At 39.5% G+C, this 288358-nt stretch overlaps 6 protein-coding genes across 9 annotated transcripts; 2 read left to right on the top strand and 4 right to left on the bottom strand.

The window, feature by feature from the left end:
* The first annotated feature begins 180 nt into the window (after nt 1-180).
* ADNP2 (ADNP homeobox 2) lies at nt 181-15109 on the top strand. Of its 3 annotated transcripts, XM_053467097.1 has the most exons (4): nt 181-626; nt 5757-5877; nt 9856-9945; nt 11704-15109. In XM_053467097.1, exons 2-4 carry the CDS (start codon nt 5770-5772, stop codon nt 14719-14721), a joined length of 3216 nt encoding a protein of 1071 aa, XP_053323072.1. In that variant the 5' UTR covers nt 181-626; nt 5757-5769; the 3' UTR covers nt 14722-15109. The 3 variants fall into 3 exon arrangements, with proteins under 3 accessions (XP_053323072.1, XP_053323073.1, XP_053323074.1); XM_053467098.1 differs by lacking the exon at nt 9856-9945; XM_053467099.1 differs by lacking the exons at nt 181-626; nt 5757-5877; nt 9856-9945 and adding an exon at nt 9964-10441.
* Nucleotides 15110-18456: 3347 nt separating this feature from the next.
* Nucleotides 18457-21213, bottom strand: BLOC1S4 (biogenesis of lysosomal organelles complex 1 subunit 4). The gene is made up of 5 exons (XM_053467112.1): nt 20956-21213; nt 20448-20519; nt 20157-20258; nt 19389-19529; nt 18457-18950 (listed from the first exon to the last, which is right to left on the bottom strand). The coding sequence occupies exons 1-5, from the start codon at nt 21211-21213 to the stop codon at nt 18849-18851; spliced, it is 675 nt and encodes a 224-aa protein (XP_053323087.1). The 3' UTR covers nt 18457-18848.
* A 6364-nt stretch (nt 21214-27577) lies between these two features.
* Nucleotides 27578-65587, bottom strand: PARD6G (par-6 family cell polarity regulator gamma). 2 transcript variants are annotated; one of them, XM_053467103.1, is made up of 3 exons: nt 65181-65587; nt 56177-56399; nt 27578-29715 (listed from the first exon to the last, which is right to left on the bottom strand). In XM_053467103.1, exons 1-3 carry the CDS (start codon nt 65250-65252, stop codon nt 28856-28858), a joined length of 1155 nt encoding a protein of 384 aa, XP_053323078.1. In that variant the 5' UTR covers nt 65253-65587; the 3' UTR covers nt 27578-28855. The 2 variants fall into 2 exon arrangements, with proteins under 2 accessions (XP_053323078.1, XP_053323076.1); XM_053467101.1 differs by having other exon boundaries at nt 27578-29718; nt 65181-65584.
* Nucleotides 65588-98140: 32553 nt separating this feature from the next.
* SCGN (secretagogin, EF-hand calcium binding protein) lies at nt 98141-122980 on the bottom strand. Its single transcript, XM_053467108.1, has 11 exons — nt 122852-122980; nt 122075-122142; nt 113936-114028; nt 111424-111513; nt 110332-110388; nt 107849-107926; nt 106912-106967; nt 106063-106108; nt 101305-101364; nt 100684-100752; nt 98141-98729 (listed from the first exon to the last, which is right to left on the bottom strand). The coding sequence occupies exons 1-11, from the start codon at nt 122919-122921 to the stop codon at nt 98601-98603; spliced, it is 816 nt and encodes a 271-aa protein (XP_053323083.1). The 5' UTR covers nt 122922-122980; the 3' UTR covers nt 98141-98600.
* A 12350-nt stretch (nt 122981-135330) lies between these two features.
* On the bottom strand, nt 135331-242824 carry CARMIL1 (capping protein regulator and myosin 1 linker 1). Its single transcript, XM_053467096.1, has 37 exons — nt 242395-242824; nt 237539-237636; nt 201014-201064; nt 197611-197670; nt 191901-192022; nt 189619-189716; nt 189331-189401; nt 188403-188476; nt 172716-172791; nt 172228-172316; nt 171523-171617; nt 170335-170421; nt 169341-169444; nt 168105-168182; nt 167659-167735; nt 167220-167324; nt 165385-165454; nt 163576-163657; nt 162292-162391; nt 162142-162196; nt 159536-159708; nt 159229-159297; nt 158754-158847; nt 158188-158286; nt 157088-157216; nt 156876-157004; nt 154690-154865; nt 151988-152075; nt 150539-150688; nt 144953-145019; nt 144557-144753; nt 143940-144049; nt 142093-142534; nt 139902-139980; nt 139082-139297; nt 137402-137542; nt 135331-136286 (listed from the first exon to the last, which is right to left on the bottom strand). Exons 1-37 carry the CDS (start codon nt 242432-242434, stop codon nt 136123-136125), a joined length of 4155 nt encoding a protein of 1384 aa, XP_053323071.1. The 5' UTR covers nt 242435-242824; the 3' UTR covers nt 135331-136122.
* Nucleotides 242825-263545: 20721 nt separating this feature from the next.
* On the top strand, nt 263546-287435 carry LOC128497182 (cytidine monophosphate-N-acetylneuraminic acid hydroxylase-like). The gene is made up of 15 exons (XM_053467116.1): nt 263546-263697; nt 267178-267397; nt 269000-269091; nt 269812-269921; nt 270160-270350; nt 274312-274459; nt 274769-274850; nt 275666-275803; nt 277078-277213; nt 277891-278028; nt 282045-282219; nt 284282-284398; nt 285280-285395; nt 286942-287062; nt 287253-287435. The coding sequence occupies exons 2-14, from the start codon at nt 267195-267197 to the stop codon at nt 287051-287053; spliced, it is 1758 nt and encodes a 585-aa protein (XP_053323091.1). The 5' UTR covers nt 263546-263697; nt 267178-267194; the 3' UTR covers nt 287054-287062; nt 287253-287435.
* Nucleotides 287436-288358: the final 923 nt, after the last annotated feature.

Below are 288358 nucleotides of genomic sequence, written 5' to 3'. Positions count from 1 at the left end.
CGGGGCTGGCATTGACAACGCCCATTATAATCTGCAGACAAGGGGCATGGATGAATTGAAACCACGTGACTGTCCTCCGACTCAATGATGTAACTCGCCACGCCCCCTGTGACATCATCAAATGTACTGAAACCTCGCGAGAGGCTTGATACTGGTTTACACCCTTCAGTCTGGGGACAATAGAGGGGTGCATGCAGCACCTGTATTGGGGAGCAATTTGTAGTTGGTGGGTACCCCAGAAAGTGACTTTGAATGATACCCCAAAGCATTATACAAGGGAACCCGCTATTCTAAAGCAGGTCAGTACTCACCCGGATTGGCCCCATAGTACATGCAAATTATAGGGTCTTTGACGTCACTTCCTACCTATATACGGAACCGCCATTTTCTGGCGGCGAGTGAGTAAGGGGAAGGCGTACCGGTGGCGGGACCGTATTGGAGCGGAGCGGGCAAGTGTGTTTAACATATATACACACACCCACCCACACGGTGTAGGGGTAATCCGCACACTGAGTGGGGGAGGGGAATCATCGTTTCCTAACCCGACAGGAAGGGGAAGCGGCTGCAGCAGGAGGCGGATCGGAGCCCGTGAGATAAGAGGAGCAGCTCCTTCTCCAGCGCTGCCGGTAAGTACAGCGTCTCCGAGGCGCATGCAATCCCAGAGGTGTGCCACATGCTGCGCGGGCGCTGGGTGCACCTCAGACTGTACCATCCGGTGCAGACAGGGGCCGGCCGCACGCGCATTCGCTGGGACTTTTGTACGCGCTTGCAAGTTACCGTGTGTCATACAGAGGAGCAGGCTGTGTGCCAGGGAGCGCGCACTGCTCGCTGCGTGTGTATGAATGGGTTAATACCGGGTTATTGCGTGTGCCTGTCTGTGAGCGGCACCGCTCCGTGTGCTCAGCGCTGGCGGACACTGTGTCTGGAGCGCTGCGCCCGTATTCGGAACGGAATCTGGGCTCGCTTTCCGTGGCCGGGCGGTAACTCCTCCCCCTCATCTGTGATGGTGGCGCCATGTATTCAAATAGAAATGCTTCTGCAGTGGCTGTGGTACCAATTGTATATAGACACACATATATATATATATATATTTAGAATTCGCAGGCTTGTGGTTGCAGAGCCCCTTGGGGGCTGTGCTAATAACTCTCCTTATTGCCTCCTGAACTGGTACAGTATGTGTACCGACTGATTGTCTATATACTAATGAGCCATTGAAAAAAGCATAATTGAGTTCCAACCCTAAATCCGGGGTCGTATACATACAGATCACCCAGTATGATGGATTTTATTATTTTTCAAACCAAAGACCATTGGAAACCTCTGTTCGACATATATATATATATATATATATATATACACATATATATATATATATATATATATATATATACACACATATAATCATAATACTCCAGTTGTTGGGAGAAATGGATACGAGACCTGCTATGATATACCGGCGGATTGCCTGCTCAGCTTTGATTCCTTTAACAAACCTCAAAAATAACAGCAGATTCTATCTAAAAATCAAAGCAAGGCCATAAAGTGGCATCAAAGCATCCAAGCGTTAAGAGATCGCCTGGCGCAGCGCTGCAGAACTCTGGGCGTCAGGAGCCACAAATAGACTTTTTATATATATATTATATATATATATATATATATATATATATATAATCTGCCTGAAAACCAGTTTCATGGGCTCAGATGTTTGTGGCCCTCATGACCCGGGGTTGTGCCTCACTGGACTAGTTGGATGTACAGCATGTTTGTTTTGCTCCATGCTTTTGTTGGAGTTTCACGTGGTCTCGCCTCAGGGTGTCATTTGGAAGAAAGAAAGTGCTGTAGATAGGGTGACCACATCAGCCGCGTACTTCACCTGTGCTGGTCGTCAATATGAAAAACTTGTGTCCTGGAAAACATGGTCGATGTGGTCACCCTAGCTGTAGATATGGTTGGGTTGAAACATTTAAGTATTATGCGTGTGATCGTTTTTCGCACGCGTAGGTTAGGATGGTCAGTGCAATTCTGTTCATGTGATCCCACAAAACCAAGTAAAAGATCATTTCTATACAGTGAGACTGAAAATCCTGGAAAAGCCCCAGCTTGGTTTCCAGTGGCTCGTCTTATGTATGTCTGGAACCCAGTTCCATTGTATCCTGTGACAACAGCTGGCACATTGTGACAATAAAATGGCATTTTAACAGAATCTGAATCTTTACATTTCGGTTGTATCATTTAAGTGCACATAAACATGTCTTGAATGCCCCTAATCTTTAGAATAAATACAAGAATGCCCCTAATCTTTAGAAACGTATTAAAATAGATTGAGCGGTGCAAGAACCCCTGGCCCTGTCCGTAGAGTATTGGCCGCGGGCTCAGAATGCTGTTGGAGAGCGTTACTCCTTTTCCAGGTTGCCAAGTCTTTATGTTGTACTGGAGTATGGAGTTAAAATGTCTGCCTAGTCCCTCCTACTTGATGACATCATCTGACTGTTTAACATGTCAGAGAAACAGCCCAGCTTCTAGAAGGACCTGTATTCAAAGTTATATTTATTTGAATTATCTATATTGGGATTAATGGAACAGTTTATCAAGTAACTGCTTTAAGACTGGCATCAGTTGCTGCCCCCCCCCCAAGAACCTATTCTGGATAATGAAAAGTTATACTTTCGGTATGTTTGTGTTGATGTGTAAATGTTCCAAGATAATTAAACCTGTGTAGATGTTGAGAACCAGTGCCATCAGTTTTTTAATAGATCACCAGGTAAAGTTAATGCCGTCATTTCGAATGCTTGTTCTTTTGGGGGTTGACAATTGCAGTCTGGTTTATGACGTTCGTTTTTAAGGTTCTGCACAGTACTTATAGTTGTTATTATAGTGCCATCAGAAACAAAAAAATTGGGTAGCAGAAGGGAGTTGTCCCCAAGGAAGTTGGTCTTAAGCAGGTTTTCTTAATTATTACCGTATTTGCTGGATTATAAAACAAGGTTTTTTCCAGAGCAAATGCTGACTATAAAACTAAGATCCAGATCCCCTGCAGCGCTGCAGGCGACCTGGATCCTCCTCTCTGGCAGCCGGTGGACATCTGCACGATGCACGCAGACAACCTCCGCTGCTGCCGGCACTTCCTCTGGGGCTTCTATGACGGAGAGCCGCTTCACATGACCTTCCGGTGCTCATTCATAGAAGTGCCGGCAGCAGCAGCGGAGGTTGTCGGCATGCATCACACAGACGTCCACTGGCTGACCCACTACACGCCAAGGAATCTGAAGCACGGGGCACAAGTCTAGGGAAGCACTGGTAAATCGGGGGAGGGTAAGAGTGACATACGGGGGGTACAGGGCTTTCTGGAGGCAGAGTGGCATATAGGGGTGTATAAGGCATATCTAGGGTAGAGTGGCATATAGGGGGTAAAAAGGCATATCTGGGGGGCCGAGTGGCATATAGGGGTATAAGGCATATCTGGGGGGCAGGTGTGCATAACTGGGGGCAGGTTGGCAAATAAAAGGAAATAAAAACAAAAAAAAAATGTTCTCCATCAGAGTTTTTATTAAATATGAAAAAATAGTTTACATAAATTAATATTTACTTTTTAATAAAACTTAATAAAAAAGTTAAGGGTAGTCTTAAATTCATGGTGCAGACATCTTATAATCAAGCAAATACGGTATTATCTTTTATTTACATAGCGCAGGGCTTGACAAATTTGTTGTGAATCTAGGCGCCAGGTAAAAAAGTTAGGAGGCAGGATTTTTTTAAACTAACAGTTGGTCAGGAGTGATCTGATCATCATAGCCCACTTACTAAAATCACAGCGTTTGACCTGGAAGCACCCTGGACTTTCAGGTCAGTGCTGTTTTTTTTTTTTAACTCTTTCGATGCTGATGTTCCATTGGAGCACAGCATTGACTGATATTTAGTCCCCACAAGCTTGTGGGGACAAATGTTAACCCCTGCAATGCCACAAATGTGTCATACACAATTGTGGCATTGAAGGGGTTAACGCTGCACTGTCGCTCTCATGGAGCGATCAGTCAGCAGGGGGGTGTTGGGGCTGGTCTCCACACTCATGTGGAGACCAAAGAACCCTCTCCCCTGTCCCTGAAGCTGCCTCTGGCAGCTGGGACTCAATTGCTGGTCTATAGACCAGCCATTGCAGGGGGGAGTCTCTTTGATGACTGCTGTAGGCTTCCATTCCTACAGGAATCATCAAAGGGCTTGTGGGGGCTCGTTTTTGCTGTTGCTGGTCTGCCTCGGCTTCCAGGCAGACCACCAGCAGCAGAGTCCTGTACAAAACGGGAATTAACCCCTAAATGCCGCGACATTGAAGGGGTTAACGCTGCACTGTCGCTCTCATGGAGTGATCAGGCAGCAGGGGGGTGTTGGGTCAGCTCCCCACACTTGTGTGGGGACCCAATCAACACACAACCCCCTTCCCTGAAGCTGCCCGTGGCAGCTGAAAACACGATTGCTGGTTTTCCAGCAACAGTGTTTTCAGCCTACAGGCTCACTCCGTGCGAGTGATCTCAGGCTCGGGGGCGGGCTCTGTGTGGCTGTGCTGTCTGCCCAGACTCCTGGGCAGACAGCAGCAGCGCCCCCGTGTGGTGACTCAGCCTCTTACATCCACATTTTTTTCTGGATGTGAGAGGCTGACAAAACCTAGGCGCCAGGACAAAATGCTCTGGCGCCTGGGATTTGTCGAGCCCTGACATAGCGCCAGCAATTTACGCAGCTCTTAATACAACACATATATTCAAGGGGTATGACAAGACGAGAATTGACAGACTAAGACAAACCGATACATTAGGTGGAGAGAGCCCTGCTCGCAAGCTTACAATCTTGAGGGAATGGCTGACAAACATAAGGCACAGAGAAAGGGTGAGAGGTAGTGTGGAGGTTGTATCAGTGACAGGGAAGTTCCAGCAGCTAAGGTGGTGCGGCTTCTCTGAAGAAGTGAGTTTTGAGATATTTCTTGAATGTTGGGAGGGAGGGTGAATGCTGGAGGTTCGGTGGAAGTAGATTCCAGAGATATGGGGTAGCCAGAGTGAAATCTTGTAGACAGGAAAGGGAAGAGGTGATAAGTGAGGAGGAGAGCCTTAGCCCATGGGAAGAACGTAAGGAGAGTATTTGCTTATGAGGGCAGAAATGTATGGAGGGCCTTATATGTTAGCCAGCGGTCGATTTCACAGTGGGGAAGCAGAAGAGGAGCGGCTGCAGGGAAGATAAGCCTAGCAGCAGCATTTAGGACAGACTGCAGAGGAGAGTCGAGACCTAAGGACTAAAACAATGGGGCAAATCTTGTAAGCATGCATGAGAAGTAGAAATGGGGCAGAGGACAGCTGCTGATATACTTCTGCACACCCGCTGTAGAGTGGTACATAATGGTAATAAAGTATGGCCATTCACATATCTGCAACATGAGCTGCAGCACATCGCCTGAAGTACATTTTTACGTACTGTACCCATCTTCAATAACTTTTTCACTACCCATAAACATTTAAACCACTGTATATATAAATATATATAGATATAGATATATATATATATGTGTGTGTGTGTGTGTGTACATAATATTTTTGCAGCCGCATGCGTATTTGTATTAATGCAATATGATTCTATGGTATGAGGGTGCTATTGAATAATTGTGATGCATCACGTCATTTTTTTTTTCTCCCGGTTAATACTATGCTATTTTTTGATGTTTATGTCCATTATGTCGCATGATTGTCTAATTTATTTTCCCCCGTGTTTTACTGTAGCACATCTGTCAAAATGTTTCAACCACCAGTTAATAACCTTGAGAAAATTAGGAGAGCGCGGAAGAGGGTGAAGCAAATGTTACTGCAGATTGGCTTAGAGAGTTGCAAAGATATATTAGAGGTAAGAGTCCTTTGTAAATGTCTGATTACTCCTGCAAATTATATGTACCATTAATGTGTGTTTTGGGAATTATTTGGTGTATCTGGGAAGTTTCCTCAGCTTGCTGATACATGTAAAACAAAGCATGTCTGCCCTATCATTGCTAATTTCTACATATATAATCTCACACGCTAACACCATCTCCCCCCTTTTCATGGACCCTTCTACTCCTACTACGTAGTAGATTGATCTGTAGCAGTTGGATTTTTCACTTCTCCCATTCTCCTTTGTTTGTTGCACTTTAGGTTTTATTTATTAAGATGAAAGGGCATCATTTGTATTAGCTAAATTTGAAATTAATCAAATGGTTACAGGTCTGATAAACAGTTTAGAATTGGGTTCAGTACCTTTATTTTCTGCCGGAACACTTTCTGGATGCTCTATCACACGACTGACTGCAGTTATCCCACTGATTAGTAGTTTTGCTGCATCCTTTTAATGGCTAGCTGTCAATCTATGGTTATTTTTTTTATTTTTTTGGCTGTGGATCTGCAACTCGTGTTATCCTGATCTGTGGATAATTTAGTCTGCGTTAGTGCCTAGAGTGTTAAACGGAGGAGCTGCAATAAATGTTGGAAGTTACATTAATATACATCCATCGTGCCAGCACATGTTACTCTGGATTATTTGTTTAGCTGTGAGTCTGTGACATATCCCCTCACGGATTTCACTTTTTACTAACGACGGCCAACCTCAGGGAGTTTCTTCTGCAAAAATTAAACCTGCATAAAACATAGAGCTTCGTAATGTCTTTATTGATATTTTGTTTACCGTTCCCTCAAGACTGCAAGCTTGCGAGCAGGGCTCTCTCCACCTAATGTATGAATACATTTATTGTAAGAAGTGCTGTGTACATTGTTGGCGCTACATGAATAAAAAATAATAAGAGTCTAAAAATTTAACTTTCTGCTAAATCGGTATTGTTAATGTGACTTTTGTCAGAGAGGCCTTTGAAGCGATGGAAGAGGCAGATAAGTCTGGCAGCAGCATTCATGGTGGATTGTAGAGGGGTGAGAAGGTTAAGAGGGAGACCAGCTAAGACAGAGTTACAATAATCAAGACGGGAGATAATCGGGGCATGGACAAGAGCCTTATTTATATCCTGTATTATGAAGGGATGGATGCGGGCAATGCTTTTAAGATGGAGCCCGCAGTTTTTAGAGATGGGGAGGGGAAGTGTTATTGGAGACAGAGACGCTGAAGGTACGATCAGAGAGGTAGGAAGTGAGCCATGAAAGAGCAGTGTAACTAAGACCAATACCATGGAGAGTTTGAAGGAGAAGAGGGTGGTCAACGGTGTCAAAAGCAGCAGAAAGGTCCAGTAGGATTAGCATGGAGTAGTGGCCCTTGGATTTAGCAGTGAGCAGGTAATTAGTAACTTTAGTAAGGGCGGTCTCAGTGGAGTGTCGAGGGCGAAAACCAGATTGAAGAGGGTCAAGTAGGGATTTTGAATCAAGAAACTTAGTTAATTGGGAATAAACAATTCTTTCAAGAAGCTTGGAGGTGAGGGGAAGTAGAGATATGGGATGGGAATTGGAGATATCAGTCGGGTCATAGGAGGGCTTTTTCAAGATTGGAGTAATGGTAGCATGCTTGAAGGAGGATGGTACAGATCCACTAGTGGGGGATAGAGCTAGAGTAGGGACAAGAGTAGATGAAAGAGACTGGGTGAGATGGGAAGGGATCGGGCCAAGGGGGCATGTAGCTGGACAAGAGGAAAGAAAAAGAGCATGTACCTCCTCTTCAGTGACAGCAGAGAATTGATTTAATGTAGTGAAGAGGTCAGTGGATATGAGGGTGCAAAATTAGAGGGAGGGTGAGGGCAGGGTGGTGGCTGTACATATATGTGACAATGAATGTTTATAAATCATGTAATTCGTTGAAGGCATTACACATTGTGGATTGTCTCAATCTTCATCCAATTTACCTGAAGCAATACTCTGCGTCCCTTCTTGCGTCTCTTGCTTAGTAGACTGTTTGTAAAGACTGTGTAGGAAGTAAACATCTACTATGGAACAGCAGGAGAAATATATGGTCTGCCTTGTGTTATAGGGTGCGGTAGAAAGTCTGTAGATTGTTTTGTGGCAAAACAGTAATTATGTACCCCTTTCCCTGTTGGTTGGACAGCATCTTGCTGGCTCTGTAACGGCGTGCTACATGTTCAGGTAATGGGTTCATTTGGTTGGCATCATAACATATTTCCATGTAAGCACAACAGCAGCTTTGTGAGCATTGATTATCATGCTCTAAATAAGACAGCCTGTATCTGCAGTCGCATGTAAAAAAATAAACAAAAATTAGTCTCAGGTATCCTACCAATCCGTAAATCATTTACTGATAATATTGGCTAGATTGTTATGCAGTAGCCTCTGTTTATTAAAACCGGTATATCCTTATGCTTCTGGAAATGAATCTGTTCTGGTGTAAATGTGGATTGTAGAAGGCACAGTATAAATATGCGATAGCCCACTGAGGCTGACGGTACAACTTGATCTCTCCCCAGGATCATGTTTGGATTTGGCTTAGCCAACCCAGGAAAGCACCTTTCAGCTCTTGATATATAAGAATCACTAGATATTTATCTGTTTATCTATCCCACCTCCAAACTGGATTTCCACCTTAAATCACAAAATGTTACATAGAAGTTCTTTACATTTCACTCGCTACAATTAGTAGGAAGGAAGGTGATTCTTGGCTATAGGTACATATTAGTGAATGCCAAATTGCCTACTCTACTGTACACTAAGGAAACTGATTTAGAGATTGAAATAAGCAACATACTCAAGTTGTGTGTGTATAGTGTGGAGAAAATCAATTCAATTTCCCTTTTTTTCAATTTGCAGGATTAGTTCAGGTATCCTTGACTTCTACTTTTTTGTGTGAAAAGGAGTGCCTTGAACATAGAAACATAGAATTTGGCGGTAAATTATTTTTATATAGGGCCATATCATATGAACAGGACATAACAAGTAGTGTATAATATAACTTGATTTGCAGACACAGGAGGTTAGGAGGGCCCTGCTCAGACAGTTTACAATCAATCATAGGAACCATTCATGTAATCGAATCTGCTAGAGGCATGAAGTCTCTGTGCCAGTGTTCTTTTAATGTCTGAAGGTTCCTGCTTGTTTTCTGCTTGGACTTACGCTGAGCCTTTCTTTGCTATTGTATACGAATAGGCAAGATGTTTTCATCCTTGTATAAAAAAGAAAAACCTTAGATAAACCCTCAGGGTAAACCTGGTTCATCTGCTGTTAGACAGTTTCGAGTAACCTCTCGCACTGCAAACAGCCTATGCATTTACGTAGCTAATTTGGGAATTATGAGGAGAAAACATAGCTAGTGACAGTTGACGTGCCTGGCACATCATGGGGTTAAATGAGCTTCTGGGAAGGCTTTCCACAAGTTTTCAGAATGTTTCTATGGACATTTTTGTCCATTCATCCAGTCGAGCATTTGTGTGGTCTGGCTCGTAATGTCCGGTCCAGCTCATCCCAAAGGTGTTCGATGGGGTTGAGGTCAGGGCTCTTAGCGGGTCAGTCACGTTCTTCCACAATAAACTTATCCAAACATGTCTTTACGGACCTTGCTTTGTGCACTGTGGCACAGGCTTCCCCAAACTGTTCACACAAAGTTGGAAGCATAGCCTTGTCCAAAATGTTTTGATATACTTCCGTCCATATGTGTGTGTATAATAGATATAAATATATTTATAAAATTTTACTTTTACTTGGAGAGAAACCCTTGGTTTTATGTGTGGTGGAGTATTGTAGCTTTAATTACCACATGCAGGTAATCCTTGACTGGAATACTGATTCTGAGGACAGATTAAATTAGTGCTGCATGGAATTATGTTCTGGCCGGACAGTGAAGAGTATTATATTTAGACATATATAAATCTTAAGCATCAAAATCTATATTCTTTTGTTTGTTTTCTAGGAAATCAACACTTTTAATCCAGGAGACAAACATTTTTCCAGTACATCATGGGAGGATGTCTCGCTTTGGGAAGCTAATGGACGCAGAAATGTATGTCTTCCACTAGTGACTGGCAGCAGAGTAGATAAGGACACTTGCCGCACAACTCCATTCTCTTTTCAGTAGCTTCAAATGCTGTATCAAGGTTTTTGTGAAAGATTTTTATTGGAACCTGTCAAATTTGCAGGTCATTTAAACTTTCCACGAATAGCAAACCATATTTACACAATTATTCAATTTTTTATGACCTAATAGTGGCTCATGCAGCAGAAGCTAAAGAAACCTCTTGTTCCACCTCCTCGATGTAACTATTATAAATGAAAAATCCTAAATTGGTCAAATTGTGGTGGAAGCTTAAATTTGTTTTCTTCTTTTTTGACAAGAAAAGGATTGTAGAAAACAAAGTTTCTTTTATTCTTCAATCTTGTAAAAAAAAAGTAAAATAGCTAAAGACCCTCCCTTGATGTCACTGCATTAAGTTTTTTTAAATTGTTGACCAAGAATCTTAATAATCTGGTGACATTTACGTGAGAGATGACCGTGCCTGGTAAATATTCCATTCCTTATACCATTATGTACTTTAGTGAATGTTGCCTTGTGTAATAAGGTGGCGCTTGAAGATTCATGTCTCAACTCAGTCAATATAATCGCGTATCTCGTAAGGAGGCAACTTTGTCCTAGAATTTTTACTGTCCAGCATTTGGTATATTAAATTGTGTTAACTGTTTGTGTCAGCGCTCAGCTATGCGTTTCACAGGACTGTCAAGGATACCTTCTGAATTAACAAGAAGCTATGTTCTTATGGATAGACAGGACTGCTGAGGGATACAGAAATTAACACAACAGCTAAGGCTGAAAACCTCAAATTGTGCTTTATTACCGTTCTTATTGATCAGCGTAATGTTTGTGTGTTGTGCTGCTCAGCTCTGGTATACTGTTGGCTGACAACTGTTGAAACCACAAACCCAAAACAGTCTAGAGTCAGCGGCTGCCTCTAGAATAGAGGTACAACTTGAACTTGTTTGGGTCTATTCGCCAATCGTGAAGGGCCACCCAGGCAGGTTTTTCCTAGTTAGATTGACTGAGCTGGCCCTGCATAATGTCTGCTTTAATAGGTGTCTGAAGAATTCTCACTGATTTCACTATATAGGGCCAGCAAAGTTCTTCTTGCAGCTGAAGCTCACTGGGATTGGACCTTCATAACATGCAGTGAATATAGAAACATGGAAAGTGACGACATATAAGAACCAGAAGGCCCATCCAGTCTCTGCCTTTAGTAAATAGATCCTGTTAACAGGATTCCAAAATTTCTGTCTGTAAAAGGATTCCACCCAGCCTTTAATATTTGTACTGTTGCTGGGAAACTTTAGTTCTACTTGTTTTGGTTAGAGCATTGAGAGGAAACATTATCTTTTAATGGTTTCTATAGGTGCTGGAAAGCTTGGATATTGTTATGTGCTGGTTGTTTTTGTTTAATTTCTTTCTGATAAAATAGTAAAGCCTTTGTGAATTAGTCGGCATTAACTGAATGTACCTGAAAAAACATACACAAATGTGTGTGTGTGTGTGTATGCTATTGAGTACAAACATTTTGATGCATGCTTTTTTTCCGTGTGTGTGTATTGTGCATTCATTGAAGTGTTATAAAAAGGATGCGTCGAAGTCATTGAGATTTAATTTTGCTGTGTAGCATAATTCCTTAAAACATGACTTTTCAGAATGAGGGTTAGGAATCTTTCTCTTTTATGTTGTGTTTGTTTCTATTTGGTCATTTAAACTGTTCTTTGTTTTTATTTTTGTGCCCCATAGGAATACAGATCAAAGTCATTTTGCTGCAGTATGTGCAAATTTTCAACCAATTTGCTTTCTTCATTCAAAAGCCACCTGAAGCGCTATCATGAAGAAGAGAAGGACCTTGAGCTCATGTCTACATGTTCTCACTGTCCATTTACTTCCCAGTCAAAAACAGTTGGAAAGCACGCGCGGATATTCCACAGTAGTGTGCGGAAGGGCCCAATCCCTGCTGTGAAGGAGAATTCAAATCTGCCGAGGAACTGCATGAAACTTTCGTGCTCCAAGTGTTCTTTCACTGACACCCTGTACTACAGCATGAAAAAGCATGTTCTTTTGAAACATTACGAGAAATTGGCTGAATCTTATTTTGGAGAAAAGTCTGAAAAAGAAATTGGTGATGCTTCAGAAGTTAAAACCCAGCCTGTAAATAAGTTCTTTTGCAAGAAGTGCAGTTTCACAGCTGTTTCTCATGATGCGCTGATATACCATATTATAACATCTGAAAAACACAGAGATCTCGAACAGAAATTAAGGGCTGACATTTCAGAAATCAGTAGAGCTCAGCTGAAAAACATACGACCCTCCATGTCTGGAGTTGCTACACCACAACAAATAGCGGTGTCTGCAAACTCGCCGGCTGCAGTTCCAGCTTCGTCTCAAGGTCCAAAGATGGTATCACTTCCACAAAATGGCCCAAGTCAACCTTTGGGGACGTCAACTGCTGCTATACAGAATGTTGTACCAAAAATTGCTACTGTTGCAGATTCTTCAGTGGGTTTGGTACAGAAAACTGCTACATCTGTTGCCTCTACAGCTACAGTTGAGTTTGTCACTACAGCTCTCAAACAGAACCAGACCATTACCCTCCCGCAGAACCAGACCATTACCCTCCCGCAGAACCAGACCATTACCCTGCCGCAGAACCAGACCATTACCCTGCCGCAGAACCAGACCATTACCCTGCCGCAGAACCAGACCATTACCCTGCCGCAGAACCAGACCATTACCCTGCCGCAGAACCAGACCATTACCCTGCCGCAGAACCAGACCATTACCCTGCCGCAGAACCAGACCATTACCCTGCCACAGAACCAGACCATTACCCTCCCACAGTCTATTTTTCTGTCTCCCAGGTTCCCTCTGAACCAGTCTGTTACTGCAACTGTCCTTCCCTCCGGCTGTAATGTTGGACAGATTCTTACAGGTGCTCAGACCTCTGTAAAACCCACTGTTCTTCCTCTAAATCAACCACTGAGTAGAAGTTTGCTTCCTGTAAATCAGTCAGCAGTTCTTGCTTGTACTCAGTCTGTGCGACCCAATGTGATGAATGCGAACCAGACAGTGAGACCCGCTGTTCTTAATGTCAATCAAGCTGTAAAACCTGGCAACCCTACAACAAATCAAGCTGGGGCTTCCCAAAACACCTTCCTCTCTGCTCCCATATTTAGACAACTCATTCCAACCGGTAAACAAGTGAATGGGATACCAACCTACACCCTCTCTCCTATCACTGTCTCTTTGCCTGTTGCTCCATGCACAGTTCCTGCTGTTAACCCACCCAAAGTGACAGTGCAGCTGAAAAAGCCTGATAATGTAGTTAAGGTTTCACAAACACCAGCAAATGCAAAAGCTGTTCCTGTTGTAAGTCTAAACACCACTCCCCAAAAGGCTGCCTCTTTAAAAACTGCTCCAAGTCCATCAGGTAAGGAGGCCAAGCAATGGAAGACCTGTCCTGTATGCAATGAGCTTTTCCCTTCAAATGTCTATGAAGTGCACATGCAGATAGCACACATAAAAGAGGATCCAACCTCAAAATCTGCAGATACACCTATGGGGAAAGCAAAAGAACCGGTTGTTATTGCAGCACACACATCCTCTTTGAAAGTGAATGAGAATATCGTCAGATGTGCACCTTGCAAGACCTTGATAACTGCAGAAGATGTTTTACAGCATCTATTGATGCATGGTCTTGTTTGCCTGTATTGCAAGGCTGTTTTCCATGAACTAATAAACTTTGTTTATCATATGAAAATAATGCACCAGGATAAAAAGACAATACATGCAGATTTTTTGAAGAAAGGCTTGACGATTCCAACCGATGATGACTGTAATGCGCTTTTTCCTCGTTTTGACTTCAAATTAAAAGTGTCAAGAGATGAGCTTGGAGACCGGGAAATAAACCTTGCAGTAGTTACTGGAGTCAATCCAAAATTTGTATCTGCATTATACATTAAAATAAAACACAATCCTAATGATGACGGTGCTGCCGGCAATAAGCAAACCTCGAAATGCCCTTTCTGCAAATGTTCTCTGTCCAAGACGGAGTTGTATGAGACACATCTGAAAGAGAAGCACCACATCATGCCTACAGTCCATACCATTTTAAAGACTCCTGCTTTTAAATGCATCTATTGTTGCGGTGTTTACACAGGTAGCATGACTTTGTCTGCCATTGCTGTTCATCTGCTCCGTTGTCGAAATGCCCCCAAAGATAGCAGCTTTGGGGTTGAGGTTCCACCTGAAGATAATGCAGCACAGGCCTTAAAGGGTGGGGGCATGCATGACTATGCAAAACAAAATACTAGTTCAGAAGATCAGATAGCAACAGATGAGGCCAACCAGCAGACAAGTGCTGGTGAGGACTTTCCACCTGTACCTCACAAGCGAAGAAGGGTAGATGTAAAGCAAGACCAGTTGGATATTGATATTGAGAAAGACTCTCTTGAAATCCTCGCCATAGTTCCTGACAAATCTGAAACATCCCATGAATCTAAAAAGGAATTTTTAACAAAGTACTTCAACAAAAGGCCATATCCCAGCAAGAAGGAACTGTTGTTGCTTGCTACTTTGTTGGACATGTGGAAAGGCGATGTGGCTTCATACATAGGAACCAAACGTTACTTGTGTATGAAATCTCTAAGAAACAACAGACAGAGGGTGCTGCTTGGGTTCCAGATGTTGAAACTTCAAAAGCTGAAGCACGATCTGACGTTCAACGAAAACGAGGAAATTGCATTAATTCCGGAGCACTGACTTTGAATTGTTGTTTTAGTACATAAAACCAGGACTTCTCAGAATGGCATGCGGCTGGTTAGCATTCCCATGGACTTTAAATGATTACAGCACCTGCTAACCAAGATAATTGTGTCCAATTCCTCTTTACAGCTGTTGTTCCTCTATACGCAGGTCTGTGTACAATCTGGTTTACTACCCACTGGCAGACAACTGTAGTTTAATACTCCACACTGCACTGTTTTTTGTTTTGTTTTTTTATAATTAGTATACCGCGAAAAAAAAATTGTCTTTGAAAGTTATGGTTTGACATTTGTAACCCTACAAAGTGTGCGGCATAGATAATTTGTGTTTAATACACTGTTCAGACATTGTGTAATGTATAACATGTCAAGCGTTGTCTACATGAGTTTGTTGAAATTTTTTTTAACAGATCAGAAGGAAAGTTATATTTTATTGCTTTTTAAAAATTGTTACGGTACCTGCAAGTATTTTTTTTTTATTATTATAAAGCAGTTGCGTAATACATACAGTATGTGCCCAGCCAAAACCTAAGAGGGCTTCTCAAGAAATGGGCACACCGTAGGGCTGCATTGAGAAATGATTGTTCCTATGCAAACTGTTCAGTGGAGTTTTATTGATGAACTGCACTTTTATTGATCAAATGTGTGCTGCAAAATTCTGGAAAAGCACCCAGAACCATAACCAAATTTGGAAACTACTACTACTGCTGATCAGGGTACCAAGTAATAAGCCCCCCAGTGCTGTAAAAGCAGGCTTTCACATAGCTGAGTGGACATTTCTGCCTATGTGTGCATTATCTATGATCTCATATTCACACGCGGTTCCAAAAAGGATTAGAATTTAGTTCTTGGTCCAGAGTTTGAGAACTTTGGGTACATCCAACAAACAGTATAACCTTGCTTGTGTTAACTTCTACAATATAAGTTCTTTTGTGCGGTCTATTCTCTGTGTAAGGAACACCTTGGGTAGCAGTGGCCTATAATTGAATCTTTTGTGACAGATTCAGCTGTGTAGATCCTTACACTTACTGATTATACTGGTAAATGTTTCCTGCTGGTAAGACCTACCCGTGCCTTGCAGTGTTATTGCTATTGGCAAATATGTACAGCAGCCAGCTTAAAGAGACACTTTATTGCATATGGTCCCTTTAAATTTACATGGCGTCCCCCTTTCAAATGCATGGGAGGATTCTGCAGAATCCCCTTGTGGATTTGGCCCCTTGCACCCCCCCCTCCCCAGCTATTTTCCGAGAAGGAGAATAATCTGCCATGGATGAGGTATGGGACTATAGGTTCTCCCTTAAGGTAAATGCTTTTTATTTATTTATTTTAAACTTTTTAAAGAATGCAGATTAAAGTACTCATACTTCTTTGAGGCTGTCTGGGACATGAAGCTGTCGCTTTAAGGACAATGATTTGCCAACAGCAGTAACATACAGCAATACAAGTATTTCATTCTAGGCTACTGTGGGGTATTTTTCTACATCATTTTAGGTGTCTAAGGAAACCTTAATTTTGTCCCATTATGGAGATTTAACAATTCCAAATTCCACATTTAGTTCATATATATTTTTATGTGATACAGGACACTTTTATATAAATATATAGATATATCTAATTTATTAGTAGCTCTGGAAAATCTGGAATGTTTAGTTGTAGAATATTTGTGTATGGTGCCTGTTAGGCTCCTTCATTTCTTCTTTTCATGTGTTCTGTCTAGTACAAGGAGAAAAAATGTTATCTTTTGGCTATTTGGGCTTGCGTTTGTTTAAAATAAATAGTTAAACCGTTATTCCAAGGACCAATTTTTCTTTAACGCTAGTGTGTTTTTAAATATGTTTTTACTAATACTGAGTGAAAAAGTGTGGTTTATATTTAAAAAAAAATAAAAAATTCTGGACCAGCTGTGCACCACCAAGTATTTCTTCATAAAGCTGGCACCTATGCGCAGGAAAACATAGGATTCCCTTAAATAGCGTGCACCAGCTGTAAATTAATTTCTTCAGAGCCACAGCACCACCATGTTCTCGGCCCAATCACAACAGTCATTGCATGGTTACTGTAATAGCCAATTTTTGATTCTTAAGCGCCCACATCTTGCGCAGTTCTGTACAATTTAAATGGGGTGGTTGACACATAAATCTATACGTACAAACACAGCAGGCATTGAGGGCATCTGCCAATGAGCGTGCCGTGTAGCCTTATGGAACTTTCATGTAAAGTTACTGGCAATAATGGTGGGCTTAAACTTTGCTTCTATATTACTGTCAAAATCAATGTGCTTGGTTGTTGAAAATATAAAAAGTTGGTGGTTTCAACCCTAAGCCCCTTCATCAAGAGATGCCACAGGCCATGCCTTCAAAGTGGTGTCATGATGCATCTCATACTTAAACCCTATTGACCATAACTGGCTTTTAATTGGTGCTGCCTTGGCTACTGGTTTATAACCTCATCTTCTGCGCTATTAACCAGTGGTGACACTAGATCCCATAATTCAATTGTTAGAGAGCCTACTTCGCCTGTGTAAGCCAACAGTCATAGCTGTAGGTTTTACCTCTTACTGCTTGGTGAATAAGCCTCAGTGTTAGGGTTTTTTTTTATGTATATATAAACACATCCATACACTATATTCAATTAGTCACCTCATAGCAAAGTGCTGAATGAATAAATATGATGTGAAATGGTAGCCTTACAGTACAGGTTTACTATATTTTGCTGGTAAAAATACTGCCTAAAGATATTGACTGTTGTCATTGTCTTAAATCAAATGTGCATGTGCACTTGCAGAACCATCCAGGGTCAAATAAAGTAGAGCTCACACATTAAACATTCCCCCAAATAATGGGAAGTGTTGCTGCACGTGTTAATGTGGAAGTATGCATGCAACAGGGATTATTCGTGGCCTCATTAAATTATGTATTATACAAAGCCATTCTAAGCCCACTGCTCCCACAAACCTCAGCTTTAGTTAAGGCACTTACTGTGTGTTCCTACTGTAATCACGGGGACATATGAAAATGTCCCCGTGATTACAGTAGGAACACACAGTAAGTGCCTTAACTAAAGCCCCCCATTGTCTCTGTGCACTATTTAAGGATTAAATGAAAGGACTTTCTATAGAACCCAGACTGTAGTAGATGTGATGAAATGAAAATTTCCTCATTCCCACACACTGGTGAAAGAGTTTCAACTTAAATGCATGCTCCCAGCATTTCACATTGGGTTAAGTCTAAATACAAAGCAAGCTCAGCAGAGACACATAATAAAGAAAAAGCAGTCAGTCAGCGACACGTGTATGAATGCCCTACATCAGGTGACCCTACCACAATACAGGTTTGCTTTGCAGGCCATGGCAGCTTCTCTGACGCAGCAGCAGTTTTTTTTTTAATTATATATAAAATATATAAACATATAAGCAAACAGCTTCACTCTTCCTTTCCAGCCAACATAAAAAGCTGCTTGGTTTCTCTCCCATCAGCAGGCTCCGAAGGACTTCTGCATGTGCACACAATACAATGTTTGAAGATATGAAACAGAATAGACAAAATACCTTGATAAATTCTTAAATTCCCCGCCAACTGAGAAGAGAGACCTACAAGTCCCCAGCTGAATCGACGCAGAACAGGATTTTGGTGAATGGCATCTTTATGACCCTCTGAGAGCGGAATACTATAATTTTATTTGGCTTTTTTTTTTTAAATAAAATTACAAACCAGCAGGCTGGTAGACAGAATTGTAGGATCAGAGAATTGTTTAATACTTTTGTTAATATGTCCTCTGGTATTTTTATGAAGTACAGCACCACAGTATTCCATGGAAGCTCAATATCCCAAAGCCCTTATCAAAATTGGATGTTTAGAATATAGTAAGGTATGCTGTACTTACGTAAAATTTGTCAATTCTCATCTGTGAAACTGTCAGACATAGAAAGTAATACTGGTATAAAAAAAAAATTACTTATATGGCAGGCTTCTTGCAATAAAGCCTAACCGGAAGACCAGCTGCGATTTGTCCGTAAGAAAATAGGAATATCATCGTACGTAAGTGCAATGTTAGCGTCCATAATCCACACGGCCTCCTTTCTGCGGGATACAGGTCTGTTTTAAGAATCTTCTACTGGTCGGGTCAGCTGCTAGTGGGGAAATGATCCTCAGTCTTAAATATTACCGGTGGCTCATATCTCGCTTGCTGTGTTCTTGGAAGCTGTGCTCTTGGAGAGGATTGTTTCTTTGGGGATAAATGGGGTTTAAAATGCATCATGAAACAAAAATACAATTTTTTTTTTACACAAACTTTGCAGTAAAAACTACTGAATTCATCCCATAACCAAGGGTTTCTCATACCCCAAAGACCAGAGTTTTGGGTCCCCCATGTGTTTAACCCAGATTCTCTTCACTGGGTGGACTCATGAAAAGTTATTTAGAAATATACACACATTTTCCACCTCAGGACTAGTAATTGTAGAGAATTAGAAGCTTTTTACATTTCAGTTTTGCTCGGCCTTCCTTTCAGCAACATCCCCTCCTATGCTGATACCCTGCATAATGCACCATGACTAAATCCCTTTGTGGTGTATAGACCTCAGCGCTCTCTTTATCTAGAAAATCATGCCTTAAACTATACTTGGAATTATTCCAACTGGATTGTCACGCGGCAAATACTTACAGTTGGAGAAAAAAAGGGAGCTGCACTTAAATTCTGGAACATTTTCTTGAAGGGGTTAGGAAATGTTCCCAAGTGTGTTTCGGCTTGCGTAACCTTCTCTTCCATCAGAGCAACGTTGCTTCCCACTTTCTTCACGAAGGCCTGTTTACAAATGAAACAACAGCTTGGAATCACCAACGTGAAACGCTCCTGAATTCAAAACTTATCGGGGCAAACCTAACACTTTTTCCTTCTTGCAAAATCTTAAATAACCTGGTCCATTTTAGCAGCAAAACCCAGACCTTCCTGCTGGCACAAATATACTGTATATCGATGTCACTGGCCACCACCAGTGCCAGTTACATTTTTGGTTGTTAGGGCACAGGTTTTAGGCACATAAGCACCACTTCTGCTACCTCAGCTCTTGAGAACATCAGAGGTGTATGGCGGGTGTCACTGCAGGGAAATAATCAATACATTTCAGTAAATGCCCCACAGACGCCAATAACATTCTCAAAGTACAAAGTACCCAGTCAACTGGAGCTCCATAATCATGTCTTGTGTTACAGCTGTGGGGTAACTCAAAATAAAGTACAAAAACCAGGCTTCTGCAAATACAATAAATATAAACTACTAAGCGAAGTACACAAGACAAACAAGATACCGATAATCTTTCATCCCGGTTTGTGGACTTTATTTGGAAGCATCGGCTGTCGAGTGCCACCGCCTTGTCTGGTTTCTGCGAATACACGTGGTCAACACTACTCACATAACTACAGTCCTAAATACCTCAAGCAGATCGATTTTCTGATACAGCTTTCTCATTTCCGCAGCTTTAGTGTAAATTTGAGGCACGTTTTCATTAACGACTTGAGATGTGTCGTTCCGAATCTGTGGAAAAGAGAAACAAAAACTAAAACTGCGTTACGACTCAAGCTTAAGGTCACATTATCAAGGAAATCTTATTTTAACCCGCCCTAGGAATGGTAAAGAATAGCATTTTTTTTTTGATAATCACATGGAAACTGGTTGTTCACAAAACTGAGTTAAAAGAAAATAATGTCCCTGTAATCAACATACCATATCCAGCATCCCAACAAACTCATCAACTCTGATCAGCAGATCTTCCAAGCACTTCTCTAAAGTCTCAATCTGAAGACAAAAATAACAACAGGTAAGGATTGTGAAACACAACCTGCCTGCAGCTGGGCTGCCAATGTTGAAAACTGCGCTCTTTATATAGCATTACTCACAGTAACTCACAGTCAATACGCCTCACACAAGTGATATGGTGCTTTCAGTGCTATTTTTATTAAGGCTGTTAGTATGCTTCATCCCACATCAACTCGAGTCACGTTCTGATATAGAACTGTTACCGCCTGACCCACCATTAGCGGACCGATTCTCTGAGCTGACGGCACAAAGACATGCTCCTAGAGTTATTCGAACTCTAAACGGTCCAACACAGCCTGTCAGCTGGCCACATCATGTGACGCACGTCAGGGAGGACACGCTCTGCTTACACTGTGAACATGCTCACCCCACGCATGTATACGGTGACACGGGACGCGCCTTCGGACCGTCTCACCTCCGTTTTCTGGTCTGCCTGGAGCACGTAGCTGGAATAGTTAGAGGCTGTCGCCTGCAGGAGGTGCTCCGGTAAAGATGGAGAAATACCCAGACTCTCCCGCTGCTCTTCCTCATCCGGTAAGAGCCCCACCGAGGCGCCGCTGCAGACGCTGTGGCTTTGCGACACATTGCCACTGTCTCCAGGGCTCCCCCTTGAAGTCACCCCTCTCTCTTCCTCTAACGGCTCCCACTGCCCCGCGCTTGCCTCTCGCTCCATTGTAGGGCAAGCGAACAGCTGACTGCCAGCCTTGCTACGTAACGAACCCTGAGTAACGGTAGCCGCGAGGGACCAATTCTCCTTAATAAAACAAAAAGAAACGCTCACGTGCAAAAGGCGGCAACCGTAGTTTGACTTTCTGGGCGGCTAAAACAGTTATCGGATCTTACGTTTAACCTGTGCAAAAAGAAAATAGAAATATTATTATATTATGTCTGCGCTCCCGGATGGTTTAGTTTCATGTCATTTCTATAACATAACAACTGAGATCACACATTCCCCTCGTTTTAACCCCTTCTTTACTGAGGATGTTTAGTGCCCAAAAACCTAAGGCTTTTTCTGCATTTTTCCTTAACGACAGAGAGTGGCAGCAGAACTTTCTTTTGATACAAATTTTAAATGTATAGTCTAACATTTATTAGTACAGTTGACCAACAAATACCACAAAGTATATTAATGTAAGAGTCCTGAATTAGTTTAAAAATGTTTTGCGGAAGTTACGGGGCACAAAATGGGACATGGCCGTTCATTTTTCCAAACTTAAAATTTTCAAATTCTATTTTCTGATGCCTATGTGCTGTTTGGGACTGTTTAGCAGTCCGACAGCTCAAAATACACCCTCAAAAGTATATACCGTATTTGCTCGATTATAAGACGAACCCCCAAAATCAAAATATTAATTTAGGAAAAAAACAAAAAGCCTGACTATAAGACTACCCTATAGGAAAAAAGTTTTACTAGTAAATATTAATTCATGTAAACTAATTTTCATATTTAATAAAAGCTATGATTGAGAAAAATATATTTTTTATTTCCTTTTATTTGCCAACCTGGCCCCCCCAGTTATGCACATCTGCCCCCAGGCTTGCCACTCTGCCCCCAGAAATGCCTTATACCCCCCTATTTGCCACTCTGCCCCATGATGTGCCTTTTAACCCTCTATATGCCACTTTGCCTCCAGAAATGTATTATACCCTCCTATATGCCACTGTGCCCCATGATATGCCTTTTAACCCCCTATATGCCCCTCTGCCCCATGATATGCCTTATACCCCTATATGCCACTCTGGCATATAGGGGGTTAAAAGGCATATCATGGGGCAGAGGGGCATATAGGGGGTTAAAAGGCATATCAGAAATGTCTTATACCCTCCTATATGCCACTGTGCCCCATGATATGTCTTTTAACCCCCTATATGCTCCTCTGCCCCATGATATGCCACTCTGGCATATAGGGGGTTAAAAGGCATATCATGGGGCTGAGTGCATATAGGTGGTTAAAATGCATTTCTGGAGAGATATATATATATATATATATATATATATGTATATATATATATATACTGCTAACAGCAATCACACTCCTATCAAGCCAAGGCAGCCAGTACATGCTGGAACCTGGGGATGTTAGAAGTGTGATTAGAGCCTCCCTATGCCATGCTACCACCCCCACCCCCTTACACATCCAAGCTATCACACACACACACACTCATGCACAAACATTTAAATACTCATTCATTCCAGTAATCACACATATACACACACGCTCAAACCCTCTCTCCCCCCCCACCCCCTACCCCCTACCTGAACTGCAGATCTCCCACTCGCAGACTTCTGCAGGGGCCCGGCTGTGCGAACAACTTCTCTGGCCCCGCCCCCAGAGGAAGGAGGGGGGAGGTAGAGTTATGTGAGGACTGTGCTAGCTTCCTGTTCTCCTGCTGCTAATAGCAGAGACGCTGCTCACGATCAAAGCCCGGTAAGCAGCACGGCCGAAGCAGAATGAGGTCTGATTATAAGACGAGGGGTATTTTTCAGAGCATTTGCGAGCAAATACGGTAGTTTTGGAGTGAAGACAAGCCAGGGTATTTCACTAGGAGCATTTGGACACTTACCATGCAACCAGTTGGCCACCAATTCCTGGCAAAGGGAGTCGTAATATTAATTTTCATTGCATCTCAGCTGCAGCTCTAGATTACAGAAATACCCCATATGCATAGATTGTGTATATTTTTTTGAAATGTACATAGCACCCTATGTACTACATTTCACTGCACAACAGCACACAGAAAATGAAGGGTTAAATGATAATACGCTATGCAAACACAGCTTAGATAACAAAAGATACCTTTTCCTAAACATGCCAGCTGTTTGCTTTTCTTGTGCACCCTCTTTTATTGAGGCACACCTCCCACCACCCTTATCAGCTTGGCTGAAGGTGATGGGCAGGGGCTTACCTAGAGCATGTGGCACCCCCACCCACACTTTAAAATGTAAAGACATCCACAAAAAATTAATGTTGGCAAGAATATTTATTTCACAAATTTGTACACTGTACAACTTGAAAATGAAATAGCATAACTCCTATCACTATATACTCAGCCAGACATTGATGGCGGTACATCCTAACTCCCATCACTATACAATGAACCAGACATTGACGTATAACCCCCATCAATATATACTAAGGCCTTAAAACAGCCTGTCTGTGCCACCTCTGCTGTTGGGAGCAAAGCGTTCTATTAGCACTCTAGTGATGTCATGACATAACATCACCCATCATGACATAACAAGAGTTTACTCTTTTTCAAATGAGATTCATGAGGTCTGGAAAGCCCCCCACATGGGATTTCTAGTTATGGCAAAACAATGGATCAAAATACTAAAAAATATATATAAAAAAACACCTCGAGATTGTAAGCTTGCGAGCAGGGCTCTCTCCACCTAATGTATCGGTTTGTCTTAGTCTGTCAACTCTCGTCTTGTCATACCCCTTGAATATATGTGTTGAATTAAGCGCTTTGTATCCAAATTAAGGACTGATATAGTAAGGACTTATAATGAAACAATTGGGGTATTTTTTCAAAATGTTTCACTTTTCACTATTTTAAATGTTTTTTCGACCTAAATAAGAGATTATATAGATGAATATGGTTTAAAAAGAAAGCCCTAATTGTGAAAAAAACACCGAAATATAATTCGTATGCGTACACTAAAAGAGGAGGGAAATTGAACAAGGACATAGCAGAAATGTTGAAAATGCTGTTGTCTAAAAGTGTAGAAATGCCTTTGGGTTAATGAAAAGAATAACCATACACAAGCTATGGAATACAATATTTACAATTATGATTTTGGATATAAAAAGATTACTGTGATATTAGCATATCTGGGAATTTATCAGATTGTAACAGCCACCCTCTACAGAGCAGTGGGGTATGATGTTGTATCCCAACACTCTGTGCCCTAAAGGCGCTCAGTGCTTTTTAACTACGAAGACTGCGCCGATTGGGCTAATTCCCCTGTAACCGGGGAATCAGCCACCCAATTTTGCTGCAAGGGAACTACACGCCACACTCCCTAGCCATTTCCCCTTCAAATTTCCCCAACGTCAGTAGGCAGTACTGGCCAGGTCCTGCAAGGGTAGGCTCCGGGTAGCCAGAGCCTTCAAGTTTCCAGGTACGACTACCACCCAAGGCCTAGGCCAGGATACATCACTGTGGGCGGTGTTTGTATGTGACCCCTTGTTCACTTCCTGCTCCCTTCAAGTATATTTGTAATTGGACTGTACACTTGTATAGCTCTTTCACCTGCATGCCCTAATATGCCCTTTCGACAAATGATGACCCTAACCAACTGCTTAATATACTTATATGGCAGCACTACCCCTGTGTGAAAGAATGTGTGTGTAAGTGCATTAGACAGAGCTTGATACAGCATATCAGGTTGAACACGATTGCCCAAAAACCTCTGTAAGAACCTGACGTTGTGGTGAAAACCTTGCTTCCACTTCTTCCAGTGCCTTCACAGGCAAACTTGTGGACACACTTTTCATGAAGTGAGCATGTAGGATCAGTCTAAGTAAGAATTTCTTTGGACATCCTTATGGAGGCTGAGCACATTGGTCATGTTTTCTATATAGGACACATCTATTTTTCATATATTACTTACCTGCACAGGTAAAATGCTAACCTGCACTGTGTGAGATATGCAACTAGTCAATGGTTCCCGACCATGAGATTATATGTCCCAAATACTACAGGGCAGCGTACATTTCTGCAATATGTGAAAATTATGTGGATCCATGAAAACATGGCCGATGTGGTCACCTGGTCATGGTCGTTGATGTACAGTTTCTGTATGTTACAAACAGATCGGGTACATTTTGTATCCTTGCTAGCACGAATATGACGTAATAAACTCGCCAATTTTAATTTACTGAAGACAGTGTCCAAGTATCCAATATTCACACGGTTCCTCGGTTATTCCCATGGCTTTATGAGATTAGAGCGATATTTGAAAATGTGCAGCTCTCAAAGCAGGACAGAAAAATAGGTTAGTATTTTACATCTACAATATCAAAATATCTTCCACAGCCATAACTGGAGTTCTCCCTCTTCTGGGAGAGAAGCCAGTATGTACCAACTATGAGTTGAATGGACTAGGCAGTGGCTGCGTGACAGACATCAGAGGGTTGTAGTCAATGGAGTATATTCGGAGCAAGGTCTTGTTACCAGTGGGGTAACTCAGGGATCTGTACTTGGATCTGTAGGGGTAATTAATTCTGATTATTTAAAGGTAGGTAGAGAATGTAGTAGAACAGCAGGTAATGCTAGCAGAATGCTTGGTTGTATATGGAGAGGTATCTCCAGAAGGATATAGATATGTTGGAGAAAATTCAGAAAAGGGTTCAAGGATTACAGCATAAAACTTACCAGGACAGGTTAAAGGATCTTAACACATATAGCCTGGAAGAAAGACTTGAGAGAAACATCGAAATACTTAAAGGGAGTCAACAAGATAAAGGAAGAGAGTTTATTTAACCCCTTAAGAACAATGGGCGGTCCCTAAACCCATTGAAAACAATGCATTTTGAGCCTGTACATGTACAGGCTTTGACATTAAGGGGGTTAAAAGGAGAAATGCTAGCACCACAAGAGGACATAGCCATAAGCTAGAGGGGCAAAGGTTTAAAAGTAACATCAGGAAATATGACTTTAACGAGAGGGTTTTGGATGTATGGAATTGCCTTCCAGCAGAAGTGGTAGATGTTAATACAGTGAAGGTGTTTAAGCAAGCATGGGATAGGCATAAGGTTAAGATAGATATACGGCCAGGGACTAAGGAAAGTATTCAGAGGTTAGGCAGACTGGATGGGTGGAATGGTTGTTATCTGCCTTCACTTTCTAGGTTTCTATGTGTAATAAAACTAAGAGTATTTTTCCCAATTAAGATGCCCAATAAATTATGCCTGTACATCATATGTATCATACATAAAAATGCACCAATTAAAATAGTAAAATTCTTTGATGTACCGTATAAATGAAATACCATCTGGTGTTGCAAAATACTGAAATGGCTTTAAGCGAATTCAAAGCAAAATCCGGGCAGTCTTCACGCCAGACTCAGGCAACTGCACCAAAGAAGGGGCTATTACGCCACAGTATGTCCTCAATGTGTGAAAGTAGTTCTGGCATCCACCAGGGGTCCAACAGAAGCCTCTGCAACGCCCAAGAAGTCAATGCCTACATTAACAAGTGCAGAGGAGGCAAGAAAGATCCAATCTGTCTGGGATACCAATTGGTATAGGCTCAACCCGAGAACCAGTTGTATATGGTTTTTAATGGTAGGTTTTTTTTTTTTTTAATAAGTTTTCTTCCAACACAAACAAAAAGACACAGGTAAGAGACCAAAACTACATTTTACTACTTTTGCTTTTTTTGTTAAATAATTATTTCCCTCTTACTTGTTCAGCATAGCCACATAAGTTTTGTGTTTGTGTGTTTTTTTCTTCTGGAGGATCATGGCTTTCCTTTGAAACCATGTCCATCCATATTTAATCTACTGGGTGGAGGACGTTAAGGGACATTTATTTTTTACTTCATTCTGTTCTGGTGAATAGATTCCTCAATTTTGTGTGTGTTTAAGGTACTCTTGCTTTACAAAAAAGATTGTAAGCATCCATTTTGAGCAATTGTACAGGGCTTATTGATTTCACTTCTAAGAAATTAGTATCTGATGATGTACCCAAATTGGATACGATGGAGTTTATTCACCAAAACGATAGTTTCACTTCATGAAGGTCCAACCCCGGTAAGCTTCTGCTGCAGGAAGAGCTTGGTTAGCTGCTCCAGCCAGTTCTTGTAGGAGAAACTTGCTAGTTATTATGCTTCCTATAGAACACATGAAGAGAGAAAGCGGAAAGCACATCTCTAAGGTAAATGCTCCCTTTTGCAAATGAAGTCCTCTCTATTTTTGAACTACAGATGGCAACCGGGTATAAAAAGGTATAAAGCTTTAAATTATTATATATTATATTTTTTAGCTTGTACAAATAAGAAAACAACCCAAAAAACACGGAAACAGAATGTTACTTTGAGCTACAAAAACAATGGAATGTGTTTGCTTCTTTATTGAAATCACTGAATATATTCTTTGATTTTTCCCAACACAAAGAAAGAAAAAAAAGGGAGGGGGCACAAAGCTATTTAAACAAACAAGACATACAAGACACAAAAGATGAACACTTTGCTTCTGCATGATCGATACAAAAGTGTATACATTACAAGTCAGTGTTTCTGTCATGATTTACCTACAGTTCATTCCCAAGTTCTTGCAATGCAATCCTTTACATGGGTACAACTCAAAGAAGATGGCTGTATCTGGGCAGCGTTAAGATTTTTCCTATAACCATCAGTTAAAAGTCTGTCCAGCAGGACATTAATTATATTTTTTTCTAATAGTAAAAATACATTTTAAGGTGAATAATACTGAGTGAAGGAAATCAGTAAACCGACAATGGTTGAGATCTGTGCCATTCATTCATACGGCAGGCATTTGATGTCTTTAAGTGTCCGAACCCTAATTCCACAGTGTAACGTTATCTGAATAACCAAAGTCTCTCATCTTTAATATGAAGCTTAAATCGATCTCTCTGTGTTGGCCATACAATGAAAATGAACACAATTCTGGTAGAGAATGTAACACATACCACAATATTCAGACGAACAAGCGAAACAATACAAAACATGAAGCAGCCCAACCTGAGGCACCAAAGAAGTTTCTCCGCTACCACAAGAAAAAATTGTTTTTACAGAGTGTACCACTGTTGACCAGCAAGTGGCGCTGTTAAATCACGAAATTCTGATGATTACCTTGGCTCTGTTGCAAAAAGAAAAAAAATGGTTGGGCCAATAAACTGCTTTTAAAAACATGGTTGTAGAAAAAGTTAATTTTTTTTAATATCATTTTTAAATTAGAAAATATAAATCAGCAGCTATAGTCAAACATTTCTTCCATATCTTAAGTAAGCTGCACTGCTAGTACCACAGAACCAATCAATATGCACACAATGCAGCTCTTCTTATTCCTACGTTAAAACGATGGTTTAGTTCATTACGAAGCAGGGTAAAAGTTCAATACGAAGAGATGCTTTGGTAAACTAAGTGCAGTCCGGAATGCAGAGTGATTTTGTTTTCCACTAAAACCAGTGCTGTCCTGCACAGACACGGGTCCAAAAGGCAAGTAACACAGCCTATACGAAGAGTATAAATATACTTCAGTTTGTTTAACGAGTACCATTGTAACCATCATTTGTCTGCCTCAGGTAAGTGATCAGTTCCTAAAAACTAAAAAGCAGTGCAGTTCCCTAAAGAGTAATAACTGTGCCATCTTCCTCAATTCCTCCCTTGGGAATCACTAAGCTGTTCCTGGGGTCGGATTTTAAACTGCTTAGTATTTTGTGAATGCTTCCGTTACTTTCTCGGCCTGAATGGTTAAGAACCAAGTCTCTTTCCAATTTGTGACTCAGGCTGCTCCCGTTGATTCGGGACAGACTGCCCGAGGGTAGACTGTGAGATTTCGGAATGTTACGCGGTTCAATGTTACCCTCGATAACGATATCTGCATCATCGTCGCTCTCCATTTCATCTGGGTTGAAGTTCTGTAGAAGGTGAGCCGATGGAAGACTGTGGTGGCTGGCAGTGCTGTCTGTGGATTGCCCAGAGCTACCAGACATTCGGCTGCTCCGGATAATATTGTTCCTTTGGTTTGCAGGTTTGACTGTGATTATTAGGTTGTGGCTGTTTGCTATCATCATATCTGTAACCTGATCGAGAGTTTTTCCTGCCACTTCTATACCGTTTACTTCTAGAACTTCATCATTCACAGCTAGTAATCCTGTGCTTTCAGCCAAACCTCCAGGTACCATCCTAGAAATGAATATGCCTGGAACTTTCTCCAAACCATGAGGGGTGACCCTGACACTGGTTCCATCACGAATGTAGAAACCAAGGGGCTTGTCACAGCCATGCCGGTACAGTCTGACCCGTCTGTGCGTTTCTGGAAGTATATCCACATCAATGATTGAGGACACTGGCCGGAAGTCATGGGGCATACTGATATTAATATGAGGTTTCTTGTGACGCAAACTGTCATTGCGGAGAGCCACCAAGGCAATCTTCTTCTTTCTGTTCAGCGTTGATGTCCCAAAAGTGTTATAATCTACCTCTTCTGAAAATAAAGAGGAAAAAGGTATTAGTAATTTAAGTACAAAGAAACTATTTCTAAAGGATTAAAAACATACCATATGAAAATAGGTCTTTAGTTTTAAGTTTGATATACATTATTCTACTTCTTAGACAGATGAACCAATTAATTTATCGTTTGAAATTACACGGCGTATAATATTTAATAATAATTAAGCTTGCCAACTATTATGCTTGCTAGAGCGGATGCTCTATTGCACAGCGACGTAGAAGTTTCTTATTTCGGAGTAACAGTAATCCTGTTTCACAATTAAGTTTTTTTTAATAGGACTATGCCAACAGGTTTAAGAGAAATACAGTACTGTTAAAGGTTCATTTCATTTTCTTGGCAGTGATAAAATATTCTATTGTACAGTTTACATATTTTTTTAAAGCAACAGATACCTTTTAAAATCATATATACATATATATATATACACATACATGCATACATATATATATATATACATATATATACACACACACACATATATATATACATACATACATACATACATATACACACACACAAACACACACCCCATGGGGAGACGTATGTTACCTTCCTGCCCCATTATCTTATCTTTTGCCCTATTGTTACGTTGCTGAGTTTTGTTGATTGGGTCAGGCAGCATTTATAAGTAAAATTGAGAGAACTTCAGTACAGGAAACTGATTAGATAAGTGTTGGATTCTGTCACTAATCTCAGTTTCCTCAAATTAAGCCTTGAAATGAACTCCAAAACAATTATAGGCAGTACTTTGTCAAACAGTAGTAGTAGTTTTAATAAATGGATTTATTAATGCTAAAAGCTGCAGCCGGGTGCCAGGTAGCCATGTGACAAGAAATCACTTCCTGGCTCCTGGGGTTTTGCTGGACAAGGGGGTAGCACTGGCCAGGACCACCATCAGGGAATCCGGGGTCTCCTTGCTTGGCTGCAGGGGGTGGACTGAGTCGGATGCCCCAAGGTGCCCAGCGAGGTCACGTAACGAGCATTGTGTGATCCTGCTGTGGTAGAGAGGCAGTAGCACATACAATGTAAATAGTGTGTGTTTACTGTACAGTAGTGCCAGAGTTAGTGAGTGTGTGCATATATATATATATATATATATATATATATATATATATATATATATATATATATATACACACACATACACACATGAACACAAACACTGCCTCTGGCACTATATAAATTATAATAGTGTGTGTGCGTATATATGTGTATAGTGAGAGTCAGTGTGTGTGCAGGTGTAAAGGGGTGTGGTGTTTCGGGATATATTACTGTGTGGCCTGAGTGTGCATATGTATGTCAGCATTTAGTGTTAGTGTGTGTGTGTGTGTGTGTGTATTAGTGTATGGTGTTAGTACAAGTGTGTGTCATCTTATGGTGTTAGTTATGCCTAGGAGATGAAGACCAGAAGACCGGTTGAAGGACCGCGCCATTTCATATTCCTTTAAATATATGAAAATAAAACCATCATTGGGGAAAATAAGCTCCCAAATTTGCCAACCCCTGCATTTAAATGCATATGACAGCCAATGAGTTCATTTATATTTCAAAATGCAAAACCCACCATATGCATTTGCCCCTTAGTCCGCCCAATTTTCTGCTGTGCCACGTGATATACTTACGGCCAGTCAGACCCCCTGCACATGTGTTGAAAGCACTCCCATTTATCTCAATTGAGGTGCTTTTCTGTGGCCTGAAATGTCAGACCATGGAGTAGGCAGGATTCTGCAGCTCTGGAGCTGCAGCCTCTAAAAAAGGTAAGCCTCATGCAGTGGCGGAACTACCGGGGTCGCGACTGCGACCGGGCCCTGGAGTTCTGCCAGTCAGGGGGCCCAAGGGGTGCAGAGCGGTTGCTGAAAACGACCGCTCGGCAACTCTTGGGGCCCCCTGACTGACAGAAATCCAGGATGCCTCCGCTCCCTGCCACTGCTGCCGCCGCCTCCGCCACCTGCCTCAGCGCTGCCCAGAGTGCAGTTTTGGGAGCGTGAGGCCTTTGTCTCGGGTGCCGGCGCTTCACGCTGAACGCCGGCATATGACGTCATATGCCGGCGCTCAGCAGTGAAGCGCCGGCACCCGAGACGAACGCCTCATGCTCCCAACACAGGAGTTGACGGTAAGTGACCTACAAAGGGGGGGTAGGGAGGGAGTGTGTAGATCATGAGAAGGGGGGTGGGTAGATTGTGAGAAGGGGGGTGGGTAGATCGTGAGAAGGGGGGTGGGTATTTCGTGAGAAGGGGGAGGGTAGGGAGGGAGAGGGTAGATCGTGAGAAAGGGATAGATGGGTTGGGGGTGGGGGGGGCCCTTAACAGATTCTCGCACCGGGGCCCTGAGGTTTCTAGTTACGCCCCTGGCCTCATGAAGAGATGTGGGAATGCCTATTTATGTAGGCTTTGTTCCATACGCCTTAAAACCAAGACCCTCCTCCCCGAGTTAAAAAATTGTATTGAATGTCTAAACCAAAAATTTTGTTAGACAAATACACCGATTGAAAAAGAAAAAGCCCAAGCTATGGCAAAATCACAAACACACAAAGACAGTGCGGGTCATGGAAGTGAAGCAACTGCTGGGGATCGCTCAAAGAATGCGTATCAGCCCAACTGTCAGGTTTGGTTATGTCCAAAGCACAAAGTGAACATTATGAGGATTAACGAATAAACAGCATGCCGTGATACAATGGCAACACATACAACATCCAGCAAGAAATGGAAACAATGGGAAGCTAAAGAAAACTATGCTATTTATCTCCTGAATGTTGCCTCTTCCAGGGGAGGAACAAGGAGCAAATCACAAAGGAAACATACATTGGGATTTTCATCTGCTCACTCATCTCGGTGATATAACACCCATTCCAGTCTGGAACTGTGACGTGCTTTGTATGACTCCTACAAAAACCAACGTATCCGTATAAAGTTGTTATGTATGTTTTAACATTGGTCTGGGCAAGACGCCATGCAGCAAATGGCTGGCACCCAAGAATGTGAGACACGTCTGCCTTATTTATTACTAAATGAGCAAGACAACTTTAAAACTAAAGCCATTACTGTTAATACATTTAGCATTAATGTAATTGCAGGGGGATTCCTGCACTCTGACCTGGTCCACGCCATGGCCCCAGTGTTCTGACTGAGGTTGGGCAACGTGCGGCAATCATCCACCCTCACTGACACTACGCGTTTGGATATAGTATCACTTGTTGTCATTTCCCGCTGGTAGTGTCAGTGAGGGAGGATGGTTGCCACATGTTGCCGAACCTGATCAGATCGCCACTCAGTGAGGGAGCTACAGGCCAAGAGAAACATACAGGAGGTAAGTGGAGGATACGACAAGCACTGTATGTAGTATATACGTGTATATCTTAAGAATTCCACCAATCACTTCCCGCTGCCTTCTTTCTCTCAGATAGTATGGACAGCGTCTAACATACTGTCGGATCCTTACTGTCCGACGAGTGGAATTGGCAGTATAAATGGTAATGGTGCCAACCAATGGACAAAAAAGACGCCCAACGCTGAAAGCAAAATCTAATATAGGGCCGAGCAGAGCACGTTGGCGCCCGGCTTCACCGCTAGTCGAATTGTGGACCTATTTGAAACCAGCTCTGCCAGAGAGGATTCACTAATCCACATCATATCAATGATTTCAGGTTCAGCTTTAATAAATATAAAATCTGCGTGACAGACCCCTTTATATTTAACACTGCTCCTCATTAAATATAGATTTAATGAACCCTCCACTAGAAATTGTTACTTTTATTTTCAGTTTCATAGGTAGAGATTAACATTTTACCAAGATTGATATCAAGAGTTGTATACGGTAAGTTCAGTCAATGTTTACGGAAAGACAAATGTAAAGGCTGGGGCTACATGACTAACCGAGGCAGGTGCCAACAGATGCTAATCACCCTTTCTGGTAGGAGAAGGAAGGGCTGCCAGAAACTGGACACCTGTGTATCTGACATGCTGAAGGTCAGGCTTTGACAAGGCCAGCTCAGCACCCTGTAGAAGTTGTACTCTTGTATTGTGACGCCGCCCTGACCTCGTCACAGACGGCTCTGCAACACGAAGAAGCCATAGGTCTCTAGTTTTAAATGGCTAAACAGACAACTGCTAACTGCATGTCCCTTGTAATGTATCCTCCAGTGCTGGTTCTAAACAATTTTACCTGCTCAGCCCAAACAATATTTTAACTAAATAAAAGGACTGTAACATATCTTACCTGTAGTGCGATGATAACGCTACAAAGCCCAAAATTACTTACGATAGTCCTGAATACATTTTCCAGTAGACTTACTAACTCTGTACAATTAATTGTGGCTATTGCATTATGGCAACAACCAATGAAATGTTGTCCTGTTGGTTGCTATGGCAACAAGACAACTTTTTAAACTTTTCCTCAGAGTTACTTTTTAAGATAACGTTAACGCAATTAGATGAGGACCTAAACCAGACAGGCAAAATCGCTTTGCTTAAGTCTCAGGGTAATAAATAAAAGTATGCTTACCGAAGGCACGAAACCATAGCCAGGGAAACATTTTTTTATTCTTTACCCAGCGAACAGGATTTACTACACATACCAGACTTCTTCATCTCAAAGAGCAAGCATCAACAACAAAATGAGAGGTACCAAGCTATTTCCTGGCACAGTTCAACAGTGCAACGTTAATACAGGCAAAGCATAAAACAACATTCCCACCAACGACAGGAAATTTCAAATACTTTTGGCACCTTGCGCATGATCCCAACACAGATTTATTATTCCCCAGACCAACCATTTAGAAATAACGTTTGCTTTCCTTATGGTCGTTTTGGAAAAATGCCATAGTGATGAAGGCAGGTCTAAAAAAAAAAAAAACAAAAAAAAAAAAAACACAATACAGCTAAAAAATTAATTCTTTAACCCTTTAAGGACAATGGGCGGTCCCTAAACCCATTGAAAACAATGCAATTTGAGGGGTTAAAAACACTGACTCTCTTACTGATGTTTCTGTTTCTATATTTATTACTGCCCCTCCTTTTAGGAAAAACATATTATGGCTTTGCTTGGCGATGGTGCTGGCTTTACTAAATCTGAGTCATTTAATGGTCCAACAACTCGAAGGAATGCTGCCGCGTGAAGAATGGCTTGCCATCTGGGACTGTTAAAAGCGAAGTCATCAAAATGGACGACACAACATAAAACTACCTACAGGTTGTGTTAATAAACCATGTGATATTTATAGTTATTCCTCCTGTCTTTTCTGCTGATGATATGGTGTATCCCAGAGGTCAAATCTGGAGCATTTCCAGGTACAAGGCAACAAAATCATCACAAGTGTCCATCTTGCCATATATAAGAAGGATCTCCATATGAGCGCAGGTGAGTCACCTTCTGACCGATTCACCTTCTGACTGATTCACCTGTGCTCTTCAGAGGAGATCCTAAAAGCTATTATAAAAGCACTCAATGTGCCCGAACAACCCTATCCAATCCGCATGTACCTTTTACAAATCAATACATTATATTTAGCACCATTATACTCAACACAGCTGTCCCATAAGAAACATTTTTCAGGATTTTTCTTTTGAATATCCAAGTTTAGCACAAAACGAGAACTAGATACTTAGTTTGCCTCCAGCTCTCAACAACTGGATGTGTAATTCCTGTTCTAAGGTATTCTCAGGAGCATGTTTCATTATATCAGAACCATCTGTTTTAGTGTTCTACGATAAGCACAGATGTGAATGTTACAAACTTACATATATGGCTCATTATATATTATACATATATGGCTCATTATATATATATCAATAAACACACACATACATACATGCACACACACGCTCATACATATACACTGAAAAAAACCACATGTACTTGAGACTTAATGACTAATTACAAATAATCCCATACCAACCCAGCTAGCGATAGTAACCGGCTAGAGACCCTAAATTAAAGACCTATGAAAAACTACAGAAGAAAGCACTGCTCACTGCTTACACAGCTGTTTTTTTTAAGGAGTGCCTGCCAGATGAAAAATACCAACTCTAAGCCAGATAAGTTTATATAAACACATTGCATTCCTCAGATTGCCAGTTTCTGAGAAGGGACAATTGGTTTTAAGGCTTTGGTCTGGAGTCCAGTAATTGACATCTGTGGAAAAACACATCAAAGACAGATTTGCCCCCACTAAGAGGAAAATGACTCCAGGCAGCTTGGGAGCCAGGCCAATACAGATGTGTCATCCCTTTAAACTACTAATGACTGGCTAGTAACGTACACCAAGCACCACCACCACCGAGCGCATCTATCTTTATCTGCACACAAATACCTTCAGTCTCAGCTCATTTATCAACATGTCTCATGTCGGTTAAGATGCCCACGTGGGAAAATGGACTCCCTGGTAACAGCATAACATTGATCACCATACATACCAACACTATGGCCAAACTGTTCCAAACTCCAGTTTGTTTATTTCATAGAATTATTACCAACATTTTTATCTGAAAAATACAGAGTGTATGGCTATGCAATCCCACCCTAGGTTAGGGTCATGCTATGGCCATTCTCATGATATACATTTGCTATGTTACTAGCAACTCATTCATACACTGCTACAGATATGCTGGTACTTTAAAGACAATGACATTTGGCCGTGGCTAGATCTTCTGCGCTAGCTTTCACAAAACTAAAATGATGAAGTTGACATACAAAGCCTCTTGCCCACGCAAACCATTTTATCTTTCCTACAATTGCAACGGATAATACCATTTTAAACCAGCTCTGCTAAATAATTTACATGTTGGCGGTTTTAAAGACTGTTGAAAGCAAACCTAGTGTGTGCTATCCCACTCGGCATTTAACCCCTTAAGTCACAAAGAATCCAGGAAGAAGATACTCACCCCACCCATGTTAAAAGCTTCCCGGTTTCTTTCTTCCAATAGGAAAGTCTCCATAAACAGCTAATTTTTTTTTTTTTTTTTTTACTTTGTTGGGTGATTTTAAAAAAGACGCAGCCAGTGCAAAAATCCTGCGGGGAAACCAAGTCTGCGAGCCAGATCAGTAGGGTTTCCCACACTCGATCAGAAACAGGCACCTGACCAATCTAGAGGAAGGCTGGAGGCTTTATTCCAGCTGGCTTCACACACAAACACAACTTCATACAGCCCTCCAGCACAGCAGCCTGCAGCGACATATCAACAGAATATGGCCAACTCGTGTGGGAAAAATATTCCAGCATAATGAGAATTAAAAGAGACAGTACGCGTACTAAGAATTACGGGGGGAAAAAAACCCAAAAAACTATAGACTGAACTATAATTACTTGTTAGATTTCTACCAGATTCAACTATACCGTGCAGATCTTCATGAACATCAGAAAGCCTAGAAGGAACCTGCGTGGCATTTAAAACCAAGATGAGCTTCCAAAAACAAAAACCAGGACCATTATTGAAGGCAACTCCACCTTGGAGAAGAGGCATCCACCTTTCACTAAGGAAGACCCTTAACCCAAAAATTGTACAGCCAAAAACGTTAGAATGTTTTCTATGTCAAAAATGGGTATTTTGTTATTCTTTAAATCAGGCCTGTTTTCATGGATAAATCCTCTGACGCATGCCATTATTTAGATATTTTTTTAAATATACACAGTTTGTCTTTTTTATAGAGAAAAGTGTCCATTCCATTGAGATAGCGAGTGAGCTCTCAAAACTAATAAAAGCCAAGGTCGCAGCCTTCCACACGTGGCCTTAAAATGTATATTTAATTGGTATAACAACTGGGCTAAATCAGTGTTTATACAGGCAGAGTAACCCCAAATCTAAATTTAATTGGAATATGTCTACTGCAGAATTAAACCAACACAAGCGATACACCTTTAACTCTTGCATCATGTGACATATTGCATGTTCCGTTAATTACAGTCACACAATTGTTTTTGGGCTGAAAAGGTTTAAAACCTATTTTTCCTACAATTACTCAAGAGGAATATGGAACATGAAGTTCTGACTGCACACAGGAATGGTAAAAAGTGTCTGAATGGTCACACGTGGAGGACACCCACGCAGGTCGATGCAGTGTAATGTGTGTTCTCGCATACACCAAGAAACTCCCTCCGGGGCTAAACACTGCCTTTGAAGCAAATAAACAATTTGAGTTCCAACCTGTGACTATGGAAAAGCAATTTAACCTCTGCACCTTAAGTAGTAAGGCTGTAACTTCTTCAGGAACTCTGCGTGCAACTTTCCGTGTATCAGAAAAATGTCCAGATGCAGAAAATCAAAGACAAATGGTAACTTTACACAATATTATTTAGGAGTGATAAACAAGCTCATTTCCACTTCAGACCACGGGAAGAAAGCATTCCATTATTACTTCTTGCACTAGGCCTGTCTTACTGTGCAGCTCAACAAACCCGGGTCACTGTGGAGATTAGGATTTGCTTTCTGGTAGCGGACATTTCACCTGTTGGATGCCGAGTCGCTCCTAATAGAGGTGGCTTTATAAGGTGCCGGATTTTTTGTCTTTTTTCAAGGAGCGGCTAGGTAGACATGTGCTCCAGGGGGGCTGTATTCACATACAACAGGTTGCACTCATAAGACTTACCCAAGCACCCATATTGCACCCCAATGACTTGCCCAAACACCCATATTACACAGATAAGGACCCAGGTTGCATGCACTTCATCGCCAGCAGAATTGCAAGGGAGCAGTGAGACAGAGGTCTGAACACACCTCACACTCCCTTACTTTTGGGCCAGTTAGAGGTGATCTCCCCAACTGGCCCCGATTCTCCTGCTACGGGCAGTCCAGCCCCATTCATCCAATCCGGGAGAGGGTGTGCCTGGTTCACAGAGAAGGGGACGAAGAAAGAAGACAGAAGAAACCGAAGAAGGCAAGAGAAGAAGTGGAACCGGGGACACGAAAGGGGTTGCTGAAGAAGGTAGGGAAACATTAAGAACAAGGGAATTACCCTGAGACTTGGGACCTCTGTGTGCTAGTTTTGCAACCCCCTGATGAGTGGCAACCAAAGCGGACCAGCCACTCTATTTAACGATACTTACAGCCTTCGGACAGTTCAGGCCAATGAGGAGAGTAGTTTGTTATTGCTTAGGGGCGTGTACCTTTTTTGAAGGTACATTGGAGTCCATAAAAGGCTTACTCCTGCCATATTTTCATGTAAAATACATATTTGAGTCAACTTTGTAAGAACATTTTACTGTATGTAAACAGATGCAGGTATTCTTCAGTTATTGGTCTCATTTAACTCTTCCCGGCTGTACTGAAACTAAAGAGCATGTCTCAGTATGCCCCTTGGTTTTCCAGTGGCATGCATGCGATCCGAAAACTGATGCTTTGCTAGCAAACATGCGACTGGCTGCTGCATCCGTGAATTCTATGGCAGTGCCACTGAGCATGTGCAAGAAGCACACGTCTGCCGCCTGGTTTCTGTTAAATGAGACCGATTAAAGAATATATATAATAAGAATGCACTTATATACATGTGGTAAAATACAGTCCATACAAAATGGAATCCAATATATATTAAAAAATAAAAAATATTATTTTGAAGACTAGATTGATCCTATAAGCTGGTCATCTGAAATGATTCTTAGTTCTAATGAAACTATATTCACTGTAGATAGAGTCAGATGGTAACTGTGGATAGAGGGGGCAACATTCACAAGCTTGAGTTTAAAATGTATATTTTACTAAACATATAGAGATTTCAGCATGTTTGTCCTTTGCGTGCCAGGCCCATAATAAAGACTCTGCTGGGTTTGTGTGATGTAAAGGTTTATAAGCTACATGTCTGTACAGGAAGATGCTCAGCTCACAGAAATCAGGAGCTTGCAGCCCACACACCTCATGTAAGCGTCCAGCCCTTCCCTTCAGACATAAACACACACAGGATGCAGCTCAAGCAGGAGATTCGGGATCGTTCTCATCTACACGCGTGTTAGATATCCTTCTAGAAGGATCTGCGTAATGACTGTAGTGGTTAGAGGAATGGTTTACACAAGAAACAGACAAATGCAAAATGGGTCACCTATAGGGGGGGGTCTCTATTTTGGATTATGTTGCCACCTGATTAGGATACATAAAGTCCACTGGTAGTTCGCTATTGGTTCTTTGTGGAACACAACATACTTATGTCTTTACACTGTGAAACACTTAAAAGGCACAGCATTTAAGAAAAATAAAACACGATCTTTTCTCCTAGAAGAAAAGGAGGGAAAAAAAAAACTAAAAACAATGTACAGCTTTGAGGATCATAACAGAACATGCTTTAATTGAAGACGTTTGTATACTATGGAGTTAATATGTAGATGTTTATATAAATATATCTGTTAAAAAAATGTGCATGTCAGGAAGCTAATCCAAGCAGAGGCTACAGAAGATTTGGACAACACGTAGGTTACTATGTTGCTGCACAGAGCCAAAAGCTTCAGAGTAAGAAACAAAAGCAAATGACTCCATATCCAACTCTCAGGAAGCACTTTGCACCATGGAAAGGTCTAGGTCAGAGTATGAGAACTCTGAAAGTGCATCTGGTGCAACGTTTGGACTTTTTAATCAACAACTCATTGAGAAGATCAAAGTATGAACATTAGCCCTACTGCTAATGGTGGTCTTGTTTACATGAGACAATAGGTCTCCAGGAATAAAATGTACAGCCTGATATAAACGGTTATCAAATACAAGCTTCAGAACACTAAAAGGTATCCACTAAACACCACGTTTCACATCTGATATAAGCCAGATGCTCTATCCTCTTGTAAACATGTGGTAATGCTTATTGGAGCCCAACATCTGCCAAAATCTTTTGGCAGAGGACACACTGGGACTTCCGCCTCATAATAAAAATAAAAAAAACCCAATGCTTTATAGATCCAGACAATTCTTCCCGTTAAACCTTTCTGGTATCTCCCATTCTTCACACTGAAGCAGAACGTACAGTAAATACAATGAAGGATTTTACATTATTTTTTAAAAAAATATTTGATAATCACTTGTAATAGGATAGAAAAAGCAATTCTCGTGAAAAAGTCGACAGAGTAACCAACAGAAAGTTGGTAGAACCAAACTAGCAACATGGCATTGGCATTTTATTAAATGTTAGACCACATTCATCAGGACAAGATCAAGACTGAATACTGGCCCTGACACTTTAAGCCAGGGCTCTACAAACTCTTTGTGCCAGGTTGGGGAGTTAAGAGGGTAAAGCCACGTTCTGCTTTACAACAGGAACAATATTTTTGCTTTAAGTATTCATGATTTTAATTTTTTAGCACTTCATTTATTTAGCGAAACATACAATATGATGGCAGATGCAAACCATTATATATATATATATATATATATATATACATACATACATACACACACACACACACACGCACACAGTACAGCACAGCACAGCTGAGGATATGCAATCATAACACAGGCTCAATATTGGCAGGTGTTCTATTTGGCCAATACTGCACAAAGCCCCAACCCATCCATGGAGTGTAGTTACTAATTGGTTATAAAATATGCATCAATGCGGGTACACATGAAAAGTCCCTGTGACCACACATTTGTGACGTGCAGCGGCAGAAGCAGCTGAACCCGTGGCATTCAAAGTGTGAGTTTGTTCGAGATGAGCAAAGAGTCTAGGAAATTCTTGTGTTGCGTTACAGATTCCATGCGGTTTCGTGATTATTCATCCATTATATCCAGGTGCTCATACAGGGTGATACAGAACTTATCACAGGGAGCAAAGTGAGTTCATTGCACATCAACACTGAGGTCACTGCACACCTTGATGCATCAAGTAGATTGATTTACATACAAGTCGCAGCACAGCCTTTCCTGACTTACATGCTGTGTTGTGCCTCTGCTCTGTGTGACGATTCCTGACAATATCCATAACCTTTCCTTGAGTTACAAATTTTCCAAACATTCCATATTGATCTCAGTAATCACATCCATGCCGACCGCTCCACCAGAGCTCTCACAGCTGTGTACAGGAGCTGTCACGATTCTGAGGAAAACAACATCAAACAACTGGTCCAGCTAGAGCAAATACCTTCAGACCCATAACTCATAACGTAATGTTGTTATATGTGTTACATCTGGACAACTCTGCTTAGAACTCCAAAGAAATAAGAAAACAAGTGATGGTTTATAAATTCACGTTTATCAACGCATCTATTTCAAGATCAGGAAAAATAGAAAATGCCCAGGTTATATACAGGCATATAGGTGTATTACCCTTTACCAATGAAAGGCAGTGAGAAGGACCATCTGTGGTAGTAAAACGTCACCTTTATCGCCGATTTGAAAATAAATCCTCCGCAACACAGAACAAAACCTCAATAGAACCACTGACGCGTTTCGCCCACATATGGACAGTGACTACTACTCTATTGAAGATTTTTTATTTATTTATTTTTATTGTTTTGTCCTGTGTCACGGGGGAATTTATTTTCAATTTAGCAATAAAGGTGAAGCTTTACTACCACAGATGGTGTATTGCTGAACACTCACGACCCAGGATCCTCTGCTATCCTCTAACAGTCTGGCACTGTTTGAGGAGGTCAGCACCAATTTGGCCCATAATGGTGGGAGAAGAGGGGCTGGTGTGCTGTGGAGGCAGCAGAAATGGCAGTCTGTGCACATATAGAGCACAAAGAAGAAAGGACAGCCATAGAAAGCATACAAACACTAGATACTCTACTGACTACACCGACATACCAACAACCAAAAAAGCCAACAACACATTTTGTACTCCACATGATCATTCGAATGTCATATGATTCTCTGTACAACATGAATACAAGTAAGGTATTTAGGAGGAGAGAACTTCATGATCCACATGTTTTGGGAATTGACATTCAAAGACTTTGAAGCATCCTTAATATCTAAATGTATGTACGTCTCCGTCAACCATTAGAGTGCCTGAGGCACTGCGATGGTTAGCTTGTGCACCTTGCATTTAAAAGTTAAATTATGTTTCATCATACAGTATGTGATTATGAGTTAGCCCAGTACTTCAATAATATTATCTTCCCATCCCCTGATCTTAGATTTTAATTCACCACAAACTTTATGTAAATTGAGAACATGGAAGATGAACCCTGAGATATGGTCAACTTCAAACAATATCAAATATCTAGGATCTTTGTGTAGTAAAATTACAGAAATATTCGGTTACATTGGAAATTCAATCCAACAACCCAGTATAATAATGTGCATAACAGTTTACATTACCTTTTATAAATTCCTTCTTTACAAAACTGTCTATATGTGAACCAGATCATCTTTCTCCAACTTAAAGGTGCTGCAATAGCAAGTATGTTAAGTAAAGAAGCCTTAGCTAGTTATTGTATTTTTTTCAAATTAAATTCAAAGGAGGCGAAACGGTACCTAAGAATGTTTCTGAATATCCAAAGACATGTGCCCGCACATCTGTGTATTAGGGGGGTGAGGGCATAAAACAGTTGAATCTATAAAGGAGAGTTTCAAGGACCCTGAATGGCAAAGGCCACAAATAATCTGAAATAACGACGTTTTTGATCTTTGGCCAGTTCCTTCTACCAGAGGTCTACTGTTTTTTGTATTTATGAGGTCGTTCAAGGAGAAGTCTCATGGGAAGAAAAATTATTTGAGTGTTAAATACAATGCTGACCACGTTTTATTTCTTTCGTTTATCTGCAGGCCTGGAGGCTGCCATTGTCAGCTATGTGATATGTTGGGTGACTTTCCTTGCTCAAACACCACACTATTATTATTATTATCTTTTATTTAACTAGCGCCAACAATTTACGCAGCATATATTCAAGGGGTCTGACAAGATGAGAATTGCAGACGAGAATTGCAGACGAGAATTGCAGTAGACTACATAGTAATGGATAATATACAGCTGCCTGAAAACATGGGGGGGATTTACTGTGTGTGTGTATATTTATTTTTTTTTATAATTTTTTTTTTTTTTTAAATGAAGCACAATATTTTTAATGTGGTGGCAGATATAGATTACTAGCAACATTTGTGATTCTTACTATTACCTGTAATTTGGTTACTATCTCTCCCTAGGCTAACGTATTGGCACTACTGATAAAATGTGACTGAAGGAATGATATATATTGCATTATAAACCCCTCTGGCAGTGAAGGAACACAGAAGCGTAGGCTCATAAAGTGGCCGGTAAGCCCCCTGCATTCCTTGGGCAGGTGAGGGAGAAGCCGTTTTCATAATAGGATAGGCCTGCAGGACTGGGCAGTCTGATGGACTCTAGCACAGATGTTCAAAGCCCTTTCTAATCTTCATGGAGAGGAAGGGAATGTTGGGCTGCACATTCTTTGTGTTTTCGACAGGCTAGCATCTTGTAGGCTTTCGGGACACATGCTCTCCTAAAAAGGTCCGACTCTAGGTGGGGTTTGGAGAACTGTGCGCACTTCTTCAGAAGCCAGGAGAACAACAAGGAGCTGATATCATAGATAAGTCAGTCTGTATTCAGAGCTCACTCACCGGCTTTAGTGAGACAATTCATTTATTAGATGAGGAACTGACAACATTCAGCCTGTGTGGGCAAGCCAAGCCACGCAGCCAGTAAGATAGATGTCCAAAACACTCAATGCACATACACGCACCACATACATGCACTATACAGTTGTGCCTGAAAACCAAAATTATTCTAGACACCACTGTGACTACAAGTGGCATCACAATACACACCTGTGTAGTCAGAATCAGTGTGGTTACTCATCCTCCAAAAAACAAATGCAATGGAAAAAGTCTGCTTCTCCGATCATTAAAAACTTTTCAACCACGCTACACCTGTGTATTTTTTTTTAATAATATACACAAACCTCTTCTATCAGCATGCCAATCCATTTTACAACTATCTAAACTTGTTTGTTATTTCTTTTATTATCAGTATCATTTCTTCACAGATATATACTTTAGTTGGAGGCTACCGTATACGAACAGAAGCCGGTTTCTGGGAAATGTGAGTAACACCTGAATAATTACTTCATTGTCCTCAATTCGCCCCTTTCTTCTTCTCACCCTTACGCACTTCTAAGGCTGCCAAAGTGGAGAGAAATATGTAATTAATAAGTAAGAAATAAATAATACTAAAAAGGTCTGCAATTGTGGAGTTCACTGGGGTCACAGATTTTCTAATAGACCTATTTCTTATTTTAACTCCTAGGTAACATTATACATGTTTATTATGCAAGCCATTAAAATCTCAGATTTGGGAAGGTAACAGGCCCATTTAATGTATAGTATTTCCACTGGCCAGTGCTCGCCTACAGACAGTTGCCATAGAGGGTTGTGGTCCTCTTGGTCAGTGAAAATACGAAGTTTCATCTATTCTGCTGCCAGTAGGATGTAGAGATAAAACATTAAATTCACAATGGAGATTTAACAGAAAGAAAGGGCACGGAAATGGGGAAAAATAGAACACAAACACAGAGAAAGAGATCACAAATTGAGTGCCGGAGCTGTCAGCTGCTCATCACACTTGAGGGATGTCCTCTGCATGAAATGATACAAGTTGGGACTTCTAGTATGAGTGTGTCATCAGGTGACACGTATCCTGGTGTTACACAAACAGGTTATTAAATGTTTGAGTGATGAATTAATCTTCCCGTGACAACATAACCCATTATTGGCAGAAAGACTTGCTCATCCACAAAAAAACAACATATAAAAATGTATTATTATTCATTAAGAGGGTGCTTCCATGACTTCATGAAGTAGCAGCGTTAGGAAGATAGGCTCCAAGGAGCTTGTTTTAGGATTACAGTACATTAAAAAGACTAGTGTAGGCTACAGACCCAAACCCAAAAGGTACTCGACTACCATGCCAATGACGCCTCTCAAAAAAAGAAGCAAAGACTTCTACTAAACACAACCAAAGCAAAGACTTCTACTAAACACAACCAAATGTCCCTTTAAGATTGTCTAATGGTTTTAAATATACTAAAATTCAGTGGAAATGTATAGTAAACCAGGTAAATCCTTGCAAATAATGCACACAATCTGTATTTGCACTCAATGAAACACGAGACCTGACCGTACATTAGAGTTGCTGATAATTTTTAAAAGTTGGCAAATCAACAAAGCTGCAAATGGGGATCGATTCAACAGCGAAAGAGCACCGGAGAAAGACATCAACAGAACAATATGCCTTTTAAATAAATCATTACAAGTTTTTTTTGGTTTTTAAATAAGAGACAGACGATTAGAACATCAAGATCCTTACGCACTGGACCCAAGGGTAACCTAAAAGAAGAAATCCTTTCTAGTGTTTTAGCTTTATTCCCTGAAACCATTCGGCCAGGAATCTGTCAAATACACAGCAAGATAAGCACGACTCAAATTATACAAGAATGGTTACCAGAAAAGAAAAAAAACGAAGTCAAGAAACATAACCACTAGAAAGCTCTTTTAATAAAAGTCTTTGGCGGCAGAGATAACGCTGCACTTAGTAAGTGGGGGGGGGCACTTTGATTTCCCAACTCTGTTTATAAAGCATCTTATACATTTAAGGCGATACTGCTATAATGGTTTTATCTTATTGTTTGGTTATGACCTTTGGGAACATATGCCAGCCATACAAACACTGATCTACAGCTGACCAGCTTTGCCCATGGCTCCTGGATCACCAGCTCTGGAAAAGTAAATTGTTACTTTATAAAAACCTCCAAAAAACTCCAAAAAAAATGTTTGTGTGAAACCCAGATTGCAAAAAGTGCTTTAGAACTTTGATGCTGAATGACACAGTCGGCATCATTCATGAAACATTACGTTGTCAGTGATTCACACGTGAAGGATGCTATTAAACAGAGCCAGATACTGCGGGGGCGCGATGATCACATTCCTGAACTATCAGGGGAAAGCACTGGAAGTGTCTGTTCTTTCAGATAAGGATGCTAATCTATGTCAATAAGGTTTATGTCTCTGGTAGACTAAAGCTATCTGACAGAGTCAAGACAGGAAAAAAGAAACAGGCTTCTCCAATGGACCAAAACACACACACACACACACACACACACACACTAACTCTGGCTGGGCAAGCACTAGCCCAGGGACGTGGTAGATGAGCACAAGCTGGGCATACCAGAAGCAGATTGCAGATAGAGTCATCTGCCTCCATTACCCCAGTTCCCCAATACCCACTTTCACAGATGGAAAGGATAATTTTAGAGCTGAAACAACGAATCGATAAAATCGATAATAATCGATAACGGAAATCGTTGTCGACGATTTCCGTTATCGATTAATCGAGTGATCGATTCGTCGTTGGAGCACTAGGCTCCTTTTACTTACCTCCGCCTGCGTTCCCCGGTTCTGCTCCACGCTCTGCAGTCTCCGCCTTCTTCATGCTACGTGACGACGGAGGTGACGCGCGTCTACTATCAAGTTTGAAGTGGAACAAGTTCGTAGCGGAGGTAAGTACTCTTTATGTCTATTGTCTGTGCGAAACGGGGGGGGGGGGGAGGAGAGAGAGAGAGAGAGAGAGAGAGAGAGAGAGAGAGAGAGAGAGAGAGAGAGAGAGAGAGAGAGAGAGAGAGAGAGAGAGAGAGAGAGAGAGAGAGAGAGAGAGAGAGAGAGAGAGAGAGAGAGAGAGAGAGAGAGAGAGAGAGAGAGAGAGAGAGAGAGAGAGAGAGAGAGAGAGAGAGAGAGAGAGAGAGAGAGAGAGAGAGAGAGAGAGAGAGAGAGAGAGAGAGAGAGAGAGAGAGAGAGAGACTGGGTGCAGAGCAGAGTGGGGGTGGGGGGCATTGCAGGGTGTGAGACTGGGTGCAGAGCAGAGTGGGGGTGGGGGGGCAGGTCAGGGTGTGAGACTGGGTGCAGGGCAGAGTGGGGGTGGGGATGCAGGGCAGAGTGGGGGTGGGGGCACAGTGCAAAGGGGTGGGGGCACAATGCAAGTTGTTTTTAACATCTAGTTCTTAAAATTATTTTAAATAAACGAAAAATTTGCATATTGTTTTTTTTATCCGATTAATCGATTAATCGAAAAAATAATCGGCCAACTAATCGATTATTAAAATAATCGTTAGTTGCAGCCCTAGATAATTTATACATGTGTATGTTACAAAGGGTGGTACACACAGTTATTAGGATGGTCCATGATAAACATGCAATACAATACTTTCTCAGTTGAAATATACAAGCTGACTTTTACCATCAGTCACAGAGAAGATGGAGCAATAGAGGACCCATTTTTACATTGACGGAGATGCCGTCCCCAAGACTTTTAATGTAGATCTACTGGATACCACAAACATTAGTGACAGCCAGTTGGTGTGACTGCTAAAATCTAGTTAATCGTTTATTTGAATATTTGAAGTTAGATTTAGTCAGGTCCACCAACATATCTTCTATTTACATTCCTCATGGGGGGGGTTGTTGAAGGCATGGCTAGAGGCAGAGCTTTGCCAAGACTTTTGTGATAGATGTTTATTTAACTAATCATTATTACACTTTTTCTAAATACCATGAACAATTTAATGTATAACCACGTTTCCATGGTTCCTATACAAAGCATGATTTTTAGGCCTCTCGCGCCCAAACAATATTCTGAGCACATAGAAAAGTGTCACCTCAGGGGAGGAAAGAATAAGAGAGACGCTTGGGAGGAGTGCATTTAGCAAAATGTGGAATTGCATGTTTTATACAAAAAGTGGGCATAAAACTTGACAAGAGCCTATATAAACATACTTAAAAACGTATCAAACCCAAATTAACAAAAGCACTGTTTCTCAGTAACACTTTGATAGGGATATATCACTTTCAGCCCATCATGGAAACAGCATTACATAATGATCACAGCAATCCACAATGATGTGCATGCCTGTTTTCCAAATGACAAACACTTGTTTTTTTTCTTCTAATCTCTCTCCTTCCTTTCCTTTCTCTTCAAAACTCTACCCAGCAGGCCCCCACCCATCACACAACACTATCCAGCAACCCTTCACCTCATCCCCCAAGCACTATGCAGCAGCCCCAATAGTGGTCAGCGTGCAAGGTCTTGGTCACTTTGGGAGGGATCCAATCACTGGTTTGCTCTTTAAGCCCCACCATGCTGACAAAGCCCCATGCATCTATACACATACATATTTATAAACTCTGATAACGAACTATAAATTACCCCTCTGGTGCAGCGGAATAGAAAAGTTGTAAGAAGGAGGAGTTAATTGCAGATTTAATACTGCAGTTGAAACTATGTATTATCATCTCATCCCAAACTAGGGTGGGTAGAGAGGCCATACAGTGATATACAGCGTTTGCTTTGGTGGACGGTGTACACAGGATTCCACATGCAAGAATTTCACACATACATATAATACATTACAAACCCATAACATGTCCAAATAAATGCATCTGAACGCAAATTGTTGCACAAGTCTATGTGACTTAAGCGTAATCCAAGTCGGTGTCCATTTGGTTAGCAGGACAGGCAAAGCACCGATACGCTGAGAGCAAAGAACGCGTCCCTGTGCAAGGAAGGGTTTTTGTGGTCTCCGTGACCTTCTGAACATCAGACCCCAGAGGCAAAGGAACACAATCTGCAAAAGTCATCAGTTGTTAGGCACAGTAGACCCTTCTCTGTATGTCCTAAAAACTGCTACACTGCACATGGTATACCACAGAGCTTGGCAAATCCCAGGAGCCAGGTGGCCTTGGCTCGTAACTTTACTTGTCATTTCATTTGAGGACTAACCTCCTAGAAGATTTGGCTGTTTGGCTCATAACTTCTATACGAACTTCAAAAGTTGCCATTGAAACAACATTTAAAACATTACATTGTCAATTCTGTACATCTTTAAAGAGGAAAAGTCTACCATAGAAGCCTCAGAACTGGCCATAAACAAAGAATATTAGAGATATAGATATAGGCTTTGCTCTAAATAAAATCAAATTTTTTTCTAAAAAAGCAAATGAAATTCTAAACAAACATTTAACCAAAAGGCACAAGAAGCTTAGGGACCTCAAAACAGTAGGACTGTGAGCCCTGTTGTGAGTTACAACAGAAGTGCTTCAGTTAATGGAAACATAAAGCGCGTCCCAGCATGGCATATGCAGATCCGGAGGCTACTTTGTTTGTGAAACCAGTAATAATAATTAAAATTATTTTTTTTTTTAAAGTTCTCTTTTTAGGCAGTTTTTCAGACTAGCGTGCATACAATAGGACCTGCGCAGTATCTAATTCATACATACCCAATAAAGGTCTTAGTATCTGACACGCTCAGAGGGCAACATTTAGAAGGAGAAAGCAAGGTTAAGAATGAGGAGCCAATTTGAAAAAAGACTAATAAATTGTAACCCCTCTAGAGAAAAACGTTAAACACAGCCACTCAACCTTAGTCTTACACCGACAGGACATGTTTATAAAGTCACGGACCTACACATATTGCCTGGAGGAATGTGCTGTAACATTAACTCCCAGCAAATTAACTAAAGCCTTTAACTGAAGGTGGTCAATGGTGATTGACTTGTCCTAAATTAAGCTTCAAGTATACATATATCCCATAGTGTTTCTAGCCAAATACCTCACCACCAGCCATTTTTAAAAGTGGGTTAAGAATAAGATGACAACAGCTGGAGAAGATCTTCCTATTCTTTATACGAGGTTCCAAACGTATGCTTTTCCTGGAACGATGAATGAACCCGGAATTCCATGAAAACATTTAGTCACCTAATGGGAAGTATTATAGATCACAAAACTAGGTCCAAGTACTTTCTCGGGCTTTGGTTGCCTTCAGATCATGACAATGAGAGGAAGCAAAGTCCTCAAGGGATTGCCTTTTAGAGAATATAAAAAAAAATATGACCCTTGTTCTGATGTCTTTGAAAACCAAGTCCTACCTCAGCTAGCCTATTTCTTAGCTTTTGAAAACTTTAGACCCCATCCTCTCAGCAGATTTTTAACACGGTAGTGGAAATCCACCTAACATGTGAGGTGGCCTTGATGTAGACATCTGACAGGTTAAATTCATTTGTTTAAAACCTCACTCTAAACTCTTGATCCTCCCCATTCCTTCTGCTTCCCGGTTTGATAACGTAAGTCCCTGTTGTATATCATCCTTTCCCGGGTTGTAAAAGGATAGTAAAGTCTCTATACCAACTACAAGGGGGAAAAAAGATGCAGGAGGGGATTCTTTAGTAAATAAAGGGCCAGAGAACCTGTAAGAAAGAAAAGTATATCTGATATAAGCCTAATAAGCATTTGGCAGAACCAATTGTTTTTTTATGCTTATATTTCTGTGCCTACACATTGCGCTAGTACGTCTAATTTTGTCTGAATAGTAAAATGAGTTTTGTTGAATATCTTCCAATGGAGCCGTTTAAAAAGGAAAGGCTGTTTAAGCAGAGGGTAAAAGTGCTTACTGTAGCAAATATTATAAGAGGAAAAACAATTTGCTCTCCAAGATCAACTTGTTTTTTTTATTTGTGCTTCTACAGAGGAAGTTTCTGGTATTCTAAGCTATGTATCTTTTTGACCATCGCTATTTAGGGTTCTCAGAACATATTCTCTCCCTAGACTACCACCTGTTAAAGTGATTACAGGGGTCTTTATTAACCATATTCGGATATATTTTTTCACCATAATGGACTGACTGGGAACAACATTTGCTTAAATATATGCTTATGACATGAGGAGCGTGTCCAGGTGGCACGTTGCCATCAAACGTCATCCAGGGTGCCCGAATGCAAGTCTTCCTGGTCTTTCCTGTGTAACAGCTCACACATGTGCCTTGGTTGCCTTTCCCATTTGTGGGGTGGTAGTGTAAAGGAACTCAGTTGAGTTTTAAACCTTAGGCCATCAAGTTGGGCTGCCTTTGCTCTTGCCCTGTTGGCCCAAAGATGCAATTTATCTTTTTCTTTCTACTACATAGTTCTGTTTACCTTTAGTCTAAGCCCGTTTCTTTGCCATGTTTTGTGAGTGGCATTCAAAAATGTATCCACGGTATTTCAGCAGATAGGTTTCCTTAAACTTGAATTGACAAACACATCTCTAAGAATTCTGTGCTTACATCAGACTCTGATCCAGTCTTTAGCGATCCCAAGAAGAGAATGTACCACGTCTGCCCTAGGACAAGGCAGTATAAGACTAAGCTCCAATCAACATGTAATCAACTGCTTCCGACAGCAAGACCATTCCAGAAGCATCGAACTTGGTGGTACAATTTACAAGTATCAATAAATGTCTTGTTTTTTGGTAACACTTCAAAAAGGTTCAAATAAGTTACCAAGGGAGAAACAACGGCAAGAATAAACCAGTCTAGCTGGCTACCCCCAATGGTATCCAAATGGTGGGTTTCTGGTGTTTTAGATCTATAAACATTAGAAATGTTTATTTAGGGTACTGAACTATTGAATGTAAAATCCGGATAAAGCCACAGATCTACTCTAAGTGGTTCGAGGAATTTGAAAGGTCACTTCTGCGTTCTTCCCATAAAGCTGTTGGGACTTGGAACAGCTGGTGCATTAATTAGCGTAAATATACACACCAGTGACCTGCTATCAGTAGGAGACCTCACATAGGATTATTTATGTGCAAAGCCTTAACCCTTGGGTCAAGACCTTCTAGATCTATGGTAATGGCCCCAACAGCACAACAAAACGTATGTGCATGTAAAGTATCAGGAAAAAGGCACTTGTCACAAAGTGTATAATTATTCCAGGTTAAAGGGCTTTCATGTGAACATGCTATAATCCATTGTAATGATTCAAAACACAGAGGAATTCTACCTGCTGGCTATAATTAGTAACACCCTATAGTTAGACATCATCTCAAATGTCAAAGGGGTCTGCGACAGATGCATAGATACACACACACACAGTTTGCCCTTTTCTCTACTGTAAAAGCATACATGTAAAATGTAAAGGCGTTTTAGTTTACTAAGGTGGTGATGGATAAGTGGAACAGCCTCTCAGTAGAAGTGGTAGAGGCTAATACAGCAAAGAAACGTGCACATACATGGGACAGGCATACACCTATTCTGAATCTAAGGCAAGACCAAGGACTGATTAAGGCTTGAGTCCTTACAGCAGAAAAAGGTGTGCAGATTAAATGGACCAAATCTTTTACCAGTCAACAAATTCCTAGCAGGGGCCACACAAGTATCATGACCTTTGGCTTCTCTCTAAATGGACAGAACGTCAAGGCTCTTGATTTATCACATAATAAGAATTCCATCGTCAGGTCATGTAAAGGGACGGGCTACACCAATTCCCAGGATTTACAGATGCCAGCGATGTCAAAACTTGTTTTTCTCCAAAACGTTAGTCTAATACTTTCCAGGAAAAAACAAAAAATATGTTTCCATGGCATAGAAAGCAAAGCCAACCACAGAACACCTATTTAAAGAGATAGATAGACATCTTCTCATTCACACTATAACCCAGTGCGCAAGAAGAATTGTGCTGTTTTTTTCTTTTTTAAACAGTTCAAACCTGCTGTAAGGTTTTCAGAAAACTGCATGTTTCTAGCTTTCTTAGCACACTTTTCTTAGCACTCCTTATCATACTGCCTTGTGGTAAACAATCGAATACCTCAGTCTAAATCACCCTTCCTGACACTAATGGAGGAAAATATTTCATTGTATAAACTGGACTTCATTATTGCTACCATAAAGAATCAGCTTGATGAGGTGGTTGAGCAGAGGATGTCATCCAAAATATATAACGTGACTGGCAACAATGGCTGCCTCCGGGTCTGCGGGTTAGCAAATGTATATTAAATCAGGATTTTGTTAATCCCAGCCTACGTTACTATATACAGCACTGTAGTTTTCACTTTATGTTCAGATCTGAAATGCCGGTCATTCATGAATGCAGCTAAATTAGGTCCTAAAACATCTTCTTGGTGTTTACGTCATGGGTCTTCAACACCTTCCGTTGAAATTAAAAACGAGATGCAAATTCTGGAACGGTTTATGGCTTAAGAAAAAAAAAAAATAATGAAAAAAATAGTGGTCCTGGTGTGGTACATTTTAAAATTCAAAACTGGTCTTGGGGGCAGCGCAGCCTCGTTACTAATCTCCAGATTATCGTGCAGAACATCTAGATGTTTTTATGTACACTAGTGATCTCCAGAAACGTCCTGATGCTCTCATGGTAAAGTATGCCAATGAGAAACGTGTCTATTGCCAGAATCCCATCATCGCAGGTAGTGAAATCTTATCCAGAACCTGTTCTGGGTTGGACTGAACATTCCTGAAAACGGAAACAGATTTTGCCTTGGGGGAAAAAAATCCTCAGCTTTTACAGCTTTATTTTCCCTGTTAGGAAGAGAAAGGTAAATCTGTTCTGTGACCTGTGACCGTTGAGTAACAGATGCCAAAGGAAAGTTAAAGAATGCGAAAACCGCTACTCTTTGCTTATTTTCACTTTCGCCCAAGGCAACCCCTATTAAATCTCCATACTTCATTGTCTATTGAATACAGGATACAAAAAGCCTTACTCACAAGTAACAGGAAACCGATATCATACAAGTGCAACCCGGATTCTGCCCAGGTCTGGGTAGGGCAGGGATTCACAATTCTACGGGCAACATTACTAATATTTCAATATTCCAAAACAAAGGGAGGGTTGATGTTGGCGATGGCACGGTGAAGTGTTTATACACAAATTAACATGGCCTTAGGGAATCCCTAATTGGCTTTATGAAACAAAAATACGTATAGGTGATCTAACGAAGAAGAAGGAAACTGGACCATGCATGGACACATTGATTTGAATGCAGCCCAAAGGGGTAATCTGGCCGGGGATACGAAGAACGACGTGTCCGCAGTAAGTCTTCAGAACTCAAGTGTATATATGATTAAAGCAGGCTGTGTGGTTTTGAAGAGAATAGTGCGGCATACTGAAGTAATGGTACTACCGGCTTCACTTTTCCTTGTGGAACCCTCTTGTTCGGCGGAATCGAGCGCTCAGACAAGGCATCACGGGTTCCTGCCTGCATGCTGTGGAGCCACGCTGATCCGCACCTTCCCGTCCAGCTGCTGGTAATGTGTATTCTGTTCTAGAAGTCACACAGCGGGGGGAGAGGAACAGCGCGTCCGTGCATGCACAACATTCTAAGCCAGACTTAAACGCGGTTGGAAACCGGTAACTGTATTCATCTCAAAACCATCAGCAAGTAAGACTAAGCGGAGCGAACAAATGCAGATCCCTATGGATTTACCCTCATTTCAAAAGGGATCTATTTTATTTTGCTCAAAACTAAACATAATCGTCGTAACATGTGCATAGCAGGAAAAGGAAACCAATATTTTCAACACAAAAAGGCACCAGATACTGTATTCTCTCAGGTATAACATGGGGCTTAATTTACATTTAAATATTTAGGATCACTATTCAGTAGAGAAGTCTTGTAATTTTGTACCTGTATATAATAAGCCACCATCTCAAAGTGTCCTAAAAATGAGTTTCATACATGAATAATTACCTATTAACAACTAAACAGTGTCTACTTTGAAATAAACACAGATAAAATGGCCTACAAACAAGGTCATATGACTAATGTCGAATGTTAAAACAAAAGGAGCGGTCCCTAAATGAAATTAAGTTTCCGTGTTATCTGCAGCCACGTGGCAACCATTACTGTCTCATTTCTTTTCGCAGGGGTTCAACGAGTTTCTCCATGTTACTTAGAAAAACAGCAAATAAAGGCTTTTAAAAAAGCAGTAATGCCCCGGGAAAAGTCAGGTTTACACGGCTTACAAAACAAAATTATTGCATTATTTCTCACACTGTAATAAATAAGTATTCACCCATCAACCAGGCATTTAATGGGTTAATGTATAAACAGAGCAGTGCGGGATGTCCATGCAATGCTAGTTAGCCCTCAAAATTATAGATTCCGACAGGAAACCTCTTCATGGTGGTTTGCAATCTGAGCCGAACTAGCCAATAGCCTTTCAGGACTAATCTTGGGGGTATATGGTTTATTTAAACAAAACAAAAAAAAATCCACAAAAACAAAACAAAAAAAAAAAAAGACAATTGCTATGTCTCTTTATTCCACTTCGAACACTGGAGACGAATGGTTTGTCCTGATTGACCGTCTTTTACTCTCATAAAAGACAGAATTAGAGATAAAAAAAGAAGAAGCCCCATAGAGAAAAAAGGAGGTGACATAGTAAGGCAAGTGTAAAAAAAAAAAAAAAAAAAAAAAAAACTAGGCTAGAGGAATGTGGGTCGGGTGGAGCTGGCTACCTAGTGCCTTAGGCTTTAAAAATCTGGACTTGTTTATACTTGTCCGTAAATCAAAGAAAATAAAATGATGCTATACTTAAAGCAGCATCTGCAAATGTATCAACCAGTAACGTTATAGTTACTATTCAAGCGAGGTCCTGATACCGCAGTTTCCTCGCTCACGCCAGATTCTTACCATTTCTCAGACCACGTGTACTTGCAGAATATATGCATATGGCAAACCGATATCTTACCTTGCCTCTGTATAAATACTCTAAGCAGCGGGTTTGCACTAGATACGGCTTTGCAGAAGTTGTCATCGTTGTTAATTGGAAGGAGATCTCCGTGAACGTCCGCATAACCAAGCATCACATCAACGCTGGAGATGTTATGGACGTGAAGGAGAAGGTTGTAGAACTCCTCAAACGTTCCGGGTTTGTGGCGGTTTAGCGAGAACCTTCTGAACTCGGCTCCATACTGCAAACACAACAACAGTGAACTGTTAGAAATGATCCTCGCACGTTTTCACGAGGAAAAAGGAGTAGTGCCCGGGCATACATGTATCGTATAAGATGAGTTGAAGGGTCTCTCTACCAAAATATGACAGTCAGAGGGTTTAGCAGAGAACTTTCACAAACGAGACCGCAAGCACACTAGAAGCATTTCCACCAAGTCTATACCGAGGCGTAAGGTCACAAATAACAACGAAATACACAAAGTATTAACATCAAACAGTCTATGGTCATTTCACCGTTAGGTGGGGCTAAACTTAACATGTTGATATTATTATTATAGAAGGAAGTGACCACATTTTTTGAATCATTTTCCAAACAGATCAGCAGAATTCAAACATTTTAATGTGTATCAAGCTTTCCAAGCAAACAAATGTATTCAAATAGAGCCGCAGGTAATGCTAGCAGAATGCTTGGTTGTATAGCGAGAGGCATTAGCAGTAGAAAGAGGGAAGTGCTCATGCCGTTGTACAGATCACTGGTGAGACCTCACTTGGAGTATTGTGTACAGTACTGGAGACCGTATCTCCACAAGGATATAGATATGTTGGAGAAAGTTCAGAGAAGGGTTAATGGATTAGATAGTCTTGGATACTGACAAACTGTGCACTATCCGTAATGAGTTAAAGCGCTGGACAATGTTATAAATACAGGTAGCCGGATTTCAGAACCTGGACATTAGAGACAGTAAGAGTCAAGGAAGCGAACAGAAATCAATGAAAGGAATAATGTCTTTAACTAAACTTCCTGAAGAGGTATCCAAATCAAAACACCCAACGCAGGCATCACATAATGTTCTTTACTGTGCAAATCTAGGTTTGGGGACTGAATTTTGGAGTAGATGTCATATTTTTGTAAATTGCACCAGGTAATCTACTTTTAGACGACTGCTCTTTAAAGTTTTTAATACTGAGTAAAAACCAAAACACAACAAAAAAAGATGGGGGGAGGGGGACCTTTCTATTCTCTGTCCTGAAGTTCTCTCCCTTCTTCTGGACAAGACTTAACGAAAGCTGCTTGAACCAAACAGTAACCTAGTAACAGGGGGGGAGGTATATAACAACAACTTAACGGGGAGGTATATAACATTTCTAATACATATATAAATGGCTTAGTTAGATATTTCTTTACCCAAAATAAACCTGCGTGCTGATGAAATGTATGAACTTGGAGAGGTGATAGATGTGAATTTCATCCTAATACCATAATGGCCAAACAAGTAGTAGTAAACGATCACTTACACTCACTTCTGGGAGCGTAAAAAGTGTTTATATGATCGAGCACACTCCTCTCCGCCAAAAAGAGGAGATCTTAATAAATCTCAGTAGACCTTTCATTTTTAGCCTTTCCTCTGAAGGCTTAATCACATAAAACCATAAATCTTTGAGAAGCTGCATTTGCGTCACATGAACATTTAGTGTTAAATAAAAAAAAAAATAAAGAATGAGGCAACATGTTTTTCAAAGGAATATTTCTGGGAAGGGTTTGGGCATTAAGGTTTCTAAAACTTGTCTTAGTTACGAAAGAGTTCCATTCGTTAGATTACGTGGAAAGGCACCTTTAAGGTTACCTCGCTAACGAGCCTATAGAGCCCCATAGCCTATACAAGCAGGGACAGGTCATATATGTGATACAATCTAAAGCAAGCATTTGTTTTCAGACCGGAACACATCTCCTTAACCAATAACCCATTAAGCACTTATCACGGTTTTAACGCCACTTACAGCACCTATAAGTTATGAGAACCAAAACCTGATTACAAGGACTTCTACCCCTAATAATGTTAAGCTATGTCATGGATTGTTCTCACCACGACGAAATATTAGATAATGGGCATCGCCATATTAAGTAAATGAGAAGAAACAGGGTGAGAACCAAAAGTAATTTTTTTAAGCACATATCCTAAATTTTTTGCTTTTGTTTCCTTTTTCGCATGTACAGTTCCCAAAGAAGCAATTATAAAGCAAGGAGAATACTTATCTGCTGACAAATTGTATACTTTTAAAATCCCATGTGTGTGTGTAACAGGAAACCACACAACTGGGGAAATCCAGAAAAAGATGCCCAAAAAAATAATAATAATTTAGAATTTTAGACTATAGAACAGAACATACATGTTAGTCCAATAGTGCCTGCAAACAAAAAGCAATCCATCTGTGTTATGAATATAGGCAACTGTGCCATAATGGCTGGTACCACAAGCCCCTGGGACCCTATAGGAGCAGGGGTGTCTAACCTGCGGCCCTCCAGCTGCGACAGGACTGCATCTCCCATACTCCTCAGCCAGCCCCTTAGCTGAAAGAGCATTATGGGAGACATAGTCCTGCAGCAGCTGGAGGGCCGCAGGTGGGACACCCCTGCTATAGAGTTGGGAATTGTGGACAAGCCGAATAAAAATCAGAAAACCTTGTTTGCAAAGGAGCCAAAAGGAATTGTTAAAGTACCAACAACACTATATTGCTCAATAATGAGAATCCATTACATTCAATTATATATCGTATAACCAGTAGATTCTGTATCGCTGTTACAATAGGGTACAGTGAAAAAAGTTATCAAAGACAATCTAAAATGACAGTAACATAATCACATGTTAAACATCCTGAGCACCAGTTAAACCTCCAAGGAAATCAAAGAGATTCTTAACAACAATATAGTATTCATTTTACTGCCAACAATTATTATGTGCTTAATTACCTTTAGACAGATCTGTAGTTTTTAAAGGGACTGCTTTACAGAGGTGAGTCAGGGTAAGGCAGCCATTGTAACTGTATTTAAATGGGCATTTCAACCTACAAAAAGTAATCCATGTATAGCGAGTTATTTTTATAGCATAAAGTGGCTTGCCTGCCGCTACCGACTCCCATTAAAAGAGCTGGTCGCATGTTATAGCTGTTACTCATAGGCCAATTGAATGGACTGAAAGCAGAGTGAGTGAATGAATGCTGCACACCCGGACCGTCATGGAAATGGCTTTTTAAAAATAGTACAGAATGCATTCAATAAAATGATCAACAAGAAAAACAAAAACCTTGCTCAACATTTGTCTTGCCTCATTGATGACATTTTATAAATTGATATTATGATGATATATTAAGAAGCTACGGCAGATCTGTCCCAGCGTCCTTCTCACACCTAGACAAGCGAAGCTACACCTTTTCTAATGGACAGGTCGAAGAAAAAGGATCACAGACGAAGAAGGTGAATTAGGTGCAGGAAAGGGGGATTTTGGTTAAGGAATGTAGCTGATATTATGGGTACGCAAGACAGGATTATGTAAATGGAAGAGAAGGATGAATATATGAGGGGGTAATTATGTCTGTACAAGGGAATTTCCAGGTATAATGGTAGGATTATGACAGGTTAACCGAAAGGGGTTTTTAGTTTCCAGCCATATTCTCCCTTACATACTGAAATGAAACCCCTTTCTGTTCGAGAGCTAGACTATCACTAGTTAAGGAGATCATAATGTGTAGTGGTGGATCATCAACTATGGATACTACTGGTGACATAAAAGCAGTCAGATTATTGCAAAAGGAATCCACATTTTTATGGAGGTTACCAGAGAGACTTTGCCCCATTTTCCCCTATACGGTAGGCAGGTTGAATATTTGATGTTTACATCAACACGTCTGGACTCACATATAGACTACTGATTTGTCGCCAAATTGGTTCAGTGCACTTGTGCGAGAATGGGTGGCATGCGAACACCATTCAAGAAAATAAGGTACACCCACGATTATTGCTGGGATGGGGAAACTTACGTAGAAAATAGGATCCAGATTTAAACTTCTAGGAGTCATGGCTACTTGGTTGATTGGATTTATCAAAAGTGCCTTAGTAGAAGACAAGGACAACTTAATTGATTACTGCCCTTCTAGGGCAAACTTTTGTTTTGGCACTAGAAGGGAGATGCAGCCAAATTAATATATAACTGCTGAGCTACGTTAACACAATTCCAGAAATGATACATGCTTTATTATCCAACTACAAATCTCTGCTCAAAAAGGGGCTTTTTTGGATTCTGTACTAATGGGTTCTAACTAAGTCAAAGAATATATTGTACATAAAAAAAGCAATAACATTGAAGCGTGAATATCTGCACATTTCTGTCCTGGGCTTCATTTACCAGAAAGCACACAGAGCTCAACAAAACGTTCACACAACCCAATCAGAACACACAGACTGTAACAGAGACAGACGCACATACTTGGTTAATTTACAAAGCAGTCATGTACGTCGGCCTGGCAGCAGATTACAAAACAGATGACACTGGCTGTTAAGCTTAATAATGTGTAAACAGCATAAAAAGGCCTGTAGACCCCGACGTTCTACTGAGACAAACTACAAAGTAACATGACAAATCTCCTTCAATTATTCATCTCCCTACAGCTTTATATATATATATAGCATCTGTGTCTGTTAGGAGAAGCTTCCCGTGTTCTATTTTAGAGAAGTAACCTCTCTTTTACATCTAAAAGAGGTCACTTAATGTCCAGGACACGTTCTGTAGGTCATCTTGTTGACTTATGGAAACTGTAGGCATGTATTCCACACAGGGCTGGATCCCCACAGGAAGACGGAACAGCTGCCGGAATATCGGAATTCTTGGAAGCACTAGAAAGGGACACACCAGAAGCACAACACATGCGGGTGTCAAAGTGCACACTCTGTAGGTTTGGAATATGCAAATATAAATGGTGTATGTTACACCAATTACGGTTTAAAGGATTTTTTGGCGGCATAGTTATTGAGTGAATAGTGCACATACTGATGTGTGCTTAATAGGTAGGTGTTAAGTGAAGCAGTGAGCTGGAAAGCTCACCTAAACTGCATGGGTGTCCTTAGCTCCTGGTTCCCTCTGTGCACATGGTCTGCAGTAAAAGCTACTCTTGACTTTCTCAGGTCGCCATGGTGACTAGAAACCATTTCCTGGCACCCAGGTTTTTGCAGGGCTGCCATCATGAATCTGGCACCCCACGCTTTCCTGCGGGGGAGCCGGGTAGCGATTCCATGAGGCTCCCACTTGGGATCCACTTGCCTCATCACGCACCCATAGGAAAGCATAGGGTGGTGGATTCGTGATGGCAGAGGATAGGCAGTGGCTTGGTTGGCATCTACAAGGTGAGAGGGAGCGTGTGTGTGCTATAGTGTCAGAATCAGTGTGTAAGTGTGTAAAAGTACAGTGCTGGAGTCCATGTGTGTATGTGTATACTGTGTGTATACAGTAGTGCTGGAGTCAGTATGTCCAGTGTATTTTTGTGCCTGATTCAGTGGGTATGTGTCTATAATGTTTGTGCGTGTAGTTTTATACATGTGATACACTGTTAGCCATTATCTGCTTGTGTATAAGAGTGTGGTGCTAGCATGTGTTACTATAGTGTGTTTGTGAGCATAAGATGTTCAATCCCCGGACTTCCTTAACTAGACATAACAGGGTGGTACTAGCAAGCGCTAACATCAAACAGTCCACACATGAAGTTACATTTTGCATCTTTTCCAGCAATCCTTTCAGCAAGGATGTAATTTATTAAAAAAGGATGGTGAGAGTTTTCAAAGGCTGCAGTAGAATTATTATAAGCCAATAGGTTGTAGTCTTGTGATCTAGAATGTATCCAGAACAATTGCTCTATTTTTTTTTTTTCCTCGCTCGGTGATGGCCATCGTTCCATGAAGCCAAATCTTTTACTTTCTTGGTAGCACCTGAACATCTCTAGGCGATAAACATCCATGCATCTAGTGTGTACATGCAGACACAGGCAGAAGAGGCGCATGATTGCGTGCTCCCAACGTGTTCTCGCTCAGCAGCAGGCTTCAAACATGAACCTTGCTGAGATTCTCATCTATGGTACTGACGTAGAAAGGCTCTAACATCCAACATTGTGGCTAGTGCGTCCCACTGCGTCCCAGGAAACGGCATTAACAGCATATCAGCATATGATAGCCACGTCCCTTTAGATTGTGATTTTCTCACATTTGCAGATGCATTCCTCCACATCCCACCGCTATATTTGCCTCTTACCATCACCTCCAGTGCCCAGGCTTATAGGAGATGCCTTCGGCCGAACACCTCCAGCTCATGTGTGGAATTACTCACTGCCAGGCTTCAAGCCAAGTGTTGACTCGGAGTACTGTTCCAACAAGAACCCCTGTGCATGCGCAGAAAGTGCTCCCATTGATTTCATTGGCTGTTTGGTGGTGTGAAAAGAGGCCCATGGAGACGAACGTTGTGCTGCAGCTCTGGAGCTGCAGATTCTCCTAATAAGAATAACTATTTCTTTTTTAAACAGGTACATAATTAATTTACTTACAAAAGTACTTCAACATGAATTATTTGTGAGCTCCTTTGATGTAATAGTTTTAGATGCTTTTTTATAGTACTATGTTATCGCAAGAAATAGGACCAAATCAGTGGCCAACTAGCCATTTCCCAATGGGCAATCTGATCATGAACCAAACTAGATTTCCTGAAGTTCATGCTATTTAATCAAGTTAAAGGGACAACACAGCCATCGTATGCACTTTAATGGCTTTAAAGAAATAATTCTCTCATGTTTGGTTGTCACTTTGTATCGCGTGTAAGACAATGTGAGCCATCTAGGGTTACAATCAGAACAGTTTAATAGTTGTTGCTCCACCTGCGCAAGCTCTAATAAAAGCGATGTAACATTATAAATGCCATTCTCCAAACTCATCAATTACATAAGAAATACTTCATTCCATCCATAGACTGGCCAATCAGAAGCGCGGCCGACAGATAACTCATCACCTGTGGCGGGGCCATAACATTCATGGCATTCTAACCGTATTCAACCAATCCGATGCTAGCTAAGCATTATGGGAGTTGCAGTCCTTGCTCATTGTGAATGGCCCTGGCTCTTTTCCCCTCACCATGTCACATGACACCTTACTGGACAGGGCATTGGGCCATAGCATTTTAGTTGTCATGGGCAACATCCCAAACATTCAAGTGCTAATGGAGGAGCAATATTACATTGATCTTACTACATAGCATTTGCACCTTATTTCTTAGAGTAGTGCTTACATATTCACTTCTCACAGCGGAGGGGGTGGCCACTAAACCAGTTTGTTTAAACTTTTCGAGCAAGTGACTTACTATAAAGGGCTCATTTACAGGAAGGGATTGGTTGGCCCTCCATAATGAATAGTTAAATCATGTGAACTATGCATTATTATTATTTATTGTTTTATATAGCGCCATCAAATTCAGCCCACCCTGTAGGGAAGGCACATCATAACACATAGAAACATAGTTTCAACTCGCCTGTAAACTGAAATCATCAGGGAGGCTGGTATTATTTAATGGGGTCACATCCCATTGTACAGCGCTACGGAATATGACGGCACTATATAAAACAATAAATAATCATCATCATTTTTAATGTTATGTTTAGATGTTGATCTGCGTGTGATGTCACATCCGCCCCATCACACGCGCTTACTACCCTGCCGGATCTCCGCAACCGCACCGAGCTTCTAGAGCAAGTTGAAACAGGACAGCAGATGAAAGCCCTGCAGATGATTCCACGCAGAGCATCGCACTGACTCACCGAGGTGTGGAAGGCAGCTACAAACATTGAGAACAGCGGGGTCTAGGATCGGCCATCAACAGACCCGAAAGCCGCATCATCTCTAAATAACAAGCGCCACGGTCTCTAACGCTTACGGAAGAATAAACTATACAAAAAGTTTTATGGTAGATAAGAACTATCCGGCCCATCTAGTCTGAGTATTCCCTCCTGCTTCATCAGTCCTTGGCCTCGTCTTAGATGTAGGATAGCCACATGCCGGCCGCTCTCATGGACGTTTAGATTACCTAACTGTGTTAACCTTTACCACTTCTGCTGGGAGGCTGTTCCACTTATCCAACAGAGTAATACTTTTTTTTTTCTCTCCAGGCCTCTGACGGATGAATGGAACAAACCCAGGTTTATTGATGTGTCTGTGTAGAGTCTTTCCAGCTGCCAGCCGGCAGTATACAGGACATACAGAACACAACATGTGCATGATGTTAAAGGGAGGCATTCACAAACCATGCAAGCCTTCTCCATTCTCCATAAACAATCCCAACCGCAGTTGTCACGATACGGGACGGCATATCGCAGAGTGTAATAAATCACATATATCACATTCTCCAAATTGGGTTCATTCAGGCATGGTAATGGCGGCATTAACAACACGGAGATCAGGCTGCGATTCGTAGTGGGGTTTATCCAAGCAATCATAGAATCTGACGTTAGATAAGAATCGTTCGGCCCATTTAGTCTGCCCATATTACTTGATGTATAGGCTTAGTCCTTCATCGGTTAAACGCTACCACTTCTGCTGGGAGGCTGCTCCACTTAGCAACCGCTCCATAAAGTAAAAACAATAAAGATATAATAAGTTTTCATTCGAAATTTATTTTTTCCATTATTCCTTCTGTCACATCTAGGTTATACTTGCTCTAGATTAAGAGAGATTATATAGAAAGGATCTATAGGATAGGTGCATGCTGAGCCGAATGCCCCAAACATTGTATAGACAGTATGCTGGACAGATTAACCCGTGCGCTGCCGGATACTGCCCTTCAGCAATGAATGGGTCGTGCACTTCAATCGTGTGTGAATTCTTCGCATTCCCCAAGTGAGCGCCGCACAAGTAACAAAAGAGATGCGACCAAGTTCCGCAGCACCGAGCGCCCTCATTCATTCACAGCACGATCGCGCACATACACCGAGATCCTTACCTTGCTCTTCACTTCCACCGCGCTGCTATCCACATAGCGCAGAGTCTGCGACTTACTGAAACTTCGATTCATCTTCGCGGTTCTGCCCCCCCTTCCCCAACGCCACCCTGCTAAGTCCTCCCCGGCTGCCGCGCTGGGTCCGGGGTCACTGATATCTCCAGCTGCCCGGGTGATGGGGGTTGATAGATGCCAATAGAGCGCGCTTTGTTATGTTCCAATAGGCAGATCAGTGTCCAGGACTGCAGAGTGACTCCCGATCCGCTCACAGCGCCGCCGCTGCTCCTGTTTGGAATGATCACTCCCGAACTCAACGCGGTGACGTCACAATGCAACGCAGCGCCCAGACACACACGGGCTCCGGCCCCCTTATTCCATGTGCGCGCTCGCTGCAGACTCACGAACACCCCGCGCCGGTGCAGCTACTGCCGGCTATTCGTTCCTACTTTATCGCTTTCCCGGAAAAGCGGTGCTGTTACCATAGTAACGTCTGAGTGCCGGCGTGGGTCCTACCATCTCCTCAGCCTATGATTGCTTTCACAGATCACGTGATGGTGAATCTGAATCCATGGGAACAGGATAAGGAGAACAAGCCCTCCCCCCAGCAAGTGGGTATAGATTTAGGACATAATGGGCCGGGACAATCTTTCTAAACCCCCCCCCCCCCCCCCCGTAGATGGTGCACAGTGTTTAGCTCAGACATAACATCACATCCCAACTAGGACTATACTGAGAAACCATCAGGGACTAGCTCAGACCCCGATCACTTGGGTTTATTCACTAAATGGAGAGTTTGCAGGAGAGTTGTGTCTAAGCTCATTGGCTTCACTTTACATTACGAAGAGACAACTGAGCTCCCACTGCAGAATGAGCTTGGTTGACCCTGTATATGGAGTAAAATCGGCTACATTTCTTTAGTTTCCTCATTTCTCATTTAAGTATGCATTTTACAGGGCTAGCTTGGCCCTTTACACTGGAGGAACTTGCTGGTATCGACCATACGTAATGAAAGCCAAGTGAGCGTTTAAACGACAACTCTCCCAGCTCTCCTTCCAACTCTCCCTTGGAGTTCTCGCACTAAGCGTAACAACCATACTAACATAAATTTCCCCATGTGCAGAAAATGATGACAATGAGAAACTCAATATACTGGCACAAAAACAGTTCTGACACAACCTCATAACTGTCAAATGATATACCCCTGACGTACAAAGGGTTAAACCGGCAACATAACTGTATGGCACCCACTAGTTGATTAACCACAATCCCCAACAGCACTCCCAACCAACCATGGGACTGTGGCTAGTGGGAGATTGTTGGGGGTGGGGGCGTAGCTGGCCTTGAATTGGGGATCACGACTCCGAACCATTTTGGACTTAAAGCTGTTTCTGACCCATTGGCCATTAAAATGATAATATGTTTTCTTTACAAATTCAGTGTAATGTTCCTTCATTATAATTATACAAAAGTACCGTTATATTGGTGTAGATTTATATAAACCGGTTACTCTAGGTTTATGGGTTTTTTTCTTCTCTCTTAGTTCCTTATCAGCTATTTCTTAACACACAAATGAATTCTCGTGTGTCTACCCCATATCTCAAACTTAGTTTCACATAGTCACTGGTTCTCTCCCTCCCTTTCGTTTTAAGGAATCCTTTGCCTGTTCCGAGAAGCCTGTGATTAACATTGACACACACACCATCCCCCTTTGATGCCAACAGTCTGCCTGAGCTGATTACTCCCTTTTTCGCCTGTCACTAGCTATCCTCCCACCTTCTCCGCTCCAGAGAGTTTGTTCATTAAAGTTGAAATTTGCAGGAAAATCGCAGGGTCAGCTCCCATGCTTCACTATGCGTTATGATGGGCCAAGCCCACCGAGCTTTCCTCGGAAAAAGAACTGCCTGGATGGCCCTGTATAAAGCAGAGTAAATTTTATACAAAACCGGCTCCCTTCTTGTTTGAGGAGAATTGTATACAAATAATTATGATGATGATGCTTAACCAATCATGAGCACAATTCCCTGCAGTTTCTATTGTCACAATGTTGATGTCCACAAGATTCTTCATGGTACAGCCAGGTCACTCTCTTACGTAACCTAAATGATTAAATGTAGCATTCACTAGTACCAAATGCAGACACTGCAAAGAAAGCTGTCCGTAATGTGTTTCTGAGTAACTTTAACACAGATGTTTCAGATTAATTGCCTTTTTGGCTAAGATCAAGTGAGTAACTGTGGGAGAGGGAAAGGTTGGTCCTCTGGCCTTATGGCTGGGAAGGCCATGGAGCCAATGTATTCTTGACCCTCCAGTTGGGTCCACCATGGCACTTTCACTTTTCACTGTATGGTTAGAGGACCAAGTATCATTTTGGACCCTTTGTGCACTTTTTATTTTCCCCCACTGCCATAGACTATGGCTAGTGTGTAAAGGGCTACATTTTTATAACGCCAGCTATAGACTGGGGCCATGTGTTTCACATGTTTACAGGCATGTTTTGTGTACATGTGTTTGAGTTTGTATATGGAGCACTGAAGCTAGGTTCCCAAGGACTAGGCTTTTTATGGTGAGCTGTGTCTTTTGGGCTTCTCCTTTGGTTGGGTCCTAGAAGATCTGGACCCTTTTTAGGCTCCAGTCTGGGAAGGGAAGAAGAGGCTATATATCCCAATGTGGGGTATACAGCTCTAGAATAGAAAGACCCAGGATTCGGTTTCCACTGTGGACCCACAACACTTGGAGCATGTTTCAAAGACCTTCACAAAACTAGGGCATGCGTGAGATACCGCAAAAAAAAACCTCATTGGTATATATTTTCTGACCACACCGAAACAAAATATGCACAGGCTTACATACATATGTTAATGAAGAAGGAAAGCTTTTCAGCTTCACAGACAAAAGAAGTCTGGGAGCATGGTAGAACTCTGTCTAGTATGTGTTTACACTGCTACAATTTTAGCAAGATGCTTCCCAAAATACCTTTGTTATGAACAAAAAGAGAATGTTGGATTAAATACTGGATTTTTGAAAAATGATACTTGTCCTTTGTGCTTAGTTTTTATGTTTTCTTGTTCTCCAGGCAGTTCAAGGGTTTGGAAACCTCAAACTGGCCGAGGGCTGGTTTGTGCGGAACCACCTGTGTGGTTCCTTGTGATGTACGAGGTCAGCAGATAATCCTGGCCTGATGATAAAATACATTGATAAGTGACCGCTTTAACAAAGACAAAAAATCTTTTTTAAATCTACCGGTATATTTCGATTTTTATTGTTCTGCTTCCCTGTAGGTTTAGCACAGGTGGGTGAGTCAGCCGGGAAATGATACTCATAGAAGACATGTAAATGTTCAGAAACGCGCTCTCATTACCATAGAAATCAAAAAGAACCCTTCTACTCATTGGACCATTCATTTGGTTTCAGTTATGAGGTCACTTGAAAACACAACCAGAATCCCTTTTTTGCCTACCCCAATGTAACGCTACAGAGCTGTTTTTTATTTTACCCATGCCTTCTCTTGTTTCAACAATATTTTCAAATTAGATACATGTAAATATGAGCCTTTAAATTATATTTATGAAATCTACCGTGTCCCTGACTCCTTATCTGAAGCTCCACTTCTTGCTCTTCCGTCTTCTTTCTTTGTCCGCTTCTCCGTCGTATCAGCTCCGTTATCAAGGTACTTCCACAAAAGGGTGGAGCCACTGCACAAGCCCTCTCCCCTGATTGGAGGAACATGGGAAAGCCTGTCCCCCGCGGTGCACACAATGACTCTTCCCTTTTGCAGAAGTACTCCAAGAAACCAGAATATTGCAGACAGATTAGCGGAGAAATAGAGGTGCAGAATGCCCTTTCTCTGCACCTCCATCTGCAATATTCTGGCCTCTTGGAGTACTTTTGCAATAGGGTGAAGCTATGATGCACACCATGACGACAGCCACTCCCCCATTCCTCCAATCGGGAGAGAGTGTGTTTGCGGAAGTGCTGCTCTTTTGCGGCTAACAGAGCAGATACCAGGGAGAAGCAGACAAAGAAAGAAGACAAAAGAAAAAATGACAGAAGAAGAAGAAGAGACAAGAGAAGTGGAGCTGCGGAAAAGGGACACAGAGAAGGTAGGGAGGCATTAAGAGAGAGCATGAGAGAGAGTACATGTAAGTGCAATGAAATGCAAAAGAAAATTCTGAGCTCTTTATTTTCACTTGTTTCATTGGGGTCCCTCCTCATTTTTGGACATTTGTACAAATTAATGAACAAACTTTTTTTTTATTAAAATTTGTATTAATACAAATTTACAATTTTAGCTTGAATGATGGAAAGAGGAAGTTAAGGTATCCCTTGCCACTGGTCGCCTGATGATGTAAGTACAGCCGACTGCTGGATATATGTAGCATGCAGCTGGGCATAGATGGGCACAAATGGCGGCAAATGTTCTTACAAAATGCATCTATATTTGTGACAATTCCCTAGCGTCACATAGGACACTTCTGGCACGAGATCAGGTTAATCCCACCCTAGCCTACTGACTATGGTGAAAATGGTGGGAGTTCCCCTTTAAAGGTAAGCAGTGTAATTAAATTAGGGCCCGGCAATGTCAATTTAATTGTTACCTCAATCTCCAGGCTGCATGAATGAGTGATTTCACCTCCAGGCCTTCCTATTGCTATCAGTTGAGTTGTACCTGGTGGTTTTGCTTAATAGAAGTCTTTGTATACTTGTTTGCAAATGCTTTAACTACATTAGGCCTCTCTTGGTCTTTATCATGCTTCATTTATCTTTTGGAATTCTGTCTCATTAAATTTATGCTCAATGACTATTTACTGTGTCCATTATAAGTGTTACACAATGCATTTGTTTTAAATAGGGACTACCTATAAATTCATTTGAAGTTAGGAGGTATTTTGCTTGAACAGTTGATGCCTGACAATTAGTAGTTATAAAGATACCTGATCATTTAGGTACTGGTGAGCTCCAACCTGCTTAATCCCATCAGTAGATAAAACCACCATCTCTCACCTTCCGCTAACAGCTGCCAGGCATATGTTAAAATAATCAGGAAAGGTAGGCTCGTTTTGATGTTGGTCATGAGGGCTAATGACCTAACACCATTGTTGGACAGTGGCAATTAAGCCGTTGGACAGTGGCCATTAAGGCATTCATCCAACATGGATTTCAGGTGTGGCACAAGGTGTTTAAAACAAAGCCCATAAGTAGTTTGTCCCGTTTGAAAAGAAGGCTAGGGATCCAGCCAAGAGCTAGGAGAGTAAAGAAGCCATCAATCACTCAAAGCACTGTGGGGTGCCCGAATTACTTAAAGCCCAAGGGACTGGAATGCCTCTAATTTTATTAAATTATTTTAATAGAGTGCATTTCAAATCCACGCACAGAGAATTTAGGCAGGAAGTGCACCAGATCCTACAAGTAGCTCAACATGAACTCTAGCTATCTAAGTTGTCCCCTTTGGCATTATTGTGGGGTGTATATAGATTCCTTTGTCTTAATTTGTTTCAGAACAAAGCGTAAAAAATGAGTGACTGTGTATGTCACTGACCCTGACCCCAGGAACAACATTCCATGCACCCTCTGGATGGTCTATGGTGTGACAGCAATGCAATTGTGTCTTTGTGACCCCCCATATGGGCTCCCTTCAGGGCACCATCGCATGTTGCTTAATCACCCTTTTTAACTTTCAACACTTAAATCCTTCAAAAACACAGACAAATTACATTGTTGGTAACACAGAAATGTACACACAGCACAATGTCTATGTCTTTCACCATGGTCTTTAAATATATTGAGCAGCTGTTCAGGTTTTTGTGACGATCTAATCTTTGAAACAAGGTTTAAATTATTCAGAAGAGGGACATAATGTATTTACTGGTGGCCAATATGAATAATTGCTGATGGAAAAATGTATTATTTGCCTGACAATCGTCAATGCCGCCCAAAACAATTTTCTTTTTTATTGTGCATACGTATATAGTAATAGATGGGACCAGGGCCGGCCGAAGACTTAACGCCGCCTGGGGCGAAGTTTAAAACGCCGCCCCCCCCCGTCGACGCCGGGGGGGCGGCATTTTAAACTTCGCCGACACCATAATCTACGATCCCCCCCGGTACTTACCTTTAAACAGTCCTGCGGCGAGTCTCCCTGCTCTGCCACGGTGCCGGCTTGTAATGCTGAGCGCCGGAAATTGACGTCACTTCCGGCGCTCTGCATTACAAGCCGGCACCGGGACCGAACAGGGAGACTCGCCGCAGAGGAGAGAGAGAGAGGGGCGCCGAGCGGGTAAGCGAAAACCACTCGGTGCCCCTCTCTCTCTCCTCCGCTTCAAAAAAAAACCAAAAAAAAAGCGCTTGGGGCGGCAAGGTGCCGCCCCTTCTAAAGTGCCGCCTGGGGCAATTGCCCCAGTCTGCCCCATTGTAGGGCCGGCCCTGGATGGGACTAATAATAATGACACTTATTGTCGTAGTAAAATAGTAGTCTTTTAATTATATGTTTGCTTTGTGTGTGATGGGGGTCTTTTTATTTTGCACAATAGGTAAGGTTAGAGCGAGTTTAAAACACAGTTTGGCTTTTGACTAGAGGGTCAGTGATTTAGATGTAATGTAAGGATGTTTTATAAGGGTGGTAGATAAATGGAACAGCATCCTATGAGAAGGGGTTGTGAGGTAATACAGTGAGGAAACTTAAACATGTATGGGATAGTCATCAACCTACCCTGAATCTATGTCAAGACCAAGGACTGATTAAGGTCTGGTTCGATTCCAGATAACAGAGGTATCAATGTTCTAGGAATGTTCTAAAAGCTGCTAAATGTGGCACAATTCTTGGACTATTTTGAAAATATTGGCAGAAATATTCTGACTTCTATAAGCAGGTTCAACAGATCAATTGTTTTGGATCTTTAGAAATATAATTCAGTTGTCATTATTTTTATTATAGATATGTCTTACAAAATTCTGAAGAACTACAGTACCAATATTTATTTCAGAATTGTAAACCGGATCACCACTGATAATTTGGGACCTACTTATAAAGAGAAATTCCGAAGGTTGTGGGCATTCGACTAGAACATTGGTTTGGTTTCCATGACCAGGGCTGGGAAAATCCATTTGTCTGTGATGAGTTGAAATAAACAGTGGATGAGCAGAACATCTCCCACATCTTCTGAGCCAATTTTCAATAGCAGCCCTGCTGAGCCTGAGTTATATATTGTATATATTTTTTTACTGTGGCAACTTCTGTATATTACATTTGGACACCTGAAGGAAATGATACTGTAACTAAATGGTTACATTTTAGCAATGTTGCATTAAGTGCTGTCATTGAGGTGAATTATAACACACCTATTACGGTATGTTTCATACATAATGAAATCTCTTATTAACAGAACATTTGTATCACTATATTGAGATTGGTAATGGTTTAACCCCCTTTGAGTTGGACGTAGGAAGCATATTTGTCTTTTTGCTAAAGATGTTGTAGTGTGGCTGAGCATGATGTTTAGCATCAGCAGCCTCTCTGCTTCAGACCTGTTTATGAATACAGTAGTAAGGCTGAAGAGAAGAAATGTCTGGTTGATACCTTTATTATTATTATTATTATTATTTGTTTTATATAGCGCCATCAAATTCTGTAGCGCTGTACAATGGGTGGACAGGACACAACAAGTATTATGTAACATAACAATTTGACTTACAGAGTGCAGAGGGCCCTGCTCAAAGGAGCTTACAGTCTAAAGGGATTTAGGGTGTATTACACAATAGGTGCCATTGTTAGGGATAGACCAGCCTCACTAGTAAAAGTATTGTGGGAGAGGGACTGGGAAAGGTGAGCTAAAGGAATATGTGATGGCATTAATGTGCTATGTTATTGGCTAACTGAGTAGATTAAGCACAAGCTTTGTCTCCTATGTTTCTGCGACTAACACGGTACCAACTCTCACCTTTTGAGGGCAAAGGGAAGGACAATGATAAGAAATATAAAAAATAATAAAAAAAATAATGCGCATAATAAATAGTGATGGTAACTTTTCCCTCTTGACTAGTAAGCATGAGGGATATTTTTCCAGACCTGTTCATGGCGACTGCTAGAAATAAAGCAATTTTCTCTACTTCACCCTCTCTATATATATATTAAACTGTAAACATTACAGGTTTTCTCATGTATTTTTAATGATCTTATTGTAAAAACAGTATGCTATTTTAAGAGGAAAGTTTTATTAACTTGCTTGTGTTTGTCGTAGTCATTGGTTTAAGGCAGCCAGAGTAAAAGCAGGTCTTCATTTTCCACCAGACTCTGAGATGCCTTCTATATACAGTATATGCTTCGTAACCACTTCAATATATAAATGTAATATCATCCCCATACATATTTTGCTACAATGTTGCTAAATTATCCTGGGCAAAGCTCCAAGACTCTGGAGGTGCTGTGGTTTGGCAGCAATCAGAAAACAATCCTTCCTTTCCAACTCTATAGATTAGCCATTTACTCATCTTTCTTCTAAATAATTTAATATAACTAAGTTATCCTGGTTCCAGATAGAAAACACACTGATTGTAAGCACTTTTGTCTGGGCGGTTGATTATTTTTGTATTTATGCTGTTAAGGATTATCTTTTTTTCTATTGTTATATTAATTTATAAATCGGTTAAAAGCTCTGTTGTTCTGCACCGTTCTATACAATATGTAATAATAATAATAATATTTATTAAGTGCTAACATATTCTGAAGGATTGTATAAGTTATATATAGGGCGGTAAACCAATGCATAATAAAAATACGTTTACGCATACAGATACAATAGCAGTTGAGGACAAGGAGAATGTATGTGTATGGAAAGTGTACCCCCAAGGATGCATATGCTGACGTCCTATTAGTTTCCATCAAAAACTATTTCTGATAATTATCATAAGAATAATAAATCAACGCAGTATTAAAAAACATTCCCAGGGTATGAAACTTCTGTTCTCCTATCACTAAAATGAGCACAAGACTAGTTGGTTAGTAATGCTTGCCCGTTATTGGAGACTCTAAGTAATCTAACTCTACTGTGTATGTGTAAGGAATGCCAAAAAAACAGACTGTGTCTGTAGGAATACATATTGCGTCTAAAAGGCAACAAGAAGTTGGCAAGAAGTAAATGCATAATTTCCATCTGCCGTGGACCACAAAACAAAGCATACAGAAACATAGAATTTGACAGCAAATAAGAACCATTCGCCCCTAGTCTGCCCATTTTTCCCAGTCTTAACCAGTCTTTGGTTATGTCTTAGATCCAGGATAGATTTAGCGTGTTTAAATTCCCTTACTTTTTTAGCCTTTTTAATATATCTCTTTATTTCTGTTCTTTCCTTCAGTCGATACATATGACGTTCACTTAGTCTTTCCTGATAATTTTATCCTGCAAACCATTCACCATTTTGGTAGCCCTCTTCCGCACTCTCTCCAATATAAACTATATTCTCTTGAGAAAATGAAGCAAAAAAAAATAAAAATAAACCGAATTTGGCCAATTAACCACAGGAGTAAAGTGTTGGATCTGGCAAATATATATTATTTTCTTCAATTCATAACTCAATAACTATATGGCATGCAAAAGATCTGCAAGGAGAGGATTTGCTTTGGCAGGAAAAAATACTAATAGTACTGATAAGATAGCCCTTGTGAATGTTTGCTCATGGGGAAAAAAATCAGAGTTTCTGTATAACAGGACCCAAACAAACCCTCAAGCGCAGGTCTTTGTTCTATGGGCCTTTCTTTGGAGATTGTGAAAACATGCATGTATGGGGAATTTCAGGACTGACCTTGAATAACTTGAAAAGGTAACAATGCTGTCAAAAGGGTATTCGGTGCATTTGAAGAGTATGACATAAACTAACTGTGGATGTGTCAAGTGGTGAATAACTGAGATTTAAGAAAGAAAACAAACTTATGAACATTTTTTAGTGTTTCCCTTGTTTTTTTGAAACATAATAAATTGGTGTCATTGCTTCCGCACAGGTGTCTCATTCATAACTTGCACCATTGCAGTAGAGCTTAATGAGTTGGCGTTAAGCTGCAAATCCTGAGGACAGCCCTGATGGTGGTCACTGCCATAGGCATTCCCCCTCACCTGACTAAATCCTCCTCCACCATCAGTTGTCTTTTTCAGAGTGGTAGGCTATGATGTCATATTGCTAGGCATTAGGTCACAACTAAATGATTTTGCAGAGGTCTGCAGTGATCGCCATAGTATAAGTTGTCATCTTTGATTAAAATAAATCCTGGCACTGCAAGAAGCATCATACAGGGTAGTACACACCATGCAAAGTCTGTACAGACCCTTCTGAGGTTTCTGGTGTCATCTCCTGCTGACCACACATACAATGTTTCTATGTTTCATAAAGAAGGTCTACAGGGTGATCAAACACAGTGAGATCCAAGCAAAAAGCTGATGAAAGAGAATAACAGAAAACATCATAAAAATAAAATTAAGAATAAATATTTATACAGATCTCAATGATGTCACCATGACATCAGCAGGAGTACCCTCTCATACCCCTCCCACCAGAAATGCAAAACTAAAAATCCCTTGCCTCTCCAAAGCATACAAACTATGTAGGTGAGTTTTCATTGTTCTTGGTGGGATATTTTTCAGCAGTGGGAAAAAAAGGAAGTTAAGAGGGCTGCTCCCATGGTATACTTTTAAAAAAATATACATTTGTATAGATTTATATAAAATACAGAATCTGCAAATGTGACGTAGCCTCTTTAAACCTGTTGTATCCCTAATGTTGTTTCACGCTTTCATGATTTTGAAATCCATCATCATGGCATAGAAAATCAAACAAGCAGTTTGTTTATTTTGTTTGTGGGGCAGGGAGAAAGTTAGACGATTTGTTATTCTTTTTTTGGGGGGGGGCTGGGTTAGTAAAGGGTTTGTATTGGGGGAAAAATACAAATAAAGAATCCCTTTAGGATATTCTGATATGTTTTGACATCAGTATATGGCTGGAATTAATGTATCCAATGTTGTTTTTTCGCTGATCTCTGCCAAATCATGATGACCTTATATATTGATTTGGGGGTTATTTTAAGTGGGATGAATTTACATTAGCTGTACACAAACATTACCCCCAACACTATGCTCTGAAACATATTTACTGCACTAAGACTAATACTTCTCATTTAAATAACACATGTTGCTTGAAACTCAGGAAATCCGCAAGAGGTCTAAAAAAAATAATATTTCATTCTTCATCCCATTCATGAACTTCAGCATGTTCCAGGGCTCAGAACAAACTACTAAGGAAGAACAAAGCAGTTATTGTTTCCTTGTTGCAAATATTACAAATAACTCTGCAAAAAAAAGTGTTTAACACCAAAGGCAGCTGAAAAGTTCAACAAATGTGGTTCAACGTAGTGAAATAATGATTATTCTAGCACATGCCAACAAGGCTGCCCTTAATTACATTCCATTGTGACAGATCTCTCTGAAAAGAAAATAATGTCATGGCCAGAGATAGCAATGATGAAAAACATGACTGTGTTTTACTTATCACTTACTTCATCTGCTTCATGGCATCTGAAGCACAGGGTTTAGACAATAACCTGTGTGTCAGTATGTGACTGTCTAAAAGGAAAAACAAAAGACTACACAATGCGCACAAACAAGAAAAATTCCAACTGTGGGGGGCTTTCAGAGTATGTGGGATAGGGGATGTAAGAACCAGAGTTATTTGGCATTCATGAACAGGAATATAGAAACAAAGGCCTTTTGAGATGTATTCTAATAAAAGCTACTACTTTGCAGCCTATGTATTTCTATAGTGCAAATCTGTGAACCATTTTCACAGCAAAGCCAGATCCCACTCTAACGCTGGCAATCCTTAGCAATATTACGCCTTAAATACCACTTTTTATAGGGGAAGTCATGTGCATTTAAAAAAAATGTAGGGCTTAGTCAAGCAAAAAATGCTTATCATATTATACCAATAGCTCTTTCATTTGTTTAGCTCACCTATTGACAGATTCTTAATGTCATGGGTTCACCATGAAGGGACACCTTGGCCACCATATGCACTTCAATGCATGATAGTTGTGTAGTCCCTTAAATTTATGTGGTGCCCCTTTATAAATTCCTGCAGGGGTTCTAGAAAATCCCCCAATATACATTTGCCCCCACTCTTAAGCCTGTCCAGCATGGCATGTTCTACCGAACACACGTGTGAGCGTCGAGAGTGTAGAGGCATGGAGCCAAGGTGTTCCATAAGAAGTGCTTGATTGGGAGTTACGGCCTAAAATGCTGATGGAACTTCACATAATTTCATGTGCTGTTGGACATTTCCTCTATTGTAAGATATAAAGCATTGCAGGATATGCTGTTACATAGATGTTGCTGTGCTGCTTGAATATGCAACAGGGAACGTGTTGTTTTGTTAGTGATGAGTAATATTTACTGGGCAACCTACCCTAAATAATGCAAGGTATGCAGAAACGGAGGCCCAAATGCAGGCCTGGCTCCTCTCACACGGTGAAATTCTACCCTAGCACATTACTGTGACAGGCACGTTACTCTACCAAGGGGAGTCCAACTAGTTCAGCCATATTCACTGTGGCTAATGTATCAAATTATGGAATAATAAAACAACATTTAATAGATATTTTTTTAGATTATAAAAATAATAATTTACTGTGTGGATGTGCTGTCGTAACATTATGTGGGTTGAGCTATGAAGCAGGACAGAAATATCTATTCCATGTCATGTAAGCAGGAATCTGTGCAGCTGTGATGAAATCAGGGGTCACTCTGGATAGAAGTCTTAGTCCTTTCTCCTTAAGTATAAGTCTTGTTTCTTTATGACAACACGTCAGGGTCAAGCTTGTGTTTTTGATCAGAGTATCCTCATCCCCAAACAGCAGATCCTCTTACTGTTGATATAGTCTTGACTAGTAAACAGGTCAACAGTAACCACAATGGAAGCAAATGGAATGAGTTGTTGTGCTACTGTCTGAAATCGTGCAGCAATGGCTAACATTAGGGACAGGCATAAAGTAAAAATACATGGACATGTATGTAATGTGAGCCCTTCAGGACTTTGACAATGAATACAAATGGGAGATGCAACCACCAGAGATCAAAATAACAGTTATTACAAATTATTTAGTATGGACGCCCAAGCTCCTGGATGTACAAGTGCAGAGTTCAAAGTAAGATGGCCTAGAGTGGATTGGAACCACAGATGTGGATGATTCATATGAAGCCTTAGTGGTCTCTAGCGAGTCAACCTTCTGAGTGCCACATGTAGTTTCATAATGGAGTGAACTAGACAAATCTTTTTGAACATGTGTAAAAAGTTTAGATTTCTTTCAAAGCCAAAAAGGTAGTTTTTGGTAAAAATAACATTTTGGTTAATATATATTTGTAACATTAATAATACAACATGCTTCCAGACTGCTTGTTTTCCTCTTATGGATCAAATATACGGTATATTTAATATTACTTCACATACTGTTATGATTAGGTATATTCATAATTTATTCTACAATAGCTTGGTAGCTACAAGACTCAACTATAATGCAGTAAAGCATTATTTGGCCTGGGGCACCAAAGGTGTGTTTTTCATGTGGGTGGGGTGGATGTCTTCAATCTGGCTATTGTGATGTCATGCTACAACATTCTAAAACAGAACCTGTGGCGCAGTAAAGCCTGATTCACGCTTGTTTTTCTGTAAAGCTAAAGGCTGACTTTAAACTTACTAATGCTGTCTTTTTTTATGAGATTTACTGTAGTCACGCTTTTCAAGTTTTATACTTTTAAGTCTTTGACTCATGAGGTCTTCTATGGCTTGATCTGGAATAATATTTGGTGCCATTATACCCATAATGGTGATTCAATTTCATTATACTAATTTATATTATACAATGAATAATTAATGCTGTAAAACTGTTTTTATGACCTTACAAATCAACCTTATTTAACCAGTGCTGTGCTGTTGGACTCCTTTTGGCATTGCATTGGCTAACTCCAGACAGCTGTAGTATTTATGTCGTTTTAAGTGCAAGTTTTCAAACTGTGAACTATTTAATGGTACTTTAAACGTTCAACATGCCTCACGTGAGAGATGACGGGGCACATTTACCAATAAACTCATAAAAAACCTCATAATTAACCATAAAATATTAGGTTAATTATATGAATTTATCCACTACAGGCAAGTGACATAAATGTTAGCAAAAGGTATAGGTTGCTATTGTGCCAGCTATTCCAGTTACCCCGAGGCATATCCATGCAGGTATATGAAACCTGGCCATCTACAAGGATAACATCTTGCCTTAGGCCACCTACGATGACAAGCCAGCTATTTTATTTTAACTAGGAGAATGTTTGTTGCAGAGCGAAGTTAAATCTGCATTGAGAAAACATGGTTCGTAACATGTTTCAGTTGTCTCTACCTAAATAAAATCCACAATTAGCAGTTAGTTTTCCAGTATTCAGCCATTTGAATTATTTTAATTGTCCTTTGACATGCATTTTAACCACAACTCTTTGTATTACAACGAAAATATCTGCAGCCTGTTCCCATCTCAGTTACCTTACATTAAAACACAGGGGTCATCTTTGTACACAGGAGGACCAGGGTGAAATGTCCCATAGAAGACTCCAATTTGATGCTCTTCACAATAAATATGGAAGTCATCTGTATTCGTTTTTTTCTCCCAACATTTATAGGTGGTTTACTACACTGTTCCTGCGCACCTTTTAAGTAGGATTTTAGAGTCTTGTGCAGTCAATCAGCAGTGCCATTTTTAAATAAAGTAAACAATCCCGCTGGTGACATTTTAATGGAGTCTTTCATCAATGTATGATTGTGAGTCAAGTCAAGGAAGAAAGATAATGATTCCACCTACTCCTCAAATAGACCTATTTTTTTTTTGGTTCATGGATCCTCCCAAAGGTGCAGCAGTCCACAGAAATAGCTCATGGCAATGAAATGTTAATTGGTTTAATCTTGGCGACTATTCTCAGTTTTAAATCCAAAATATTTGAAGCTGTTTGAATTCTGTCTTTAAATGGTTTAAAACTATGTCACTGTGGTTTTTTTTATTTACAACCCCTATGAGTTCTGTTAACATTTTTATAAAGATTAGGTTTTCCTAATGTTAGCATTAGTATATTTAATTATGTTACAAAAAAGGAATTTTGTATAATGCCCAGGTCTAGCACATTTCAAGCAGGAGACAACACGTACTTAAAGGGACAGGTCAGCCATCATATGCACTGTTCTACATACATGTAATACATAACTGAGTGTTCCCTTTACATTTTGGTCTCCCTCTTGCAGATGTATCTCCTGTATGTACTTGCCCCCTCCTGCCCATAAGAGATGTGCTCGACTGAACACATTTCCTGACATGGGATGTACTTACTACCAGTGGAATACAGTTCTGCCTTGGCCAGTGTTCAGGTGGGGAGTAATGGCTAACAAGAACCTCCTTTTTCGCATTTGCGTAAAGATCTCCCATTAATTTCAATGGGAGCATTTTCCTGCCACTGATTGACTGCGTCAAGTACTTTTATATGCATTTATTGTTCAGGGGGCTGCCTGGGACACTGGAGTGTGCCTTTAATGCCTCGCTCTAGTGAAGCTTTTTTTGCGGTTTCCAAAAAAATATTGCTGCACTGAGCTGGTCAGATAATGTACTGGAAAAAAATAATTTTAAGTAATCCAGGAAGTTTGTAAAGGTGTTGTTCTAGCAATGGGGGTGCATTTTTGTTGTACTGGATATGGCCTGGATATGGATGAAGTTCCAGCCTCCATTGAGAAGTAAAGTATTGATATATGATCGGGATCGCCAATAACTATAGAAAATATTAAACAGCAACAGTTACACTGTTTTTGAAACATTTGATATTAACACAGATTTCCAGTGAGACAGGGAGAAAATCTCAGTAACAAAAAATGGTTCAACATGTGCCACCAAGTGGCCTGTAGTGGTAACTGTAATTCAATCCATCTTTGTTACTTTGTTGAGTACACCTGCCACTTTCCCAAACGCGGAGCAAAAGTTAGTCAAACCAAGACACCCCCCGATAACCAAGGCATCCAGTGGAGGTCGCGTAACTTGCATTATATGTCCTCATGGTAGTAGGGCACCGAGAGCACGGGCTGTAGTGTATACAGGACACAGCGCAAGGTAAGATGGAGGATGGTATCTACACTAGACACCAGAGGGTCAGAGGCTTAGATGTATTTTAAAGAAGTTCTATTCTACTGAGGAAGTGGTAGATACATTGAACAGTATCCCAGCAGAAGTGGAGGAGGTTAAAACAGTGTAGGACTTTAAACATGCATGGGATAGACATAAAGCTACCCTGACTATGGGGCAGGAACAATGACTTACTGAGATTTGAGTTCAGGAAAAATGGGCAGACTAGATGGGCCAAATGTTTCTTATCTGTCAACAAATTCTATGTACAGAGGTAAATGTGGGATATAAGACTTACCTCTTTATTCTGGACATGACCATTCTCCCGAGAGCCACTGGCATGGTTTCCAGGGCTTTCATTTTTTTGGCTCTTTTTTTTATCTCTTTCTCTTTATTTATCTCCTTTCTCATTATTATCTCTCCTTTTTCTCCCCATCTCTTTCTCCTTCTCTGTCTTCTTACTGTGGCGTACCATCACAAAAAAAGCTCTCTATGTTGCCAATCAGTGTTTAAGTAAGGCTGCAATTTAGCGTTCTGCCAGCAGAGGTCAGGCTTTAGCTGCTTTACTAACTATTTCTGTGTGCTGTCTAATCAGAATATGACTCTCCATGTGAATAGTTTGTTATATGCCAACGTATTTTACAGCATTGTACAATGTGCAGCCATATAAAATCATTCAGACATACTGAAAAATCACTTTGTATGTTTGCCCATTTCAAAAGTTCAATGTCCACTGATAACAGCTTTCTGATATTCTAATGAATATAAAATACTAAGTAATACATATGTTAAGCTGTTTTTTTTAATTGAAAATTAAGGTCCAGATATAGTACAATAGTTTACATGTACATTATACTATAGTTCACCTTAGGCAAACTATTCTTAAAAGTCATAGAACAGGACTCCAAATACCCTTTGTGTTAGTGTGCCTAAATCTGTAAAGCCTCCTGTAAAGTGCTATTTCATCTGCTCTGCAGAATTTCACACTTAACAAAATGCAGTGTGAGAAACTCCATCCCTAGCACCGCTGAATGCACAAATCCTTTACCAAAATATTTTTATCTACAGACGTTTATTAATACTAGGGATTTCAATGAATTGTCCAACCAGAGCAAAATGAGTTAGAAAATCTGGAAACAAACCTTAGAAAAACTAAGTGTAAAATTGTAGAAGAGATCAGAAGATTTGGAGAAATTTAGAAATTCCGAATATAGAAATATAGGAAATTTGCAGGGCCCTGCGTCTTCAAATGAAGGAGGTCTGAGAGGGTGTGCTAATTGAGTGTTTTTAAACTGAGATGTATCGCATCTCATTTATTTTAGTTAATAAATAGAAGTATATAAGTGAGATACCCATTATTTTCATGGGAAGATTTGATTTACCTAACAGCGAGCATTATTTGGGCTGTTCATTCTTTCTCCGATATAAATGTAAATGATATAAGATCTTCAAACAACTACACAGACAAGCTGTTCAGTTTATGCGATTCAGTTTTGTTTTTTACTTTTAAAGTATTTTTATGATTGCATTATACACATCTTTTCATTCGTTCAACATTTACACAATGAATTGATCCTTCTTGTGTTCCCTTTGCAAGTTATCTCGGGATTCTCTTTCTGAATAATGAGTTTTGTACTCAAATGGATACTTGAAACAATAACCACAATAAATAAAGTAATAGAAATTACAAAAATGAATATGTATTTAAGGATAATCCGAATAAAAAGGTTGCAATGTCTCTCAAAACGACTCCTTTGCTATTTCTTTATCAACGTGTTAATTCAATGAAATAAATAATTAGGCAAATTAAGGAGGTTACTTTACTTTAAAGAATTGTAGATTACACATTAAGAACTTCACTTTTCCAGAAACCAAAGGAGGGGGCTGTAGGTTATATAAGTCAATCAGGGTGAGTATATAAACAATCAAAATTCCAAAAATCTCAAGAAAAAGGGGAAAAACAAGTGGGTTCCTACAAACAGATGGCTTGTAAAATCCATATGCTTTTATAATTGCGGAATCCATCCAGTACTGTGTACAGCTAACTTTTTAATAGCTAAAAAAGGAACAGATTATCCGAAACAGTTTGCACTGAATGTACGACACACACCCCTCTCAGTGGGGATCCTTGGCTTATTAGGGTATTTCATTACCCTCCCCTGATGTGCAGCATAACAGAATGTTGGTTTGGTGACATGTTTGCCCTGCCCAAATCGTGTCCTAGTTTGACACGCTAATTTAAGGGTTCTTTGAGTTTTCAGTAACGCTGTCATATTCCGTTGCCCAGCCATTTAACTGATCCCGCTAGCATGGCCAACCAATTTAAAGGCCAATGCCAAAATAACTCCATAGATTTGCCTTAAATGGCACATATATACGTCTCTGAAAGAGACGTCTAGAAAGAAACAGTAAGGAGATACAGATCATCGTAAAGACATACAGATTATAGAATTATGCGTTCTCAAGGAACATTAAATTGCAGTAATTAAAGATCACAATGTATCTCTATTGTGTAAAGCACGTACAATTAGGCATTAGTCTTCTATTCCGTTGTGTACTCTGCATGTTACCGAATTGCAGGCCTCTGAATTATTTATATGTTGATGGGTACAGTGACCTTTCATTGCATTCAGAGCAACACGAGTGACTTTCACCAGAGTTAAAGGCTGCAGAAAAGTTGGAAACTCATACATGATTGCCGGGCTATTATACCCACGCTGTGTCCTATTCACCATGTTCACTTCACACGTACATTAAATAAAGCTGCTACGAAGTATGGCATCACGGCTAGCAATGACCCATGAACGTACGTGCCATTTATTGATTACAGTTTGTTTTTAAAGCCATTTTATAGAGCATATTGCAAAATGTCTTTAGCATAATTATATATTTCAGGGCCTAGGAAAAAAGAGCTGGTGTTACAGAATCATTATTCACACTTTTCATTGCTTTTAGTCCATTTTGTATTAGTGGCGCACAAGCACAATTACATGGACTACCACATATATGTGAAACTGAGATTGAAATAGGGTGGTCAACAAAATGTGAATATATATATAATTAGAGAGCTAGACATGAAGCTGTGCTACATTTCCAACAAGGGAAAGAAAAATGTTACATAATGTACTTTTGTGTTTTCCAAAATCCTTTCAAAACGATTCTTTTTGTCTGAGTAGGGGTTGGAAACATTAGCCCAGGGTAATAATATAGATGAAACACATTTGGCTGTTTAAAACACATTCCCCGAAAGGCACTGCAGAGAATGCCAATTAATCAGGACAATTTTTTACCAACCTACATTTTACCAAGGGGGATATATATGTTAGGAATGTGATAAATTAATAGATTAATATCTAATAGATTAATATATGTAGATTGCACACACAGACCATGTAGGGGACAGTACAGAACATAATAATATTTAGACAAACATAGTAATCATGCTAAAGAAACCAAATAAACCTTTTCGCACCTTTGCTGTACAAGCAATTGTGGGCTACAATACCCATCACCCCCATCATCATTCTGGATCATGGTGATGGGAATTTTATTCTCAAAAGAACAGTAAAGTGACTAATTAAGTACAGTGGCTATACTTGGGGGGGGGGTTAACCCTCTAATTGCTGAAAAATGATAGTGATGGTAAAGCCACAATCCAGGGTAATGAATCACAATAAAGCTTAACTTTTAATTAATATCAGCATTAAAAACCATAAATAACCATCTCGTAAGAGGTTTCATTTACCCACATCTTTAATCTCTCCTTGTCCTCTGGTGTATTCCCATCCTCAAACATGCCATCATCTCCCCCATCCTAAAAAAACCTTCACTTGATCCCACATCCCCATCAAACTACCGTCCAGTTTCACTTCTTCCGCTAGCTTCCAAACTGCTGGAACGATTAACCTACAATCAACTGACAAACTTTATCTCGCCAAACTCTCTACTTGACCCTCTACAATCTGGTTTCCGTCCACAGCATTCAACAGAGACCGCACTGACTAAGATTACTAATGACCTCCTCACAGCTAAAACGAAAGCTATTCTCCATCTACACTTCTTCCCTCAGAAAACGTATTTCTTCCTTTGGTTTCCAGTACCACCTATATGCTGATGACACCCTGCTCTATATTTCTGCTCCTGACCTTTCCCCTCTCTTCTAACTCGCCTCACTGACTGTCTATCAGGAATTGCATCATGGATGGCGTCCCATTACCTAAAGCTCAACACCTCTAAAACCGAACTCATGGGAATCCTGCCATCTGCTATGTCTAGAGATAGACATCTCTATTACTGTTGATAACTCCACTATCCATCCAACAGACCAGGTTCGCTGCCTTGGTGTCACCCTCAACTCTGCTCTCTCCTTCATCCTTCACATCCAGTCCCTCACCAAATCCTGCTGCCTCCACCTGAAAAACATCTCCCAAATCCGCCCTTTCCTTACACAAAATACCACCAAGTTACTAATCCACTCCCTTGTGATATCCTGTCTGGATTATTGCAACTGCCTACTAACCGGTCCTCATCCGCTGCTCCACTATGCCAATCACTTCACTGGCTCCCCATACCCTTCAGAATCAAATTTAAACTTCTAACCCTGACCTATAGAGCCCTCTACAACTCGGCACCCCCTTACATCTCTACCCTCCTCTCCAAATACACCCCTACCCACCCTCTTCGCTCCTTTCATGACCTGTGGCTTTCTTCTACTGTTGTTACCTCTTCCCACTCCCGTATTCAGGATTTCACCCGCGCCGCTCCCCTCCTGTGGAATTCCCTTCCCCGTTCCGTCAGACTTTCTGCCTCGTACGCGACTTTCAAAACCTCTCTGAAAACCCACTTGTTCAGGGAAGCCTACATTCCTTTACAGTGCTCCCAACCATCATCCTAATCAAGCCATCTGAACAAACAGCTTCAACACATCATCTGAACCAGATCAACTCATCCCCATCCAAGCTGTCCTCTCCTATTGTCTCACTCCCCTCAACCACCGACTAGATTATAAGCTCGCAAGAGCAGGGCCCTCTTCTCATTTGCACCAGTTTGTTATTGTATGTGTTATGTGTTTATAAAATGTTCCAATGAATGTAACAGCGCTGCGGAACCGGCCGGCGCTTTATAAATGTAATGTAATGTAGGAGAAAATATATGACTTGCAAAAATGCAGTAGAGTATCCACCTAGATTGACAATTAAATGTATATGAAATAAATACACTTCTCTCTTATATGCAATATAAGTGAATGATAGAATAAAGAACAAGAACTGATCCCCCAGAGAAAGGAAGGATATTCAGACACAGGGGCAAGGCAGGGTACAGGCTAAATACTGACAGACAGACAAATGCACATTATACATGACTAAAGGAGGCTGAGATGCAGAGGTAGAGTAGGGAAGGGCGCAGGCACTGAGTTTCCCCAATATTCAAACCAATAACATAATTGATCCTTCAGAGTAAGGAAGGAGACTGAGTTGAAGAAGCAGCAGAAGACGCAGTCGAGCACATGCAGCCCCCTTGGATCAGGATTGAATTTTCCCAATATTAAAATTAAATAAAATGATTGATTGCCTCAGAATAACCCCTGTCAGCTTGCCCCTGAAGCAAAGCTGTGATGTTGTGTGTGCAAAGGTCTTGGTTCACTTCCTTATGACACAACTTGCACCTTGCAGTGTGCACATACCACACACTGATCCCACCAAGGCACCAGAACATGACCATGAGTGCTTGGTAGTGATTTAAATTGCGCCTCACATTGGTAGGTGAAGTGGAGAATATTTCACCACTGCTACAGCCAGGGTGTTTGCTAGTACTGCTGCCGAATGCGGCCGGTTGTATTTCTAACTCCAGACAAGAAGGCTTCAGGTTACTTAGGATTGGTATACCAGGGTCATCAGACTTTTTCATACACGACTGCTGCCGCCTCTGCCCAACCCATGAAAACTGGAATCATTCTGCCAAATCGACTGTGGTCACTGGTAAAAATGAAAAAAGTCCACTGCCCTGCCCAATTTGCTACCAATATCAATGATGTATTATTTCGTGTCCACAAAGTAGATGTTTTGCTGATAGCGTAAAGGTGCAGCTGTCCTAAACCCCTCAGGAACAGTATTTCAAGAACACACTGCACCAAGTGCGCATATTGCACATACTGCCCTACCTAATTTGACAATATATATGTATATATTTAATTATAGATTTATTATAATTTTGTGTTGTCTATGAGACTTGTGCATTCCTTTTCATATGAAGGGCCATCGCTGACAAAACTACTGAAGACAAACTGCAAAAGTTCAGAGAATTCATCATCATCAGTCCATTTGCCGATATGTGTACCCGCCGCAATTACAAGCCGTTACAAGCTCCATTAAAAGTTGTTTAGTCGCTCGATTAGGTAAAGTGGGAGGGACTGTGTGTAAAAGGGTACATATCAATGACAGATAGGCAGAGGCGTATCTAGTGAAAATAGCGCCTATGGCAAGCACTGAAATTGCGCACCTGTCCAAACTTCCACACATTAATTCACACTCTTTACTACCCCCTCTCCCTCCCTTATCACTTTCTAACCCCTTTCGCTCCCCTTTCCCTACTACCCTCTTCCTCCCCCCCTTTATAGTTCTCTCACCTTGAGGTCCAGCGACGGGAGTCTTCTGTCTTCCTGCACTGCTGCGGTGCCCGCTGCTTCACTGCTGATCGCTGCAATATGACGTCATATTTCGGCGCTCAGCAGTGAAGCAGCGGGCACCAGCGAGCGGCTTTTAACCACTGTCTTTTTTTTTTTGATGCGGGGGAGAACGTGGGGGGCCGAGCCGTTGCTAGGCGTCCCTCTCTCTCCTCCGCATCAAAAAAACCCCAAAAAGACTCTGGTGCCCGCTGCTTCACTGCTGAGCGCCGAAATATAACGTCATATTACGGAGCTCAGCATGAAATGCCGGCACCGGGACGGAGGTAGAGGGCTCGTGGAGGAGAATGAGGGGCGCCGAGCCGTTGCTAGGCGCCCCTCTCTCTCCTCTGCATAAAAAAAAAGACGACGTTTAAAAGCCGCTCACTGGCGCTCCCTTTCAAATGGTGCCTATGGCACGAGCCATAGCTGCCATACCCTAGATACGCCTCTGCTGAGAAATGGAGGGTAATCTCATTGATGGTAATGGCTGTGATTGGTAGGTCCAGCAACCTGTTGGGAGTTTTTTACTTTTTGTTTACTCTAGTCAATCACGGTTAAAAGGGGGAAGGGACAAACATAGACATATAAGTGTGCTGACACTAATTAAATTGCCAAATTACATTAAAAATAAAGTTTGTATGAATCCAAGTGCACAAGTCTACAAAAGAGCTAAATACCCTTGATACCTGCAAATAGATGCTACAAGGTATAGAGATAATATGATGATGATAATGCACACACATTGTGAATTGTGAACACACAATAAAATGTATGTGTGTACGCAGTGCATTCTTTAGTTTTAAGACATAATTATGTAATATAATCCGATAAAATAATTTATAAAGCTTTATAATTACATTTAGAGTAGATAAATAAACAGCCACAGCCAATATAACACATATAATTACAATCCTCATTTGATACATTATATATTTTCTCCTACTTATGAGATGGTTAGTTATGTTTTTATTTTCTACTTTTAATGAAAAGTTACATAGTAATTCATGAATTGTATTTTCAGCTGTAAGTTTAAAGTTTATCACTCCATTTTTGTGTAAAACTAAAAGAAAAATAATTTAAAAAAATGCCGAAATGCATGTGTCCTTGTGTCTTTATGTTCTTATTATTTATATTTGTATTGGATAGCAGGGTTTTTGTGTGGAGGGGCCATCTGTGATGTCACAACCCCTGGTCCCTGCATGATAGTATGTTTTTTTACCAGCATGCTAACATTTTTAGATTTTTCTTCTAGCATTGGTTACTATTGTAGCAACCTGCCGTTTTAGGCTGCTTTCTCCATGGGTCTTTTGAAGCCTTTGGATCTTCTTTTTGCTTTTTTCATGCTTAGAGTAGCAACTGATCGATCTATAACTAAAACCATCAAGTTGTAAACTGCCAAAATTAGTAAGGTTAAATATAAATAAAAAATGGAAAGGCCCAGACTGGCCATCTGACACACCAGGCAAATGCCTGGTGGGCTGCTGGCTGACATCATCCAATACTTACCCTAACTGCCACTCCTGCGCCAAATCTGGCCAAATCCAGGCACTGGCCACATGCCGCAGAATCCATTCTGGCATGAGCAGAAATAAGTAACATGCAGCATATCCAGCTTTCGGCCACACTGACATCATCAGGCACCCACCACCTTAAAGTGCCAGGGCTACCTGGTGATCTCCAGTCTGGCCCTAGTAATGGATGTAGATAGACTTGATTAAAACATGATTAAAATGTGATAACTGCTAAGTATATGTTTAAATACAGAAAAAAACACTGTAATGTTTTGCTACTTTGTTTTTGTTTCTCTTATCTATAGTTCTGTTGAAAAATCGGCTAAACTGGCCAGGTATTAGTCTGTGTAAAGCGGATGAAGATCTTTGGCCGTTAGTTTAATGTAACTTTAGCTTGAAAGCGTTACAGATGAAACTATAAAGAAAATGCGAAGGAAATAAAGAAACAACTGACATCCTATTTTCTGAGACATAAGGTAATACAGAAAATTGAATGTCTGCCATGTCAATGCAAGCAAGAAGCAAAAATAAGACAGAGCCTTAGCAGGCATGTCGCCCTGTGGTTAAATGATCAATATCTCACTTGTTACAGGATATCTGACAGCCGCGTAGGCCAACCTTTGGTCTTTTTAGATCAATAAAGCTATAATTGCATTAAAGTATTTTCATACACTTCAGTGCATTTATTTGTACACTGTAATACCATTTGTGGCAGTCCTCCCCACGGGTGGAATATTGTGCATTTAGATTTTTATAAAGCTGGTTTGTGTGTGTGTGTGTGTGTGTGTGTGTGTGGGGGGATTTGCAAAATGAGCAGTAATTTGAAACTGTGGAGTCTATACACACATATGTCTAAGTTTTAAGCATATAGAAAAGGTTTTTTATCTCCTGTGCTCCCCAGTTTTCTTATGTTGGAAAATGGGAGGTTTGCACAGAGTTAGTACGTTCTGTCGATGGACTATAAACTTTAAAACCATTAATAAAAAAGGATATCTGATCTTTTATGTTTGTAGCTACTGTATGATTTCTACTGTATGTATGACGTTATTTTCAGAACCTTTCATTCGACCAGTCATTTGCGGAATGGATTAGGTATAGTCTGGAAAAGACAGAGCCTCTTCATTTACTCATTTTGACTTCTTATTCAACAGAGGCTGCCATATTGGCTCAGGGCAGTACATGCATTGGTACTACCAATAAGGGTGGGGCAAATTAAAACATTTTACCGTGGACAACAACGTTGTGACCTTGTTTTACTTTTTTTTTTTTTTTAAACTTTATTCACAGATTTTTTTTCGATACAACATAAAAAAAAGGACAAAAAAGACAATAGAACATCACAGAGACAGCATAGTTATACTAAAATTAACAATATCTACACTGCCGATGCCTAGATGATAAAATAGGACATAAATTGGCTTAATAAAAGGTCTTGGCTAAAGACCCTATGTTTGCATTGGCTTGCAACCTTATCCCTTAGCACGTAAAACACAATATTCCATATAAGTAAGCTTCTTGATCTCTAGCTGCCCGATCGAACACTTTAGTTATATATAATTCCATCTGCATTCCGGATATTTCAAATTGTCCTTAATCACCCCCACCAATTGAAATATCCAATTATAAATGTTGCCATTTGATTTCATACGTAAAGGTCTAATAATATCCTCTAGTAAGTAGTCACTCACAGGTACCACCATGATCCCTTTGATATTGTAATGGAATATTTATCTATTTAATAGAAAGAGTGAGTGTCAAAGACTAAGATGTCCTTGAGTGGGGATGTGCACAGGGCAAGTTCCCTAATGTGTTTGAGCTGTCAATTGACTTATTTAAGACGAACCTTCTAGATAAGCCCAGCCGTTCTCTACGTTAGCAAAAAAAGTGACATGCAACTGAGCATTTCCAGCCATCGGCCACACTGACGTCATCAGATGGCTGCTACTCTAAAGTGCCAGGGTCACCTGGTCATTGCCAGCCTGGCCCTGGTAGAGCACTTAAAATATTCAAAAAATTGCAAGGGAATATGGGACTAGCCAATAGATACCAAACTCAACTCAATCATGTGACCCATAAAAATCTTAATTCTGGGGTTCTATGTTCTTTTGTGCAGGGTTCATATGCCATAAATTTGAGATTTAGACCATACTTTTATCTGTAATGGCAGAAAATTATATAAAAACAGCCTCTCCAGTTTTTGATCCAGCTAGGCTTCGATTTGTAAAGCAATTATAATGGCAGTCTGGTTGGACTATTCACTTACGCGTTCCATAGAGATACCCTGTAAATCTCAAGATTTTGCATCTTGTGATGGCTTGGCACAGTATGATTAGTGGAAACTTGCCTCGTAATGGCAAATCTGATGACGCCGTCCACTCTTAGCATGAACACTCAAGATTCTGCACTGAGTTAGCCCCAAAGTTGACATGAGCTATGGTTGCAGGTCCTTAGAACAGGCCCTAAGCAGTCAGCAGTTAAGAAGAAGCAAACAAGGAAAACAAAACTAGGCATATCTTGTTACATTACCCATTACTGAAATTTTGAAACCTTAAAGACAGAATTAATAAGTATGTGCTGTGTGAAAACAGACACTTTAGGTGCACCCTGCGGTTAGTTTGTTCATGACTTTCTCTCTTGGAGGACTGCATCTGCTGCAGGTCATTTTAAGATCTCCAGTATGGATAACAAACCTCCCAAACTCATTGTGTGTATGTAGTGGATTTGATTGTACGCTGTCTAAGTCATCATGCTTGCTGACGGGCCTCATTGTCTGCACAAGTGCAAGCACTTTAATTATCTGCTTAAATTGGGGAACCACAATGCCAAAATCCTTGATGTAACATAGAAAACACAGATCTTGGCTAATCACAATGTAAAGCAATATTATTAACTGTATTAAGTTCCTTGAGTGAATTACTATAATTTGATTTGCCACTGTAAGCGAAGTATCTTTGACACGAAATTCCATTATGGTGACCCCCAGATGTAATCTTGATTGAATATGATTAAATACACGTGTGCTTTTAGTATATAATTATATGCTTACCAGTTCACATGGAAATGCATGCACTCAGTGTTAGGTAATTTCATAATTAATAAGCATAGCAATTTTCATTAAGATATATGTTATATTGCATTTCTGTATATAATTATCTTCTTTTCTTTTCCTAACAATCTCCTATTTTAATTTCCAAACTGGTTGCCCCAATATTCTTCTGTAGGAACTAGCGGGGACAAAGTGTAGTTTAAATATAGTGGGGTGCTTCCCCTGGCCTCAAGTCACGAGGGTCTCATCAGCCCCATCCCATGGCACGCTCTCTTTTCATTAGAGACACAAGGCAACCACACATTATGAAGAAAGGCAAGGAGGCAAGAACCCAGGTCCACAAACTGTTCATCTTGCCTTAGGTTATACATCTAAGAACATACGCAGTGAAGGAATTTACGAATATCCTCATATGACTATCCTGATCATACAAATAATGTAAAATAATCATAACATAAATAAGGGTCATAAACACCCACGGAAAGCTAATGTGGCTGATTGAGTTCTATATATTACCGTTGTTAATCCAACTCAGGCTGGCTCTCAAGGACTCTTGTTTTGGTTGCACGTCTTATTTTTTGTAAAAAATAAATGAGTGAACAAGACAACAAGGTTATTGCATCTAACATGGTTACTGTGGTTTTATGATCTTAATTTAGATGAAATCCATCATTGGTTCCTCTTAATATATGTTCAATACATTTTACATCCACCCATCTGCTGGGTATTCAACATAAAATACCACTGACATATTCCAGCGTTCATTTAGTTTTATGCTTTTGTAGAAAATACACAGCGTTAGAGTTTGAAATCTGTATTTCTATTAAAACAGGAACCGGTTTTTATCCAAGAGATATTTTGTGTATTTTCTTTTTCCACTTGTCTAGCACTTGAAAGTCAGACTTTTCCCTGGAGTGTCTGTCTTTTTTCATTCCTTTTAAGTTGACTTAGATATCTGGTTTCCCGGAAAACCTACACTGCCTGGGGACTAAAGCTATGCCAACATTTAATAAATAACGTAGCAGCATGCTAGAGAGATCCAAGCCATGTATTTGTCATTTGCTTTATAAGCTGGTTATTAAATCTGTTTATAAAAGAAAAATTGATAGTGTTTATCTTTTTTTTTTTAGTCTAATTCTCATGTCTTGCTCCAACTACTCAGTTCTAAGTATTTATCTGCTGTTCAGGACATAGAAATGATTTACACGGTAGACACTAAAAGGGACACGTAGGACTCTACACTGGTAACTTCAACTGTCTCCAAACTCATTGTGAGACAATTTATAGACAGGCATTCAGATAAGCTATTGTACGTTTTATTTTAAGGTTTATAACTTGTGTTAAAAAATGGAGTAAAAGCTGTGCAGTGCAGAACACACATGTGGGCTTGAGGGCACCTGGGGGCTTATGACATCATGACAGAATATTATGTGAGTTGTGTAATGACTGCATGGGGCTCACTTCTGCATCTTTAATGCATGCTCAGAATCCAGCTTGAGCATTATGTGTCCAGAGCTACTAGACGTCCTGATAATCAGAACAATAGCTTGGACATATTCCCCATTGTTAGGATGGTCCTGGTTAATTCAGGACTGAAAGCAACTGTGGCAGTGTAAAGTCTTTCTACATTTTAGGGTTTTTGACTGTTTTAAATCCATACATGTCCAATGGAGTACCATTCAATTCCAAAATACCAAGCAAATCTACATTTCACAAGAGAACTATCAAACCCAGGCATAGATTTCAGCCTTGTTTGAAACTATGGACATATAGATATATTGCAGGATATCAGAGACTTGAAAGTAAGGACATAGATTTTGAAGTTATAAGAAACCAAGGAATCGGGGTTAGTATGGTGGTAAACGGTGCTCCAGAGGAAAGCATGGGTATTCTGGTAGCTGAGTTAGCATAGGCACTGGATACCCTGTATATAAAAAGAATAAAACGGTTTGAGATTTTTACATTAGGAAAATGGGCCAACTGGTTGGTATCTGCCATCAAATTCTGTGATTCTGTTCTCTGTGTCCTTCATACAACTAGCAAGGGGTCCATATCAGATCTCTCCTTCTCTCTTAGGGGGAGATTCTTGATTGGCACCACTATGTGTGGAGCCTTGAGATCCAGCCACTAAACACACGAAGAAAAGCTCATCCAGACATTGAGAGTTTTTTCTCTATCTATCTACATATCTTAGGACGCTGTAAAGTATATCACCTCACTGATGTTCCATTTTGGCATTTTACAGAGTCATCCCTTGTCTTAAAGACCCTAGTTTATTTTTGCAGGCAAATGAAATATTTGCTTTGGTAATATAACGCTGATAAATATATGACTGGAGGATGGTAATTCTGCTGTTGTAGTAATGTTTGTATGTGTCCTGCGTGTTTAATTGCTTTATCCTTTATGTGCACAAAGGAGCCGAGTTCCTTGCTGTGAAATATAATACTGGATGAAAATATAGAAAAAGCAGGTGCACTTGAAGACTTTAGAAATTATAGGGCTTGACTATTAGTTGGCACAATCTATATAAAATGTCTTTTTATAGCTGCCCTTTTGTAAAAGATGTAATTACATTGCAAGGCTCCATTCAGCATGTTGGATAGGGTGTATATGAATAACTTACTTCATTAATTAATGAATAGAGCACAATCTTCAACACTAACTTTAACGCTGACACATGGTTGGAGATGACCGGATAATATTGGCTAAGATAATGGTGGCAACAAACATTAAACTGATCAAAGAATGTAGAACCCATTCGTTAATTTGGTGATCTTTTTCATGTTTCAGCTTGATGGCGGGTTTTCATTAGAAAATATATCAATAATAGAATTTATTGGTATAAAATAAATGTCTAGCCTGCTCATTCTTGTCGCAAAGACTGAAACCTTAATCACCCCTTAGCCATGCACCTATCCCAAGTATGTTTAAATCCCCTTACATATTAACCACTACCACTTCTGCTGGGATGATCAGCTTGTCAACTACCCTCTTTGTAAAGTAAAACATCCTTACTTTATATCTAAATCTCTGACCCTCTGGTTTAAGATTATGACATCATGTTCTATCATTTCTCCTTCCTGTACTTTGCTAACTCCATTTATGTATTTAAATGTTTCTATCATATCCCCTCTCTCTCTTCCCCAAGCTATACATATTGAGAACATTTAGTCTTTCCCAATAATATTTATCCTGCAAACTATTCACAAGAACAAAGGTATTACAGATGGTTACTTAATACTTCGCTACCTGCAGTGGTATACCATAAGCAATAAAGAATCAGATGGGTTTTAGGAATCTCTTGTGTACAAGTCTCACGATTTTGCCGCAAACATGATATTTTATTTATTTATTATTATTAGATTTTATTTATAAAGCACCGACAGATTCCGCAGCGCTGTACAAGATGTACAATACACTGTTTCTTGCAGCATGCTTACACCTGTTTGGTAGGCCTCGTATTATACATTTGTATTATTTGAGCCTGTGACTAGCTTAGCGCACCAACATTTTTTCTTTTCCCTGTTTGCACATATTTGAGGTTGTTGGCTCCTCATCAGTCTGGTTGCAGCTTGCTGTCCAGGGGTTAATTGGGAGGAGGTTTAATTGCACCTCCCCCAACACATTAATAAGGTTTTGGTAGCAGTATAAACTGCTTTGTGTGCCCACTATGTAGGAGGTGAGAGTAGGTTCTCACCCTATTGAGAGTGTGCCTTGACGTGGCGGGTGAGCTTAATTATGCTTTGGCCAATTCATATAACCAAAACCTCTCATTTATATTATGTTTATATATTTGTTGCCAACTTTATTAGGGTAAGAAGCGCAGACAGTTTTTGTTTTTTGTATACAAGATGAAAATGTTACAGCTAATGCCAAGTACAATACAGCAATTGACATACAGATACAAGAGGAATGAAGGGCCCTGTTCCCACAGGAACTTACAATCTAGGTGGATAAGGGGTGAGACACAGGAGGTGAGGACTGCATGGTAGTTAATGATGTTAATGTAGGGCGAGATAAGGGTTGTAAGTGGGTGAGAGAGAAGTTTGGATGTTTTTTTTTTCCATTTAATAATAGATATGTAGGTTACCCGAACAGAGAAGGCAGAAGAAGCCGGTGCTTAATGGCATTTCATGAAATGTCCACCATAAAGGCTGACAATGCTATGCCATGGTTAGTAGTAACTACCACCCTGCTGAGTGACTTTTGGATTGTGTCCTGTGTCATCTGGCATTTAACAGCTTTGATTTTTTATTTATTAAAAATAAAAGTTATTTTTTATATTAATGGATGGTCCAGCTCACCGCCTTTTTTTTTTTTTACATCCGATAAAGTGATTTTCATGCCTTGTTGGGATTCTTTCTTTCTTTTTATGAAGTGAAGTTGAATAAATGCGAAGACAGGGATTACTCCTATTCCATAAATAAGCTTCACTTTATTAGAATGCTTGGTGAGGATGCCTGTATCTCAATGCACTGCAGCAATAAAACTGGTGAAAATGAGTAATGCCCTGCCATATCCCTCTGACACCGACCATACATTTGAACACTTTAAGGTGTATATGAAAAACATAAGTATAAATTATTTAGATCAGAATATGTATAATCTTCTTAGTATTTTTACAGAATCTGCTACTTACACTGTAAATGGCAGATCATAATTAACATATATATGAGTAATGTTGTATATTTGTATATTTTGGGGGTGCAAATAAGCATGCCAGCTGGTACCATAGTAATAATTTGAGGGAGTGTGTTGATTAAGGAACACTGGTCGATATCATGTGGCAGCAGTAGCAAAGGTGTAGTGCCTACCAGCTGTGGCTCGTGGTTTGGAAAGTCATCTAAGTACATTGAAGAGGTTGGAGACGTCTTTGTTGGTTTGCCGTCCTAATAACCTGACACGCTGGGCTTTAGTATGTGACAGCTCATCTAGATGTTGACCCTACTTTGGTTTTCCTGAAGATGATGATTGTAACGGTGAAAACACACTATGGATGTACCACGTAGATTATCCTGGTAGACGTACCACCTGGTTTTGTGTCCCTTTCCCAGGATTGCAAGTCTGCATCCTTGACTCATTTATACAGCATAACAAAATGACTACCCAGGCCAGCCCGCCACTGTCTGCTAATGATCATGTCATAGCTTTAATCTACATTCTATTGTAACCAAAAATGTTTCTTGTAGAAAAAATGGCTACCTCTACTGAAGTACCTCTACTTAGTATGTAAACTTCTTGCACATGCTCAGTAGCTTTACCGCTGAAGCAGCAGTCTCTTGTGTGTATATAAAACATCAGTGTTCAGACTACCCTATTTAAATGCAGTAATGTTTGTGGATGCCTGGATCTATCCAACAGGCGGCCATGCACACATGATCTATCAGCCCCTGGCCTTAAAGAGACGGAGGCCAATTCCCCACCCGCCCCTTCTTGATTGTTAGGGTAGCTTTATTTAAACATGTCTCCACTGGTACAATACATGAAGCCAGCTTTAGCATAATTGAGTCTGTATTCAATTACTCAGATAAACTAAGACGAAGAACATATGCCAGATTCTGATTTATTTTGCAAAAACATAAAACTTTATTGTTTCACAACAGTGCAAATATGACAGCAACATACACATGCACCTTCATTACTGGAGTAAACAGTTTGCAACATGTTTAACACTCTACATTTATATCAATTATCATTTTAGGACACTATTTATTTCATCATCAGATTTCAATTGGGATAATTGTACGGCTCTGCTAAAAGTGCCCATTTATTTTTATAAAGAAAAGCAAAATCTCATAAGAAATACCTATGTTATGAAAGATAGTTTGATTTAACAAAGAGCTGTCATGCATTTCCATTTCATCTGTGCTGTCCATGCTTTTTATTAGTATACTTTACTATAATGTCCCTATCCTCCTCAATCATCAATGTGACAAGATAGTTGGCAGAACGCGGCTAATCATAAACTAGCGGGTCCTGACGTAAGACGAAGGAAACACTGACAAGGAAACTTGGCATAATATCATGGGTTTACTTTTAGACCAAGGCATAATGCCAGTTCAGACTTCTGGATTTTTCCATCCCTGTTGACATCACAATGGTTAAGCAGGATCTTACGGAACTTATCAAGGTCAACGCCACTGATGCTGGGCTAATGGAAATAAACAAATACAAAATACATGAAACCTTCACTTAGTCATTTCAGAATAAAAATAGAAAATAAAAACACCCCCCCAAACACAAAAAAGGAAGCTCCAATAACAGGGATTTTGTGCAGACTATTTGTAAGGAAATATTGCTAAAGTTTATTATCATGAAATTGTATAACCTGTTGTGTTTAGCGTTAACAAGGTAAAAGTCCGATAAAACGGTAGTAAGTGCTGACATTTTTGTGTTTTGTAACAAGGGAAAAGGTCTACTGGGAGGCAAAAGGAACAAAAGGATGACTTGGCCTTTTCTGGATAAAAAGATACAATTATTTTGTAGTAAGGAAATAAATGGTTCATATTTGATAAGAAATATCATTTTTATGGAGTGTCTCACATATCAATCCATTTTTATATGCAGATTGTAACTATACAACCTGACATGGTTGTCTACACAAGCACATAGGTGAGAAACAACACATAAGTATCCTCCACTAACAAAAGTCTTAATATATATGTCTGGAGAACTAAATTACTGTCTATCTAATACCATGGACTATTTAAGGGACATCTAAAACATAATTCTGGTGTTGCTTGAAGGGGAGATCCAATGCATTTTTTCCCCTTGAGCATAAAATACAGCGCTGTATACAGAAATGTAGGTTAGCATTGACAAAAAAAACTATTTTTGTCTCAATTTGTTCCAATAAATCTGCAGTCCTTGAGACTGATATTTAATACTTTTGGTGACACCACACCAAGTTTATTCTTTCTTTACGGCAATGTAAATAAAGTCCATTCATCTATAGACTTTTATTAGTTAGAGTATCTGGCCGGGTGAGAATGGTTGACATTCTGAGGCAATAACCTATGTGTAAATCATTTGTGAAATGCTTATATACTCTCTATATGACTGTACCTACAGGTAGTCTAGTGTTATAATTTCTGTTGGATCAAAATAAACTTTTACTTCAACCCAGTGCTGTAATAGCATAAATTTATGATGACAGACACTATCCTTTACAGAGACAAATATTACTTTTAAGTAGTAGTAGGTGGGTGAAAACTTTCACCTATATCCTAAAAACAGTGTGTTTTTCCCTGAGTCTTCATGGTCAGTGATGTTTCCAGTGTAGGCCACCTGGAACTTTCCCTCTTCTGCTTAAAGACAGGGCATATAGTGGGGTTAGCCCCAGACAGCCTTTAGTTGGAGTTTGGGAGACAAGTAGGCAAGGAGCAGGTGAGAAGTGGGCATAGGTATATGAGAAGTGTGTGGGGAGTGGGCACGCACTCCCCTGCCTCGTGAAACAAAAAAATAACTCTGAGACCCTGGGAAGCAGGACTTCACCTGGAGACTCCAACCCAAATGTGGAGAACTCCCAGTTATGGCTACTCTGTTTACATTGCATTGACATTTCAGGAAGTAAATAGAGTTGTTGCTTACAACATCGACAAGCGTATTTGAGGTGTCGGTTGTTCCCAAAGGACGTTTCATGAAAAGTTACACAGTATTTGAGAATACCACCATGAAAAGCAAATTCTGTTGTGATTTTGTCCAGCTTTTAAGTGGTCTTTGATCTTTTAGAAATAGTATATCTACTGTATATCGTTAACCAGCTGCTATGTGATCTGCCTGAAGGTCCAGCACAAGAGGTCTACTCTCTCTTAAGATCTCCTAAGTGGATTTTATATGATAAGTGTCTTTATGGCAGAAGCACTTTTTTGAAAGACAGTGCTTATCAAAAGCACATGGTGTTTAACTTAAAAAAGCAAATACTATTCTTAACATTGGAGGTTTTTATTAAAATACACAGTGCTTGAGAGTTATAAAATACACGATGGACATACAACAGACCGATAGAGGTTGTGAACGGTGTGTCACCCTATGTATTGCCAATGATTAAGGTATCCTTTGGAGCCATGGGTGTGAGAAAGTTAGGAAAGAATTGTGAAACTAACCTTCACAAGTTCCATCATGTCCTTGACAAATCCATCTACTTCTGGGCCTTCAAGAGCTCCTGTTTTACTCTGAAAAGTTCCACATTTTCCAATTATAAAATAACATTATTTTGAAAAAGACACATATTTGAAGTATAGCACAAAATAGCAGTTAACCAGTATTTTTTCATGGTTTTAGTTATGTTATATAGCTTATACCAAAATATTCAGTGTGAAAAATACATAAATGTAAATGTAACCAATGATGTGTAATGTTAGAAACAACCATCATTTAGCTATAATTCTTATTTTCCAAACATGCACTTGATTTCTCTTTGGGGCTATTCACTAAAGGCAGAATTTGCAGGAGGGTTTGCTAGAGTGTTCTTCAAAGAACACCTCCACTTCACCATACATTATGAAGGTCCAACCCCAATGAACTTCAGCTGCAGGATAAGCTTGGTTGGCCCTGCATTCTGTATAGTATATAATAAGTAATCTCCTTACACATTAAATTATGCATTATAGAGGACCAACTCAGCCCTTCTAGTAGAGAGATTTCCATGGGTAGCTGAACTCCTGCAAGCTCTCCCTTTGTGCCAAAAGTACACATCCAAGGAAGATGTATTTTTACATACTTACAACATCATAGTGTGCAAAAATAGTCTCAAAGTCTCTTTTCCTTTCATCTTTACTACTTGCCTATACAAAGAAAAAAGAACAGCTTGTGAATATATACAGGGGATAGATGTAACATAGCACATAACATCAGTACCGGGACTAAAATGTTAGGAGTTGTAGCTACTAGGTTACTGTTTTTTGCCTGGAAACTGATAGGTATGTAGTCGGGACTGGGCTATCTCCCATGACCTTTCCACTGTTTGCACCCCAAATGGCTCATCAAAAAGAGCAGCTATGCACCTTCAGACGCCTGAACATTACATTATGAGACTCTAGTTAACTTAGTCTCTTAGACTAGAACAACCAGAGAAACAGAAGAATAGATATATGTTCTTCTAGCGAAACTTTATGTTTATCTTTACCATTTACCAAAATACAAAGTAAGTAACAGAAGAAAAATCTAAATCCAAATCAATATTTAGTGTGACCACCTTTGCCTTCAAAACAGCATCAATTCTCGTAGCACAAACTCAGGTATCTTGAAGGCAAATAGGTGTATGGTTGAACAATTATACAAAACAGGTGCTAGTAATCATCAATTTAATGTAGGATGAATATAAGTGGATGAGAAACAGCCAAACTCACAACAAGGTGAGGTCCCTGAAATTTAATGTCCAGCAGTGCTATCATAGCTTATTGTCCAGAGAAGTCTGGTAAGAAGTGGTCTTCATGGAAGACTTGGAGCCAAAAAGCCATCCTTCCGACATGGATACAAGGACTTGTATTTCAACTATTCACGAAAAACACATGAACTGGGCGCATAAAAATGGCAGCAGGTGCTCTGGACTAATGGGTCAAAAGTTTAAATATTTGGCAGAAGGCAGTTTGTTTGGTGAAGGGCTGGAGAGCAGTATGAGAGTGTTTGCAGGCAACAGTGCAGCATTATGGAGGTTCCTTGCAAGTAAGGGGCTGCATTTCTGCAGATGGAGTTGGAGGTTCAGTAAGAATTAAAGGTTCCCTCAATACTCAGAAGTGCAGGCACATACTTATCCATCATGCAAATACTATTGAGAAGGCATCTTATTAGCACCAAAATGTATACTGCAGTATGACAACGTCCCCAAACATACAGCCAAAGTCCTTAGGAACTATCTTCTGCATTAAGAAGAACAAAAAGTCCTGGAGGTGATGGTAGGGCCACACAGAGCCCTGATCTCAACATCATTAGGTGGGTCTGGGATTACACAAAGACAGTGAAGCAAATGAAGTTGACTAAATCCACAGAAGAACTAGTTCTCCAAGGTGTTTGGAACAATCTACCTGCCGAATTCCTTAAAAAACTGTGTGCAGGTGTACCTAGAAGTATAGATGATGTTTTGAAGGCAAAGGATCGTTAAACAAAATTTTTATTTTGTTAAATTACAAAAATAAACTATTAACATGTATATTTTTGAATGCATTCTTACTTTACAATGTTTTTTTCACATCTGCCTTAAACCTTTGCGCAGTACTGTATATATCAGACTGTAGAGAGTAGAGACAGCATTAACTGATTACAGTGGGGAACGATGCGAATCGGACAGCAGAGATGTCAAATGCATGTGTGCTACCCCTGAAGGGAGGAAGAGACTGCCAAATAGCACAGCTGGGGGTCACGTTTGTGATAGCATTGCAGCTGGTCAGACAAAGTGAATGTAGGCCAGAAAGGGAGATACATCATTAAAAAAAAAAAAAAAAATTCATCATGACATCATCAGAGGGATCTTTAGATACAAGAAGAATCCCTGGGGTATACAAAGACTCCACACTGATCTACTGCTATACTCCTCTCCTCTCTGATAAAGAGCACTGCAAAATACCTATACTAATTTCAATAGGCATAGAAAATAAAGTTTCTTTAAAAAAAACTATAACTATAAATCCCACCACTGCTCAACAAATCAAAATATTAAAAAGTAAAAAAATATGTATTGTGTAATTTTGGTCCTTTAATCTTTTCTAAAATATAAAAAAAATGTTTTCTTTTGCTAACCTGCAGAGGAAATCCTGAGCTAATATACATAGGGGTATGCAAAAAGGGCACAGTTTAATTTTTGCCACATAGTTTAGAAGAGTTTGGTTGGAAAATGGCTACATGAAAGGTTTTACTAAGGCATCTGTAAATAGCCTAGGTTTTGTGCTTTTCAGAAACATATACTTCTGTTCTGAACTTTGTCAGTGTTGTTAAAGCTACCATCCCAGCATATCAAATTTGAAAATAGTATAGTATTGGTCTCGCTATTACCAAAATAGGTTAAGATACTAGACATATGAGGACAGATACATTTTGGGTTAATTTGTACTAGATATTTAGAACTATTATAGGGTAAACTTTAAAAAAAATATATGTTTTCTAGTAATTTATGTTTCCTAAAACAATATGTAATATGCAAAAGGTGGAAATTATTAATGAACAAAGACAAAGTCTTCCATCAATTACTATAAATGTTAAAAGTTCAAAATTCCAAGGCCATCTTTAACATGAAGCAACGGGGAAAATGTCCTATTTCCAGGCTTACTTTAGGTGCCCACTGGACTTGTTCTTTTGGCTCCCCTGTTGTGTACATGAACAAAGCCAACATGCTGCATGATGGAGGAAGGGAGGAAAGAATCACCAGGTTTTGCTACACCATGACCATACCTGGAAACTCTCTGTGTTTCCTCGTGAGAAATGCTGCTTCTCACATCAGCGGGACCCACCCACCAACTTCAACGGGACCCCCTGCCGGCATCCCCTGGTACCTGGAGCCATGAAGTTCCCAGGTATGACCGTGGCCTGTTGGCGGCACATACACGAATGGTCTGGGGGGCCAATGAGGGCAGAGCAATAGGTGAAGCTTGCCCAGGTCAATAGCACAGATACCCCCTGTGTAATGTCTATTTTTTTAAACACCGCCCTAAAGCAAATACTTGAAAAAACATCACAGCGCAAATCCGTTCCACTTCTAAAGTTTGCATATTATTTACTACTGTGTTTTTATGAAAGCACAGAATCACACTGTTCACAACCTTTGCCCTAGATATGCAACTGCATTCATAATGAGAAATCAAGCTCTGCTTTCAGTGCAAACATCACCGAAACAAATCCAGTCTGTACTTTTTAGTCTCTAGGTAACACATCTGCTGTTTATTGAGGATGGACTGCAGATAAAACACTGTGTACCTTTTCAAAATATCATTCAGATTTCCCTGCAAACATATCTGATGCTGTTCTAATAGTCATCATACATCAACTGATTTAAGACCTTCTTTGCTAATATCTATTTTAACAAACAAAATGTATTTTGTGCTTCGCTAGCTAATTCAGAAACCCAACAATCCAGGTAAGAATAATATTTGGTGATTTACAAATATATACATACTTTTTACCATAACTTAAATTGAACACAACACACTAAACATAGTATAATAATGAATGAACCGGGTCTTGTTTGCATCTCAGGTATCCCTAAGTATAGGTGGACAAACAGTTGAAAATCTTCCCGTAGGAATTACACAGTAATTGATAAGTAAATATTGATAAGTAGTACAGTGGGCCAGTTATGACCCACCAATGTCAGGTTGCCCACTATGTTTCCTGTGTTGTGATGTCCACAATAGCTGAATTTAGTAGACAATTGTCCCCAAAAAGGCAAGCCCCCACAAACTTAAGTGAGTGAATGAGTGTGTTCCTGTGTATAAGAATTAGTGTAAATGTTAGGTTAAGTGTGTGTTGGTCTGTGGGTATGTGTGCAATTGTGTTTGTTAGTGGGGAAGACCACTTGGCTGAATATGCCCCCTGGGCCAGTAGGTGCCAACCCTCCCCATTGCTGAAAAATGGTACTTCGGGCAATTAGGCAATTAACACCATATAAGATTTCCTAAAATGTGCAGGCTTGGGCAAGCTTGGGCTGGAATTCGGGCAACATCCCAAAGAGAGTTGGTTCTCTTAGCATCCATATAATAGTTTATATAGGACTGTTTATATATATATATATATATATATATATATAAAAAAGGGTATGGCTTTGTTTATACTCCTTCTTGGTTCAGTTCACTGTGTTGATTCTGTGCGTTTCTACTCTTTCCTCAGTATAACAAGACAATGCAAACAAGCCAGCGCCTTCAAACCGAATAATACCAAACCCTTAATGCTAACCCAAGATGTAAAGGCCATGATGCAGATCATGTCCCTAATGCTGAGGAAATCACTAGTATCACTATTAGGCCAATGTACCGGTAATTGTGCCGGTGGCGTTGGATGATTAGCCTTCCAACAGCAACATGCTCTATATTAAATGTCTGCTCAACTTTTCTCAAATCTACAGCCTTGTATTTCTGTTTTCATGGGATAAATCATTCTGTGTGTCTCAACTAATATGTCATAATGGAGTTACATAGCTGCTTTAGTTTCCCCGCAACACATCCTATTAGCGCTTTGTTTTAATGTACTTTGAACCCACATGGATAATGGAGGCAGATGTTTCTAATCAGGAACCGCTCGTTCAAATTAAACCTTACTTAGCTGTGGAGACAGGGAGCCGAAGTAAGTAAGTGTTTCCTGAGGTGAACTGGATATTACTATGTTATTAAACATGAGCCTTGGAAAGTTGATTCAATTATATTAATTATATAATACTTTTATATGAAATAATTTAAATAATTGAGTAAGCTTTCTTACGTTTCAGTAAATAACAACAAAAGCAGATATCTGCTTTTTTGAGATCAGAGTAATTTATGTTTTTTTTTCACAGAACTTACATCCATTTTAAACTGAAGGAGGAAATTTTCCTGCAGAGCCAGGATCCTGAAATATAAAAAAATATATAAATAAATAAGAATATGGATTGTACTACAATATCTCACTGGGGTTACACACACCTCTTTACACCAGATACATCTCCTATTTGTGCTCTGTTACAGAGTGGCTAAGATTGAAAGAAATATCATTAAGCGTTTTATTATTAAATGTACTTTGACTATATGTATTCATTGACTATATCACTAAAATATTGCAATTAGGCGATGTTGCTCAATAACGTAGAACCCTAATTCTTATGTTATGTATTGTTTAAGTTGCACTATTATATTTTGGAGACATGGCACGCTGAACACATAGACAGAACAAGACCATACCAATCTTTAAAAAGCAGACGTAAAAGCTATTATAATTTAAAAGGTTGTTTTATTTAACGTCCACTTGCTGGACAATTTATCCGCTCACAATTTATTACAATGTACTACATACTGTACCTATGCCACAGATTAGAAGCGCTGACAGCAGGTGTGGATTATTTCCCCATTGGAATCTGCCCGTTTTCTACCCTCCAACAACACATTCGTCCTTTAATTATAACTTTTGGTCCCTGGTTTATTTATGAGCAAGCCTTTCGCTTGATTTACCTCACTGTATTAACCTCTGCATGAAGGCCACTCCACTTATCCACCACTTCCATGTTTTACAATTAAGTCTTGAACACTCATGTTAACAACAGTGCTTCCAGCCTCAACTATTGTGTTGCGTTGATAGCTCCTTGTTTTTGGCCAGCAATGCACAATGTAACCTTTCGTATCCCAACAGAAATGTTAAAGATCCACTTTAATACTCACTTTGCCAAGTCATTAAGGTCCAGTCGACCATCTTTATTCTTGTCGAACAGTTTCATCTAAAATTTAAATAACACTTCCAATAAGTAAAACTGCATACAAAAGCTATGTGACACATGAAATCCATTTCCAGCCTCAGTCTTTAGCATTGCTATGAGTATACGCTAGCGGTGGAACATGTAATGGGTGGCGGAGACCTCCACACCACATTTTTACATTCTTCCTACATAATGTTTTTCTTATTAATGATTTTGCAATACTACAAACACATAATACGATGTTAACACGCCCAGTATACTCAGTAGCAATAAAGCAACCACAGACAAGCATTGGTTTATACAATCATTTCTTTTTGGGCATATCCCAATGCTACTAATACTAATAATACAATTTGTCACCGCAAATGCAGTTTATGCTTATATTACTCCTTTTTTGGTTTGAGGGCCCTATAGAACTCTTGCCTAGTGGCACATGGAATTAAAGCCTGGTACTTGAGAACAGAGCTCGGGGAAAAAATGAAAATGCTGATGTCAAAGTTACTATGGAAATCTCATGATTTCAGCTGCTTCCTTGTTAAGTGAGGAAGAAATTGTTAGTTTTCTTCAAACATCATGTGTGTTTTGACATCATGAGTGGTCATGACATCACAACACTTGTAATAAAGTGAGTGCTACTCTCCAGATTTTTTTGAAGGTTTTTAACCCAGTTTTTTTGAAGAACCTGATAGTAGAGTGATATTTTTACATGTGGCTGAGATAAAGAAATCATGAGGTAATAATAATCAAGTGCAAAACCCATTTTTCCCATTTGATGTATTTTCCCTTCTTTCTTCCTTTTATTTTCTCTTATCCAATATTTCTATGTCTCAGTGATTTGAAATGGAATTCCAAATGAATAAGCGTATATTTTGTAAACAATATCATATGTTGGCGGTACTCACCATAGTATCAGTATACTCATCAAGTTTATCCTCTGTAATGAGCTTTTTATGTTGTGAGAAGAGATCGTGCAGGAAGTTCTGACAATACAAAAGTTATAGAAAAAAATCAACTTAAATATAATTCCCTGATTCCTTGTTGTATTAAATATGTCTGTATGCATGCATCGCCACGGACCATGGACGCTCTTACACGTTTGCTGGATGCGGCCACATGTATTGAGCTACCCCATGAGCCGCAATAAAGGTATGTGTAAGCCACTATTGGACACACACAGCCCACCAGGCACTTGACCTGTTTGCCCAAGGGCCAGTCTTGGTCTGTGCATGAGACTTTCATATGGTTGGTCAAATAGGTCATTTCTGTCCACATGTTTCTGGCACCACCTATAAGTTGCTCACCCGCATAAGAGGATGTGTAATTTTTCAATTAGGTAATTGATTTCATTCAAAATGTATAAATACATAAAGGCTTTGAGATAATTTTTCAACGGAGCTGTTAAGGTCTTGAAAGCTTATGTAAGTTTATATATTTTACTGTATATCCGCCAGAGACTGTACATTTAGGAACAAATGTTATCCCCAATTTAAAAAAAACATAACTAGCATCATTTCTGGTCAATGAATCACTCACAAGTATATTAGAATCATTTTAATTCACAACTTAAAAATAATCTGTTTGAAAAAAACAGAACTGAACTACCAGCTAGTATTGCACCACTATTTTTTTGGATCCAAACATTTCTCATCATTAAGTCTCTTCTGAGCACATCCCAGACTTTTATTTCATTAACTACAAATTAACCTAAAGGCAACATTTTGTAAAAAAGGAAACTACAGACTCGTGGAAAATGGGTGTGCGAGACACAGCTGTTTCCTCTTGATATCTCACACACATATTAAGTGTACGGCAAAGAAAGAAATGGATGGCTTCAATGCAGTTATTAAAACATGAGTTGCAATAATATATTTCTAATAAAAGTTAAATGCATCCCACAGGTGCTTGTAGAATAAAAGGAGCAGAGGATTGGCAAAAATATTTAACAGGGAACTGTAACATTCAAAATTATCCCTAATTCCACTTTAATCTCCAGAAAGCTTATTTCCTGGCTTCAGTTTTGAACCTTGATTTCATCTGCCACCTAAAGTCTTTTCTTTGGTCTAAATGCAATTCCATGCATTGCCACCAGGGTTACAATGTTACAAGGCCTAACCCTGTCTAGGTCCAAACTGCGATCCATATAGGTGCCTTCTGTGCCACCCCTTTCTTGTGTATATGTTTAGCATAGTAATAAGACTTAGAATAAGACTACTGTGTGCCAAACATTGTTTGGGACTCAATGTTACTTTATGTGACACTATAATATTGGGCCACACAGCTGGACTTATGGTGTCAGCCCTCCCTTGGTTTTTAAACGTTGCACCAGAATTGCTTGTGATACATAATACACATTGACATGATTAAACTATTAACCCTTTCAAATCAATTTAACAATTAATACATTCATATGACTCAGTCACACACTAGCAATGTCATAGTTCCAAATTGTACCTTTCCCTTTCCCTTGCCTACTCTATTTTTGTCACATACGATCACTTAATGGTCTACATGGCAGGGATCCCTAGGGATGATAAATGTGGTATCCTGTGATTACCCCATTGGCAATATATAACAGAAGAGAATATATCGGGACAGGGTAAATGGTTTATGAATCGAAGTAGCAGGTACTTGAGAATAATGCATCATGTTCACTGTTTGGAAGAGATTACAACTAATGGATCCATTTTAGCTCTCCAACTTTCATCCACGGTTTATACTGTAAACAATAGAATTCAAAAATGAACAACAGAACAAGCTAGCTGGAAAAAAAAATTGGCAACAGACCAGTTTTGCTCTCTGAAGTTTCCTAATGCAATATATTTTCACTTTGCTAATGGCCTTGTACAACCTGTGCAATACACGGACAATCATTTCCTTTGGAAAGTGTACTTTATTTCCAAACAAATTTCTGGGTTTTTTCTTAATTGCATTATCTATACGTTGTCTGATACAGAACAAATAAAATGAGATTATTTTAGCTCCACCATTAAACATTTAAAAAATACAGCTTGATATTTCCATGGTTTATGTTGTATATTAACCAAGTTAACCAAGCTGAAAAACCTTTCCAGGGGTCAAGAAAACCTAAAAAAAATAAAAAATAAATGGTATTTCCAGTTTTTCTCATTTGACAAAGAAATATGTCTTATGGACTTATGTACAGGATATATATATATATATATATATATATATATATATATATATATACCGGTATATATATATATATATATATATATATATATATATATATATCGGTGTTCCCCCCTGTAAGGGCAGTCCAGACCAGAAATATAAAGCAAGATTCCTCTGAGCCGCTATACACACTTAAGACATTGAGTTAATTTTAGTGTTATCCCCAAAAAAGTAAATAAAGCAAAAAACTCACCCTCAGTTCGACTGCAGAGATGAACCCACTACTGTCCTCATCATATTTTCGCCATATCTAAAAAAAAGTAATTATTCAGTTATAATACGCCTCATTAAAAGTAATAAATTATCTCCGTCATATTTGTTTTAACAAGTCAGATACGTCATGCATGTGGTACAGATAAGGGACATACACTGTAACAATTTATGAGAGGGTAGAGGCATAAGGTAAGGTGGGTTAAGAGAATGGTCATGCAGGTTGGTTGTGTTAGTTCCTTGCTTTTATGGATTAGTACAGTTTCATTTATAGAACGATTTCAATAAAAATCTGGCAAAAAATTTTAGCAACCCAAAGTTTTGTTAATAGTGTACAGAGAGGTTTTCAGTGGGTAAGATGGCAGCTCTGCCAATGATTCAGCTCAATGCTAAGCAAAGCAACCATGTTAGGATTAGATAGGACTCTTCAAAATTGGGGTACTTTGACGTAGTGGCGGGCTAAGCAATAATTGGCCATATGGTGTGATGGAATCCCCCATAATTGTTTCCTAAGGTAGGTGCTTTTAAATAGCATTTGATGGATGTGTAATGATTCAATGTTTAATTGTACATATTTATTGGTCACTTCAGCAGCCCCCAAAATCTGAATTTCTATGGTTTTTAAGGTGTGCTCCTCTTTATGTGTTTTTAGTTTAAAATAAATAAATTATTACCATCATATTTGTTTTAACAAGTGAGATGTTCAGTATATGTACAGAGAGGTGTGACTGAGGGACATATGGCAATATACAAGAGGGTAGAAACATAAGGTGAGGTGGGTTAAGAGCTTGGAAATGCAGGTTACCGTCAGTTCCTTGCTTTTGTCAATTTAAACAGTTTAATTTATAGAATGATTTCAATAAACATTAGGATAATTATATTAGGATAGGATTGACAACAGGGAAAAGATGGGAAGACTAGATAAGCCCAATGGTTGTTATCTGCCATCAAGTTCAATTTTTCTATATATTAGTCAAGCTCCAATGTAGCTTAGAGTAAAATATGGCCATGTTGGTGGAAGTTGTTTAAAAATGACTTAAAAGTAAAAATGAACAGCTACTGCATGTACACATACCCGCATAAACTCCACACTGTTATCCAATGGTGTTTCCCGTCGGAAAAGTAATAGAAAGTTTTCATCTTCTGGTAGGATCATGTTTGCAAGCTAGAGAAAATATCAAAATATACAGAAATTCAATGTTAACCTTTAGGTTACACTAATGTCCAATAATGTGGACTTTATTTTTCCACAAATAAAAAATCAATACAACAGCTCCACAGTGATACTGAATCCTATATTGGATAATCATACTGTTAAAGACATCCATACCATCCAACGATGGTAAAAATACCATGTGTTCAAGGCAATCATTCCATCAACATCCAATCATTATAATGCACAGATGTATGTACAGTAAATACATTTATAAACATTTAGACATGGGTTTCTACCAAGACCAGTACCAGTACTGATGTGTACATGGTTCATAGTGCTTGTCAATAGTAAACAAACAACAATGTACTCTGAAAGCTGGAATTTCAACTAGGGTCAGTGGGGGTGCAGCTGCAAGAAGGACCTCCTAGTCCAATAATAAAGCAGGGGAGCAGGCATATCTATGCTGGTGGAGATACAGAGAAACCTTCTTCTGCTCCTCACTAGTTCTAGACTGTGGTTGGCCTAGGGCAGCAAGATAAATACATTACTGGGTATATAATTGGACTGGTGATGGGCTTTGATCACTTCAAATGGGAGAGAAGAAGTCATTGTTTGAAATGTAATGGTACATATAAATATATTTATTCCTCGCTAGAACACACAATATTAACTAGGAGGCCAAGTACAAAATATATTGTTGATTTAATAAAATATATAAAATATATAGCTTTAATACATGTTAAAAAAACATTTTCCCCAAAGAGACATACTTCAAATGCTAATTTTAGTAACACTGTAAACAGTATACAGGAATTGGTGATAACATTGATGTAAAATATGTCAATATTACAAAATAATGTGTACGAAGCACTAAAATTATTATTGTAATTATTTTTATTATTGTTTTGTTGTTATTTTATGGCTGTGGTTAGTTCTTACTCTGTATCATCAGATGGCCATATTTTGTTCCCAAGAGGGTTTAACCGGTTTAGTGAATTCGGATGTGTGCAGCTCCTTTAATGGTCTGCTGAATTAGGTACTTACATGCTGTCTCTTCCTTGTCAAATCTCTGGCTCAACATGTTCTGCATTAGTTAGTTTTTGACACATTTATAGTGAAGCTTTGAGGAATTTTGTTGTGATTTCTAGAGTATGTCACTGAACGTAAATTTCACAGCAGGCATTCACTGTCTGTTCCTGTACAGTTTCAATGGTTCATAGTCTGGTGTAATGTGCAAGCTGTCTTTCAGCAGAATATCAACTGGGCTCACAAGAGGTTCAGCTACAACCAGGACCTGCTAGTCCAATGATAAAGCAGATAGATCTATCCTGATGGAGATGCAGAGCAACCTTCTTGTGCTACTCACCAGTTCTGGACTTGGTATGGGTCACTATATATATATGGAACAAGCTCTTTAGCATTTGGTCCAGCAATCAGTTGATTATTACTGCTGTTTACTTAGAACGTTGGGCACTAAAAACACAATCTAGTTCTTCAGGGATTCATCATTTGGGGAAAAGCAGGAAAAGAGAAGTCCACTCTAACTGCACAGGTCTCCATGCTTCCACAAAACTCAAAACAATAGCAATCCTTAAATCTCCTTCCCTCAGACAAGAAAGTAAAGAGTAGACAAGTAGTAGTGGTGTGTAGGGATACACTGTATTCCATATGGCTGTCCTGGTTGTATCTTACACTAACCAATATAAACCATTATCTTTCCTGGTATTATCAAAAGACAATTATGTTGAATGAACACCTTTTTAGTGTATCTTCATATTATAGTATACATAGAACTATGAGTCAGTAGATTTATAGAATGAAAGTGGTTTTTTTTGCATTTTTGAGGTACAAAGGAGATATAGGAGACAAGTCTGTCATTTGTATCAACGTGTCAGCTAGTCATCAATCCTACTGAGTTTAATGGTTTTCTACATGAACAATGCAACTCAACTTGGGGCTCTGTTATGTGTTTACAAATGCAGCATGATGCTAAGTATAGAAAGTGACAATTTAGTGCATTGTCAGGTGAATACTGCTTTACATGATCCAAAACAATATACAGTTATGGACCAAGATGTGATTAAGCAGTATTTTTCAGCTGGTTCAATAGGCTAGAACAGGCATTGATGCAAACATTTCTTTAACTGTACATTATGCACCAATCACCTCCATCAGCCTTCTCATGGACATGGTGTGCTTCTAAAGATACTTTGCCAACTATAGCTCTTAAGTTAAAAGGCGACCCCATCATCTGTTCCCCAACAGGTACACATGCCACAGGTGGACAGACATTGTACAATGCCGCATATGGTCTAGGTAGGTTTTCATTTTACGGACTCAAAGTTATTTAAAGGCTTTTTAAAAATCCATCAGACAAGACCAAGTTTTATTTAGTTAGCCGACTGTCATAAAGCGCGTTCAAAACGAGTACCTCTTGTATTTGCAGACGTCCATCAGAAGTGACATCGTATGCAGACATGAAACGATCCTTTATCCTCTGAACCTTCTCCGTAGTGATTGCGTTCTGTAAACAAATGGAGTGAATGGAGATATTATAGTTCTTCTATCCAGTATACATTTTATAGCCACTTTCAATTCTGTATTATTGATAAACCCGATATTAATGACATTGTGACTGACAACAGAAATTTTACTGGCCATAATAACATAATGGAGAAACTATGACTACGTTTAGAAATAAGTTTGTGAGTTTCAATAGATATTTGATATTGGGAATTGTGTCAAGGAAACAGTAAGACAGCATGGATGTGTTTTTCTTTTTCTATAAAACATAAAAAAGTATTTAACACGACACATAACAAGACTACATGACATACATTATGTGCAGTAATGCAGTATGGGGACAGCCATTGACCTTCATGGTAAAGCTCAATAAGGGAGCTCAATGTTCATCACATAGAAAAGCTATGGTAACCTACGGGGAAAGCAATTTACACTACACGGATCACATTGTTATTAATAAAACACTGCTTGCACATAGAGCTTTGTATGGTATTCCTATCTTTATAAGTAATTAGTTAAAGCAGGCAATGTCTAGGCTCTTGCAGGAACCTCATGTTAGGAAAGCCTCAGTGTTTGGCAAATAGGGTTCCCAAGCTGTTTATGTTTTAAGAGTTTAAGACTATTACATTAATGAAGATATGCCTGCGATCGCATGCTGCCAAAGTAGAGTCAGTCCACTGAGGAGGACTGACCCAATTTGCCAACATGGAGCACATGCTTCTTAGAATAGGACAGACGCATTCATAGAACTGTATGGGAATGGATAACGATATCAGACAAAAAAAGGCACTGTACCACTAATGGCTCTATTTAAATGGAAATAGTATTCCTTTTAAATATAAATATATTTAATGAGCTGTTAGCAACCATTTGGAAGTACAGCTTGACAGGGTTTGTACCTAGTTAGAGTCTAGAGAGGATAAATTGCTTTTATACTGGTTTAGATATCATGAAGAAATACAGAACTACTATTTAAATCATACCATTGATTATTCGTATTATTCTATACAATAATTTTTATACCATAAATAGAATAGTGTAGCAATTCCTGGTTTCCATCCCTGTGGGATCCTGGAATATACTGTGCATTAAACATTACATTAAATGTTACCCTAAGAAATATAAAAAGGTAAAACAGTGCCAAGAATAAGGGCAAAGCCTTTTTTACATTAGAAATCATGGGCAGACTAGGTGGCTTTTATCTGCCATCAAATACTATATTATTACATGGAAATGCATATTTGTTTGAAAAAGTAGGAACTTTTAAACCAAACCTTTTAACAAAAACCTCGACACAGACATGGGCGTAGGAGCCCCTAAAAATCTGGGGGGGATAGCATTTTCACTGGTAGGGTATACCTGACCATTTCACCAACAGCGACTTTATGACATTGCATTATAAATACATAGACATTAATATGTAGTCGGTCCCCCTTTGCAGCTATAACAGCTTCCACTCTTCTGGGAATTTCCACAAGATTTTGGAGAGTTTCTGTGGGGAATTTTTGCAACCTTGCCTTTATGGACCTTGTTTTGTACACTGGGGCACAGACCTTCCCCAAAACTGTTCCCACAAAGTTAGAAGCATAGTGCTGTCCAAAATGTCTTGGTTTATCACCTTCAGCTCACAAATGCTCTACTGGATGATTGGGAGAAAATTCCCACAGAAACAGAAAAATCTTACAACCACAGATAGACCCGACTGGACACGGCCACAGAGACTACTATGATGTAATGAAGGATCCATCTAAGACTCCTAACACGTCATGCACACAGGAACATATCCACACACTTAAACACTTGAGTAACATACACACGCATGCACACACTTACATACACACACAATAATACACCCCAAAAGATTCCCACACTAATATACCTAGACACATGCCCACCATAATACACCTGGAAACATACTAACATACCCATAAAACAGATGTGCACAATAACATACCCACAAATATACACTATCACACCCAGACACGCATTCAAACACATCCTTCACTTACTCTGCCTACCCCTAGATTTAACACGTGGCGCTTTGTATTAGTGATGCCCTAGACCAAGTGTCCAAATGCTACATACAGTGACACACACACTCATTTTAACCAGAAATAGGCCTGGATTTAACCCTAGGTGCCCCTGAGTTAAACATGTGTTACAGGGAATCATTCTCTTCCCTTTAACACACACATGCACTGCTCTTACGCATGCCTGCCCACAAAAACAGATATCTACGCTGCAATTGCCTGCAGATACACACTTGCCAATACTCACACATATGCACTACCCCTATACACGCCTGCCCAAACATACATAAACTGCTCACACACACACACACACACATGCCTCCCCATAAATATACACTGCCCTTGCACATACTTACACAGACGTATACACTATAAGACAAATACACTCCTTATATACACACATATACACTGCCCATACACACGTACACATATACAATGCCCATACACACGTACACATATACACAGCCCATACAGACGTACACATATACACTGCCCATACACACGTACACATATACAATGCCCATACACACGTACACATATACACAGCCCATACAGACGTACACATATACACTGCCCATACACACGTACACATATACAATGCCCATACACACGTACACATATACACAGCCCATACAGACGTACACATATACACTGCCCATACAGACGTACACATATACACTGCCCATACAGACGTACACATATACACTGCCCATACACACGTACACATATACACTGCCCATACAGACGTACACATATACACTGCCCATACAGACGTACACATATACACTGCCCATACAGACGTACACATATACACTGCCCATACACACGTACACATATACACTGCCCATACACACGTACACATATACACTGCCCATACACACGTACACATATACACTGCCCATACACACGTACACATATACACTGCCCATACACACGTACACATATACACTGCCCATACACACGTACACATATACACTGCCCATACACATCATCAGACCCCCCCTCCGTTTTGCACATCAGGCCCCCCCCTCCGTTTTGCACATCAGGCCCCCCCCTCCGTTTTGCACATCAGACCCCCCTCCTCCGTTTTGCACATCAGACCCCCCCCCTCCGTTTTGCACATCAGACCCCCCCTCCGTTTTGCACATCAGACCCCCCCCTCCGTTTTACACATCAGACCCCCCCCTCCGTTTTGCACATCAGACCCCCCCCCCTCCGTTTTGCACATCAGACCCCCCTCCGTTTTGCACATCAGACCCCCCCCTCCGTTTTGCACATCAGACCCCCCCCTCCGTTTTGCACATCAGACCCCCCCCTCCGTTTTGCACATCAGACCCCCCCTCCGTTTTGCACATCAGACCCCCCCCCTCCGTTTTGCACATCAGACCCCCCCCTCCGTTTTGCACATCAGACCCCCCCTCCCTCCGTTTTGCACATCAGACCCCCCCTCCCTCCGTCCGTTTTGCACATCTCTTACCTTTCTCTTCCTCTTTTCCCTCTGGTTTGCTGCTTACTCTCATTGCAGTGCGGCTGCGCACAGCTGTTTATTCTGAGCGCCGGGGCTGGGATATAAACGTCATATCCCGTCACCCGGCGCTCAGTGACTGGTAAGTGTTACTTTAATGCTGGACTGGTTAGGGAAATCCCCAACCAGTCCTGCACGCTGCAGCTGCTGATCGGGCAGCTGGGCACAGACGGCACTCACCTCACACAGCCCTGGGGGGGATTTCTCTATTATCGGTCCCCCCCGCATGATTTCCTGGGGGGGATCCGTCCCCCCCGTCCCCCCCGGTTCCTACGCCCGTGGACACAGACAGCAAGAGCTCATTGAAAAAGAAAAAAAAATCAATACTATTTTGTATCACGGTAAAGAAATTAAATAGTAGCAACTTGTTAGAATTTATTAGAATCTAGGAATCAATGACAATGACAAACTAAAACCAAACTTCTTCCCTGTGTTCTCAAGCATATTTAAATTAACTTTCTGAAATTTTATTTCAGCCAGCCAAATGCCCCGCTAGGCATTCCTAGGAAGGAATAGGTAAAGTTTACCGCTCCAAGGGGCAGTCACGCTAATATTTCCATCTGAGAGCTCTTGCTTCCAAAATGGTGTGATTGTCGCTTTAGCACTTTGCATATAATGCAAAGCGAAAACCATGTTTTTCCCCCATATAAACAATTATCTCACTATATTCTGCTACGTGATGTGGCAAGGAAGGGGTTAGCTCAATTTTGCTTTAGGGCTGGATTTTTCAGCGAGCAAGCAGAATGTACCTAACAATTTAAAACACAGCTGCCTGAACCCTTTGTGACTGAGCTGGATGACAAAGCAGAACTCTTGGACTCAGCCTGCTGCAAAACCCTAGCGTAAAGGGGAGAGACCAGAAAGGACTTGTGCTGTTATCTGCGGCAGGTTGCTACAGGAACAGAAGACTGGAATGAAGTGTAATGGCCAAAAGAGCTGTTAAATCTCCCAAAAGAGCAAATAGGTAGGAAGGCTACTCTGGATAGCATAAATTCTAATGACAGGCTGACAAAGTGTCTACAGCTTGCCCCAAAGAGACTGTATTTATTCTAAAAGAAACATTGAAGAAAGTTTTGCTGTCAATACAGAGAGTCAAGTCAATTGCTCCCTTTGGTTTTATAGTTTGATAAAATGACTCCTTTAATCTGGAATTCTTGTTAAAAAAAATGTATCCAATGGTAATGCAATAAAACCGGTGCTAAGGTGAGTGCTGGATTAAGGGATTTGGAGTTGATTTGGTGCACATAGCTTGCCCCAGCAGATCCATCACCAGTCTGTTGCCTTCACTGTGCTGTGTGCCAGGAGTGGGATTCCATGAGATGTGTTACAGTCTGGGATCCTTGGTGACCCTCGTGTGGCTGTTGTTGGGCCAATAGGCCCCATAAAGAGACATGGCCTGGAGCTTCAGGTCCATCAGCCCATATATTAGTTTCCTTTTTAACAGAGCCACCTGGTCACCCTACTGTTGTAAAGGGTCACCTGGGTATGGGAAGCCACAGAAACACACCTAGATCAACAGGTTAACAGTGACTGTTAAAAGAAAATTGTTTACATACACCAATACCCATATCTTTGAAACCCAAGTCTCTGGGTTTTTGCCCCAATCTCGGGGTCTCAGCATGAAGGGGTAGATTCTCAGGGTTTCACAGTCTAGACTGACCATTTCCTGTTCTACGCTGCTGTGATATATATCTATATAAGACCTAATTGGTGCTTTTGCTACCCTTTTTTATAATTAATACTCAAGCTTGAATGCAAGTGACACAATTATGTCTATTTTTAAATAATGACAGTTCAAGGTTTCCATGAGGACCGGTATTAGAGCCATTTAGTTAATACATTTGGAGAGACGCTAGGTAGAAGCTTCATAATGGCCTCTTATAGGATTAATATTTTCAAGAGGCTCTTAGTCAGTTCATTAAGATAGTTCGCAGGTAAGCTCACACCCTTCTTTCATTAAAGTGAGCATGTACAAGGAGTATGTGCCCTGCATGCAGCACTGACAGGTCTACTCCACATGCATGTCCAACATTGCCTTCTCCCTCAGCAGCAAGCTTTAAGAATGAATCGCATTGGGACCCAGCTCCGTTAATGGCATCCTAGCCTGCTAAACAGATGAACATATCATCAATCAAAAAGGAAACAGCTCTGCGGGTTGTTTCCCCCAGAAGACCGGGTGGGGGTTATAGATCTTCACTAAAGAATAGAAATGGTTAAAAAAAATAACAGTTTGGTGCCCACCAATGATCAATGCACTTTGTAGACTTAGAACAATTTAGTATGCATTATTTTACCTAAAAGTAAACAAAACGAATACTTACCTTGGCGAAAAGCTGGACCTTAAGATCTTTAGCATTCAATCCAACAGTAAATTTACACTACAGTACATCATTTCTTATCTACAATTCTGACATGGATTCCGCATTTAACTATACCCCGCACATGGACCACAAAAAATATTTACTAATATTAGACGTTTTGAGAATACAGAGCAAAATGTAGAGCTACAGATCCACAGATGTATACACCGCCCTTTAAATTCTACATATTTTTAAGGACTTGGATAATTGTAGACGCCACCACCTCAGCAAAAACACATGGCAAATATACCAATGTAATCAGCATGAATATTTTCCATGACCAGATACTCATACATATTTAATAATGTTGCCTTTCAATAGTGAATAAGACTATCATGCAGGAGAGTGTAAAAGTGAAATACAAATGTTTAAGTAAATAGAACATAATGCCTGGCACATGTCATTTGATATAACATACATGTTTATGATGTATACATGAATAATAACAGCCTGGTATTGTATATCCTTATTTAATATTTTAGCTCTACAGGAGAACGTGCCAGCTCTACCATCTAATAAAAGGAAATCCCCCACTCAGATGATTTTACTATCACCTATATAAATTCCAGTTCATTTTAGTGAATGAGGGGAAGGAGGATATTAATCCAGAGAAGCTACCGTCTAATTTTGAAAGATAAGCCTTAATTATTCTAGATATAGATGGATTAGGAGGCTATTTAAATGGTGTTAGCTAATTCCATTATGAAGCTAAAGGTGGATGAAGTGCCTCCCTCTACCCAATACTAAAACTGCCCTAAAGGTATTGTATCCGCATAGTGTAGAGGGCTTGGTAATAGGGATGGATTAATGTCTGGATTAAAGAGATAGGTAAAATAAATTGGGGAAGTAAAGAGGTTTATTCACTTTTGGGAGGGAAGTTCTGTTTTCATCTCCCTCTCATCACTATTCATTAAAAAAGGGCCATCCTTGGTAGGTTACTGCAAGAAAGGCTGAGTTGGCCCTGCATAATGTATACTTCAGTCAGCGAGGAGGCTTTGAAGACACCTCATTGATTCAATGATACATTATCCAGGCCATCCAATCTCTTCCTACAACATAAAGTCTATGGGTTCACCTTTCACAGTGTATAGTGAAGTCAAAAAGCTGAAACGCAACTCTTCTGCAAACCCCCCCTTTAGCAAATAAAGCCCAAAACCTGTAGAAACAAGATTGGTGATAATAGACATACAGAGGATGGACTATATAGTAAAGCAGATTATACTGTATATTGCCAAGAGGCTGTCAGTGATTGGCTCTTGATTTCGCACCCTCTTTGTAATATTTTTTGGTACTTTTGGGGCTTTACCATATCTTTTTTTGCTATTATATCAGATGCAGCTCAGTGTTTTATGTTTTCCTGTGCTGAATAACAATCAGGTTTCCCTTTGTGCCAAAAAAAAATTAATTGCTTGTCAAAGTCATAATCCTTTCAGTATTTTGTCTCGTAATTAGGGACGGTAAGAATTACTATAACGGCTCCCACTGGAGTGGTCACCATTATAATAATTCCGTTTAATTGCAATTTGGTTGTGGAAAAGGCTGCACATTGATATACTTTATAGTAGTAAATAATTAATTAAAACCCTTTATTATGGACATTATATATATATATATATATATATATATATATATATATATATAGACGTTATAACGTATAACAAATCACCTGCTATACTATGTCACCCCATTACCATTGCATTATTAAGACATACCTTCTTTTGTGGGATACCTGCAACAACTGGTGCTTCTTAATGCGTAGTTAATGAGAAGACGATACACTTTACATCGCATCTACTTTCTTAATAAATCAGTTTGTAGGTTAATGCATGTTATCATTCCCAAAATATCACAGCATTAAAAATGATTTATTTTATTTTATGATTTTAAGTTTACAATCTGCTATTCCAAAACTAAAAAGTTAAAAAGTTCATATGCAATATATTAAAAATATTATATTTAGTGTTGTACATCCATACATTTAATCATGTATTAGTTTTAGAAACAAAAACCATGAACATACTGAGAGCGAGGAGTATTTAATAAATTCATTAATAAGTTACCAGTTAACTTTAGGGTGCAAAATAAACATATAATGACTATGTAATATGACAAAGCAGTGAATTATTACTTACTGTGCCCAGTTTCTTAAGCAGATGGCAGAAGAAGTCATCCAGCTCTTTACCTTCTATGTAACCATTGTCTACATACAAATATAAAACACAAACACATTTATATTAATATATTAATATATTGTTATTAAACTGCTTTGCTCCTTAATAAACTAATATATAACAGACAGCACCCCAAAATAGTTTATGTAATGGAAAACATGAGAATCAACATTTTTAACCATTTGAGTGCTAGCATATCTTGCAGCAATCATGCTTCACACTCAAGAGGCTTATTTATTTTTTATCCACATAATATGCTAGAATGTAAATCAAAAGCCACATTAACTTCCAGAACGGTGTAAATGCAAATCACATAATGATTGCTTCTTGGAACTGGTGTTTTGTATTGTTTATATTATCAGTAAAATCCTAAACATATCCCCAGCTCTCTAATACACAGTGATCATACAACCTATATACCAATGCTTTAAAGTGATTATTTCTCCCCCCCAAAAAATCACACAGAAAACAAAAAAAACACTAAAATCCCCCAAAAATATATATGTGGTTTTATATAAACCTAATATTAAAATCAATTATTCGAGAAATTATTCCAAACATCACTTGGATTAGAAACCCAAACTAGTAGATGGATTCTTAAAAAAAAAAAATCAGCCCTGCTATAAAAGAATTATTGTAGGTGTGTGACTTTATCATACAGCGCTACGGAATATGATGGCGCTATATAAAACAATAAATAATAATAATAATAATAATAGATCAGGATTAGATACTCACCATCAGAGTCAAAGCGCAGCCAGATTTCAAGGAATTCGGCAGCATCCAGTTTGAGGAACCCGCTGTCCATGGTGCTGAATTTGCTTTCTGTGTCTGTGCAGGAGGAAAGCTGAAGCTTATCTCCGCTGCCTGTGCTGATCGCTGTATTTATGGCTCCTGATGGATCGCTCCCTCCCATTAATCGCTCGTTGCTTTGGGTGGGGAGGCAGGCTTGTGGTTGCCTGTAGGTGATGTATTTGTGCTGTGAGGCTCACAGAAGGACAAAGTCCTTTGTACGTTATCAAGGCTATTGTGCTAAGACCGTCACACTGAATTGCAGTCACAAAGCAAATAATTGTTTAACTCATACACAAAGTCCATACAACAGGTTCCCCCAGTGAATCTGCTTTCACAGACAAGTTAATATACTCAATAACTGGATAAATAATATAACATACAGCAGCTGGAGATGGTCTCCAGGACTGGTCCATTATAGGACGTACAACCTTTCCAAGAGCATATGTCCAAATAAAACATCCATCCCATACCAGCAGTAGTGATTAATGTCTTTTCTTCTGCCCCTTTAAATGTGTAATATCCATGTTAAAAAGAATGTATCATGCAAGGTTTCAATCCAAATGTTCTACATGTGTGTTATTTGGGGAATACATGTCGCCTGTGGAAATAGAAGTAGACTACACATATATGTAAAACGAGAGACTCCAAGAGATATGTCTAATGCAGCCAATTATGTATTAAAAGTGCTGTTCATCTTAGACAAAAGATTAATTGCAAAAAAATAGTATAGAAATGTATAAAATAGTATTAAAAATGTATTATTTCCCCTGAATGTTTAATCACCTAAAAAGTTTCTATGGCAACAACCTATCAGTGCCTGCTTTAGTGTCACATGACAATTAAGTCGGTAAATTAGAATGAAGCAGAATATTTCTGGGAAGGGTTTTACTCACTCGCCAAATTTTTCTATTGTTTCTAATGACGCCGGAGATCTCCTCTTGCTGCATTTACCCCACAAATCTATGATGAAGATGTGATATTCCTGGGGTAAATCCCTGAGTTGTCGCGTAAGGGAACAGGGAAATTGAGCCGCTATTTGAAGGAAAAGTTATCTTACACATAGTATGCAGAAGAAATCATCTATTAAATAGAATATTTGAAAAAAACTACTATGGATGCTGGAAGAGAACAGCACCTATAGTGTGTTCAACAAGTAGTTACCCATATCTTTCAAGGAAATCAAAGATGAAATGATTGGCAAATGTAAGCAACCCCGGATGATATTTAGCTGTGTAATATGTGTGCACTAGTGCGCTAGGGCAAGGGACAGGGGGCCACTTGGCTTTACCTGTCCCCAGGCCAGAAGGTGCCAGCTCTCCCCTGGTTATTGCATAAGTGTAACAACAGCAGCAATTTAGTTCAATTACACTCTAGTTATTATGAAAGAATTGCTTTTAAGAGATACAGTAGACTGTTACTGAGAGTGACGAGGTAGGGTATAAATTGCTTTACACATCTCCAACTACTTAGAAGCCAGCAAATTCATATTATGATGACATAAACTGCAAACTTCAAAGTGAAAAGTTTTTTGAAATATAAACAAAATATTTGTGGTTAAATTAATTATTTAAGCTAAAAAAAGTGTGCCATCTGCTCCAAGCAACATCCTACAAGAATAAATTATTAAAGTCAAGCATATTGAATTGGTAGTGCCACCCTTCTGAATCCAAGCTTTAATACTTTATACAACATCTCAGCTTTAAGCGATGAACATCTGCTTCCTAATGTCAGCCTGACCTTGTGACAAACCGAATTGGTTTCATAGGCATCAGAGGATAGCAGGTTTAACACGGCGTAATTATTAAAGCAGGGAATCTTTCATCCTTTCATACTAATGTTGTAACAAGGGTTCATAAAAGTAAATGAATGTTATTTTTAAATAATTTTCCACCACACTTAATCCTCACATGCTTTTCATTCTGTCTATTCAAAGTCAGAGTCAGGGTCCTTGTCTAGTAGATTGGACTAAGTAAGATAACAGAGCTAGAACACGTGGGTGATATGCAGCAGCCAAAACATTATATTATACAAAGACTAGTAAAATGGCACTATTATTCTTAAATTGATCCCAGTTATAAAAAAAAGGTAGGATTTCCCCTTTAAGATTACATCATCAAGACTTGGATTTGGGGAGTTAATACTTGATGCTCAGTTTAGGTATATGTCTGCGATGGATCAAGACGGTTTAATGTTCCTACTGGTCCTGTCCCCAGGAGTCCTAAAGATTTCGCCAACGGGGTGAAAATTTTATCATGTAAAATGTGGATGTTAAGGAGTTATATAATAAACATTTCCAACTAAGGTGACAATGTACCAACAAAAATCTAGGCAAACCAAAAAGGCAATAGATGAAAGTCAGAGTTATATTCATGATAAATGAATCTAGGATTATTGGTAGTATCATTAATTTTTATTTATAGATCACTGTCAGATTACAAAGGTTTTCCCAAGTGTGTAGTGTTAAATGCTGGAGCTGATGTGGTTCAACTTGATCCTTAAGATTAGTATTTGGTCCTTAGAAGTACCTTTATGGACCCTTATCCAGTATCCACCTCTAACACACAGTGGATTCATGCATTACAATCAGGGCTGGCCCAAGGCAAAATGCCAACGGGGGCGAATTTTAAAATGCCGCCCCCCCTATCTACCCTTCCTCTCTCTCCGTCCCTGCCGCCCCCCCCCATTATCTACCCTTCCTCTCGCTCCCTCCCTATTATCTACCCTTACCGCCCCTTGTACTTACCTTTCAGCAGTCCTGCGGCGAGTCTCCCTGTTCGGTCTCGGTGCCGGCTTGTAATGCTGAGCGCCGGAAATGAGGCAATCTTCCGGCACTCAGCATTACAAGCCGGCACCAAGACCGAACAGGGAGACTCGCCGCAGAGGAGAGAGAGAGAGAGGGCGCCGAGCGGGTACTGACAGCTTGGTAAGCGAAAACCACTCGGCGCCCCTCTCTCTCTCTTTCGCTTTAAAAAAAAAGGGCTTGGGGCGGCAAAGTGCCGCCCCTTCAAATGTGCCGCCTGGAGCGGTTGCCCCACTCGGCTCCATTGTCGGGCCGGCCCTGATTACAATCAATAACATAAGGTGCATTTGAACCTCATAACCGATGTTAGCAGCAGCTATTAAACTTACTATCCCATATATCATAATAAATTAAATTGTTCTAATTTTTCATATTATTAGACAATCACATCCTAGTAAAGTCTTACGTGTGATAGTAGATTCCTTCTTTATTATCTCATGACATCTGCATTCAAATGTAGTCATTATGAACCATGCTTGACATGGTAATTCATGTTGAATGGATAGTGAATCGCTATTATTTTATTATATTAGCATTTTAGTTGATCCATGGCTATAGGCAACCATCTCTGTTCCAGATGTAATTACGCTACAACTCTGCAAAACAAGGCTGACACAAGAAAACAAGACATCCAAGCAACCGACATGTCATCCTCACAGGGGATTTTTGTTTTAATGCTGTGAAAGAGTGTTGCATGCAGTAATTTGTTTTTATTATTTCTGCATTTGATTATGTGTGATTATATTTCAGCAAACAGGAAATAAACCACTCATGCCACGCCACTTAATCTAAATGATGAGAGCATATGTCACCATCTGTGAATCAGACAACTATGAAACATTGTGTGTCCGTGATCATAAAAGGAGAATCCCAGAGCATTTCTCCTGGATTAACGAATGTGCTGGCCTTGACTAATGCATTTTCAAATCTTTCAAGAAATGTAAAGTATGTACTATAATACCTGGAAACACTTTGGTTCTGCCTAAGATAGCTGAGTACCGAGCCTATTAGGGTTACTCTGCCAACCAAATCCTCTCAGTCCAGCTTTCTATGGAAAGGGAAATTATGGACTTGCATACCTGGGAATTTCCCAGAAAAATGCATTAATACATAGTTAAATTGATGAGATGAAATGGTTCACCTCAACTCACCTACATGCCGCTTGAGATGCTAGCCTGGGTTTGTCAAGAGTGGAGCAGCATGAGGTGGAGTTCAGCTGGCTCACTCTTCATCTCCAGCAGGGACGCCATCAGAGGAGTACAGCCAATATGGCCCTCATGGAACTTCACTGTCCCTACCCCTTCTGTCTTGCTTATGCAGTATATAGAGCCATGTCAGGAGCAGGAAGTGCTAGATAATGTTCAAGCTGTCACATGACTTAACTCCTGCTGCTGAGCACTGATCTACACACTGGACCCATAACAAGGGCGAGGGATGGGCACAAAGGGGGATGCAAAGAAGGTTATACAGATGGACACTAGGTGACAAATATTATGGACCATGGGGAGAGAGGAGACAGAGGTGTATAAATACTGGTAGGGGAGGAAGGCAGTGTGGTATGAGCACTGGGAAGAGGGTAGCAGATAGGTATGGACACTGGGAGGAGAGGCAGGAGCACTGAAGGGACAAGACAATGGAAATAGAGGAGTGGGAAATGGGGGACCAGGCACATACACCTGTACTGGTCTTCTACAAAGTTCCTGATGGCTGCCCTGATGTCTAATATAATGTTTTTGGTCCTCTACATTCCATACGGATGCACACAAGTACTTCCTATACATAGTGGTGGAGTCCAGGCCCTGACCGGGTCCTGGCTTTACTCGTGGTGTGCCACTCTTCAGTTTACCCACCTCTAAACCTAATATGTGAAGCACAAATATTAATAGGGGATAAAACATCAAGTATTGTTCAAGGGCAGCATTAATGTTCTCTTAGTGGATGGAATACAGCGGGATTAATGAATAAAGTTCAGCTAGTAAAGTACATTGTTCTAAGATAATAGGTCAAGGACCTTTGTCAAGAATGTCTGCCTCTATTCTAATGGGACAGAATCACATTGTCTTTCCAAGAGCTGTTCTCTTGTTAATCAAGTTGCTGCGGATAATGAATCAATTGCGTATCTCTGGGCACCCAAGAGTCAACAACTGTTTAAATACCCATTTACAAACAGAAAGTTAATAGGTATTTGTATTTACAACAGAAATACAGACATTACATATACATAACAAATTACAATTAAGTGGAAATAAACTATAATTAATGCAACATTTACAGTTCAAGAGAATGATGCAAACCCAAACAACATGCAGTGGGAGAGGTGTACAATTATATCATAATAAGCAGATCATTTACCTAGCGCTGTGTAAACACTTAAAGCAGCTTAATATGTACACAGTGGGAAAATCTCCAAGGAGCTAATAGCTGCTCTGATTCTATTAACATGCAGTAAAAGCCAAGATACATTCAGAAGTATCCATTTAAGTATTTGTATATCTATAATATGTCCCCTTCAGCATACCAACAATGTTTTGCTTCCAACTTTGTAGGAACAGTTTGGGAAGGCTATTCCTGGATGACTGCCCCAGTGCACAAAGCAAAGTCCATAAAGACATGTTGGATGAGTTTGGTGTGAAAGAAGTTGACTGACCCTCAAAGAGCCCTGACCTCAACCCCATTGTGATGAACTGGAACAGAGATTGCGAGCCAGGCTTTCTCCTCCAACATCAGTGCCTGACCTCACAAATGCCCTACTGGATGAATGGGCAAAGATTCTCCAATATCTTGTGGAAAGTCTTCCCAGAAGAGTGGAAGCTGTTATGAGTGCAAAGGAGGGACCAGCTACATATTAATGTCTATGTATTTAGAATGTAATGTCATAAAAGCCGCTGTTGGTGTAATGGTCAGATGACCCAGTACTTGTGTTCTTATAGTGTGTGTGTGTATATATATTTTTTTCATAGTTGTCAGTTGTCTCCACAAGATCATTTTTTTGTTACTAAGGTTTGATCATTTTAAGGGTGTTGATTCACATCAGGTATGCCCTATACTATGTTAATCAAATGAACAGTAGCAGACCCTTCATTTCATATTATTTCTTCTGAAGGTTTAATTATATAAAAACAACACAGAAACCTGTTAGATTTTTCAGCTTCTATGGCAACAACCTATTAGTGCCTACTCATGTCACATGATAATTAAATCTTCTCAAAAAATTGAATGAAACTATATTATATTGGATTAAAGAAGTATTTCTATGAAGGGCTTTCCGCAGTACAAGAAATAATGTTCCTTACATTACAAATTCAATAAAACTCACTCAAACTTAATGTATGCTACCAAAATCATTAGCGTCTTTGACTCTAATACATAGACTGCTGAAGTATGTGATATAACTATTTTATTTTATTACACATTATAGTGCTTGCATGACAGGTAAGGTTCTAGGTGACCAGTATTCACAATCCACAGCAACTCTTCTTCATGCTGTCTACTAATTATTTTTTCTAGCTTCCCGTCTATTCCACATTCTGATGGGACCTTAATTTAAAGTTGCTATTTAAATTCTCATATCTGCCTGCAGGCCCATTTTTCCAGCTCATTCATTTAGTTATTGCCTTTTTTCATAAGAATCGGCACTATATTCTACACAGTGGAATAATAGTATCAAGGCTTGTAATTATGAATGTATGCAATATAGCTATTCAGTTGACAAAGCCAGAATAGGTAGTCACAAAGTGTGGTTCCTTTTGACGGTCCAATGGACATCACATCTATTTGAACTTTACACGCCCTTTGAAATATCCTTTAGAAGGTTCATGTTATGAAGAAAAAATATATAGCCAGTGGCTGTAAGTCATTTAGGGCTTAACGTATATATAGGCAACAGAGGTTTTGATAAATGTAGCCAATATTTGCAGGGATAGTTTGTTTACTGTGAGGCAAAGACCTGGGCTAAGGTCCTTGTGATAAAGCTGTAGCAGTAAAAAGATGCCTTGTAAATCACTAAGGGAATCCTCTATGTGACCGGACTGTAGAATTTGGAAAAATGCTAAATAAGTACAAGAAGTGGTCATGGCCATACCTGGGAACTCTCCAGGTTTCAACTGGAGACTCCGGGTGAAGAGCAGCCACATTGGGTCACCACTGTGATACTCAGAGTTGCGGGCATTGCGACACTCCCCACTCACTTACCTTCCAACAATAGAAATGTGTTTGTGACTTTGGTGGGACCTCCAACCTGCATTCCATAAGGGGGGCTCCAGGTAGCTGGAGCCAGAAAGTTCCCAGGTATGGTCCTGACCATGGAAGCTTTAATATTCAGATAATATTCACCAGTTATAACTGAAATAGTGGCCTTAAAAGGACTTAAAACACCTTTGCCTATGATTAGATTTGATGCAGGGCTGGATTTCATACTAGGCAGATGGGAACAGACACCTTTATTTTGCTCCCTTGAACGAAGCCAGTCCACTTTCTTCCCTTTCCCTCAGTCTTCGCTCATTGTATGCTTATACCCTCCTAAAAGCCATTTTTACTTTTTTTTGAAAACCACTTTTAAACATGGGGTAACCTCTGTTATACAGAAGAACTCAAATCAGCACTAAAATGTTCACTAAAGCAGGATTGTGCAATTTGCAGGGCAGTTAATGAGTCTTCACACATCTAATGTTATTTGGTACCAACTCTTATAAAGGCCTGAGCTGGCCCTGTATAATGTATAGTTTAATAAATAAGATGACTTTTGAGAAATCTCTCTGATTCAATTGTGTGTTATACAGCAGCAACAAAGCTCTTCTTTCAGGAGACATTTGTCAAGGTTTAACAAGGTTTGTCCTTCATAATGCATGGAGAAGTTATTGAACCGCATTGGCAACCATTCCCCCCCAAGCCATGTGAATGTGCCCAAACGCAACAAATAATAATGATAAGGTTAATTCTGGGACTCTTCCTCTTTACTGCGGGTTCTTTGGAACCCCAAAGCTGAATATCCGTCATGAGGAACGTTGCTGACATAAAGAAAGTCCATTCTGGAAGAGATTAACAGGGAGCAAATAATAATTGGAATTCTTATTGACAGTCTCCATAGTGAAGTCACACTTTAAAATAACACGTGAGATTAGCTAATTTTTCAAGCCAACAACCTAAAGGGAGAAAATGGCTTAAAATAGGTGCCATTTAAAGAAAATGAAGGCTCCAAAAGCAAATTGTTCCCCTTTTAAAGTGTGAAATGACAAAACATGTTTGTTGCAAAGTGGCTATGCCCTTCTCCTATAGTCAGTTTTAAACATATACCTTTACGACGAACGCAGTGTGATAGCAAGTCCTGCCTCCCTGCTAATAATATAGTAAACTTCCAAACACAACGCGGAGCCCATTCACCTAAGCAAGCCATATAATTCTGAAATATTTGTTAAATGTCATGCTAATTTTCACAGGACTTGAAAATCATTCATTGTTGTAGTAAATGGACTAAAAAAAAACATTTTCTTTTGTAAAATGCTAATTTAGATACTTTTGTGACAAATAGTGATCTGTTGATGCCCTTACAGTCACTTAAAGGTGTAGATACTAAGGCAAGCAGGTACATCCCTCTTCATTAGCGATTCCTTAATCCGATCTTGAAGAGATCTTATGAGCCCAAACTGCTGGGGCCTTAGGGACTGGATTTAGGAAACATGGCTCAACAGCTTTGGATTTGGTTTGATACACTAGATTGGAAAGGAGGACAACACTAACTGTTTCTATGGATTTGGAAATTTGGATTTCTAACCTACTTATTTCAAGAGCTTAATTTACACTTAGGTGGCCCATGGGGATAAATAACTGGGGGTCTTCACAGGAAATTGTAAGCATGCTCATAAAATGTGCAGGGAATAAAGTGCCGATAGAAAGCAGATAGAAAGTAGTAACCACAACATTTCCTCCCATGGTTTCACTAAAACAGGAACATGATTAAGTGTCTTAGTGGAGAATCCATGCCTGCTTTCATTATAAGCTCGCAAGAGCAGGCTCTTCTGCTTCTGTACCAGTATGGACACCTGGGGACCTTCCAAGGCAGGCTTCCTGAGCTCTCCCTCTTCTGAGGCAGTGGTGTGATGAGGGTTAGCATTAAACAGGGTGGGAGTTGGAGGAGTATTGGGCAAGGCATGGGCAAACAATGCTCCCCTGCCTCAGAGAAAAAGGAGAGTATCCTGGACTCCAGGTCAAAGAGAACGGTTCCGGGGTATGCCAGCATGTTTTAACATCTATTAATGTTATTGTGAATTCTGCATACTGCCAATTTGAATATTATTGCATTTCAAATAATGATGTTCTAGTTTAGAGCATCGGTATGCAAATACTCACTGTTTCAATTTCACATGGATTAGATGAGTTAATTTAAATATTATTTTGGTGCACAGTATTGTTCATACAGACTCTGTAGATCTGGAGTGGGAAATAGCTTTACCCATTGATCAAAGGTGCTGTTTAACCTACTCTTTAAATCAACACTTCTGTAACTAAGTACTGTGTTAGATCAGATATATATACACTGGCCACTTTATTAGGTACACCTTGCTAGTATCGGGTTGGACCCCCCTTTGCCTTTAAAACTGCCTTCATTCTTCGTGGCATACTTTCTACAAGGTGTTGGAAACATTCCTCAGAGATTTTGGTCCGTATGGACATGATGGAATCACGCAGTTGCTGCAGATTTGTTGGCTGCACATCCATGATGCAAATCTCCCGTTCCACCACATCCCAAAGGTGCTCTATTGGATTGAGATCTGGTGACTGTGGAGGCCATTGGAGTTCAGTGAACTCATTGTCATGTTCAGGAAAACAGTTTGAGATGATGTGAGCTTTGTGACATGGAGAATTATCCTACTGGAAGAAGCCATAAGAAGATGGGTACACTGTGGTCATAAAGGGTCAGCAACAATACTCAGGTAGGCTGTCGCGTTTAAACAATGCTCAATTGGTACTAAGGGGCCCAAAGTGTGCCAAAAAAATGTCCCCCCACACCATTACACCACCATCACCAGCCTGAACCGTTGATACAAGGCAGGATGGATCCATACTTTCATGTTTATGCCTAAGTCTAACCCTGCCATCTGAATGCTGCAGCTGGAATCGAGACGCATTAGACCAGGTAACGTTCTTCCAGTCTTCCATTGTGCAATTTTGGCGAGCCTATGCAAATTGTAGTCTCAGTTTCCTGTTTTTAGCTGACAGGAGTGGCACCTGGTGTGGTCTTCTGCTGCTGTAGGCCATCTGCTTCAAGGTTTGACATGTTGTGCGTTCAGGGATGGTATTCTGCATACCTTGGTTGTAACGAGTGGTTATTTGAGTTACTGTTGCCTTTCTGTCATCTCGAACCAGTCTGCCCATTCTCCTCTGACATCAACAAGACATTTTCATCCACACAACTGCCGCTTTTTTTTTTTTTTTTTTTTACATTTTTGGACCATTCTCTGTAAACCCTAGAGATGGTTGTGCGTGAAACACTCAGACCAGCCCGTCATTCTACATGCCTAAATGTATTGAGTTGCTGCCATGCAATTGGCTGATTAGCTATTTGTGTTAACAAGCAATTGAACAGGTGTACCTAGTAAAGTGACCAGTGAGTGTATATCTGTTAAGATGTATTTCATTAACAGACTGTAGGGTCCAATTGAAAAGCTTGTCTATGTGAGACAGGCCCTTTAAGTTGTTTTTCAGACAATAAGTTAGTTTGGACCATATATTATTACACTTAACAGAACTAAGGATCAATGAATACAGTACAATAAAAGGGAACATTTATCAGCTCTTTTCTGTAGACCACTGTGTTGTTTGATAATCAATGTTCAATATACTTTCTATATTAATATACATACTTAAAGTACGGGAAGTAGGGAAGACCTCTAGATTATAAACTCTTTTGAGCTGGGCCCTCCTCATCTTTTAAGTTATATATGAATTGTTATGTCCTGTCTACCCTTCGTACAGCACTACGGAATCTGATGGCACTATATAAAACAATAAATAATAATAATAACAGTCATTTTATAGATTTCTTGTACAGAATCTGTGACATACTTATGGGCCACTTGTAATTACGGCTTTTACCATAACAAAATTAATTTATTATAATTTAGAATATGTAGATGGATAAATAGAGAGATTGATAGATAGATGGATAGATAGATATTTAACTAGCAGTGCTGCCATGGTTAATCAGGAAACAATTTATTTTTTAAGATTTTATTTAACCAAGGCTGTTAAGCGTTTTAAAAATGTGGCAATTTTTGGTTTGCTGTGTTTCAGCAAGTTCAGTAAACACCTCTTTTTCTGAAACGGAGTAAAAGAAACAGATTGTTATCTCCACTACAGGATATTTTTCTTCTTCTTCACTGGAACTCTCATAGTGCTTATTTAATTACGGGGCTGAAGAAGCAATTGGATGCAGCACAGTGGGGAAAGCCACAATGAAAGAACGCTCTAGCTTTTAGCAAAAAGGGAACTGTGAAAAAAGACTAAACCCCAAGCCCGGAAACATGGTTGTTTCGCTGCATTTCTCTGGATGTTAATTCACCATTTTTCATTGGGAATGGTGCATTTTCACTTTTAAAGAGGCAGTCATGCCACTAATGCTGCTTGTTCAGTTATCCCACGTAACTCGGGTAGCTGTGATGGTTATTTGCGCATGTGCACAAGGACCGCGAGAGCACATTCACAGTCCCATTGTGTTTCCAATACCCGAGACTGGGACATCAATGAAATAAGGAATCTCTGTGCACTTTTTAGAAATGTATCATATACTCAGCTTTGTGTACCATGGTAGGAAGTCAGTCGGCTCTCTGGACTGCGTAGGTGCTGGAATGAGCATACAAACCATGATGATGTTGATGCAACACATTTAACCTATGTAAAAAGACCCTTTCATCATTTTGCGGGTTTATTTTTAAGCAGATCCATGTCATTTTACCCTGCGAACGTCCTCCAGTTATCATAACCCCTTCTTGTACTTCTATGAGACTACAACCCTGTCTGATCTCACACACTTACTGACAATTGGCTATCCTAACCACAAGTTTATCCATTTCCAGAGTGTAAAGCACTTCGACGAAACATGAAAGTCCCAAAGGCCACATGAGTCTAGAGGCTTAGCCTTTAGAGAGCAGTACTTGTCACAATGAAAACCTTATAACACGGGGTTGCGGTGTTGCCCACAGACAGCCACTGAACATAACACAATTAAGCCAGAGCACGAGTGGCTTAATTACATTTTTAATCCCAAAACGAACAATCAAAAAAAATGAAGTTCAGCTTTTCATTTAGTAATGTGTAACATCCTGATTCCAAGTCTAGGCAGGTGGTAGATTATCGCTGCTGCTAATCACATACGCTCACAAAACCCAGTGACCGTGGTCCTTTCAAGCCCTGGATACGCCATTCGCTACTTGCAGTTATGGTTGGATGCACACATCCGAAGCTCTTACCTATTCCTATTAATGCTGGCTGCTGTGAATAAGGGATCATTACAAGCCTAACCTCCATTGATATCAAATAACATGATACCATAGCTATATTACATCCTTATATCCGTGTCGTGGGTAATGTGGTTGTTCCATATCAGCGGAAGAAAACAGAAAATATGAAAGATGTAAAATTGTTTTATTGATACAAATATACATATGAATAAAACCCCTTTAACTGCAATATAAGTGAATATCTATGTTATTATATTTTCCAAAAAATCTTTTTTTTCCCTTTATTTACAAAGTTACTTATTTCATCGTTCAAAACAATATCATAAAAGTGAAATTAAAATAAGAAAGCTTAGGACGGCATCATATGATCTGCAAATTATTTACCACTTATTACACAAAAAAAACCCCAAAGAAGCTCTATTTATTCTGTATCTTAAAAGATGCTATTATCATTTGTGCTTATTGATAAGTGCAGGAGAACTTATTTACAAGAAGGGAAGGAAGAGAAAAGTTCCTACCGGAGGATGTGAAACTAATATATATGTTTGTGTATATATATATATTTACCATTTATACAAATCATTTGTCATTATGTGTGCTCTGTTAAAATTACAATGTGCAATTACATACACGAAGAGCATGGTATAGTGGTCACGTGAAGAATTTGACTCACATATTATATTCTTTTCAACACGTGAAGCTTATTAGTTCCAAGACAGAGCTAAGTTAAGGTCAAGCGAGTCATTGCTTTGCTAAGTAGCTATGGCATTTGCTGTAGCAGTTTCTGATTTCATTTTTCAAGTACCGTAACCTACAAAAATGCTGGTTTTAACAATGATGGCAAAATGTCATTGTGGGATTACTCCTAAAATAAATCAATTTTTTTTTTTTTAAACATTTGAATGATAAAAATCCCCAAATTGAGTTACAAAGCAGAAATACCCATGCTGGTGGACATCCTAAATGAAAACAAACTCTTTGTCCACTTCCTCTCCAGAGTCACTTGATTTACTTCTCTGATGACCGTCTTTATTTGAAGAGCGTGATTTCAAGTCTGGTGCTTCTGATGAAGTTTGCCGGCTGTACTTTTTTGGTGAAACGTCAGACACAGAAGGCGGGCGAACTGTCCATAAAAGAGGTAAAAAGAAAGTGCTAAAACCAATAAAACTATATAAAAACAAAAATACAGTGGTTTCTGTCCCTTAAAATGAGTTCAAAGTTTCACAGGTACATGAGAAATAGTCACATTGAAAGTTATATGCTTAGGTACGTGGCAAAACATTTTTTACCTTTTCTTTCATGGTGCAGCAAATTTTATTTCTAAGTGAAATCTGCATTAAAGTCAATTTGTTTTCCTTAAACACAATGAAACTGTAAACTTTCCCCAAAAAACATACAGAAATGCCTTTTAATACCACTTGGTGATCAGCGTAAATGTCCTAATATACACACTAACCCCTATGCTGCTTGATAAGAATTATGTGCTTATGCTGCCACCTAGTGTTTGTTTTAGTTTTTCCTTTTTACAAATAACGAGAAACAAGAATTATAATGACTATTGCAAATTAATTCCAGAACTAAGTGACTTTGGTAACCATTATTTATCATTGCTACGTTGATCATTGATATGATAAAGGATGATACAGTAAAAAGGCGATTCTGGTTGCCTTAGCACATTGTCTTCAATCCGCAGACAAGACCTTGGAGATGCTGAAAGCTTATGGACTTTTCTATGTGGGCCCGATAAAAAGGTAGCAATATCACCTATACACTCCACTTTCACTTGGGCTAATACAGCTGTATCCATTTTCCGTATCACTATTGCAAACAATAGAATGACCCAATATTCCACTGGTTGTACAGAGATAAGAGACCACCAGAAGTACAAGGCCCTCTCTGCTCCTTCTGTCATAGAGTGAGAAGACTATTTCTTCGTAAAGCCCAAACACTATGAAGCCCAAGATATTTGGCCAGTAGGGGGTATATTATATTTAAATAAATGTTATTAAAGGGGTAAGTTCATTAGAATCAAATACCTTACTGTGTAATTGTAGATGGCACGGCTATATAAATCATTAGTCTAGATAAAAAAATAATAATTCTGAGTGAGGTAAGCAAGTTACTTTCTTTTTCTCACCAATTATTTCATTAGATGAAAATATATATTAATGGTTGCATAATGAAAGCATATTGGTTGGAACACTATTTCTCGCATTTTCAGCTTTTTCTTTTTTTTACCTTCATCTAAGACTGGCTTGGCTGTTGGTTGAGGACTGCTCTGCCCGTCCCTTTCCTTGTCCGATGGAGCCCTTTTCAGCACAGAAGGCGTAAGCGCGGATTTAGGGGAACAAGGCCCAGCTGGTGATTCCGGCATATCTTCTATTAACATGAAGCCAATTCATATGGAAAAAGAAGATGAACAAAGGAAAATGTGTCATTTCAGTCTACAAAGGATCATTGACAGTCTATTTTAATAGCTAACAAAAAGACACATGAAAACAAGGTTAGACAGTGTTCCGGAAATGTTTGAAAATGATAATTTTTTCTTGTTTGGAAATACCTCTAAATAAATGAGCAAGAAGAAAGCACAATAATACCTATTACTGCCCTATATTTAACTACTAAAAATAAACTAAGCCCGATTGTTAAAAAAAACAAAAAACGGATTGTTAAATCACAGTTTAGTTTAATTAGCATATTTTTTTTGCAAAAGAGAAACGTGAGAACTGTAGTTTTTTTCTTTTTGGCACCATCATTTGGCACTGTTGTCAGGGTGCCACTGAGAAGCCTAAACCTGGAGAGGTCTTTAACAGTCTAAAAATTGTGCTAAAATCACAAGGGTTTTTAAGTTGCTGAAAGATAATATTTTGGTAGCTAAAACTGGCAGCACACAGTAAAGACACGTTGTTTAAAGTTTAATATATATATATATATATATATATATATATTATATATATATATATATATAAAATTTCCCTTTTGAGCGGAATATGTAACACTTGTTATTTCTATATGACATGGTGCAGAATGGCTTGGCTAAGCCCCTTTTGGGTTGATGGCCCTTTAGCTTGCTTAGCAGAAGATGGAAGCTGGAACGGTCCCGTCACACATGCCAGCCAGGAGGAGAGATCTCAATGAGCGGTTTTTCTAAGTTAAGTTTAGACCAGGGCACCAGTAAAACGCACGGTTATATTACTTTCATTTTTAAATACAGTATATCGTTTTGCAACCAAGAAGAGTTTGTTTTTTTGGAATTAATGCATTCCAACTGAATATAATTTCAGTGTTTATTCAGCTAGCGGTCCTGATTACAAAAATGTAATATGTGCAGATTGGAGTTTTGGACAATCATAGGGGTATAATAATTAACACCTGTCAACACTGCTTAATGGAGAATGGGTGATTCCAAACAATCCTCCCAATTATGAAGATTTGAAGTAATTAAAACAAAACAAGGCAGTTCGATGCTGCACAATATTGGAACTATGCCTAATGGAAAACATTTGTTTGTTGAACACTGGTTCTGATCATGGGAACCCCAGGTGAGAATTCTCGGCTCAACACGCAGACAGCAAGGAACTTTGGTTCTGGCTGAAAGAAAGAAAATTCTGGAACTTCGAATGAGAAGGTGGTGACAGAACATCATGTTCTGGGAAAGAAAGCAAACATATTTAAATTGATAGAATGTTATCCCTGCACCTGAAAACCCTTGAATATGTAAAGGCACCCCCCCTTCTTTGGACATAAACATATCTTCAGAAGAAACCTTCCAGATCCATGTTAAAGCTGATCTTGATGGACACATGCCTTTTTTATCCTCCTAACTTAATTATGTATTATACACAAAGTGAGTTTATTAGTCACAGAATAGTCAGCAATTTCTACTGGATAGTATAAAATAAAAAATGTTCTGCTCACCGGTACGCGAACTGCTTCTGGGTTTCTGAGGCACCATAGGTCGCACTGAGAAGGACGGTTTTGAAGACTGAAGCGGTTGTTTTGGACTAGTAGGGGTGCTGGAAGTACTCTTGGATCGTACACTGGCATCTGCTTTTAATTCATTTTTAAGATTTTTTTCCGGGGAAGAGTTGGTGGATTCTCCTTTAGTCAGAGGGAAACGGCTTTCTTTTGAAACTGAAAAAAGCAAAAATCATACCTATTAATAAAGAACACTCTAATGGATCGTTGCAAGCTGAATGCTTTAGAAATAAATCTCTGGTACACAAAAACATTTTATGGTTATTCCTGTAGGGACAAATCAGTCATCTTGATGAAGCTGCGTCAGCCTGCATGAAATACATACATGATGTGGCAGACCACAGTTCTGCTGGCTAACGAGGACACAAGCCTTTCCTGTGGGATGTAGGCCTAGTTGTATAGCTAATTGTACTTTCTTCATAGCTTGCTAGCTAACATGATTACCATTGCAGCTCTCTCGAATCGTAAATCCTAAGTAAACAACTGCTTTTAGTCTAGTTCTGACTTAAAGCAAACATTTGTTCCAGAAAAAAACCCAAGTTTGAATCATCAAGGGCCGGCAGGAATATCAGTATTTTTTTTTTTAATTAGAAGGGATGTCAACTGCATGATATCATACATAGGTGGAACATATGCCCCTTAGTGCTTTGCTCTGTCCCCTTTATCATACATGCACTATAGCTTCCAAGGCCAAGTTACATTGTGGAGAGCAGTGCAGCTGAAGCTTCCACCAGTACTCCCATAGTTACCATCCACTTACCTGGTCCACTTCCATCCACTTTATCTGTCGTGACCAAGCTATCGGATGTGTCTTTGCTACTAACATCATTTCCAAATTTCTGTAAGCAAACGAATAATAAAATGTTACATTTGTTTGGGCTGTACAGTTTTAAAGATGTTTTCTTTTTCTTTTTTATCAGTTTTTGGGGGGATATATAATACCAGAAACAGTTACGATATGCTTCATGCTTGGACACACTACAGGGTAAACTTAATTTAACGGGTCTTGGTAACGTCTGCCTTCTACTACAGGTTAATTAAACAATGTAATATGCAATGTGCACTTTTAACATCTAACCATTAAGATTCTAACAAATCTGCACCTTTGGTATTTGTTCGCTTACATGGCAGTTGGCAGGCGATTTGACTCACCAAATTCATTCGGCATTATGAAGGGTCAACTCTGGTGAGTTTCTGCTGTAAAGAAGGCTAAGCTTACCCTGAATAATGCATTGCTACATAGTACAGAGATCTCACTGATTTATTTATATATTATACAGTGCCAGCTGACCTCAATGGTAATGTAATGTGAAGCTGGTAAGTTAAAACTGCAACTCTTCTACAAACTCAAATACCAACTTTCACTTGACTTACGCTAGTGAATAAACCCCAGTGCTGACTATCTGCAAACTACATATATCTGACCACTAGGTGGGGCTGTTAATAAGCGAGTCATCTAGCCTACAATTAACACTGCGGGGTTGAAGAGGAAGTTAGCAGGAGGGCTGTAGTTTCATCCCGCTGCCTTCACATAACAGCAGTGAGGTTTTTCTCCAAAAACACCTTGAGATTTCTTTAAATCACATCTCTGCATTATGCCTGGTTTACTCAGAGATGTGATTTAAAGTATGCATTATGCAGGGCCAGCTCAGCATTTCCTCAACAGATATTTCCCTGGAATGGCCCTTTATGATCCATAGTGAATGCAGGGAGTTGAAGCCACGACTCTCCTGCAGAACTTCCTGAGCACTGCCTTCTCAATTGTTTGGACTTGAAACTTGGTTAAGCGCTAAGTACTACTATTTTGCTTATAAATGGGAATTAAGTTCCCAAATCATAACATTGCTTCTATCAGAGGGCCAAGGTTAGTTCTGCAACCGGTCCTTTACCTAAAGTTGCCAAACTGTACTGTACACAACTTACAAGGCCAACAAAGACACTTATGCAACAGGAAGTGTAAATGTGTACCTTGGCTATTTGCCTCACAAACAGGCCGCCGAGTAAACAAAGATGAGATGGGAGCAAGTGAAATAACTGAATACGTCACTGAATAAACTGCTTGTTTTAGACATGGTCTCTGTACAGGTCTGCAAGAGTTTATAATTCATAGTCTGGAAACGGAGATTAGAAAAAACCCTAGTCTCAAAGTGGGGGCTGTCAAAGGCACAAGGCAAATCCCCCCCCCCTGGGTTGGCCTGAATTAAAGATTTTGGGCCATTGCCTGAAGTGTTTTGGGAGTGTTTTATTGCTTTTCTACATATAAAGGGCAAGATTTATAGCGTACAAACAACTTTAGATGACATGGATCCTGTGATGACTGGATCCTTTTTGTGAACCTCTTATAGACTGGTGTACATTCTCTTTCAGTAAATGTATTTTGGACATGATTGGAGAGCGCACATGAAACATATTGTACCCCGAAGTGTTTTGGTTCATCCTTTATTACTGGACCGCTGGACGAGACTGCTGTATTTAATGTTGCCACCACTCCCTCTGCTTAGTCTCACTCCTGAAACTTAATAGATTGAATATGTTCTGTTTTTCCAAATTTGCAAACTTCTGACACTGATGTCTTGATCTCTATAAGATCTACCCGATTCCAGGTATCTGTAGCTGCTCTGCAGAGTGCGGCTTTAAATTATATATTTTTCACTCTATTCACACAGTATTGCACTACATTTCCCTTCCAGTTTTCTTATTTACATTGTTTATTCATGCAGGAACTTATTACATATTCATTAAATACTATATGTTTGTGCAATGATTCTATTTTATTATACTCCATTTTACATTAAAATCAGAATGTTTCTTTTTTCATATATTTTACCTCTGTATGTATGTATGTATATATATATATATATTTATATATATATATATATATATATATATATATATATATATATATATATATATAATGTACACACACTCCACACCTAAAGTAAAGTCCTTACTTTATTAGCTGCTCTTTTTTCCTGCTTGGCTCTCATCTCAGCCAGCAATCCGCTTCCCATCACCTGGACACCAAGCCTCCTTCCTGACTGGGGGCTGCTTTTGCTCTCAGGCTTTGTAGAATCTTCAGGCTGTAAGTTCTCCTCTATAGAGTCCGGTGTTTTTACCTCCTCTAGTCGCTCCGTGCTGCTGCCGGCACTTGTGCTGGTACTTACAGTTCCATTGTTCTCAGAGACCCTCTCTTTCTTTGAAGCCTCTGGCACAGCTGCTTTAACAGAGACTTTAGGTGAAGAGGGCTCTTCAGTCACGAGAACAGCCTGAGGACGATCGGATTTGCTTCTGGATTTTATTAAGTTAAGAAAGCCGCTCTTCTTAGAGTCCCTCCTCTTCTTCTCATCTCCCTCGCCAACATCCTGAGAATCTCCACTTCTGAATGAATGTTTCCTGTCCCAAAACATACAGAATTATCCACAAGTGTCCATTTCATTAAATATTAATTTAAATAATTCACCAGTAACAAAAATCAGATTCTATTACATATGATATTATCCATGATCATAAACGTGCATGCAGGGATCTCTTTACACTTGGTAGGAGTTTGTCCCTGTTTGTCCATTTGAAAATGTCATACCCCATGCAATGTGTAAAATGCAGTTTCAAGGGTGCTGCTAGCTCTTCACTTTTGGATGTGTAATCTACCAATCCTGAAATTAATCTTGCGGCATTGAAGATATTTATTTGTAGTCATTGACTCAACCATTTCTAGTCCTAATCTAAATGGAAGCAGTGTCTGAGTACCGTATATTCCGGCGTATAAGACGACTGGGCGTATAAGACGACCCCCAACTTTTACAGTCCAAATATAGAGTTTGGACTATACTCGCCGTATAAGACTACCCCTCTACCCAGCGTACAACAACCAGCCAATCACGGCAAGCGATGTACCTTACCGGTGGTTTGCTGGTTGATTTGCTGACATATACATACATGCACTGCCCTTACACACACACACACACACACACATATATATAATATATATATCTATATATATATCTACACATATGCCTGTCCATACATACACATTTATACACTGCCTTCACCACACACCCCTGCCTTTACACACACATGTATATGTATATGTGTGTATATATATATATATATATATATATATATATATATATATATATATATATATATATATATATACACACACACGTATGTATAGATATATATATATATATATACACACACACACACACGTGTGTGTGTGTGTGTGTGTGTGTGTGTGTGTATTTCTCCCCCCTTTCTCCCTTTCTCCCCATCTCTTACCTTATCTTCTTTCTTCCATCCAGTTGTGGGAGCCCGAGGTCTGGCACTTCAGACCTCGGCTTCCCTGCTCTCTAATCACTACGCGCCGACAATTGATGCCGGGCGCCGGGACATGACGGCATCCCTGCGCTCGGCATCAATAGCCGGCGCGTAGTGATTAGAGAGATTGGTGGCTTCGTGGGAACCTCCGGCTTGGTAAGTACCCGGCGTATAAGACGACCCCCCACTTTTAAGAAGATTTTTTGGGGTTAAAAAGTCGTCTTATACGCCGGAATATACGGTAAATAGAATAGCAGCAGCTCAGACAATAAGCTGAACTATCATCACTGGATGGTATGGCGAATTCTGTTAGACCTTCAATGTCTCCGTCAATCCATTACGTAGTTCTTTTTGAGGCTGGTAGCCCATCTTGGATAATACATGAGAACTGATGTGTATCTTTCCTCCTCCAAGTTTATTTGGCAAACAGATCTACAATACAGCTACATGGTTAAACTTTTATACTGTGTTTTCCACATACTTTCCTTCCATCCTCGTCACTTTCTTGCTAAAGAACTCCTCTACACCTTCGTCTACTCGAGAAATGAGTCCATTCTGATCTCCATCCAAAGGTGCTTCAGCTCCAAGTTGCTAAAATAAACAGAAAGAGGTTTAAAAATCAGAAAATCACCAAGTCTTTAGTTTTGTGATTTAAACATGGTCCATATCGATAAAAGAAGACATTATGACTGATGATCGATTGCATCGTATTTTATTATTCAACATGGAGATTAGACAAAAATTAGACTGAGTAAGAGTATGGGTAAGTTTATTGGTCTCACATTATTATGTGTTACCATTCAGACAAAAGCTACAACACAGCAAATCTAACTACCCATACTATATAAAATAACAGAAGAAAATGGTAACGAAAGTTGAAGTGCAAGATGGAGGCTGGAAAGGAAGGCATAAGGAGTAAATGATGAAAAATACAGAAAAAAAAAAAGACAAAAAGAACAATAACAGAGGGAAGAAAGAAGGAATGCAGCTAAATTGAGACAAAAATCAAACAAAAAAAGGAGGGAAAAAAAGACCCTGGGAACACAAAATAATGTGCAAATCAGGTTTAATTATACATTGTATATTCCAAATCCTTACACCCGCTTTGCTGGGCTGCTGTTTTTTCATTCTCTTAGGTCGCAGTTTGGTAAAATGTTCCAGCTTCTTCGCTTCTTCTGAGGGTAGCTCTGCAATGACACCAGATGTCCTCTTCTCCTGCTTGACAGAGGGATATGGGGGGTCCTCGATGTGTATCGGAACATCCTCAAGTGCTTTGTCCAAATCAAATTCCATTTCTGAAATCCAAGCACATTACAAAGTTTAAGAAAATGTCACATGGGTTTTTACATTTCAATTTTTAAGATCAAACAAAATCTGCTTGAAATATTGTGAGCTCCTAGAAAAGGTTGAGCAAAGAGCGACAGAGGGGTTTGAGTCCTAGAGAGGAACGCTTGGAAGATATAATGTACATTGTCATTTGTTTAGTACGCTTACCAAATGCTCTGGACACCGGGCGCAGCATTCTACTGTGAATACTCTTTCTCTTGGACTTGGGAGTCATCTGAAATCATACAAAATAATGTTGATCTTAAAAACAATCCATTTAATTTGCAACATTTTAGTAAGACATTCCACTTTTCCTGTATGTCCAGTGCATTTCTACAATTTACAAAATTTAATACAAGAGTGCGAACCTATGCTTGTGCTTCGAAGTAAAGGTTAAGGCAGGCAAAAAGCAGAACGGACCTTTTTGGTCTTTTTATCATTCTCCAATGAGAGGTAAAACGAGCGAATAGTTATTAAAAACACTTTCTCCATTTTCGCTTAATTTCTACAATAGCTTTAATTTATAGGCATTTTTTCTTTTTTACATGTCGCAAACAAACTACATAATGTGAAAAAAGTCAAAACAAAACGGTTTTCAAGACACAAATAATTGAAAGGACAGAAACCCCTCCTTAGCACTGAATAGCTATTGATAAGTGTAGATTACAGATGTCTGGTTAAAGTACTTTTCTCTAATGCACTTAGTGAATCTTCAGTATGGATTCAACCTCTTCACTCTTCTGAATAAAGCATCTAATGACTTGACCTCTGCCAAATCCAAAGGTCATACTAATTCTCGCATTATCTCTCCGCTTCTTTTGACGTCGATGATCACAGCCTGTGTGACTCACTTGTAGATATCCTTCTACAATTGGTGTGTATAAAAGTGGTAATTATTTATAATCCATGCTGCTTACACCATGTCTGACTAAACCGACAGCCGATGTCTCTTCCACACAAATAGCTATTTCAAGTCTGGGTGTTTGGCTGCTTGCAGGTAGTCCAGGCAAGAAAACCAAAGCAATCTTCACATGAAGTGGAGACCACAACATTTTACTTCATAAACAGGACAGAAACAGACAAAAATTACTAATTTCAAGCTGCTAAAGAGCTCTTTATCATATAACTATGATTAAGAGCTTTTTAGCAACTTGAAACGTGTAAGGCCCCACTTGAGGATTGCTTTGATTTTCCTACCCAGACTACCTGCAAGCCGCCAAACATTCAGACCAGCTGTATGACTCTCCCCCTTCTTTAGCTACAAGTGATACAGCTCGCCTTTTGTTCAGATCACACCTATGCAATTTCCATTCTTGGTAGTCTACTCCAGCAAAACATTACTACTTATATTTTCTGCTCTTCTTTCATGACGCATCATCTATTAATAAACATGCTTATTTGGTTTAAAGAACCACACATAAACCAAGAATATGCATCTGACATACAGATCTTTTTCTTCTTCTCAGATGTCCCATATGAGTTTGTGATCTACCATCATCTTCTTATATATGTAACATTACTACCAAAAGTTTAGGTTTCTCCAAAACATTGTTTAGTAAAGTTATTCAAGTTAAAAAAAATAGACATATTGTTCAGTAGCACTCCTATTCTAGTCAAAAAGACTAGACTGTTACTTTCATGAATAAACTATAATTCTTTTGGCAACGTGCGATTATATGGTCATCTTATTTTTCCTCTGAGCAGACGGGTGGTGTTTGGTCACTCTTACTTCCCCACCCACTCCACTCTCTCTTCCCATCAACTAAAGGCTACAACACATGCTGCTAGGCCCATCCCTTCATGAAGACAATCCCCCAAGAGGAGAGAGTTGTCTACCATAGAAAGTTCCCAGATATGCCTAGAACCATAAATATAAATCTAGAAGCCAGCAGTTTTGCTATGTCTACTAGCCCAGGGATTCTATGATAAAACAGGTAAACCTATCAGTGTCCAGTTTGGAACCCCCATGAAGCAGTAACCAAGATATTTAACAGCGAGTAAATGATATGCACGCCCTGTGACACAAGTTTTAAGCCTCTAATAGTTCATCAATAAAATGAAGTTGCTGTTACTACTTAATGGATGCAACCAAATGGTTCTATTAAGAGTCCTTATGAAAACCATCACTTGAGGGGTAAACGTATTTACAAGTTATAGAATTTATTGAAGCAGGGATTTCAACAACAATATACGAGTAAGGAAAGCACAGACAGACTGTGTAGATATTTCAAGGGAATGTCCTATAGATATCAATGATTTTTCTCAAGCCTCAGTTTAATCTGTTCTTTTTATTTTGTAGACACTCATTCTATCCAAGTCTGGCTCAACCATATAAGCAAACTAAGTAATCGTCTAGAGTGCCAAACGGCTGTGAGGATCAAGTCAGGTGCCCTCATGGAGTATTATCGCCTAGAGAGTTAAGGTTTGTGTCGGCACAGGCTTTAACACAAGCATGTCTCCCTACAATTCTAATGAGCAAAGACGGATACTTTTTTTTTACAGAGTGTGGCCGGACGCATGGCTAGGCAGCAAGGCTTCTTAAGCTTGGCATTTTGAAGATAAATAATGTGATTTATAAATGTTATAATTGTATTTAGACATTTTCCTTTGTTAATGTTCATAACTATTGTGAATTTTAGGGATGTATAACACTGCAATACACTCATACCCAGCAAACAACTTGAGCACCTAGAAAAGCGTCACATCATAGAAGGAAAGTGCAACAGAGGGATGTGGGTTATTGCTAATGTCCTATGCCGGTGCTCACCACCATCAGCCTGCACACTGTGTGTAGAAGAACTGGTGTTCTGGCACAGATATCCCTTGACTCTCTCCCTTTCATCCATTTTTTTTGAAGTATATTATTGTATTCAATGCTCAGCCGGGCTGCGCTCTGTAATCTCTGAACCTACACAGATCAACCTTTTACATCTGAGCAAAACTTCCAATGACTGCAGCCACGCAAGAATGTGCCCAATGTTATCACCTTTATAGATTAAGGTCCACCAGCTGTCCAATGCTTTTATGACAACGTACACAAGCAGTGACCGCCTTATAGCATCAATGGCTGCTGAAATCACTCACAAAAAACAGACATGCAGTGGAAAGTTAAAGCAAAAAACACAGAAATATAAAAGAGAAAGAAGAGAAACGGAAAGCTAAAATACTTACACTTCTACAGCAGAGAGTCTCCATGCAGCAGAAAGAAAGAGACAGGGTGTGAATAAAAAGAAAAAAAGAAGCAAAACATTTCTAATAAGCAGAGGAAAGTTAAAAAGCTGCAAAAACAAAAGAAAAGGAAAAACAAACAAAGGAAGCTTTAGTTAAAGTCAGAAAGGGGCAAAAAGAATATAATGCACTTTCATCCATACTGCGGTCTTACTAGACAAGCAAATAGACAGTATGTGCTTTGTGAGATTTGTCTGATATGAAATACAGTTAAGATAAAAGCAAATGCATCCTAATATGACTATAACAACAAAAGAAAGATGTAGACTAAAAGGTAGGGAAGCATGGATGTTCCCTTGGCTTCTTCTGTAACTTAAGAGAAGCATAACTAAATAAATTGTTACTGCCTATAGCTTCCGTCTTTCGTTTGGCAATCAATGTAAGAGGTTTGGAGACATGTTAACGTCTCTATCTCATGGATGCGGACAGCTGTGTCTGAAAGTGAGGGAGACAGTTATCTAATAGATTTGCTGTCCTAAAGTTCTCTCCCCCACCCTCGCCGACTGTTATAAATGCTGCCTGAGCCAAACAAAAACAATCAGCAACTAAAGGTGAGAGATAAACATGCAGATCACCAGAACAGGAAGTTAGGACACTTTCCCCCATGGTACAAACATAGGGTGTTTTTTGTTGTTGTTGGTTTTTAATACATTCATATTGCTTCATTTAATTTGGAAATACAGTTACGTGGGTTTATTTAGTATAGAGAACTGTAAAATGTATTTTTGTGTGACAGATCTAATAGGTGTATGATGGCTGTTAATGATAAGCCCCTGTTTGTAAAACACATGCATAGTACCCAATATGTCCCTGATTAAAGCATAGTATAGGACATGAGCTGGGTACTCAGGAGTCCCTGTCCCATGCATTATCCATAGCACCCTTACATTGGCCTTAGCAACAAAAGAAACCTAAACTTCTGTCCCGCTACTAAAAATGTTGCCCACCCCTCTTTCTTCCACAATGATGTTGTTATAAGGAAATATATTAATATGAGGGACACACACACACACACACACACACACACACACACATATATATATATATATATATATTCCTTTATAGGTTACATCCCATTAATAAAAGAAAAATGCAAACAAAATACACTGGCTGACAGAAAAACTATTTTATAGGTTTTATAGAGGCAAAAAGTCATGGATAAAAACTATTTTCAACCAAAAGGCAGATTTACACACACATCATGCATTTTGCACATCCATACTTTCAGTAGGCATCACAGTGTCAGCCCCTACTTCGTTGTGTGATTGGCAAAGTACATCTAGCTTTGTCCTTATGTCCCAAAGGGTCAAGAGAACTTGGTATGTTTGTTTTGGACAGTCTTCTTGCTGGCAGGTGTACCTGCAGGAATTGTTAGTGTAATGGCTTAATGAACTGAATAAGCATGTGAGCCCCGAGGCTATGCCTCAGTCTCTATAATATTGTTTCAGTAGCCAAGGGAATAAGAGAAAGAAACCCTTCAAGCTTCAGACTCAACAGAGGATATACATTTGACAGTAACCCTGACATATATTAATATAAAAAGGCAATTTCTCAGAAAATGATTTTACTCTACAAATACCCACAAGATCAGCCCAGCTGGTGTTTTGCTCATTATGTCTCCACTCAATATGCGTCCTTTTAACACAGAAATAGTGCCACATTTCAATCTAGGTACATTAGCAATTTCTCTGGCTTAGCCTGAATTTGGTGGTAACCGTCAGAACGACGGATGGCAAGATGCAACAAATCCCGAGTTTACGAACTTGGGGGAAAATATCACCAGATACCAAGAGTTCTTTGGAGCTCCTCAGTGTGACCACTGAGGTCATTTGAGACTACGTAAATCTTAATTTATGTTTAAGGCACTAAATTCAACCCTTTCATTATTAAACCCCATTCATTTCTGCTCTAAATTGTGATTTTGAGATACACCCCAACATAACAAATTAGCATTTGCCAGATATATAGGGGGGTCACTGATGCATTGCAGCCATTTTAGAACATATGATGCTTATGGTAAACATACTAATCGCCAAACCGGGGACAGCATAAGTCACTTTATTCTCAGTGTGACAACTCCAAAAGACCTACACTACAACCAGTGTTATTGCTTTCCCTACAGATTTATAAATCTTGACAACTCTTTTCACAAACATATAAATATACAGAGAGACAGAGAAGAAATGAACATGCCGCCTATTTCCCCAGAAAGCACATTTAATGAAAACAGATTGCCAATCACTTCAAATGTATGCGCTGCCTACAACCGTTTCTGTATCCCCAATGGAACAGCATGAAAGCATATTTTACATGAAAAACAGCGAATTAATTAAAATGACCACCCTACAAGCTTATCCTTTCCAACACTTTAGTCATGGAGCTGAAAAAATAACTGATATTTTATAATATAACATGTACTAGATGTACATCGCATGCATTGAGATTGCAGGGGCTGATGAGAGCATATTCTAGAAGTACATCTGTGAAGATGGTGACGGATAATGAACAATGAGCAGCGCCTCTCACCATGCAGGTGTCCAAGTCCTCCAAACGCTCCATCTCTGTCAGGTCTTCGATGGTAATAGTTGTTCTCTTGGCAGGCTTCTCCTCAATGGTTTCTATCTCCAGAGAATCTTGATGTGGTAGTGGCTTTCCACGCTTAGTCAAATGGTCAGCCTAAATATATTCACAAATACAAATTACTAAAGGACTGCAAACTTTATAGTAACAGATGAGATCAAAATACATTTCTTCCTAACTCCATACTTTATGATACAGTTTCTGCACAGCTATGGCTCCCTCAGCACCTCATAAGATTTTCCAAAAGATAGTAATAGCGTTACAGAATGTTTAACATGTTCATGTCTTCCACTGGGTCTCATATGATTGTCAAAAACAGAACAACAATGTTACAAGTTATTTAACAAAAATGGATTATGTCAGCAACAACCATTGCTATGACATCACACACCTGAAGGCTGTGGTCGGGCAAGATGCCATGTTACCACATATATTAGATACATATTGATTTCACCTAGTATACCTCTGATACAGCTGAAATGATGTCTTATCAAGGCATAAGTGGATGTAAACTATATTAAAGCTATATAGACCTAAAAATCACGGTATTAATATAAGGGGGCACACCTATATAAAAAAAGCCATTATCTGCTCAACGGCAAACAATGTATTTGGTAGAAGTTAAAATGTAGAAGATTATTCAATTCATGCTCTGAAACATGAGCACAAAGCCCTCTGCAGCTATTCCCACAGGATCTCCTGTCTGAAAGCATCGGAGCCGGTGTGTGACTTTCTTAACATGAATCATTGCATACTGGCGAAGTACAACATCCCAAAGGTGCTATCCTCCAAAACCCGGCCTAGGGAGCTGCACAGAAGGGATGCAATGACATTTTACGGCATTAAATCGAGAGACATTTTAGAACGTTCCAATTAAATGATGACCCATTGGTTCACATAGGTAATAACATCAAACATCATTTTAGATGACTAAGGAGGTTACAATGACCTACAACCTATATCCTATTTTACCAAAACTCAGTTTATTGCAAGATTTTCCACATCATGCTCTTCCATTAGCCATGCTGGTATTAATAAAATATTACAGCTGAATAGCTTCATGATTAACTGCTCTCTAAAATTTCCCAGCAAGCCAAAAATTAGCATGTTCAATGACTAACTGTTACAGACAAGTAGATATCCAGGAACTTAAATTACTTGCTGAACTGCAGATCCGTGTCCATGCTTCACTTCTCATGCATGCTGGAAGCAACTGTTTTGGATCTATGGCAAGAATGCTTTTTGTTCTTTTTTTTACTTTTTTTTGTCCTTCCACACAACAGTACATAATGTATGGCAATATAAAATGACTGAATTTGGGAACAAACCTCACAAAAGAAAAAAGCTAAACACAAGATGACCAGGTATTAAATACTGCAGGATTTGCGTACTCACCAGTTTATGATGGCTGGTGGAAAGAGCATCTAAGATTTCATCGACAATGCGGTCAGAAAGGAAAGAGGCTACAGTCAGTTTGACTTCACTGTTAAGGAAATATACAAGATAACAAACAGATTCAGTTTAGTTCACCTAATACCAGAGATATATATATATATATATATATATATATATTATATATATATATATATATATATATATTCATGCATTTACAAGTTCTTCCACACAAAACTCATCCAATCATGTCTTTATGGACCTTGCTTTGAGCACTGGGGCACAGTCATGGTTGAACAGAAAAGGGCCTTCCACAAACTGTTCCCACAATGTTGGAAGCATAGCATTGTCCAAAACGTCTTGCTATGCTGAAAGGGACATATATTTTGGACAATATGTGGGAACAGTTTGGGCCCAGCCTAGACTTAGAGCCAGCCTCATCATATAGGTGACCTAAGCAGCTGCTTGGGTTAACAAGTTGGTGAGGACCCTACTATAGCACCCTCTTTTTCTTGAGTTCTCCCACCTGCGGCCTGTCAGGAGGTAACTGTGCTTTTTTGTAACAGATATCTGCACCACTGGAACACCAAGTAGGATCTCCCTGCAAATTGGTAAATTGGGGATCTCGTAATCTGATCCTGGGCCCTAGATCACCCCTAATTAACCCCTTAAGGACAATGGGCGGTCCCTAAACCCATTGAAAACAATGCATTTTGAGCCCGTACATGTACGGGCTTTGTCATTAAGGGGTTAATGCATCACTGTCTCTGATAAAATACCTTATTCTAACACTTTGATTAGTTTACTCACTTTATTTTGGCCAGATACCAAGGATGAAAAGGTACAAATCCGGATTACAGAAAATAATAACAATATAAAGGTGTGGGTATGTGCGTGTCAATATCGGAACAGGTATTAGTTCTTAGATTTGATTATGCAGTGGCTTCTCATCCCCACATGCATGCAATATAAAAGAGCATAAAGTAGGCATGATTATATATCTGGATCTCTATACTAAATGTATTTTATATTACATTATGCGGCTGCCGTTACCTGTCAAATACTGACATATGTGAAATTCAACAACCAACAGAGGATGCAAGTGAAATATTTTCATTCCTTGTGGAATATCCTAACTTGCTCATTGAGCTCCTTTCAAACACAGATGGCAAATGATCTTGGAAATTAGACTGAGGATTCAAAATACACTATTAATAATGTTAATAATGTTTATTAATCTACAAGAGCCCCAACAGGAATGGAGAGGGTCTTCACATTTGTGTTCGCTCTGATAAAGCAGCAGCTTTCAAGATTATACATTTTGAACCTGGGATTTCAAGTGATAAAAGGTCCACTTAAGTGAACTGGACAGGCACTTCGTACAGTAAATGTTCATTAGTGCCAGTTGTCACTGTAGATGTATGAGAAGCGCGTGGAATGGAGAAGACATTGCTATGCAGAAATTGTGCAGCTTTTCTTATCAGCAGAGCCTTGATGGCTACTTTGCATAGGAAATATAAATATCTTTATTTGTATTATTTTTTAGTAGGGGTTTATATGACGCCATTATTAGAAGTAACGTAGAATCATAGCTGACATTTTTTGTTATCGGTACACATGATGGCCTACATGACCATTGTCATAATTCTTTTCAAAACCGAATTAAAATTTCTATTCCACTAAAAAAATTCACGTGGAATTATTTTATTTTGGGGTATTCTAAGGGTAGGTGGGAGAATAATGGTGCTTTTTCTATCAGGGGTAGAAGGTGCTATACATCAAACACATTAAATTAAACCTAATCCAATCAGTAAAATAACTTTAGCTCCCATTTAGCTAAAAGTGTGTGACACACTATTAGAATGACCCCATTATTAGAATGACATTTGCATAGCTGGCACATTGAATCTTCTACAAAGCTGGTCCTTGCACCCGGGCGTGCACCTGTGTGTGTGTGTGTGGTGGGGTTGTGCCAGGGAATAGTTTATTCTGCAGACGTCTAAAGTGGTGGCAGCCGCTGGGCTTCTTTACTAAAGGCAGATTGGCCCTTTGTATCTCTTTCCTCCTTTCTAGGAGCTCAGACTGTGTGCTGGGCATCAGTTTATCAGCATTATACAATTCTAAAAGTCACAACAGTGTTTAGATAGCAGCAAGGCAAATTAAAAAGTGTTTGTAAATTAAACTGTAAATACATATTACAATCTAAAACTGAAAAAAATGTGTATGTGTGTGTGGGGGGGGTGCAGCATATTTGTTCTCAAAGAACTATATAAAAAGTTAGACCAAAATGCTTCAGAGGTGGTAATAATGCCGCAGTGGTGAGTTACTGGTTGTAATGTTCCTTAAGGCAAACGCTGGATGCAAATGTACTTCAATCAAAGCCGTTTTCATAAAATTAAGAGATGTTATGACAGTGACAGCACATCATAGCGTGTGTCGTCTAATTCGGTGATTCAAAACCCAGCCCTCAAGGTACACTAAAAGGACAGGGTTTAGTAATTACCGCACTCTGCTCCATTCATAATATCAGATCAGTGTTTATCTGCCGCTAGGACTATTGCCTTAGTAGACTGCTGCAGCAGTAGACACGCGATATATTATTTATCAGTCTGTCTGAAGATTTTGAACACACTACCGTTACAGTTGCCATTATGAAATAAGAATTTGATCTTTTCAGACTTCTCACCTATTACACAAAAACTCACCTTATTTTATTAAGAATATCTATTCCTGACTGCTCAAGCAGTACATTTTTTACAAAATTGCGAGGAATGGAGATTTTCTCTGTGCTGGCCTGGATCAGATCCTGACGAATGTGGGCTTTCTTCGTAACGTTGGGACAGAGAGCCTCTGCAGCATCCACCATGGACTCGAGCATTTGCTGTTAAAAAAATCAACATTGTGATCTCAAGGTAGCAACAACCCCTCTAGAACAGGGGCAGTTTCTGAGAAGAACGAGGGTACAACATTGTAAGTGATCATAAAATCAATTTTTCCCCTTTGGCTGCCAATAAATATGTACTTTTCCCTTCAGTGGAGATATCAAGATGACAGGACCACCTCCCTTTCATTGGTATCCTGTACTTTGATCCCTGGTATATGTGAAGCATGATCCATGTGCATATAAATTTGTAATATCTCCAATAGCGGACCAGTAATCTGGAAAGCAGGCAATCTAGAATGTTTCTATTCCTTGGAGACAAGGATAGGAAGGCAAAAATAATGAGAGCTTTCGATCCTTAAAATAGAGCTGACACTTTCCATATCAGCATGAAACGACCAGATCCAGAAGATATTCTAGATACACCACCTCTGTCCCCCAAGTAAATACCCATCACGCTTGGGGTCTTCAAATTCCAGCAAAGGTATTTTCTTACCCCTACCAAATACTTATTTTAATAAACCATTTACATTCACACAAAGGGAGGGTAAAAAGCCACACTCTATACAATCTCAAAAACAGGTTTAGAAAGCAAATGGCAAAGACTAAACACTCAACCTTCATTGAAACCAATGAAGAAAATTCGATTTGAAATAAATATACAATACAGAAGAATGAATAAACCATACATTCTTTGAATACACCTAATAAAGAATAAAACAGAGATAGATGAAGAATACTATAATTAGCCTCAGGCTTGCTGCACAGTAAGAGGGGGGGGTGCAAAGAATAATATGCCTCTCTGAATATAGTCAGTGAAGGTATCTAAAACATATATGCTTCAGTTATACTTTATAAACCACAGCAGTGGCATGAACGGTTATTTCCCCCACAAGAAATGCAAAGCAGTATCTAGTTTGTAGTCGACTCATGTCTCTTTCAAGTACACAGACTGTTTATAGCTTTGGTGAAATCGCTAGGATCCGGAAAGGAGAAAGAGAGGTCTGCGATTATTCTGAACAATCAAAAATAATTGAAGGCGCGCATTTTCATTTATACAAGGGGAAAAGGTATTTGCATTACTTTGAAGAAGCTCTCCATCAAGAATCCATATAAATGCTGCAGGGGCCAGATATAATGCGACCCGAATCTATGATTTTATAAAGCCTTAGTCCAAGCTTGAGTTTAAATACTAATTCTGGTGCTAGATCCAACACACCAACCATTTCATTAGTAAAGTTCATAATTCGGTAGATTATTGATAGAAAAGATCTTTAGTATAATTCAACTATTTTGTTAATTATATAAATAGTGGGTAATTGTATGGAGGTGAATCCCCCTGTTCAGTTTATGAATAAGCCATTTTTTGTAATGTATGTTTGGGTCGCTGTACGAGCTGTGAAATGTAACCGTCATATCTTTCTGTGGGATGTTTTTTTATGCTTCTTGCCTGATGTGTACTGAAATGACACCAATTTACTATATACTATATATTACTTTTTCAATAAATGGAGATTTGAGCCTTGGGTAATGTAATTTATAGGAATGACATCATAACACTTTATGGAGTGATATATAGAATAAAAACATTACAAACATATGTTGTGGATCCAGAAAAGGAAAGAAACATCTGGAGAAACTGCTTTTGTTTATCCGAGAGGTCCTTTGCGTATTCCTTCTTAAATTAACTGAATGATGTATATCTTGATCGTAAGAATTAAATATATTTAAAAGATAATGTGCAATTCTGTTCTTTATTCTTTTTTTCAGCACCACGACCAACAGAAAACCAGGAAGGCTTCCGTGGCTTCACCTGTCAGCCCATACTATATTTATTGTCATGTACATTTTTGAGATGTATTCCACATTACCACAAAAGAAAACTATGGATGTTTGTCAATAACCAGGATGGCACTTAATGCTATGATACTTTATATATATTTTTTAAATGACCGGCAAAAAAGAGAATGCTTTACAAAATAATAATAAAAATGAACATATAAACAGTACCTTTAATTGTTCATCCACAACTCTGGTGACTTCTCCTGCCATGGACTCCAAGGTTTCTTGAATGGGACTAGGCAAATTATTGGCTCCAGCCCATGCAGCACCACCAAGGTGATACAAATTAGGCAAAAGCTAAAACGAGAAACAGCACGTAGTTGAAATATTTGGCCCATAACAGTGATCATGTGTAAGAACAATGGTAATGTAAAGCATACCGTTTTTGAATTCTTGGCATCTCGCATGAGCCTCTCAGCGGATTTCACATCTTCCATAACAAAATCTATGCCACAGTTTCTCAAAGAGTTTAGGTGGTCTTGAACTTTGACACACATTCTGTCAATCATCTGCAAGGGTAAATAAAGAAAATAAATACCCGTATTTTACAAAGCATCTTGTACCAAAAGGTTGCCAAATCCACATGCTTGGTTGAGTTTCTTAACTACATTCATATGGTACGGAAGGTGCTGGCCATTACTGATAAGACTTGTGCGTGGCTGTCATAGCTGTACACAATCTCTCTATATCTAACAACGTAAATTGCTTTCATACAATAGAAATCTGTCTGGCATTACCTGACACGGCCTCCCTTGCAGCTCTTTTCATCCATAGCTCTAGATTAGGAGATGTAAGCATCCTTTCTTCCTGATGTACCAGCCCCACCTTCCTGCTCTCCACATTTATCTCCTACTGGTTCAACATCCCAACTACTGGACCAGTTCCATGCATGGCTCCCTCAGTTTTCTTTCCTCTAAAGTTTCCACTCTCTTTATGGGAGACTAATATAGTAATGAAAGCCACTGCTGCCTTAAAACGTACCAACCGTTGGTCTCATACACAATGATAAAGTCACATTCCCTCTCATCTTTAGATTGACTAACCTCAGCTGTTTACCATCAGCTAGTCTATCCCATTCAATCATACCACCTTAATAAAACGGGCCTCCCCAAACCTCTAAACCCTTTTTGAAATAAAACTATATGAATGGCAACAGACTATACAATAAAATAACATACTGCAGGGTGGCCAGGGACATATAAGAGTATTTTATGGGCTATGTTTGTCCCTTCAGCGGTTGATTATATACTGTGTGGCCACCAGGGAAAACCATTACAATTAAATGATTGCGTTGCTACTTTGAACACAGTAATAACCCATGTATGTATTCCATCAGTTGACCCTATCCATTGTGCGGCATTCATTGTGTCTTTATTTCATTCATGCCATTAATTTATCAGTAAATGATAAGATAAGAATTCATGCGGTCACTTCCTGTGCTGGAGCGCTTTGTAATGTGTGGACTTTGAACATCTCTTACCTGCTGAGTAGTGCCAGTTACAATGCTTTGCTGTAACCGATAAGCCTGTTCTTGAAGGTACTTTCTCGTCTCGTGATTCCGCAGTAAATAGTTTTCTATCTAGATGTAAAAGAAGAAATATAACAGAACACATGACTGTTATGACAGCTTCCACATTTATTAGGAGAAGAAAATCATTCTTCGGTTCCACAAATGATAAACTCTTTAGTGGTTGTTCCATCTGTTTATGTGTGAGGGAAGAATCTTTCAGCACTCTAGGGAGGGTTAAATGGCATTTAACGACTTCTCATTGATTTATTCATTAGTAGCCTATGTCTCAAACTAAGGAGATGAAAAGGGTGAAGAGTTTCAAGAGAAACATAGTTTTTGTTATAAAACAGACATTAAAAAATACAGAATTTTGTGCTAAATCAGTGAAGTACCAAAAACCTATGCACAGCTTTATACAGTACATATTTAAATTCTACAAAAGTAAAATTGACAGACTGAGACAAACTGATATATTAGGTAAAGAGGGTCCTGCTTATGTAAAGTAAACTGATGATTGTTTGGGCTGTATGGCTCACCTTTTGGAGGGCTTCCTCAGTTTTTTCTGGGTTTGTTTTCAATGCTTGGGAAGCATCATTTATAGGTATAGGCATAAATCGTAGGGTATAGTTCCTGAAATTAAAAAAAGAAACATGAAAACCTATAGGAAACAATCCCCCAAATGTCCGGGAAAAATGTAATCTCCATTAAATTAGATTTTCAATTCAGGTTTCTAGCTTCATTCCAGAACTTGTGCTCCCTGTTTCTATCCAGCAAGAAGGTGAGCTCCACAGGGAAACCGTATGTGATTAGTCCATATACTCAGTGACTTCACATTTCAGTGAATTCCCAATGCCAAATGTCTGAAGATCTGGGAAATTCAGTGATAAAGCTTATGCCTAATTTCAGTCATCACATCATGTTGTTGTTGCAAAATATGACAGGGCTATATAAATCAATAAAATTATAATGTAGACATATGGCTTTTAAGCCATGTAGACCACTTATACTTACTTCTCTAGAGCAACTGATATATCCTGGAATCCCTGAGCTGTGATATTGTTCTTATCCCAAATCACTGTTCTGTAGCAATTAACAAGAAGACACTTTAGAAAAATCAATGTGGTGACATATTCAAATAATGTCCAAATATATGCCTGCAACAGCTAATGACACATAATCTCATCCATCATTCTCCAGTTTATATTTACTTGTACAAATCACCAAGCATATGCAGTCTTTCAGAGACACAGATACTAAGGGTTAAATACACTTTTCCAGTATTTGCTGGCGTTGTATTTGCTGACACACATCTCCTTACCTTAGCTTAGTATTTATTTGCAGGGCTTTGGCCAACATCTTGGCTCCCATGTCCCCCATACCGTTCCCACTGATATCTACTTTGGTTAAAGATGTATTGCTGCCAAGGGCATTTATGATGATTGTGACATCGGTCTTCAGCTTGGAGTCTGCCAGAGACAGTGACTGCAAAGGCTACAGAAGGAATGGGTTAATAAGCATTAAATCATAGATGGCAATGGACAGTAAAGCGGGTGAGGTGTGACGCCGGAGAACGTAAACCTCAATGTTCATATGTGACAGCCATTTTATTTAGTGGGCTCCCTACTCATTTATAGATTTGGGTAATGATATGGAATCATATGTTTTCTGCAAATGAAGATGGAATGGGGGGGGCAGAATTGTCAATCAACCTGTACTTTAAATCATTTACATACAAAGTGGAATCCAAATGAAAGTACTAATGGTGCTCTCCACTGCAGGTGGCCAGAAAGCCTCTGGCACAACATTAAACTGGCTTCCCGAAACACATCTGCTTTTAATGAATGGAGAGGAAAAAAATATTTCAGCTTAACAGTCCTCATGATCTTAAACCAGGCTCATGTTAACCGGCTGTATCCCTGGTTAAGTACCAGTATGTTAATGTTGTGGTTGTTATTTTGGCTGACCCCCCAGAACCAATGCCCCCAGACAAATGGAACTGAGCAGAAGAAATCCAAGCATTTTGAACTTTATGATGATCTTGAACAAACTATACATTTATGTGAATTCCGATTTCTCGGTAAACATGCTCCTGCCTTTCAGGTCACTGCTATTTGCAGAAGGAAAATATAACACCAATGCAAGGGCTTAAAGTCAAAAGTAACTCACATTTGGTTATAGGGTGTGTCTCTTTTAGTGTTTCTACATGTTAAAATACTTTTTTTTCATTATATATTCCAGCTAAAAATCCAAAAGAGCTGAGATACTAAGAATATCACTGTGAAAATTTGAAAATATAAGAAAAAAAAACTACCCGCACTTCTTTACTTGGTACAAATTATGCAACATTTCCCAAAAGTCCTGCTTTAATTTAGCCAGTCTCTCCTTGTGACCAAAATTCCTCTTTATTTCCTCCCAAGATGTCCATTGTTTGTAGAAGTTCAGAATGTTTTACAGTATTCTCTAGCAGATTGTGTGCTTTAATTAAATTGTGTAAATATAATGTCCAATTCATGTACCAAATTCCTTATACTGTAATACAAACATCACATCCCTTAACCATCATACCCAAAACAGTGTCCCTCTTTTCTTATTACAACTGTGAAAAGGTATAACATAACTAAATATTCTAAACCAGAAAAGTAGTTACTGCAAACACAGTTAATAAGATGAACAATGAGAACATAATTGGAGACTTCTGAACTAAAGTGCAACAGAATCTCTTTAAAAATCTTTAGCCCTCTTTGGTCTATCGTTCTACAGGAAATACACTAATGATTTTTACACTCATGTTAAAAAAGGCCCATCCCATCCATCATTAAATTATTTGTGTTTGTAGTGCCTAATTAATTCTCATAGAAGGACAATTATATTTGTGTCCAACCTTCAGAACACCAGGTATCTGACCAAGATATGGCAGACTCATCTGTTATTCACATGACTTACGTTGTACAACATTATTTTGGTTTATGTCACTAAGCCTTGGACACACTAAAGAATAAAAAAACTATGAAAACATTTTAACAATTTCACAGATCAAGCATAATTTCCAACATTTCAAATCTGGAAATGTCACTGCTAACCCTACAACAAAAAGTTTGAAGTAAATCAAATCTTAGCCTTCAATTCAAGCAAGGGTAAGACTTTTAATACATGCTTCCTAGGGATGACACTAAACAGTAAAGGCGCATATTAGGAGCATGACTAAAGAGGATTTTTGGAGATGAAAGTCAGAGCTTAAAAAAAAAAGTAACTACCATGTGAATGAATAGAGTTCTCTGAAGGAAATTCAAATATAATTTCCGACATATTAAATATGTTTGTTCTCGAAAGAACATTATCCTTGAATATTTCAAGGCCTTTAAAACAAAATTTTAATAATAGCGGAACTTGACTTAAAAAGACAAAAAATATTCCGACAGTGAATAAGAACATGGTAAGGACAGTAGGCAAGACATAACAATATATAACCAAAAATGAAATTAGGTCTCATCTTTAAGAACAATTAGTTCATGGTAATGAAGTTCATGCACCATAAACAATCATGAAGTTCATGCACCATAAACAATCTCATAAAGTCAAAGGTTAGCAGACCAACCATGGTACACAGAAGTAGTATCAAAATAGAAAAAAAGGTGTGCTTTTTTTTATAATAAATAAAAAAACCTTTTTGTTACCATGTAGCTGTAACCATATTTTGTTAAGTGGTTAGAGGTATCATAAGACTTTGTAACAAGCACTTAACTAAATGCGACACATGTACTTCCAGAATTGGTCTTTATCTAAACATCTACACAACTGGTTCTATATACCTTGGTTTTCCCCCCAAAATTACAGTATAAAATGACAGAACAATGTTTCCAGGCATTGTTCGGTTAAAGCTTATCACTATGCTCCTGTAGATTTTTTCTGTAGATAATTACTCACCGATTCTTCATCTTGTATCATGTGTACCAAGTTATCCAGGACTGGGGTCAGAATTCTACAGAAGCAAATAAAGACAAACTGCATTTCTGGGACATAATTGCAGGTCTGTTTTAAAAAATATATAGTAAAGTCCATTGAATAAAACCTTACTTGGATTTCATGTTGTTAAAATTCTTCCCCAAAGCCAGGTGTCGTATTGATCGATTTTTACTTAGCCAGACAACAAGGGTAGAGAGATCGGACTCCAGACCTGTGAAAAGAAGAGATACATTTTCTATAAAATATAAATGAAAGAGGCACTACTGTGTTGTTCTTTCATTGGACAGTCTACTGCAGTCAGTAGTACCTACGTTCAAAAAATGAAATGGACAAATCACTTCAGTGAAGTCTTATGTAGTAAGATCAAAGCAGCTTCGCTACCAAATAACAAAATACATTGTCCTCATTTACCACAAATGAACTAAGCCAAATTCATTTGTGGCATAATGGGGGTTAAAAGGCATATCTGGGTGGGGCAGAGTGGCATAATGGGGGTTAAAAGGCATATCATGGAGACAGAGTGGCATATAGTGGTGTATAAGGCATATCTGTGGGGAAGAGTAGAAAGCCGTGGGGCAGATGTGCATAACTGGGGGGCAGGTTAGCAAATGGTTAGAAAGGATAATTTTTTTTTTCCAAAATTAATATTCAAATTTTGGGGGGTCTTATAATTGAGCAAATACTGTATTATATATATCTATATATATATATATATATATATATATATATATATATATATATATATATATATATATATATATATATATATATATATATATATATATATATATATATATATACACTGTACATAGACACACACCTACTTATGCAGTACATTTTTTCTTTTCCATAAATCTGGGTAAACGGTATTTTATCAGCTATACATTTCTGATGGAAATAATACGTGATTATATTTACTATTCAGGATATTGAATACATTTGCCTGGTGTGAGAGCTCAAAAAAAAAAATTCCCGCAGAATTTCCAGGAACTATAAATATGAATAAAGCAATACGTTTGATGTGTTCTTTAAGAAGGAGAAAATAAGGGACTGATGTTTGTTAGGCAAGTTGCATGATCTGATCTTTGCACGCTTCACAGCTTGTTTGGAAGTAGGTTAGACGAGTTAAATACATTAAACATACCCTGCTCCTGATCAAGCATTCATTTTCACAGCCAATACCAGAAATTGTAGTTCTGTAAACACACCAATTGCCCCATAAACCACTATCCAATTAGCATTCCCTGCTCACTGGCATGAAAGTGCTGCGAGTTCCAGTTTGCGCTAGAGGCATCTTCTAGTTAAGCATGACCTTACGTGTCAATCTCATTTGCCAGCTAGTCATTCAGTATATATTTTGCAGTTTGTGTTTGTACTGTGTGAAATATCACTTACCATTGTCAGAAATATCCAGGCTTGTGATGTTATGGATTTCTGCTATGCAGCCTTCTAAAACTTGGGCTCCACCGGATCTCAACTAAGCAATGAAACATTAGAAAATGAGCCATAGGTCATTAAACAAAGAACATTCAGGGACAGATCCAGCCACCCCTTAAAAAGATATCTGGAGCCCACTACTCTCTGAAAATTAACCCCTTAATGACAAAGCCCGTACACGTACGGGCCCAAAACGCATTGTTTCAATGGGTTTAGGGACCGCCCATTGTCCTTAAGGGGTTAAGAGAAAAAAAATGGTGGGATACAGGTAAAACGAGGATGGACACTATTCACTTCCTACCACTTGAACTCTTTCATTCTAGATACATTCCTTATCTGTTCCTGCATCTGGCGTTGGTGCAAAACCTACTAAAGACTGTTTAGGTCATTTCTACAGTAAAGACACTAAGTACTACTAAAATGGCTTGTTGCTATTCGTACAGTTACTGTCTTGAATGCCAATTACCGTCCTGAAAGCTGTATATCTGAATCACAGACTGAAACAGCAGGCTAAACATCACCTTACTGATTAATCTGGTCCTCTGTTGCCAATATCCTGAATGATTTACTGTCCCCCTCCATTAAAAAACGCATACAGAAACTGAGATGATTGCAACATATGAATGGTTAATACAAATAATGATGTTCTTCATACTCATTGGCATTTACGCGCAAGGATTTAGCTCCCAGATGGAATCATTTCTAACACCAGACCTTTTGTTGATAACAATTTAATCAAGTCCAGTGTTCTAAATAGCTCTTAACACGTTCTGTTTCAAAAAGAATTATTAACAAAAACACATCTATTATGTGAAATCTCTGCACTGAATAGTATATTAAACCCAATACTAAACCATTAAAACAAATTTCAAAACAGTCTAATTAACCAGAATAAACCTGTAATAAGTTTTCAGTGCCAGCCAAGCGGATTCCTATTTCCCTAAAATTGACAATGAGCGCAAAAAAAAGGTATTTTGAATTAGGTGGCTTTTATATGCCGATACGTAATCATCTTCGCAGAGAAGACATTTGTATTCATAGGATGAACTTATTCCTCAGTCAGTTAACAAGTGTTGGCTACAGAAATTGGAAGTGGCAAGAGCATTGTGCTAGTAAATTAAAACCAAGAGAATACTGTGCCAAAAAAAGGTCCTGATTGTTAAGTGTAGACAAATGTTAAGAGCTACTTGATAAATATGTGGGAAATGAGGTGGGAGAGCAGAAAATGCTGACGGTAACAATGGAGCTTGAGATGGTACTTACACAGTGACCAAGCTTAGGAAGCATTAAAAAGGAACAGAAAGATGTAAGCCTACAAATACCCATAATAAAAAGAAACATGTTGTTCTACTGAATTCAAGAAGCTTTCACATGTATCCATGTTTACTAATCAAGTTAAATATGCTCTACTGATTAATACAGTTTAAAAAGACATTCTAAAAACATTGTCCCGCATTAACCTGAATTTACATGAAACAAGGCGGTCAAACATTAAATCAATCACAATGGATCACTTATGGGTCTGTACTCTGCGAAACATAATCACATGGATGGATTATCTTTCAACCAACTTGCTTAACGGGTAGAAGAAGCCGGGAACGAGCGACAATTCATTAAACGCTCACACATATTCTCTACGCCTGTTTCTGTAAAGCATTTCAGAGTTAATGCATTTTCCGTGGTTACATTTTCAACTGCCCTGGCAGTGACAACATCTATCGGTGTAAAGGTATCATCACTAAATACCCCGATGTAACTTTGACTTACCTCACAGCTACTCAGATCTAGCGATACCTCTTTCAGGTTAGGGTTACAAGCCAAACCAAGAAGCAGTGCTCTAGAAAACAACATTTAGAAATGAATAAATGAAAACTAACATTCAACTATATTCATGAAGTACGTTTACCACCACCACATGACCTTCACCACTGAACACATTATCAAACAAGCAGCATTAAATGGACTGTAAGATGTGGTACGGTGGACCCCTTTTTCTGTACACTATACTCATGCAGGGTAAGTGTGCAGGAGAAAAGAGCAAAATGTCCCGGGGTACAAAAAATGTATGATATAAACATTGTTCTAAAAGAATTATGTTCTGAGAATTATGGTACCAGGTTTTTTGTATTATTTGTGCCCAAAGGGGAGACATTTAAGAACAAGATTGAAAGAAAATAAGAAAAGAACAAGAAAAACTAATGCCCACCAGAGGAGGACAGTCAATGCGGCAGGGACCCTGGCCCGGGCTAATATAAAGTTTTTCTGAGTGTTTTCTAGCAATTCTAGAGTAGCCATCATGCCCAGAATGAGAAGGGCTTTGGGGTGATTTCCATGAATGTATTCTTTCATGTACCTTTTTATGGATTTTCTATAAATCCTCTTTCTAGAAATGAGTTTTGGGCAGAAATAGGTAGCACACATAAAGTAACTACCCTATTGGCAACCAGCATGTCACTTGGCAAGAACGCCGAGGCATAGTATTAAGATGCACATTGTAACATTTTCAGTTTCAGGGTAAGGTACTCCTTATAGAGTTCTAGACATACAAATCCCACTGGATACGCTTAAACGCTTCATACTCCTTCACTGAATTTTCGCACCAAAAGGACTCTGCGCTAGCGAGCATAATTGAGGGCGCAGAAGATCAAGCTTCATTTCTCCAAGCAATAGTCACCTCTCTCAATTCATTGGTCATTTTGTTCTGCGATTACCAGAGGGAGAAAATGACTATGCAAATGAGCCACACACAAATTTAATTACGTGTTAACATTTGATTGTGTTTCAAACATCAACGCAGTTCATTTTTGTAGTAGCATTTAATAGGATTATGTCTGGTATAAGAAAATAGCCTATTAGATTAGCATGCAAAGAGGCAGTGTTAAAAGCTAAACCAGGCTCCACTTCTAACAGACGGGGTCTCTAATGGAGGAATAAGGGGATTTTTGTGTTATAATAAAAAAACAAACAATTAACATCTCATTTAAGGGAAGCTAGGAATGCTACAGACAATGACTCTTACAGTGCTTTCTAATATCAAATGTATGAACTTTACTGGCCATAGCCACTAACAGCTGCACTTCTTTAAAGTATGTGTCACTAAAGACAGTGGGCTCTAATGGGATATTTCTATTATTATTATTATTATGAAGTCTATCTATTAATATAATGGAAAAGAAAATAACTCGTCTCAAACAGATGCATGCAGGAGGCATTATCTCATGAGCTTTAAGGATGCTGGAATGGAAACTTTCCAGCCAGGCACCCCACCGAGTGAAAGAAGTAAACATCATCTCTCTGATACCAGAAATATCATATCATACAAAAGAATATTACACCTCTCCCAATATAAAGTGGGATTCCCTTTGTGTTCTGCATATATATATATATATATATATATATATATATATATATATATATATATACGCAACATTCTTTCATATGATTAGCATTAAGTAAGTACCTGTATGGTCTTAGCTACCAATGTAGACGTTCAGGCACTCCATAAACATAAAGCGATATCAAGCAATTTTCCATGTATGTTCAGAATTCTATGTCACGGAATTAAAAACACATACAACACCATAATAAGATTGAAGCCTTACTTAAGAGGCTCAGGAGGAAGTTTAGTGCCAGAAAGGTTGATATGTGTCAGGGCAAGCGAGCTGCTGAAGAACTGTTTAAATGATGGCGGTACTTCTTTCCCCTTCCTGTGGATCACAAAGAGACATAGGATGAACGCTCACTAAATTAGCTTACACTCTTGAGCTATGGGTAAATGAAACCACTTATTGATAAAGATAACAGAGAAAAGGCACAAAGGGGTCTCTTACATGTTGATTCTCATATAATCTCTTTACATTATATAATCTCATTACACATACTACAATAAAGAGGAAAGATAAAAAAAAACATACAGTAAACATATTCAGCTTATTTATGAAACTATCTTTCAAAAATCTAGGACGCAGACTGTATTGCTTAGCGTTTACGTAAATCGTATGGGCATGCTACGGCTGTGTGTTGTGAGTGGCATACTCTTACCTGTGAGAGAAAAATGTTCTGGAGAGGTTCAGCACAGCAAGATGTTGGAGGCCACCACGCAGAAGTGCTCCACATACCTGTAACATGAACGGTTAAACCGTCAGTACACATGTCAAGCACAGCGAGTTTGGATGGTTTCCATTCAACTTTTATGGGATGAGACACGTCATGTACTGTATACTCATTATCTTTTAAGTGAAAGATGTAACAAAATAAACCCTCAAGACTTCTTGCGGACTTCCAAGAGCCCACTCTGTCAAATGTCTTGTAAATATTATAAGAAATATAAACACAATCATTTATAATTCATCAATGTACTCATCATGTGATTGAATTCCAGATTCTAATTTACATAAATATGCATCACGAGATGGTCAAGACAAGAAATATGCATAAAAGAAAAATTATAACATTTTATTGATTTGCAGATACTAAACGTGTCTTACCATGTCAACGGCACACTCTGTGTTAGATAAATCCAGACATTTAATAGCATTTGGCTGGGCCAAAAACGTATACAAGTACTGTAAAAGAAATGTATAAAAAAAAGGAGAAATGTTACTATTCTGCAATAAAAACACAACTATATCTGCTGGTTGATAGCTGCTCGGGAATGTCTGGTTACTGGTCACATATTTTTGTTTATTGATAAACAGATTTACTTTGCTTTTTTATAGTATAAAAAGTGATTTGCAGTCATGTAAATTGTACAGTAAACTGTAAAAAAAATAAGCAAAGTAAATCTGTTGATTGAGGTATGAATACCCTACGAAAGGAATTCCTCATCACGTATATTACAGTTTTGTGTTCTGTCTCCTTGTGTTCCGCAGTGGAGAATCTTGCTCTGAAACCAGGAAACAGAACACAAGGAAGCTCAGGTAACTAAAAAAAATCAGCAGTCTGATTCTTTAAACACAAACTGTAGTATTTATACTCCCTTCAGGACCCTCTCCTTCAGGGCATTTCATTTAACCCTCTTTTTCCCACTCTTTCTGCTCCCCACAGACTCTGTTCTCTATATTCTCTTTCATATCCCTCTCTGTTTTCAGGGTCTAGGCACATTTCAGACCCACTGGACGTTCACTCATGTTTTACCCCTACCACAAATATCTATATTATATATATCTATATTATATATATATATATATATATATATATATATATATATATATATATATATATACAGCCTAGTTTTATTAAAACAGATTTACTGTTGAATTGTGTAGGCTGTATCCACACTTTATATTATATGTTTAATGTTACGGAAAAAAGTTAAATAATGAAATGATTTATTCCATAAATAGAGAGAAAAGTTTTCAACATATAATAGGCTTCTTTTTTGGCTACTATAAATAACCTACCAGTGCCCTTTCCTTTGGTCACAAGACCACAGTGTACCATTAAAATATGAGAACATGAAAAGGGTAAAGTTAAATTACGTAAGCCCACAGTAGGAAAACATCAATAATGGACAACCGCTTTACTTTTCATTTTTAAAACATAAAAATTTGATGGCAGTGCTTAAACATTCATGATGTTAACTGCATTCAAAAGCACAAAACGCCTCTAAATGATGTGAGGGACAACACACCGAGAGAAAGTGGATTTATAACAATACATTTCACAACAACTCACAGCATGCCAGGTGTTCCTTTTTTTTATAATAATTATGAAATACATACTGAAAGGTCATCGCCACGGAGAGCATTGCCGGAGAGGTCAAGGTGGGTAAGGGTTGTCGCAATCTGCTGGTTAGCACTTAGTGACTGGGAAAGGCTATTCACTCCTGCGAATGGTTAAAAAAAAAAAAAAAAAAAAGGTTTTATTCTCATGGGTGCAATACGCAATTTAAAGCAGAAATCCAATGTCCCATACAGACCAACCAATGAAGAATCCATATTAAATACTTAGTGGTAAACAATGATTTTATTATTATTTATTGTTTTATATAGCGCCATCAAATTCCGTAGCGCTGTACAATGGGTGGACAGGACATAAGTAGTATGTAACATAATAATTTGACTTACAGAAACAAAAGGTGAGGAGGGCCCTGCTCAAACGAGCTTACAATGCATGTTAAAATACTTCTTGTTATTAAGACTATAAAGCCATTTTAGTGCCCCTTCTGTGATTCCATAATAATACAAAAAACTAGGAAGCCCTTCAATCTAAAATGTATTCATTTAAAATACTTTGTACAACAGCCTGTTTTTTGTTTTTTTTTTTGTTTTTTTTTAAGAGGAACTGCAGGCATCATTCGTGTAATTGTTTTTCACATAAAATAAAAATATATAGTGGCTATTTTCCTTAAACACACAAAATAGAAATTTAAGAAAAGTAACATATCCCCTTTAACTCTTTAATGACAAAGCCCGTACATGTACAGGCTCAAAATGTATTGTTTTCAATGGGTTTAGAGACCGCCCATTGTCCTTAGGGGGTTAAGCTTCTACAAGTTTCTCTGATGGATTTTTAGCCATGTTTTTCTCTTCTGCTGTTAAAGGTTAGTTTTTAAATACTAAATATGGATAGAGCAAAAAAGATCTATTGGTTGCTATGGTGGCAACTACAAAAGTAGCGCTTTATAAATATGGCCCAGTGTTGCTGCATTTCGAAAAATAAGATAAAAAAACGTTTTCAGGCTACAAAACCAAACCAAACCAAAAAATGCATTACCTTTGGGAGATATTGAGGTTTTTGATAAATTTAAATACTTTAGTCCTTTTGGAAGTTTGGCAAAATGGATACTTAAGAAAGCGACACCTGTAGAAAGAGAACCATGTTTAAATAGCGGGGCTTTATAGAACATATTGATAACACCATATAAAATGACAGACACAAGAGATGATATTAAACTTAATTACACATAATTATATACAATAATTAGAAGGATTGGAAAAAAAGATAATTCTAAAGAGACAAAAGACCCACTTCTAAACTAAAAGTGGTGCTGTTCACTTTTTTGATGCACAAAAAAGTTAATACTAAATGGAAAACCTCTTTTCTATAATTTCTGAAATCACACTTTCAGAACATGTAATTTTTGTTCAATACAATGTTCCCCTGACAGCAGAGTGCTTTAATAGCTGATCACTGTAATGCTAATTATTACCTATTCTATTGATAATGCAAATGTGGAAATCAAACTATACAAAAAGCTTTAGGAATGTGTTAGCTAGCTATTTTAAAACACATACTGCATGAAGAAACAAACCTAAACACTAACTTAAAGACTCTAGAGCTTATATTTACATATATATATATATATATATATATATATATATATATATATTTATTTTTTTTTCTCTTATTTATCCTGCATAAATTGAACCTTTTTCTCTTACATGCCCCTTTAGTGCCATCTGGCCTGTGTTTATATAATCTGATTTTCCCTCCATCTTTCAGCTAAATCCAGACATTCACCAAAAAACTCTAGGCTAAATAAATATTTAACATGGAAATAATCCTCAATTTCTCCCTTTATAACCCTACACACCACGTGTACAATATGCCCACTTAGAACATCATGAACAGTTTGCCAGTTGTCTCCAAATACCCGTCTTAAAGGTAAAGCCAATGGAAGAGCACAGCAATCACAAAAATAATTTAAATCGCTACCTATTTAGAATTTATCAATTTTCTGCTATAGGCGTGATACACTGGAAATAAGAGGATTAATATAAAACACTTCCATTTAAATCAGGTTTCAAAGAACTATGTCAGAAATAGTAAGGGAAGAAACTACCAGCCATCCGTGAACAACATACAATACAATTAAGTTAAGCAGCATGGACTATAACAAAGGCAAAGCCCCGGGAATGCACACAAATCCCTTTATCAGCCAAGTGAAAAAGTCTCCATTACCTCTATCCTCGAGTGGGTTGTTTGCAAGGTTAATAGTATGAAGTCCTGAGTTTGGATTATGTGCAAGGGCACTGGATAATTTCTGTGCAAAATCTCTGATGGAAAAAAACAAAACAATCAAACAAACAAAAACAGCATACATAATTTAAAGAGGAACAGTCACAAGTCAGATTATGCCCAAACCTTATACTTTGACCAATAAACAAGTTTAGAATTGTTGGTTCTTTTTATTCAATAAAAACACCTATTGCCATCTGGCTGCTTGACCCACAAATAGAAACATAGACACTAACGACAAATAAGAACCACTTGGCTCATCTAATCTATCAATGTTCTTCCTGCTGTGAATACTCAGAACTTAATCAGTTTTTGGTCTCGTCTTCAGGATAGCTACAAGCCTACCCCATGCATGCTTACAGTCTCTCATATATATTATATATATATATATATATATATATATATATATATTGTATTAGTCTATAGAACTTCTATTGGGAAGCTGTCCCACTTATCTATCACCCTTTCTGCAAATTGAGCATCCTTGTATGGAGTATGTTAAAATTAATATTAAAATCTTCAAGTGAATAGCTAGTGATGAACACAATTGATCCCAGTTTTCATGGTGGTCACCCTGATCTCCTTCCTTGGCAGCAATGAAGCTCACTGCCTGTTAATAAGGCATGGGCTAGCTTGTTAAGGACTTACATTCTGAGGCCGGCGTTTTCTAGAACCAATTCTTCCAATCGACTGGATCTGCTAACAACGCGTAAGATCTGATCGCAGACATCAGCAGACTGAAATTGACAGACGTTCACAATGAATAAGCGTGCACAATGCTAGAGCTGAAACAGAGCCTGCTATTCTCCTACTACAACACAAACATGGGCAGATTCTTAATTATCCTTTGCAGAGTAATTATTTTTCCAATAGAAGGTAATCCAGAGTAATTATGGTAGTGTTTGGGATTCATTTCATTTTGCAAAACTGTCAAATTATAGCATTAATTCTATAATAATTAGAATACACTTAACATCATTTGATAGCTACAAGCTGCATGTTTACATTAACACAATTTCCAGTAAGAACACTAAGCAAGGAGAACAAGCCAGCCCAAGTTTCATGTAAAATGCATACTTGAATCCATTACGCATGAACTCCAATGAGTTTCACTGCATCCACTCGTTGCTGCTTACCAGTTTTAAGTCCTTAGAGGTTAGCTTTGTAAACCATTGATTATATTCCAGAGCAGCAACAATCGGTATCAAATCTCTATGGGGAAAAAATACAGTAACAAAAAGTTTCACTGTGGTTTTCAATATGTATTATTACATTCACAATACAATACCAATAACTAAACAAATGCTATCCTAAATCAATGCTAGAAGGCAGAGTGAGTATCTCAATCTGTGATTCATGCATTCCTTATCGCTATGAGTATTTGTTGATTAAATAGTTTATGTAACTTATGTTAGGCTGGAGAAATGTTATACTAACTGCGTACTATAGGAAAACAAATTGAGAGAGTACTGGGGTTATATAGTAAATATCACACAAAAGCATTATTGAGCGGTAGACACACAGTCAAGGTACAGAGGTCCATGCATAACAGCGAAACCAAGAAGATCCACTTGCAGTTATTCTCTATTACATTACTACATTGATAGAATGACAGTTTTCTTGTAATTTATCTAAACTTCTTTGCAAGGACTGGAGCCCCTTGAGTATTATTTTGTGAATTGAAAACTTTTTTTTTTTTTTTAAGAAATGTAATTTGCCAAAATTATGCCATTTTGTAACTTTAAACCAGAAAAATGTTTGGTTTTGAGAGCATCCAGCTCATTTATAATACACTTCTGTTTTGCCATCAGTAAATTGTGTATTATACTTTACTTGCCCAGGATTTATAGCTCATTTGCAAATTGCTTGTTTCACATTTGTATAAAATATATATTTTCATATATTTTGTGTAGTCAAAGCTCCATAATGCAAGCAATCTCAATAGCTCCGTTCCCAAATGAATATCGTACGTTAAACTAAACGTGCAGAACCCTGAATGAATTTCCATTTTACTTTAATAGATACAAGAGTATTATTAATATTTATCTTGCAATCAATTAAAGCACCCATCAGTAACCTCTCCATATTGTCACCGGTGTCACAGAACTGCTTCAAGTAAGGCAGAGCGGTGTGCAGGAACACACAGGTCACAGTAACCTGCGCTGCATGAAACGCGGCCAGCAAGTGCCACAAGGAATTAGGTTCATCATCCTAACCATTCACTAGTTAATATAGATAGACAGTCTTGAGTTCACAGAAGGGGCATAAAATCCAATTGTTAGTTGTTCTCGGGTGGCAGAAGGCTTCAAAGGTTTTTACATGCACTTCGTACACAGAGACAGAAAATGAGACTTCTTTCATGATATGTATTATTTTTATATGCAAATGTGAAAGTTGGTGAATGGATCCATTTCCACTTAATCTGGTAGTATAAACAGTATGATATTTATATTTATTTTTTTACTTTTAAGTCGATGGCTGATTTTGTTCCAGTAATGGATCTGTCCTTCTGAAGAAGAGAATGTTTTCTTACAAGCCTGTCAATGACCACAGACATCAAGCCAGAAAAAAATAGAGTAGGCTTCAGACTTGAATCAGATACTACTTACCCTACATAAAGAGTCTGATAATTTATTAATTGTTATCTTGACATCTCAGATGGAACCATTGAATGTCTAATAATATCTTTATTGGATATTTCACTAGCTAATTAGGCATTACCCATTTTTCATTTGAAAACAAACAGCAATTACCAATACTGTGGAGAATCTGACAAAATGCGTACCAGCAAATAAACTATCCCAACCTTACATAAAACATAACAAGTGAAAGACTAATCCATACACCGCACTTATTTGCATACAGTATTTCTAACAGATGAGAAACACTGAGTAATCAATACAGATATTGATGATTAAGCTTCATTATAGTACTTTGCCCAAAGAACAAACGTTCGCCAACCACACCTAAGTACCTTTCATAAAGAAAAAAGTATTGCCAAGTATACATAACCCAGCATCACACTTATATTCTCCTTACTGAAAAAGGTTTAATTCATAAGAATTGATTGGAATAAACACTGAATCCTAATGACCTCCAGTCATTGTTTTTGTTAGTCTGATCATCGGTATTGGCATCTCCAGTTAAATTTATAAATGAATGCTATAAATCTCTCTGGATAGGCCTCTTTACTTCATCTTTACTTCTCCTGCATTAGTTCCGTTGGGTGCATTTCTAGACACCGAAAGATTCATTTTGTAATGTCAAAACTAACGGAGGTTAATAAAAGTTATATTGAAAAATGCAATAAAATTTAAATAAAAAAAAAAAAAAAACTAAAAAGGAGTTCATCTTGTATGGTAGCTTATTTTAAGAAGGGAGTCTACTCTGGTTCATGCGTAGGTTGGACCTTCCACATTTCAATGATGGGCTGTCCTTCTGTATCAGACTCTAAATGTGGGAATCATTTTCACATAAAAACAAAGAAATAAAGAATTTTTTTTTATTTTTTACTCCTTAACCCCTTCGAGACAAAGGCTGATTTTACTTTTTGTACCCTTTGTGACAATGGCCTTTTTAACATTTCTGCGCTGCTTGTGTTTAGCTGTAATTTTCTTCTTTCCCGTTTACTGAACCCACACACATTAGATATTGTTTTTTTCAGGACAAGAAGGGCTTTCTTTAGATGACATTGTTTTGATTGTATCATATTATTTACTATTAAAAAAATTATAAAATATGGTGAAAAATTTAGAAAAAAATGACTGTTTCTAACTTTTAGTTGAAAAATCTTTTACTCATCTATAAAAGGTAATGAAAAAACCTGCTAAATAGATTCTACTATTTGTCCTGAGTTTAGAAATACCCAATGTTTTTATGTTTTTTTGCTTTTTTCTACCCATTATGGGGCAATAAGTACAGGTAGCGTTTTGCTATTTCAAAGCCATTTTTTCCAAATCTGGTAATTCTTCCCCCCTTGTGCCATTTCGGGTATCTTTGAACCCGGCCAATGCAATTTACCCCATCAAGTCATATATTTTTGAAAACTAGACAGCCCAGGGTATTCCAAATGCTAGTATTTTAACTCTTTCCATGCACCATATCTACCACCAGTCTTTGTCAAACTTTATGGTAGTCATTTTTTGCATTTGTTTTGTCATACACATTTTACTTCAGGTATGAATTAAAATGTTCTCGTATATGTCACTATCACAAAACACCCCAATATGTGTTCAGCAACATCTCCTGAGCACAGCGATACCCCACATGAATGATTTTGCCTGGCTGTTTGGGGGCAAAAGGGCCACATTTGGGGCATGCGCATTTTTCAATGTTGAACTTTGGCATTTGGGGATCCACTGCCCATGCCCTATTTGGTACATCTTTGAGCCGGGCCATTTCAGTGTGCCCAATAAACCCATATATTTTTGAAAACTAGACACCCCAGGGTATTTCAAATGCTAGTATTTTAACTCTTTCCATGCACCATATCTACCACCAGTCTTTGTCAAACTTTGTGGTAGTAATTTTTTTGCATTTGGTTTTCCACACACATTTTAATTCAGGTATGAATTAAAATGTTCTCGTATATGTCACTATCACAAAACACCCCAATATGTGTTCAGCAACATCTCCTGAGCACAGCGATACCCCACATGAATGATTTTGCCTGGCTGTTTTGGGGCAAAAGGGCCACATTTGGGGCAAAAGGGCCACATTTGGGGCACGCGCTTTTTTCAATGTTGAACTTTGGCATTTGGATCCACTGCCCATGCCCTATTTGGTACATCTTTGAGCCAGGCCATTTCAGTGTGCCCAACAAAACCATATATTTTTCAAAACTAGACACCACAGGGTATTTTAAATGCTGGTATTTTAACTCTTTGTATGCACACATTTTACCACCAGCATTTTTTCAAAGTTTGCAGTAATATTTTTGTGTGTGTATTTTTCCCCCACACACCTACTTTATGTATGAATTTACAGCTCCTGGTATATGCCGCTGTCACACGACACCCCATAATGTGTTCAGCAACATCTCCTGAGTGCAGTGATACCCCACATGCATGGGTGTGTCATTTTTTGGGGGAACTAAAAGGCCACATTTGGTACGTGTGCATTTTTCTAATTGGAAATTAGATGTGTGGCCATCCTTCCCCCCGTGTTAATTGGGACGTTGTTGAACCTGGCCCATTCAATTTACCCCATCAAATCATACATTTTTTAAAAGTAGACACCCCACGGGCATTTAATATGCCAGTATTTTAACTCTTTCCATGCAAGAATTGTTTTAAGCTAATATGCTAACTTTAGGACTTGCTCACAAAAATATATTTTTTATATATATATATTTTTTTTTTTTATTTCTTTTTTAAAAAAATTTAACATTTTTTTCAACTTGGAGGTTCCCCTGATAGTGACATCAGTGGGAAATGATTTTTACATTTTACTGTTTTTTTACTATTTTTTTCTAATTATTATTAATTTTATTTTATTTTTTAATTTATTTTTACTAATCACACTGTGATTAGAAAGCTGGGCTCCATTGACTTGCATGGTGAATGCAGTACCTGTATTCAACCTGCAAGTGGAGCCAAAGTTCTCTAGATGGTCTGGACCATCTAGCTAAATTTTAAAATTTGTTGGTTCCTGTTACAGGACGGCGGCCATCTTCCTTGATGGCGAAGATTGCCGGTAGCTGCGGCTGTGACCGCTCTCCGGAGCGGTCACAGCCCATCAAAAGGTTAGTGTTTGGTGTCGCTGGATGCCTCCTGATCGAGGCATTCCAGCGACACCATTTAAGTTTAGGAGGCGATCGTCGATCGCCTCCTAAACGCTTTTAAAACGGGCGTCCGCCGCCATACAAAGTATGGCGGATGTTGACGCCCCGTGGAGGGGCCAGAGATGGCCCCTTCGTGCCGATCGCGGCGTTGCTGAATGCCTCGAGGTCGAGGCATTCAGCAACGCTTTTTGGGTGCAGAAAGCGATAGTAGATCGCTTTCTGCACCCGTTTAAAGACGTGCCGGTCCTGGCACGTCAATTGTCGTAAAGCACATGCTTTTCCGTGCCGTGCCAGGACCGGCAATTGTCGTTAAGGGGTTAATCTATGGCTGGTAGGCTACAGCGGTCTCATCCTGCAGCTAGTGGCAGGATCACCATTTTCTCCAATCAGGTTTTGCAGCACTAAAACCAATATTAACCATGTTTTACTATATTTAGTTCAGTTGGGAATATTATATAGCAGATTTTACATGCAAATGGACCTCAGAAATTAGTAACAGTTTTCACGCTCCATAAAAGTTATGTACACCAATACAAAGTACCCCGAGTATGAAGGAGGAAAATCATAAAATGTAATCACAAAACACTGAACCAGACAAGACTCGTTCCTAATAAGTATCCTGCCGAGCTGTCTAATCCTAAATGTGTTTGCACAAGATATATCGGCTGCGGTAGATAGCACTGGTATCTTCATTCACACAGCACAAGACTTGCATACAAAATATTTGTAACTAGGGGAGTTCTTCATGTTTGCTATATTTAGTCTGGAGGATTGGAGGAAAAGAAAGCCAACAGCATTTTCTCCTAATTAGGCTCTGATCATGCTAATACAGACTAATCCATGACAAATGAATGGCAATTATATATATATACTGATAAGGGCATCATTGTCCCTTTTGCTCTCAAAGAAAATTAATAACATCCACACTATTTCAGCTTGAAAATCATCAAAAACCAATATTACTATTATAATAATGTATTTGCCAATACATTTTGCAGAGTTTAAGTACAGGGTTATAATAATAGAGCTCACCATTCACATTTTATTTTCTAAATTGTTTTCAATTAAGTAATTTCAGTATAAATAGAGATTTTTGTGTAAGTGCAAAAGAAAACAGCTACGTGAAGACTACAGATGCTTAAAAGTTAAACAGACGGAGGAACTGCATCTCTCAAGAAACCGAACAGCTGTGTTTCAGGAAGAAATAACATCTGATGAATGTATATTTATGGTAAATCAGTTTTTCTTTATTTTGTTGTTTTCCAATATAGTTCACAGAAAGGGATACAGAAGGAAAAATAAGGGGGGGGGATCATGGTATCAACAACATTAGGCGCCGTTCAGAGAAGGGGGCACCAGACATTATTGCGGTAACAAAATGAGAAATCTCACGGCAGTAGCGCAAAGGCGCAGGAACATCTACAGACGAGCTACTGAAAGAGGCACATCAAAACATACAGCACCCTCAAATAAAGTCGATGCAAACCCAGGCGTAGAGAGGAGGAAGAGTAACACGCCCAAAAGGACGTGGGGAGCCGTAATAGCAGCCTGGGAAGCCAACAGGAGGCACCCGGTAGCAGCGCAGCAGGAGCGCCCACATGACAGAGGCAGTGGTGAGTATGGAAAGTCATATGCGGGCTGCGTAGCAAGACACGGGGCAATACACGTCCGCCACTGAGAAACGCAGTACAAGCCCAATATGAGGGAGGAGGGGAGGCAAACTGGAGGGAAAAAGACACGAGGGAGACAGACAACAGAGAAACAAGAGGGGAGTGAGAGAAGGAAGAGGGGGAAAAAGGGAGGGGAAAAAAAAAAAAAAAAAAAAACCCCGGCGGCCACCCGCCCATACCAGGGAGGAGACGGAGAACCACTCAGGTAGCTAGTCCAACAGAGGACGACCATCAGGCCCCGAAACGAATTCCAGCCAGTGGAACCAAGTAGACCGATACCGCTCGAGGGACTCATCGGACAGGAGGTGCAATTCGTCAAAAACGCGGATCTGCTCCACCCGGAGAACCCACTCCCTAATGGTAGGAGGGGCAGGGTTGCCCCAGTGCAGGGGGATCAACGCCTTGGCCGCCGACAAAAGGTGACGAATCACCGACCTCTTGAACCAGCGCACAGGATAAGGCATATGATGGAGAAGGAAGAACTCCGGCGTAAAAGGAATGGACCGATCCGTGAGGCGCTGCATGTGCTGATGAATCGAGGTCCAAAAAGGAGCGAGCCGTGGGCAGTGCCACCAAAGGTGAAGAAGGGAGCCAGGGGTGGCGTCGCAGCGCCAGCATCTGTTGGGCACATCTGGGCGGTAAGCAGAAGTCAAGGCCGGGGGCCGGTACCAACGGGCCAACAATTTATATGCCATTTCCCTATCCCTATTGCTCCTAGAGCAGCAGTGAGTAACAACACAGATCTTATCCCATTGCGCCGCGGAGAAGGTGACCTGCAGCTCAGATTCCCAACCCCCCATGAACGGCGGCGACACCTGATGAAAGGCCTCGAGCAAAAGGCCATACAATCCAGAAATGCCATGGGACGGAAGCGTAGAGGACACACAGAGCTCCTCAAATCGCGTGCGGTCCCGTAACATAGCGTGTTGGCGTGGCAAGGACCGGAAGAAACTACACAATTGCGCGTAACGGAAAGAATCCAAAAAGGAGGGCGGAGAGCGGGAGGACAGCACGGCCAAGGGCTTAAGGCCCCCAGAGGACAGAAAGGAACCAATCCACGGTCCCGTACCAGCAGGGGAAGCCGGAAAGAGATCACGGCCCACCCCAGGAGGAAAATCAGGATTGTCCCTGACCGGGGTCAATGGGGAAGGTATGGAAGAAATCTGCGTCCTCCGGAGGACCTGAAGCCAGGTCAAGTAAGTGGCACGGATAAAGGGGTGGGGCAGAGTGAGCGTGCGCGCCGTCGGAATCGACAGCCAGGGTAAGACCTTAACAGGGAGGCCCAGCAAGACCGCCTCAATGCCCACCCACTGCTTATGGGACGGGCCATGCGCCCACTCCAAAACACGCAGCAAATGACACGCCCTAAAGTAAGAGCGGGGACAGGGTAAGGCAAGACCACCCTTCGACTTGGGGAGTATCAGCGTAGTAAATCGAATGCGGGGGGCACGAGCACCCCACACAAAGCGTAAGAAAATGGACCGAAGCGAGTCAAAAAAGGAGGGGGGAATGGAGATGGGAAGAGTCTGGAACAAATAAAGGACACGAGGCATAACAGTCATCTTGAGCGTATTGATGCGACCAACCCAGGAGAGCGTCAGCTTCCTCCAGGAAACCAGATCAGCCTGGAGAGCGGCCAGCAGGGGCACAAAATTATAATGATAAAGTTGGGAGAAGTCAGGAGACAGCCAAATCCCTAAGTACCGGATTTTGGGGCTACGCCACGCAAAGGGAAAAGAGGCCTGTAGCGGGAGGGCAGCAGCCTGGGACAAATTCACGTTCAGAATCTCCGACTTAGAGGAATTAATTTTAAAATTGGTGAGGGCACCGAACTGGGAAAGCTCCTTGAGGATGTTCGGAAGAGAAATCTCCGGGCGAGTAACAGCGAACAAGAGGTCATCAGCGTAGCCCAGAATTTTATGGTGCGTAGAACCCACTTGGAGACCGCGGACGTCAGGGTTCATCCTGATAGACTGAAGGAGAGGCTCCAAAGTGAGCACAAAGAGCAGCGGGGACAAGGGGCAACCCTGACGAGTCCCATTCCGTATAGGGAAAGGGTCGGAGTAAGAGCCGTTGATCCGGACACGGGCCGTGGGCGTGGAGTATAAAGATCCGATCCAGGCGAGTAAACCCGGGCCAAATCCCATGTGAGTCAGAGTGGAGAGCATAAAAGCCCAATCCACCCTGTCAAAAGCCTTTTCGGCGTCAGTAGAGAGGAACAACGTCGGGACAGACGTGTGTTTCGCGAAATGCATGAGGGAAAGAGCTCTAATAGTGCTGTCCCTGGCCTCCCGGCCCGGAACAAAGCCCGTCTGGTCAGGGTGCACAAGGAAGGGCAGAAAGGGTTTGATCCTATTGGCAAGGATCTTGGCGAACAACTTCAGATCGGTGTTCAACAAGGATATGGGACGGTAGCTACCGCAGTGCTCAGGGTCCTTGCCCTCCTTAGGAATCAGGGTGATAGAGGCCGATAAAGTGTGGGAATGGATACGTCCGCCCTCCAAGATAGAATTAAAGGCAGCTACAAAGTGGGGGGCCAGAAGATCCCTGAACACAGAATAATATCGTAAAGGCAACCCATCAGGGCCGGGGCATTTTCCTGATGGGGAGGACTTCAGGGCCAACAGAAATTCTGACAAAGTAACTGGAGAATCCAGGAGGGCCGCCTCATCTGCCGTGAGGGATCGGCGAATCGTCCGGGTCAGGTACGACTCGACACCGGCAGCCTTACTGGGAGGGGAGGGGCCAAGCGGGCTCGAAGGGAGGTTGTATAGCTCTTCATAATAGTCCTGAAAGCAACGGGAAACAGCAGAGGGATGGGAAGAAATGCGACCCCCAGAGGAGCGCACCCTGGGGACATATGTGGGTTTCCGCGCCGCACGAAGAGCCCTGGCCAAATACCTGCCGGGCTTGTCGCCGTGTTCATAGAACAGCGCCCTAGTCTTCAAAAAGGAGCACTGCATCTTGGCGTTAAGAATGGAGGCTAATTCACCCCGTAAAGTCAAGAGGAGCTGCAGGTCACCTCCGGATAAAGAAGTCTTGTGTGCCTGTTCTGCTGAAGCTATCTGGGTATAAAGCTGATCCACCCGCTCAGCCTCGAGCCGCTTACGCTTGGAACAGACACTAATAAAGTGGCCCCTAATCACACATTTGTGAGCCTCCCATGCCGTCAGCACCGGGGTCTCGGAGTCAAGATTTTCATCAAAATAACATTGGAGGACCCGGGATGCCTCCGCGCAGGACACCTCATCGGACAACAAAGACTCATTAAGTCTCCAGGATCCCCCCGAGGGGCGAGGCAAAGGAGAGGCGAGTGAGACAGAGACGGGGGCATGGTCGGACCAGGTGGCCGACCCAATGGCAGAACCAGTCAGGAGTGTGGCAAAGCGGCATGGAAGGAAGAAATAGTCTATGCGGGAATAAGAGCTGTGCGCCGTGGAATAAAAGGTATAATCCCGATCAGTGGGGTGTAGGGCCCTCCAACAATCAACTAACCTATAAGACGCAAGAAGGGAGGTGAGCTTGCGTAGGACATGGCGGGGGGTCCGCGTAGTACCAGACGAGGTGTCAAACTCAGGGTATAGGGCAACATTAAAATCGCCGCCTAAGACCAGCACACCCTCCTGAAAGCCAGCAAGCTCACGGAGAACGGCACGGAGGGTAACATGCTGGCCCCGATTGGGCAGATATACATTTGCAAAAGTATAGACGTGGTCTAAGAGCTTTCCCTTCACCAACAAAAACCTCCCCTCTGGGTCTACCCGTGTATCCAGAACCTGGAAGGGCAACCTAGCGGAAAAAAGGATGGCCACCCCCTTAGACTTAGCCAGCGGGTTGTTACTGAAGAAGCCAGTGGGGTACGAGCGGCAGGACAGCTTAGGAGCCCTGTCCCCGCAGAAATGGGTCTCCTGTAGGAAGGCAACATCAACCCGGCCCCTCCGCAATTCACGGAAAAGGGTGGAGCGCTTCTCCGGGATATTCAAACCACGGGCATTTATAGAAAGCAAGTTCATCCCGGCCGGAGCAGGGGGGGTCATCTTGAAAGGTAGAAAAGGTAGAAAGGTAGGGAGATGGAAACCACCAACGAGCAAAAAAAAAAAAAAAAAAAAAAAAAAAAAAAAAAAAAAAAAGGGGGGGGGGGCGGGGATGAGGGAAGACCCGGGCGGAAAAGGTGTGAGATAGGGGTGGAGGGACAATAAGAACAGACACTAACTACGCCAAACGGGTTCGATCAACCCGACTGCACCAAGGCGTCACAGTGTAAGGGGCGAGTCTGCCACAACAGCAAGGGCAGAACACACAAGGAAACAGGGCCAATAAACCCGAGAACCAGAAGCGGGCCGCCGCCCGCAACAGTGAGGAACAGGAGTCAAAACGCCATACGGAGGGAAGAGAGTACAAGGGAGACAGGAAGGAGGCATATAAGTGAAACTAGACCTGGAGAAGACAGCAGATGGGAGAGACACACCGCCAGGGAAGGAGCAGGGGTGGCATAGGCAGGAAACACAACCATGTAAAGAGGGTGGGAAACCCCCACACCGTAAGTACGAGAAACACCACCATAATAATAATGTGATAGCATATGTAGAAGAAACATCTAAATAAAAGTGTGGCAACGTAAACATGAGAAACAGCTGAGCGGTGACGTTACATAAATTGGAGTGCAGTGTGTGCAACAAGCGCCCAGAGAGCGCGGTACGAACCGTGTGCAACGTGTACCAAACAGACCCGCATCCGTGGGTACCGTGGCCCGGAAAGCCCACGGAGGAAGGGTAATAGTAATAACAAAATAATAATAATAATAATAATAATAATAATAATAATAATAATAACCCCCCCAACCCCGATAAGAAATAACAATGAGAATATAGTAGTAATGCGACAGCAGACGTATGAGGAGCCACTCGGCGGCAGCGAAAGCACGACAGGAAGACGAGGGCAGAGAACACAGCGCGTGCAGCAAGCGCCCAGAGAGCGCGGTAGTAACTATGTACGACTATGTACAGCATAAGTAGAAGAAACATCCAAATAAAAGTGCAACACCTTAAACATGTGAAACAACCGAGCGGCGGTGTGTCATAAATTGGAGTGCAAATTAACAGAAAAAAAAAAAAAAAAAAAAAAAAAAAAAAAAAAAACCCAAATAACAAATAATAAGAATAATATAGTAGTAATGCGACATCAGACTATGAGGAGCCACTCAGTGGAAGTGTGTGATGGATGTGTGTGTGACGGATTAGCGGAAGTGTGACATGGAGATGAGTGTAGAGAACACAGTGCGCGCAGCAAGCGCCCAAAGAGCGCGGTAGTAACGGTGTACAATTCCCACAAGGCCCACACAGGCAGGAGAGCAACATTAATAAAAAAAAAAAAAAAAAAAAAAAACCCCCAAATAACAAATAATAAGAATAATATAGTAGTAATGCGACAGCAGACTATGAGGAGCCACTCAGTGGAAGTGTGTGATGGATGTGTGTGTGACGGATTAGCGGAAGTGTGACATGGAGACGAGTGTATAGAACACAGTGCGCGCAGCAAGCGCCCAAAGAGCGCAGTAGTAACGGTGTACAATTCCCACAAGGCCCACACGGGCAGGAGAGCAACAATAATAAAAAAAAAAAAAAAAAAAAAAAAAAAAAAAAAAAAAAAAAAAAAAAAACCAAAACCCCAACCCACCCAACCCCCCCCCGGAGAAACACCCCAGATATGAGTGGTAGTAGAAGCATACAAAACAACCTAAGAGAAGTGTGACAGCGGGAAACACAATACCGAAATACCGAGCCGGCGAGAAGAGCAAAAGTCCCGGAGACACAGCGGCATGACGGAGTCCACGGAGGTGGGTGGAGCTATATAGGAGCCCCAACGGAAGCGGAATGCAAAGTCGTAAGCTCGAGGGTGGTAATCTCAGCCACCGCAGAGAGACCCAACTCCAAGCCGGCCGAAGTCCTCACAGCAGAAAGTCAGAAAGGAGCTGAGCACAGCTGCGTGGAGGGCCAGAGCAACGAGCCATGTAGACCGAGCCGGAGAGAAAGGCAAGGAGCCCAGTAGACATAGGCACATGACGTAATCCGCAGGGACGGAGGAGAAAAAAAAAAAAAAAAAAAAAAAAAAAAAAAAAAAAAAAAAGGGGGAAAAATTATATATTTTACATATAGAAACAGAAGCGGAGGAGCACACCGCACTCCTCACTCCTCGATGTCACCCAGGCGGCGGGAAACCAGGGCACCTGACAGTGGGTGGTCCGAGGGGGTGCGGCGTCGGGAGGACGCAGGTCGGTCGCGCCTGCGGGGCAGAGGAGCCGGGGCAACCTCCAAATCCGCCCAATCCGAAACCTGAACACCCTGGAGGCCAAGAAGGCGTAAGACATCGGCGACATCATGATGGTGCTGAATGGTAAGAGACCGGTTATCGTGTCGAATCACCAGCGCAAAGGGATGACCCCAGCGGTATGAGATGTGCAGCCTCTGTAACTCCAGCGTCAGAGGGCGAAGAGCCCGTCTCGCTTGCAGGGTCAGGTCAGATAGGTCGTGAAAGAGCGACACCCTGCAGTCCTGTAGCGGCCAGGTGCCCACCTCCCTCGCTCGGGCCATGATGGCTTCTTTCAGACGGAAGTCTGACAGGTGGCAGATAATGTCTCTCGGGGGGGTCCCCGGGCCACCACGCGGGCGGAGAGCCCGATGAGCACGATCAATAGGCATAGAGGCATCAGGGGCACGGCCCAGGAGGCCATTAAACAGACCTGTCAGGAGCGCTGAGACATCTTCAGGTGTGTCAGATTCAGGTACACCTCTCACCCGGATATTCTGTCTCCGGCCCCGGTTATCTAAGTCCTCAATCCGGCGGCGCAGTTCCTTCAGATAGCAGGCATGACGATCAGTTGTATGCTGCAAAGCTGTGGTAGTAGTGTGCTGCTGTGTCTTTACCTCCTCCAGGGCCTGCACTCTCTGCTCCAGGCCGGATAAATCATTGCGGAGCGCCGACACCTCGTCCCGGACCACCTGCTTGAGTTCGGTTATAAGCAGCGAGAAATCCGCCTTCCAGGGAGCCGAGGAGAAGAGTTGCAGAACCTCGGGCGGATGCGGCACCGGGGGCAAGTGTGGTAGAGCCGGTGAATCCTCCGCAGAGGATGTACTGGCAGGAGAGGCGGCCTCGTGGTCGACTGAGGCCTGTGAGGCCAGATCCGCTGGTGTGCGGAAATACTCCCGGAGGGAGGAAGAGGACGACCGGGAACGGTCCCCCGGAGTGGAGGGGTCAGCAGCCGACTTCTTGGAGCGTCGCATGGCGGAAAAGCTGTAAGTAGGCTTTAAAAACGTGCGAGCGGCGGCGGAGCAACTAGCTCATGCGGCCATCTTACTCGGCGGCCAGACACGCCCCCCTGAATGTATATTTATAACAGTTTCAACTGTTTAGTTAAATTTTGTCGTAACATTTCGCACTGTGGTGTCCCCCACATGATCTTTTATCTTCTGTTACACTGTTTCTAAAGAAGAATGATAACGGCGACTAGAGGATATAGCGCAAACCCGTAAAAATGTTTATTCAACTCTATACTACGAACGCATCTTCCTCACAGCAAACCATTAATATCCGAATACGAATTTAAATGACATTTGACTGAGCAATACTGAAGGTTGCTGAAAATTACCTGGATAGGATTTTATTTTATTTTTTAAAGGTACCCTAGGCTGCCAGCGTTGAGTTTTATTTTATTTCTGATTTTTTTTTTTTATACATTTTTTTTTCTTTTCCGTAGCTTTCTGGTGCAGGATTCACTTGTATTTGAGCTCTCGTTGATCATTGAGGCGTTAGCTTTGGCATTTGTGTTCACATAAATCTGTGACATACGATTTGTGTTTCAGGCCTACGGATTTGCTCCATTGATCGTAGAGCAATCAATCTGTAAGTTATTTAAAGACTATGCCTTACCACGTAAGGCCATTTCAGGACATACCCTGATACCCGTTTGGGATAACTTTCTCCGCATTACATTTTCCACAAATAACCAGGAGGAGATAAGAGCACTTAAGTGTTTTGTCAATAAAGTGTATGAATTAGCCAGCTACAGCATCTATCCTTTTGACACTTCACATTAAATCTGTCACCGTTTCCATTTATCTTCAGTAGAGCTCCTTATCGGTTGGTTACATCCTGACTCTTATCTGCTCAGGTTTCTGGTTTTCTTTATTTGAGCTCTACATGGCTTTGTAATTTAACTATTGCCCTTCTTTTAAATAAGAGCGATGGGTGCTGTTGTCAAACAGTACATCGGAGGCGGCTTTTTAGGAAAGTACTTTTTTTGCAAGAAATAAGAATGCATTAAATCACAGTACTTACCAAGCACTTTAACATGTATCCTTGTTTGCCGAGTCTGTACAGAACATTAAGCTGTCCCTAAATATATCCAATACCGTTACATTAACCGATAAGCACAATACACAAGCCAGATGTAGCTTTAGTAAATAAATTTAGTTTAGCTTAGCAAATACAGTTTCTAATTACTTTTCTAGATTCTGGTTATTAACTGTAGGGTAATTACTTTACCTCCATCATCTTCTCCTTTTGACTTTATAATTATCATTCAGTATCTTACAGTTAAGATTTATTATGATAGTACTGGATTGGTCAACTGGGGGGGTACACCTGCAGGTAAATATGAACCTCAATTTTTCCTTAGGGTGATTATACGATCTCTTTTGCATCACCTAGTAGAATTAGGTTTGCCAGCAGCCTACCCAACCCCCCCCCCCGAAATAAGCACAATGATTGATTTGCAAATTGGCAAAAGTCCAGCCTAACGTCCACTGCCAAAAATCAGAAGCAGCATCCGGTGAGCAATGTGTTCCATATGCCATCAGTCATCAGATCATGTCAACCATTAAAGACAATGAATTCCTGAGATGTGGATATTACTGTCACAGAGACTAGATGCCTAGTGACAACGTGTCAGCCTCATTTCTAACATAAAAGACAAGTCAGTCGTCTTTAATAAAAAGAATTAAAGAACGATTGGACATGTAGCAGTCCCCTTCTGCTTTGAGTAATTCGATGCATTGAGCCGTCAACTAGATGGGCATAAAACCATAACGTAACCACTGGTAGAAATCTATCCATGCTAAAGAAACCATCATTCTACAAAATAACATTTTATAAGAAGCAAAAACCAGAATAAAAAATACGGTGTCAGAGATTCATTTTTACTTCAACAGAGTACAAGTGACCTTCTACTAAGATCTTAAGCACTAACATCTTAAGGTGTCATTTTAGTTTATGCTTCCTTTCCTCTCTATTTGGCATCTTAAACTTTATAAGAATGTCTCCCAACCTTAAAGCCTTGCACGCGAAGCTACGCTGGGCACATGAACGAACATTACCTGTGCTCAAGGTGACTGAAGTCTTGCAAGTTTAGCTCCCGTGTGTCTTGAGTTAAATATATAGTGTCCACATCCTGTATTGGGCAAAACATAGTACACAGTTTTATTTGTAAAATTACACAGGGTTGGATCCCTATAGAACCCCCAACAATCACTTATAAATTGTCTTATTAAACATTACCGTATTTGCTCGATTATAAGACAAAGTTTTTTTTCTTATATTCAAGGTCATCTTATAATCAGACCTCAAATAGAGGTCTGACTACAAGACTAAGATCCAGATCCCCCGCAGCGCAGCAGGCGACCCGGATCCTCCTCTCTGGCAGCCGGTGGACGTCTGTGAGATGCGCACAGACAACCTCCGCTGCTGCCGGCACTTCCTCTGGGGCTTCTATGACGGAGCGCCAGCATCACATGGCCTTCCGGTGCTCCCCCATAGAAGCCCCGGTGGAAGTGCCGGCAGCAACGGAGGCTGTCTGTGCGCATCTCGCAGCCGGTGAACGAGTGGCATATAGTGGTGTATAAGGCATATCAGGGAGGCAGAGTGGCAAATAGGGGGTTAAAAGGCATATTTGGGAGGCAGGGTGGCATATCAGGGAGGCAGAGTGGCATATAGGGGGTATAAGGCATTTCTGAGGGGGCAGATGTGCATAATTGGGGGCAGAATGGCAAATAAAAGGAAATAAAATCATAGTTTTTATTAAATATGAAAAAATAGTTTACATGTGAATATTTACTAATAAAACTTTTTTCCTATAGGGTAGTTTTATATTTTTTCTTTTTTCCTAAATTAATATTTCAATTTTGGGGGGTCGTCTTATAATTGAACAAATACGGTATTTTATTAATTTCTCATAGCACTGGGAAAAGAGTGCAATATAACGTGCCCCCACCCCAGTGCTCAAAAAGAAATAATTTGGATATTTACCCACTGTACTTCCTCTCTATATGGTAATCCAAGCCAGTCACAGACACAGGCATACATCTGAGAAAAGCCCCCTAGAGAATACAAAATAATTAGCACATACAAAGTTCTCATTATTTATCAATATACATAACGTTTAATATATCGGGATTATGGAGGGCTTGAAAAAAAATTTCAGTGACAACAAATGGTGAAAGAATTGCAAGACCTACTGCCGCTGGAGGAGTTAAAGTTCTATTTTGATAATTAAGTTGCGGATCGTTCCTTAATTGAGACATTTTTTTTACATACCACATGGGCCTACTTCTGTTACAGTCTGGCTATCCCACATCGCTTGCAGATTTGTCAGCCTGTCTGATGGCTCCATGGTTACCTTCTTCATAATTCTCCTAAACAACACAAAATGCATGTTTTTAGATTATATTAAAAAACACACGGATTAACCACAATCAAAAAAAGGTAGACAAACCTGTGTGACTTTAGAAACAAAGACAATTATAAACTACATTACGCCGACTCGTGTCAGCAGAACGAAGTTATGATTGATCTACGTCATTATTTCAAGATGGAACATTTTCGAACTAGAAAATAAAAACAGTGTCTGTGGGTGTGCATTCCAACCCTATTCTGTACTTTAAAGCGGTGTCTAAATATGCAAATAACGGAGCCCAAGTATTCATGGGTAAGGAATCAAAAAGTGACATTGCTTGTTACTATGGGAATGTGCCTTAGTCATGTCCATATTGACTTAAGAGTAAGTTAGTTGGCTTGCTGTGCTCCGTACAGTAAAAAGGATTTGGTCACTTTAGGTTGAGACAGTTTACAGTAAATATTAAATAAACCCTAGAAACATAAAGACAGGCTTCAAACCGATAGAATATAGCAAAAGCCCACACTTTAATAACCAGGCTGCAGCTTCTGGAATGAGGTACTCTAACCCAAATCCAGGACTTTCTATAGTATCCACAAGAGTAGGAGTGTAAACATAATTAATAAAACGGGAATGCCTATAGATACCTGTATATCTTACAATTGTTTTTATTTTTTTATTTTTTATTTTTTTTTACTAGTGCCATGTATAAATGAAACTTTCTAATTGCTGAAACCAGAAACCAGCGGGAGTGATTTGCAGAATAAACACTGCACATCTGGGAAATCTGTCTGCAGACTAGTAGTTATTAGAGACTATTACTTCTCCGCCAGAACAGATCCATAAGCATTCAGGTGGCAGTAATGCTAATCCCTACCGGTACAGCATTGCAGCAATGAGTACATGACTAACCTCACATGTCTCTAACATTGCTGGCTCATAATTATTTAATGAATTAATAAGGTCAACCTATTTAAATGAAACACAAAACAAAAAAATGTAACACACACAGGGTAGGGGGAGATGGGGAGAGAGCGTGAGAGCAAGTGCAGTGCAAACGACAGCACATTTAGTTTCCAAATGGAAAAAAGATCTCCGAATTTCGGCCAAATGAAGCCAGAAAAGAAACAAAATATTGGTACAAAATGTTTTTGGTCCATTGTGTTTATCTTATTTATTTTATTTTAACTGGTAACGGTCTTTACCTACTTTTAGTCTCGCAGTAAAGGGCACAATACAAATACAAGGAGAGTTTTACAAGACCATTTTGTCTTGGATATTTAAATCCAGGAGCCAATCAATTGTTATTGTGTTGTCTATGCAAGTACAAACTCCCTCGAACAGAATCAGGGTAACTGGTTTTCATGGAATGTGGGGAAACCTGCATAACTTTCATTTCCTGATGTAAGCTCACTTCTTTTTAATATGAAATACAACAACAAAGTAATGGCAGACAAATGCCAACAAACACTGGAAGGAGCTTACATTACACAACCTCAGCAGTTAGTGTAAAGTGACATGCATATGCCTAAAATGTTACCTCTTGTACCTTCATGGCAGTATACAATAGCTTGATAGATACCATAAGGAATTTACAAGACGTGTGCATTGTGCTTTGCATCATGTCGTTCTTGAAAATCATTTTTTTTTTTTTTTAACGCCAGATGGCAAATCATACGCTGGCTTAACAGTCTTATTTCAGCATGATCTTGGGGGAAAAAAAAAAATAGTCATGTCAACTGTTCGTTTCTGCCCGTTTCAGGCTGACAGCAGGTTACCCTGTTCAGCTCACTAGTGTGCCACTGGCATGGACAAGTGTCAGTATCAATCCTGAAATATCCTACTAGGGAAGAACGCACCGGAAGTATTTCCATATCGCTGTCCCTTTTCACTTATCCATACCCCTTGTACTTAAACCCTAAACGTCTCAGAACAGACTGGGTATGGAAAAAGCAGAAATTAGATGTAGACCATCAGAATTTATATAGCACCATCAGATTCTGCAGCGATGTACAAAGGGTAGACAGGACATCATTTGTATATACCATAAGATGAAAGAAATGTAATAGACCTTAATTTAAAACGGCTCATTTGGATTACAGCTAAATGTTGTTTCATCTGAAGCCCTCTCAGAGAGCGCAAGCCCGGTTGGCTCTCTGGTCTTCCTTCCGTTAGGTCCAGCAGTGAAGGTAAACATACTTACACAGGTGACAGCCCAGGGAATATCTTTCGCAGACAGGTTCCTATGTGCGCCACCACTTCATTCACATCTTCAGAAGACCCCATCTTCATTGATAAGTTGCATTTTTCAGTTTCAACGACCATCTAGAACATATGTATGTATGTATTAAAATCTTATGAGTGTGCGGTTTCACCTTTTCTGCTGAATCTGGTACGTTTGGAACGAAATACAGCTTTAGAAAGATAACTTCAGGTCCTGTTGAATGCCAAAACTCAGAAAATTATTTAATCATGTACAATTTTTGCTTTATAGCTGAAAAGGAACATACCAAGTGTGCGTGTGTGTGGTTGAGTGAATGCATGAATGCATATGAAATTACTTACAAAGCTAAATCTCTAACATACTAGAGAGTTCAATTCACGTTTGAAGTGGAACAGCATCTTTAAATATCTCATATCCCCAGCCACAGCCGGTAAAACCACTCTTTGTAGTTTGGATCTTCCCATGGGTTTAGTCATGGGATCTAATTAGATTTGGTGGAAAATGATTATTTATTTATATAGCGCCAATAATTTATGCGGCGCTTCACATAATACATATATTCAAGGGGTCTGACAAGACAAGAATTGGCAGACAAAGCGATACATTAGGTAGAGAGGGCTGTTTATGTCTTATAAAACCATACAAGACCTGTTAAATGAGAATATGCCACATTGAATAATGTTTAAAATTATAAACTCACGAATGTGGATTTTTTTTGTATATAACAATATCGATAAATACACAAAATCATTAAAAGGCTAAATTCTATCCAGTGTTTTTGTCACAAGGAACAGATTTTTTTCCCAATACATAATTGAAGAATTTACAGTGTGAAAACATTTGATTCAAAAACAGAAAGCAGAACATATCCAGCTGGCATGCGACAAAATTAAAACTAGGTAAATAATTGTAGAATTAAACATGGATTCAAACACAATTGTGGTACAAAATACAATTTGTTTATATATAGAAAGATTTAGTTGGGTAAATGCAGTGTGTTCAAGGATCTGGACATGTTGTGATTGCATGAACAGTGTATTCCTTTAAACCCTATTCTAATCATACATGTATTAGTCATATGGAAGCCTGTCTCTGTGACCACATCTTCACAGCTGGTTCATATTCTACAAAGCAAGTCCCAAGATACGTAATTACAGAATAATGTATAGGGGATGTACCATATCTCACGGTGTAACAGGATTATAATGCTCTCATGCCTGTCAATTTCCTAGAAGCTATTTTTATCATACATATTCTCTGGCAGCATATTTCCTCAACCAACATCTCAACGTGAAAGCGGTGCCGTCAGTATCAGATTTCATTTAACTACTAACGCGTACACATTAATATTATATATTGGATATATTGCCCTGTTGCGTGGCCCGGCTCCTTCGTAGGCCACTATTTAATGAGCTGGTTAGGGGAAAGTGATCACACTTAAAAAATGGCTCATTTACACTACTCAGGTCTGTGTCTGGACGGCATACCCTTCCCAGAATCTCTTCCTCACACGTGGGCAGAGTACAAGAAGCTAGCAGGCAACAATGGTTGTATTCATACTTCTGCTGTAACATTCAATCTGTGACGCTGGTATGGACATTGCTACAACTACAGTTTTTCAAGTTCATGCAAACTTTTTCTCAGTGTTTGAAAGCACGGCGTGTGTTTTCATTGCATTATTATTAGATTATTTCAAAGCGGAAGTTTACGGCTCTACCATAATATTTGATTATTCTACCATTGGATTAGAAATCTGAAATAAAGGTGTCATTAATAATTCTAATTTATCCCAACAAAATATATATATATTTACATAAAAAGGAGACTGTGAAGTTTTGTTAAAATGAATTCTGGATCTCAAAAAGGATAACTCAAATGTATTCACTCCTCATTTTGATGCATCTGGATATTCCCCTACAACCATTTAATTTGGGATTCTTGAGTGATATCTTGGTTCAGAGTAGTTATCGGGCAAGGACGTTTTCCAGTGTGCCATTCTGCTAAAAAGAGCGGTGCTACACTTTCTGATTGTTTTTTGATGATTTTTCTAGCACCTGCTGCCCTCCTAGCAGACAATACTTCCACATGCTCTACACATGCACACTTTTAATGCAAGGCAGGACCCAGTAATAAATATTACGGTTTCTTTAACATAAGTTCTTTAGTAGGGATATTTAAGAAATGACAAACACTTTGTAGTTAATAAAAAAAAAAATTACAACCGCAGAGACATTTGGTGCGGTATTTGTAACAACGCAAACAAGATGAGCAGGAAGTTAAAGAATATTCTGAGGGGGAACCTAAATGATCAAAATGTTGTCTGTATCTTTCTGCGTTAGTTCAAAAGAAGGGAAGAACCATAGAAGAAGAATTCTATGTTAAGAATTCACATTGTTAAGTATAATGACATTTACGGAAGTAATGTTGATTTTACGTGACAGGTCTTTTTCCTTTTATATGGAAACACTGGACTGTTCAGCACACCCGTTTCTGTTATCTGATATATTGTATAAATAAGTAATGCCAATAGCACAGATACACTGCCAGTGGATTCAATCTTGAATGCGGCCTCTAGGAGAGATCTCACTGTAAGTGAATGAAACAGACCTTCCAATGACCACGAATGCTGTATTATTCACTGAATAAACAGATTACATTGTTATGTAAAGTTGCTTCCTACTGTACCGCACAATTACAATAATCAGAAAATTGCCGATTACACTAGTTTACTACTTTTTAATAAATGATCAAATAAAACCAGTTGGTGGTGTTAGACTCTTGGACCCTATTGTATCCATACATACCTATATACTGATTTTTTATTTTTTTTTATTTTTTTAACTAATTAGTACATTTATATTCAGGAAAGAATAGAAGCCCCCTCAATGGTCATTGTTTTATGGAAATGTGTTTTAAAAAATATTTTTTTATACCTTTATATTTTTATGTTTTATGGTTTTATTATTATTGTAAGATATCTGAAGTGCTTCCTCCACTGATATCGTTGGTAAAAAAAAACGCTCGACGGGCACCTTGTCTGCCTTAGGAGAGCATGCATAGTCATGTTATTTATGAATACTTTTCTCATACGTCTCACTGTGATCTGCCACAGAGTCCCTCTGCCTCACTGGATTACGTACCCAGACGATAACATTACTGACTGGTGCAAAACACATGAAGCCGAGAGGGCTATGGAGGTGGATCTCTGCAAAAAGCTGCCAGAATACTACCCAACAGGACCTGAGCACTATGTTGTGGCACTAAGCTCCGAAACTGTCACACACACATATTGGGACTGCTGGGAGGTATGTTTGGCTTAATATAAAAAAAATACGTTATGAGCAATTGCAGTTTCTTTTTTCCCTAAAGCAGAACCTTACACTACACACTTACACTAGCAGGTTAAATGATTCATTACTAATAATAATGCGGTCTGTCTAATGGTTTCAGGTACATACACAACATGGTGTTATCATTTGGTGGCCTTACAAACATGTGCACAGATTCAATGTGTTAAAACATACCTAAACAAGTTTTATCTTTACAGGCATCATGAATGTCTGTGATGAGGACTTTTTATGGACACTGCTGTTCACTCACATTATCAAAAATGATTCTTTAGGTCTCCTACTAGTAGCATACATACTGGTAGGTATTCTGCTTCATCAGCAGCCAATGTCAAACCATTCTTCGAAATAGATTTTTTAACTACACAATCTGTAATTAGGCATGTGTTATGGATATATTAAAACAGAAGCGGTATGCCACCGCAGCAGCTTTATTAAAAAAAAACGTGCCCATGCCAGCAATTTTTAAGAAAGCTTGGCATGTTAAAAGGGTATTGGGCATATGAATTATAAGATTTTGTTCTATATGTACCATATGTATACAATTAGTAACTGTATTGCTGTTTTGGATTGGTTTGTTTTTTTTCCTTCTTAAGGAAATATTCCACAATTCACTGGCGCTAAAGTTAGACTATATGTTGGACGTTTTATTTTAGTTACCATACATAAAAGGAAAAAGACGGCTGAATGAATGAAACCATAAAGGCTGGGTGTCAGCAAGGCATGAAAAGTGTGGGGTATAGGGTGGAAGGGAGGTGGGGGGAATGGAAAGGAGGAAAGAGATAAGAGAGCTGGAAGGGTGAGGAGAAGGAGATGGGATGAGACGTGCTTTGTGTGGAGGCACACAGAGAAATTAAATGAACGGAAAAAGGCGAGGTACGGAATAAAAAGCAATAAAAAAGGGGGGCGAAAGAAGACAGACAACACAGATACGAAGAATGATCATTAAGAAACTGATAAATAGCACAATGTGAAGGGTAAAAGAAAGAAAAATGAAAATTGCATCCAAAATAATAGCCTATTCTAGTATTTTGTTCTAATTATGTATATATTGCTCAACATATTAAAAAAGTCTACTTTTTAAGCATAGTGACATGAGAAATTTAAACTAATACCTTAACAATGATATTGTACAGTGTGAAACCATTGACAGACAGTGCATAGAGAATGGCATTATTTCTCGAGACACTTTCACACGCTTCACGTCAGAATACACATCACACCGAACGTTACAAAGGATCCTGCCTGCTAAGCTCATTTCAAACCATTCCAATTATAAATAATTACCCATTTTTCTCCCATGTATGCTGTCACTCTATTTGAGGAAAAGTCACACCAAAATAATCAGTCTTACCAACCAGAAAGCCACTTTCCATTTAGTTTTGTTTTTTACTTTAAAGTAGAACGGTCACTTTTCCAAAACCCTGCATTTTAATTTTCTATACACTAAATAAAACTATGTAATGGATTTTACACATCAACAAAAGCAAGTCACATGTCAAAACAAGAAACTTTATATGTATACCATGGGAAAATGTATCATAGCCTCCTGTTTTGGGGATCTACAGGATTATTCCTCCTCATTCATTTATACCTGACAGATTGTTGTTGATTGGTTCAAGCAGCCCTGTAAAGGTTATTGGTGAGATTATTAGATAGTTACATAGTTCGTAAGGTTGAAAAAAGGCCTAAGCCCATCAAGTTCAACCCTTCTACCTAACCTTCCTATTCTTGATCCAAAAGAAGGCAAAAAAACCCTAATTAAGCTACTTTGAATTCTGCCATCAGGGGGAAAAAAATTCCTTCTTGACTTCAAGAGGCAATCGGATTTCTCTTTGGATCAAGAAGCTCTAAAATATTAATGTTATTCTATTTATATCCCTGTATATCGTGCCTTTCCAAGAAAATATTGAGGCCCCTTTTGAAGGCACCTAATGTATTGGATAACACCACCTCCCTTGGAAGTGAATTCCATACCATTATTGTCCTCACTGTAAAGATTCCCTTCCTTTGTCATCTATGAAACCTGCGCTCTCCCAGTCTCAGACGGTGACCTCTTGTTCTTTGTACATTTCTGTTAATGAACAGGTCACTGACGGGCTCGTTATATTGGCCCTGCATATATTTATATAATGTTATCATATCCCCTCTGAGACGCCGTTTTTCTAGTGTATATAATTTTAACTTTTTTAATACATGTCCTTCCACGGGCCGCTGTCAATCTCAGCATGTCTAAGGTAAACCTATATACCTCCAAAACAATCAGAAAACGGACAAGATATAGATATTTTCATTAACAAAAATCATTAATCATGTGACGGAACCTCTTTACGGATACTCACATGGCCTGGTTTACTGCAGTTCATCCCTTGGATTTCCAAATAACTGAATGTTAGTTCGAGCTGTTATAAAAAAAAAAAAAAAAAAAAAAAAAACTATAATAAAATACACTTGTATTCAAAATTTACATTGTTGTAAATAATTTGCTACAGTAAACAAAACATTTAGTATTGTGCACAATTTACAAATTCATCTTAATCATCTCTACCTGCTGTGTGTGTAGAAGAGTCGCTTAAACCAGACGCGAAACACAATGAATCATTTAATTTGCCACATAGATTTATGAAAGAGGCGTTAAAAGCCCAACACAGAACCATTTCTTGAAAAGGTCTTTCTTAGAATCCAGCAGAAAAGAATTATGAATAAATTGGGTTTTACACTTAATCCATTAATTTCCTGCAATTCATTTTACTTTCGGGTATTGAAAAGGAAGCGAGAGCAGTGGAGATGGAGACAAGACGGCAAGATGAATGGGGAAGAAATCTAGAGTATTTTGATGCATTAGTATTTTTTGTTGGCATCACTTAATTGTCATGTGAACCAAAAGCAGACAGTGATTGGTTGTGTTTTTTGTGAGAAATGGGATAAAATGTGAGGTGTAGCATACGAAGATTACTAAAAATGTCCAATAAAACTTACTATATTGATGTGGAGGCACATATTTATTTAACAATTTGGTATTAGCCTAGGAAATGGAAAAGTGGTATATATTGCATGCTTGGTTTAACACTTTGTAGGCACTTACCAGTGATCAATCACTCTGATCAAAGGAATTCTGTTATGCTATAGTTCTTTGTCAGGAGAAGGTGAGGAGAAGGGAAAGAAGTTCAATTGTTTGGCTTTGTATTGGACTCCCATCTAACTATAACCCAGTCCCAAATAGGTTCAATAACCTCTTACATGCGCGGGTACTTTTAATATACAAGACCTGCTGTATCATACATCCATCACTGCCAAGACTTTTGGAAATGTAGCGCTCACTGGGATCACTGAACCTTATAGGGGGTTTCAATCAAATCCTCCCGTCTAAAAAGGCCCATGGTCATAAGACATAAAACTTTATATTTTTGATAAAAGTAAATAATGTAAAATGTACAATTCTTGGTTGCACCTTAAACCAAGTTCCCTTTTCCCCCTCAGACTATCCATATGAAAAAGAATATAAAATCACTTTACATAAACAGTGCATTTCTATGATGGATTTGGTTTTAGTGAGGGCTCTACAGAGAAGACATGAGAGAAGATTTATCATTCCCGTCACGCCTCTGCTTCTGCAGCTTTTCTGCAATTTATTCACACAGCGGAGCTAAATATGGACATTTGCCAGGATTATGATGAGCATGCAGATATAATCATTCACTCAACGCACAGTCCAAACTTTCCAAATAATGAACAATGACGGTGGGAAGGTGCAAGCATTGATCATGTAATGTACTATTTTGTTCACATGGTAAGCTGTAAACGGCAAAAAAAAAAAAAATCAATATTGCAATCACTATTGGGGAGGAGAAAGTTTGCTTTTCAAAACCCACACTATCTAAAGTAGCTAAAGTCAAATTGATTTGTGAATGTGCAAACCATACATAATACTCTGCTGCTGGACATATTTTCAAACACATTTAACTATAAAACATATCATAAATATCAGCAATATGCACCACTGGGAAGACCTATACGTTGGAACTACTGAACTGAGATCCAATTAAAGGGATATTAGTGGAAATACACACAATATCGGACGGGCGGCCAATGGTTGCACACACTTCTAAGATGGAACCACATTCAAACAAAATTTCCAGTGTGCAGCATTTTCCTTCCCATCCTGGAATACGGGTAGGCTATCACAGCTTTACCAGCCAGGGAAAATGTTATTTATTTTTAGAGTAAGACGCTCATAACATGGAATTGACAAAACAAAAAAAGCATTAGAAATACACACACACCATTAACGTCTAAAAGATCGAGGCCAGACGTTAACTAATTTCAGTAAAAAGGCTGGTCAGCTTCGTGCAAATGAATTACACTCTGACAAGGTCCATTATTATTTTGGCAAATAAGAGGGATGATATCTACTACTGACTGAAGAGGCCTCGGTTTCACCAGGTTCACATCAGATAGCGTAATGAAGTTATTAATTGCCATTGTTCTGCTTTTATTCTGTGTCAGACAATGAGATTTAAAGGGAGCTCCCTCCAAGCACAATCATTGCTGCACTCATATGAACAAAAGATATGTATTTCATCCACTGGTAATGAAATTGACTATCCTGCAAATGCTCACAAACCGGAGGATAAAATACAGAAACTATTTTCAAGTAGGGTTTCATCATATCATAGTACTTATGCCCTTGTATTTGGGCCCTCCAGTGTGCCCCCTAAACAATCACTACACATCAAAGTACTTGAATAGTAAAGAAAAAAGTACTTGCTTTAGGTAAAAAGCTGCAAACTGTATATCCCACCCCCTCCGTGGAGGTCTCTTTAGACCCCCGCGCAGAGGGTTCCCCAAGCCCCAGCTGGAGTTAACTGGCAGTAAATGTATCACGAACAAGTATCTCCATCTCCCGCATGGAACTGGCTGGGGGCTGGGCAAAGCGCCAAACGAATTTGGGGGTCATGCTGCAGAATGCTCTCACGCATTTCGAAGAGGGACACCATGCAAATTTAAGGGGACCGCTGATTGACTGGAGTGTCCCTTTAATACCTACCAACCCCAACTCATTTTAACTACATTTTGACTTTGTTCCTGCATATCCATCTACCTACAGCTGTACACTCAATGGCATTAATGTGTGCTTCTTCCTGGTGCATGAAAATATTCTCCATTTAACAGGATCCAGAGTCTAAACCACAGGTGACAACTACTTTTGTCGTCAAGTCACAAAGTGTTCAGCCATACTGTAGGCATTTTAATTGGTTCCGAAATGGATATTTCAGACACATCACTAACTTACGAATAACTTATTATCAGCTTCTCTAGCCTGTCTATGCTTGGCAGATCTATTTAAGTGTTTTTTTCCCAACATATTTTTTCTGTGAAGGAGACGCTAATTACTTATCCTTTACCACATTAAAAATACAGAATTAAAGCTCAAATGTGTAGATACTCTGCCTAAAATACCTAAAGCCATTTTGGTGTGTATCACAAACATGACTTAAGTTTGTAGTACATGTCAACTTCTGTTGCATCCATGATCACCTCCATCATCAGTGTCCTCTATAACCAACATACATCTCATCACACCAAGGTTTGCAAAGTAATTTCAAAACATGTGTGTTTCTAGATTCCGAAATCTAGAGATCCCAGACAGTTGTGTCAATTTCTTGTTTAGATTGCTGAAATAATTTGGAACAAAAAACAATGTAAACTAGAATGGAAAGCACAGGCAGTAGAGACAGGGCTTACCTTGGTTGGTAATCGTGCTGTCAAGATGAAGGCTCGGCATGATGCAAGGACCTAAGGAGTAAAGTGAATACAAATTAAAAATCACTATTATAAACAAATACATTATGCAAACTTGCACCTATAAACTACTTGGCCTGTACTTCGTGCTGAATGCGGATAAGGTATGAGAACAATCCCACCTCCCAGAGATGTATACGGGGACAATACGAGTCTCTCTCTGATAACCTGTTCATTAACAGGACTATGCAAAGAACAAAAGGTCATCCATTCAGACTTGAAAAGAAGGTTCACTTAAAGCTGCAAAAAGGGTTCTCCATAGGAAGAAAAGTAAAGTGGAATTCACTACCTGCAGAGACTGCGCTAGCAAATTCGATGGAAGATGTTTAAATCTTTTTGAGACGCAGTCGGAAATTGCTTCAATCAGGTTTTTTTTTCTTCTTCTGAATCGACAGCAAGGTTGAACTTGATAGACTTGTGTCTTTTTTTCAACCTAAATTACTATGTAACATGTAATCATGCCCAATGCTCGATGAATCCAAGAATCCAAACATAGAACACAATCCTGCCACCCCTTTGATGAAGCTACATGATCTTACGTGGCCTTGGAACGTTGGATAAAATTATGGCCAGTGAAATGCATTAGCATCCATATGGCTGACAGCATACTGTATGTCAGACTGTGCTACAGTGTATGGACTCCATAGCAGTCAGGTTTGAAATGGCTCTATGGCTTTGAAAAACAAATGGCTATATGTTTTATACCATGGAGACTGCACTAAAGAGCGCTATAGTTTTTTTTTTGTTTGTTTTTTTTAATTAGTCTATGTAAGCTCATTTTATTATTGGATTTTATATTACTTCATTGGTTCTCCAACACCCTATCCACAAGCATAACGTCCTACATTATATCCCTCTATTCTAAATTTAAGCAATATTTAATTTGCATTTGGCATGTACTGTCCAGGCAACCTCCATCAGCCTCTTGTAAAGACGATTTTTTAATATTGCCCAACATTATGGGAAATGTTAAGCCAATAGTATGGCATTTGTCCAAAGTATTATTTTCTATCCTTGCAAAGGCAGCAAGAACAAATCACCTGCTACCAAAGATCAGTAAGTTCTGAAAAAAATGAGACATAGCCTAGTGGAGCGGAATAAACATTGAATTTAAGAAGGCTGGTGGGTTACTCATACAAGTATATATCACTTATTTTAATCTGTATATACAATTACACAGGACTACTAATTGTATAGAAAGGTTAAATGTAGGATTTGGGAACAGATCTGGTTTAACGAATCGGCTATTTGTTTTGCATGATAATTCTACATTTCACTTTCTGATCAAAGTGCAGCTCTGCAAAACTGTATATAAGCACTTATACATCCCACATATTATTGAGCTACACTTTACCTGCACTAGTGATCAGCATTCAAAAAGAGTTATTGCAGCCCTATTGAGACTATTTGGGCATCATTTTCAACAAGTCTGGTTTCCATGTTATGCTCAAGCTGAGAAACAAGAATGCTATAAAACCACAGCAACAACATTAATATATTAAATATACAATTCTTTCTCATAAAACAATTTAATATTTTATTCCTACCAAAGGAACACACACATAACAATCTATTTCTTCAGCCCTAAAGATAAATAAAGTATATTAACCGTACTTATTTTTCCCCCAGAAAAATCTTGTTAGCAAACGTAGTGGAAACATTATTATTACGATATTAATTTCAGCCAAGAGACAGAGTCACAGCTAATTTTTAAGCCAAAACTTTAAAAAGAAAAATCCTTAAAGTGGAAAATTGCAACAGAGTCCTGCTACGTCTGCTGGAACAGATCGCTCAGCAACATGTCTACTCCAATAATGATCAGCTTGTCGACTTCATTACACCTACTCTGTCGTTTCTAGAGGTTTTCTGTCGCCATCTGCAATGTGTCAACTCTCAGGCCACATCATAATTCACCCGCTTTTGTGGATTCCTCTGTCAGGAATGATGTGATAATCCTACCCACAGAGTAGTATCTTATGAGTGATTGCACCAGCTAAATAATAATAATAATAATAATTTCCAAATTCTTAGTGTTTTCCTCCTTGTAAGGCTCAAAGCACTTTACAAATATACAAACAGACATAAAAATTAAGGGTTTTTGATGGTCAGATGGGCTGACTGAATGCCTTATTATTATTATCTTTTATTTATATAGCGCCAAAAATGTACGCAGTGCTTCTTACAATACATATATTCAAGGGGTCTGACAAGAACTGACAGACTAAGACAAACCGATACATTAGGTGGAGAGAGCCCTGCTCCCAGCTTACAATCTTAAGATTAAAGAATGAACCACACATGATGAATGAATGATTCTGCTCGCTCCCGATTCTAATATTATTTCTGTATGTTTATCATTTGCGGTTTTGTATGTACGCCTTTAGTGTTCTTCTGTGCTGTACTGAGTGGAATTGGTCATGTATTTTTTTGTGTATTATTTTGTATGTATGTTTGTTGTTATTTGTGAAAACCCAATAAACTTCAAGTGATAAAAAAAATAATGAACCACACAAGTTTGTCCCTCATAAATAAATAATGGGTAATGCTAAATTGTGATCCACAAAAAAAAAAAAGAAAAAAGATACAGTATCAAAAAAAAAAAAATGAAAAAATAAAAAATTTTCAGTAAATTATATTATATCAAATACTGCAACTATACTATGGCACCTGGGTAAGAAAATATTAGAGTAAAATCAAATGTGTACAGGCTATAAAAAACTGTATGTCTAGCCAGGTATGAAGTTGTAAAATGATTTTATGTTTTCAATTTTGCATTCATTTATTCTTTATATTTCAGATAGAATGTAGATGTAGTTTTTCTCCCTAAAACATATTCAGAAACCAACAGTAAGCTATTCAATCTCTATGAAAGAAAGGGCGTGTTGTCCAGAAAATTTACCATGCTACCTTTCAAATGGGGGCTGTAGCAAACACATGGACCATTTGTGCCATTCACAAACATATTTTGGGATATTGGCGGGTTAGGGTTCAGCAGATATCTTTGCCCTTGGCATACTGTGGGGAAACAAATGGCCATTCACGGGTAAAAAAAAAATTTATGGAAAACACAGACAATTGACAAGGGAAGCAAAGAATGGGGTATGGGTTGAGATAAAAGATGCTGGCGTCTGGAAATGAAACTTTTTGCAGAGACCCAGCTCTTACCAGTAAGCTCTGGAGCCTTAAGGTGCAAATACACTGTGGATTACATCCCCCTCAATGAACTGTATCAGGGGTCTAAATGGGGATGCCTGTGTTGGCAGGGGTGTGACAAGAGGTGGGAGTTGTGACCAACCCAGAAGGGGCCGTGACCACCCATCTGCCTTAACTGAATAACCAGCCTGCAACATTACAGTCGCTAAGAGGCCAGTGAGCAACAGTCCATGGATTTTTCAGCTCCATGAGAAGGACAGGGGAGATCTGAGGATCTCACCACCTGACCCATGCTTCCTACTGCCCACAAAAGCAGAACAGTGCCACGATAATCAAGACTGTCTCACAACAAACGGGACTTACTGTTGGGAAGTGTGGAATTACCTAGCCCTTACGAAAAATTACTGCATTTTTTTCTGAAGTAATACTGCAGTTTTTTGGACATGAAAAAACTGCAATACTGCAGCATTACTGCACATTTACTGCACTTTTTTTATATTGCAAACCTACAGTTGTAGTTCAATGTACTGCAGCTTTATTGCATTTGTACTTCCTTACAAAGATAACTGCAGTAAAACTGCAGTACAGTGAAGTAGAAATGCAGTAAAACTGCAGTAAATCTGCAGTTTTTTCATGTCCAAAAAACTGCAGTATTACTTCAGAAAAACTGCAGTAATTTTTCATAAGGGAATGGCAAGTCTAAGGTGAGCGTATTAACTACGTTTTCACAAAATTTGAAGTATTCTGTAATCACAGAACTATAATCAAAACGGGCTGGGCTATGGAGGATTTCTCCAGAGAGCTTCTTTCTGCTGATTTTCCTTTAGTTCTTTATGAGAGAACTGCTAGATAAAGCCTACATTTTTGACACTGGGACAGAGCAATTTATTATGTGTTGTATAGCAGACCAATCTTACTGCCCTTTGGATTTTTGACAAACCATGGTTACTTCTGTTTTTAAAACCATTCAACTATGGTTATGTCTGTAGCATAAACATAGTAAAAAATGCAAAGGTATTGTACCAGCTACTTTATTGAATTTAATCCAACACTAGAAACTTTACTCCTAGTGGCATGGAATACTCAAACAATTCTTTTTTCAGGGAATTCTTGAGTGTCATGTGACAGAAAAGCAAGCAATTATAGGTTGCTGCCACAAAAAAAAATCTGTATCTATGATGTTGTTTTATGATTAAGCCTTTAGAGGAAAGAACAAAATGCTGTATCTGCTATCAGAGCCGTGTTTACTTTTGGGTCTACCCTAGGCCTAAATCAGGGCAGCGCCACTCGCTGGACCACCTCTGCTGCTGTCCTTACTGCTCAGGGCCGGTATACGATGTCATATCCCGGCGCTCTGTCTTTGAAGGACAAGTGGCACTGGGTGGAAGGGAACTATGGAGGCTCACATGAGGCTCTATAGCGTTAATGGGCCAGTTGGGGAGATTAGTGATCTCCCTTTTAACCGGCCCATGCAGTGGTGGCACTACAGGGAGCCCGATTGTCCCTGTAGGCCAACTGGCTGCGTTTAGTGTGGCAGAAGGCTACCTTAACTTCACAAGTATATGAACAAACAATTATGCTTTAGAAGGCATAGGTAAGCTTCTCTACACCTGCGTAATGTGGCCAAGCAGCACTGTTCCCTGGAAGAAGGCTTATAATAATATTAACACAGTCTACACACAGAAAATCTCAAACTCTATAGACAACATCCACTTCACAATTAATTACAAAAACCATTCAAACATGACGAGACTACAATGCTCACAGCCACGCTAATGGTGGAGCATTAAAACACATTACGGTTGTAATATACCCACTTATCTCAGTCCTTGGTGATGATATCATGCAACTGAAAGAGCATGCATAAGATAAGCGTTTCTTTCCTCATAGGGGCAAGGAACAAAGCTTCCATGAAAATATATTCTGACACATTAGATGAATATTATAATCTAATGTACAACTACGGGAAACAGACCACAATACAATACTTAAATGGCAAATACACTAGCCATTGCACATGTATACACAGGCTCCAGCTCCAGCCTTCATATATTTTACTGTTGTGAAATATTTGTCTGTAACAAATAAGAACCAAAAAACCCATCTGACCTGTCCTAAAAAGCATTGTTATTATTCGTCTGCTGCCCAGAGGGTCCTGATTCAAGAAACGTGATTCAAGAATCAATCCCCTATGCTTATCTCTATAACCATTTACTGAAACAAAACATAAAAGTGCAACCATAACATTGAGGTCTATACAATGTGTTAGTGAATACAAGTTGGCAAAAACATGTTGATGTGAAGTTACAAACTTGCACGGGTTGGACAAAAGTGCAAAATTCATTAAGGCCAACTCACATTCGCATTTAAAAAAAAATTTAATCACTCCTCTTACATACACTCGACTAACATGCAAGCTTGTTGATTCATTAACCTGCATGGAATACTGAGTAATACATTAGTGGGGAGGAATAATCATAGAGAGATGGACGCTCACATAGTATACACATGATACCGTTACACAGGTAATGCTCTTATGCATCTCACTTTTTCCTTTTCTCTTGGAATTGTTTCAGCCAGGAGTTCCACATGGTCCCATGCATTTATATCCATAATTACAGTGATTGACATGACGACGAGCTCTTATGACTCCAAGGTCTTTTTTTTCCCTTTAAAACCCAGGGAATAAATGTAGTGGAAATGTTCAGTCTTGCATACAATCATATGAGAATGAGGTCACAGATCTGGGCATGTGAGTCAAGACAAGTCTAGGTAGACAAATCTGTACTGTTTTGTTGAGGGGCTAGAAGATTTATTTCAGTTAAAAAAAAAACCTTGAATTGTATCCGGTAGTGTATTACTTGATTTGTAAAAAAACATGCAAATAAAAAATAACTGAACATGTAATGTACCTTTAACGTAGATCATTGAGAACAGTCACTAAGGCACAGTTTATAAGTACATAAATATAATTTAAATATAAATTCATGACGGTCCAGGGATGGAGGCCATATGAGCCATGATCTCTTTGCGTTATAAACAATTCCAACAATAGGCGATACTATTCATTAACCTAAGTTAATTAATGATATGCTTTGGCCTTCTCTGTTCACACAGCTTTCAAAACCAAATTCCTTGTACCGTTAAAAGCTCAAACCTCTCCCAAAAATAATTCTTTACACACGTAAGATTTTGTCTTATTCATAGTTCTTGCAAGAACGCTTGTGATGTTGCTCAAAAGTAATGACTTATAAGCTTACCATACAAACAAAAAAAGAAACTATCCCCCATATGGTACAGCTTTTGCTAGAATCTGCTTTTCCATTGAAATCAATGGAAAAGCTGTCTGCACCAGTGGGGTGGTCTCGTTTGACCCCCCCTGGATCTCTCACGCAAGCCTGCACTGGAGTTGAGTTGTTTTGAGTATAGAGCTCTACACCTATACTAAACAAATAAATACATTTCTATAATTAGCGGTTTTTGGATAAGTAGTGTTATGACATCATAATAAAGTTTATGCCCTTGGAATTAGCGAAGATGCAGAAAGAACATTAATTTAATAAGGACTGTGGGCATTAGGAGTTTGGGTACGCAAATTATGCAAGTGGACGGTACTTGTCGATCTAAGAGATTTTTTTCTCTTTTTAAAATGCAAAACAAACTTATCGGTAGCAAAACATAGCAGAATATAATATGTTCTATCTTACTCCCGACACCTTCCGTAATTAAATGGGATGATCACTGAGGCCAAGTTTTTTTTTCTAATTTCATTCAGAAGGAGGTTTAAATTGGAATAACAAACATAAATATCAGACAGAGGACACAAATCTTATCAAATTTAACATGAAGGAAAACAACTGTCAGCAAACTGGTGAATAATAAAAAAAATAATTAATAATAATAATAATAATAATAATTACACCCTACTGGAAAAAGGAACCTTTTACAATAAAATGTGCAGTCAAATTGTGTAATGACATACGTTTCTAGGTTAGGAAACCTCACAATTCTATAGGGGCGAGTTGGGCTTTATATCAAAATCCAGATTCTAAACGGACATAATTTATTCATGTAACTCTGCTTTTGTTCCTGTCACTTGTCCCTTAGAAAGCTGTGCTTGGCAATAACAAGTCTAATTAGTATCTAGAGGACTTTCAAAATAAAAGCTACAGCGAGAGACCACGGATCTGTAGCCCAGGCTCTGCTAGATTTGCAAAATAAAATCCAAAAAAGAAAATTAGCATTTTACATGATCTTGGCGACAGTGCTCTAGTCTCTAAGGCTGAATGCTCGTATCTCTGTTTGCTTTGAATGGCATTTACTAGTGTTAGCTGACTCAAGTTTTACAAAGACCCCATTGTTGTCTAGGTCAAGCTTTATGTAAATTCATTGATTGCATTTGGTGCCCTATGTCAGGAGGAGAACATTTAGATCGGTGTTCATACTATAAGTCTCGCTACCGAAATTAAACATTTAGGGTTTTTTTTACATTTGTTACAGGATCGTTCAGATGAAGCAAGATATTCCTTTGATAGAAAGTGGAAAAAAATGAAGCTCTATCCTTCTTTAGCCTCGGGAAGTGGATGCTTCCATAACATATTAATATTGCTCAGTTACATTCTATGAAAAGGGAATTCCATTGCCATCCACGTGAGCAATTAACAGCACTAAGCAGGCTGTTACAGGTTTAAAAGTCTGAAATTTCTGCCTACAAAAAAAAAATTCTGTGTGTGGACCTTTGCATATCCCGATTCATCAGCAGCGTAGGAAAATCAAACACATATTATATTACACTAAATAACAGGACTTGCGTTGCTACATGTCTATACTTCCTTGTGCATTTGTGAACTGCAGGCTAGCTTTGTTCTGCTGGAATAAATGTGGATTTCACTCCAGTAGACATTCGTGTAATATATACAGGGTAATTATCTATATATTTTCATCTTAAGATTACAAGGAGCTTTACAGATCATCGCTCAATATCTTTATATTTGCATTTGTAGAGACAAGAATATGCCATACTGCTGAATTGGCTACATAGACCCACAATGCACTCTTCGTTTGTCAAGTTTGACCCCGAGTCTTCATGTCACTTTCCTGTTCCTCTGGGCAGGGAAGCGGGAATTGGCCACAACCATTTCCTAAGTCCATTTAAATAATATTTGTCCCATCCACTCCCTCAGAAGATGGAGCGCTCAAGTTAGCCTACCCTATAAGGCTCCCACGTACGGCCATAAGAACACTGACCTCTACGTCCCAATGCCCCAGAGGTTGCCGCCGTCTCAGTCAATACAAATTGTTAGCAGCATACATTTTATTATTTTTATCACAACAATATTATGCTGATGTCCTATTGAGAATTTCAATTACGTGTAACAGTTTAAAAGGACTCATTGAACATAATGTACCCCACCATACAGGTGCCTGGGGCTGAGGAACCTGCATCACTCATCTATTTAAAAAATGTAGATCTGATTTGACTTTGAGCTGAAGATTTCTTTGATATCTGGTTTTAACCTTTCATTAAAGTTCTTATGGGAAATGTAAATCTTATACACATAGCAGGTAACTCTCCAGGTTTTGCCCAGAGACTCCAGATGAATGGCCAACCCCCTGTCCTACACATACAAATAAGGTGGTTGAGGCTAGCCCTGCCCAAGGATGATAGCAACCCCACCCGCTGATGCAATTAGCAACGCCCATTGATGTTGGCTCCACCCACCACCATCACCCAACCCCCCCCAAAAGAGCTCGAGCTTGGAATTTCCCAGGTATGTGGTTAAACACAAACCAGAGCCAGGCAGTCTAACAAGACCCTACCTTAGACCACACAATAACATTTGGAAGAAAAAGAAAACAACTCAATAAGCGAAATAATAAAAATTCAGAATACATATTTAACTGGTTCACTTTACAGTAATGATAATGTGCTGATGTTATAGCGAGAAATTAAATTACACATAACTGTTTAAAAGGACTCATTAAACATAATGTACTCCACACCCTACAGGTGCCTGGGGCTGTGAACCTGCATCACTCATCTATTTGAAAAACGTATCTCTGAACTCCTTGGCTGTCTTGTGAAGTTTTAACATTTGACAAATGTTGGCATGTCTAAGTAAAGCAACAAAATGCCGCGTCACCAGTTAGGAAATCTGGTTGAACAAAGTTACTTTCATTGTGGAGTCATATCCTTGATGTCTACATACAGGTAACTTCATATATTTGAATATGTGTTTTGTGATCTTAAGCAGTGCTTAACACACATGTGAAATGTATGCATATAAACATGCTTTCTGCATGTCTGTAATAGCATGATCACATTATATCTACACAATTCTATATTTATATAAAAAAAGACTTTTGTTGTGGCCAAGTGAAATTCTTTTATTTTTATTTTTTTTTTCCATATTCTACTTTTCACGGGACCTTATGTTGAATTTTAAGTCGGTGTCATTTTTTTTTTGAATATTTTTTGTGTTTATATGCTTGAGAATTTTAAAACGAAAACATTTAGGGCATGATATGCAAGTCCAAAGTTGTACCGAGGCAACAACCTTTCCAACAAGTAAAACAACTTTTCTAAAGGTGTGATTCATTTTCTGTGATAGGAACAGAAAGGGTTAGCACTGTTGTAAAAATTTCCTTGAAAAGAGAAAACTTCCTGCTGCATGACTCACACAAAGTGCAAATATTAGATAAGGGTAAGACAAGTCAGCACATTGTATATTTAGCAATGTAATAATCTTAGTGACTTTTTGTAGCATTGTTATATTAAAATTTGGAACAAAATGAAGATACTGTTTTTGCCAAGTTGCTTCTGTGTAGCCAATAATTCTATAGAGAGAAAAAGGAATATACAGAAAGATTAAAAACACTGCATATCTTAATTTTGCTGGTAACATTAGACTAGTTAGATTATCTAGGGGCATTATATGTCTGCAGACCTATAAGAACACAAACCTATAGCATTCCGAAAGGACATGTTATCTTACCTTATGTATGCTTTTATGTACCATGTATCACATACAGTGATAACCAAAAGCAATTATATATATATAAATAAAACCACACTTTGCTGTGATTTTCATTAAACGGCATTAACACATCACATGTGTGGATGTTATGATAAAACGCCAGCGGCAAGTCTATGTATCCATAGGGTAAATCTATTGTTTTTTTAATAGTAAAACAGAAATCGCATTAGGAAAGGGATCTTGGGGTTGGGAGAAACAAAACTATGAATCAGTGAATTACCTCTGGATTAAGGCTCAGTGGGGAAACCGTAAGTCTAGCTAAAAGGAACCGATCCCATATGTGGTTTTGGGAAGGTGTTACATTACATTTAATTTATTTATAAAGCACCAGCATATTCAACAATGGGATGGTAAATATTAACATTTAACCTGACAATATACAATTTGACGATGATTTTACAATCTATTGGGACTCGTATGTAATGTACAGACAGCTCTCCTGAAAGCATTTGGGATGTGCATGTAAGAAGGGACCGGCCCCAGGCCCAATGTCTCATCAGTTTGTTAACATAGGAGACAAACTGGTGGCAGGGTCTTCAACCAGCTTGCGGCTTTCATTACATAAACATAAGAAAGACCTTCCTGACGGGGCTGAATTAACAGACACCATACTGAACATTAAAATGTACTGCTCTCAGAATCCTTCACCGGTTATTTATATAATCTGACTATTACACATAACAGCAGACAAGCACAGCTTCATGGAAAACTAGTGAATTACTGCAAACCGGTTCCCACCCAAAATCTATGTGGTTAACTAAGCAACGAGGCAAAAGGCAGGAATATTTTTTGCTTCTTTTCCCGTTTTCCATTACTTTTACTATTCCATTAGAAATTTTAATAAAAATACACCCTCAAAGAAAGTACAGCTATTTCTTCTTTTTATAGAGCGGCAAATATTTATCCTGTTGGGCATCTGAAGATTTAATTACAGCATATTACGAATAATGAACTTCTTGTATAAGATGAATCGGTGTGTATGTTTGGTAAGAGGACGCTGCCGCAGAACGGGACACATTTGCCGTGTGGACGGAAGGGTAGTAAATAAAAAGAAGAATATGTGTGTCATGACATTTCTATGGCTATTTGCTGAGTAGTCTCATGCATTCCTGCGTAGGAGTAAAAAAGGGAGAATCAATCTGCCGGGAACACAATGTGTCTATACAGAAAAGGACAACATTTATATGGCCAGCATGTAACTGTCTGACTCTAAAACAATCATTAGTGCACAGTTTTTATGAAGGCTCTTCCACGCTGATCAAGCTGGTCTATAAACTACAGGAGGTCGGGGCTCTCATTCATATTTGGATGCAAATAAATTCTCCAGTAATGGCTTATTTTGTTACCCTCTATTTTGTTTCTGTTTTTAAAGGAAATTGGAACTGCTAAATGTTTTATACCTGCCGATGCTGCAACCACTGTATGCATTATTTTTTTTCTGGGTTAGAGATATACATCAGGGTCCAGCCATGGCATTAAAACCACCCCACCCCACCTATCCTGACTACTATGTATTCGTTTTAAGAGCAAATTTAGAAACGATGGTATCTTTATTGACTAGCTGATGTATAATAGATTACAAATTTGAGACCATCTTGGAGTTTTCTTCAGGCATATTATATACCTATTATATACCTATTGGGTTTATGTAGGAAAGGAACCAAACCAAATTGATATGTAGTTCAGGTATAGATTAAATGAAAAGATAGAAACACTGCATTGCAGGTATGGATCAAATGAATAAGACATACAAACTCCATACTTGCAGATATTAATAAACATGAAAGATAGCCTTGCAACTAAACACACAAACCCAGTCTTGCTGGTATAGATCAACCTAAAAATGTACCCAGATTGCATCCACAGGACCTGCCTAGCACCCAGATTGGACACATAGGACTTGTCATCTTTGTCCCCAAACAGCCTGCCTGTGCCATCCTTTCTCCCCACTTATTCATTCACAGATATAAATATATACACATTCATTTACAAATACTCATTCATTCACACACACACAATCAGAATAGCCATACAACTATTTCATGCATGTTTAAATAGCTTCACCCCATAAGATAGCAGAGAGGTACTTTTAAATATTTTTGTGTGGCTGCTATTACAGACAGATTCTGGAGAATACTCCATATGCATTTGCCCCTACCCCTTTGCTCCCACCGCGTGGTATACTCAACATCAGTCAGCTTCAGCGAAAGCACAGCGCAGTACTGCGCATCTCCTACAATGCGAATAGCTTGGGGGCAGTGGGGAAAAAAGAACAAATCCCTAGAGAGAATTCTGATGATTTATTCAATGCAATGAAATTTCAAAAGCTACAAAGAGAGTCAATGTTTTTCCAAGGTTAATTGTAGTAGATGCCTTTGCAGTGTGTGTATACATGTCTACTGTTTGTAGACCTATTGAAATACTGAAACAAAGGACTAGTGAAAAGAGCAATCTGATAGCACTGCATCTACCGGTATATGGAATTGGGTACATATTAAGGTGATGTGAATTGTTTGTAAATCTTGCTCTTAGAATGAAACCACATATGAAAAGCATTTTTTTATTTACCGTATTTGCTCGATTATAAGACGAGGTTTTTTCCAGAGCAAATGCTCTGAAAAATACCCCTCGTCTTATAATCGGGGTCGTCTTCTAATCAGACCCCAAAAAAATGGCTGGGGCCATGCTGCTTACCGGTCGCGAGCAGCGTCTCTTCCGTTAGAAGCAGGAGGACAGGAAGCTTGTAGCTTCCTCACAGAACTCTATCTCCCCCTCCCTCCTCTGGGGGCGGGGCCAGAGAAGTTGCTGGTACAGCCGGTCCCCTGCAGAAGTCTTCGAGTGAGAGATCTGCAGTTCAGGTAAGGGGGTGGGGGAGGGTTTTTGGGTAAGTATGTGTGATTAATGTGTGAAGTATGTGTGATTAATGGAATGAATGAGTATTTAAATGTTTGTGAATGTGTGTTTGTGTGTGATAGCATGGATGTGTAAGGGGGGTGGGGGTTGTAGCATGGCATAGGGAGGCTGTAATCCCACTACTATCATCCCCAGGTTCCAGCATGTACTGGCTGCCTTGGCTTGATAGGAGTGTGATTGCTGTTAGCAGCAATCACACTCCTATCAAGCCAAGGCAGCCAGTACATGCTGGGTTAAAAGGCATATCATGGGGCTGAGTGGCATATAGGGGGTTAAAATGCATTTCTGGACCTCCAGAAATGCATTTTAACCCCCTATATGCCACTCAGCCCCATGATATGCATATATACCTCCACAAATGCATTTTAACCCCCTATATGCCACTCAGCCCCATGATATGCCTTTTAACCCCCTATATGCCAGAGTGGCATATAGGGGTATAAGGCATATCATGGGGCAGAGTGGCAAATAGGGGGGTATAAAGCATTTCTGGGGGCAGAGTGGCATAACTGGGGGGGGCAGGTTGGCAAATAAAAGGAAATTTAAAAAATATATTTACATGAATTAATATTTACTGGTAAAACTTTTTTTCCTATAGGGTCGTCTTATATTCAGGCTTTTTGTTTTTTTCCTAAATTAATATTTTGATTTTGGGGGGTCGTCTTATAATCGGGGTCGTCTTATAATCGAGCAAATACGGTACTTGTAGTTAGATTGTTTCTCCAGTTTTCAAACAATGCAAAGCTGCTTCAATGAAGGAGGCAGGGGTCTCTGCTTTCTACTGCTCTATTTGTTACAAGAACACGAGCATACTACAGACTATATTGCCTAGACTATAACTAGGGCTAATGTTTCCAGGATGGGTAGCAGGTGTTCAGAGGAGCAGAAGACAACCTTTTCAGGGTAACTTTAATGTAACCGTTTCATCACAGCTTTTAGCATACATTCTATCACATGGGTTTTGATTTTGGATATATAGTTTAAAGGTTAACCTTACAGAAGCTAAGATTGATGGCAGATTGTGGCTGAGCCAGTAATTTGCTGTCCTTAAGTTCACTCCATCATTTAAAAAGCCTACCTAAACCAATTAACAATCAGCAACTTAAATCATAGATGAGAGCTAGAGAGGAATAGTCATGCAGATCCTGTGCGTTGAAATACCTGCATGTTATACACATTCGCTGGACTTTTAATAAATATGTATTTTAATCTGTAACCATTGTCAGTGTCAGATGCCCTTAACAAAGGGGTCATGAGATTCTCCACCACACTCTGGTATAGCAGATGTTCATATGGAGTGTGTCTATACCGACATCAGGGACGACAGACGCTCCTCGCACAGCATTTCCTTCTACAAGGAGGAAAATCACTTTCTTCAGCTCACTAGCATTGACCCCAACCCCCCTAATAGACAGTACTATGCATTATACAAACGCAAGAACAGATTCATATTTTGTATTAATAATGTGCTTTTAAATTTGAAGGATTTACCTGCTGATGGGAAAGCATTGGTAAAGAGCTTAAAAAGTAACATTTTGGCACCCTTTCAAACTGGAACACATATCACTATTTACCCTGTATGAAAAGAATATAGAAGCGCCTGAACCTTGTGGTCATTCCAGACATTTTGTTTTTGTTATGTTTTGTAAGAGTGATGGCTAACCTTTAAATACTAGGATACAAGGCACCTGACACAGAGCTTGAACCATTATGACCCCTGCCTTAAGGGAGGTAGAGAGAGTACAGCTGCTGAAGTCCCACCGTGGTGTAACCCCGTCAATCACATACATACCATGAATACCAATGCAGCATTTTAGGGACTTGATAAATGGGAGCGATGGGGTGCTGTGTTTCTTTAACATGTAGAGTTTTTACTTTAAACAATGATGGCAAAGGGAAAAACCCAGTCAGAAGGCACTCTACAGAGTTCAAGAATTCAAAATTCTTTTGGTTTTACTCAGACTCTCCAGGTGAAGCATCATTTCTCTGGGTCTCAGAGTTAATTTCCTCTGGGGAGGGAATTGGTGTTTAGACCCACTCACACCCATCTAATTAGGGGGTATCTTCTTGTTATAGCCACACTCTTCATGCAGCTAGCACACAAACTCACTCCCCAGAAGAGTGTCCACTCTTGGAAGTTCCCAGGTGTGCCAACTATGATCCTGTCCATTGTATCATAGAGAATGGCTTTTAATAGAAAATAATTCTAAAAATGGAGTTTAGGGAAGAAATGTGCAATTAGGTTATAAAGTAACAATGGTGTTCAGCGATCGTGATCTTATCATCAGGAGAACAATAAACAAAACTTTCTATCACAATACAATAGAAAAATTATTTTCAATGCCTGAATAAGCGGTATGTCACAACTAAAGGTGAACATGCGTGGGCAGTCAGTTGGGTACTGCATTGTAAATCTAATCACGCAAAGAAAAGGATATGGTCAGTTCCCTAACAAACTACAAATACACAACAAAGGAGCCACAATGTTCTACAGAAGTTAGTAATAGAAAAGGAAAAAAAAGCAGATAAAAACCTATGATCTCATCACTCAGGAGAAAAGAGCTGTTTAATCAGCTGTGACTTGGCAATATGTGCCGAGTTTTCACAGCGAGTATTTGTGCAGGAAACATCTCTCTTGCTTTTTGGCGAGTGCAGAACTTGTTTTGAAACTTGTGCTCAGTGGACGGACTTTGCACATCCCATGTCTGGAGCGGGACTCAAGGCTTTATCATTGAAGTGTCACAATGAGCAATGTATTTCAAGGGAGAAAATGTTGCTCACCTCCCAGACGCTTAAAGGGATAGTTTAAGACAGGACTGGCAAGCTGTAGCCTGTTTACCGTTACTAAACCGCTGCTCACAGACAGTCAGTCATGGAACAACCTGGACAGAAATAGTATTTTTTGGGTGGTCTGAAATTAAGGGATTAGTTAATCTAATATCTAATAAATTGAGTCTCTGTGTTTTGTACACATATATTGTTAAGCGATATCTAATTATGTAATTTGTCAGCGTTCCCACTGTATTGCAAATATTTCAGAAGGTCTGTAAAATTCAGCCATCAAGATCCCCACCTGCTATGTAATGAACAAAAATAGTAAACTCTTGTTAAACCTCATCTTCTAGTTCTAAAAAAAAATCTGTCCTGGGAAGAAAAAAAGATGAGTGGTTATTGATATCAAAGCAAAAGAAATGAGTTGGTCATGACCTAGTAATATTTTTGTAATGATAAATAACTGGTGAAGGCATCTGCTTTTTATTCATAATATGCCCAAACCACAAGCATTTGCATTTGTTGAAATCGTTAGCTTTATCAGCTGAACACAAGGATAGGATATGAATCATGTATTATGTTTATTTAATATTTCACAACTTCTTTTTTGGTAATGTTGAGTCATACACAAGTCACAAAATATTTAATACTATAAAACAAACTCCAGCAAACTTTGTCCTGCCAGCTTTAAGCCTCTTGGACATTCATAATATTTGACAGGAAACAAAACAAAAAACTTGGTTATAGGACATACCAAATTCCAAGCATGGAGTGAAATGAAGTACGTGCGACATTATAGAATATTACGGCTTTTTATAGAGAAATGACAATGTTTTCTGCCATTTTAGAAGTGTTACAATGGTTTTTGGAGTGAGGACCAGCAAAATAAATTTAGTGTTTTAACAAATAAGCATGCAAGTTAAGAAACAAAATTTCATCTTGACTGGTGATGCATGAAACAAATTTTTATTACAAGGTAACACTCAGCCAAAATACGCACCAAGATACATTTAAGTGCTGGAGAGTATTGTTAAGGTGCAAAGGTTCTAGCGTAGTGAGTTAAAGGCTTAAGACTGCGTGTCTTCTGCTTACATTTTACCTATATTTTCAAGAGAAAGGTTTATGGGAAAATTGGTAAACCTTAATAATTAATCCTGACCTGGTGATATGGACTCTGCTACATGTATGGTATAGGAGTCTGCTTCAGTATTATAAACAACAGCTAGTGAAGAGGTGTTGACAAACGCAGGCTGAGTAGCACAAAAGAAGGAACAACTGCTACATAAAGGTCCATTACTATAATCTTCTAGCCCCACACAAACTAAGTAAATTAGGTCAAAATTGGACATTACTTTTCACAGTACTTCCCTAGCATCCCGAATGTGTCACGGAGGTCCTTCACACCTCAACAACATTAAGTTCCCAGATAATGGATAACTGTATGCATGCATACTGTATTGGGACAATTTGGCTGAAGGACCAACGTAGCTTTAATTGTTGCATAATTATTATGATGTTGTGATATTAAGTACGTGTGTGAAATAAATACTATATGTATTACTTATGACCCAGATTTTTTTTTTCTGTGTTAGCAATGATATTATTCCTGAAAGATTTAATACTCATAACATTGCCCCTGAAGGCATTCCGACATTTTAGTTATGCCCTGGGTCCTACCAAGAAGCATAGACCAAGACTGTTCAAAGGACAAACAGGCTCCAGAAGAGGTCGAAGCTAGAGCGTTTTACCGATTTAACAGTCCAGTCCTTATTTCGCTATAACATTGAAACCAGAAAGATGTCAGTATCTTACTGTAAAGCAAAATTCCTGTGGCTTAGAGTATACTAAATGAAAAAAAAATAAGTAAAGGCAAGGAAAGTTAAGTATTCCTAAATAAATATGTAACCTTCCTGAACACTTTCACTGGAAACAAAATACTGCTCTGTTACATCTCAGAACGGCAAAACATTGTGAATAAGGGACTGGGTATGCATGGGTGTGGAATGGAAAAAGGTATTTCATACTAATCAATTTAAAACCCAATATGAGACATGGTATATTTACAGAATACTCCCTTTAAAAATAAGCCTCCGTTTCAGTCAATGGTTATTCATTGTAACTTACCTCATTGCAATTTAATCTAGACATTAATTATATTTTATTGTGGACTTTTGACAGTGTCTTTTTCAGAGAAAATACCTTAGTCTTGACACCCCACTTGCCGTGTATGAAGTAACTGATGTCTAATGCACAAGGAGGTTCAGCATAGAATTAACAGAAAAGGCAATAATGTCCTTCAAGTAGAGCTCCTAGAAGAATCCCCAAAACATACGAGGCCACCAACCTGGTGAGAATCGGCTAAAAAGTCAGACTTTGATAACAACAACTGACATCATTCTTATATTCTATCATTTTGTATTGTGAAAATGAAAATATTGAAAGAACAACCCTCTTAATGTTTGAACTGTTTATGGTGTTTAAGGCCATTGTGGTGATATGTAATTAAGTCAAACATCAACATTCAAAGGATAATTATTCAATCATGTGTTATCTTGGATTTACCAGTAACTAGTCTCTAGGGTGTGTTAAACTAGCTACTGTTCCAAGATCAAGTCTAATTATTCTTCAGTCATTTTGAGGAAAAATAACTGGGATACTATAGATATCCAAAACACACTGGCCATGCCAAAAGAATGGAACCCAGGGCAAATCACCCCAGAAACAGCCCACATGGTATACAATCATCCTAGAACCTTTTGCAAATGTGCTACTAAGAAGTTTACGTTAGAACCTATTTTCATATCACCACACAGCCAATGCCATTCTGATGAAATTTGAAAAGCTGATAAATCTTTTTAAAGAAAATCTCCTTTTTTTTTTTTTTTTAAATAGGATTTTTTCTAGAACAGCAAAATAATTGCATATATAAACGGTTTATCTAATAAGTGTGTAAAAATAACATAATACATAACCCAGGGTACTTGGTATATTGTTTATGATTTATGAGGTGCTTGATAAGAATGGCCCAACTCAACTGTAACAAAATTCTTACTGGGGGACAAATACCTGCCAACTGTATTTCTGCTTAAACTATTTAGGCACACTAAACAAGCTAAACTCTTCCTACACAAGTCCTTATTATGATGGTTTAAAAATAGAGCACTTACAAAATTAGTCAGCTATAAAATTCAATTCTTCTGGACATCACAGACCACCCGAGAGAGACAGCAATGTACAACTCTAGGCATTCAACGTAGTGATTGATATACATACAATCAAGAGAAATTAAGTATTCTGTTAGGAAACAGGTCTAAAAGATAGAAAGAAGCTGAAAGTATTATTTTGTTATTGTCAGTCTTAGGTGCCTCCGTGAATTTTTAACATTTCTGTTTCCATTGGATATGAATAAGAAACATTTAAAAAAAAAGGGAATGAAGAAAAGATCTATTGAAGCAAACCCGTTCAACCTTTGCCAGACATTACAAAGAAGTCCAATGCCTGAGCCAGCTCTTCCTGTTTGTGCTCTGGGAAAGCAGGCTCTAACAGTGTTTTAATTCATAATAGTTTTACAGCATGCTACTCTGAATAAAATACATTCTCATAGCCTTGCTTTGTCCTATGTGCATACACATTATAAAAGACTGTACGAAATATAAGCCATATATACTCCAACGAGGATTGCCGCTTTCCAGAGTAGGATTTGATCTCTGGGTAAGGGGGTGGATTAAGCTGACCTCTGCCAACTTTGCCACCATCCCTCCAAATCACTGTGCCACTTATGTATATACAGAGGGGACTTAAGACGTCAGGGCCAGCACAAAAATTCACAGGTTAAGATATGCAGTGGTACAAAAGGAGACAAACAGCTGGTATAATGAACTTTTATAGCGATGACATACAGAGCTGTGAAAAAGCATTTGCCCACTTTCCGATTTATTCTATTTTTGCTTGTCACGTTTAAATGTTTGAGATCATCCAATGATTCTCTTTAATAAGGTAGACTTGGGTAACTGAGTAACGCAATATGTCATCACATTGTTTTCAAACGGGAGAGGTCAGTAACAGATTTAACGGAATTTTAAAGCTACATTAATTACAAGATGCCCACTAACCTTCAAAGTAATATACACTGTTGAATATAACTGATTGATAACCAGTGTCATGCTCTAGAGGCAAGTTTACTGGCATTTTGCCCTTACGCCCTTGAGCGTTTGGTTGTAACAATGTGCAGTGTTGCAAATGTCAGATAATCTAATTGATACAGAACCAGTGGCAAGCGACACTGTTGTTTACATTGGCATGGATAACATGTCGATTTGGCACCCTCGGCAAAGCAGCCCCAGACCATCACACTACCACTACTGTGCTGGACTATTAATATGGATGCAACAGACCTAGGTCTTCCAAAATGTATTACTTTTGACTCATCAGTCTACAGAATATTACCCCAAAAATGCGAGACAAGCCTGTAAGCAGTGTTTTTTCACCTGGATGCCTTTTTTATTGCAATTGTGAAGAGTGACCTTTATGTGTTAGTCTGGGTTCTTTTGTGACCTCCTGGATGAGTTATCGATGGGCTCTTGGAGGAATTTTGGAATGCCAGCCACGTCTGAGAAGGTTCACCAATGTTCCAAGTTTTCCCCATTTGTAAATAATGGCTTACCCCTGTTCATTGGAGTCCTAGAATCTTAGTAATGGCTTTGCAAACTTTTCCAGACTGATAGATGTCAATAACTTTGGTTCCTATCTGTTCTTAAAATTTCTTTAGATTGTGGCATCTTTTAACTTTTTTTTTTATGTGAGCTGGCAGTAATCATGTCTGTGTGTGCCTAGTGAAATAGAACCCACTTGTCAATTCAACATGGTTAATTGGTTGCTCTAGTACCTAATGGAGCAATTTTCACATAGGTCCAGGTAGGGTTGGGTTACCTTTTTACTGCTATACATAAAATCACCATCTAAAATGGCATTTTTTTGTTTTATCAAGTTAACTTTGTCTTATATTAACGTTAGTTTGATAATCTGAACCATTAAAATGTGACAAATATGCAAAAATAGAAGAAACTGGGAGGACACAGCTCTAGTTTGAAAGCACAAGGACAATAACATGAGTGCATACTAATAAATAGGAGACATGTAAACAAGTGAGACACATGTCTAACAGGGCTGCAGCTAACAATTAGTAGACCGATTGTTTTCGATTAATCGGATAAAAGACTTTATGCAAATTGTTCATTTATTTAAAATAATTTAATGAACAAACTGGGTGTTAAAAACAAAGAGCAGAAAAAAAAATTACATTTACATTAACATGTGCCATTGTACTCTGTGCACACAGCACTTATCACGATGGCATTTCTCTAGTTGCCTTCTTATTTTACCATGACATAATAATAATAAAAGCTATATTTTAAAAAGGTACACAAAAAAAAGAAAAAGCCTGAATATAAGACTACCTTATAGGAAAAAAGTTTTACTAGTAAATATTAATTCACATGTAAATATAGTTCACATTTTTTTCTTATTTAATAAAAACTATGATTGAGAAAAAATAATTTCTTGTTTCTATTTCCTTTTATTTACCAACCTGCCCCCCAGGTATGCTCCATCATAGAAGTGGAAGTGCTGGGCAGCAGCGGTGGTTGTCTACGCACATCGCGCAGACATCCACTGGCTGCCAGAGAGGAAGATCCAGGTCCCCTGCAGCGCACACGTTGAAATCGTTCATTCAACTAATCGATAATGAAAATAGTTAATGATTTTATCAATTAGTTGTTGCGTCCCTAATATAATATATTTACAATGGTGGAGGGAAAAAAACATTAAAGTACCTCCACCAACTAATGGAAACAGACAGATCTATTCACAAAACCCCGAATTGTCAGCAAAGTAACAGAGATAACTTCACTGACGTTAGCACTCAACTAAGTCAACTCAAAGAGCAACTTGTCTTTTAACACAATGTCAAGCTGCTGACTTGAATTATATGCTTACTTGTTCTGTCAAGTTGGTTATTAAGTCTGTCAGAGCTGTTGAGCTTAGTGAGTTATAAATCTAATTAACTCCTACTGAGGATCTGAGGTGATTTTGTCAAACTGAAGGCCTTCAACCTGACTTAAGATGACTTTCTGTGAATAGACATGTCTTTCATAGGAATTTTGACTAGCGTCCTCAGTTGCACCTGATCAGGCAACTGTATGTTTGGTTTAAATAAGACAGCCATGGGTAATATTTTCCTTTTAGCCTTGACTACTAAAGTTTTTGGTATGGCACTGATGAATGAGGAGGACGACGTATGGTCTTCTAGATGGGATGAGTTTTAGATAGGGAGACAACAATATGTAAAATGTGACAGCAGAAAGCCAGCTGGTAATACAAGTCATAAGAAAGGTCGTGGGAATAAGCAGAGATTCCTGTCTTACATGCTGTACTAAACTAAATTTTCACTACTTGTGGGCATAACATAACGCATAATGCTTATAGGGACCAACAACCTACATATAGAAAAAGTTAATGTTTAGCCCAATCTAAAGCAGTGCCAGGGGTAGAATAGTTAATTGCCAGCGAAAGCAAATTGGAATAAAATGAATCAAAGTCTACGATCTCATATGAGAAAAACAGATTTGAGATACGCCAATGGGGAATCCCAGAGTGTAAAACTCATTTAGAGGCACAATGTTTTTCTATTGAATGGAAAGTTACTCTTACAATGGAGAAAGAGCCTGTGTAGGACAATAAACCTCTGCCATCATGTCACTGGTTCTCTTAATAACTGAAATAACATTACATGAATGAACTATGCCAAAAGAAATAGGATATATTGTTTCAAACAACACTTCAAATGGGAGGTTTACCACGGGGTAACATTCGTTCCTCCAAACATCTAACCATAGTTTCTAATGTGGATGTAAAAATGAGTAGTTATAAAAGAAACCACTACTACTGAACCAAGTGAAATACCTGTAGGGTAAATAACCCCAAACATAAAAAAAGTGAAGCTCAAGAAATTCTTTACAGCACATTTTTAAGAGGAACTAATCGCTAACATTAAAGGTCCATGCAGAGTCTTCTAAAACAATGAAACTACGATAAAACAGGTTCACACTATAAATGGGCTACACATTTGTTTTCCATTCAAAGTTGCAGAGTAAAGAACCTCTACCATTCAAATATGGTACAAAGTCAAGTATTTGTGTTAAGTGGGGGAAACTTTTAAACTAAGACTCACGCCAAACCTTGTAAAGATATCTGGTCCAATTATTTTCATTATCATACGTATATATATTTTATTATTGTTATTCACACATTTAATTATGTTGGATTCAATTTTAGAATCATGGTAAACATGTAAATTACCTTATAACATACGTTATAGTTGTATAGGAGGGGGTCTATAGCTAATTCTTTGAGAATCGTATTTTTCTTCTGTGCGAAGAATTACGTTTTGCAATAACTAATTGCAATAAATGAAAGTAGATAGTATTAAACCACATATCCATATTATATTGTTTTTCAGCCAATTTAAAGTATTCAATTGAAATTTTTTTACAGTAGTAAATCATTGGTTAACTAGTGTTGAACATCTGCCAGTTGTTGTAGTCATCTCCTTAAACCGTACATTTTTTCATTCCTTACTCTGCTGCTGAACTATGGCAGATCATGATTGTACATGCCTTAAAAGAAAATATTACCCCCCCCCCAATCAGGACAAAAGATCTACACGAGTACAGACCCTTTCAACACTCTAATTTCACAACAACAAAGAAAAGCATTCAATTCTCCTAGATTTGTGAAACAAACTTAATTGGAGAGTCATACAGCCATACTGAATAAAACCGTGTACTTAAACTACCTGGTCCTATGTTAGTTTATGACTGCTTTCATATTTACATTTGGTCACTTATGGTAACTTCATTATTTAATGTACAATCAAAGATCAGTCACAAGAGAAAATCGACTATGTTGTATTTTACTCTGTTCTGCAAAAGATCATCAGAAGGTGTAAAGGTTTAAATATTTCTAGATTGTAAACTTGTTTGAGCAGAGCTCCCCCTTTCATTCCTGTAGGTGAAAATAGTTATTGTACGCCCAATTTATTAGGTCCTCCTCATCACTTTCACAACTCTGCGAAATACGATGCCGCTTTATAAATCAATAAATAATAGTAATACGGTGTTATGCGTACTCTGCCAGCTGAAGGAACAGCCGATACGCAATCCCAAACCAAGTTATCGTCGTACCCGTGAGGTTGACAATACAATATGGCTAAGGCTAAAGTTGAAGGAGATAATTTTCCTTCCAAGAGAATAACGTGCATGCATCAGCACACTCCCTTGTCACACATGGGACATTGGTGATCCAACAGGGAAGATAAGACTATGCATCGTTGAGTGACTAAAGGGTAATTTTGGTGTTACACAATGTGTCAGTGTTGTAGACTCACACTTTACACATCGTAAGAAAGGAGAAAGGTAGCCATTTCTAAACATACATATTTATGAAACGTGCAAGCCTTCTTCGCCTAATGCACCGGTTTGTCTTAGTCTGTCAATTCTAGTTTTATGCAATTTATGGGATTTAAATGTGTTACCTGTGAATTGAAGCAGTTTGGGGCATGCATATCACTGTACAAATTAAAATAGTTCTTCTATAACTAAAAGGTCTTTTCATTAACAATACTGCTGAGGTAGCTTCACTGCCTTCATTATTGGGAGACATGCCTCTCATGTCAGGAATACTAAATCACTGTCACAATACTAAGAGTGAAGGTTACTTGAACAAACCTCAACTTATTTGCCCAGAATTAGACAGCGTTGTTTGGGGAAGCCATATGGAAACATGAACATTTTATTTGAGCCCTAATACAGTGCTATATACAGTAAATTAGTTTAACATTGAAGAAACCTTGGTTATATATGATATTGTCCCAATAAGATTCCTCTGTCTGCAGACCTAGAGGCTGCCATTATGGTCAATTGTGAGATAGTCTGGGAGATATTCCCTACTCAAACACCCCATTGAGCTGATTCAGGGTTAATGAAGTCCTGCTTAATTCTTTCCTCTAGAGACATTCTTTAGTCAGTGTTCAGCTGGGTGTATTACACATATAGCCAATACAACAACCAAGAGTTTTAGATGGTTGAAAAATGGTCATGGAGACTAAGCATAGTTGTTAATCTCCTCGAATCTTTGTACGGTTGACAGTATATGTGATATCATACCCCCACTCCATGCAATGTCACTTTTAACATTATGCTCATGTACACCACTTTTGGCTAGAAAATTAGGACACATGGTTCTTCATTTTAGATCATCACAACAAACTATAAGACCAAATGTATGCAGACACCTAACCATCACACCTATATGCTGTTGTTAGATGTCCCATTGGCATTAAAGTCCCCTTTGTGGCTATAACAGCTCCCACTCTTCTGAGAAGGCTTTCGATAAGACTTTGGTGTGTGTCTGTGGGAATTTTTGCCCATTCATCCAGTAGAGCAGGGCTCGACAAATCCCAGGCGCCAGGTCGCCATGGCGACAGAGAATCTTGTCCTGGCGCCTAGGTTTTGTCAGCCTCTTACATCCAGAAAAAATTGTGGATGTAAGAGGCTGAGTCGCCACACGGGGGCGCTGCTGCTTCTGTCTGTCCAGGAGTCTGGGCAGACAGCACAGCCACTCAGAGCCCGCCCCCGAGCCTGAGATCACTCCCACGGAGTGAGCCTGTAGGCTGAAAACGCGGCTGCTGCAAAACCAGCAATCGTGTTTTCAGCTGCCACAGGCAGCTTCAGGGAAGTGGGTTGTGTGTTTATTGGGTCCCCACACAAGTGTGGGGACCTGACCCAACACCCCCCCAGCTGCCTGATCGCTCCATGAGAGCGACAGTGCAGCGCTAACCCCTTCAATGCCGCGATCGCGGCATTTAGGGGTTAATTCCCATTTTGTAAGGGACTCTGCTGCTGGTGGTCTGCCTGGAAGCCCAGGCAGACCAGCAACAGCAAAAACGAGCCCCCACAAGCCCTTTGATGATTCCTGTAGGCATGGAAGCCTACAGCAGTCATCAAAGACTCCCCTCCCTGCAATGGCTGGTCTACAGACCAGCAATTGTGTCCCAGCTGCCAGAGGCAGCTTCAGGGACAGGGGAGAGGCTTCTTCAGTCTCCACATGAGTGTGGAGAGCAGCCCCAACACCCCCCTGCTGCCTGATCGTTCCATGAGAGCGACAGTGCAGCGTTAACCCCTTCAATGCCACAATTGTGTGACACATTTGTGGCATTGCAGGGGTTAACATTTGTCCCCACAAGCTTGTGTGGACTAAATATCAGTCAATGCTGTGCTCCAATGGAACATCAGCATCGAAAGAGTAAAAAATAAAAAAAATAAAAAAAAAAATAACAGCACTGACCTGAAAGCCCAGAGTGCTTCCAGGTCAAACGCTGTGAGTTTAGTAAGTGGGCTGATGATGATCAGATCACTCCTGACCAACTGTTAGTTTAAAAAAAATCCTGGCTCCTAACTTTTTTACCTGGCGCCTAGATTCACAACAAATTTGTCAAGCCCTGCAGTAGAGCATTAGTGAAGTCAGGCACTGATGTTGGACAAGAAAGTTGGCTCGCAAACTGTGTTTCAATTCAACTCAAAAGGTGTTCAATGACGTTAAGGGAACTGGCTGAGATGCAGGTACTTCAAGACACTTCCACCTCACATTATTAGCACTTAAAATTGACTGAGGCAGCTCTAGCAGACATTTCACAAACTGACTTGTGGCAAAAGGTGGCATCCTATGACACTTCACATTTAAAGTCACTGAGCTCCTTAGTACGGCCAGTTTTACTGCCAATGTTTGTTTATGGAGATGGCTGCCCATGTGCTTCATTTTATACACCTGTTAGCAATGAGTGTGGCTGAAACACCTAATTTCACTAATGAAGAGAGGTATCCACATACTTTGTCATTTTGTGTATACAAATCCATAGGGGCCCTTTAATACTAGAAGGATGATTATTTGTTGACACAAATAAATTAGCAACAATTCCAGGTGGTTTCAAAGCTTAATTAATGTAGGAAACTCCCTAAAAAATACACCGGGAGTTGAACCAATATATTGAAATAAATCATCAAAACTATAGTGACAATCTGAAACTGTCGAGGGTTTCTTAAAACGGCAACAAAAAATAGTTATTGGACATCAATGTGGATTGGTGTAATTTTACCCAAGTGATCCTGCAACTTTTGTGAACCTAGCTTAGCGATACTACAGTGACCTGGTTTTAATAAGCCGCACTAGCATGGCTTCTTTATCACTAAATAAAGTCAACACATAAAATCTCTTTATTAAGTGTACTGTTTATATAAGTTCTAATAAACAATTTTGAATTGAAATAAAATAAGACAGGTTCAAATATATATATTTTTGTATCTTGTATTAGTATAGAAGTTGAACCAAGATTCAGTTATAATGCGACAACAGAAAAGATGGAACCGGTGATGTATCGAGCCAAATATCCTCTGTTCTCTCAAAACGGGTTACCCACTCCATGAAAAAAATATAAGAAAAGATGGTGGAAATTATTAAACTGGTATCAGTAGCCCCAGAGGTTCAAAAGGATATAGAAAGCCTAAGAATGCCATTTGGAATATAGGCTGACTCCACTTCTACGACTGTAGAAGGAAGGAAAGTCAGAATGCAGAAGGAAGGAATGTCAGAATGCAGAGGAGGGTTTGGCATTCAAAATGCCCCAAGCATAAGTTTCTATACACATACAACGCAAGCCCCTAACTATGGCTGGAAGTGCAATCAGCACAGTCGGTTTACTGGTCCAAGTTTTTCATTTACATTGTGTGATAGCCATAGCGTTTCTGCAACAAGTTCAAGGTTCTTAGTTCATGTTAAGGGAATTTGCTCCAAATAATTCTAATATTATATATTTTATTTGTAAGCCACTGTAGGTCTTCTTAATGTGAACTCTGCAGTTTGGTTCGTCAACTGTTGTCACAAAATCGGACGGTTAGGGTGTCCACTTTTTAAGTCAAATTGTAATTTTGCTCAAACTGTAGATGGAACAAGCACATTTGTAATACAAAAAAGAGCAATCATCTAATAACTGAAAATTCATAGAAATATATTAAAATCCAAAAATATAAAATAGATGTATTTGGAACCGCAGACAGCAGCCTTGAATGTTATAATATACATTCTCTATCCCGCTGTTCATTAAATGTTCTATTTTTGGGTATTCATATGGAAAAGAACACCATACATATACCACCCAGCCCATTAAACCAGTAAACGAGTAAAAACAGGCTTCAATATTTCAGTAACGCCATTGTGTAGATATGAATTTAGCGTCTCATTAGTAATGCTAAAAACCTTTTTCCCTCGAGTGAAAAATAGATGACACATGAAAAAAAATGATTCAATTAATTAAAATATAATAATCTAATCTATTTTCCTCTGGAATGACAGGATTACCGCTTACAAAATACTGCATGTCTTAAGGGATTCATTAGTAGGATGTCATTCATATGGCACAACTTTAAAGAGATAAAGACACAACAATGGACCAGAGCTTTATTATTATTATTATTATTATTATCCATGGATTCCGAATGCCATCAGAGATGAAAAATTAGTATTACTTGCTACACTGAAGACAAAAAGAAGAGCCCGGCTGCAATTTATTTTTACCTACATGGCTGGCTTACAGGCAATACCATTAAAAGACACATAAATGCAATGTGAAAAGGTCAGCACTACCAGGTACTCGTGATTAATACCAAGGATCTCAGAATGAAACAAGTATGAACTCGCTAGGAGAAAGCCAAGCATCCAGAGCTTCACATTCTCTCTTCTTTTTAAATCTACAGCTTGAGAAGGTTTAATAAATCTGGAAACTCCCATCACTCCAATATCCTGGATATCCGAGTTGTATATAATTATGAGCCATTTCGGCTGGTCTATATGCGGAAGAATATAAAGCACACAAGGATGCTTATACCCCAATGCCTTTTTACCAAGCAATTTCCTTCTAACCCCCTATTATAGCGCCTATACAGTTTTCTATATACCCTAAATTCTCTCCTGGACTCTAAACAATGGGGGTTTACACAATAAATAGTGTGTCTGGGAAGCAAACTATGCATTACGAAGGGCCAACATAAGTGAGCTCTCTCTCCAACAATAGCTTGGCGGCCCTACATAAAGCATTTTCAAAGAGCCAGCTCAGACCTTCTTGCAGAGAAAGTAGCCAAGTATAGCCGTTTATAATGCATGATGAATACAAAGCTTTGGAGCCACAACGCTTCTTCTTTAGTGAATAAACCTCAATGTTTCTGTTAATTCTGCATTAGTCAATGCCAACAAACGACACAACATGCTCCTAGTCACTGTCTTGAACACAGCTTGAATGTAACCGTGTTCTCTTTCCTGTGAAATAAGCTGCGACATACAGGCATATAGGTTGTAGGTCATGGTATGGTGGGCCCAGGGTCAGCTACTTATTAGTGTTGCTAATGTCGGACAGTGATTGTGTACAACTAAGGCTTCATTCATTTATTCCCCCCAAAAAAAGTGCATGACTACAATGATACTGTTGCTCACAAAGACCTTTCCACCACACATAGGGGGCTATAACATCAAGCCTTAGCTTGTTCAAATACCCTTTGAATGACATCATACGGTAAAGCAGTTGGGATTAATAACTACCCCAACTCTAACAAGTTGACCTTATTGCTTCCTTTTCCCTATGTTTCTTATTCAGGGAGGAAAGTAACACAATCCCCTTCAAGATATCCTTGGCACACTTCATAATAGAGAACATATCTATGGTTTCTATAACCTGGATTTCGTTTTTCCAGGAACAGTAGGAACCCATACTCTTTACAATACAACAAACTAAATCCACATATAGTCGTTACATTTTATTCCCAAGTAATATATTAAATAACATGATCATTTATTTTTTTAAAAACATCCACTTTAACAGTTTTTAAAATTTGAAAAATAAGTTAATCAAAACCAATCCAGAAGTTGTTACAAGGGCTATATAATCTAATTAATGTTGCATTTGCATTTTCTACATCAATATATGAATCCCATTATGAAAACTATGCTTTGGAGGCTTTAGCAAAGCGTTAGTGGTGCAGTGTTCATTATTAATTCATTATTATTATTCCAATTTATGCAATAAAGTGTTATCAACAAAAGGTAGCAATATTTCAAACCACTGGATTACTCTGCATTAAAAGCATTTGCTCCCAAGGGTTCTAAGAAAAACTGCATATATAATTACAAAATGATTTATTACAAATCCTTCATTTGTATTACAAGGCCATGTGAACATCTATTTTTAGTGTGGCATTTTTAGCATGTATGTTAAAGACTTTGCCTATGATATTCGAACTTAAGTGTTTCAGGATTTTGAGAAACAATATCAAATTATTATATTAGAATACATTATAATTTGACTATTGCGCATAATTTTTATTTCTTTTTCCATGGTTGTTTAATACTTAAACCATATATATGTATGTGTTACCACCGTTAGGGCAACAAAATAATTTATCCACATTATACGCCATAAATCCTTATAATTAGTTGACCCTGGGTCCACCATACCAAGACCAACAGAACAACTCAAAGACTTGCTCCAGCCCACACTCCACCCCTTATAACGAGCCAAGCTGAGCTGGCACTCAAGTGCAGAGGTTTCCCTTAGCTTTTATTATTTTACTTTTCAGCAGTCGTCTAGATTCTGCACCTAGGAATTTGATTTTAGTTGTTGATTTGCAAACCACGTTATTCACCTTTGTTCAAAACCAAGTATGGTCTAGACTGGTCATTTAATCAAGCCCATGATGCCATATACAAAGGTTACTTGTATGGTATGTTCACCATGGGTGAACCTAGAGTTAGTGGTGCCTGGGTACAGTATTTCTTCACCCACACGCACAAACTCTCTCTAACACCATAAGCACACAATCTCCCTTCCTCCTTTACATCATACCACTAACCCTAAGATCACCCAACACCAACAGCATATGTTGACACTATACAGTATACTAACACACAGACACCAAATACTGACATGCACATTTATGCTAACACCATACACATGCACACTCTGTTGCTATACAGTAACACTCACACACACACTGAACACCATTCACTTACACACACTATCCAATACTGTACACTAACACACTCACAAAAAGACCATATAAACATACACGCGTCTTATGCGACTCCGCTCAGTGCTTGGGTTACTGGGCGCTGCACATGCGTTAATGCAACCCTGGTGATCACTAGTCATTAAAACAAACTTCATGTCTGAAATGTCCTCCCATGGAATTAATATGGTGGCCATTTTCACGGTTAAGTCCAGGGTAGTTTCAAGTTGTCTGTTAATAGTTAACTTTCTTTTTCTTCCCTATTTATATTCTAGATCTCTTTAGATACTCTAATGGTATTTATGATATGTTCAGACTTGTATGCATTGTTTTCTCAAGAGCTTAAGTCAGAAAATGGTTGACCCTGGAGGCCATAAAAGTACATCTTTGAATATGAAATCCTTGCAAAAATTATATTCTGAAATGATACAATAACTTACAAGTTATAAAAGGTGGACATCAAAAATTACTGAATAACCTGCAGTTTTGGTTATAATATCAGACTACGATTATTTCAACTTACCGTCATTTGTATGTATGTTAGATATCTTATTTGGTAAAATTTTACTCTTGAGACACAGGAATGGAAGATCTTGTCTTGCTATATGTCTGTAATGGTCAAATTTTATATGTAATAAAATCTTAATATAAAAAAAAATTACTGAATAACTAATTTTAAGGGTGAATTTGCCATTTTTTGCGAGGGGAGAATAAATTAAATTGCGTGGAAGCAAGATGCTATCTGTCAGAACCGGGAGCCTGCAGTCAGGAATAAACCCAACCTTGACCTAATGGTTTGAGTTAAGCCATTGAGATTTGAATTTGTACCTTTGAAGGCCTAATAATTATTATTTATATAGCACAAAGGATTTATACGGCGATTCTTAGAGTACATGCATTTAAAAAGCACAACAAAACTAGAACTGACCGGAAAATCCATTCACATACAAATCTCTCCTGATTATATATATCTCTGTAAGACCATTTCCAATGTAATGTCTTAATTCCTTATTTTAGTTGTGGACCAAACTTTTAATTAAAAAGATGTATTTATCAGGATACACTGAAGAGTTATCAGATTATATCAGAAGAAAAGACAGATTGGCCCTGCAACGCCAATATATATTGCACATACATTGACACCACACTGTAGTCCTTTGTCAACATCTGCATTAGTTGACCACAGAACTGAATGGATTGCAGCTGGTAACCCATACATTTATAACCAATAATAGTTTCAAGGATTGTCTATTCTGTCAGCCTTAAAAATGTGGGCATAATGTGGTTCTACCTTAAACACCCACTGTAATTTCCAAAAGCTCACCAAATGGTCGTGTCAACCATCATTCTAAACAGAGAAAATAGTTGCACCTTAAGTACTTAAAGGGAGCTATAAAAGGTACCGAAGACAGAAAGACATTTCAAATCTATTATAAATATACATGCTACATTTAATTCTAATTCACTGTCATTAATATGCACTTTATTCTTCTATCTATCTTCCCTGTTCCCCTGGCCCATCTGCTTTATTTTCATACTGATCTAATTAACTTAGGGCCATCATAGATTGCAGCAATCAATACCCAAGCCTACTTATCTGGACTCATCATTCCACAAATATTGTGTTTGAGTGTTTTCTTTTTAGTATAGCATTTTCATTGACAAAAGGGAGTTTCATGAATGAAATTATAGAAAAAGAAATGCCACTATGTAACAATGTTCTTTTGTATTTATACCTCTGGACTAACACACACACATATATATATATAATGATGTAATATATAAAATGTTTATGTCATTTACACTGGGCAGAAACGCATAAATATATACTTTGGGATCACTGATCGGAGAGTAATCATTCATTTCAAAAAGAGGGGAAAAAAAAGAAAACCATTAATGTGATGCAAAGCTCTACAGCATCGTTAGTGACAGACTCATATCCACAGAGGAATGATTGGAATGATTTGCCTGAGGCAACACACAAAGCATCATGCCTTATAACAGTTGCATAGTTAATGTTTCAAGGGGGGGTGGAATCACACAGATCAGGTACAAAACAACTCCTCAAAGCTGAAACAATGTTGGGTCGGCATTTAGCATTTTTACATATAAAAAGAAATAAAGATCCAACACAGTTCGACATTCACAGATCCAGTAAGAGTCCAGCACGCTTCAAGCATCTAGGGCAACATGAGATGCACGCTTATATTCTAATGCGATTAGTTCTTGTAAAATAAAATTAAAAAATATATATATCTTAATAAAACCCATAATAACGGAGTACATTCAAAAGAACGCATTAGTTTCATAAATCATGAGCAGATCGCATTAAAGGGAACAGTCTGGAAGCTTTAGTATTATACGTACATCCTACGCTGATGAAATTGTGTAAGGTAAGAGAAAAGCACACGCAACTGCATGCATAGATTGTATTACATCCAATTATTTTTGTAATAAAATAAAAAAAATAGTAAGAATAATTCTTCAAAAAAGAAAAATATCACTAATTCAACACATTCAAAAAGAGGATATTTGCTTTACTAATCATGAGTAGATCTCCTTAAAGGAAAAAGTCTAAAAGCTTTAGTGTTCTATGTATAATCTAAAACAAGCACAGATTGAAGGTAAAGAGACTAGAATACACATATTGCAGGCACATATTATAATACAACTAAATTCTCAGAAATTGATACAATAACAAAAACAATAGTAAAAACAAAATCTTAAAATATATTGCTAATTCAACACATCAGAGACCACATTTGTTAATCATGGGTTATTAATTAACTCCCATTAAGAGAAATATTTGAAAGCCTTATTATAATATGATATGTACATGCATATAAACATAAATATACATGACATTTTACTTGACAAAGTCCCGAGTTCGCTAAAACACTTCTACTAAGTGCTGTATCATTGGTGAGCTCTACTTTCTGGCAGGGTCAGTCGATTTTTTACATTTTTAAAGCCAATAATTCATGTTTGGGATCATTACTAGAGGCATAACAGAGAAATATGCCTTTACATATAGAGACATTGTGTTAGAGGGCAGATGAGATCGGTCAAATGGTTCTTATAGAAGAACAGAATTTGATGGCTCATCAAGTCTGAACATTTTTCACGATAAAACACTGAGGTCTTAATCAGTCCTTGGTCTAGTCTTATGTTCAGAATAGTTTTATGCCTATCCCATTTCTAACGGGAGGCCATTCCATTTATTTACCACCCATTTATTTACCACCACTTCCTTACATTAGATCCAACTTACATAAGGGAGTAATTGTGACATATAAAAGGCAGTCAAAAGTTCATACAGTGCGGCAGGTCACATTGCAACTTATATACTATAGGTATTTTAAATACACAGATTTTCTCACGGGACGTCCTTTTTCCACATTAAAGATTGCGTGTTTTTCACTTCAACAAAGGCCGCAGCTAACAGATCTCTTAGGCGTCTCTTTATAGACTCGAGACACGGCTTTGAGGACTCATTAATATTTATTCTCATAATAAGATATTCCCTGCCAATTTTGGCACATGGATGCCTACTAATTAAATATATTCCCGGCTGCCATAGATGATCAAGTAGGACTCCTCAAGAGAAAGCTCACACTCAAGAGGTGAACATATTTGTATTTTTACTTCTTCATGTACCCAAAGGGAGCTCCCACCATATGTGTATAAGCTTTAGTTTTTGTCCTATGGTTGTAAGGAATATATGTGTGAAATTTACTGTGAAAAGTATCATCTAGTACTGATCTAGCCATAATCCCATACCGTCCGTGCAGTTATTTCTCGTGAAATGGGAGTCTCTCGGAGTTCGTAACAACGCGCGGATTGTCCCACATGTAACACAGCATGCGAGGTAATTGCGTCACTACTTATGCTGCAAATATCAATAACAGTGCTTTAGCCGACACATATTGTCCTAAAAACATCAAAATGCATCTTTGCGTCCCTGACTTCACATACTTCTGACATCAGTAGGAGATCCTCTAACTTACAGCACCTTCCAATTGGACCTTGGAGGGAAGTCACACTCTAGTATCCCTTGGTCAAATGCTAAATTCGGGAATTTAAGTATGAATTAAGACATACAGATCTGCTCTAACTATCCTGCTTTATCAACGTAATGCAGCATTAGAAACAGAGCTGCTAAATACCCAAACCCATCCAAGCAGGCCCCAACTGCCCAGTGGCTGGTAGACTCACACACACACTCACAAGTGCTAGGCCTGCCTAATTACCTCCAGGCCCTGCTTCCTGGAAATAGCTCTTTAACCACATCAAAATTTTATTTTAAGAAAAGATACGTAGTAACAAAGCAATGAGAAAAGTGAAAGCCTAAGAAACCTAAGCCTAAAAAACTATGACTCAAGCAACAAATGACAATTCATTGAACTCTGTAATGCTGGCTATTAGACAGCAGCTAACTTAACGTAAGTAATTGCTCTTTTGTTTTACCCGCACCCTGCAGTTTTATTTTGTTTCTAGAAAAACACGCCTATCACTCATTTATGCAGGTGTTTTACCAAGAATCCTGAATTACCTTTAAACATTAGGGATCAAAAGTGTCATCTAAAATAAAATACATTCCACCCATAGCGACGTCAACAAGATATTTGGGAGTTATTCGGTTTCCAATAAATAGGGCAACACAGTTTGTCTTCCAAGATTTACCCTACTGGCATTATGTTTTCTAGACACGCAAAAATGCCTACAATCTTTCATAGGCATACTTATGTACATCCCAGGACACGCTACCCAGAGCTCTCCCTCTTCAGGGTGGGTTTGCATAGCAGTGGGGCTAGCCACAGACCATTGGTAGCGAGTGGAGTGTGGAAGGCGATTGGGCAAAGCAGGGAGTGTGCATGGCCAAAAGGCTCAGAGGAAGAAGAAATTGACCCAGGAATCAGAATGTCTAGGTCAACTCTCATAAGTTCCTTGGTATGTTCATAAGCCATACAAAAAGAACCACTCTCCAACAATGGTGTAGCCCTTTACATGGAAGATATAAACAGTAACACGACAAAGAGGGTAACAAAACTAGATCATTTCATTGTGCTAAGCTATATGATTATAGATGGAAGTACTTGTCTACCACTGATGGTTCTACATGATGAAATGACCAGTTACCAGTAATTCACTTCACCCCAAACTGGACAATAAATCTGCCAGTGTACCCTCTACAGTCCATTGGTGTCCACATGGGTATATCTCTCAGTGTCTGCCAGTAAATCTGTACTTATGAGATTAACAGTGATTCAGTCTGCTTTTAAATGTTGCTACTGGTGGGTTAGTCATACCATTACTAAAACAAAATTTTACATATAAAAGAAAACTGTGTGTTACCAAAAGGACATATTAAAAAGATAAGCACATATTTAAAATAGTATTTGTATCTTGCACCTAATGCATCTACTTACCAGAACTTTGTTTTCAACTTTATCTCCTTTGACCTCGAGTTTGACCTTCTTCCGCACAGCAATCTTAATTTTCCTCCCAATAACATCCCTGATGCTTTCTGTAAATATACGATAGACAGTTTCTAATGAAATGAAAACATTGCAAAATAACGCCAACTGCTTGAAAACAACATATGGAGTATGAATGGGGGTTTTTTTCCTATCCTGGACCTTGTGATATCATTCTAAACAGCAAGTTAACAGTATTTATGAACAATGTACCAAAAAAGAAGAGATTTTCAAAAAGAAATACAAAATGTATGATTTTGATTTAAATATAAGCACTCCTTTTTTCCCCCCAAAGATCATAATGCACAGCATATAAAATCTGAGTTTTACTAAAGGTATATTTTATTTCCAAATGTATCTAAACTTTTTTTTCCTGAGCACCATCGCGTTATGATATTTCTTCCAACCAGAGTTCTTGGTTGCTCCAAGGGTTTCTAGAATGTTATCGTGTATCACTGCTATGTTATCAAAACTGTCCACATATACTAATTCTAGAAGAGTACAAATCCCCGCAGTATCATCACTAAATAGGTGCTTGTCTTATCAAAAGAGCTAACAAGCCAACACGAAGAAGCCAAATACACTGGTTGAAACCATTAGTTTACTTGAGTCTGCGCTATAAATTAGCTCCTTAGAACGCCTCTAATAACCAGCTAAGTGCAAGATCTCCTGAGATAGAAACTAGTAGATCAGCATCTATTTTTCAGGATTTGTAATGTTCCCATTATACACAAAAAAAAATACAGAAAGGTAAGCGCACCCTAAAAAGTATACACACAAGAGTCTCAGGCAGTATAGTCCCACTGATTCAGCTCCTTGGTAAGCAATATAGCCATGTAAAACTAGATTCTCCAAAAAAAAAAACAAAACAAAAAAATGGGTACTTTGACATGTGGCAGGCTAAGTAACATATGACCATACAGAGTAACATTTCCCAATATTGTTCCGCCTTAGGTGCTTTTAAATAGTATTTTCTGGGTGTGCATTGATCTTTTGTTTTGTTGTGTCATTACACATTACACCTGCTAAATGGCGATCACACTTTCATGAACAGCATGGAAAACACAAAGGTTAATGGAACCTAAACATAATGCAATGGATGCCTTTTTTGCCCATATGAGGATACAGTATTACCCACAGTAACGTAATTCTGATTTTACTTGTGAGCAACAATGTATGGACTGTCAGATATTTAGATAATAGGTGGGAAAGGTATGGAATATTTAACTGTTCGTTACTTGCACAATAAACGAGACTCCTAAGAAAAAAAATACCAAAAACTTATGGCAACTGCTACTGAAATATTTCCTGTTCCAGTGGATATTAAAGCAAGCTTATACAGTCTATATGTCCGCTGTCTACTGAAAACAAATTTCCTACAAGCTATCGCTACAAATTGCATACAAGATAAGAAGTAAGATTTCCGAGTTTTAGCAGCAGAAAGGTCCAGTAGGATAAGCATAGAGTAGTGGCCCTTGGATTTAGCAGCGAGTAGGTCATTGGTAACTTTATTAATAGAATGTCAAGAGCGGAATGCAGAGTAAAGTGGGCCGAGTAAAAAATAAATAAATAAATAAAATAAAAAGTTAGTTGGATGTACAAAATTCGCTCAAGAAGCTTGGAGGTAAGAGGAAGTAGAGAGAAGGGACGGTATATCATATTGAAGATATGAACTAGTGTAGGGAGAAGAATAGGTTTGAGAGACTGGATAAGATTAGAAGGAATATGATTAAGGGGACATGTGGTTGAACAAGAGGAAAGAAGAAGAGCACAAACCTCACAAACCTTAAGAATTGTTTTAATGTAGACCAGAAAGAGTTCAGTGCATGGGAGAGTCAGTAGGGGGGCAATGGCAAGAAGAAGACTGCAGTTATTTCATATCTCATAGTTTCAATGAAGCAGGTGGCAAAGTCATAGGCAGTAAGGTTAGTTGAAGGGGTAGTTGTGATAGAGCGAAGGAATTAGAAGTATCGAAGAGGAGTGTAGGGTTATGAGACAGGGAAGAGGTAAGGTAGGTGAAGTAGTTTTCCTTAGCAGAGAAGTAGGAAAACTGTCCTTTATCCCCATAAATTATATTATATTTTAATACATTTCATAGTAGCTGTCAAATTAATAATTAAGTAGCTCACACTGAATAAATAAGCAAGGATATTCCAGTTTCTAAGCATCAGTGTTCAGTTCACCGCAGGAACTGTCTGCTCAGAGGTGACTCTGCACGAGGGGTTATTATCTGTTCTTAGACCCACCAATGAGCCCGCCATTCAACAAAGACATTGTGTATGTGGCAAGGTCAAATGTAAAAAATGGATTCAGGAAAACTGGGGCAATAAGCCAATTACAGTGAATCATTTTAGCATTTTATTAAATATATAATTTGATTTCACTTACAAAAAACAACCATTACCTTATATTATTATTTAGCACCCTTCTTCAGACTAAGGGGGGGGGGGTTATCATCTAATATTCAGCTCACTACCATTAGATCATGTTTTCTACCAAAAAAAAAACAACTGTTTTTTAGTTACATATTTAGCTGTCGTATATTCAGCTTTTTATTGAAGTTTCACAGTTGGGACAAGTCTTGACAGCTAATATGCTCATTGTGGTATATGCAAGACCTCTCAGATTTATATGGTTTAAGTATTTAAGCCGTGAAGAATAAATTGCATCCTTTAGAAAACCAATGGTTTAGCACAAGGCTCTCCTTCTTCAATGTGTCTGATTAACAATTCCATTGCTACATCAATGCAACAGACCTAATCACTTACCCTACCAACCGGAAAACATAGCCTTTTTGCCTCAACTTGTTAATATTGAATTGGCAGGAGAAAACTAAGAATAGAAGAGAGTTTGGATCACAAAATACATATGTATATATTTATTATCACACCCCATAGCTATGAGAGGAATTTGATGTAACACTGTGGCCTTAAAATTAAACGAAAGCAAAGCTTTCAAAATGTATATTAACCGAAACCGTAATGATGAGAGGCAAGACCATTCCTCATAATGAAACACTCCCTAAAACTCAAAGGATTAGAAGGAAGTGAAAAATAACACCAATCTTACAATGATCGAAATGTAAAAAGCATGCTGAAGGCAGAGACTCCCTATGTACCAGTAGTAGAAACATCATCCACTATGAAAGTCCAAAGGAATGATTGTCTCCATTAATCTCCACAATCTACTGACTCTTATTTCACTTGCGTGAATATGTTGACTGCCAAATCATAGCGTAGGTGCAGAAGGCCACAAGTAAAGGTAGATTAAGACAGCAGTGAACCTTTTGCAAACCTTATCTGTCAAAACTGAGACTCATTCTCAGCTGCTACAATTCATTCTAACACTTCCCAAATCACTGCCTCTGCTCTGACTAGGTCTTATGATTCCTCTAGACTAAATCAAAGAGTTCTTCAATAAAGCCTCATACATTATACATGGCCAGCTCAGCCCTTGAGAAAACCAGCCACCTTGGACCTTCATTATGAGTATTGCGGTAAGGGAGTTGAAATAGTCAGAACATTAAAATGTTCTGACTATTCTAACACAACCCACTTTAGTTCTTGCATTTTTCAGTCCTTGGTGGTTTATTCCCAAGTCTGCTTCCAATATTATACTATCTTTAAAATATAAACTACCAGCTGGTAGACATGGTTGGAGGCCCAAGCTTAAACCTGGTCTGGATCATCAAGCCTTCAAATGTGATCAAATACTAAGATAAATGCTCTGGGATCATATGGGATTACAAACTTGTACATTATTTCATTTTTATTGACATCTTACATTTACAAAGCATGCCACTAATAAAACACACACAAGTGCTTCTAAGTTCTAAACTATCTTCTGCAAAAAATGGTTTCATTGAATTTTTTTTTTACTGTTTTTACTCGCAGATCAGTCTGATTTGACTGCCGCAGACTGTACATTTCCAACCCCTTGGGGCAAAAAAAGCAATTTTACCGCTACTGTGCATCGCAACACATCTCTATATATTATTTGATTTGTCATATCATATCCATCATATCAAACTCTTCATAGATCCACATACAGTATATAATCAATAGGCACATCAAGTCCAATTATACAAGCTGTTCAGGATGAGCTGCATTTCACTGCACCACTGGCAGAGATGGCACACAGAACTGGCATTATGGAAGTAACATGATTACATTAATAACACACATCCTATAGCCATGTACAGTACCAATGATAGATATAAGTGGCTTCACATGCTCGGATCACACACTAGTTTGTTTTGGTCTACAGGACCAATGTCTTGAAGACATTCACCAAAATTATATCAATATGTCTGGGAATACCAGATCAGTCATATACACACACACACATATATATATATATAGATATATAGATATATTAGAACTGGTTCAACATGTTCTGCAAACTAGGCATGGGATCAGGAAGGCTTGTGGGGTGTCCTCTTAAACCCATAGTAAATTACACCTGCGGTGTAGCATGATATATGCTCGAATTACCTGTAATCCCCAGAGGGGCTGAACTCATACGTGTTTAGAAATGCATTGTGATCCCAGCCCATGCCCTCTCCGCCCTGCGCATTTACTACACTTGTCAATACATCCCGAGCATACAGAAAGATTTAGCTCCAAGCGTCAGCCGCACAGCTACGCCCGCCCACTTTAACCCATTTCTGCCCGATCTCTAGCAACGCTGTCACTTCCAGCAAGGGGTTAATCCCAGTACCTAGCCAAAACACTCATACTCCAGCCAAGATGATGATGTAAAGCACGTGTCTGCTCTGTATGTACGATATTCCGAAGCGAGCATCTTACCTAGCAATTCCCTGGGAACCTCTGAGCCCTCTTCTGTCATTTTGAGCCCTCTTGTCTTTGATGGCTCAGCGGTACCAGGCAGCGGCAGCTCCACTCAATCCCCGCCGCAGCACCTTACAAGAGCGGCGATGCAGAACAGCAGCCCGGAGCCCTCCTACTGTACATGCCCACTCCGGATCCCCTCCATAACCCCAACCGGTGCCTTCTACGCTCCTTTAAAACAGGAAATAAATGTGTCCCGGTAGAGAAATCCCTCGCACTGACTACCAGGGGGAGAGGCTTAGAGAGAGAGACAGGGAGAGAGAGGGAGAGGGGGTGGGGTGTGAATGAGAGATAGGAGGAGGGGAGCTTGATAAGAGCAGCTCTCTGTCTCCTTTCCCTAAAGCTTCGTTCCCCTTCTCCTTTTTCCTTTCCCTCCCAGGGATGAATGCAGACTAAGAGAAAACCCTTTCCCTCTATATGCAATAAGGCCCTCCTTCTCCGGCTCACACCACACACCTCCACGGCGATGTGCTTTAATGAATGGGCTGAGCAGCAATCCCAAGGAGTGGCAGCCAGGTCACAGTCCCTCACCTATACTCACACTTATATTATTATTATTATTATTTATCATTATTATAGTTGTTATTTTTATTATTACTACTATTTATTAGTAGTATTATTAATAATAGTAGTAGTAGTAGTAGTAATAATGTATTAGTTATATTTATTATTACTATTAGTAGTATTATTAATAATAATATCAGTAGTAGTAGTAGTACAAGTAGTGGTAATAATAAATAGTAATAATGCATTCAAAAAATAATATATTTAAATAAAATGTATTATCATCATTATTATTACTATTGTATTTATTATTATTATTATTATTATTATTATTATTATTATTATTATTATCTTTTGTTTATGTAGCACCAAAAATGTACACAGCATTTCTTAAAGTACAACATTGCTTTTCACCAACATATAATCTAAATGTAATAAATCCCGTTCGCTTTACCATCTACCCCATGTTAAAACATGCTTATGCAATTTGTCCTCTTAAAACAAATATTGTAACTATGTGGTCATTTAACTATATGCAATGTATATACTAAATATAAATATATAATACATATATATGTGTATATACTATATTAATATAGTATCACTTTAACAAAAAGTATATTAAAAGTTGGTTTCCTTCTTCTCAGAGATCCCCTCTTGTTATTATTCACTAATACACGTATTATTTACTTGTTTTAACACATATGTTTTTGTAAATGTTACAATTTAGTTACATGCCATGTGTTTGAGCGGCTGTGTATGTCGATTCTACATTCAGCCATGTAAAAAGATTTGGTAAACAGATCATGGGATGGTAAACTTGACAATAAGTTTATCAAGCAAGAGACACATTTGGTGTCTCCCCTAATTGTTGCATAACAGCACTATGCGCATGAAGAACAAATATTTTGGTTAGCTCCTTCTTTCAAACTATTGTTTTCTCACACGCCATATGTAGCTTTGCAAATCAGTGCTATATGATATTAACCGTTTTCTGGGCAGGGACTGAGAGCCATCTGCTGGTGCGGCAAGAATAAATCCTTTCCCCTGCAGGCGTGTGTTTATACCCCGCTTCCCCTCAGTCTCTCAATGCAAAAACAGAGAGCAGATGGAGATGCTGATTAAGAGGGCAACACGCCGTACAACAATCCTACAAGTTCTTTTGCTTTTAGTATAAACAGACTTATGTTAGAAAGCATGTCGGAGGATGGGGGAAGGTTTTGTATTAAAATACACAAGTTCTAGGGTTTTTGTTTTGTTCAAGGATTATAAATGCATTATTATTAGCACTGTAAACAAAAGTAAACAAAAATACTTGTCAAGCACTAATTGTATTTTTTGCTTTGTCGGAGGACAAAAAAGCAGGTACATTTGAGCTTCAGGTAAGTTAAATATTTCAACTCTCTAACATCACTGTGCTTGATGTAGGCAACCTCCAGCCATCTTCTCTTTCATGAACAGGTGATGCCCTGCATAATGTATAGCTAATAAGGGGAGATGCGGTGTGATTGCAAAGTTATCTCGCTGATGGAGCAAATAAACTGAACATCTATTACGAGAACGTTGGAACAAGTAGGCAGCGCCCAACATGAATAGGCCACTGATGATAAGCACCAGTCTTCTGGTTCAGAAAAGGGCTTCCCAGATGGTGAATGGTTTGCAGGATAAAAATTACCAGGAAAGGCTAAGTGAACTTGATATTCATAGATTGGAGGAAAGACGAGCAGATTTGATGGCAACATTTAAATACTTAAAGCCATTTAACACAGTAAAAGATGGATGTTCATTTCAACGGAGGAAACATGTTGGAACGAGAGGCCAAAGTCTAAAACTAGAGGGTCAGAGGTTTAGATGGAAAGGAAGTTTTAGTTTACTGAGAGGGTGCTAAATAAATAAAACAGCCTCCCATCAGAGCTGGTAGAGGCTAATACAGTGAGGGAATTTAAATATGAATTGGAGATGCATAAAACTAATCTGAATCTAAGACAAGACCAAGAACTGATTAGGACCTGAGTCTTACACCGTGAAAAATGGGCAGAACAGTTCTTATCCGCCATCAAATTCTGTTTCTATGTTTTAAAGAGAAGGATTATTGTCTATATTTTTTGTCATATTCTGTTGTGGTTAACCTATTTGTTTCCTTTGTTTCCAGTCTCTTTGGGATACAGTTTTGGATAGTTGCATTGGTTACACGTGCAAAAAAACTAGGCCGGCTCATATGGCTGAAAGAGTGGAAATGGTTAGAATGATAAAATCAGATATGGATCATAGTGAAATATGAATCAGGCAGCATATGATTTCAAAGTTAACTGGAATGCTAGGTGGCACTTATCATTCCAGTATCCAGAAATTGAATTGTTACCCTAGTTAACTCAAGGAGTGTTTTCAGTCTGCAAAATAAACATGTATTGTTTTCTTACAGGATAATTTATTAAAACAGTTTTTGTCTGGCTCAGATAACATACTTTTATACATCATATATTGTCTCTTCCAAATCAGTAAATTGAGATAGAAAACTGTTGCCTTAGTCTGATCAGGCCAAATTATGTATTTAAAATGTAGGATTTTGAGTTGATGTCAACCCTTTTTAATGGTACTCTATATGATCATAAGTATGTGGACACTCCCTCCTAACTATTGAGTTTAGGTGTTTCACGCCCATTGTTAACAGGTGTAAAAAATGAAGCACGTAGGCTTTTCCATAGGCACACATTGGTAGTAGAATTGGTCAAAGTGAAGAGCTTAGTGACTTTAAATGTGGCACTGTCATAGGATGCAACTATTTCAGTTTGTGAAATTCCTGCCGCTATATCTGTATGGTCCACTGTAAGCGCTATTATTGTGAAGTGGAAGTGTCTACGAGTAACAACAGCTCAGGCACAAAGTGGTAGCCCTTACACATTCACAGAGAGGGGGTTCCAAGTGCTGAAGAATGGAGTGCAAACAAAACACCTGTCTTTTGTAGCATCACTCTCTACAGAGTTCTAAACTGGCTCTAGACGCAACATCAGCACAAGCACTGTGTGTCAGGAGCTTCATAAAATGGGTTTCCATGGCCAAGTAGCTGCACACAAGCCAAGATAACTATGCACAATACCAAGTGTCGTCTGGAGTGGTGTGGAAACTGGACTCTGGAGCAGTGGAAATTTGTTCTCCGGAGTGATGAACCAGGAATGCCAGGAGAACACTAGATACTGGAATGCATAATGCCTACTGTAAAGTTTGGTGGAGGAGGAATTATGGTCTGGGGCTATTTTCCAGGGTTTGGGCTCAGCCACTTAGTTCCAGTGAAGGAACATTTTAGACATTTGTGGCACCAGTTTGAGGAAGACTCTTTCATGTTCCAGCATGACTGTACCACTGCACACAAAGCAATGTATGTAATGACATGGTTTGATGAGCTTGGTGTGGAGAAACTCAAGTGGCCTGAGCTTAACCCCATTGAACACCTTTGGGATGAATTTGAATACTGATTACAAGCCAAGCCTCCTCATCCAACATCAGTGCCTGACCTCAGAAATGCCCTTTTGGCTGAATAGGCACAAATTCCCACAGAAAAACTCCAAAATCTTGTGGAAAGCCTTCCCAGAAGAGTGGATGCTGTTATAGCTGCAAAAGGTGGGGTAACTCTATTTTAATGCCCATAGTTTTGGAATGAGATTCTAACAACCTCAATATAGTGCTGTGAAAAAGTATTTACCCCTCCCTGACTTTTTTATTTTTGGTTATTTGTCACATTTAAATGTTTGAGCTCATCCAACTAATTTGTGACTAAACACAAAATGCTACTTTTAAACGATCATTTCTAGGGATGCACCGAAATGAAAATTCTAAACCAAAACCGAAATTCAGCATTCACTTGGCCGAACTTTTATTAAAAGTAAGTAACACAACAACAAAAAATCAATAACAATATTAATATATATATATATATATAATTGTTAACAGCAATCACACTCCTATCATGACCAGGCATACCCAGATTCCAGCATGTACTAGCTGACTTGGCATGATAAGAGTGTGATTCCTGTTAGCAATGATATATATAGTAATATTGTTATTGAATTTTTCTGTCCAATTTTGGTGTGTTACTTTTAATAAAAGTGGACACAAAAATTATAACAATATATAGTTACATATACTGAAAAAATACATGCATCCATCAAGTTCAGCCTTTCCTATACCTGTTAATTTGTTGCTGTTGATCCAAAAGAAGGCAAAAAAAAAACCCAGTTTGGCTCTTTCCAATTTTGCACTTACCAGGGAAAAATACCTTCTTGACCCCAAAATGGCAGTCAGATTTCTCCTTGGATCGATAAGCTGTTTCCCCATAATTAAAGATTATATCCCTAAATATTATGAAGTTGCTGTTTAAAAGTCTGTACAGACTCCGATTAAAACTACCTCTGCAGGCAGAGAATTCCACATCCTTATTGTCCTAACTGTGAAAAACCCTTTCCTCTGCCTTAGACGAAATCTCCTTTCTTCCAGTCTAAACGCATGACCATGTGTCCTATGCATAGTCCTGTTTATGAACAGATTTCCACACATATTCCACATATAACAATATTAATATATATATGATTGTTAACAGCAATCACACTCCTATCATGCCCAGGTAACCAGTACATGATGGAACCTGTGTATGATAGGAGTGTGATTGCTTTTAGCAACCACACTCCTTTTATGCCAAGTCAGCCAGTACATGGTTGAATCTGGGTATGCCTGGACATGATAGGAGTGTGTTTTCTGTTAGCAATCATAAATATTCAATATAGCAATCACACTCATCATGCACAAGCAGCCAATACATACTGAAACCTGACTAGCTACCCCCTTGTGTATTGATGCTGCCAGCAGTATGGGGTATGCACATCACTTACAGCCTCCCTATGCCATGCTCCCCCCAACTTACATATCCATGCTATCACACACACTCATTCATTTGCTCATTCACAAACATTAATTCACTCATTCATATGCTCATTAATTCGTTCATTCACAGATACTCATTCATTCCCTCAATTACACATACTCTTTCATGGAATTCACTGCCAAGGGAGGTGGTGTTATCAAATACATTAGATGCCTTCAAAAGGGGTCTGGATTTTTTTTTTAGAAAAGCATGGCATACAGGGCTATAAATAGAATTAATATTTTAGAGCTTCTTGATCCAAGGAGAAAACTGATTGTCTTTTTTCCCCTAATGGCAGAATTCAAGTAGCTTGCTTGAAATTTTTTCCCTTTGGATCAAGAGTAGGAAGGTTAGATAGAAGGGTTGAACTTGATGGACTTAGGTTTTTTTTCAACCTTATGTACTATGTAATTATGTAAAATGTAACTGGACCCATGTCTTCCAAAACGTTTCACTTTTGACTCATCGATACTGTACTGCAGTACCCAGCCTAAGTATTCCTCCAAATACTTCAAGAACACGGAACACGGAACACGTATGACGTTAATGACGCAAGAACGCACGTATCCAGGATTCACATTGCGACTGTTTCAAAAACCAGAACAGAGAACAAAGGATACACAACTTTTTTCTTTTGATCGACTACACTCTCCTGAAGAAGCTGGAACAAACCGGCGAAACACGTTGAGAGACTTTCATCTGAAGGATTATATTATCAGAGGATGTTTTACCGTTTTACATCTTCTTACTGGTATTGGGCTCGTTTGCATGACTTTTTAGTTATGTCACCATGTCTTGTAAGTGGATTTAGTTTTTTAAGTGTATAAAGCTGGAATATACTGCACCATTGCTGCTTTTACTTTTATAGATTTCAAGAATTATTAAAGAAAAATCTTCATCATACCTGAAGAGCTTGATATTCATCTACTTTTGTGAGTGCAATCAGTAGTATCTCTAGTCTGCCTTTCCCAACCATATCACACTACTGTGGATTTTGTTTCTCCCTATGTACATGCACCCCTTCTGCTGATTACAAAGATAAATGTCAATGACTTTGGTTCTCATCTATTCTTGAATGTCTTTACAACGCAGCATTATGTGCTGCTTTTTGAGACGTTTTAGCCTACTTCGCTTTCAAAGACAGGTTCTACTTAATTTATGTTCTGCATAATCCTCCCATGTATTTTCAAGAGGGACACCAGGTAAATTAAAGGAATCTCTCAGCTATCATATCCATTACGTTTTTAAGTTACTGCCTCACCCTAATACATTATGGTGTGTAATACCATTACAGAGATTCTAGGCAGTTGTAAACAATTTCCAGTACTGTATGCTCACCCAGTTAAATGAATGCACATAGCGTACTTAACCCGTTAACGACCAGTGAGGTGCCAGGCACATCACACAAAAACAGTAGTTAAAGACCAATGACGTGCCTGGCATGTCATGACATTAAACAATCTTAGCAAGCGATTTATGATCGCTTTCTTCACTTAAACGGTGTTGCTGTAATGTCTCGATGACGAGGCATTCAGCAACATCAAAATTTACTGCAGGGGGCCAGTCAGAGCCGGCCTTAGGTGTTCTGGCGCCCTGTGCGGACTACTCCTCTGGCGCCCCCCCATCCCAAAAAACCTCGCATACCAATCCACACGCATACCAATCCACACGCATACACTAATCCACACATATATACTAATCCACACATATATACCAATCCACACATATATACCAACTGTAAGGACTTACCTGCCTCTCCGGCCCCGCTCCATGGCTGCTCCCACGACGCTTCCTCAGGCGGCTTCCCGGGCAGCGAGTACCACCGCTACCCGGTCGGCGTCTTCACCGCATGGCCGACCACGCGGTAAACGGGTATCACAGCGCCACCGTGTGGTCAAAAGTTAATATTGCACGTTACATTTGTAACATGCTTTTATAACCTTGGCTGACCTCTTAATGCAGGACACGCCTCCTCCTCTCCCTATTTAAACCCGGAATTCCTCTTCTGGATCACCCTTGGTTGGTGTATTTTGCTATTTGCTTGTGCATTGCTTGTGACTACTGCTCCGGTTTGACTTGGCTTGTTGACCTCGTTCCTGTCTCCTGATTCGGCTCCTGATTCCTGCTCACCTGGTATTGATTCGGCTTGTTGACCTCGTCTCTGGATTCTGATTTGGCTTATCCTGATTACCTGTCTGACCCGGTTGGTTCTCTGACTTTCTGGTTCCTGTTTGGCCTGGCTACCTCCGCCATCTGGGGTCCTGCCTCATCATACCATTACAGTACCAAGGGTCACCATGGACCCCGCGGAGATTGGCCAGAAGATGTCTACCTGTGAAGCCCGTATTGAAAGTCTGGATCATCGCATGGACCAGTTTGCTCAGGCTTTGCAAACCCTCCTGGCGAGGACTGATCCAGCACGTGGTCCTCCTCCTGTGCCCGCTGCTGCACCTGTTGCTGTTCCACCGCCTGCTGACCCAGGTCTTCATACCCTCCGTTTACCTCCTCCTCCCAGATATGGAGGAGATCCTGCTACCTGTCGTGGATTCCTCAATCAGTGCTCCATTCACTTCGAGATGTCTCCCTACTTGTTTCCTTCCGACAGAGCTCGTGTGGGGTATGTCATCTCTCTACTCACTGACAGGGCTCTGGCCTGGGCAACTCCTCTTTGGGAACGCAACTCTCCAGTGGTCAACAATTATAATGACTTTGTAACCACTTTCCGTCAAGTGTTTGACAGGCCAGGTCGCGGCCATATTGCCTCGTCAAGTCTCTTCTCATTGCGTCAGGGTACACGCAGTTTATCGGACTATGCCATTGAATTCCGTACCCTGGCTGCAGAAGTGGCATGGAACAATGACGCCTTGGTTGCTGCCTTCACTAATGGCCTGTCTGACCGCCTGAAAGATGAAGTAGCAGCCCGAGACCTGCCCACGGACTTGGAAGAACTCATCGCCTACATTGGCCACATTGATCTACGCCTCCGGGAACGCCAGGTACAGCGAGATCGCCAAAGAAGGGGTCCAGTGCGTTTTGCGCCACGTCTCGCTGCTTCTGACTCTGCTTCTCTTCCGCCTGAAGAGCCCATGCAGATCGGCTCCACACATCTCTCCGAGGAGGAGAGAACCCTCCGGCGCCAACAGGACCTCTGTATGTACTGTGGCAAACAAGGTCATTACGTGCGCTCCTGCCCCGTGAAGCCGGGAAACTACAGGGCCTAAGGAGGATTGGGGAGTCTCCTCTAGGCCTTCCTGCTGTTTTTCCCCACGACCGGACATCGCGTATGTTTGTGCCTGCTGCTCTCACTGTCCAGGAGAGAACCATTCTAGCCCCAGCCCTTATTGACTCTGGGGCCGCCGGAAACTTTATCGACCGCGACTTCTGCAGGCTCCACAACATTCCCTTGCAGGAGAAAGCCTCTCCAGTTTTTGTGGAGGCAATCGACGGGCGGCCTCTCCTACCTGCAGCGGTGACCCATGACACTACACCGCTTCGTCTCCAAATAGGGGTTCTCCATAAAGAGACTGTGGTTCTACACGTAATATCTTCTCCGGCTGCTCCCATAGTGTTGGGCTACCCTTGGCTACAGCTACACAACCCAGACATCAATTGGTCCACCCGTGAGATCACCTCCTGGCGGTGTACCACTTGCGTTTCACCTCAACCCTGTGTATTGAAGGTTGCCTCCTTAGGTACCACCATCTTACCTCCACAATATCAGACCTTTGCTGATGTATTCGACAAAAAGGAAGCTGACTCCTTGCCCCCGCACCGTCCTTACGATTGTCCCATCGACCTGCTTCCTGGCACCGTACCCCCACGGGGTAGGGTGTATCCGTTATCCCCGGCTGAAACCGAAGCTATGGAGACCTATATCCGTGAAAATCTCCTAAAAGGCTTTATCCGCCGCTCCACGTCTCCCGCCGGCGCGGGATTTTTCTTTGTTTCCAAGAAGGATGGAGGTCTACGTCCGTGCATCGATTATCGAGGTCTTAATCGAATCACCATAAAAAACACTTACCCTTTGCCACTCATCTCTGAGTTGTTTGACCGTCTAAAAGGCTCAAAAGTTTTCACGAAATTAGATCTACGGGGTGCGTACAGCCTCATTCGTATCCGTCAGAACGACGAGTGGAAGACAGCTTTTAACACCCGCTCTGGTCACTACGAATATACAGTAATGCCATTCGGGCTCTGTAACGCCCCGGCTGTTTTTCAGGACTTTGTAAATGACTGTTTTCGGGATTATCTGCACCAATTAGTTGTCATCTACCTTGATGACATTCTAATCCATTCACCTGACCTGCTTTCACATCGAACTCACGTAAAGAAGGTCCTGACACGTCTTCGTGAAAACCGGTTGTACGCAAAACTAGAGAAATGTGAATTTGAAGTCAACCGTGTATCCTTCTTAGGTTACGTCATTAGCGGTACAGGGTTCGAGATGGATCCTGACAAGCTCCAGTCAATTCTGCAATGGCCTCAACCACAGGGACTTAAAGCCCTACAGAGATTTCTCGGCTTTGCCAATTATTATCGCCGATTCATCCGGGACTTTTCCAAAGTGGTAGCTCCTTTGACCGATCTCACCAAGAAGGGAGCTGACTGCCATAACTGGCCTACCGCTGCAGTCCAAGCGTTCCATACACTAAAGACCCTGTTTGTGTCCGCTCCGATCCTCATACATCCTGATGTATCTCAACCCTTCGTAATCGAAGTAGATGCTTCGGAAATCGGGGCCGGAGCAGTATTGTCCCAACGCAAAACGTACGAAGGGCCTCTACACCCCTGTGGCTTCTTCTCTAAACGATTCTCTCCTGCAGAGAGGAACTATGACATAGGCAATCGTGAACTACTGGCAGTGATTCTCGCCCTTTCTGAATGGCGTCATCTTCTGGAGGGCTCCCGTATTCCTGTAACCATCCTCACGGATCACAAGAACCTCCAGTATATTGGCGATGCCAAGCGACTAACGCCTCGACAAGCACGATGGTCCCTTTTCTTATCCCGCTTCAATTACATAATCTCCTATCGTCCGGGGTCCAAGAATACCAAGGCCGACGCTTTATCACGTATGTTCTGTACTGCCTCTGAGGAGAAACCTGACCCGGAACCCATCGTACCCACTAACCGTATCATCTCTGCTGTCACTCTAGCCGTTTCCTCTCCCCTTCTGCAACGAATTCAAGCCAGTCAACCCACTGCTCCAGCCCAGACCCCTTCTGACAAGTTGTTCGTGCCCCCTGTATACCGTGAGAAGATACTCCAGTTGCACCACACCACAAAGTTTGCGGGCCACCTTGGTCTCCGGCGCACCTGTCAGGCTCTGGGCCGTAGTTTTTGGTGGCCCTCCTGGAGAAAGGACGTTGCAGACTTCCTTAAATCTTGCCACACTTGTGCTACGACCAAGACCCCCAGGACTCCCCCTTCCGGTCTGCTATTGCCCCTTCCAGTACCCAGTCGTCCCTGGACCCACATCGCCATGGACTTCATAGTGGAGCTACCTTCCTCTCATCGCTACACCACTATACTTACTGTTGTTGACCGATTCTCCAGGATGGTTCATTTCGTGCCTCTCGTCAAATTACCGACAGCTAAGGAGCTTGCAGTCATCTTCATCAGAGACGTTGTACGACTCCACGGCCTTCCCCAGGTGATTGTCTCCGATCGTGGAGTCCAGTTTGTTTCCCGTTTCTGGAGAGCCTTCTGCAAAGCTGTGGGTATCACCCTTTCCTTTTCCACGGCTTATCACCCCCAAACCAATGGAGCGGCTGAACGATCCAATCAATGCCTTGAGCAGTATTTGCGGGCTTTCATTAATGACAACCAGAACGATTGGGCTGACCTTCTTCCACTCGCGGAGTTCGCCCTAAACAATGCGGTACAAGGCTCTACCCAGCATACACCTTTTTACAGTGTCTATGGTTTCCACCCGACTGTACTTCCTGCGGTATCCCCTGATTCGAGTGTTCCTGCGTTGGATGATCATCTTAAGCGGCTAACTTCAGTTTGGTCCTCTGTCCGTTCTGCGTCCATTGCTGCCTCTCAGGATCAAAAGAAGTACTATGATCGCAGACGGTTACCAGCCCCCACTTACATGCCCGGGGACAAAGTCTGGCTATCAACCCGACATATACGCCTACGTACTCCCTCCAAAAAATTGGCTCCTTGCTTTATTGGACCTTATTCCGTCCGCCGTCGTATCAACCCTGTTACCTATGAACTGGACTTGCCTCGCAACCTCCGTATTCCTCGTACATTTCACGTTTCCCTCCTGAAGCCGGTGATATTTAACCGTTTTTCCCGGACGCTGGCCAGTCCTGGTCCTGTTTCAGTCTCCTCCATGGATGATTATGAGATCCGTTCCATCCTGGATTCACGCTTCTTCCGGGGTACCCTCCAATACCTTGTACACTGGAAGGGATACGGACCGGAGGAAAGAGCTTAAACGGTGTCGCTGAAATGCCCGCCACTGTGAGAGATTTTCCTTCTCGCAAGGTGGCGGTGTCTCCAGACCCTCCTTAGAACTCTGGTACTGCATTCAATCATGCAAGTCAATGGAGCCCAGCTTTCTTATCAGAATGTGATTATTAAAATATTAATAAATAAATAGTAATAAATAAATAGACAAAACCATCCAGTTCCATCAAAATGTAAAAAAGTCCCAAAAATATAAAAAAAAAAAAAAGTTTATTTTTATGAGCAAGTGCTAAAATTAGCAGTGATCAAAAATCCTGGCATGGAAAGAGTTTAAAAAACTAGCATTTCAAATACCCAAGTGTCTACTTTGAAAAAAATGTATTGTTTGATGGGGTAAATTGAAATGGCCGGGTTCAAAGATATCCCAAATAGGGCATAGGCACAGACTGACCAGATGTCAAAATAAAAAATAGTGCACTTCCCAAATGTGGCCTTTTAGCCCCCAAACAACCCAACAAACCCATTGGTGGTATCACTGTACTCAGGGGATGTGGCTGAACACATATTGGGGTGTTATTTGACAGTTACATATACCAAGGACTGTACAGTCATACCTAAAGTACAATGTGTGTGAAAAAAACACACAAAAATGACAAACCACAAACTTTGACAAAGGCTGATGGTAGAATTAGTGCATGTAAAGAGTTAAAATACCACCATTTGAAATAACCTGGGGTGTCTAGTTTAAAAAATATATGGATTGATGGGGTAAATTGAATTAGCCAGCTTCAATAATGTCCCAAATAGCAAATGGGAGCAGAAGGACCAGATGTCAAAGACTCTCTGAGGAAGCCTATTTAGTAGGTGAAACATGTGCTATTTTTATTGACCTTTTAATGGTTTTTAACCAGAAAGCTGAAAATAAATACGTTTTTTTTAAAACCATTCCTTTCTGCTCCTGGTATCCTTTTAATGTTTTAAACACGCAAGTTTATATCCTTGGTGGGGATCATTCCACCTACGCCAGAAGGTGTGAACAATCCATATATTGCTCACCATATTTTTCCATGCATTGATGGTATCACTGTACTCGGCTGTTGCTGAACACATATTGAGGTGTTGTTTGACAGTGTCACATACCAGAACTGAAAAATGCATACCTGAAGTACAATTTGTGTGGAAAAAAATTACTACCACAATGGCTCTGACAAAGCTTGACAAAGGCCCTGTTTGGCCGAAACGTTGCTTTTGTTTGCTTTCTCTTAATAAAGTAATCTAAAGACTGGAAGCTGTTTGGAGTGCCGGGATTCCTTTTCTTTCTTTGTGTGCTTCAAGAGGGTTTATGCTGTCCCTTTTTTCCTGCTAGCACCCAGCTTCCTGGGAGTTGAGTGCAGAACCATTTTTTTATCTTTTTTACAGTGGTGTTGCAGAGCCTGTCCTGGTGTGTGTGTGTTTGGGGGTTGGTGTTGCAGAACCCATCCTGGTGTGTGTGTTGGTGTTGCAGAACCCGTCATGGTGTATGTGTTTGGGTGTTGGTGTTGCAGAACCTGTCCTGGTGTGTGTTTGGGTGTTGGTGTTGCAGAGCCCTTTCTGGTGTGTGTGTGTTTGGGTGTTGGTGTTGCAGAACCCATCCTGGTGTGTGTGTGTTTGGGTGTTGGTGTTGCAGAACCCGTCCTGGTGTGTACGTTTGCGTATTGATGTTGCAGAACCTGTCCTGGTGTGTGTGTTTTGGTGTTGGTGTTGCAGGACCCGTCCTGGTGTTTGGATGTCGGTGAGGCAGATCCTGTCCTGGTGTGTTTGGGTGTCGGTGTGGCAGAGCCCGTCCTGGTGTGTGTGTTTGGGTGTCGGTGTGGCAGAGCCCGTCCTAGTGTGTGTGTTTGTGTTGTACCTACCGTCTCCGACGCGGTCCCTCGTCGGCCGCCCGTGATTGGGCGTCTCTCTCGCGATGACGCGGCATACTGCACGTACACGGAGAGAGACGTGCGTGTTGACGCGGCACGCTCATGGCGGTCGCATTACACTATGCGAACCACCGTGAGCCGCCCACGATGCGCCAACGTCCCTCAGCGAGCTGCCGCGGCGTGTCAGCAGCACTCGCGGAGTTATAAGCGAGGTGCTGCAACACGTCCGCGACGCTCTGCCGTGGGAAGTGTGTGATAGACCCGCAGTACTTGCGGGTTTAGCACACGTTCTTCTTTAGTGTTTAGCGCACCGACACCATTCTATGGTGCCGGTCGCAATGACGTCACGTCCTCTCCGATTGGCCCATTGTCCGTTTTCCCACCATTTTCCTTTATTTAAACGTACACCCATTTACCCACAGTGCCCGTTCAAATAGTCACTGTTTGTTACTCTGGGTGCTTGTTCTCTGCGTTAGTCTCCTGTTTGCCTATATTGTGTACCAGACCTCGGATTGTGTTTTGACCTCGCTCCCTTGCTACATTATTTGTGTTATCCAGGTCCCAACATAACAGTTTGGCTGTCAGCGTGGCAGAGCCTATCCTGGTGTGTGTTTGGGTGTCGGTGTAGCAGAGCCCGTCCTGGTGTGTGTGTTTGGGTGTCGGTGTTGCAGAGCCTGTCCTGGTGTGTATGCTTGGGTGTCGGCGTGGCAGAGCCTGTCCTGGTGTGTATGTTTTGGTGTCGGTGTGGCAGAGCGCATCCTGGTGTATATGTCTGGGTGTCGGTGTGGCAGAATCCGTCCTGGTGTGTATGTTTGGGTGTCAGTGGGGCAGAGCCTGTCCTGGTGTGTGTGGGGGTGTCAATAAGGAAGAGCCTGTCCTGGTGTGTGTGTGTTTGGGTGTCTGTGTGGCAGAGCCTGTCCTGATGTGTCTGGTTGGTCATCTGTTTCCTGGCACTTAACTTCTTGTAGGAATAAACTGAATTATTTAATTTTTACTTATAAAGAGATAAAACGCCTCCTGAATTTTTAGTCACTTCAGAGGACAAAACTTTCTAGGCCCAGAAATCAGTCAGAAGAAAAGTAAAGGATATGTGTTATTTCAATCTGCATATTTACAAAAGGATTAGTGGCTCTAAATTGTGGTATCAGGTGTATGATTACTTTTTTAGTGTACTGATCTACTTCCAATCCCATCACATAAGATTTTCACTATCTTATACTATCTGCCTAGCACTGATGTTCTCTTTATCCAGTACACATGGATGCAGAGGAGTTAAGATTCTGTCTATTCTGTCTATTTTATTTCCGTAAAAAAGCCCACCAAAATCCTCAGCACCAGACCCATGATGCTATTAATCTGGCCCTGGCCGCAAGGGGGCGTGTGTGTGCACCATGCGTTCGGCATCAGAGGCAGAAGATCCTGCTGCCGGCTGCTGAGGTTGAGGGACCTCGTTGTGTTGGAGGATCGGGCAGGCAGAAGGTAACATATCGGTTCTTACACAGTCAACCTGAGCTCTGAAGTAGATGGAGGTAGTGAAATTTTCAACAGTCGTCAGGAAGTGCAGATAAAGGAAGGAGATGCTAGCAGTTACAAAGGCTGACCTGTGGCTTTCATTGTGAGAAGATTATTAGTAAATTTAATGAGGGAGTGTTGGAGAATTATGGGAAAGAAAGCTGGTTATGTATTCTAGCACTAAGAAGTGGAGAAGGGGTAAAATGTATGGAAAGGTTGCAATCTAGGAGGTGGTAGTCAGTCAGAAGAGGCGAACAGAACAGAACACCAGATCAATTTGGTGACCATCATGGCGTCTATGGGATATGGTCTACTGTGAAAGACCAATGAAGAGGTGAGGGACAATAGTTTGAAGGCAGCAGGGGCAGAGAGATTGCTCCTCATTCAGCTCATATCCCTAACACAATAACATACTCTGCATCATTTACAGACTTTGTGACAACTGGCGTCACTCATAAGCACTCCAATAAACTAAAGCGCACACAGCATACACAACGCAGCTCACAACACATATAGACACGTGCTGTCAAATGCACAAATGACAACTCTGATAAGTTACTCAGATCCTTAGTTCATTAACACTGCCTTTGTCTATTAAAGGTTTTCGTGCATGTGATTAGTTAAAAAAACAAAAACATGTGCAGAAGTTCCCAGATGGGCTGAAGCTGGTCTGCTTGGCATCCAGCATCAACCTTCCCACTAACAATGGCTGCAGGAGTGCAGTGCTGGAGGGTACTATTATGTTCTGCATCTTCAACGGTAAGGAACTGCATGATGTAATAGTATGTCCTGTGTTGCAAAGGGGTAAAAGGTTCGGATGCAGCCCGCAGGCCATGTTTTATGTCCATGCCCTAGATGATGCTAAATTAGATTTTATTAAGAAAAATTGAACTCTTGATTTATTTTGTTTAATCCCTTTAAGTATTTAAATGGTTCTATCATCAAATGACCTTCAGTCGGCCTACTTTATGCTTTATGAATCATATGTCTTTGGTGTTAGCTCTCTTAACCAAAAAGTTTCTTTACAGACCACTGCAAATAATCGTTTTAAAGCAATTTATCTTTTGCTGTGTACGAGCATAACAGACTGCAGCCATGATGACTACCACTAGATGGTAGTACAAGTAAGTCCATGGACTCTACTTTGTTATGGTACTGAGAACTTTACTTTTCATAAAGATAGATCAATATGCACTATTTGTGACTAGAGTTTAGGGATGTTGAGCAGTGTGAGCATGGATGTGTATGTGAGCATGGATATGTTTGTATGTGAGCTTGGATGTGTAAGTGTGTGTGAGTATAAATGTAGAGTGTAGATGCCCAGGGCTCACCAGAGCTTTGAATCAGCCCTGAAACTGGACAAGTTTGTTTATAGCTGACATTTCATTTAGTTTTTGTTTCTTTTTTTTTGACATGTTGACAAAACTAGGTGTCATTGAACAAGCAAGTTGGCAACAAATATTAAACATAATATAAATGAGAGGTTTTATTTATATCAATTGGCCAAAACATAATTAAGCTCACCCGCCATGTCAAGGCACACTCTCAATAGCATGAGAACCTACTCTCACCTCCTACATAGTGGACACACAAAGCAGTTTATACTGCTACCAAAACCTTAATAATGTGTTTGAGGAGGTTCAACTAAACCTCCTCCCTGTTTGGTATGCTTCATTTTACACATTTGTATTATTTGAGCCTGGGACTAGCTTAGTGCACTGACATTTTTATATTCTCTACTTGCAAATATTTTTGTGTGTCATGTCAATTCTTTCAGTACTCAGTGGAGACAGAGAAGGGCCCATCAGGTTTATTTGCTGTCTGATGATTTGTGTTGAGTTCTTTCATGATGTAGATGACTCCCTCAATCACCCTTTTTTCCCTTTTTTAAAGTTTCTTTCAGGTTGCTCCAGAACACCTGCAAAGGAAGCTGTCAGGCTCCAAGACCCATCCACCTACCCCAGGCTGCTTCATCCAGACTTGCTGTCCTCCATGCTGGGCCGCATCCCCACCCTCGAGTGATGGCACGTCGTATCCAGCAGAATAATTGAGCTGCAGCTGGCAGGGGGTGTCCTGCTGCCTAATGGCACGTCCTCATTGGTGGAAATGCTGATAAACCTGTATCTGAACGACTGGAAGTGGTGCCGTGCTGCTGGTGGAGTCTTCAATATACTTCCCTATATAAACCCAGTTCACCATTCATTCCTTGATTCTTGCCAAGCTGTGGTGTCTGTTGCTATATTCCCCTTGTGTCCTTGCTACACCTCATTACCCTACTTCAACCTGCGTGACCTCCCAACTTTTGACCTTTGGCTCATTACCAAATTAACCTTCTGGACTGCACATTACCTTTTTCTTGATTTGGAATGCCTGCTACTGGGTGTCTACACCTTCTGTCTTAAAGATCCCAGCCCAGTCCCTACAGAAACAATGTGCAGATGTTGCAGATGGGGGTTTCTAAAGAGTCAAGATGTTCATCTGCAAGCCAATCAGTAAAGACTAGACACGAGCCCACCGGCCGGGCAAGGACCCGATTGCAAAAAAGTGGGTAAGAGGTTTAGGAGGTAAGTGTTTAAATTGACCCAGGTCTGTTAAGTATGTAATCAAGGTAAGGAAAAAGCATATATAGAACAGGCATGAAGATCTCCCCTGCTAAGAAAATTGTACGCCCAGACGTTCCATTGTTTCTATGGAGATCATTTCCTTTCTGTGGTGGCTTAGGTTGACCAACTTCCAGCATCTGGCTATAAGGTATTTGGCCTCTTTTAGGGTCTGTAAGATCAGTTTTTTGTACTGTGGCTGTAACTTTAGGTATCACATCTAATATGGCCACCTTCAAAAGAGGGCTGAATGTGGGAGCTTAGAAAGGAGTTAACAAGTTGGGAAACAGAGAGGCAAAATTGAGTGATATCAGTGTAGTGCCACGAGATACGGTTCCTTGTTACATGCAACAGGTGTTCGGGCACAGGTGGTATATGGCTCCTAGTCTGGTGAGCCTAGCAGTCATATACCACCATAGTACCACCTGAGGAGTATTTTCCAGTCAGTTTAATTTTCAGTAAAAAAGGGATATATATTAGATATCTAAATGAAAAAAGGAAAGTAAAACAAGTATTAGATTAAAAACCAAAAGAAGGAAGGTATGTAGAAGAGGATAAAGGTGTAGCTGACTGCCTCAATGAATATTTCTGTTCAGTTTTTACAGATGAAAATGAAGGAAAGGGACCTCAGTTAGGAAAAAAAGACTGAGCCATTTGATACATATTAGTTTATCGAGGCGGAGGTTCTACTTCAGTTGTCTAAGGTAAAGACAAATAAGTTGATGGGGCCTGATGGGATACATCCCAAGTTATTAAAAGAGCTTAGTGGTATACTAGCAAAACCGTTAACGGATTTATTTAACAAATCATTGTTAATGGGAGGATTGGAAATTAGAAACTATGTTTCTATGACACTGAAGTAGTCGTTGGAGAAGGAAGAGAGGCATAAAGAGAGCATGAATGAGAGTGTGCGATAACATGAATGAGGGTGTGAGAGAGTGGGAATGAATGAGCCCACCAAATTTGAATTAAAAGATTTTTTTCTTCGGTTTCATTATTTTTGTGGGGGGTCTTGCATCGTTTTCAAAAATTTGTACAATGCCGCCCTTAGTCACAATGTAACATTCCACCCTTCGCTGTCTGGAATTGTTTAAACTCTGTGCTGGTCATTTTCTCACTCTGCCTTTATTATCAAAAAAACAGATCTATATTTGGGCAACATATCTGTGGGCCTTATCCTCGTCCTTGACTAACCATTGTTTATTTTTCTAACCATCCCACCACCTCTCATAAATTGACTATCCCATTTATAGCTGATGTTACACAGAAGGGGGAACAAACACTGATAACTCGAGTGGCTGCTCTAAGCAGTTTTTCTTGTTTTGCCCTTATATACTTTATGACAGTTTTGAGCAGTTTCTTATTTAGCTTTATGACAGTACTGTGGAAGAATACAGGATGAACTCTATTCCATATTTTGTTCTCCACACTATTATCCGATAGCACCGTTTTTGGCTGGAAGGTACAAGGTTTTTTTAGATGCAACAACAAGTATTCATTGCCAACCCATTTGCTCTGTTATTTTTTAGATATGCTGCTAATAAAGGCATACTGCTACTTTATGTAAAATGATTGGATTAGAATAGGGTGTTTTATTTCCGGGCTTTGTGATAAGAATATAAATAAAGCCATAATGTGCCGTAAAAAAACAGAGGTCTTATTATACATACACTCCTGTCTGTGTGTCTGATTTCTCCCGGGCCGCTCGATAAAGATATCTACATAATTTGGAACCCCAAGGTATAGAAGTACTCAGAAATTCTCCGACAGTACAAATAGTTACATATTGGCTTGAAGCAAATTGTCCGACTGGTGTCTTACATAGTTTTGTGAGGAAATACCGTTCAAACTGAAAAATATGTCTGCTGGACAGTTTTAGTAGACTCTTTCTTGCTTTTGTGTGGTATGGATGCCAAACAGTTTGCCTCTCTGATTCTTTTATCTAGTAACTAGAGTAACTAGAGTATTTGGCACCCAGGCGGATCCTGTATGTGCCCCCCCCACACACACACAAAAAAAAATTAATGTTGGCAATATTTATTTCACACATTTGTAAACTGTATGTTAACTGGAAAAAACTAGAAATATGAAAAAATAAACCACTACCTTTGCCACCTCTGCCCCTGAAGCAGCCTGTCTGTGCCAACTCTGCTCCTGAAAAAAGTGTACCTGTGCCCACTCTGCCCCAGAAACAGCCTGCCTGTGCCAACTCTGCCCCTGAAACAGCCTACCTGTGTCAACTCTGCCCCCCCCAGTAAGCCTGCCTCTAAACACTCACTCTCCTGCACCCCCTTACATTTTTTTTGCAGATTTCACTGGTCCGGTGACTAGCCGAGCTTCACTGGGGCTGTGCAGACATCTTACTGCTGTGGCGCCAGCGCAGTGTGTGAGGAAAATCTTTTCCTGTGTAGGGGGGCGGGAAAAAGAACTTCCTTGCACACTGCGCGGGCGCCACAGCGGTAAGCACCCCCTGATGAGTGGCACTCGGGGAGGACCGCCCCCTTAAGGTACGCTACTGAGTACGGTGTTTCAATTGGGGGGCACAGGTGGGCACAGCATGATGTAGTGGGCCATGGGACCAGAGATCTGTAAAGTGGCATAATACCCTCCCTCTTCCTGCTATTAATCCCTCTCCTTATGCAACCTAGCATCCTGCTTGCTTTTTCAGATGCTTTATTGCATTGTGTGCTTACTTTTAACAGTGAGAACAGTGCCCCTAATGCTATATTCTGCTATAGTCCTTTCTCCGAATATACACCAATAACTACAACTTTCTGCCTCCTATCTATTTAACTATTTTTACATCCAAACGCAAAGACTGCAATTTATTTATAAGTCTTTTATGGGGCCAGTGTCGAATCCCTACCAGGTATATAGATTTGTCTGTTTTTACTTTGGAGAGTTCAAGTAGAACTTCTTCTGCTCTAAACACAGCTATTTAGCTGTATTTCTCTTGGCTAACAAGGGTCCCTCTCCTTCATCTTCCTCTGTAAAAACTCAACAGACGTATTTATTTAGGCTGTCATTTATATAATTCCCTTAATTCACCTTTAGTTTAATTATTCCTGGTTTATATTTTCTTCTACCATTTAGATATCTAAAAAAGATTTGATCACCCTTTTTGTTAACCTGGCTATTTTCTCCCCAGCATGTGCTTTGGCGCATCTAATAATACTCTCTACCTCTCTAAGCTTAGTTTTATATTTCTCAAAAGCTAGCTTCTTCTCCTGTGATATATCTGGGTTATCGGATGGGTGTGATATTGGTATATTTGTTCAGCCTAGTAACTGCACAGGGAGTGGTGTTATGTGAATGACACCTGTTCAGGCTACAAAGTGCACAGAGGCTTGTGTTATCTGTGTGATATCTGTTCAGCCACTGCCTGGAGTCATCATTTTGAAGCAATAAGGTATGTAATCTTTGTATTTGTGGAACTGATATATGCTAGGTTATAAAATGTTGTTTTCTTCTAGCTTCCTCCATAAACGATATAAAAATATATTTAAAAAAAAAAGGTTTACTACAATAACAATAAAAAAATTATTATAATATTATAGTCATATAATCATTTGGTAGCTTATAGGCAAATTAATTAGATTTTTCTTACTCTCGTTTGTCGAAAGATTGAAGAAATCTTTTTTTTTTTTTTTTTTTTTTGTATCTGATTCCAAATTGTTTTAGACTCAGTACAATGACTGCCTTTTGTATTTGACATTATAGAAATATATGCATCTTATGTTATGCAGGGAAATCTTGTCTGACTGACCCAACTGACTTTTTGCTGCTAGTTAACAAGATAAGACACTTGACGCTGTATCTCATAATACAATATTTATGTTTATGTTTTAAATTAGTTGAATGGACAAGTGAATGACTGTAACAGGGGACAAGTTTGTAATTATTTGTTAATATTCAGAGGAAGGTCTTGTTACTAGTGGGATAACTCCGTGATCTGTGCTGGGACCCATTCTTTTTTTTTTTGGTTTATTAGTGAGACCTTTCTGGTTGATGACACAAAGGTCTACAACAGGGGAGACATTTCTGGTGGAATAAGTCAAATAGCTATAAATTTAAAAAAAGTAGAAAAAATGTCCTGAACTTAATGTTGTGGCACTAGCATTTGGGGACCCCCACAATGCAAGGATATCCAGTGAAGGCACCTCCTAGTGTTCCGCTCCTCTACACGTTGGAGTCTCCTTTTCTCCTGCACACATGGCATGGTTTTCACTGGAGTTCCTTCCCTTGGTCTGGGGTCAATTTTTAAATCATTTTTTGGTGTCTCTCCTTCCCTGGTTTTGGGAGAACTTAAAAAAATATGTCTCAAAACCAACTAGCATGCAGATTATTAATTAAACAGTCCCTCCAGGAAGTGAATAACTCCATATTTAATGGCAGGGAGAATACCAATTAACCTAAATAAACTTTCAATATGAATTCTTATGTGAGAATATGTGAGAATTATTAATAGATTGTCAGCAAATTTACAGATCAAGATAAGCATTCTTTTAGCAGAGAGGTTACACTAAGTCATGTGCAGAAACGGTAACGCTGGTGAGATTTTCGGATGGAATGTAAAGATTATAAAAGTTTACTTTAATAAGAGGGAGAAAGATAAGCAGAACAGTCTCTCAGCAGAAGTGGTAGAGGCTAACATTTAAACATGCATGGCATATGCATATGGCTGCTGAATCTAAGCGGAGACCAATGACTGATTAAGGTTTGAGTCTTTACAGCAGGAGAAACGGCCGATTAGACGGGGGCATAAAATTTAAATGGTTACAGTGAGCAGAAGGAAGGAAGCAAGACGGAAGAGAGGGGATCAGGACTCAGAAGCACATCCACAAAGAGCTGTGTTTTATTATATCAGACGTGGGAGTATGCGCGGACAGGAGAATCAGGGTGACTTTTTGGAGGCTTTTCCATAGATATGTCTGGATAGCGGATAAATTAGTGAGGATTGAGACTGGAGACTGGAAGCACCAGAGAGGGTGAGGTCCTGTGGTAGGGGGTCCACGATGACATCATAATCACATTCCTGGAGTAGGAGTCTTGTTTCAGTGATGGTGTCCTATGGGTTGGATTGTAACAGCTATTAGCCTGATGTCACAGTTTGTGTGCAATTTTAATGTTACAGTGCACAAGGAGAGAGGAATATAATTATTACCACATATCTTATAAAAACTCCTGCTGGTGTCAGGGGCATTTGATTCTGTGGTTGTTGCCAGTTTAGATGTTTCCTGCCCCATAGGCCACTCTTTGAGGGTAAACACTGATTACAACTAGGTTTCATTGTTCAGTAACATATCAGATGGGACAAAAAACCTACAGTTACAGCGTGTCTGTCAGCGGCTCTGTGCACATATGCAGCTTCTAGGGACATTGGGATCTGCTGCCACCTCTGCCATCCCAAGTTAAAAACAATAGTGCATAGGAACTTCAGACTCATATGAAATATCAATACAGGAGGAGAGCTTCTGGGAAATAAAGCAAAATCTTTTATTTCTTGTTTCATGATATTTCGCTATCATTATCAGATGTAACGTGTTTTAAACTTAAGTAAAATTTGTCTTCTCCATTGCTCAGTTGTTTTCCAGGTGCATGTAGATTGTAATTTCTTGGGCTCACACCATGCTGCCCCTGCCTATGTGTGTCCTGTCATATCCCCTTTTAAATTGAAACTGTTGCCACATCATCCCTAATGTGTGCACTTAACATCAGTATATTTAACACTAACTTATTTTAGCTTCAGCACGTTTAAGATGTATTTAATGTTTGTTATTTTTTATATGCTGTGGAACACCCCACAAGAGGTGCAGTTTTGGAGATGCTCTGACCCAGTTGACTAGCCATCACAATTTGGCCCTTGTCAAATTTAGTTTGGGGTCCTAACCATTACACCTAAACAAATACATTTGATAGAACACATTATAGATTTCATGATATAAAAGGTAGGGTGCACTCAACTGTTTCATTAAATAACCACAAATAAGTATGGACTGATTTTACCATGATCGACAACATAGTCCAAGGCGCAGCCATTTACACTTCAGTACATACATTGAGAGAAAAAGGTATGCAAGGGGGGCAAATTATTTGTGTCACGCAGCCGCAAGTAGAAGGTTTATACGTTAAGTAAACCTTGTATCTTATGGTATAGTGGGAAGGAGAAGACACAACTTTCATCCACTGCCCTATTTCAAATTTATGAGGGAGTTGTAATTTTAGTTTAGTAATTTGTGGTGAAGCAAAACTGTCATACACTTTGCACATAATATAATCTACAAAAGAGCTGTGATGCTTTCTGCACGATGATTCATGTTAGCTGACTTTCTATTGCATTCATCTAATAAAGGATTTTATTTTGCAAACAAAAATACTGTCTCCTTATATTTTTACTTTATAGCTGAAAAAAGTATATCAAAAGCTACAAGCATGTAATAATAAAATGTTAGAATTTCTATAAGCACAATCCCAATTAAAATCAGACGTCAAACAACAACCAGTAACAATCCCTAGAAAGGTCTATGGCTTCCTTGCGTAGTTGTCGAACAAAGAATTATAGAGTGCCTCCTTCTTTGTAACGAGAGATGGTTCCCATCAAGCACCTAGCGTTTTTCTAGGGGAAAAGTGATATCTAGAGATATCTGATATGTTATACAAGTTAAGTATTTGGTTTTCTCCTGGAAGATAGTCCCAAAGAAACATTTATTGCCAAGATAAGCGGCTGCCTAAAAGCTTTTATGGAGACTTTTTTTTATCAGTTGCCACAATTGCAGTGGTTTATACTTTTTAATTACAGCTAATTACCATAGATGTACACAACGATACTACGTTTTGAAGGCTGATCTGTTGTGTGACCATTGCTCTTAATATGTATTTAATTATACAGTACAAATAAAACTTTTCATGGAACAAACATCAGAAATCCTTTTGCATCTCACTGCTCTGGAAGTAGCACATTTGAAAGAAGGAGTTAACTTCCTGAGGAATAAGGAAAATGGAAAAAAGGTTATCATATTTAAGGAAGGAGAAAACATACAGGCATGCAAGAATTTGTGCAAACACCAAGGAGGGACGTTCATCAAAGACATCGAGGATCTAGACGGCAGGTAATAATGATTATTTCCTATTGCTGTGTATTCATCCGTTATAACATAGGTGTGAGGACAAAGAGCTACACAGCATCATATAGTACACAGAGAGCCCCTGTGTATAAATATATCAAGTTCAAATCTTGTGCAAAGCACTTAATGCGGAGAACTCAACATATATGGTTTCTATGGTGACTGCATCCAAATTAGCACCACAGCTTTGCAACTATATTATACACTACCTGAAACAAAAATAGTTCATTTTTTTCATATTGATTGCAATAACATTATTATTAGTATTATTTTGCTGTGTTTATTTTAATAACGCTTTTACACTTGAACTTGGAGTGAAGACATGGCACAGAATATGGGTGAGGGTGTTGGCCATAACTTTATTACATTCCAATGCCAGCTTTAACATAACCATATAACCATAAAAAAAAAACACAAGCTGCTTAGCCTTGCCCAGGAGGTGGTTCTCAACACGGCTCACCAAGAGTCCTGGTCCAGTGGGGAATTGTGGTTTAACAAACATATGGTAAACATGTAAAAAACTCTGTTCCTTAACGTAAATAGGCTAATCTTGGCACACCTGTAAGTGGCATCTTTAAATTATATATATATATATATATATATATATATATATATATATATATATACACTATAGCTTCTCCAATCTAACCCACACCAGTGAATTTTCTGCACTAAAATAAACTATTAATTAACTTGCAGTATGGTAGGTGAGTAATGAGCATCAATATCAGTCTCTGCTATGCTAACTGTCTCTGTCTCACACTCCAACTCCCACCAGTCTGTAACTGTTGCTATTGACAAGTTAAGATGGCGTCAGCTCACTTATATCTAATGCTTGTCCCCTCCCCTTGTAAATGCCGATTGGCCAGAGTGCAAAAAGTAAGGAAAAACTCCCACAGGTTGTTTGGTGGTCTCATTGACGTTAGTCTTGTTTTTTTTATATGTCCCTCCCACTTTACCTCATCAACGAGCGTCTATACGACTTGTAATGGTGCCAAAACAGCTGGTAATGGCGGCTACACATGGCAACGAAGGGACGAATCCTAACGAAATTTCTTTTTAGACAGTTTCGTCAGGGATCGCCTTCGTTTTCAGAGATTCGTACGAATGCACGAAACAGGCAACTTTTGTTAAAAAAAAACAAGTTTGTATGAATCCGAATGCACATGTCTAGTAAATACTGTTCAACCAATGTTCACATCTGGTAAAGAAAGAGCCTTTGACAGTGTGAATTCTAATTGAACATATATGAACGTTCTGTTCATTCATGGTCTGTGCCCTGTTAGCGTGACTTCCAGTAAGCGAAATCTGCCAGCTCAGTGTGATGAAAACTTTGTAAGTGTTGTTTTTACAATAGAATCAAGCAGATGAGGAGGGATTTCATATTTTCTGTTAATCTGCTTTGCTTAATCTCTTGGTGTAACAAAAATAACTATAGCTGCTTTTTAAGGACTTCAAAATTACCCTTATAAACTAAAAGTCAAATGGTATTTTTGTTAATGCATTAATATTTAAAAATTCACAGCATTCCATTTGTTTGTGCTGCATAGCATCGATTGCTTTACTGTATCCAGATTTTGCATTCAGGACTGTTCGTTGTACAAAGCATAATTGGAAGCTGGATGTAAGCACAATGAAATACATCAACCCACCAGACAGTTTCTGTCAAGATGAGCTTGGTGAGCCGTCTACAAAACCTATTTATGCTTCATTTAACTAATATTGTAATGACAATTATGGCAACATATATACTTTAATTGATTTATAATAGAGTGTTCGTTTATATTATATTTTTATATTTTCATGAAGTATCATTTGCAAGAGCATGCAGAGTCCCCTCCTTATGCATTTGCCCCTTTCTTCAACCCCTAGTACATGATGTGCTTAAAACCAGTTGTCTCCTGTAGCCAGCGGATGTCAAAGGGTGGATCTATCAACACCCCATTACACAGATGTTGAAAGCAATAGGAGTGCTTTCCTGCCACTGATTGTTTGCTTCAATCAGCCAATCCGTGACAGGAATCACCAGACCACTGAGGAGGTGGGGAGCTCTGCAGCTTCTCACTGCAGCTTCTCCCAATCATGTAATTGATTAACATTCTCAGAATTCTCAGAATTACTTTCTTTGGAATAGCTCGATAAGACGTTAAACTGTCCCTTTCTGTGGATATTTCACTGGTAGGTTTGGTCTACTGGTTTCTTGTTACTTTAGGACTATAAATCACCTCTAGTTTGAGTGTCCTATTTAAGAAATTTTGGTATGGGTACACTGCCAGATTTACATACAAGCCAGTTCTATGAATGCGAAAACCAGATCCCAGAAAAAGCAACAGGTGCACACATACAACAGATAGAGAATATTTCATATTTCAAAATATTTGTTTTGCTGTTCTTTGCAGTCATTGAAATGGATGAAGATGGAGGTCTTTTACTTGCTGAATTAACCCCCCCAAATCCTTGGGATACTGAGCCACAAACTCCAATAGAATTAGAAATTGGAGAGGTTCAGGTAAGACTGGAATAATGACACAATCTAGGAGAAAAGATACTCAAATCCAGAACCAGCCTCCAGAAGAACATGTAATATGCATACAAAACGTGCTTCAGTGGATTTCCTGAATTGCTGATAGACAGGCTGTTTGGGATCAGCTGAGTAAGATGAAGGTGGATCACATTACTAATAACTCAGCAGAACATTTAGGCACTACAGCCCCTTTAATATTTTATTTCACACTTTTTTTTTGTAGGTTACGTATCTGACACATGCAAGTATGGATGTAAAGTTTGGCAACAAGCACATGATTTTTGACCCCTGGTTGACAGGACCTGCATTTGCTCGGGGATGGTGGTTACTTCATGAACCTCCCACCGATTGGTTAGAAAGACTATGTCGTGCTGACTTGATCTACATAAGCCACATGCACTCTGATCATCTAAGGTAAGCTTAATAACTTGTTTTTTTATAACAAAAACCCCTGATCATCTGTACATGTTAAGAATACATAATATAGTCACTACAGGATTAAGCATTAGTTACACAAATCTGTAAAATGTAAACGTAAAGAAACAATAAACAGTAAATGTAGTTTAACTGCTTCTCCTATTATAAACAGAAAAAAACACTCCTGTAATTTATGATGCTACATTTGCTTTTGTAGTCCAGTGGCTGCTCCTCAGGTCTCAAGGTTGCAGTCTGAACTCTCATTGACTTTTCACCAGCAGTGATTTGTGGAGTAGGCTTAGGGAAGGAGGTTTTCAGGGCAACCCTCGTGCCAACCACTGAGTGATTGGCTTCATGATGGGACACACCTGAATGCAGCTGCCTGTTGAGATTAGAGGTCTTGAGAGATGTATGAGAAATAATATAATGGGAAACAATGATCATGCAGGTCATGAGGACAGGAAGGTATACAGTGCCCTCCACAAACATTGGCACCATTAGTAAAAATTAACAAAGAAGGCTGAGAAAATGTGTCTTCATTGTTTTACCGTTTGATCTTTTCTTCAAACAATACACAAAAATACTCTGCTCTAATGGATATCAAACAATTGCAAACACAGGTGTATCCAAAAAAAGTTAAATATATGTGTGCCACAATTATTGGCAACTCTATGAATATGAAAGTATATTTCCTTTGATATTGTACATTGTTGAAGTACCCCTGGGTGACTAGGAAAGGGGAACTTGTTCAGCTGTGACTACCTGTTTCACAGGGGTATAAAATAGCAAAATCATTGAAAATGCCCATTTCCACCATCAGGGCAATAATTAAGAAGTTCCAGTCAACTGGAAATGTTATGAATTAACATGTCTTTATTGTCTCAACACACTGTGAAGAGGATGGTTCGATCTCCAAGAACCACAGCTGGAGAATTGCAGTAGTCAGTTGTGTTTTAGGCAGAGGCGTATATAGGGTATGACAGCCATGGCACGTGCCATGGGTGCCAACTCTAGGGGGGCGCCGGTGAGCGGCTTTTAAATGCCGCTCACCGGCATTTTTTTTTTATTATTTTTTTTTTATCATTATTTTTTATCATTATTTTTCAACTCATCCACACATTAACTCATGCTCTCCCTCATTCAGACAATTTATCCACACATTAACTCATGCTCTCCCTCATTCAGACAACTCAATAAGTTGTCTGAATGAGGGAGAGCATGAGTTAATGTGTGGATGAATTGTCTGAATGAGGGAGAGCATGAGTTAATGTGTCGAAGCATTGAGTGAATGAGGGAGAGCATGAGTTAATGTGTGGATGAATTGTCTGAATGAGGGAGAGCATGAGTTAATGTGTGGATGCATTGAGTGAATGAGGGAGTGCATGAGTTAATGTGTGGATGAGTTGTCTGAATTAAAGTGTGAATTAGTGAGTGACTGTAAAAGTGTTTGTGTATCATAGATGTATAATTGTGGAAGGGCAAAGATGGCACTAGCAGGAGGTTTGAGCCTTGGGGACCAAGATGGCACAGGCAGGGTGTATATGGGACAAAGATGGCACTGGCCGGACTGTTTGGGGACAAAGTTGACTTGTGCTGGGCTATTTGGGGACAAAGATTGCAAATCTTATGTGTGTAATCTGGGTGCTGGCCAGGTTCTATGTGGGCAGTGTGGACGCCAGGGCTGGCTTTGGGGTGTGCAACCTGTGATCTATGCCTGTAATTTAGGGGATTTTAAATATACCTTGAATGCCGTGTTTTTATGTGAATTCCAATTGATCTTTACCTTCAAAGCTGGGTTTTTGTGTTATTCTATAGATCCATATCTGCTATGCTATGTTTCCATACATTATTTATGTGTACCTGCAAATACAGGGTTAATATGTCTTATTCAGTTGATCTATACCTGCGATGCTACGTTTCATATATTATTATTGTATACCTGCAAATACAGGATTTGTATGTCTGATTCTGTTTATTTGATATATACCTTCAGTGCTGAGATCACAAGTGAATTTCAATTTATCTGGGTTTGTGTGTTGATCTATACCCGCTATCGGCAGCAGGGACTAATATATATATATATATATATATATATATATATATATGGGCAGCAGGGGCTATTAAATGGGTTTTAGATATTTGGACAGGGGCGCAATTTCAGTGCTTGCCATAGGCGCTATTTTCAGTAGATACGCCTCTGGTCTTAGGGTAGGAAGGTCTCCAAAACTATCACCGATGTCACCTACATTACCACAAGTTGTCTGGAAAGGTTTCAAGGAGAAAGCCTCTACTCTCATCCAAACACAAACTCAACCGTCTCCAGTTTGCCAGACTACTGGAACATCAAATAGGATTGGGTTCTATAGTGAGATAAAACCAAAATAGAGCTTTATGGCAATAAACACCAGAGGTGGGCTTGGTGCACACACTTGGTGTCACTGTCCAGCCATAATGACCAAATTTTATAATATTTGGGAAGGGTATGATTAATTGCATGGGACATATGTTCCATTTGGGAATTCATTTCCAGTGTCCTCCAGACTTCAGATAATGGGGGTGCGAGTGGATCTTTCCAGTGTCGGGCTATCACTATTTTGAGAGCTAGAAGGCCGTGGATTATCAGAATTTTATGGGCCTTGGCTATAGTGTCTGGAAAAAAATGTAATAGTGCAAACTCTGGTGTATGTGGGAGACTTGTTGCAGTTATTGTTTCAAGCTTTTGGATATATTCTTCCCACAATGGACGGAGCATGGGACAGGACCACCAAACATGCAACATTTCGCCCTTCTGGTTACATTCCCTCCAACAGAGAGGGGAGGCCCCCGGTACTATGTGAGCCAGTCTTGCTGGTGTTAAGTACCACCTACAATTAATTTTCTTCTGGAGTTCCAGGTGATTTAAGCAAAAGGAGACCCCTTTCATCAAATTGTATGTTTTTATCCACTCATCTTGTGGAAACGTCAAACCCAACTCTCTCTCTCCCATGCTACCCTGGTTTGCACTTGTTTGTTATCTATGAGAGCAGATTACCTTTGTGTATTTTTTTTGAAGACATATCAGAAGGTTAAACAATAGAGACATTTTTTTTACAGCTGTCTTTGCTCATATTTACCAACGGTGCCATTATTTGAGGAAGGGATTATAAATACTTGGCAATTAAGTTGACATGCACTACTGAGCGTGCATGAGCAGCATACTTAAGTAGTAGTCACAATTCACTATTCCTGCCACAAAAATAAAGGATGCAGTTAAATATGCTGCCTATGCAACCCCATTAATATCATATTGATGGTTTCCTTTAAAAGAAAATTACAAAACAAATAAATGACTATTAATCCCTAACTAGTTTTGGTTAAGAAAAAACATACAAATGACTAACAGTAGACAAGCCTGTTTGCAAATTGAAATATACAGTGTTTTCAATGTGATTCGAGGCTCAAGAAGTAGTCTTTTCTGGCCGAGGTCAACTATGGCAGCGGGTCTGGGAGAGCGAAAGCCCCTCTGCTGCAAGACTTGTGAAGAGATCACCCTATTGAGTACCCAGACATTAGTGATACCCTTTATTGGGTTACCATAGAGTAAGAGTATTATAAGCTTTCATAACCCTTAAAGACCTCGCATGTAAAACAGGAGGCTCATATGAGAGCTGTAGACCTCTTCAGAATCAGGGACCTCTGAGGTTTTGAAAACATAGTATGTTGCTTTACATCTTATTTCTTTATGATGGCCCATAATGTGCACTAGCTTCTACAGACTTTCTTTTCTGAGACAAGGAGGGCAATATTCATTTTTGTTAAAACTATGGGGATTGTGTATTTTACAACATGTACTGAGCCCACTGAAACTGATCATTAAAATATGTTTCTTTTTATTTCTCACACTATAATGGAATATAACCCGATACTACAGATTTCGGGTTAAGCAAACTATAAGACATTTTATTTTTTTCTGGTTTAGTTATCCTACGCTACAGAAGCTTTCAGAAAAAAGACCGGACGTACCAATATATGTTGGGAATACGGAGCGCCCTGTTTTTTGGTACCTGAACAACAGTGGAGTGAAACTAACAAATATCCACATTGTTCCTTTTGGAGTATGGCAAAAGGTTGGATAATTTCTACCTCTTTGACAATGTCTCCAGTTTTTTCCTTTATTATTGTTTACTATTTATTGCCAATTTACATATAATTATACATTTTCACTGCTGCTTTCTTGGAACAGGATGCTGTAAAAACTGGAACTCTAAAATGTTTGATCAATTTTATGTACTTTTAAACAGTAAATAATAAGTGAATTGTCGCATTTTGTTTTTGTGAATACGATCAGACAAATGAAGGTAAGAGATAGTTTTGCTGATTCCTCACTGAAATAATTAAGTACTTTTATTCACAAATACTAACACAGTTTACTGCAGGTAGATGAGCATCTAAGATTTATGATACTGATGGATGGGGTTCATCCTGAAATGGACACCTGTATCATTGTCGAGTATAAAGGTATTGCCCTAACTTAATTCCTTATTATTATTATTTACCAGTGAATGTGCCTGTCATTGAAGTGATGTGGTCAATTTTTTCTCTTTCACCTTCTCTCTCACCAGATCTATCGCTAACTAGTTTACTTCTCTCTCCTGTTCACTCTCTCTCACTCTTCTTATCTTGTTCTGTCTCTTCCGTCCTTCTCTCTCTCTTCCTCCCGCTCCTCCTTTTCTTTCTTCCTCTTTCTTCCACCCTCCTACGTAACTCACCTAAAATCTCAGTAGCTGCATTATTCTGTCCTATTATTATATGTTTCTTTATTATCTTATTTATTTCCTCAGGTCACTCTTCCGCTCCTTAACTCAGTGACTGATAACAGGGACAATATTATATTGTTAGTGTTAATGTATTCACCATATGCACTCAGCAGGTACTAGGTACTATCTGCTAGAGACAAACTGCATTTCATTATTGGGCATAGAGATTATAGGTGGGTGATGTAAACCTGGGCCAAGCAAGACCATGCGTACACATGTCCTCTTGTGCATTGACTTAGTGCCTACATTCCTCCTTCCTGTCTTTACTTCTTCCCTTCTGATGAAGCAGGCTACGTCATGCATAGTTCTAAGAAAGATGAACATTTTCAGGTATAATGATATTTAATGATGACCATTAATGACACACTAATAGAATACAAAACATTTTATATTATATATAAAGTAAGGATTATGGTGATAGAGACATTTAATTTGTTTGGCATGTTGTTCAACTTATTACAATTCAAACATTGAAATCCATAAATTCATTGTACGTTGTACAAACTTTTTCTATAGGCCATAAAATACTCAATACAGTGGACTGCACACGCCCAAACGGTGGAAGGTTACCTACAAATGTTGACTTAATGCTGAGTGACTTTGCTGGTGGGGCATCTGGGTTTCCAATGACCTTCAGCGGTGGAAAATTTACAGGTAGCAATATGCATACACCCATTTTATCTAAAAGCGTAGTTTACTAATTAGAGAAAGTACTTACAATAAATAGCTTTGTGGTTTAATCAGTCAGGTCTGCCTCAAATGCCCCAGAGGGCACACTTTGTTAAAGTTTGTTTAGGGCCTTAACAACAAAAGTAGGTGGACACCTTATCTTTACCCCTATATGAGCTTGATGGACATCCAATTCTAAAACCATAGACATTAATATGGAGTTGGCTCCCCCTTTGTGGCTATACTAGCCTCCAATCTTCTGGGGAGGATTAACACAAGATTTTGTAGTGTTTTTTTTGTTTTGTTTTTTTTTGGGGGGGGGGTCCATCCTGCCAAAAGAGCATTTGTGTGATCAGGCTTTGATGTTGGACAAGAAGGCCTGCCTCACAATCGACATTCCAATTCATCCCAATTCAGTGGGTCAGGGCTCTGTTCATGTTACATGAACATACTTACTTACTTCCTACAAACCAAACTTGTCAAACCATGTCTTTATGGACCTTGGTTTGTACATTAACTGGAAATAAGGGGGCCTAGCCCAAACCCAGGAAAACAGCCCAAGATTCTGCCTGCTCCACCAAACTTTACAGTAAGCAGTTTGCCTTTTGGTAGGTAGCATTCTCCTGGCAAACCCAAACCCGCCAAACCCAGCCAAATTTCCACTGCTCCAGAATCCAGCAGTGGTGTGATTCATCACTCCAGAAAACGTATTTCCACTGCTCCTGAGTCCAGTGGCAGTGTGCTTTAAGCAAAGCCACTGCAGCCGACGCTTGTCATTGGGCATAGTGATCTTCGGCTTGCGTGCAGCTACTTGGCCATGGAAACCTATTTCATGAACCTCGCGACACACACAGTGCTTGTGCTGATATTGCATCCATACAGAGTTTGGAACTCTGATGCTACAGAGCACAGGTTATTTTTTTTCCCACTATATGCTTCAGCACTCGGCTCCCCTTCCTGGAGCATGGTTTTCAGTTTAGCTGCTTTACTAATCCTCAAATAGTGATCATGGGTTCTGGACTACCACTACTTAAAAAAATAATTTCTACCTTAAAGAAGATAATATCCCCACTAGTTAAAATATCCCACGCAAGTTAACATTTTTATCTAAAACCCTAATTATTTTTTAATAACCATAATATTTTCAGCCATGCCCAGCATTGGATAAAACTACATTACCTTTGAAGTCGTAAAGAACATTTTATGAATACACAATAGTAAGTGGAAGTGCAAAATCATATCCTACTCTCTTTCAACAGAGGAATGGAAAGCCCAGTTTATCAAAACTGAACGAAAAAAGCTAATTCATTATAAAGCACAACTCGTGAAAGACCTAAAACCTCGTATCTTCTGTCCTTTTGCTGGATACTTTATTGAGGCTCACCCATCAGATAAGTATGTTAAGCATTAATCTGACATGACTTCCACAATGTCAACTGCATGAAAAAAAAATTATTACAAGGGTGCACAACTTCGGTCCTTGAGGGTAATAAACCGGCCTGGAATTCTGTGTATTCTTGCTTAAAGATACATAGTTGAACTTCCTCTTCTCCTGACTTGTAAGACTATTCCTCACTATTAATTGATTTATTCTCTTTCATGAAGTTATCATCCATCTTTGGTGGAAGCTAATTTTTAGAGTGCTTTTGTAAAGGTGATAATTAGAAGTGAGAGAACTTTAGGCCTAGGGTTCCTATCTACCCCTGACTTTTTTGAGTACCCAGTGGGATGCAAAGAATCTGGGAGGTATATGACTAGACACAGAAGATATAAATGAAGGCTAATAGCATGCCGTATGCTTGCAAAGAACCAAACAGGAGGCTGAATATTTAGGAACAGGAGGTAGAAAGGTTAGCTACATTTAACAACACAAACTTTTTAACTTACTTTAATACAACGGAGCATGATCCTTTAAACTTTGTAACTCTAGGAACTTACCTGTTATCACTTTAACTATAGAGTTAGGAGTGTTTTTTTGGTTAATCTGGATCTAGCAGGTGCTACAAAAGCATTTTAACTCATAATAAAAACATGTCTACTTAGTAAATGTGTTTCATATTTTTTTAATGTAGGTATATAAAGGAAACTAATATAAAGAATGATCCTGTGGAACTTAATAAGCTTATCAGTGAAGGCAATATCATTACATGGACACCGAAGCCTGGAGCAACACTAGACTTGGGAAGATTACTAAAAGATCAGTCTGATAGGTATTTTATTATATATGTTCTATGCAATACTGGATATGGATCGGTCTTATCTTCATATATATATATTCCATTTCTGAAGTTTTCAAATGAGTAGATATCTTAATGCTCAGTGCTGTACTACCTTGAGCAGGTTTCACGTGGCTATGTGGAATTTTCCAGAGCTATAAAACATACATTATTTAGACAAAATGTTTCCAGTAATGCATGATATACACAAAAAACAATATTATTTGAAAGTATTACACAGTTGTATGCCACAATCTTACAATTTAATGTAACTTGCCTATAATAAGTTATTCCAGTCAATAACAACAAAGAGGGAAGAATTGAGTGGTGGAATGAACTGTACGCCAGTATCCATGGAAAGTTCAAGGCGCCCATCATATCTAAATTAAAGATTTGTCCAATCACTACCTTAGAGTAAGGAAGGAGATTGATGAGCAGCAGTAGTACGGCGTTTGTTCCAGGACTGAATTTCCCCAATATTTGAAAACTTAAAAGAACTGATCCCCCAGGGTTAGAAAGGTGAGGGAGGAGCAGCAACACCAGCAGTAGGGAACCTGGCCTTGGCAGGCAGATGCATGGTACACGACTGAATTTCTCCAATATATGAAACATTCAAAAAAGAATCCCCCAGAGAGGAGCAGCAGGAGTAGTAGGATACTAAGCCTGGACAGGCAGCCCCTGGCAGATGATATACACATGCAGCCCTTTGGTGCAGGACTGTATTTCCCCTATTTTAGAGAAATTAAAAGAATTGAATCATCAGATATACAGTATATATCGCCAGAGGCGTATCTAAGGTATGGCAGCTATGGCTCCTGCCATAGGCGCCATTTGAAGCGGGCCCCAGTGAGCGGCTTTCAAACGCCGTCTTTTTTTTATTTTTTATGTGGAGGAGAGAGAGGCGCCTAGCAAACGCTCAGCGCCCCTCATTCTCCTCCACGAGGCCTCTGCCTCCGTCCCGGTGCCGGCACCAGCGAGCGTTTAAAAGCATTTAAAAGCTGCTCGCTGGTGCCCGCTGCTTCAGTGCTGAGCGCCGAAATATGACGCCATATTAAGGCGCTCAGCAGTGAAGCAGCGGGCACCGCAGCAGTGCAAGAAGGCAGAAGCCTCGTGCTCCCGTCGCTGGACCTCAAGGTGAGAACTACAAAGGGGGAGAGGGGTTAGGGAGTGATAAGGGAGGGAGAGGGGTTAGGGAGTGATAAGGAAGGGAGAGGGGTTAGGGAGTGATAAGGGAGGAAGAGGGGTTAGGGAGTGATAAGGGAGGGAGAGGGGTTAGGGAGTGATAAGGGAAGGAGAGTGGTTAGAGAGTGATAAGGGAGGGAGAGTGGTTAGAGAGTGATCAGGGAGGGAGAGTGGTTAGAGAGTCATAAGGGAGGGAGAGTGGTTAGAGAGTCATAAGGGAGGGAGAGGGGTTAGAGAGTGATAAGGGAGGGAGAGGGGTTAGAAAGTGATAAGGGAGTGATAAGGGGGGAGAGGGGTAAGGGAGTGATATAAGTAAAGAGTGGATTAATGTGTGCATGAGTGAATGAGGGAGAGCATGAGTTAATATGTGAATGTATTGTCTGAATGAGGGAGAGCATGAGTTAATATGTGGATGAATTGTCTGAATGAGGGAGAGCATGAGTTAATGTGTGGATGAATTGTCTGAATGAGGGAGAACATGAGTTAATGTGTGGATGAATTATCTGAATGAGGGAGAGCATGACTTAATGTGTGGATGAATTATCTGAATGAGGGAGAGCATGAGTTAATGTGTGGATGAATTGTCTGAATGAGGGAGAGCATGAGTTAATGTGTGGATGAGTTGTCTGAATGAAAGTGTGAATTAGTGAGTGACTGTAAAAGTGTTTGTGTGTATCATAGATGTATAATTGTGGAAGGGCAAAGATGGCACTAGCAGGAGGTTTGATCCTTGGGGACCAAGATGGCACAGGCAGGGTGTATATGGAACAAAGATGGCACAGGCCGGACTGTTTGGGGACAAAGTTGACTTGTGCTGGGCTATTTGGGGACAAAGATGGCAAATCTTATGTGTGTGTAATTTGGGTGCTGGTCAGGTTCTATGCGGGCAGTGTGGACGCCAGGGCTGGCTTTGGGGTGTGCAACCTGTTATCTATGCCTGTAATTTAGGGGGTTTTAAATATACCTTTTATTGCTGTGTTTTTATGTGAATTCCAATTGATCTATACCTGCAAAGCTGGGTTTTTGTGTTATTCTGTATCGATCCATATCTGCTATGCTATGTTTCCATACATTATTTATGTATACCTGCAAATACAGGGTTAATATGTCTTATTCAGTTAATTAATACCTGCAATGCTGTTTCCATGTATTTATTTGATCTATACCTGCGATGCTACGTTTCATATATTATTATTGTATACCTGCAAATACAGGATTTGTATGTCTGATTCTGTTTATTTGATATATACCTTCAGTGCTGAGATCACAAGTGAATTTCAATTGATCTGGGTTTGTGTGTTGATCTATACCTGATATCGGCAGCAGGGTCTAATTTTTATATATATATATGGGCAGCAGGGGCTAATAAATTTGGTTTTAGATATTTGGACAGGGGCGCAATTTCAGTGCTTGCCATAGGCGCTATTTTCGGTAGATATGCCTCTGGATATCGCATACACACTGATTCACATTACACACCATCACATACACATAAAATACATTTTATATTATATATATCTCACATACACACTGATTCACATATTGTATACACACCATCATATACACATGAAATACATTTTATATTAAATATTTCCCACTGATACATATATGTACTAGTATATATTAATTATCAGGAAGCCTTGGAAACCATGTTGATTTCAGATTTAATAATATACATACAATCATTACAGACATGAGTAGATTCAGAGAGTTAACTCTTCTATAACCAGACTTTACACACACAGTCACACAAACAAACACAGTGACCTACAGACAAACACAGTGACAAACAGACAATCACAGTCACATACACACAGTCAAACACACATACCTGTACTGGTTGCAGCTTACACTGAGCTTGGTGTGAAGGAGGGACTCAGCCTATCAGGAGAGGCTTCTGAACTCTCAGGCAATCCAGAGAGTTGAGAAATCTCTGCTGATTGGCTTCACTCACACTTCTCATTCTGGGACAATGCAACTGCTGGGCCAATAAGGAGAGCCCAGACAACAGCCTTCTGGTCCCAATAACTTAGAGGGTCAGTACTAGGACGTATTGGCTGTTCCTCGAGATAGGCTTTGACCATTTCGGAGGTGCTAGTCTGACTTTGGGGAGCTTGGGTGGTACTACCCACCAAAGTATCAAGGGCTACTGCTCAAATGGCTGATGCTTCAGTATCATCTGACAGTGTCTGCCATTTTTGCTCTGGGAAGTGCTATGCTCAATATTGGTAGCACCAGAGGCTGTTGTGATGGCATTGTAGTGGTTTTATTCAAGTGCTTTACCATAGAACATCTTACAAGTAATCTCTACCCTGGATCACACCTAGTCACCAACACATGGACTAAAATCGCACCTTACTTTGGTAGGTGGGTTGGACAAGATTTTAGCACTGACTCTGAGCAAAGGCTTCTGCCTACATGGGACTGGTACACCAGAAGTCACCTGGCCAGCTATGTCCAGCTCATAAAACCTGAAATCACTCATCGGTAAAAAAGAGAAAAAATGTGTCCACAATTTTTATCAACGAATATGATAAGATATAAAGATAATAATATTTTGTTTGGTGTTGTCCACAAACTAGAGGTTTGGCTGGTAGCCAAAGTGGGCAACTGTCTTCATCAAATAACCTCTACTCAGGAAAAATACACTGAGTGAAATGTCTAATTTTGTCCCAAATATTTTTGTTTTATAAGAATCCAAATGTGCAAGTCTAGTATATATTTTGAGAACAGTGCAAGCACCACATCAAACAGTTCAATATTATGAGAAAAAAATATGCTTGGAGAATAAAATGTATTCACTCAAATTTTTTTTGTTACTTGCTCAGAGATGGAATAGTAGATCCACCGTCTGGTACAAAGATCTTTAAAGATTCATGGGACTTTGAAAGGTACCTGGACAAAATTTCATCTTCGTTTGATGATGAGATTTTTCACAGTCCTTCGTGGATTAAAGAATACTTCACCTGGGCTGGATTTAAGGGGTACAATCTTGTAATCAGGGTAAGTTTTAAGAAGATATAAGGTGAAAAGTTGCTGTTTTAAATTAAACATAGTCCATCTAATGTATAATTGAGAACTTTTCTGTGCTCATCGCAGGAGGTCATCCTCACCCTTGCAGAAGAAAAGGACGGGGCTGGGTTGGAGAGGCATGGTTAGTCTTGCTTGATGAAGAACTAGCTTGCAATAAAGGGGAAAGGAGGCGAGGTTGTGCAGGAACTTGGCTGGGAATCAGTGTAGCTAAACATTAAACTCTCCTGCTCCCTACACCAGAGCCCTGATAACCAGTTGTGAGTCACAGAGACTCTGGGCCCAACTGGGAAAGTTCCCACATATGGTCATTTCCAAAAAGACCATTTATTATCATCCAACTGTGAACTTGCTTACATAGAAGGCTATGCTACTTTTCACTCTAATAGCAGATCCAAAAGTAGATTGATGTACACACAAAAATAGCTGGATACTTTTGACTTTTAGCACACCACTGGAAAGTAATTTTTGCGGGGTTTTTTTTTCCAAAGATTGTTGGGACACATATATTATTTAATAAAGTATAATAAAAGTAACACACATATATAGTTTAATGTAAGCATAGTTTTATGTTATCCTGGTAAAATAACAAAGCATACATGCCTTTAAAATCCCGCATTTATAATAATGAATTTATAATATTATTCACAAGTTACTTGGTTATATTTGTTCTGCATTGGAATTATCTTAATGGAGAGCTACATTCTCAATTTGCCAAATTCACCATGTGTTATGAAGGGCCAACCCCAATCAGCTTCTCTTTTAAAAAAAAGAGGTGGATAGGCCCTTTATAATGCACAGTTAAACTGTACTGTACTATTTTACATATACATTATGCGGGAACAGTTCAGCTGCCTTTGCAGGAAACACTTGCCATAATAAAATGGATAGGTTTCTACTGCAACTTTCCTACAAATTCATCCATAAACTCCTGCGTTAGCGAGTGGACTCTGTCTGTCTATCACTTTGTCTCTCTCAATAAACAAATAAGTGTCAGAAGTTATGCATAAGATAGCCCTTTATGTTGGTCTGCGTTCTTCCTTGAAAGTGGCTTCCCATTCATTCAAGCAGTACGTGTAGGAGACAGAAAAAACAGAAAGTAAGTATAGCATCCTGCTAATGGCAGATACAAGTCTCCCGTGTACTTCCTCCTTCTGACGTTGCTGTGATCATCCATTGATTCGACCAGGACCACTCAGTCATCCGTTAATTGCTGGGGCTGGTTCTATTTCTACAGATGTTTGACAAGGCCAATCCTTGCATGGAAGTTCTAGCATGCACACACATTCTGGTCAGGATCAGGACCATAGGTAGGGTGAGGCGAGAGAGGCACTCGCCTTGGGCGCAGCTATGAGGGGGCGCACAGCCGCCTGATTAGCAGCTGCAGCCTGCAGGGCTGGTTGGGGAGATCACAATTCCCCTCTAACTGGCCTAACATTAGGGAGTGCAAGGTCTGTCACTTCAGACCCCAGCTTCTGTGCTCCCTAATCGCTATGCGCCAGCAAATGATGCCGAGCACCAGGAAATTACATCATCCCCATGCTCTGTATCAATAGCCGGCGCATAGTGATTATGGAGCACTAAAGCAGAGGTCTAAAATGACAGACCTCACATTCCCAGGTTTGGGCAGGTATGTGTAAAGGCAACGTGTAAGGGCAGTGTATGTGTATATGTGTGTTTATGGGCAGGCATGTGTAACGGCAGTGTAAATAAAATAACCGTAGCTGTAAACAAAAAAACAGCTGAAGGGCACAATTTTCCATTCCAGCCTCCGGCGCAAAAGGAGCTAGCTACGGCTCTGGTCAGAATTATCAATTGATATTTCTCCACACCTCGGCAGCAAAGGTCCAGGAGTATAAGATGTAGCAGAGATCAAGCCAGGAGACAATCAGCGGCAACAAAACGCAATCCAGGGGTCAAAGTCCAATAATCACACAGCAAAGTCCTCAGCCGAGAAATAGCAATGGAGCCTTTTGTCTGTCTATATTTAAAGCCATTTTTAAAATTTACATTGGGTTTATTTGATTGCACTCAGGTGATTGAAACTGATGAAGATTTTGCACCTCTACCTCAAGGATACAACTACTTGGTAGATTTCTGGGACCTGTCATTTCCTACAGAAAGGCCATCCCGTGAGCATCCTTATGAAGAAGTATGGTTCTGCAATTGTTTTTGCTATCTCTGTAAAAATGAAACACAATACAAAAATGCAAATAACCCGATAAACGGAGGGGATTGAATTTTGATAGAAGCACTTAAATTGTTTCTTCTTGTGTTTCCTCCTAAGAGGATTGCATACTTTTACCAGCCTTCTGTACACATAGAAGGATCATAGTTCAGGAAGGATAGAAGAGGTGTCTGAATGTGGCACCAAGTCAAACTCAATCCACACATAAGTGGTGGAAAAATGTGTTTTTAAGGAGCACTCCTTTTCTCTGTGGATTAGAAAAATAAGTGACTGCTAGTTCAGTACCAAACTTTTGTTTAGGCTTCATAAAACTCTGTTTAAAAGTTTACTATGTATCTCATTTCTATTACAAACATCATTTGTTTTATGCAAAGTTGCAAAGGAAAAATCTACTGAACAACACATTCAAAAACAGAGAGAACAACCCCTAAGTGGTCGGGCTTGTTTACTGAACCTGTGATGCTTGAGATGATTGCTCTGTTTGTAGAGAAACAACAACAGTGAATCTAATATAGACTATTTCACTGAAAATGAGATATCATTCAATTGAAGACAGGAAGGAGCATCTGGCCGCTCATCAAAATAGTCGGAATTATACAAACTATTGTTGTAAAAAACAATCCTGTTACCCTCTCATGTGATATGAATCCACAAATGTTCCGTTATGGGTTTGCTTATTATTGTGTACAAAAAAAATACTGTTTTGAGAGAGCCTTGAAAAGATTCATCCTAGTTTTGCCCTAGTGGCTTGAAGGTCCATTACATTTAGATATTTCCTGCCATATTCCAATAACCATGTAGAGTATGTGAGGGCCGTATAAGTATTGTCTATTCTTTTCTAACAGATTAGGTGCCGGGCTACAGTGTTAAGACATGTAGTGAAGAATGGGCTTTTGTGGGATGATTTGTACATTGGATTTCAAACACGAGTTCAACGAAATCCAGACATCTACCATCATCAGTATGTACCTGCATTTTTCATGCCAGTGTGAAGCACATAAAACATTGTTTTATATATATATATATATATATATATATATATATAAATACACAGTATATATAAAACTTTTTAATCCTTGTGCCATACTAACTCCCCAAAAGTAGTATTTGACACAACATACACCGATCAGACATAACCATCTGTCTAATATTGTGTAGGTCCCCCTTTTGCCACCAAAACAGCCCTGACACGTGAAGACATGAACACATCCCACAGATGCTTGATTGAATTAAGATCTGGAGAATTTGGAGGGCAAGTCAACCCTTCAACTCGCTGTTGTGTTCCTCAAATCATCCCTGAATCGTTTTTGCTTTGTGGCAGGGCACATTATTCTGCTGAAAAAGGCCAATGCCATCAGGGAATACCGTGTCCATTAAAGGGTGTACATGGTCTGCAACAATACTTAAGTAGTTGGTACATAACAATCAAAGTTAACATCCACATGCATGACAGGACCCAAGGTTTCCCAGCAGAACATTGTCCAAAGCATCACACTGCCTCTGCCAACTTGCCTTCTTCCCATAGTGCATCCTGGTACCATGTGTTCTTCAGGTAAACAACGCACTTGCATTCAGCCATCTACGTGATGTAAAAGAAAACGTGATACATCAGACCAGGCCACCTTCTTTCATTGCTCCGTGGTCCAGTTCTTATGCTCACGTCCCCATTGTAGGCGCTTTCGGCAGTGGACAGGGGTCAGCATGGGGGCTCTGATTGGTCTGTGGCTACGTAGCCCCATACGCAACAAACTGCCATGCACTGTGTGTTCGGACTCCTTTCAATCAGAACCAGCATTTACTTTTTCACCAATTTGAGCTACAATTGCTCATCTGTTGAATTTGACTACACAGGCCAGTCTTCACCCCCCACATGCATCAGTGATGCTCTTCCTTGGACCACTTTTGATAGATACTGTCCACTGCAGACCGAAAACACCCCACAAGAGCTGCAGTTTTGGAGATGCCCTGAGCCAGCCGCCATCACTATTTGACCCTTGTCAAAGTTGCTCAGATCCTTATGCTTGCCCAATGTTCACTTACTGTCTGATATATCCCACCCACTGATAACAAAATAATCAGTGTTATTCCCTTCACCTATCAGTGGTGATAATGTTATGACTGATCAGTGTATATAGCTTATTGATGTACCTTCAAACAAATGAAAACCTTGCTTAGCTGAGAGAAACTCTGATTATGTCTAATAAATAACCTTTTAGCCCCAAGGCTGTTGGGGACCTCATAAGGGTTAACATGAATTGCTAATTGATTTAATCTTCACCACATGTCTTGGTAAACAACATATACAATTTATTAATAGCACTTATTCATCTTTTAGTTTTGGACCTAGCTTGGGTTGTGTGGTGCTTGGCAATCTAAGAGTTTGGCTTTGATTATGCGGTACCGCTGTTGGTTCTTACCTCAAAAAAAAACAATGTAACCTTTTTGTTGCATATGATTTGGTTTGCATCCAAACGCTATCAATTAAATATGTTTTCATTACCATATAGATTTTGGAACCATTTTCAAATTAAGCTTCCCCTATCGCCACCTGACTGGAATTCATTTGTAGAGCGTGAAAACAAAAATAGAACGTCCGCACAAAACTGCAATGTGATGTAAGACATTTTGGTGAGTAAAGCGTATGTTTTAATTTTTTTATTTTTACTAAATACAGTAAGGCAAATTAGGCACAGCAGAGGATTTGATCAGGTCTAATGCTTAGCCGGATTGTAGCAATGTGATTCCAGTAGCCAACTGAAATAACTGGTATTCCAACAGCCTTGTCATTGCTAATTTTCTCCCTTTACTATTCCTACAGATATTTCTGACAATCTAAACGTAAAATGGTGACTGGATAGGATAAAAGGTGACCTAATCAATGGACTTCAAATTATAAGTAACTAGATAATGAAGATCTATATCATGCATGTGTCATAGTCCTTGAAGACAGTAGAATTTATCTATAGGCAAACAAAAGTGTCAATATTTGTTTAGTGCAACAGTACCGCAGACATGCTGGTTAAATATTTGTATTAGTCTAAAAACAAATGATGGGAACTTCACATTATAAGACAATAGATAGCAGAATTCATCTATAGACAAAAACAAAAGTGTCAGTATTTGTATAATGCAACAATACTGCGGGTATGCTTGTTAAATATTTATTTTAGTCTAAATTCAAATGATGGTAGTACCGGCTTTCACCTAATATAATGTTTTGCCTGTGTATGGACGTGGGAATATGGTTACAATATAGTAATTTAAATAACATTAGGCAAAATTTATGTCATTTTTTTTTATTAAATATAGACAAACATTATAATAATTGTTTTTAAATTTGTATTAGTTGAAGACTTGTGCTTATTAATAAATACAAATATACTTGAAGTGCAGTAAATAAATAACTTAAAAATTTAAGTGGCTTTGTTTCATTGCTAAAGAGGAATGTACGGACAGGTGTTGCTGTGTCAAGTTGCAGACACCTTAAGCCTATGGCTTTCTCCTTGGTGCCATCTGGAAACACCAGGAATCTAGGAACAGGCTCACAGCAACAGGTTCTGTGGAGCAGGCAGGTATGGGCAGACGGCAAGGGGGTCTGTAGGACCAGCAGACGGCAAGGGAATCTGTAGGACAAGCAGACATCAAGGGGATCTGTAGCAAGGTACCAAGGGATAATCTTGAAGTCCATGCCAATAAGTCAAAGTCCAAATGATCCAAGTCAATTGCAGTAAAAAGGGGTACACCAGGTTCAATATTAAAGTCCACACCAAGGGTCAAAATCATTGTTCAGGGGGCTCCCTGGGACACTGGAGTCTCCTCTTGATGAAAGCCATAGACTTATCTTTATATTAGGTTACCATAACTATTGCATCAGTTTAGTATTGATTAAAATGGGTTAAGGATTAAATTCAAATTGCTGTTGGG

The sequence above is a fragment of the Spea bombifrons genome, chromosome 5, assembly GCF_027358695.1.
Source record: "Spea bombifrons isolate aSpeBom1 chromosome 5, aSpeBom1.2.pri, whole genome shotgun sequence".
Lineage (NCBI taxonomy): Eukaryota > Metazoa > Chordata > Amphibia > Anura > Pelobatidae > Spea > Spea bombifrons.
Note: the sequence above shows the minus strand (reverse complement) of the source record. Positions and strands in the feature narration are given on the sequence as shown.

Excerpts from the sequence above, each read along its gene's own strand:
- ADNP2 (XM_053467097.1), top strand. The coding sequence starts at position 5,770 with ATGTTTCAACCACCAGTTAATAACCTTGAGAAAATTAGGAGAGCGCGG. Across the intron at positions 5,878-9,855 it reads GTTGCAAAGATATATTAGAG|GAAATCAACACTTTTAATCC; the intron begins GTAAGAGTCCTT and ends TTTGTTTTCTAG. Across the intron at positions 9,946-11,703 it reads AAGCTAATGGACGCAGAAAT|GAATACAGATCAAAGTCATT; the intron begins GTATGTCTTCCA and ends TGTGCCCCATAG.
- BLOC1S4 (XM_053467112.1), bottom strand. The coding sequence starts at position 21,213 with ATGGAGCGAGAGGCAAGCGCGGGGCAGTGGGAGCCGTTAGAGGAAGAG. Across the intron at positions 20,259-20,447 it reads TTGTTGGGATGCTGGATATG|ATTCGGAACGACACATCTCA; the intron begins GTATGTTGATTA and ends TCTTTTCCACAG. Across the intron at positions 19,530-20,156 it reads AGAAAATCGATCTGCTTGAG|GCCTTCGTGAAGAAAGTGGG; the intron begins GTATTTAGGACT and ends ATTTGTAAACAG.
- PARD6G (XM_053467101.1), bottom strand. The coding sequence starts at position 65,252 with ATGAATCGAAGTTTCAGTAAGTCGCAGACTCTGCGCTATGTGGATAGC. Across the intron at positions 56,400-65,180 it reads CGGTGGAAGTGAAGAGCAAG|TATGGAGCCGAGTTCAGAAG; the intron begins GTAAGGATCTCG and ends TTGTGTTTGCAG. Across the intron at positions 29,719-56,176 it reads AGTATTTATACAGAGGCAAG|AAGAGGTAGATTATAACACT; the intron begins GTAAGATATCGG and ends CTTTATTTTCAG.
- SCGN (XM_053467108.1), bottom strand. The coding sequence starts at position 122,921 with ATGGACAGCGGGTTCCTCAAACTGGATGCTGCCGAATTCCTTGAAATC. Across the intron at positions 114,029-122,074 it reads TGCTTAAGAAACTGGGCACA|AACGCAATCACTACGGAGAA; the intron begins GTAAGTAATAAT and ends ATTTGTTTACAG. Across the intron at positions 100,753-101,304 it reads TTTTTGCACACTATGATGTT|AGTAAAACAGGAGCTCTTGA; the intron begins GTAAGTATGTAA and ends GGAACTTTTCAG.
- CARMIL1 (XM_053467096.1), bottom strand. The coding sequence starts at position 242,434 with ATGACAGAAGAGGGCTCAGAGGTTCCCAGGGAATTGCTAG. Across the intron at positions 165,455-167,219 it reads CTTCCTCCTGAGCCTCTTAA|AGCACTGCTTCTTGGTTTGG; the intron begins GTAAGGCTTCAA and ends GTTGTTTTCTAG. Across the intron at positions 154,866-156,875 it reads TTGTGGATGAACAATTAAAG|CAAATGCTCGAGTCCATGGT; the intron begins GTACTGTTTATA and ends TTTTTTTAACAG.
- LOC128497182 (XM_053467116.1), top strand. The coding sequence starts at position 267,195 with ATGGAACAAACATCAGAAATCCTTTTGCATCTCACTGCTCTGGAAGTA. Across the intron at positions 269,922-270,159 it reads TAGAAATTGGAGAGGTTCAG|GTTACGTATCTGACACATGC; the intron begins GTAAGACTGGAA and ends TTTTTTTTGTAG. Across the intron at positions 284,399-285,279 it reads GTGAGCATCCTTATGAAGAA|ATTAGGTGCCGGGCTACAGT; the intron begins GTATGGTTCTGC and ends CTTTTCTAACAG.